The 288,358-nt window shown below is 41.0% G+C and overlaps 13 protein-coding genes, 3 long non-coding RNA genes, 2 other non-coding genes and 1 pseudogene across 21 annotated transcripts in view; 9 read left to right on the forward strand and 10 right to left on the reverse strand.

Annotated features, from left to right (window-relative positions):
- Positions 1-11,429, reverse strand: part of LOC145433834 (uncharacterized) — an 11,777-nt gene extending 348 nt beyond the window's left edge. The window contains exons 1-3 of the mRNA XM_080311091.1: positions 10,851-11,429; positions 9,150-9,479; positions 1-971 (exon numbers count right to left, since the gene is read on the reverse strand). The exon at positions 1-971 is cut by the window's left edge and continues 348 nt beyond it. Of these exons, the coding sequence (XP_080167217.1) occupies positions 548-971; positions 9,150-9,479; positions 10,851-10,891 (795 nt within the window). The 5' untranslated portion in view covers positions 10,892-11,429 and the 3' untranslated portion in view covers positions 1-547. The remainder of the gene's footprint in view (positions 972-9,149; positions 9,480-10,850) is intronic.
- A 10,989-nt stretch (positions 11,430-22,418) lies between these two features.
- LOC145433835 (3-hydroxyisobutyrate dehydrogenase, mitochondrial-like) lies at positions 22,419-28,022 on the forward strand. The gene is made up of 9 exons (XM_080311092.1): positions 22,419-22,646; positions 23,502-23,518; positions 23,586-23,729; positions 23,803-23,912; positions 23,992-24,113; positions 24,173-24,270; positions 24,330-24,442; positions 26,257-26,413; positions 27,521-28,022. The coding sequence occupies exons 1-9, from the start codon at positions 22,589-22,591 to the stop codon at positions 27,689-27,691; spliced, it is 990 nt and encodes a 329-aa protein (XP_080167218.1). The 5' UTR covers positions 22,419-22,588; the 3' UTR covers positions 27,692-28,022.
- Positions 28,023-28,499: 477 nt separating this feature from the next.
- Positions 28,500-33,138, reverse strand: LOC145433837 (protein canopy homolog 1-like). 2 transcript variants are annotated; one of them, XM_080311093.1, is made up of 6 exons: positions 32,807-32,993; positions 32,609-32,724; positions 29,617-29,726; positions 29,431-29,557; positions 28,992-29,088; positions 28,500-28,681 (listed from the first exon to the last, which is right to left on the reverse strand). In XM_080311093.1, the coding sequence occupies exons 1-6, from the start codon at positions 32,904-32,906 to the stop codon at positions 28,623-28,625; spliced, it is 609 nt and encodes a 202-aa protein (XP_080167219.1). In that variant the 5' UTR covers positions 32,907-32,993; the 3' UTR covers positions 28,500-28,622. The 2 variants fall into 2 exon arrangements, with proteins under 2 accessions (XP_080167219.1, XP_080167220.1); XM_080311094.1 differs by lacking the exons at positions 29,431-29,557; positions 29,617-29,726 and adding an exon at positions 30,282-30,476 and having other exon boundaries at positions 32,807-33,138.
- A 1,738-nt stretch (positions 33,139-34,876) lies between these two features.
- On the forward strand, positions 34,877-36,415 carry LOC145433839 (uncharacterized). The gene is made up of 2 exons (XR_013913206.1): positions 34,877-35,339; positions 36,167-36,415. It is a non-coding gene; the product is annotated as an uncharacterized LOC145433839 (long non-coding RNA).
- LOC145433838 (uncharacterized) lies at positions 36,350-37,421 on the reverse strand. The gene is made up of 2 exons (XR_013913205.1): positions 37,123-37,421; positions 36,350-36,560 (listed from the first exon to the last, which is right to left on the reverse strand). It is a non-coding gene; the product is annotated as an uncharacterized LOC145433838 (long non-coding RNA).
- A 15,340-nt stretch (positions 37,422-52,761) lies between these two features.
- LOC145433842 (protein TANC2-like) lies at positions 52,762-180,711 on the reverse strand. 3 transcript variants are annotated; one of them, XM_080311097.1, is made up of 27 exons: positions 180,691-180,711; positions 64,645-64,860; positions 62,416-62,524; positions 62,181-62,329; positions 61,926-62,115; positions 61,688-61,854; positions 61,450-61,625; positions 60,483-60,919; positions 59,772-59,972; positions 59,580-59,695; positions 59,348-59,514; positions 58,883-59,280; positions 58,662-58,780; positions 58,429-58,595; positions 58,224-58,362; positions 57,785-58,068; positions 57,542-57,722; positions 57,312-57,476; positions 57,081-57,184; positions 56,927-57,020; positions 56,466-56,614; positions 56,234-56,404; positions 55,853-56,059; positions 55,083-55,218; positions 54,660-55,025; positions 54,284-54,505; positions 52,762-53,715 (listed from the first exon to the last, which is right to left on the reverse strand). In XM_080311097.1, the coding sequence occupies exons 2-27, from the start codon at positions 64,661-64,663 to the stop codon at positions 52,946-52,948; spliced, it is 5,403 nt and encodes a 1,800-aa protein (XP_080167223.1). In that variant the 5' UTR covers positions 64,664-64,860; positions 180,691-180,711; the 3' UTR covers positions 52,762-52,945. The 3 variants fall into 3 exon arrangements, with proteins under 3 accessions (XP_080167223.1, XP_080167224.1, XP_080167222.1); XM_080311098.1 differs by lacking the exons at positions 64,645-64,860; positions 180,691-180,711 and adding an exon at positions 85,601-86,109; XM_080311096.1 differs by lacking the exons at positions 64,645-64,860; positions 180,691-180,711 and adding an exon at positions 63,627-64,621.
- LOC145433840 (uncharacterized) lies at positions 100,176-113,798 on the forward strand. Its single transcript, XR_013913208.1, has 2 exons — positions 100,176-112,028; positions 113,653-113,798. It is a non-coding gene; the product is annotated as an uncharacterized LOC145433840 (long non-coding RNA).
- On the reverse strand, positions 107,089-107,161 carry Trnaf-gaa (transfer RNA phenylalanine (anticodon GAA)). Its single transcript has one exon. It is a non-coding gene; the product is annotated as a tRNA-Phe (tRNA).
- Positions 107,170-107,243, reverse strand: Trnai-aau (transfer RNA isoleucine (anticodon AAU)). Its single transcript has one exon. It is a non-coding gene; the product is annotated as a tRNA-Ile (tRNA).
- Positions 140,178-144,111, forward strand: LOC145433847 (claudin-7-like). Its single transcript, XM_080311103.1, has 5 exons — positions 140,178-140,403; positions 140,535-140,637; positions 143,344-143,450; positions 143,566-143,687; positions 143,746-144,111. Exons 1-5 carry the CDS (start codon positions 140,269-140,271, stop codon positions 143,918-143,920), a joined length of 642 nt encoding a protein of 213 aa, XP_080167229.1. The 5' UTR covers positions 140,178-140,268; the 3' UTR covers positions 143,921-144,111.
- LOC145433846 (claudin-7-like) lies at positions 149,829-156,798 on the reverse strand. Its single transcript, XM_080311102.1, has 5 exons — positions 156,557-156,798; positions 156,237-156,342; positions 154,451-154,557; positions 153,429-153,544; positions 149,829-150,342 (listed from the first exon to the last, which is right to left on the reverse strand). The coding sequence occupies exons 1-5, from the start codon at positions 156,686-156,688 to the stop codon at positions 150,147-150,149; spliced, it is 657 nt and encodes a 218-aa protein (XP_080167228.1). The 5' UTR covers positions 156,689-156,798; the 3' UTR covers positions 149,829-150,146.
- Positions 162,555-177,164, reverse strand: LOC145433841 (voltage-gated delayed rectifier potassium channel KCNH5-like). The gene is made up of 13 exons (XM_080311095.1): positions 176,686-177,164; positions 176,376-176,559; positions 175,917-176,008; positions 171,683-171,801; positions 169,829-169,942; positions 168,480-168,834; positions 167,901-168,050; positions 167,404-167,606; positions 166,397-166,649; positions 164,764-164,969; positions 164,343-164,435; positions 163,403-163,465; positions 162,555-163,348 (listed from the first exon to the last, which is right to left on the reverse strand). The coding sequence occupies exons 1-13, from the start codon at positions 176,741-176,743 to the stop codon at positions 162,923-162,925; spliced, it is 2,316 nt and encodes a 771-aa protein (XP_080167221.1). The 5' UTR covers positions 176,744-177,164; the 3' UTR covers positions 162,555-162,922.
- Positions 180,712-190,940: 10,229 nt separating the features above from the next.
- On the forward strand, positions 190,941-194,998 carry LOC145433856 (interleukin-17C-like). The gene is made up of 2 exons (XM_080311111.1): positions 190,941-191,687; positions 192,996-194,998. Exons 1-2 carry the CDS (start codon positions 191,305-191,307, stop codon positions 193,225-193,227), a joined length of 615 nt encoding a protein of 204 aa, XP_080167237.1. The 5' UTR covers positions 190,941-191,304; the 3' UTR covers positions 193,228-194,998.
- A 147-nt stretch (positions 194,999-195,145) lies between these two features.
- LOC145433855 (uncharacterized) lies at positions 195,146-200,289 on the forward strand. The gene is made up of 2 exons (XM_080311110.1): positions 195,146-199,027; positions 199,423-200,289. Exons 1-2 carry the CDS (start codon positions 198,420-198,422, stop codon positions 199,661-199,663), a joined length of 849 nt encoding a protein of 282 aa, XP_080167236.1. The 5' UTR covers positions 195,146-198,419; the 3' UTR covers positions 199,664-200,289.
- Positions 200,290-210,110: 9,821 nt separating this feature from the next.
- Positions 210,111-212,248, forward strand: LOC145433857 (uncharacterized). Its single transcript, XM_080311112.1, has 2 exons — positions 210,111-211,084; positions 211,632-212,248. The coding sequence occupies exons 1-2, from the start codon at positions 210,351-210,353 to the stop codon at positions 211,864-211,866; spliced, it is 969 nt and encodes a 322-aa protein (XP_080167238.1). The 5' UTR covers positions 210,111-210,350; the 3' UTR covers positions 211,867-212,248.
- Positions 212,249-216,783: 4,535 nt separating this feature from the next.
- On the forward strand, positions 216,784-225,146 carry LOC145433858 (uncharacterized). The gene is made up of 2 exons (XM_080311113.1): positions 216,784-217,720; positions 223,270-225,146. The coding sequence occupies exons 1-2, from the start codon at positions 216,936-216,938 to the stop codon at positions 223,517-223,519; spliced, it is 1,035 nt and encodes a 344-aa protein (XP_080167239.1). The 5' UTR covers positions 216,784-216,935; the 3' UTR covers positions 223,520-225,146.
- A 2,474-nt stretch (positions 225,147-227,620) lies between these two features.
- LOC145433860 (uncharacterized) lies at positions 227,621-238,562 on the reverse strand. Its single transcript, XM_080311115.1, has 3 exons — positions 237,376-238,562; positions 235,420-235,510; positions 227,621-228,460 (listed from the first exon to the last, which is right to left on the reverse strand). The coding sequence occupies exons 1-3, from the start codon at positions 237,659-237,661 to the stop codon at positions 228,223-228,225; spliced, it is 615 nt and encodes a 204-aa protein (XP_080167241.1). The 5' UTR covers positions 237,662-238,562; the 3' UTR covers positions 227,621-228,222.
- A 14,943-nt stretch (positions 238,563-253,505) lies between these two features.
- Positions 253,506-257,680, reverse strand: LOC145433859 (uncharacterized). Its single transcript, XM_080311114.1, has 2 exons — positions 256,375-257,680; positions 253,506-254,467 (listed from the first exon to the last, which is right to left on the reverse strand). Exons 1-2 carry the CDS (start codon positions 256,842-256,844, stop codon positions 254,218-254,220), a joined length of 720 nt encoding a protein of 239 aa, XP_080167240.1. The 5' UTR covers positions 256,845-257,680; the 3' UTR covers positions 253,506-254,217.
- Positions 257,681-262,129: 4,449 nt separating this feature from the next.
- Positions 262,130-263,344, forward strand: LOC145459435 (uncharacterized; annotated as a pseudogene).
- The last annotated feature ends 25,014 nt before the right edge of the window (positions 263,345-288,358 follow it).

The raw sequence follows: 288,358 nt of genomic DNA on the forward strand, positions 1-288,358 counted from the left end.
CTGACGGTCGGGGGTCATCATCATCAGAACATCCATTCTAAACAAAGGATCCAAAACTACGTGCTAAATGTTGGACCGGGGTCGATTTCGAGGGTTCCAACCATTCCATATCGACTATCGTGTTCGTCGACTTTATCGGGTGAAAATCGTCCGTAGGCTCTACTACATGTTTTTTCGAAAGTATTTGCACAAGTATGATATAATAATACCAAAACTTATAAAAAATAAAAAAAAAACTGTTCTTTATAAAATGGCAATGCTTCAAAATTACATTCTATTATATTCTAAGCTTTAGGACACGTTTCAAAGCAATGTTTTTAAAATATCATTCGTATTCAATGCAACCCTACATGAACCCAATCTTATATATAGTCTATCTATAGTGGATGAGCTGCGAAGTTCATATAGAGACCCGTTCGAAACACTTGCTGAAAATTTCACCTTGGTATCGATCAAACCGATGCAGCAACAAACAGGTTATCGTTATTTTGAACTAGCGCCCGTTAGTGGAAATAATTTTGTCAGTATTTGTTCCGAGATAATAGTGTCACAATTTGGGGTGCTCGATATAGCTAAACTCTTTCCTCACTAAATCAACCCATGAAGGATCGTCCGGTGGATACAGAAATAGCCAAAGGCGTGCAAGCTGGTCATTCTTCAACGGCGAGGTATTCTTGATTTCAGCAACTTCGATGAAGCCGCATTTTTTGGTGAAATTTCTCGCTCGTTGGTGGTCGCACACGCAGTAGGCCAACGGGGGTTTCGGGTTTTTCAGTCCTGCTCGCCTCTTGCGTCGGACTATTTCGTCGCTCATCATTTTGACGGATTCCATTACAAATCTGGTGCCGATTCCTTTGCCGCGGTATCCGTCGTCGATGTTTTGAAACACGCCATGCATAAGAGTTGTGTTGACTTTATCCGCGACTTTCGACAGCTTCGGAAAATATTGCGACCATTCCCATTCGTCTCGTCTGTTCAATTCAATGCGGTTTGGTCAGGCTAACGCAATAACTTCAGTTGGAAGTATAGTTTTGGTCGTACTCAGTATGCAATTATGGGGCAACAATATTAGCGATAAAGTCACACAATGACATCATCATAGCAGTGTTGGGATGACTCGAGTCACTTTTTCGTATGACTTGACTTGACTCGAGTCACTTTGCTAAAATGACTTGACTTGACTTGACTCGGTGTATCAGAAATGTGGATTGACTCGTGACTCGGAGCAAAATTCACGAGTCAATTTCAAGAGCTTCTTGGAGGTACAGAACTTCAATATACAATTAAATAGTATATTCATATTGAAATGAACCCGAATATTTTCGGCTGACACTCGTCAGGGGTAATCGTCAGCAACTAGTAGAGAATTGGAAAGAACATTGTATATCAACAATCGTATCACAAAATATGACGTCACCAGCATGAAATTTCGAATGAGAGAGCGTTCAATGTACTACTTTTTAGGTGATACACGAACTCCTTTTGTTGACAGAGTTTTGGTTGGTGTATTTTGATAAAAGTTGATTCCAAGGCACACAAATGGAATTGTGAACGGTGATATACAATGTTCTTTCCAATTCTCTACTAGTTGCTGACGATTACCCATAACGAGTGTCAGCCGAAAATATTCGGGTTCATTTCAATATGAATATACTATTTAATTGTATATTGGAGTCAATTTCAAGTCATCAAGTAGTCGATGTCGATAAAAATCACTGTGTCTTACATATGTTCGGATTGTTCGCGCAACGCTGGTGTAACCCGTGAGACCGACCAATCATTCAATGATCGTGCGTTTTACTGAGCCTCCATTGTTCTCTCGCAAATATATTGATCGCAAACGAAATGATCGAAGCTGACAGCCTCTGTTGTCGTAAACTATAGCATAGTAAAGTAATTTTGCAAAATGCTATTTCTGTTCTGTGTTCTTAACTTAGCCAAACTTCTTGTTTTATTGAAATTGTATTCGAAAATAGTTTATATAGTCCTCAACCATTGGCGAAGGCTCAAATTGTATCGTATCAATTTGCAAAAGGGTAATGTATTGCATCAATTCGTTTCACTATTCTCTATTTTGGCTGGTAACTATAAACTGTGGCTGTGCAATTACTTACGTAGTTTATTAGTTCTACTGATATGTGAGCGATACAGCGTCTTACTTGCGTGTATATTTACCTCTATATATTCGTTCATAGGTTCAAAATCAATGACCACTCAATCTGTATTTCAGACAGCTAGCAAAATACAATGACGTAATCACGCCTCATACCTCGAAAAGGCAATTTGACTTGAATTGTGACTTGACTCGCGACTTGACTTGACTTGACTCGACTTGACTCGAGTCACCTCCGAAAATCGACTGACTTGACTTGACTCGAGTCACCTTCGAAAAACGATTGTCTTGACTTGACTCGAGTCAAAATGTGCAATGACTCGAAATGACTCGTGACTCGAAGGTAGTGACTTGATCCCAACACTGCATCATAGTAATACGCGGGAGAGGCAACATCGATTCTTGGGACTCTTGGCCCATTTTGGTGAAGTGGTACCACGTAATGTTATCGGGGCCCCGCGATGTTATTAAGTGTGCCTTCAACTTCAGCAAATACAGCCAACTGTATACAGCGTAATAACATTACGGGCAATCCCCCCAAGAGTGTATCATATAGAGTGCATTTTGTGCGGCCCGCAACGGCATTTTGGAATTCCAAATATTCAACAATATATTAAAGTGCCATATATCTTTTTTAGATATAAGAACTTCAAGTTCACGCTAAAACTACTAGGAAAATCCCTGTAATCTCAACAAACTTCACCGTCACATCACTTTTAAAAGCTACCATGCGGTGGAAGATCAGCTATTACGTAACATTTCTAGTTCATGATGATAAAGCATGACCCGTTGATGATTCGTGACTGAAAATTGTGATTTGGTTTGGTGCGACCTTCTTGTAAAATTACTCGATTTCGGATTGATTGGGTGATTAAATAAAAATGACTGGAGTTGAGTCGGGTCAAACGTTAAAATCAGAGAAGGGCTTGCGACTCGGAATGGTGACTTGGTAATCCTATGGACGCAAAAATCTATGAAACTGTCATTGGGAATAGTAATATATTAAAAGGTCGTAGCTTGCGTTGCGGAGGGTATATAGCTATCTAATCAGGTCAGTATGGGAACCGTTAGTTTTCTGTGACCCCCGTGAGGTATATTTGGTTACATGCTCGGTGTTGTTTGTTCTCTTTATCCATGTTATTATCGGTGGCGACTGGCGAGTAACGTAATAGTACGCTTCACAGCTGTAACACCAATGAATTCTTCGCCGATTGGACATTTCTGGTCCAGGTATTCTTAACCAGGGACCATAGACCAAATCGGGGTGCAAAGCACCACATCAGCGTGTACGAGATGCATGGTGGAATAAGGCCTATATGCTGTGGAATATTTTTTTGACCAATTTATTCAACTGGAAAATAGTCTTCGCGCTACGGGCGATTTTATGTGAATGGGAATTTTATGTGAATGGGAATTGTGCACATCACTTAAATGTTGGTATGGACTTTTTGATTCCTTTTGGAGTAGAAAATGATGGAGACGACATGTGTTCCGCTCGCAATATCCGTCTATAATGGTGCTTGAGGAAACCACTGCGACGGTTCAGAAATATTGAATTTGTACTTTCTGTGAGCTCCTTAAATGGCGCAGTTTACATCATTACAGGGGCGTAGCCAGGGTGTCTCGAATGGGTCTAGTTTGAGAACCACTGTGCTAGCTGGTGGTCCGGATCCTCGAGCCTTGATTAGTATTTAGCATTTCAAATACGTTGCAGCATTGTTCATCCTTATTTCAACAGGCCAGTACCTGCAGACATGCGGTCGCATGCAGCCGTTAAACAATATTTATGCAAAGCATATTAATTAAATTAGAGCGTGTTTTGGCGTCCGTTAATATGGAATTTGAATTAACGAATAGGTTCTTAAATCTTTGAGAGATTTTAAACTTGAAACTTTTATTCACACTTGTACGATTCAGGGGACCAGGATTTTTCGTATTTTATATCTAGTGTAATCTGAGTCCCACCGAACAAATGTAAACCGTAAAGGAAAATTATGCACCCCATAGAGAACTACCAAGACGGATTCGTATGCGTGTGCCTACACCCCCTCCATCGCTTAATCATTCACGTGGTCGCACTCTCCGCGGTGTGAAGTTGCCAGTAGGCCAGCGGTTCTCAACCGGGGGTCCGCGGACCCCTGGGGGTCCGTGAAGCATTTTCAGGGGGTCCGCGAAGCCTCTAAATTTATGAGATAGTTGATAACCTAATTTCCATTTTTTTTAAATTAGTAAAATCAGAGTCAGTGTCGCTTCATTACTAATAGAACTGTCTTGAACAGAATGGCCGTCTGAGATGAAATAACTTGCTTTGCAGTCTCATTTTTGTTGCTAAATTGCCAATAGCCTACTGATACGAATAATTTGCTGTATCTAGATATTTTGTTGGGGATTGTGTACAAAACAGACGGATTGATTAGCAAGGTCAATTACGGTGACTTCGAAATGTTTAAAAGAATCCATTTGCGCCTGTGATATACATAACCATTTTTCCATAACTTCAAGATGACCTGCTAGATAGAAATGGACAGACTCGACGTTATATGTTCAATGAAAAAGAATGCTTGTCAATTTTGGTGCCATATTTGTTGCGATCATACCCAAATGCGTCGTCGGAAGCGTTACGCATTATTAATACATTCGCCACAACCTCTCTTTGTTTGAATGGATTTCGCACTCGTTCATATCAAATCGAAGGCGCCGATTTTCAAGACACGACCACGTATTTCAAGAAATGCAGTTGCAGAAGTCGCTTTGAAATAATAAAAGTCAACCCAATTTCAACAAAAATAGTATGATGTTTCACAGGAAAGGTCATTTTGTTGCTGTTTGTCACTAGCCTACAGTTATCATTTGCGCAAGACAGATGTCCATTGTACGATAATTGAGCTTAATTTGAACTAAAACTTCGGGGGGTCCGCGGGGGTCCGTGGTGGTCCAAAAGGGGTCCGCGACGACAAAAAGGTTGAGAACCACTGCAGTAGGCAATTTAACATAAGTATATGCAGGGCCGAAACAGCACTTCGTCACCCCCCCCTAAAAAACGTTGGTCTTGGGCCCCATAGCGTCATAAACCAAACAGTAGACCCCTCATCACGGTCTACGTTTTAATCGCTACTTTGTCAGCGAAATTTGTTATACACGTTAGTGAGCTAGTTTATAGCGTAAGATCGCGCGAGGCGTGAAATTTTCTATAATTCGTGATTGATTCAATAATATCAGAAATTGCATCATATTGTTAAACATTTTGTTATTCTCTCTCTCTGCGCACGTAATCAGATTTACTTTAAGATTTACAATCAAAATGAAATGTTTTGAAAAATGTAGGGCCCGTAAATAAAAATAATTCGGGCGGTATCCTTGGTCCCTCAGCAGTGCTGAGTCAGCACAAGGGCGGTCCTTTTTGACCAATGTTTTCTCGCTGCCGATCATTCTGGCACACTTCTAGGATCACATTTTGTTACATGACCTAAAACTTCATATGTCTTGGAGCGTCGTGGCGCGGTAATGGCCGACACCGAAATGCCCATTGTTATTGATCTTGCATATTTTTTCTTGGGGACGGCTACCCAGTACCCAATAATCAAGAAATTTGACATTAAATCGAGCGTAGGGCGAAAAAAAAATGAATGAAGTTGAACAAATTTTTAGAAATATACTCGATTAATTATGTGTATTCAAGAAATAATTTCAGGACCCCTTCGAGCTCGCCCCCCCCCCAATCGACGGGTTTGGGATGCGGCAGTTAGAGTCCTGATCAATGTACCCTCTAAGCTGCGCACGTGCGCAAATGCGCCGTGCTGAAACGGTCTCTGCGCACAGAAAATCTCTGTTGCGCACAAAAACTCCGAAGTGATGACCTTTTTTTAGTCATTACGCACTGTTGTCCAAGGGTCTGCGCAGTAAGTTGGTGATCGTACGCAGGCTTGTCAAAAATTCGAGGGAACATTAGTCCTGATTATATGACGTCCAGATAGGCCATTACGACTCTACGCCGGAATGCGGTAGTATGCTATGTAAGGAATCGAAGCACGGCCGTGAATATCAGGCAGGTTGAACACCCCTGGTCTAGGCTTACTATACGGAATCAATGAGTTATCCGGTCAGGGGTGTACCAGTTTCAAGTAAACCTTAAAAGGGTGCACCACGAAGAAAAAGGTTGAAGAGCACTGCTCTAGATTACTATAGATAACTAACCTATATGGGTAGATTAATAATCTATATAGACCAGGAATGGTCAACCTTTTCGGCTAAAGGGGGACATGCAATTGACGAACGAGTGCGCGGTCCACTAGCCGCGCCAAGCGGGTAAAATTTTCAAAGTTTATAAATAAACTAGGTCAATAATATTATTACTTGAGTATATTGTGGGTCTACTGTATACCGCCCGCTAGGCTCAGTTTGCTAGGGCACGACTATTCGGCGTCTGGCCACATCGATATCGAAGGTCTCCGATAATATACAACAATCATTGTGTGCCTACATTTCACCGTCGACGATCTTTATGCGAGCGCAAACGCGAAAAGACTTTCTCCCGTAATTGCGAATACAGTTAGACTCAATCGGGTAAATTAGGTGTTTTTTTTTCATTTTCAGTAGGGGGTAGGCTACCAAGCAAGAAATCGTGTGACAATTAAACACGCGAAGCGTGAAGAAAAATTTCTCTACCATTTTAGTTTATTTTAATGTACGACGATTCACTGAAAATGTGACTGGACCCTGGATCTGCCAATGCGTCGGAACTGATATTTTAGTCATCAACATCCCAAGTGTCGCAGCCAGACTTGTAATTTTTGGTTGGCATTGCAAGTTCAAAATCTGAGCAATTCATTTTCGATATCATAATATAGGAAATTACCTCGCGGGCCACGCAAAACCCTCTCGCGGGCCACATTTGGCCCGCGGGTTGACCACCCCTGATATAGACAGGTCCATTCGATAATTTCAGAGCCGGAGCCGGGGCCAGAGCAGTGGTAATAACGCGGCTCCGGAGCTGGAGACGGAGCTAATGTATGATAGTAGAAAGCTCCGGAGCCGGAGCAGTTTAAATTTACGGCTGCTCCAAAGCCCTGGTTTCAACCATCCCTCATCGGCTATATCGGGTGGTAATTGTCCGTAGGCTCATACAACATATTTTCTGGAAAGTATTTACGCAATTATGACATAATTTTTCAACTTAAAAAACACAATTTTTTTAATAAGGCCTTCGTTTAAAACACTCTTTAAAACATGTTTTAAACGAAGTGTTTAAAAACACATTTGATCTAAATGCAACCCTAGGTGTGCCTAAGTTTTTGAGTCTTTAGTTTTATACTTGACAATACGTCTTATTCGTCTCAGCATTAATATGGCTAATAATCTGCTTTTGGTAGTTGATCAGTGATCAAGACGAATCCATTGAATTTTATTACCGTTTCAATTTATCGCCGAGAAAAAGGTTGGTACTTTTTGTTATAGTTTGGAAGCTTTGCCCATGTTTTGATGAACAGCTTGCTGGTGCAACAATTAAACCATCGTGATGCAATAATAATATTATATAACTGAATACTTGTGACAATCCTTTGAATTTACACGATTAGTGTGCAGGCTAATAAGTTAAATTAAGTATATCGATTGAGCGAGGCCACTCCTTGTGATGAGGTGGGTGGTATAATCACACATGACTGCTATTGCACACAACAGTGCATTGGTACTTGGTAGACACGTGGTCACTGGTTATGTATCTACTCAGGAGAGTTTATAAACTGCAGAAAGAAATTATTTGGTGTCATTTTTCTTCAAATTGGGGTCTTAAAACGGTTGCCGACCACAGCCATATGGCATAGCTAATGCAAATGTAGCGACCGTGATACGCCGTTGCGTACCTAGCAGGGAAGCGGGTTTGTTACTGGGCTCGGGACCTCGTCTCTGCGATCGCCGCCTGCTCCGCGCTCGTAACACGAAACGCTTAACACGGTACACCAGTCCATAGGTTACAAGTCATAATAATATAATATTCCACGACACAGTAGGCTACTCAAACGGCGTTTCACACTAGACTCATATTCTCACAATACATAGCGATACATATAGGCTTACCATACGTCCTCTTTTAAGAGGATTTGTCCTCTTTTTTGACTTTTTTGAAAGTGTCCTCGGAGGACGCCCTTTTGTCCTCTTTTTTGAGATTTTGTCCTCTTTTTTGAAAATTTAGGTCAGATTTAGAGCAAATTGCGAGTGATATGCCGCAAATTAGCACAGAAGTGACGCTCCGGCGGATATTTCGTAGTAAAAAACGGTGAATGTAGCTCTAAGCGAAAAGATGACCTTTTTTTTTAGTCACCCACCTGGCAATGTGGAGAGAAAAACGGTATTTTGAGGTCTGGGCAGAAGTGATGACCTTTTTTTTTAGTCATCCACGTGGCAATGCAGAGAGTAAAACGGTATTTTGAGATCTGAGCGGAAGAGATGACCTTTTTTTTTTCTTTTTTTTAGTCAACCGATCACAAAGTGGGAAAAATTAACCGGTTTTTGAGAATTTCACTCCGGGTTTGCAAGTTGCAAATTTCTGAAAAAGTGTCCTCTTTTTTGATTTCCAAAATATGGTAAGCCTAGATATATACAAACTGATAACGGACACGGACGACCTACCAATACGAGACACGGGCCTACACATAGCACACAAGTACACACAAACCGTATTCCGACAGCCGGGCCAAAACCTACACCAGCAGTAACCTTGCCATCAACAGGCGAGGGACAAACTACGGGACAATATCACTCTCCAGATGCTCGCACAGCATCGTACGTGATTCATGCTGCTGTTCCCGACTACTCATACTTCACGCTACCAAACTCAGAGACATACTCAGTACTCACTCACATCCATCTTCAGCCACGCTCTCGGTCTACTTCCTAATCAATTAAATCAACACGCGCACGCGGTCTGCAGCCATACCACGCGCAACGTAATTTCTAAACGCCAAATACAGAACATTCTGGAAACCCGGTGATGCCACACAAATATGCACGGGTTTATGCAAGAGCAAATTAATCTTACTGTGAATGTCGTTTCCATCCTTCCGCGTCGACTTCACGCAATGGCGTGTCATCATCCGACGCGTCGGTGTCTTCATCAACCGTATTCGCCATCCCGCCGATGATTTGAGCGTCGCCGGTCGCGTCTTGACGCTTGATAACGACCAGCAGACCGCGGTCATCCTTGAATATGCATTCATAAAGCCAGTCCATGTAAGTTGCTATGAACCGCCGTCTTTTATCCGGATCCGGGTGCGTCGACCGGTAGAAAGGGTCGTCGTGAAATGATCTCACCACGACCTTGAAGCATTCACGCCAATCGCTTTCCTTGTTACTTAGTTCGATCCATATCCTGATTACAGATATAAATCACTTATCTTAATGTACATTCGAGTGTAATCTCAGAGTTCGGTATTCTTCGATATTTGGTCGGGATGGCGCAGTAAATTGAGATTTCAGTTCATTTGTTTTGTTTCATCGCGATATTGTGACGCAATCAAAATCTGTTTAATTACCCAACCCAACAAGCATTAAAGCATCGTTAATCTTTCTTTTAATCAGCGTGTGACTTTTTGTGATTATAACTGAAACCCCATTCACCTTATTATTATATTTCCAGGTCTACCTACATAGGCCTACCCATAGATTAGCTAATTCGCAGATAAGTGGTTGGAGTCGCATTCCATATACCTATGGTGATTTTCGGACCGCGACCCAAATATGTATTTTACAAATGTCTCACAACAACCCAAACTGAATGAACAGATGAATTTTTAATGTTTGCATGATATGCTTTTTCGGGCACATATGAAACAAACTAGCTATACAGAATACAGACAACCAAATTGTGGTATGCATATGTAACATGATTTATTGCGAAATAAATTTTGGATTCAGTGTGATTTATGATATCACTAAAATTTCGTATTCGCACTATTTATTGACCTAAGCTTGGACTCATGCCGAACCGACGGGGACGCTCAAAGATTTGATTTCAAAGTTCACAAAGGAAGCGTGTTGTGAGTATCATTTCTGAAAATAGAATGTGCGAGAATATTGGTGGGCAACTTATAACACCGATATTATTTAAACGTTAACATTTTGCAATTCCATGGGATGGACTGAAGGAGTCGATCACAACGATAGTCAAGCGTAAACAACACGGAGGCTGGTTCGACTGGGTTTGTAGTGTCACCAACAGAGGTGGTCAAAGTAGTCAGCGTTTGTATAGGTATACCCAACTAGAAGAAGATGTAAGCAAGTGACGTCATAGATATATACCCAAATAAAGGTAGAGATTTACAAGACATGTCACAAGCAGCCTACTCACGTATAGTGTCAAAATATTGATCGGCTCGATGGGTTGCATACTTTTAGCAGTTGATCGGTGGTTTCTACTCCGGAAGTTGCGAAGTGTCTAATGGCAAGGTGCAGCTTTCGAAAATTTATCGGTTACCGTGTTACAGCGGCGATATCAACAAATTGTTTCGACAATTTCACACGTCAAGTTATTGCAAACATACATACTTCAAAATTACTTTCTACTATACAAAATATAGGTGCAAGAATTGAGTAGTTTTTCCTGAAAAACTGTCAAGTAGACGTGGACGTAGTCAAAATACATTACCACTTGAGTAAGTATAGTGCAAGTAGGTGAAACCTACTTCGGTACTCCGAATAAGTAGACGTACTTCGTTACTGACGACCATAATAGTCAACATACTTATTGTCGTCCGTATCAGAGAGTATCTTCGTCGTCATCATGTGTCTGTCCGCGACAAATCGTAGCCAATATTGAACTGGAGATGTATCAGCACCCAGGTAAGGTAGACTACTCTAAATAGCCATATATATATATAAACATGATCATTATTCTTAATATCATTATTATATTATTATGGCAGCAGCAGTGGCGCCTATCGCCTGTATCGGTCAAGGGATGCAAGGGAGTCACAGAGATTTATATGCGACTCGACTCTCGCTTACTCCAAATTGCTACTCCTTTCTTCACCATCACGACCTCAATTACTATAATTATACCTCGAAAGCACTATCCAATCGGGAATCGGAAAAATTTAGTCGTGACTTTTACTCCTGACTCTTCATGAATTGTATGAAAACACCAGACTCTTACTCACGAGTCATGACTCCCGACTTCCTAATCCGACTCCGACATTACATCAAGACTGCTTCATATCGAATTTCGTGACTCCAAAATGTCCCGACTCGCGACTCTCATTGCCCGTATGCATCATCACAACACAAATTTCGTAATATTCAATTGCTTTCGTAGTTTCGATGGACTGCATTTATTCTCTCTATCTCTTCGAATCTTCATCCTCTTACACACCCATGCATCCCCATTCCCCACTCCACCCTCGCTTTGATTTGCTGCCGCCTTCAAAGCTCAGCAGGTCATGTATATACTGTACAGTACAGTATACTGCTATAATATTGATATTACTGTATAGCGACAGGTTGCTAAATATATCAACTATTATGATGTGAACGCATATGCTGCCAATATATATTTGACACTAAATATTTCGTACCACTCAATGCTTGCGCAAACAAAATGGACACTATGCAATGAATTCATATGTCATGTGATAGTAGAGATGTCGACAAACATATTTGACGCACTGTCGTTGTAAGCTGTGTGCGCCATATAGTAGCGTGAAAAAGTAATCAATCTCAGCAAATAGGCTTAACCTTGTTATGTTATTGCGATCCTTTACTCTAACATCCACCTCGGCCTAGAGTGCCCGATGTCACATTTCTTTTCGATGTTGATCTTTTTTGAAGCCGCGGCCCTTTCTACTAGTTCTTTCCATTCATTGAGAGTGCTTTCATTGGTCGGGTCTTTTACTGGGCTTTTTTGTCGCCTTAAGAATGGCAACGGCGGGGAAGAGGAGCCCAGATATTCGTCAGACGGGAATCGATCCAGATCCGTCAGATTTGTGGGCGCTTACCGTAACCACTACACCATCTCCCCCGTCAAGATAACAGAGGTCTCCAACTCAAATGTGCTCGCGGGCCAACTTCCTGGTTTTTGATGACGCCGCAGGCTGCAGCATCAATGATAGGGTTATTCAATGTGTATAATTTCCAAGTATGCCATATTTGACGGGACCTTGCAGACAGGCATTCCACAAACATCGTGAAAATATAATTTACTATTGTACTGTTCGCGCTTGACACGGAAACAAACCACATTTTCAAATATTTGAATGATATTGTTTTTGTGCCGTGCATAATTTTTTAATTATTGAGTTATAGTCATCATGCGAGAGGATGCATCATGACATCGTGAAACTGTCGGGTTATAATATTGAAGCTCGTGGAACTTTGACGTGCCACAAATATATGTAGAATAATTTAAAATCTACTGAAGATTGATCTGATATCAGATCATTTGAGCGGTGTAGCCTAAGCCTGGTTTTGATATTGTCGTGATAAGTATCGGCTACTGTCATGGCCAAAATCAAATTAAATCAGCGTTAGATTTTGCCTTCGATTATTATTGGAACATATCAATAACAAATTAAATATGATCATTATTGAGCCATAGTAATAGCATTGCTTCTTAACCTTTTCAGCGACCCTTTTCCTTCCAATGAGATTTCTCGTAGCCCCTGTCCATTTTCAACACAATTTCTGATGGTAGCCTACCTATTTTAAAATCAGAAAGCCCATTCACATAAAATCGCGCGCAGTGCGAAGACTATTTTCCAGTTGAATAAATTGGCCAAAAAATATTCCACAGCATATAGGCCTAATCCCACAAAGCATCTCGTACACCCTGATGTGGTGCTTCGTACCCCGTTGGCGTCCACGGACCCTGGTTAAGAACCCTGGAATGGAAATGTGCAATCGGCGAAGGATTCATTGTGTTACATCTGTAGAGCGTACTGCCACCTTACTCGACATGGATAAAGAGAACAAACACCACGCAGCATGTAACCAACTACACGTCAATGAGGTCACAGAATACCAATGGTTGACATACTGACCTGATTAGATAGCTATATACCTTACTCAACCCAAGCTATACGACCTTTTGATACTATTCCCCATTACAGTTCATAGATTGTTGCGTCCGTAGGATTACCAAGTCACCGTTCCGCGTCGCAAGTCCTCTGATTTTAACGTTTGACCCGACTCAACTCGAGTCATTTTTATTTAATGATCCGTTCAATCGGAAGTCGAGTCATTTTACAAGAAAGTCGCACCAAACCAAATCACGTTTTTCAGTCACGAATCATCAACGCGTCATATTTTCTTATCATGAACTAGAAATGTGACGTAATAGCTGATCTTCTACCGCATGGTAGCTTTTAAAAGTGATGTCAGAGTGACGTGTTTCGAGATTTCAGTGATTTTTGTACTAGTTTCGCGTGAACTTTGAGTTCTTATATCTAAGAAAGATATATGGCAGTTAAATATATTGTTGAATACTTGAATTGCCAAAATGGACTCGAGTCATAATTCCATGACTCGGACTCGACCCTCTGCTCGCTGACTTGGACTCGGACTTGACTCTGTGGTGAATTGAAATGACTCGACTTGACTCGAGTCAAAACTATAAAAGTGGGATTGACTTGTGACTCGGAGCCTTGTGACTTGGTTACAACCCTGGTAATCGTCCGTATAGGCCAGTGGTCGGGAACCTTTTTCGACCGAAGAGCCATATTGACCCAATATTTCCAATTGTAACTCCCAAAGAGCCATACACGAGAATCAACTGTTACATAACAATTGAAAATTCGTGACGTAATGGTAGCACTAATATATGGGAATCGTAATGTGCGCCATATTTTTCTGCCCACATGCGACATGCGTAGGTGGAGCCAAACTACAGCAGTACATACCCACTGCAGGGTGTGATACGTCAGTGACGTGGGGTTAAGGGAGGAAAGTGGGGCAGGGCCTCACCTGTCGTCAGGGATGAGTGAGGGAGAATGGCGAAACCTTCAATGATTATTATTGGTATTTTTATAGATGTTTATGAATGATTAGATTCAAAACGTTTCTATTGCCAAAATCGAGGAATTTTATATTTATTGTTCAAAAATAAATCGAGAAAGGAGAGTTAACGCACAAATGAGGCACAGACCGACCAATCCGCATTAGTGCGGAGCATGGACCGGAGCCGGATTGGATATCCGGCCGGATTTTTACAATTTTGGCCGGACCGGACCGGAGCCGGATCAGTACTTTTTCTGTTACGGCCGGAGCCGGATCGGAGCCGGATCACTACTTTTTTGATCCGGCCAGAATCTTTATGGATAAGCATGACTTTTATAACTATATAACTACCAACCAACCAACCACACGTAAGTAACCTCCAAGCCAGTGTGAACATAAACGAGGCATATTTATCAATTCACGGAACCTCCGTACCGACTAGGGCCGGATTTCTGGCCGGACTTTTTCATTTTTGGTCGGACCGGATTGGAGCCGGATCAGTACTTTTCCTAATACGGCCAGAGCCGGATCGGAGCCGGACCAGAGAATTTGTCGACCCGCTCCGCACTAATCCGCATCTGTGATAGCGCAACTCATCGTAAATGCCTTTGAATTTATCGTCACTGATATTATTCAAATGAAATTGTCGCGCTGATTTCGAAAATCTAAATATTGATCGACTTCTAAAGTATTCGGCGTAACATAACGCTGCACACCTACATTTTACGGTGGTCCTAAAAAGCTATACTGACGTTACAAATCAAGAACTTGGATAGCTATGGCGTTGCTTTTAATTTGAATTTGTAATTGTTAATGTCACTTCAAAAGAAGTTTATTTATCGGCGTAGATCAGGAAGACAATGTGTATTTGAAAACTGCATTGTCCTAGAAGGGTCGCCATGTCAAAGTAGCAATCAAGGTATCGTGCAATCCAATTTTGAGGCGTGCGATGATGGGTAGATCGAATGTGCCAGTGGTGTTAGTCGCCGGCGCGACAGCAACTTAAATTTAGGGATTTTGAAATGGGGTTACGAACCCCTAACCCAGGTTACCTCACTGTCTTGACCTCTCAAAAATATGTTTATGTTGCAACGAGAATAAATATTCGGGATATTATGAAAATTTACAAACTATAGTTGCTGCAATTTTGATAAATTAAGTACGAAGTTAAAATTTTGTCAAAGAGACATATCTTATACCCAAAAAAGCCATATCTGGTATAGGCCAATACAACATGTATTTACACAATTATTTCATAATTATACAACGTAAAAAAACACAATTTTTTATAGGCCTTCGTTTAAAACAAGTTTAAACAAAGGGCTTTAAACAATCATTTGTTTCAAATGCAACCCTACTACCAACCAAGTCATCGACAAGACGATAATAGCCAACAATTTTATATTGCATTGACGGCGACAGTCTCAGAAATGCATTGTCTGTTCGAATTATATTCTACCAGATCGGTGCGAACAATAGCAGGACACAATCTAGGCTATGCAGCTGAATTATATTCGTCCATCATTCGACATGGCAGTGCTTTTGCAGCGGAAGTGCAACCATACGGTCAACTGTGGATTTGCCTATTCATAATGCAATTCAGCCTGCTTTTGATATGTTTCCAAATCGTAGGGTAGCTATAAGCAGCCTTTGTCCGATGCCTCAGGCATTTCAAACATACGTCTCGCGGACAGAGGGGGTCAGTAACGAAGTAGGCTACTTCTACTTTTTCGACGTACTCAACTAACTACATGCAGTACTTACTCAAGCAAATCTAATTTTCCGCTACTTCTACGACTTCGTTATATTTTGTGATTTACATACTTACTTTTCGCTATTTTTGATTTGTCGAGTAGAAGTATTATATTCCTAAAATTAAAAAAAGAGAGAGACTATAAGGAATTTCGAAGCTGTTTACACGAAGTACTAACATGAATTTAATTTTCCCATAAGGTATAGGTTAAGCCAGGCATATTTAGTCTAGATTGAACCCAAAAAATTCTTCGCGATTCGCACAAAGTAGATACGGAGTGACAAATATGTTTTCTCGAAAGTATTGGTGAATATAATTTATGTAGCGGGTTGCGTGCATGGTTCCGTGTATGGTTCCGTTCACACCGCATTGTCACCCATGTTTCACAGTATATCACAGTATCACAGTATATATGGCTCATGAAAACGTCTGAAACTATACTGTTTCATAATCATATCTATTGTATCGTAACCTAGCAACACGTGGCGTGACCTATTCTAAAAAACTGGCATCTAACTTTTTTGAGCGTTTGACTAGTTTTAGCTGGCCACCGTTGAAGCTTTCTGGACAAAAGACATGAAACGTATTTTCCGCTTTTAGGAATAGTATCTGTATTCCTCTTTTCACGATCAGTGTCATTACTTTGAGTTCTTCTAGATAACACTGGCGTAGCCAGGGAGGAGGTAGGTAGGGAGGAGGAGCTATGCTCCCCTGAACATTTTATTCGAAACTAGAAATTTCCCGTAAATGAATATAAGGTTTAGTGTTTTTGAGTATATTTGTATTCAACTTGAAATTTTTATTCGCGCTTGGCGCGATATATCATTTCAGTAGTTATTTTAATTGTTGAGTTCCCGCTGCCCGCCTCTTGATTAATCAAAATTAATAATCGGCCTAAATAAAAATGCGCATGATGTACAAAATCGAATCTAACTGTATTGGTGTATGCTGTCAGCGGTTGCGGGACTATGAGGCACCAAAATATACATCAAGCCAAGATTAGACGAGCAAATACACGTTCGCCCCTATATTATAATGCGCCATATGCGTCTCAATAAGCCACATCCCAGTTCCCACAATAATTCGTGAGCCAGATTTTCGACAAAGTCATTATGATTGGAGACGAGTGAAATCGCACACAGTGCGTTATTGTGTATGTCTGAGACTTGTAATTTAGTATTTCCTCTAAGCGCTTTGCGAACATTGATAGGCAAATACAGCACTCCAGACTGATTAGTCGTTACAATCAGCAAACTGTTGCCGCGACGCAAGATACAACCAATTTGTGTTCGATGTAAAAGACAACTTGCTGATCGGATACGCGCTTTGTCGTTTGTTGTTGTTTGTGGTATTTATAATGTTCTTCAGCTACAAGGTCAATTACACCCAGAGGTGGTCAGTAACGAAATACTTCTACTTTTTGAATTACTTGAAGTAGATTTTTCCTACTCACACTACTTTTTAAGTAGTTATGATTTCAGACTACTTCTACTTCTACTTGACAGTTTTCAGTTTTGTAGGCAAAATAAGCGTAGAATACCTACTTACTTACTTACTTGTGAACCACCACTCCTACTTCTACTTGAGTAGAAATTCCGCCGTTACTTCTACTTCTACTTGAGTAGCGACGGTGACTACTTTGACTACCTCTGATTACACCAGGCCGATTTTCTTTATTGTGATTCCGCATCTGCCGACTGGGAGCACGGCCCACTTCCAGGCTTCGTTAAGACACCGCTTGCGCAGATTGGATGACAAGGAGGAGCCGAGATAAACTTTCTTCGTTTGTAATCATATGTTACATTCCGCACCCCGAACCGAAGGGATGTGTCAAAATGATCTCATGAATCAACATAAATTATGGGGTAGTTATTTGGAGAGTTATTCAACTTTTAAAAAAAATTCTTCGCGCATGACACGGTTTAACGTCAATAGGTGTATTGATTTTAATATGGGTAGGCTACATCTCCCCGTAGAGAAAAATACGCATAATTTATAGAAATAAGCATTACGGTGTCAGCTATTGCCACGTCACGACTCATTAAGACATATGAAATTTGTAATGCCCGAAGGTGCCCGAAATTTTCAATGACACTACCTCCTCCATCAGCAGCTCTACCGGTGAATCTGATCCTGTGTGCTGAGAGAGGATATATATATAGAGCGAGAGAGAGGGAAAGAGAGAGCGAGAGAGTCTTTATTTTCATCCAACCAAAATACATAACAACAGACGGCAGTGATGTTGGCACAGAAAATATGCATGCACTTGCACAGTATTCGGTATTAGATAGGAATGATCGATACGACCTTGAGGGTCAACTAGTCTGATCACAGCCGCATCGAACGGGTAGGCCTACATTTGACTCGATACAAAATTATACCAATATCATAGGGTTACCATATTTCAACGACCCAAAATCCGGACGCTCTTTAGCGCCCACTAGCGGATTTCAAAATGAGTTGTGACGTCACACTAGGAAAACTTTGCTCATAGACCAGAGGTGGTCACGGTCCTGTTCAGGAGTATGTGGCTGTGTGTTCTGTAACCGGGACCGAAAGCGCATGTTTTCAGTCCCCTCCCGCCCAAATAAACAGTGGTTTGAGCCCACACTATGGGGTAATCATTCTGGGCGGGGGGTGCTTGCTATATGAATCTGGTTTCTATATGCATCTGGTCGTTAAATTATTTGAATAAATTCTGTCAAAAATATTGGTCGCTCCATATACTACTATATAGATAAGCCTACTACTCTCCGCCGTCATGATCAGAGTTAGCGGTAGTGCTGGTTGAGGATGATGAGTTCGAAAATACAGGGAGCGTAATTGCACATCGTTAAGTCATGTTCATGTTCTACCTATAAGATTGTTTATCAGCCTTATGCCAGTAAGAGAGACATGGTATTCTTTTTCGCTTGTACTATCGAGATGCTTTGGCGACAGAGATGCGATACGGCCTTTATAGTGCACCACGGACCTTTATAAACACCTCACACCCAGTGGATTCCAACCTTTTATATAGCTCAGTGATTCCAACCTTTTATCATATACTTCGTTTCCATGCTCGGCCGACGGTCGGCCGAAAGGCCATGACGCATGCGTTGTGCATGTCGGCCGTGTTTCCATGAGCAGACGTAACCCAACCGTGACTTGGCCGAACTAGGTGGGCGAAGCGATCGCGATGACGTTTTTGGCTTACTTACTCAGTAACAGTTTCATAATAATCAGAAGATTGCGATAAATGACTCGGTAGGAATGAGCCGAAAAGACTTGTAGCGGTCATTCAATCAAACAACCCGCTTTGACCTTGAACACTAAATGCATCCAACATGTAAAATGGTCACGATGAACCAATTGCTTAAAACTAACAGAAGATAAAATAAGATGGATAAAAGATGAAAATTGGTGGCATATCTTAGTATGTGGGGGATATAGATATGGGATATCGTGGTCCAATAATTTCGAGCACAGAATAGTAACTTCTCCAGTAGCAGAGCTGATACCAATACCACCATGGCAGTTTAAAAAAATATATAAAAATTATCTACTCCAAACGTACTGTTGATTCTTTTCTTTTATGCAATGCTTGTTCTAATGTTATCCTTTATTACACTTTTATTAAAGCTTAATATCGTGTCGTTAGTCGTATATTTACTGAATGTTGACTCTACGTATATGTGTGTGATTTAATATATATGTTACACGCATCAAACACTCCAAACGGGTGGCGACTGACTCTGAAGGCCTAACGGCCCCTCGTCGTCTCCCAGTCTATACTGCAATATTTGTTTCGTATACTTCTTTATTTATTGATGTGACGAATAAAAGACTATCTATCTATCTATAGTCTACCGGTACTACTGTTTCGTCGTCATGATTCAGACATGAACGTCCAGTGTCCTGTCGATGATTTGCTTACCAGGGAATGTGAATAAGTTCACCTAGTTTGTGGTCAAGCGGTATAGTTTGTATTGTATCCATGCACCATAGAACGCAAACCTTCGAATTGTGGCAGCAGCGTATGTGATCAGATCGCGAAGATTTCGGTAGCCTACGGGTAATTCGTAGCAGTACCGGTACTAATAAATTCCGTTGCGATCAAAATTTTTGGTTTCTCAAGGCGTCCAAGATCCGTCCGGAGTGCAGCCATGGTTAATTTGATACGAAATGTGTATTGTAAGTAGCGAATACCAATTAGCTAATCGAAGACACAGCGCAAGCATGGCCGAAGGGCTAAGCCGAAGGATTTACTAGATGGCCGACGAGTCGGCCGACGTGGGTGTGCATCACTGTAAATGCGCAACAAAATTCTCTCGTTCGTCGGCCGAGTCTCTCGAAAATGGGCCCATCGGCCGAGCATGGAAACGAAGTATAGTGTCCTATATGGTGTCGACACAAGCAAATCTCACGGCTCAGTGAAATTGTATCACGTCACAATTTCCATTTGGCTACAGGCAATTTGACGGTCATTTTTGACCAGCTTGCCGAGCATTAAATTTGGTAAAACGGGTATCAATCGAAAGCTGATTTTGCACTGATGACGAAAATATAAATTTTATTCCGCTCGTGGCCCTGGAACTCCCACAATCAGCCTCGAATTTTTCATTGTTATGGAGATTGGCATTGTTGCGTCCCAATGCCAATCTCTCGTTTCGCCAGACAGCATTGTTGCGTCTCAATGCCAATCTCCATAACAATGAATAATTCAAGGCTGATTGTGGGAGTTCCAGGGCCACGAGCGGAATAAAATTTATATTTTCGTCATCAGTGCGGAGTCAGCTTTCGATTGATACCAGTTTTACCAAATCTAATGGTCGGCAAGCCGGTCAAAAATGACCGTCAAATTGCCTGTAGCCAAATGGAAATTGTGACGTAATACAATTTCATTAAGGCGTGAGATTTGCTTGTGTCGACACCATATAGGACACTATGCTTTTATGGTCGCGACTTCATCTCCAATTTGCAAATGTTCCGTGGCCCAGATCAAAATTTTACGAGCTGATTCCTAAAAGAAGTCAGCACCTTTGCCCAGACTTACTCACGGGCTATTTTGGAAGGTGATTACGTTCAACTTTGGAACCACTATCTTTGAATAAAGCATTTGAACGGCCTTAACGATCTCTAGGAATATACCGTTCTCCTAAAATTGTGATTACAAATAGGCTTATTCCAGTAAAGGAAGTTCGTTTTTATTTATATTTTATGGCAGTTTTTTGCGAGAGTTGTATAGTCTCCATATTAAAATCAATAGTTGTGATAGTAAATCGCGCGCAGCGCGAAGAAAAATATCATACTTCTGCATAAATATTCCCAGAAAATATTGTTTTTATGCTGATTTACGAAAAAAATTATGAGCCCACGTCAAAATTCCGGACATTTGGCATATTTTAGAAATTCCTCCCGGACGCTAGTTTGAACAGTGAAATTCCGGACATGTCCGGGAAATTCCGGACGTATGGCAACCCTACAATATCATCGACCGAATTCAATCATGAATTCCGGAAAATGTTCGAGCTAGCCGCGACCTGATAACTATAACACACTGACAACATAAAAACTGGACCCCACGAGCTGTAGTTAAAAGCGTTAATCGCGAAGTCGGGGTCGCGCAACGAAATTTGGATAAAAAGTGGGGTGCGAACTGAAATAGGTCGTCCAAGCGACGTGCACCCAGAAGTTCGGTTGATTGCCCTGGGGTGCCCAAGACATTTGACCAAATTCATCGAATAACTGCGAAAATTTTCGCGATTCGCGCGGATGTCGTGTCACCCTCATTTCGCATATCATTATGAATGTAATCAATCCACATTTTAGAAACGCCGACCAAGGTCGAGTAGGGCTACCATATTTGGAGATTCGTAAGAGAGGGTGCATGGTAACCCTAAGTCAAGTCAAAGGTGACTCGAGTCAGGTCAAAAAAATTTCTGAAAGAGGTGATTCGAGTCATCCCAACACTGCCAAACCAAAAGGTATAGTGATTCACATTGACAAAAGCGTCAATGATAAACTGTTGTATGCAAATTATAAATGGTGCTCGAGTGGCGAGATAGCGTAGTGGTATAATCCACAGCTGCAACACCAATGGGTTGCGGGATCGAGACCGACCGAGGTCGACTCCAGAATTCCTATCTAAGTGTTGGAGGTTTATCTAGGTTCCTCCTCGCCATATCATCCGTGTCAGCGGTGTTTTATAAAGGCCTAGAAGTGGGCTGTGCAACAAGTCGGCATTACGAAATAAAAAATGAAGAAATTGGCCTGGTGTAAAGGACCATAGTAGTCGACAGACACCATGAATGCCTCAAATAAATGAACATGGTGCTCGAGAAATACAATATATATGAAATATATGTGGTGGTACAATATGGTACAATAGCCTGTGGCCTGTTCAATTTTCCGCAGTACAATCAATGATATATACATCATTGCTGCAATCAACAAAATAAAAAGCTATTTAGTACTTCGTCGGGCTCTGCCTTGCAGTTTTCTACACTGATAAACATACGTCCGTTGTTTGCGTCGGTGGCTTCGTCCGCGTCATTTACGCAGCCCCGCCGTTGCCGTCGTCACATTCGTCGAGCCTATAACATAAACATTAAACGATTATAATTAAATAATAGACAGAGATATACTTGAATGAAGGACAATTCATTAGTCGCAAGCAAGCTGCAGCATATCGAGAATAGGAATAGGCAATATTGTGCGGTTGTATAGTGTACCTTACCTTCCGCCGGGTCGTCGAAAACATGTTGGGATTGAGAGTAGTCCGAATCACTTCGGGGATTTCGTTGAGAAATTTCTCGCGTAAGTATATATGATACGGTATACATTTATGCAACCTAAAGTTTTACTCGGGTTTACCTATTTGAAAGCTGGATATCAATATATCATAGTTGTCAAGTCAGAGATAAGGTGGTACCGTATAGTCGTATATACGGAGTGGGCCCTGCTGCCGGAGGTTATGGCTGGAGACATATTATTGATTGCAAATCTGATTTTTCTGTTTATGGTTTATGCTGAGTGCTGCATGTGTGAGTGTCACTGTTTTAGATTTAGCTATTATAGCCTATGAATCACTGAATCAGTAGTTCTATTATTTTCATCCGCTCTAGACACACAATGTACATTGATATACACAAGACATAAAGACAAGATAGCGTAAAATGGTGATGTGTCCGGCTTCTTGATCGTGGGTGCAATGCCTGGGCGGGTCAGACCAGAGACTGTATATCAGTAAAACTGATATCCGTGAATTCCCCACTTGAGACATTCCAGATTGGAATCTCATTACTTTTAGCGCAATATATTTGGTATGCCAGTATCACAGCCCTGAACAATAGTCAACATCGACCAACTCATTGTTATAAACTAATCGATTCGATACACTGCGACAGTAGTGCAATGCTGAACTCTGTGCGGCGATTTTTCGGAAATGTGGCGATTTTGCGCGTTCTCATTGGCCTGACCTGGAAAAAATTACAGTTACAGAATCAACGCGTCATTGGCTTTTTTTTTAATTTTGAGGTGTGGCCGCCACCTACACAATTAGCATAATTTGTATTGCGCATGTAGGCTACTATAGTAGATTTACCCATCTCTACGATGGAAATTGTAACCTTCCGACCTAATCCTTTCGTGATCACATTTTCTTGTATTTAGGACATGCGACTCTAAAGGCAAGTAAATCCGACGTTCTTTGCTTCTACAACGTCCCATCACTAACACTTCCCACTCGCATCACAGTCTTCGCAATCGCCCGTCGGCTTCATTGGCCTCGGAAACATGGGAGCCTCGATGGCGGAAAATCTTGTAACAAAGGGACACCGGGTCGTCGTATACGATGTAGTTCCGGAATCTGTCGCGGCATTGGAAAAGAAAGGGGCATTGGTAATGTTTTCCGTCGTTCCTGATTTTTCTAATTTCTCCATTTGAGCCTTGCCGTTTTTCATATTGCATTCAGGTTGCGAGTAGCCCTGCCGAAGTGGCCGCGCAAGCAGACAGGGTGGTCACAATGCTGCCAGCAAGCCGACACGTTCAAGATGTATACGAAGGACCGAACGGGATATTATCGTAAGCTGCATGTCATAAATTTGCATACACGCCTATCACACATGCTAGGATTCGAACGGTTTTGTTTTGCCTCACCAAGCTCTGTCCGAGGAGGAGCTCTGTTGATCGACAGTTCAACCATCGATCCCACGACGGCTATCGATATTTCCAAAAAGGCCTCGGACAAGGCGGCTGTATTTATGGACGCGCCCGTCTCTGGAGGTTTCTATCTGAGGCAATCTGTTTTACGTACGGCACCAGCTGAATACTTTGTATCGTAGGCGTGGTCGCTGCCAAAGCCGGCACCTTAACATTCATGGTCGGTGGCGACGAAGCTGAATATGACGCCGCCAAGGATTTGTTATCCTTCATGGGAAAGGTTTGTAATGTCACGGATTATGAAGAATGCAAATTCGACAGATGCAAGTTTTGTATCAGAACGTGATCAGGTGCGGAAACGTGGGGACAGGGCAGACTGCGAAAATTTGCAACAACATGTTACTGGCGGTGTCGATGATCGGAGTTTCCGAGGCGCTGAATTTGGGGCAAAGGTAATACCGTTTTTGCGCAGGTGTAGCATAGTACTTCTACTTTTTCAGGGCACTCAAGTAGGTTTTGCCTACTTGTGCTACTTGAGTGGTTATGATTTTTAAATACTTTCTCTTTACACTTGGATTTGTAGAAAGTAGTATTGGGATTTGTTTTCAGCACAATTAGGAGTGACATAATAACTGGTGACGTATCTCCTGTGCAGCGGGGTTTGAAGAAATCTGTGAAAATCGCACTTTTTTTATATTGTCATACGTCATTTAGCGGTATTGCTGTGACCAGGGTTGTAATGACTTGAGTCGCCATTTTCTGATGACTCGTGTCATTTTCTCAAAATACGGAAACGACTCGACTCATTGCACATGACTCGGACCAAGTCATATGACTTGAGTCTCAGACGACCAAGACCGACATTTCATTGTAATTTCGAAGAATAGTTAAGTAACCACACTGTTGGTATTTCGCCTATTGGTACTGGTACTTGGAAAATGTGACCAGAATCTGTTAAAAGTGAGGAAAATTAGTATATTTTAAATGCGAACCATTCTATATCACCAAACAGAGTTATATAAAGTGGTTTTAACAAGACTTCAACTCGAAACTGAGCAGTCAACGCGATGACTTGGACTAGGACTTGAGTCATAATACCATGACTCGGACTCGACCCTCTGGTCGCTGACTTGGACTCGGTGGGGAATTGAAAATGACTCGACTTAACGCGAGTCAAAACTAAAAAGTGAGATTGTCTTGTGACTTGGTTACAACCCTGGCTGTGACAAAATTCCGGAAGTAGCCACTGCAAAATGTGGTCTATGTATTAGGGCTGTTCAAAAATAACCTTTTTTCTTGAATCTTGCTGATTACTTGATTAAATCGTTAGGTTGCCTTAAAAAACGACGCACACCAAATTTGAATTCATTCCAACCAATATTCGCGGATTTCGTAGAGTTTGAAAATTTTGAATTTGCCTAAAAATGCAAAAAAAATATTTTTTCAAATTTTTCTGCCAACCCCATGAAATTGTTGCGCTGTCTTCAAAAACGATGCAAAACAAATTTGACTTAATTCGAAGCCGTAGAAGTGGAGTTATTTCAGTTTTTCTTTGATAATTCTGGGATTATCCGTGATTGGTGGATCATCCCAGAATTATCATCAAAAAACTTGAATAACTCCGCTTCTGCAGCTTGGAATTGAGTCAAATTTGTTATCCATCGTTTTTGAAGACAGCGCAACAATTTCATGGGGTTGGAAGGAAAATTTGAGATTTTGTTTTGGTCATTTTTAGGGAAATTCAAAATTTTCTAACTCTACGAAATCCGCGAATATTGGTTGGAATGAATTCAAATTTGGTGTGCGTCGTTTTTTAAGGCAACCTAACGATTTAATCAAGTAATCAGCAAGATTCAAGAAAAAAGGTTATTTTTGAACAGCCCTACTATGTATGCATGCAACGCCTCGACCAAATCTACTTTCTGAAATTACTTGCTTGAGCACTGTTCGCACCTTCATGTTCTACTTTCTTCAGAAGTAATGGTATGTCGTAGAAATCTTTATTCTACTCCTAATCAAGTAGAAATAAACGAATCCGCGATTCTAATGGCGTAGGCTGACCAATGCTTACTACATCGACCACCTCTGAGCCCGTGGTAAGGTTAGGTTAGGTTAGGTAAGCGCAAAACTCATTTCTTTTGCGTAACCGTGCCATAAGGCGAGCGGCGGTAATTTTGCGGGGCGATCTGTTTTCCAAATTCAGTTTCATTTATTTGTCTGACAGCAAATTTAGCTTGTGTCGTCCCAACCGTCGACTGTTCTGCAGGTTGGGACTGGACGCAAAGACCTTGTCCGGAATCTTGAACATATCTACAGGTCGTTGCTGGTCTTCGGATACCTATAACCCAGTTCCCGGAGTGTTTGACGGCGTACCGAGCAGTAATGACTACAATGGAGGATTCGGAACGGCCCTCATGGCAAAGGTATTGCGTAGTTGTATACGAAACGTTGATGGGCATGCTGAGCAGCTGTGATTATATTCCAAATTCTATGATATTTCTACTGTGTAATTAATTTGTTGTCGTAACTTGGTAACGGTGCCGACTAACCTCTAAGTCATACTCATCTGTCAGTGATAGGATCAAAGATCTAGGTAATCACATCTTCAACAGGGTGTTTCGATATACGTAAAACTACTAGGCCGCGTCGGTAACTGTCCACCAGATAGATGATGCACCATGAAACCTCGGAAAGTTGAAACAAATTAATTGATGCAGTAGATAAATCCTCCTACTTATCCATTCGATACATTTTAAGCCTGTACCAATTGTTGAGGAGTAATATAAATGTATAAACTGATTTATCAGTCGTGAGTTTCGGTAAGATTAGCACTGAGCAGAAAGACACTGCTATAGACAGAAAACTATTAGTCTACGTTCTAATCGACACATTTGTGGTCAATTTCTTAGCGATGTAGGCTGTGCACTGTTGAATGACTGCTTACTCGCACAGATCGTATCAGTGTGTCGTTCTCAGTTGACCCCGATTATTATTCATTTGCGACTTGAAATTGACTAGAAAATTTTGCTCTCAGTCGCCAGTCAATCCACAATTTTTGAGACGCCGTGTCAAGTCAAATCATTTTTGCAATGTGACTCTAGTCAAAACGTTTGAAAAAGTTGACTCGAGTCGTCCCATCGCTGCCATCTGTATGTCGAGTGTCAAAAATTTTTCCATGATTCATTGTATACTACTTCCACTTGACACATTTTAGACTAATTTTTCCGGTGCTTGATCAAATTTCTGATTAATTAATTTTCTTGTGTCAAAGTATCCGGCTGAAAGAATATTTCAAGCAATACATCATTCAAACCCGCATTCAATTTGGTTTAGAGTACTCGAGTAATGTTTCCCAACCTTGTGAAATTGTAATATTATTTCAATCATTTCAATTTGGTTGAGTCTCACGGCAGAGATTATACCAATTTGACGTATATCCAGACTTGACCTCTCAGCCAATATATTGCTTTGTTAATATTTCAAGAGTTATAGTTGTTAATCAGTGGCCCCGTCACCTGATAATTTTACAGGACCTGGGTCTGGCGCAAGTTGCATCGACGGAGACGCTATCACCAACCCCGCTCGGGTCATTAGCTCATCAGATTTACAGGACCATGTGCCAAAAAGGATACGCGGAAAAGGATTTTTCTTCCGTGTACAAATATCTAAGCACTGAGGAGTCTTGTGAACCTAAGCAATAGAGGTTTTATATACGCCTTTCACTTATTAGGAAAATTGCATTTGATCAAATGATTTTGGACGACATAATGTATTTGTATAACCATGATTGCACGACAGTGATTGGTGAGCCTATATAGCTGGGCGATATGAAATCGATGCATTGAATGAACCTATTTTGTGTTTGATTCGTTCTATGCTGAGCCTATATATTTTTATAGAGTTGGCTTTCTTTTTAGACGTTTCCAATCATGTCCTGGACACACTATTACACAAGTTCCAATCATGTCCTGGACACACTATTACACAAGTTTTTCCCATTATTACCTAATACAGAGTGATTGATCTGCACAATGCTGTCTTTATCTGGCACCTTTTGGCTCTGGGAGGTGACTGCTGTGTATAACTCGCTCAAATGCAATCATTCTTCGCAGCGTTACCAGCAACAATTTTGAGGCTAAAAACCGCATATTGAAGTTGATCCATAGTTTCCGGTAATCCGCAGAATATCAGTGGTATTTGACAGTAGCTAATTAAGCCTGATTATTTGCGATTACCCAGTGAATTTTATTTCCATTTATCCATCCTGTGATCTAGGATGTTGTTGGATGCAACACTCTCCATTTCTAGGATGTTGTCGGATGCAACACTCTCCATTTCTAAAGGCACCACAGTGGTATTGAAAATGCCTCTCCACTTGTAATCACCTCATTGATTTCCCAGTTTTATAATAGGAAGTAGCTTGATTTGGAAAAATATAGTTCCAAGATGCCCGTCTCACCAAAGATGAGTTGTCCAAATGTACTACACATGACTGTGACAGACACGGAGAACAGTTCACCAGGTAATATAATTTTGAATCTCAACCACAAAATATAACAGTGCGGACGGAGTACTAAAATGGTGGCGTGGTTGCATGGTTGATGGTTCGGCACTTGATTCATCTGTAAAGCGTTACAACTCCTCTTTCTCGGACTGCCCGTCGCTGCTGTCTTCTTCCTCTGTGCAGTATTCTGGAAACCAAAAACGGTTCGCAGATAATATAGAGTTGATTTCACACTTTTGAAAGAATTATCGGTTCCGGCCATTGGAGGTGAAAAAATATCGGCAATTTTCGTGACGTCACAACATGGCGGTAGGAAGTCAGAAAACTAATGGCTGTAAAGCCGTTGAAATGAGTGCTCTGTAGTTTTGCAAATGCGCCTTTTGAGTGGATTGCACCTCATTTGAATATCGGTTTAATTGGTATCGGCCTAAAAATCCAAAATAAATCAGGCTCTAGTCATAACTGACAACACCTACAGCAGTTCATGCAACAAATACCTCCTGCTTCAGTGCATATTTTGTAAGCAACGTCTTTGTCATTCCCGGAGATATACTTGATGAAATCGTCCTCGTGTTCCTCAATGATGCTTTCACACTAGAAAATATGCAAGATACTGCTGGTGAACGTTCAGGTACACTGGAAATAGCGTTTTAGTTCCAAAACTTGGGTTGATATCATGATGAGAAACAAAACGGCATGCATTACGTGCAGATACAGTGATCGAATGTGATTTCATGCAGTTAACGAAGTAAAAAATGGTATCCAGCAACAGTAAACTGTAACCCATGCTGTGTTTGCAAACTAATTTACAAGATCAGATTTGATGACACTGGACCATGATGACATTTCCTGACACTAAACAGGACCTCTAAGAATTTTTACAAATAAAAGAGGCATTGCAGTGGGTAATGCAGCGTCTTCGGTTTTTCCACTTACGATAAACCTGATATCCTTGGAATCAGTGTCTGGAGGCCGGTCACCAGACGATTGCGCCCTTGCCATTAGAGCTTGGAAATCAACATCACCCGCCATTTTGCCATCGTGAGTTACCATCCTTTTTAGACTGTACGGGAACAGACATTACAGAATGTGCCTCACACATTTTAACACCTTGGAATTCACCTGATTTTCCCAGAATCGCTTTCTACATTTTTCACATAATCACTTGAAATGCCCCCGCAAATACTCTCCAGTAAATCCGTTATGTGACCCGCGGATCGTGCAAAAGAAACCTACTCGTCGTTACGTCGAAGGAATTATCACCGAGAAGTAGCAGACTGGGCGTGGCAGCATTGTGGTCATATGTCGTGGGGAGTAAACAGGACATGCAAGAAACGGTATTATTGTTAATTATGTGCCATTCAAAATGCTCGTTAGGATCTGCCTGATCTCTAGTTGGAGATGATTCAATTACGAGTTAGATTAGGCTGTATCATATATATATTGAATTCTCACAACGATTATTACTGTGAAAGTTGGCAATTATGCAACCACTCAGTGTGCAATTCATTAAAAGTTGGAACAGATCACTGGACCAGCTATGACAAAATCAAGTTCACAATTAGCACAATTGATTTAGTTTATAGGATTTCAGGGATGGTTCAGTATTTCGAATTTGTAGATTTCAAATCCAATGTGACACGCACAGGCGCACTAAGAAGCAAGTTCTGGGCTAGAAATGAAACTTTGAACCACGTGCATTATGAAGCTCTTTAAATAGTGCATAATGAACAGAACAGCAACACAGCATGCATTCACTACATCCAACACAATCTACGGTTTCTTACGGCAAATTTCAATTGTTTTGAAATATCCTTGCTCATTGATACATTTTCTAGAGAAATTGTCTCCCCGTCCCTGGAGCTCGTTCTAACATATTTTCGTTTTCCGTCATCCGACTTGGACTCTGCGTATGTGTTCATTTTTGAGCAGACTTCTTCTAATTGTTCGGATAGGAAAACTTCAGACCGCGAATACGCAACCTTGGATTATTACATGGGTAATGATGGGGTGGATGTCAATTGAACGACTTAATTCCATATAAATACATATGGTATAACACATTGAAGCAAAATTTTTATCGAAGTATTAGCCTAGTCACTTTAATAGGCTATTTACGTCAAGACGGAAGCAAAAAGTTGGACACGACTTAGCAGCAACACAGGTGCACGGTTCGAAAATAGAACATCAGTATATATCACGGACAGACAGACTGGAGGCAGATCTTGTAGTGATTTGTTTCACAGCATAGTATGGTCTATCACAGTGGTTCCCAACCTTTTTCGACTCATCGCCCCCTTTTCAAGCTCCACAGCGATCATCGCCCCCCAAATATTGGGAACCGAAAAATGGGCATACAAACTCTAATCACCGGTGAGTTGACTATAAAAAAGGTCAACTTTTCGGCTCAACCTCGAAATTTTCGTGAGTTGACTAAAAAATTACTCCGACTTGACTACGGCATAGTCGTTTTAACGCGCCATCGTCTCCCTATCACCCCTTTCGTTATTTTCGCCCCCTTAAGGAATTAACGCGCCATCACTCGCCGGAGATATTTTCGCCCACCTAGACTGCCAAATCGCCCGAGGGGCGCTGTGAACTCGGCCCATGACGAATTCGGCCCATGGTGAACTCGGCCTTCGGTGAACTCGGCCCATAGTGACCTTGCTAATAATAATTAATATAAGCGTTGGGAATTGTATAAATTATTGGAGACGATAGTGAATTGGTGATGGTGGACATGTCGTATGGATTTTATTCCCACTGGGGGTGGCATGGCATCGTATGTCAGACGTATGTAATGTTATATCAGGCATATAGAGCTGTGGTGTAATGTTGATGAAGAGTGCAGAACCTCAAGGATCAAACTCTTAACGGAAAAAGTGGTGAACATGGTGCACATGGTGAAATCGGTGTATCCCAAGATTAGGGTTGGGGATATTACCACAACCTCAACCCTAATCCATCTCCGACCCGAATATCCCCCCCTCTCAACGCTAATATCCCCCACCTCCAACCCTAATATCCCCCTTTAATCCTAACCCTCCCCCAACCCGAATGTCCCACACCTCCAACCCTAATCTTTGGATACCCTAACCCCTACCCTAATATCCGCATGCCACTCCAACCCTAATACCCCTCTTCCCCAACCCTAATATCCCGCTCGCCAACCCTAAGCCCCTCCAACCCTAATATCCCCATCCCCAACCCTTAATAGTCCCCCTCTAACCCTAACCCACTTCCAACCCTAATATCCCCAATCCCAAGCCCCTCCACCCTAATCTTGGGATACACCGAATTCACCATGTGCGAGGAGGTTTTTCCGTCTTGACCAGTGGTTCCCAACCTTTTTCGACTCATCGCTCCCTTTTCAAGCTCAACTCCGATCATCGCCCCCCAGATTTTGTGAACCGAAAAATCGGCATACAATCTGTAATCATCGGCGGGTTGACTAAAAAAAAGAAGGTCAACTTCCCGGCTCGTTGTCGAATTTTACACTAAATTTTCATGGGTTGACTAAAAAAAAGGTCATTTCTCCGACTTGACTCCAATATATCCGTTATCGCCCCCTTCGCTATTTTCACCCCCTTTGTCCATTTTCGCCCCCCTATTGCCCCCTTCGTCATTTTCGCCCCCCTAGGCCACCAAATCGCCCCCTGGGGGGCAATATCGCCCACGTTGGGAACCACTGGTCTTCATCAACACTATATACACACTCAGTTACATAGCTCCATATGCCGAATATAACATTTCAAACGTCCGACATTCGATACCGCCCCCCAGCGGGAATAAAATTCATATGACATGTCCACCCCTACCCATTCAACATTTATTTAAATTAAACATTCAATAATTAATACAGTTCCCAACGTTTATAATAATTTTTATTAACAAAGTTACCATGGGCCGAATTCGCCGAATGCCGAGTTCACCATGGGCCGAGTTCACAGAAGGCCGAATTCGCCATGGGCCGAGTTCACTGATCACCGCTATCGCCCACGTTGGGAACCACTGGTCTATCAGAAGAGACCAAAGGTGCTCTCTGATAAAGTAGTTTTCATGGCTACCTTCCTACATCAACAATAGAAACCAAGGAATATATAGATAGCATCACCTTTACAGATTTTGTTTTTCCATTTGGATCGACTCGGAAACTGCCAACATCTATTTTCTTCCTTGGGTCCACTTTACTAATCTCATGCTCTACCTCATCGATGATCGCTTTACATGCTGTAAACGTAGGTAGTAGTTTACGATATGACCAGGCAATACAATGCGAGGACCACAGATCACATGAATAGATCAACTATACCTCCACAGTATAATCCAAGATCTTTTTTCCCAGCGACGACTGACGACTTTAAAATTATGCTTGATAGAAAAAATGTCACTATTTGGAAGTTACAGAGCATGCTTCAATTTGCTCCCAGCTTTCAACTTCTCAGTACCAATATAAATTTCAAAACCTAATGTTGTAAATGAGAAAATTCACATTTATTCATGGAATGATTAGCAACCAGACGTCACAGACAACTTGGAATCGAAACAGAGTAACCGATTATCGAATCACTGTTTGGACAGAGATTCCAACAGCAATAGAACACAAGAATTTATTTGTCTTAGCAAAGAATTCAAGAAGCTGGAGAACAAATTTTTACAAGGACGCATAGTGTAGAATACAGTTCATGAAAAATTGTGCTATGAAATGAATGTTAGTACTTAGTAGGTATAGTTATAGTAATAATTAGAGCAAGTTTTTGTTGCAGTTAAATCCGTGGAAAGTTGCATTTATTTTTGAAAAAAGTTGAAAAGTTGCAGAAGTTGCATTTTGCTCAGTTGACTAAAAAAAAAGGGTAAATTTTCCGGCTCAGTTCCCGAAATACCCGTAAAAGCGTTATTTCGGTGCTGATTTACAGTGTTTCAGTCGAATTTGGCCGTGTATTTCACCAAAATCGAAAATACTTTCATGAAAAATCGAGAAAGTTGCAAAAAGTTGCATGGAAGAAATGGACAAAAGTTGCAAAAAGTTGCACTTTAAGATTTCTTCAAACAGCTTAAAACAGCATCCTACATATGTTACGAGTATATTTAGGAAGCTGCCGTAAGCTGTAAAAAAAAGTTGCAAAAACTTGCCCTAGTAATAATAGTGAGTTGTACCTATGTTCATGTGTGACTACTAGGGCTGATTCGAGTACTAACTAATAATGATTTGAGTCAAGTAGTAAAATACGATTTTTTCGAGTACTGAAATTATACGTTCCTCGTCACTGAAAGTTGATTTATCAACGAGGATTATAGTTTCGATAGTATTTTCCACTGTAAAAACCTTGATTAGTCATGTCCCAGCATGCGAAACATAGGCTATAGTAGAAAGCAACGAACGTTGCTGGAAATAACACATTTCTGAAGTACTGATCCATCCCACAACATTGTCACAAAGTTCAATGCAATCAGTATGGTTGAAAAATTACCAAAGTATCTTGGTAGTGATGGATAACAGCCTTGTTCACAGAAATAAGGCCAAAGTAGAGATGAGGCACAGACGAGCCAAGCGTCACCTGTGACAGCGTAATTCATCATATTCAGCTCTGAATTTATAATAACTGGCATTAATCAAACGCACTGATTTCGAAAATCCAAGTATTTATAATGTCAGAGCACCAGACTCCCCACAAAATTATCAGGGATATGAAATTCGGCTGGTTGTTATCATGTTATGTGTACAATTACTGACAGCACAGTGAAACAATACATGAACAATTGATTGTTTGCATAGCAATCGTATAATCGCACCGCAGTGAAACAATGTGGCATCGACTTCATGTACAGGCCCTACTGGAATCTCGGTAAGTTTTGCCTAATATAACAGGTGAGCAGCGATGATTCTGCAAGTTCAAGTAATTTAATAAAAAATAATAAAAAAATGAAACATAGTGTGAGCACAGGACACCGATCCCATACTGGAGTACAGGCAGTGTAGTATGTAACGTGAAGTTGTGATAGCATGGAGATAATGTAGCTGTTATATAGACCATAGCTATATAGTGCCTCACCAATCACAATCATTAAATCCGCAACGCAAGACACTGACACATGGGTTGTAGGTCGATACGCTAACCCCCCCTGCCTACACTACTCACGCAGTGAAGGTGCAACTGCTATTACCACCATAGACGGAGAAGGTGAACCCCGTAAGCCCGGACACATCCGATAGCGTGTGATGAGACTGGGAGTCGGAGATGAGAGATGACATGCGATCAGAATCAGAGACGATATCGTGTACTTCCGCAATTGTCACCGAAATTTTCCCACAATAGAGCATTGGCGCAAAGTAAAACGAAAGTATCATAGAAAATCGTTCCGGCTCGTTACTTCAGTTAAAGGTCAACTGCATCTCAAAAATGACTTTGCCTTATTTCGTACATTATGTGGTTAGGAACATGGATAAAATAATAAAAATTGCGAATACTCAATAGTTTGGTCGTAATTTAATTTACAAATAGAAAAGCAATAAAACGGAAACGAAATCATTCAACCATGAAATGACGTCATGTAACTGACACGACAAGTCCTGGTAAACAGAAAGTTATACCTTTTGGTCAGTTTTGGGATTGATTATACACTTTTTTCTGTGGATTTGGGTCTTTCAGTGTGGTCATGAAAGCTGTTAAGAAGATCAGACATCGAGGTAGATGTCATGTAGCGTATGGTTGATACTCTCACACGTACTGCCGGTTCTCACTTCATATTCTTGCAACAAAAAAATTATGGAAAGAAGATGTCAGAGGAATGCTATAAACCTACTAAGGGTGGAGATCAAAAGTCCCGCTAAGCGGCTGGAATCGGTAAGTGGAAATGTATTGTGTCTGCCAGTATTGTAAGAGTGTAAGTTACCGTTTCTTCTTGTACTTATATTGTTTGCACTCGAGTACATGTAGAAACAATTATGCCTTCAAAAACTATATAGTATAAGTGTAGTAGTCTGAAATAAATCAACTTCACTAATTGAAAAAGTAGAGGCTTTACTTACTGAAAATGGAGTCTATGACCACTGACCAGCCTACTTCAGAACGCTAACGTGGCTAACCAGCTTTTTATGAAAAATGTATTCATATTAGACTATTAGTCATTTTATTTACTGAATGGGGAGTGTCAGATATCCCTGACTGAACACTATATCACTATATCGATTTAGGCTTTATCTTCGAAAACAAGTTTTCCAGGAAGAACAAAAGGTGGTACACGGAAGAGATGCACGTTTTCAAACTCAAAATCATTCACTGATGAAGCTGTTTGAGCCGGAAAGCCTACATGTCATGTCGGCAGCAAAAGTATAAGAGGATAATATCGATGATCCATTAAGATATCGTAATCTGTGTTGTTGTAGGCATACCTCTCAATATGTTGACATCTCAGTAGAGATGAAAAGATACCACTATCACCATAACAGTTTAAATGTTAGGTACTGTGTAATATTATAACTGTTCAAAACACAAAACAACACTTATCAGATTTCATATGCATTTTTGTAGGATGCAGTTGGCAATCCTTCATTCTAATGAATCATTAAGATACAACATTTGGTACACTGCCTTCAATCTGACAACATTTGGTATACTGCCTTCAATCTGACTGTTACCAAAACTTTGTAATATTCTTTTACCTGTTCTAGATTACTTCAATGAAAAAGTTGAAGCAATCATCAAAACAAGACCAGGAACGGCGGAGTTGACCAATTCTATTGAGATTGTTCATCCTCATTTGACTGCTGACATCTTCAAAATTAGCTGGGACGAAGCTATTGCCAAACACAAAACCTGATATATTTCTCTCCCTGACACAGTAGTGGTCCGGATGGATTAGTTATGTTGCATTTATTATTTTCAATAAAACTATTCATTGACAAGGAAGCATTGCAAAATTGAAATCTCTTGAAAGTAGTCGATGAGAATTTTGATCAGGTGGCGGTAACAACGCGTGCAGTAAGGATTCTTCGTTTCGTTGTTTTTACGTGGGATCCACAAGGCCAGCGAACAAAATTTCTCTACGCAGTGTTTCACAGCTTCCTGAAAAGTGTAATTGTTGTGTTAGGAAATTATTTGGCAGCTGACTCGACGTTTCATCTGAATTAGACTCATTCACTCCTGCATTGAATGAGGTGTAATAATTCTGTGGCCATATTCCTGTTGATATCCACAGTGAGTCATGTCCAATGCATCAACATCAGGACACACTGATTGAAATGCTGTGATGCATTCTTCTGTCAGTTACTCGGGGGGACCTTCTTGCTGCATAAACTCTCCCTAATATTTATCATAAGCTGACAACCTCCATACTGACACCTGTCATTGATAATACCAAGATTCCTAACTGTAAAGAGGTGATGCACTAACTCACAAATACCACTATAGACAAGCGGCTTACGTTGAACAAGCTATAGACTGATCATACTATTGATTACTAACCTGCTTCGGTTAGTCTTAGTAATGTATAATCACACACAAACGACCTATCGTTACACGAAGCTGCTATAAGGGTTCCACTGATGTTGGATGGAGCGAATCAACACCAGAAACGCGTCTGCATTTCCACATTATTTTCGTAGGTAAGTGCAAAAGGTATACTTACATTCGACATCTGAGAACTCAGACTCATTTTCAATATCACTTGACGAATCCGTTACAAGCAAAACTTCCGCCATCAACTAAAATAATCGCCCTGCGATTGGGAGTACACAAACATCTGCGGTGGTGAGAAGAGATGTCATGTACCTGACGTCACAATGCACATTCTGCTTTTTCTGTAAACAACCCAATATTGAGACTTTCAGTCCAAATTACGGCAATTTCCGATTAGTTTGAAATATGTAAAGTCGGCAATTTCGGTATAAAAAATAATTCTGAACACGATTCCGCAAAGTTGTCTATGAAGATGCAGTTGACCTTTAAATAAACCAGATGTCGGACGAAAAATCAAGTCAGCATCAATCAATCAGTTTTATAGGCGTAGCCACTAACTAGCGGGCCAAAGGGCCCATGTCCCATAAATATTTCGAAAATATTCGTAGATTAGCATTGAAGTGTAGTATTTTCGAGCATATGTATTCAAGTTGAAATTTTTTCTTCGTTCATTGCGTGATGTATAGGACTAGTAGTTTCATACTCAATGGTAGCCCACTCTGACCCTACCGACACGATAGCGTAATGGTGAAGCGTCCGGCTTCTTAATCGGTAGGTCGTGGGTTCGATCCCCGACCGGGTCAGACCAAAGACCTGATTAGTAACACACCGGTATCCATGACTTCCCTGCTTGGTGCTCGTGCATTACTGGGATAGCATGGAGAGGTGGTGCATGACGTAGAAAGCCGTAAAGGCTATATCTGCACTTCCTTGTCCAGCGGAATATGAACATCATGCACTCATGGTATGCATATGCTCAGATCGTGTGCATGTGTAGCATGAGTCGGTGTATATGCCGCAAAAACAGCAAGCACAAAAATAAACTACGTCCTTCCTCCCGAGCAATCGGAATACGCAGTTTCTCGGTACAAATGCTTACAGCAGAAAGAAATATTGCGCCTCTTGAATAAATACGAACTGGTAATAGTACGCATGTTCTAGAAGGCGTGCTGTTGTCTGATAACCCGCTAGAGTGCGGCCCGCGAAAGGTCGCTTGGAATTCAAAACATAAAACCTACTTCTTGAATGTTGATGCGTGGACGAAAACCATGGGCTGTATCAAATGAACAGGAGATTCGTTTACTTTGAAGCCTGTTTATCAATAGGCCTACGCCGCGATTACGTTGCCTATTACGTACCTTCCGTACGTAATCCAGATTCCCACAAAAGTCAATGTAGCAAAGTATGAGTACCAATAAAAGTCACAAGAAATCACTTTTCCATATAGTTTAGTTAGATCAAACTCAAACCTTCTTCGTTGCCATTGCCACATTGCAGATTGTATTGCCATGCACACACGATCTCTGTTTCAAATTGTTACGTGATACCACGTAGTACCAACATTTACTTTTCATAAAAGTCATGTCATACCCAGAATTTTCGTTGCGCTTCGCGCACAGTAGATATGTAGTGACAAATCAGTTTTAACTAAGGTATCGCTGAATATAATTTAGATATCGGGTTGCGTGGTTCCGTTCACACCGCATTGTCGCCCATATCAAATATTTCATCACAGTAAACATGGCCCACCATAACGTTCGAAACTACCGTTTCGCAATCTAGCAATTACCTATCCTATCGTTATCTAGCAGCCCATAACGTGTCCGGCCAATCTGGAAAATCCGCCTTTTTGGAACGTTTTAGCAGATCACCTTTGAAGCTTTCTGGACAGAAGACATGAAATATATTTTCCGCTTTTTAGAAGATGTATTTGTATTTCACTTTCAATTCCTAGTGAAATATTCGGAGTATCATGCTTTGGGTTCTAATTAGGTCTTTTGTCTGCAGGAGAAGTAATGCCTCAATTAAAACTGTTTTCAAAACTACTTACTTACTTACTTGAGTAGATTTAAAGTCAGTCAATTCTACTTATACTTCAAGTAGTTTTAGGTGGTTTATGAAGGAAGTACTTCTACTCGTACTTGAGTAGATTTTTTCGTCGCTACTTCTACTTCTACTTGAGTAACTTTCTTGACTACTTTGACCACCTCTGATTTACAATACACGAACAGAATATTCATAGTGCCAAGTAACCTGATGAACGAGAAGAAAGATATAGGCACGTCATGTACAGCTATATGAGCAATGTACCATAATGGAATTGTACTTTGTAGCTTTGCCCAAAGAATGTAGAAGGGGGTTGGGGTCGTTTGAACTGGTATCCACCTTGACCTAGTGCCCGATGTCACTCTCTTCTTCGATGCTATTCTTTCCTGCACTTTTTCATACATTATCATGTTTTTTTATCCTGGCTTTTTGTCACCGCCAACAAATTGCCGTACCATCTTGATTGTAAAAATTGTTCGACGTTCTCTCCAACATCAGGACCTTTTTAAAAGCAAGGCTATGTGGCAAGTTTTCTGTCGCATTTTTTTGTTGTAAGTTGCGGCCACAATGGTCCACAATGAGACAGCCAGAGGTGGTCAAAGTAGTCAAGAAAGCTACTCAAGTAGAAGTAGAAGTAGCGACGTGAAAATCTACTCAAGTACGAGTAGACGTACTTCTTCCATAAGCAACCAAAAATACTTGAAGTAGAAGTAGAATTGACTGACACTAAAAGTACTCAAGTAAGTAAGTAGTTGTGAAAACGATCCTAATTTGTTCACATGGATTGTATAAAGGTGCAAATTGAGCTATGCGAAAGGTGACGAGCTTGATTCACATTGATGCATACCAGCAGGTACCCAATTTTCGATAGCATAAGCATTCGTCCACATCATGGGATGAAAATGATAGGATTGATATGGAAATGCGATACTTATTCTGTTTTCTCGAACAGCCCGTTTTAGAAAATAGCATGGTATGGCGCCATCCCCCATATTATAAGGTCGGTAGTTTAGTTGAGAGGATACGGTGTAAACACTTTGCGCGATTAGTAAACGTTGATAAAAAATATGGGGGATCGTAAAAATGCCATATTTTGTAGCTTTATTTCCGGAAATTAAAGGCGTTACTACACTTGCTTTTATGCTTCAACATGTATGTTATCCATACAAAAGAACTGATATTAATTATAACTCAAAGTATATGATACTGGGAATTGAAAATGAAACATATATACTAGTTCTAAAAGTGGAACACGTTTGGTGGTATGCTGAAACAGCTCGAAAACTAACAAAAAATGTCAGAGTCCACTTTCCCAGGTTAGGAAGCGCCATGGACATGCTAAATTACGATATGACAAGTAAATGCTGGATTGCGAAACATCAGTTTCAAACGTTATGATGAGCCATATATAGGCTACTGCGATAAATTATTTCATATGGGCGAAGGGCGACAATGTGGTGTGAACTCAGGGATATCTAGATATCCCTGTGTGAACGGAATCACGCCAACCTGCTACTTGATACTTTCGTGAAATAATACTGGTAAAGCCATATCCACTGCGCGCGAAGCGCGATGAAAATTCTAGGCTTCACTCAACTTTTATGGAAATTAAATGTTGGTACTCCGTGAAAACAGCCCCGAAATTCCTCAGGCTATCTTCCTGATTGGAAGATTGAACTACTTCTACTTGACAAACTGAAAATAGCGAAAAGTAGGTAAGTAGATCACAAAATATTATGAAGTAGAAGTAGAAGTAGCAAAAATCAGATCTACTTGAGTAAGTAACAGAAGTAGAGGAAAACTACTTCAGTAGTTCGAAAAAGTAGAGTACTTCGTTACCGACCATCTCTGGAGACAGCCTATTATAGTCAACCTTTTTCGAGCATCTTTACGGTTCTAAGAGATCCATCGACTACTCAGGACCTATCATCTGGAATGCATCACCATATCTGTGAATGGCCTTGGAATAGATTCAAAAAGAGCTACATAATTACCTTTTGTCGTCACACTAACACTGTTGTCATACCTCGCCCGATATTGAATAATTGATTCGCTACCATCTTTTAATTTGTTTTTTAATTTCCTTTTTAACTAACATTTGTAACAGCCACACTGTGTAGAGACTAGTGTACCTGTTTATTGCGGGTGTGATCAGACTAGTTGACCTCCAAGGACGCAGAACCGTAACCACCGCTCCCCAAACCCCCCAATTTGGGGGGGGGGGGCGACTTCGAAGGGGACCCAAAATTATTTCGTGAATTACCATCAATTACAGAGTATGTTGTTGAGAAATTTATGCAACTCTTTCAAAAATTTTTCGCGCTGCAATATCTTGAATACTGGGTACCCTTTCCCCGACAAAAATACGCATCATTTATACAAATGGAGGCTTCAGTGTCGGCCATTACTGCGCCACGACGCACCAAGACATTGAGGTTATAGCCATTTAACATGCGACTCTGAGAAGTGTGCCAGAACGATCAGCAGCGAGACCTTGACCGAAAATGAATGTCGTGTGCTGACCAAAAGCTTCAATATATATATATACAATACATATTACATATATGCTTAATTGTCCATAGGCGCCTAAATGACTGACACCGAATGTTCCTGTACTGGCGATCTGAACCCCGCAGAACAAATGCCATCCCTCAGGGAAAAATTATTTGCCAGAAAAGAAATACCGATTTGAAATCATGTGCGCCTCTTAGTTTAGTACGTTATGGCAATTTCCATATCTTTTGACATAGCAGATATTGGAGGTCACGAAATAGCATCATGTAACAAAGTCAATATACCAACGAATCCGCCAGAAGATGTTTAATTATTATTTACGGGTCCTACCTTTTCCAACACACTTCATTCAGCTCTACCGGTAAATCTGATTACCTGAGCAGAGAGAGGATAAAAAATTGATGGCAGTACAAATGCAATTCCCGATCATATTGACCGATTCAAACATGTATTAAGAGCGCGTTTAGGTGAGATAAGGTGACTCACTAAACCATCAGTTCTCAAACTGGGAAGCGCGCCCCCCTTGGGGGCGTGAGAGCATCTGAAAGGCCGCGAAGTTGACGTCAACTGAAGATTTTTTTCGCGCTCGGCGCGATTTACCTCACTTTCATGGTTATTGCTCTGTCTTTAGTCCGAATTTCATATTTGAGAATTATGTCATCAACTGTCATAACCTTCCATGCCATCAAACTAGCCGTTGGAATTGCTAGCATTCTGGTTGCATTTTCTAATATGACGACAAGGGGGCGCGAATTTTTTTCACTATCACAAAGGGGGGCGTGTCTAAAAAAGTTTGACAACCACTGCACGAAACAGTACATCTAATGTAGCTGATAAGTAGCGGCAAAAAGCGTACAGGCTGAAGGGGTATGGGGGACGACTCTCCCCATAAGTTTGGTTTATCAGCCTATGGGGGACCAAAGACCAATGTCTGATTTTTGGGGGGAGGGGGGCCGACGAATTGCTGTTACGGTCCTGCAAGGACGTATCGATAATTTCTATCTGATACCGAATACTGCTGTGCATGCGCACATTCTCTGCACCACCATTATCGTAGGTAGGGCGATTTTCGTACCTAAAAACGGTAGATTTTGACCTAAAAAATCAAAATTTCGGAATATTTTGACCTTGTAAAAATTAATTTTAACCAAATTTTGACCTAACGCATGCAAATTAGCTGTTTTCCCACATAATGTTAGAATTGTACTACTTATCTTCATTTCTGGTTCGAACTGTCAGTCCTTACGAAGCAGTTTATCCTGAAAAAACTTTTTGACTCAAAAACTGACAAATTTTACATGAAAAAAAACTTTATTTTAGCGAAATCTTGGCCTATGAAGAATTCCAGTAGTTACATCACCTATTATGGTAGAAATAGCCTAATACAAATTTGTTGTAGTACAACGAAAGATACTTTCCTACATTCTCAGGTAGAAAGTGTCCGTCCTCACTATATAGCTCGTCAGGAATGTAGAAAGAACGTTTAACAGTATAGCAGTTGTTGGCTGACAACAGCCAATGCGTTTCTTGCTATAATAATCATACAATGCCCATGCCCACGCAGTCTTACTTCAATTAGGATATTGCGGTAGGTTGAGCATAACACCACGCCAACCTATTTGTTTAATTTTAATTTTTATGATTCACAATGACCAGGCAATGGTCCGTCTACAACGGTAGACCATAAAGTAGGCTACAAGCTGTAAAATGTCAAGCGATAAGTTCACCAGCAGTGCAAAATATATGATACAAACGAAATGCAGGTTGCAAACAAATTTTAACTTTGTAAATAATGTTGAATTTTTTGACCTAATTTTGACTTTTTTACCATGTCAAAAAAATTGCATTAAATATAGGGTTACCATACGTCCTCTTTTAAGAGGATTTGTCCTCTTTTCGACTCTTTTGCAAGTGTCTTCGCAGGACGCCTATATGTCCACTTTTTGAGAATTTGACCTCTTTTCTGAGAATTTTGGTTAAACTTACGTGGAAATTGGACAGAGATATAGGAAATAAGCGGTCAAATAACGGTCCGAAGGGTTTTTCGAGACTTGTGCCAGAAAGATAACCTTTACCATCAGGATTTTATACCAGTATTCCAAGTCTGGAAATTTTGAAAAAGTGTCCCCTTTTCAGAATCCCAAAATATGGTAACCCTACATTATTACCATGCATCAGTTCATTGCATTGCATTGTACATTGTATCTCTTGAGCGGATAAAAATAACAGAACCACGATGCTGCGCCTCACTAATAAGTACCACAAATCTCGCTGATAAGTAGCCGTCATGTTTGCGCGATCATTCGTTTTCGATTCATTCATTTTGTGCGGAACCATAAATGGGGCAGCCCAAACCGCCCAATTGGAGAGGGGCCGAGCTTGAAAAGGGCCCAAAATTCTTTTGCAAATGAACATATATCATAGCGTATTTTTTGAAACTTTTTCCAACATTTTTCAATTTCTTCTCGCGCTTTGCGCGATTTAGTGTCTACAATTGTCTTGCTTATTAGGTGCCCTTCTCCGTGGAATACGCATGATTTATAGAAATAGGCATTTTTGCGTCATCCATTACCGCGCCACGACGTACCAGCACACAATGAAGTTTTGGTTAACATGAGATTCCGAAAGGTGTGCCAAAAATGCGGTAGTGAGAAAATCGATTCAATCATGAATGAAAATCTTCGCTATTGTCGCGATTAAGCAGCATGAACTCTTTGCTTACACCGAGTGGAATGAATGTTCTCACAAGTACTGATGAAGCATCCATCCAACTGTCGGGTCTGGGCGGGGGCGAAGCCCCCGGAAGTTCGGCTTATCGCCCTGTGGGCTGACCAACGTTTTTGGGGGTGGGCTGACGAAGTGCATTTTCCGCCCGGATTTGCGGATGGCCGGTAAAGCTGCTGCCTCCTGTATAAGGTGTTTTCTTGCGGCACACATTGTATTCGTAGTTGCCAGAGTAGCCTGCGTCTAGTGGCAGTGAGCAATGAGCAAGGTAGCACGACAAGGTTCTTGGTTCGACTCCGAAACATTTCTTCGCTCGATATTGTCAAAGAGAAGGATAGTATTAGAGTTGGCGTGGTCGGTTAAACCCTCGGCCTTCGGTGCGAAAGACTGTAAACGACTCTCGGCGGTAGCAGCACGTTTGTCTGGACAAGGCAATTTTACCTCAACTCAGCAGACTCACTTCCATAAAATAACATAGATGCCATCATGAAGATAATTAATTACGATCCAAACCCTCTAAATGTCACTCTCTAGCACCATAAATTGCACAAAAACGGTTGCATACTATACATTTTGGCTTCATTTCAGTTTTGAAAGCTCACCGGTCCGCCAGACATTTTTTGAAATTTTACCGGTCCGCGAGGTGAAAAAGGTTGAGAACCACTGATCTTGACCACAGCGCTAAAATAAAATTAATTTTCGCGGACCAGTAACGAACTCCACAGGTTGCCGCCCACTGTCCTGCTATCATTGGCCGTACCGGATGATTCGCAGGGTTGTAATGACTCGAGTAATGACTAGGGCTGGGCATAATGATTCGAGTACTCGAATCTGAATCGAGTAATATTATTGATTCGAGTCGAGTAGTAAAAGATGATTTTTTCGAGTACTGAAATTATACACTCCTCGCAACTGAAAGTTAATCTATCGACGAGAATTATAGTTTCGGTACTATTTTCCACTGTGCAAGCCTTGAAACCTTGCTTGGTCGTATCGCTGCATACGAAACATACATATCTACTAACGTTACTGGAAATAACACATTACCGAAGTCCTGACCACTCCACAACATCGTCACAAAGTGCAATGAAATCGGTATGGTCCAAAAAATATCAGGCATTGTATTCTTTCGAGTGGCAAGAAAGGTACATATTTGAACTAAGACATCTTTCATTCGGCTATGACGTCATAATGAGTGCTACTCGAATACTCGACTCGACTCGAAGTATAAAACGTGATTCAGAATCGAATCACTCAGGTACTCGATTTTGCCCAGCCCTAGTCATGACTCAACTCGAGTCAGACTCGAGTCAAGATTTTCTGATGACGCGACTTGACTCGAGTCATTTTCTCAAAATACGGAAATGACTCGATTCGACTCGAGTCAACATGTATATTGACTCGACTTGCACTCGAGTCATTACACAAGACTCGAACCAAGTCATATGACTCGAGACTAGTTTCGTTGTAATTTCGAAAAGTAGTGTAGCCTATAACCACCCTATTGGGAGTTCGTCTATTGGTACTGGTACTTGAAAATGCGACCAGAACTATTAAAAGTGAGGAAAATTAGCATATTATAAATGCGAACCAATCAATCAATCAATCAATCAGGTTTAATAATATTTTCATCACCATTCGATATCACCAAACAGCTGAGTTATATGAGTGGGTTTATAACATCGTCGTTGGGTTATATTTTTCATCTGAACAGTCACACACAATGTACAATGCGATAAGACACAATGCGATGTCATGAACAAAATGGAGGATGTCGAACGATACACGTTTCAATCAATCAGGTTTAATAATATTATCATCGTTTCAAAACATCACAAGACTGCGATACAATGAAAAGATAGGAAGGTGTCGAAAGAACTTGGAGTAGCCTTTAAGATCAGGGCCCACCTAGGCGAAGTAAATAAGAAGCATGCACACTTTATGAAAAGTAATGCAGCAGAGAATACTTTATCTGGAAACTGAGCCCTGAGCAGTCAACACAATGAATTGGACTCGGACTCGAGTCATAATACCATGAATTGGACTCGAACGTCTGCTCGATGACTTGGACTCGGATTTGACTCGGTGGCGAAGTGAAAATGACTCAACTTGACTCGAGACAAAACTAAAAAAGTGAGATTAACTTGCGACTTGGTTACAACCCTAAAGATTCGAGACGTCGATTCGATTCAATTTATTTACAAAGTCGCTTTGACTCCGTGATGTCTTTTCATCGACACAATCTCGCGACAAATTAGAAGCGACGATATTAGAAGAATGAATGACGATCAACTCCACTCACAATACAGATTTCCACATGGTGGTCCGGTGAGAAGAAACGTCCCGAACGTCGACTGCGGACGATTGAATGACGTCATAGCTAAGAGAATGAATACTTACACATAGCCCAATATGGTGCCTATGTATTCATCCGCTACTTACAGAGATTTATTGAACACGTTCATTCATGGGATGTATAACCTAATATGTAGATAATCGCCAATGAATTATAAAGTATGTATGATAATTGATGTATAAGAACGCTCATACGGATATATATAGTTGCAGTCGGTGTAGCGTAGCATAGCATCTCGGAAAGAAGTTCGTTTTACCATTATCCATCACGACTCACGAGTACATTCTTGGGCGTGAGGTGGTGAGCGGTACAGCTTAGTTTTGCTTCTACATTGTTGCTTGTGTTTTGTTTCAGTATATTCGGTTAGCGAAATAGTTCTTATTTGATCATGGCTACCTCTGGAATTGAAGTAAAGGATCCGAAGGCTGTTGAGGCTGTGAAACAGTTCAATGCCCGTAAACTGCGTGCCTTCGTGCTGAAATTCGAGGCTTCCACCACGAAGCAGTGGAGTCCAAGCAAGGTGATTCTGGATAGCACTTTAGAGGCTACCAAAGGAGACATAACTGAAGAGAACCATATCTGGAATGAGCTAACGTTTTCTGATGAAGATCCGGCTTACTATGTTTGCTGGTTCCGAAGAGGCGGCATGGGTGATAGTGAAAATGCCAATGCCGATGATGTAGCAGTTCTCCTGTGGTGGACGTCTGATGAGATGAACATAAAGCGTAAAATGCTTACGTCGAGTACCCTTGGTGCCGTGAAGAAATTTTTAACCAAAAATAACCTCGGCAGTATATATGAGTGTCGTATTGGAGGTAAAGACGAACTGAAAAGTAAACACGTCTTCAAAGCCATTCTTGATAAAAAGAAGGGCTTCGACCAGAATTTGTCAGTCTTCGAAGGAGCTCCAATTTGTGAATTGAAAAAGAAGTGAGCAATAGCCGGACTGGCATGGTCTAATCTGGATTCAAAGTTTATTTGAGCCGTATTGTATGATAATCAACGCTCTGAAATTTGACTCAAACCGTTTGTGGAGTTTACCGATGTCCTGTTTAATTCAGTGGTTCTAGTTTGTTCAGTAGGTAAAATTGCTGCTCCTATGTCAGTGTTATTCTATCTGACGAATCGGCAATAACTCATCAATGTTGCCGAATAAGTTGGGAATTGCTTGTTATTCTGGAATTTTACCAGTCATATGAATAATATTGTGATCTAGTCATTGACATGTTAGAACGAGGTTGAGCACGATTTATGCATTCATTTCATGTTAAGTAATAGGAACTGTTTTTTGACCCGTTCTTTATAATATGTTGCCAACACTTCTGTGGCTTTCAATTTTTCATTTTGGTCAGGTTGTCAGTGTTTAGCGACTGCTCGTAGGCTGTTTCCTGACAAGGACTGTAATGGTTCATTGACAACATTTAGATTTCATGTGCAAATTGTGTGATGGATCAATTAAACTGCCTTGACCTTCATGTAACCCAGGGCATTTGCTTCTCTGTTTAGTCTACTCCATTCAGACTTGTGTTTATAAGCAGAAATAAATGTAATCAAATTGCTTCTAAAATATCTGGTGTTGGTGTTCTTATGAAAGCTGTACAAGTCATGCTGTGAATGTCGATTGCTCAACATTTGTTCTAGTGTTTATGCTAATCTGAACTCGACTCATCCTGCTGTCTGAACGACTTACGCAGCGATTTAATAAGGCTTGACCTGATCTGCCCTTCGCAGAGTTGATACCTGTACTATATTCCCTAGTTTGTGAAGGCGAAAAAGCTTCTGCCCCTGCAAATGATTATTTGTGAACATTGTGACATGGCAGGTTAGGCTCATTTCTGGAAATGTTGCCACAGATATTGAAAGAGGCAGCATTGAGCTGAGGAGCTACATGCCTGAATAAGGAGGTTGGAGATGTTATAGCAAGCTGGTTTTCTGATTGCTGAGGGACAAACCTTCTCTACGATTCTTTCAAAAGGAGCCTAATTTTTTTGTGACCTACATTTAACTGGAGATGCCTCCAGTAGGGTGTAGGGTTCCATGTTTTGATATCACAAAAAGACAATGCTTAAAAATTCTGAAAGCTCTACGACCGGAAAATAATACTGATTATTTCAAAATCTATTCGGCCAATAGTACTGTGTTGACTCGATTAAAATTAATTCATGTATAAATACATTTTACAATACTTCTGTGGTGTTGACTAAAAAAAAAGGTCCTCTCTACCCCCAAAATACCCGTCACGCCGTGTTTTTCGTTGATTGTCTTGCCAACTCAGCGTTTCCAGTTTTTCGTCGCATTTTAATACTTTTGGTAGATAAAGAGGACAAATTTCCCTAAAAATAGGATATTCAGTCGTCCTTCGAGGACACTTTCAATTTGTTGAAAGAGGGTCCAACTTTGGCTCAATTCCAACCACTAGAAGCGAAGTTATTGCAGTAGAAAAATTTCCAATTCTATGATTTTATAATAAATAGCTACCGTAAATACTATTTTATTGAAATCTAAATTTTTCGACTGAGATAACTTCGCTTCTAGTGGTTGGAATTGAGTCAAATTTGGTGTGCATCATCTGTACTGACAGCCTAACAATTTTATAGGGTTGGCAGAAAAATTTTGAAATCTTATTTATTAATTTTTTGATAAATTCAAAACGTACTACTTCAAGAAAATCGCTTCTACTGGTTGGAATTGAGTCAAAGTTGATGTGCAGCGTTGTTTTCACCAACCTTACAATTTTATCACATAGCCAGTGAAATCTGAATAAAAAGTTTTTTTTGAACAGCCCTACTGAAGTGAACACCTTCAGTTTTATCATTAAACATAAACAATTTAAACATATTAGAGCGAAATGCCGGTAATATAATTCTAATCAAATTTCGGAAATGTTTCTTATTGGTTTAGCTCTGTTTGCGTTCAGACTAGAGCGCCATCACCGAGGTGGGGAAAATATCCATCGAAAAAAAAGGTCATCAAAGATTCCGATTATTAATTAAATTTCCCGTGAAAGTGCTGCTTTCGAAAATGTCCCGTTGTAATTCCAATCTAATTTACGGTTTTCATGAAAATGCGACGAAAGAACTGTATTTTGCGAAAGGAGTCAGGCTTTCTGTAAATATTGCCAGCCTCATACTCAGAGAATGAACACTAATTTGATATGAACTGAACATATGATTTCATCTCCAATTTTTCACGAATTCAGTAATTCTAATTCCAAATATATGGAAAAAACTGAGTATCACTATAATTCTAATTCCAGTGTAATTTGGAAAAAAATATCTAGCTATTTTTTAAATTCTAATCTGATTTCAGAAAGCTGAAAATTTTCCAGTTGTCCAAGTCTGATGACAGCATTTTCAAGTAATAGTAATCGATTGCATTCGAATAAAATCAGAAGTGTTCATAATCGATTATATCCTATATCTAACCGCGATTACTATGATGTAAGACACGTATTTCCTTCAAGACAAATATTTGTCTGGTAAACCGTGGTCTCACATTTCATCTTTGGCGACTCGTGCGTGACATTATCCTTGACCAATGACCACGGTCAAATTGGTCATGTCTTGACTGACCATGAAATTGAATGCGAATTTGGTCAATTTATCAAGCTTGAAGATCCATTTCTCTATGGGCACATCATCAACTTAGAATCAAAAAAATCGTTTGCATTCTTAAGTAGGCCAATTGTGTCAGAGGTGGGTGGCAATTGCAGTTCATTCAAATCCTTCATCAGCCTCGCAGCTCGGCAGCTGAAGATTCGCTTTAGGCAGTTGACGCCTGTCACTGTCTTCATTTTTATTCTGATATTTGAGGGAAACAGGTTATATTCATACTCATGGCGTATTAACGTCTCTGCAACTTACGAAAGTGAAGGCAGTAGTAGCATTCCTCGTTCCCGACATAGCGTCGATGCAGGGTTGTAATGACTCGAGTCATGACTCGACTCGAGTCCGACTCGAGTAACGATTTTCTGATGACTCGACTTGACTCGAGTCATTTTTTCAAAATACGGAAATGACTCGACTCGAGTCAATCTGTGTATTGACTCGACTTGGACTCGAGTCAATGGGCATGACTCGAGACTCAGACGGCCAAGACCGACATTTCATTGTAATTCCGAAGCCAACACACTATTGGGATTTCGTCTGTTGGTACTGGTACTTGAAAATGCGACCAGAAACTGCTAAAAGTGAGGAAAATTGTTATATTATAAAGGCGAACCATTCGATATCACCAAACAGAGTTATAAAAAGTGGGTTTACCAAGACTTCAACTGGAAACTGAGCACTCAACACAATGACTTGGACTCGGACTCGAGTCATTATTCCATGACTCGGACTCGACCCTCTGTTCGCTGACTTGGACTCGGACTTGACTCGGTGGTGAATTGAAATGACTCGACTTGACTCGAGTCAAAACTATAAAAGTGAGATTGACTTGTGACTCGGAGCCTTGTGACTTGGTTACAACCCTGCGTCGATGCCCGACATTCACAAAATTCATGGGCCCGCTCTAAGGTAGGCTCTACTACGCCATATCAAGTATGACATAGCAATGCTCATGACCACGAAAAGGGAATTGGCATATAGATGAGATGAAGTTAATCGGTAAAATGAATTACATATAGGCCAACGAAGATGCGTCTATATTCTATTGTGGAAAAAAAGTATTCGTGTATGTTTTCAACAGGCTGTTGTAATTCTGAACAAGTTGTGAAACGCTTTTCCCGAGTTATAACAAACACGTCCGGTCCGTATTGAAACAAATATACCTGTACCCGTTACCAGACCCGGACTTGCCGGATTAGACCAATTAGAGCAAAATGCCGCTAATCTTATTTGCGAAATGCTTGTATGCTCAAATTTCTGGGTTTCCCGAAAATGTTACAGGAGAACTGTGAGGGAAGATGTGGTACCGATGGATCACTGGGACCGAAAATACTTAAAAAATTGTCCATGATAATTCCGTGATTACACTCCGTGAATTTGTCTACAGGTACATGCTGACAAAATCTTTCCTCACATGCCAAAAAATTCGACCTGCATGAGTTATGGGGTCTGTGACGAATGATTTACGTTTTAGGGGGTGTAAAGTAAATTTGGATCGACATTTGCATTTTTCTATGTTACCTTTCAGACTAACAAACCCGCCATAATTTTTGATGTGAAGTATAGGGCTTGTATCAGGGTATATAATGGCACATATTTTTTGAATCAATACCATTCTCGAGTGGACTATTTTCAAGTCAATTACAATATTTATGGGGTGGGGGACCTATGGTAGCATAGCCAAATCGAGCAAAATAGATGGACAAACTAATCACTTAACAACAGAAACTCGCCTACATATATATAGGCTGTAAATCATAGTTACCGGTGGTGTTTTATCGCTATAACGGGATATTTGAAAGTCAAAATGTCGATTTGCGGGTAATATGTATGTGGCATTAATTTTGTAAGTTTAGGCGTAAATCAAAACATGATTTTATGCCAACATTTGAGTTGATATAATCTATTTTATTCTTGTAGGTCGCGACGAAACATTCTTCATTGGCTTGTAGTAGCTTAGCTTATAGTACACAACAAAACAAGTTAATAAATTTGAGTTTTTGAGCGTATGTCCCATAGGTCCCATGGTCGTGTGCCTTTGGACCCACCGGGTGGGGACCGATGACACGTTCGAGCAACACATTTTAAACGTTTATAAATATTTTTTGAAAAGGCGGATATCCATGTAAATGTCCGCGATAGGTAGAGTTTGTATCGAAGTGTTGAGACAGCAAAAGATCTGCTATTCCCGGCTGAAGATTTGAGGGCCGGAGATCATTTTGCAATTATTGATCCGTCGGTACCACATCTCCCCTATACATAGTGTATGCACTGCGATACGAGCCATGCTTATGAGAATGATCTCTGATTTAATATCAACTGAACCTTGGCTGTTTTTGTATTTCTTCCTAATTCGGAATTGAATTCAATTTCCCATTTTTGTAGAATTCAGTAATGCTAATTCCAATATAATTTGGAAAAACTGTGTAGCTACAAATCAAGCTAAATCAAATTTCGAACCGCTGAAAATTGTGTAGTTGACTAACTCTTCCCGATCTCACCCATTCCTCATCCCAAGACCGCGCAACTAACATGTCAGCTTACATAAACGACGCATGAGTTTTTCAAAAAGAGAAATCGTATTTCTGAAGCACCGGAAAGAAATGGAGAAAAGTCACATTGAAAGTATCTATAATATATGAACTTGGTCAAGAACCAAAAATAAATAGCACCATGTTGCCGCAATACACAGTAGATTTTGCAAAATATTCAAGCTTTTTCAACCGAAATAGGACACAAGCATCCTACAGCTCAGTCGCATACGTGTGCCTTTTGAGCACGCCGGGACCGCCCGCAGAGCTCATGTGCGGGTCTATCGGGTGCTGCGCGTTGATTTGACGCGGTGCGGGTCCGTTTCTGTGCCGTTGGTGCGTGTTCACGGGCAGCGGCGGCGGGCCAGGCATCATGTTGTCGTTGTAAGATGGATATCCCCCGGCTGGCACGACTCTGTGCTGATACGGTACGGAATGATGAATCCGGCGCTCGTCGGAGGGAATATCGTGAGGCAAAACGTCCGCATTGTCGTTTGCCAGATAGGATAGTCTGTCGTGGTATCTCACGGGCAGTGACGGAGCTGACATTTCTTCGAAATGACTCTGGGGGTGGTAAGATCTGGATATCACGCGATCGGAATTCACCGATACGGCCGGCGAAGACGACCTGCTTCCGTTGTTGCTGTTGTTGTTGTTAGCGTTGTAACTTGATGACGAGTTTACCCGCGGCCGCCTGACGCTGCCCGAGAAGCTGTTGTGTCGCTGTCCGGGAATTCTGATCGCACACTCGGACGACTCGCTGATGGAGTTTCTGTTCCCGCACTTGTTGCTATCTTCCCGCAGCTTGATCAGCAGCTTCGTGATTTCTCGCGCGCTGTGCGGCGGGGCGAATTTCTCCGCCTCTTCCAAGTCGCGAATCGCAGCCGTCAGTCGGGAGGCGTCCTTGCGCACTCGGGCCCGCACGAACAACGCTTCGTACCAGTACGGCTTCAGCTGCAGAGCGCGATTGCAAGCGATTTCGGCTGAACACGAAAAATGGGTGTCATGGCTTGTGATCATCATATGAGGTCACTGGTCACGCTATGTAGAGAAGTACTTCTGCCTTTTTCGAGTGATCACTGATCATGCAGGTTTCGAATTACTCAAATGATTATATCTGTGACTATTTCCGCATACTTCTTTCATTAAGACCACATACTTTTTACCATTTGGATTTTCTACAGTAGAAAGTAGTTTTGGTATATGCTTGCATTGCTTTTATGAGTAAAATTGTCACGACGAATGGTAGGAAGAGCCTACCTAGCTGTAGTGGTTAGTCATTGAGCGTTAGTCGTGAAGATGCGTCTTGCAATTTTGAAAGTGCCTGCCTCCGATTAAATGCTAAATGTATGTGACCCATCGACCAAATCTACTTTTTGAAACTACTTTTCACATCATCATTTTCTACTTCTACTTGAAGGTATGTCTTTGGAATTGATTGTTCTACTTGTAATTGAGTAGTAGCTTACGGTATTACTTCTACTTGAGTAGCAACACTGACTACTCCGACCATCTCTGGCGATGATCAGGATGGAATGCACCGAAACTCACCTGTGTCGATATCGTTGACTTTTCGGGAACATTTGGCAAGTCCCAAGAGAAGCAACGCCGTGAGCTCTCGTGTCCTTTCGTGCCCTGAGATGGTTTCGTTGCCGGCCGCGTTCGGGCTGGCGACAGGCTCTTTCAACTGATACAGGGCGTTCGAGTAGATATCGCTGGCTTCTCGTATCTTCCCGTCCTTGTATAATAGATTGGCGTTTTCCACGCATTTTTCTAAAATTTCGAAAAATGACGGTTAAGGAAAAGTAGATTTGGTCGATACGCCTCATGCTTGTTCTCCGAATAAGTAAAAGTACTTCGTTATTGACCACATCTGCATATATCACGTAAGCACTGTGCGAAAATGCGAATTGGAAAATCCTCTCACCAAGTAGAACAGCCAGCATTGCAGGATTATTAAGCGCGCGATTCCAAGCAGCGTCAGTTATTGAAACGCCGCTGTTCAATATCAGCGTCGTGGTCTTGACATTCTGGTTGACAATGGCCCGTTCCAGGGGAGTCATATTGTTCATTTCCCTTCTCGTAAACTCCGCGCCGGCGTTGAGCAACAGGTCGATAACTTGCTCGTTCCCGGAATTAGTGGCCAAATCCAGCGGCGTGCGGCCGTATTTGTCTCGATGTCTGACGTCCGAGCCGTGGTCGACAAGCGTCCCGACACACGGTAGATGTCCTCTAACGGCCGCCCAGCAGAGTGCCGTGAGTCCTTCCTTGTCGATAGCGTGCACGTTCGCGCCTGAATTGGAAATTTGTTTAACGCAACGATTCGCACTCTATGAATATGCATATTTACCATTAGATAGAAGCAGCTTTAGAATTCCAACATGCCCGACGGATGCGGCTGTGATAAGAGGCGTGCGATGGGCGGAGTCCGCCCCCTCTATTGACGCGTGAAGATTTATCAGCAGCGACACTGTTTCCCATTGACCCTTCAAGTTGAAAATATGCGTTTGAAAGCACTGCTTGCAACACGTTTCCAGAACGAGTCAATTCGTACAGTGCATATGCAAAACCCGGGATTCTGACGCCTTCTTAATATTTCAAGACCCAGATGCGTGTTTGACCGACCATGCGTTCGGTCGGATTTCGATTGATTGTGCTTGCGATCTTACACGTGAGGTTGTGTGCAAGATTGGAGTATTTGGGTGTAATAAAATCGGAATAATTACACATTATTTTTGTTTGTTTTGTGGTATTCCTGGTATTTGTCGACTACTATGGTCATTTACACCAGGCCGATATTCTTCATTTTTCCCGTAACTGCCGACTTATAGCACGGCCCACTTGGGCTTTTTGTAAGACACCGCTTACGCGGATGAGATGGCGAGGAGGAGCCTAAATAAACCCCTAACACTTAGGAATAGGAATTCTGAAGTTGACCTCGGTCGGACTCGAACCCTAACCCATCGGTATTGCAGACGCGGATTATACCACTGCGCCATCTCGCCACGTGCGGAATAATGACATGCTGTCTTAATTACTGTCCGGAGTAGGAATCGGGTGTGTATTAAGAATTGGACTGGGGGATTGTAAGCAAGCAACAGGCCTGCTAGACATAATTACCTGTTTCACAGCGCACAGGAGCGGCGTCATTCCGAAGTTATTACGAAGTTCAATCTTCGCGTCCCTTTGGCGAATCAAGTATTCGCAAGTTTGCTCCTTTCCGCGCGAAGCCGCCGCGGTGAGAGCGGATTCTCCGCGAGTGCGGTCGATGCCGTCTGGATCGCACCGCAATGCCAGTTCCGGATGATCGAGCAGGTATTGCAGTAACTGTGAATTGATGGCGTTAGCACAGCGGCAAATCTCAGCAGTTATAATCAGAAATGCGTCATAAGGGATGGCGGAATGATGCGTACTTGCCGGCAAATGAGTCATACCCGCTTTCCGTTTGTTCGGATGCTGTTTCTAGCGCTAGGGCTATGGAAATAGGGGAAAATATCCTACCTTGATACATCCCGTCGTGGCAGCAGCCACAAACGCTTGCTGGGCTGCGAATTTTCTTTGGTCTGGCGATATGTAAAGATCGCAAGTCAGCAAAATGACCGCGATATTGAAGTTGTCTCTAGATACTGCATGCAACAGTGCGCTGTGTCCGTTTCTGTCGGCTATGTCGATCTAAAGAATATAGATGTATGAATGAACGGCGCTGCAGGCATCCGAACATTAAGTCACGTACTCTCGGAGGCGGATTGGACTGGAGAAGTAGTTTGACAATGTTGATATGGCCAGCAGCAGCGGCGTACGCTAAACAGGTCATTCCGTTAGACGCGGCCAAGTTGACGTCGGCGCCGTACGTCAGTAACAGGTCTACGAAGTCCTCAGAGCCTGCAGGAATAGAGGGACTTAAAATATACTTGAAGCATCATACGTTAGTGATTTCGAAATATTTTCCCTGTCGGTCATTATAGTCTAGCAACGATTGCAATACTCTCAATGATGACAAATGACTAACGTCACGGATAGATTTTTGCGCGCCGCTAGCTATCATCCTTTGTCTCAAAACACGTATGTAATAGCTGACTAAGCAAACGAGGAAACTGAGTCATAGATTTTATCCGTTTCTCTGCATCCACGATATTAAGACAAATCAGAGACCTACATTTTATACGTGATACAAACTCATCACTACTATCTTACCGATATGTGCCGCTGCACACAGTGGCGGGGCTTCGCATAAGACTTGCGATCTTGCATTCGGATTGGCGCCGCTGTTTAACAGCAATCGGCTCACCTAAAAAGTTCCGAAACGGTAAATCGCCACTTAAGCCACATGAGATCGCGTGTTACTTACTCCGATGTTTGGGTAAAACAAATTCCTGATCGTTGTCAAGCTTTCGCTGAGACAACTGCAGTTTTTCGCCATGAATTCAGAATGCAGCTTGAATGAGTTGACTCCTAAGAAGAAAGAAATGACACTGTCATTAACTGACATTCCGCACAGAATTGAGAATGTTCTAACACAGCTGCAATATTGAAGTTCTGTACCTCGAAGAGCCTATACGAATGTAAATGTATAGGTTACCTGTCGTCTTAGACTGGTTTCGGAACATCTTGGCCTTTAGTAAGTGATGCGCCATCTCAATTGCAGCGTGTGGCGTGACTCGCTCTCTTGGCAAGCGAGACATGACCTTGGTCAAAAGTGTATGACCGCGCTTCGGGTCAACCGCAAACTTTCTGGCAGATGAAGCTACGAAGAAATTCGAGGTTTAGTTCATTTCTCGAATATGGCAATACACAAGTTTGTTATCATACTTGGCACTATTTGGGCCTCGTCGTGATGGCCGGCGGACAACCAGTCCCTGAAAGAAGGGTGAAAAAACGACCGCCTTTCGTCTGTAGGCCGCACCACGAAAAACTGAGAGACCATGTCCATAAAATATTGAAACTCCTCACGCGTGAGTTCACGGTGTTCTTCCGATCCGGCCACAATCGCCTTGGAAAGATGAGAGAGTTTGAGTCACTTCCGTTACAGGCGAGTGAAATATTTATACATACCTGATATATTTGATCATCGCGAAGAGGATAGAGCGACGCTAGAGCGACTGCCAAGATGTCCTTGACTCTTTGGAACGCCGCTGTGCTTGTGAACCTCAGGTTACACATCAGAAGGAAAACCTCACTAATGTTCACCGGAATGATTTTGAAGCCGGCACTTTTTGGCGCCAATTTCCCCATCTCGATGAGATCCAGCGTCAGTCGCAAGTACAGGATGTTGCCTTCGCATTTCGACATGAGGTGCGATGTCAAAAGCTTCTGCGTTGTGGCGGCATCAGGCTTTCCTAAATTATCATGATGCATTCACTAGTCTTATCAGGTATTTCAGCACCAACAAATTGTCACAACATACGTTGCACGTCTGACAGCGAAATCGACTACTTTTTCGATATCATCCTAATCCTACAGAGGCATTTTAATTATAGGAATTTAAACGTACCCATGATTGTCATATTGCCGAGAACACTTGATGCGGCAATTCTGCTGGATATATAGGCTTGTATATCTCTTGTGACATTTTCGTTTGACTCTTCAAAATCTATTGAAAATTCCATCAAGGGAAGTTTTCCAATAGCTTCCTGATAATATATCAAATCATATATATCATGTTGTGTCTTACTAGTTACGAAGAAATAGAAGCATACCTTCTCTCGAGTGCGACATGTCGTGATTACTTTCAGGAACGATGGAAATTCAGGAAGATGTCGCTGTAGGAAGGAAGCGATTGAATCGCCATGGTCGGGTCGATGCTGCTCGGCTTCTCCGAGTCCGTCAATAAGAATGATGAAGTTCTGTTTTGGCAGTTGTTGAGCTGGAATACAAATCATAATAATCGATATTATGAAATATTCAACGTGTTAAGTATATCGTAAGGTACCATTTCGCAAAATCAATAGAGGTTGTAGAATTGCCTCTTTCCATGCTTGCGTGGGGTTTTGTAAACAACTCCTCAGACTGAGAAGATTTTGTAAACGAGGCTGGCCCAGTAGGTAATCCCTAAAAGCGAAAGCAAATGATTGGCATCATACAGGTTCGTAGCCACATGTGTGGAATCAGGGATATCTAAGTTTTAGATATCCCTGGTGTGGAATATAGTACCTGTAGTGAACCAACTGCGGCGCCTGTGTCAGCTGCGCCGCGATGCTGTGCAGGAATTCCGGAACGTAACAAGTCGTGTTGTTGTCAGCTTGGCAATAATGATAAGCCACGACCCAAGAGGACAACTTTTTAAGCGCATCCTCCGTAGTCAAGGAAGTCTGACTGCTGCTTCTGCTGTTAGCTTTGGCGGCAGCTATACCGAAAGCTGGACTGCCGGTTCGGCTTGAGTTGTTGGAATGATTGATCATGTGCCTGTGAAGTCTAGGCGACCCTGATCGAATGGACGACAGAGTGGCATTACTTCCAGCCTGTCCAGAGTTCTTCAAACTGTGGTAGCTGTGCGATCCGAGTTGATTGATGATTGATGTTTTGCCAGTGCTGTCGTCACCGTAAATAATCTGGAATTTATAATTTGTCAAGTTCTGCCAAGCGAGATCAAAACTCGCACGAGCCAAGGTTACTTACCGCTCCTGCGTATACGCTGGAATTTGCTCCTGTCAGGCAATTGGCAATGTCCGAGAATAACCATTCCCTTCCAACGAATTTCGATTCCGAAGCAACCGCCCAAGGCAGATCAAATTGAAAGCTGTGAATGTTGACATCTGGAAGGTAGTATGGAGCAACTCGACCCACTGGCGAAAAAAGAATTATATCTGTTGATATATTGCATAGCAGTGGAATTGTAGTGCAAACTTACTTCTCATTACATCGCTTGTAGAAGAGGCATTGCTGAGCGGCGGGTGCCTGTCGTTTGATCGGTTTGAACCTCGCCTGGCAGAGCGACGGTTGAAACCGCTGTTGTCAAAACTAGCACTGTGAAATACAACATTGTATTAGTCTCTTCTAGAAGGATGCCGGAATCTCAGCGCTTGCGTTGTCCGTTTCTTACCTAGGTTTATGAACTAGACTTTGAAGCATCGGGTTAGGTACAGGTACCGACAGTGAATGCGGTCTGTGATCTTCCCAAAAGCCCGAACCCACTGCACTTCCTGCGTAGGAAGAGGAGTTGGCGGAGCTCTGTCTGCTGTGCGATATGCTCATTGATGACATGCTGAAAGCTACATTGCGAGACAGCTCCTGATCCGAAGGCCTGAAATTGCATATGATCAGAGATGGTCAAAGTAGTCAGCGCTGCTACTCAAACAGAAGCAGCGATTTTCAAAAGATTTCAAAACTAATTTAATCGGGGTAAAAAATGGAGGGTCTGAATCGGAATAGAACTCAAGCAAGTGGTTGCAAATAATCGATTTGGTCGAAGGTCCGCATGCCTGTAGCAGTTAATGGGAGGCGAGAGCAACGAAAATTGACTACCAACACTACGAATAGGCGCAATCTTCGGAAAGATATTCAGTTACTGTGATACAGGGCTTTTTCACAAGAGCAATTTCACTCATAAAACATATGTTAACTGATCTTAAAGCTACTTTCTACTTTTCAAAATCCTGAAACACTGTTTCGTAGACGCAGAAGCAGTCTAATAACATAGCTACATGCTACACTCCGAAAAAGTAGAGGTATTTCACCACCACTGCACAATGCACATGATACATACGGTAAAAAATGCACATCGCAAAGGTAGTAAACAAGAATGTATGTTTACCATTGCCGCGCGGGACTCATCATCCTGTGGTCATTATTTGGACTAGGCGTGGACCTGGCCATTCCCGAAGACGCACGCAGCATCTGTATCATGTTCGGTGCGGCTTGTTCGTACGGCGCCATGACAGGCAGGGGCTGCATCTGCGCGTTCGGGTACTGCGTGTAGTGCGAATGCGCCGGCATGCGGCTAATAGGCGGTTTTCCCGTGACGCGAGTTTGCGGCAGAAAGTTATTGTTTTCTTCGCGGTGGTAGGAGGGCTGCTGCCTGTGACGGGCGAGGTCTTCGTGTGACTTATCGGTGGATGAAGTTCGGGAGTGCATGTTCCTGTCTTCCATGGGGGGAGGCGGTGGTGGTGGCGGGAGATCGTCGTAATCATCGTAGTAGCTGTGCGATGGGGGCGGCGGAGGCGGCGGTGGTAATGATTCGTAATCTGGAACCTGCAATGGCAGTAATAGCATAGGTGGTTAAAGCAGTGAACGTTCCTACTCAAGTAGGAGTAACGCCGCAAATGTCGCCTCAATTGGGAGTAGGAAATGAAAGGTTCGAAAATGACTCAAACAAGTAGCGCCAAAAAGTAGATTTGACCGAGACGTAGCATAGTTATAGTAGTCAATCGGAGTCGGCTACTTTCGAAATTAGTATATGTGCCTTCGTGACTAAATCAAAAGGATTAATGAGCATGGCACTACGGATGTAGACCAAATCTACGAATACATATTGAGATACGGTGATACAAGGCCTATTTCTCACATGGTTTTCATGACAATTTTATTCGTAAAAGCGATTCGATCTTCTCCCAAACTACCTTAAACTACTTTTCAAAATCGAAAGCATGAGAAGTAAGCAATTTTGCCGAACAAACCGCCTAATTGAGTGCTAGAAAAAGTAGACTTACTTCGTTACTAATCCCCTCTAAGAAATTACAATACAAAACAAGCAACGGAAGATTAGATTGAGCAAATCTTACCGCTGTGGCGTTCGAATGCGACGACATGGACCTTTTCATAGCCTTGTAACTCGCGAAGTCGCACACCGAAGCGGCCGGGGTCAACGAACGCGACGAGGACAAACTCGAATGGATGGAGGGTTCGGCGGAGTTCGATTCAGAGCAGAGCTGCGGCAGTTTCATCACCTCTAAAGAATCTAGGTGGAAACCTATGATTTACTACTTGGCTTGTATGGCGTCAAGCTTTAGGTTTCGGTACCTGCTGCCTCTGACAATCTCTCGCTGGTTCTTCTCGATTTGGGAACCGGCGGCACTTTCGAGCGAATATCCGGACCCGGTAAAGTTTGCGTGTTTTGTCTTCTGGGATCTGCGTTCCAAAGCTTTTCCTCGCACTGTTCCGCTAACCGTGGCTTTGATACGTCAGTTCTAATAAGATGAACGAAATATCCACGGTTAGACGATTATTATACGGGTTTATACCGTATCGAGAAGCTTACTTCTTATCGCTGTGTACAATATCGGATGAACTTCTCGAATGGCTGGGAATGCCGCTATCAGTTCGGGAGTGGGATGATAAATCGATGTTACGGGAGTCCAGAGATCCCGTGCGGTTATTCGAGTCGCCGGTCCCGGCAGAGTTAGAGAGGTTTTGTCGAAATTCGGAATCGAAGGAGCCTACGCTGCTGCCTGGATCATGACAGAATCGTTCGTAAATCTCACATGATTTTATGAAGAGATTTCGGTCGACTCACCTATGCCTTTGTCGGATAACGTGGAAGCGGGGCTTGTTGTGTTGTAGTGCTTTTTTCGTCTTTCTGTGCTGGTAGTTGAGAAGCAGGTATTCGGAGTTTGGTGATTTAAGATAGGGTGAGCGTACGAGTGCGTTTTCACAGTGCTGATTCTGTGATTGATGGGGCACATTCAAAACACGGTAGAACCTCAACACTATTAGCATCACAATAATAGATTTTCAGTGCTGCAATTTACCTATGTCCTTCTCCAAAAAGCAGACCTAAACGAGTCATTAATGCCTGTTCGTCGCTAGATGGCGCTTCGGTGCTTTGCGGCGTGGTCAATTTGCTCATAGCATGAGATTCTGAAATACCGAAGGGATAAGAATAACACGAGTGTTCGACTGAACGACGAAAACAATGTAAGGAATGACTAGAAGCGACTAAACGCAGTTTAGGGCCATTTAAAGAAGGTCAATACCTTCAAATGGCATGATGACAGTACTTGCTAGCACGATTGTCTCAACGCTTACAATGACAACTGTTTCAATAAAATGTCGCGAACTCCAATTAAGTGGAAAGCAGGTTTTCGGACGTACAATTTCAAGATGATTTCGCTACCTAGAATTGTTACATTTCATCTTAACTGTATGGCATGCTTAATCTGCATGAAAATTCGACAATATCGCCACACAATCTTGAATGGAGCCAGCTTATTACCTTGATGAAAATCTCAACAGATGTAGTCACATAAAGGCATCAGAAAAATTCAAAATTGTACAAGATTTTTTAAATGCCTTTCACGCCACGACGATATCCACGCTCGCGCCTGGCGTTTATCATTTTTTATTTGATTATCGTACGATATTTTTGTATCATGGTTGAGAAATCCATTGATAATTTCTCGGATTGTTCGCAGCGTTCGTGCTGCCATCAACGCGAGGTTTTCTCGGAAAATTCTAGTGCATGACGGCGCAAACAATTAAAATTGTTTATTTTGCGTTACCATCGCAACCACTTGTAAAACAATAGGTTACTGTATGATCTCGAAAGCCCACACGCTCATTCAATCACCCGTTATGATATCATGCATGAAACGTGGTATCAACGCGGCATACCAACAGCGCATACTTTTCCGGATCACGAGATACGCTTTCAAGAAATGCTCAGCTAGTTCCTTGTCCTTGAGATACAGTTAAAAACCATTTCCATTTCACCGAACCCATATAAAACCCGTATGAGATTAGAGCAGCATAAAGCATTATTGAGAGAATTCGATGAGTATACAAACACATTTGTATACTTTTCACATTCACGTGTAAGTTCTGGTACTGAAAATACCTCTATCTTTTAAATGCCGTCGGTCGAGAAGTACATACTATCTGAATCACCGTACGAATCTCACTGCTAACGCGATTGCAACATCAATACGCAACCAGTACTTATAACTCGTGGCGAATTCCTCACCCCGGTAACATCTTGATGTCTCGACATGATACAATTTCGAATCGATCCCGCAGAGTCCCATAAACGGATTAAATCAGCGTCTTTGATGTGGTTGAGTAAAGCGAGAATTAACCGTTCCCATTACTCCATAAGTCTAGGCGACGGTAGGCCGTTGAACCTATGTTAATGAATAACTATACAAACGCTGTTTCATCTACCCTTTCGCACAGCGGCTTAATCGCATATAGAGTGTTTGAAATGCGTAGCAAAACAAGTAGCCGTTTCCGTAGGATTACATCGCAAAGGTTGGCGTATGACATACGCTATTTTGAGAACGGTTATACGGTAAATATATAAAAAAAATTCATTCCGCGTTCATAGGTAAATCTAAGTCCACCTGATCTCGTATCTGCACCGTATTCAAGGTTACTAAAACACACGGCATCGTGAACAGCACAGAGAATCGTTTAAGAACTAGTTACTTCCGATATTGTGCCTATTTGTTACGTTTGTTAAATCTTGCCTCCCTCAAAGGCTGCCGGGAAAAGCTATAATTTTCGGTTCATTGAAATTATAAACTTTAATCGCTAGCTATGCCGCCGTGATCTCTTAAATTGCTAGCGAATTCGCTTGAGGAATCTCTATAATTTCTACGACGGCCAGAAATACCTGACCGCACGTTGAGAGGTACATTTTCGAAGTCAAAGACATCGGCCGTTGCGTTACGTTTCGCGTTCCGAAAGATAAAATCATCGGGATTGGAAGTCAGTGTCCGATGAACGTGACTAAGCCGAAGGAATTAAGCCCAAAGTCGGATTTGCCTGTTCATGAATGATGGCTCAAACACGAATACACAGCACCATAAAGAACCGACCAACAGAACATCAAAACAATTCCCAGTAAATGTATCAGACAAACTTGGATGCTGGAACTGGAACTTAATGACTGTATCAAGTTCATAAAACCTTCTGCTGAGTGCTGAAGAGTTTATCATAACAATACGCTCCATAAATTATACCCTTGATACACAGCTCCGTACCTTTGTCGTTAAATTCCATTGAAACGCAACGTCGGCAGTTCAAAGTGATTCGCGTCGCTTCGCGGCGTGTTGATATTCCGGAAGCGTATTTAAATCCGATATTAAATTAATGTCGTGTTTTTCTTTCACTAATCATCACGATTAATCGCGGATTCAAAAGAAATGTGCAGGCAGTATATCCAAAAAACGATGTAAGATATTTATTATATTATCAATCTGTAAGTCAGGAACGGTTATATTTTATTCCTCCGTTACTACCAACTATAATAAACTGCCTGAAGAGACTCTTGGAGGTATATAACTTCCATATACAATAGCAAAATATGTTCACATTGACATAAACTCTAATTATTTCGGGTGAAGCTCTTCAGGGGTAATCGTCATTTATATTCAATGTTCTTTTCAATTCTCTACTAGTTGCTGACGATTACCACTGATGAGTGTCAGCCGAAATTATTCGGGTTTATTTCAATAAGAATATATTATTCAATAATAATACACCGTTTTCGCGAAAATGTAACCCTGACTCGTAACAATGATAAATTCTCTAGCGAATATGTCACTGGCACATGTATATTCCGCACTTTATCTCCCTATACACTGTTAATTTCCGATTATTTAACTTTATACTTCTTCGGTGGATATTTTATTGATAAAACACGCACCCAAACGCTTAATGTAAAATGACTGTCCCTTCATACAACCTAATACCGCAATATTCGACCCACGCACCCGACCCCGCCTAGCGCAAGACGCGAATGACTCTCTGCGCCTCGGCGAGGTATGTTGAAACGACCGCGAGAGATATGACGTTATCCGTTTTTCGAGAGCATGCGCTCGCCGATGCCCAGGTAAGCGTGTCGAACCTTCTTATATCTTCCCCCCGGCGCTTATCGTCGTGTCCGTCGCCGTTTGGCGTGAGTTTATTTTCTTTTTATTACTCTTAGCTTGGAATTCCTTCGTCGCGATACCGCATACGTCGAGCTATTATCAAGTGGTTATTTAAAGCGTGTTTGGATCTATACGTCGTTACGCGACATTCCTGTTACGCATCGCCAAGTCAATATGGGTACATAGAATGTTCCGGAGCGCATTCCAAACGCTGAGACGTTATAACCGAGTCCTTTACGGATCTGCGAGACAAAACACACAATGACAGAAACGCTTGAACTAGAGTCATGTAGGAATTAATATTTCCGAGCAACGGAAATGAATGTTCGTAGTCACCGGCTAATCGCACTTGACACGGTACGGGAATGGTGGAAAAGTCTTAATACCTGGCGATGTTGAACGCAGCGAGTAATGAGGGCACCTGCTTGTAAGACTACGTCAGTCGTTTCTACTCATTCCTATCCTAATTTTATCCTAATCTTGCTGTGTTTTGAAGACTTGAAATTGTTAATAAACTGAACTGCACTGAACGAAATTGAACACTGCACTGTTGTTGAGGTGTTCAGCGCAGCAACGGAACGTTTCCCTTGCTTCTGCGAAACACGCAATCTTTACAAACCTGAATTAATTTGCCGGTACTATACCCCTGCCTCAAAGTCGATGTTACTTTTTCGATAGTCGTCTTTATCCGGTTAAGACGTGTGATTGACCGAAACAGGCACGAATTGGCACCTATCGTCGTGAAAAGATATTTTCAAAATTACACCCGGCCGAAATATTGGCAACGTAGTATTACAGACCAATAGTTCAACATCGTTCGTCGCGAGGCCCATTGATCCATATACCTTGTAAGAGGCCACATGGAAATAAAATATCAGTTTCTCTCTATGCTGCGTAACTGCATGATTTCCATGACAGAAAAACAATGTGCTAGTCCCGGAAAAAATAAATCATTTTGAGTTATGACCGAGCATTCCAACGATTACATCAGGTGTATCTGTATATCGTTTACTTTTTCGTGTTTATCGATTGTGCGTGCAATGCATGCTGTGACATGGATAGTTGTCTCGGTTCACCGCATATCCCTTATTTGACAACATGTCGTCAACACAGAACACATAACACAACTACACAGCATAACTAAAGGTTGTTAAGCTCTAGTGTGTTGACGCCCACTTGAAACAATGCACATGCAGATGATATAAGGGTGGAAGTTGTAAATCTACAGGTACACTCTCCGGACTTCTATAAAACAAATTCCGTGCAATTTTCAGATGCCTCAGTCACGTAAGCCAACCATAAAACGCTCGCCCCACACACTAAACGATGATCGCTTGAAGATACGCGTCTACTCATAATCCTCAATCAATCTTCAAGTATATATAAATAAACTTGACCAACTCAATCACATTCCAATCCTTGCATTTATCAATCAGGGGTCGACAGGTGAAAGACAACACGCACGCGCGAATATCAATACGCTGATTTCCAGCATTAAAAATAACACTGGCGAGATGAGATCATTGAAACTCGTGACTTGTTTGTGTCCTTGAACATTGGTAGGTATCATGAAGAGATTTCAACACTGAACACCGCTCACAGATGTTAAAGGGACTTTGGAGAATTTCATACGGAAAGAGCATACGCCTTCCTAGAATAAATATTAGCCGTAGAGGACGTAAAGATATTTGTCGTTACGTGTCACGAAACTTGTCAAACAGTTCCCGTGTACGAAGCGTATGCGTACATGGGAAATTTTGTAATGTTAAATTTTGCGTAACACCTACGCGTGCACGACCGCCCGCGTGTCCTGTCGCTATAGTAGAAGTACGCTGACTCGAGATCCCCAAGTCCCCCCCCCCCCGAATAGTGATAATACGCGCCTTCTTTTAGGTTAGGCATAAATTGTCAAATGAGCTGAAAATTAGTAGGTGAGTACCCAATTACAGCTGGCAGTCGATCAAATGGGCTCGAAAAATGTAATTTTAGGACGGGCATGCTGCGCCACAGGCACAATCATCGGTTGTGCGCACGCAACAAGTTTTGTCGACCGACATTGCTGTTGCTACTCCTTCGCGTTAGATATCTCAACCATTCAAATTATGAAATGTTGATAAGTCCCGATTTACAGGAACAGACAAACAGATATACCGCTAGGCAATGTTATATCTATCTACCAGTGACAGTGATCGCACTTCGATATGCGTCCTCACACTTGAATAAGTAGATCGCCATGTCACTTACATTCAAGCAACAAAAGATTATAATAGAATGATTGACTTGCCCAAGTATGATAATGTTAGTTGAGACTTACATCGGGATGTACGGCGATTCTAGAAAAGAACCACAGCTGTATTAATTTTGCAATATTTGAAATACACTTCCTGCTGTGACCGCTGCGCAGTACTGCACAGCATCATTTGTGCTAGCAGCTATCAATGCACCGTTGATGGATGATTTCGCCCTGATCACACACTAATGAATATCACTGGCACTTGCAAAATTGATCCTTCCAGTCCTGCCTATACACTGCGTCTAGCGTGATGATTTTAAAGTATAGCGTGCTGTGCGCGACATCCCTGCATTTCACGGTCACAACACGTGATGTATAAAAAATTTATGAGTTGCTGCAAGCCCGGCACATAACAAGGCGTTACTAATATGATCTCATCAGCATTGTATGATTTAACCGCCGGTATGCTTTGGAATGTAGTCGGCAAATCAATGAGGTTGGCAATCCATTTTAGACGTTCACTATAATAGTAGGTCGCTAACGCGGCTATACTGTGTGGGATGTGTAAACTGTAAAACATGACGCCTATTTATATTTTCTGTAACTAAATAATAAGGGTTTGTATCACATCAAGAATAGATAGCGCTTAGCCGGATTTCATGTTGTGTGACTATTCCGGGGCTGAAGTCCAGCTAACCAGGAGACATCGATTTGTTGGTAGGCAGAGCTAATTAGGAATGAAAATTAGAATTACAGCATAGGTATCAGCCAGTGACCTTAATAATGTATTTGAGTCGCTTGCAAAAACTACACCTAGCTTAGAAACTTCAGGGTTGTAGATAGCATCAGGATATAATTTTAAAATGTCTCTCTGAAAGTCGTCACGCAAATGACTGTGGCCGAATACTAGCCTACATACTACCAGCTCTGGATGTCTTCTACTGACAATTTCTAGAATCGTACATGGAGACCAGAAAGCGAACTGGCCAGTGGCCATGCATTCAGAGTTAAAAATGAAAAACTACATCAAATTCGACATGCTGGAGGTATTTCAATATTCATTCATATACCAGGAATAAGTTCCTTGCACAATGCACATATAATTCGAAATCTCTATATAATAGCGTTGTTAAATTAATCGTATTCTTAGTGAAAGGAGTGCGGAAAAAGAAGACTTACTGCTGCATTATTAAAAATTCACTGCATCGTAACGACTTTAACGCTAGAGTAGTAGAGGTCGCCCTATAACGGGAAATGTGACTTCTGACATTTCATTATGGATCTTGTTAACACCATATGATGCTCTTAGTCATAGTCATATATCTAAAATATTATATACAATTAAATGTTTGTGCAGCACATCCATAACTTATCTGCCTTGATCCATTGATGTATGTTATGAATGTTAGAAATGGGTGTGGCAAATTCAGCTCAACTTTCCGGATCATCATTTTTTGATGAGTTGGCAACGTGAAGCTGTATAATGTTGGAAGTTCATGTGTAACCAATACAAGCTTCGTAAATTTGATCAAGGCGGTTCAAACATAAAGGAATAAATGATAAGTCGTGACATATTGTAGACGTTAACTAGTCCTAAATTTTTACGTGAAATGACCAACGCGATATCTCCATAATACTAGAAAATGCCAGATCAATTTGGAAGCAAATTTCGCAGAGTCGAGCATGATGGCACTTCGCTGCGCTGGGTAACGACCTACGTTCTACGGCATAGAGCGTGAAATTATAGCATGTAAGCAGTGAATAAGACGCAAAAGCTAGAGATATACAGCACCAAAGAAATAGAAGAAATATTACGGCGCCCGTCTCAAGAACAACAAGACCGACGCCATCTATTCAGTTATTTCACTCCGAGGAAGTGCGAATTTTCACGACGTCCAACGTGCTTACACGATTCTAGTCCAAATGTACAATGTCAATAGGATAACATTCGACGCGCCATTGTTACCACTAGATCTCCTTGTCTAACGATTTCTGAAGGCAAAGCAAACGACAACCCTTGCTATAAGAGATTAAAAGTGATCGCTGCTACCAGTGTATGTATACCATACAGAACTTGACCACTGCGCATTATACTATACCAGTCTACCACACACCTAGTTAGATAACTAGATATGTGCAACACTACTGGATTTGCAGCATTCGACACTAGATCGATAACGACTGGAATTTCTCTCGGACCAAATATATACCACGGGGTTCCTATTCTTGAGTTTCAAAGGGGTAATTAAACTTGCTTTTACAACTGGACAAGTAGGTTATTTCCAAGTTTATAGTTCGTTAATGACCATGTATGACCGCACCAGAAACCTAAATCGAAGGTAACGGTACTGCATAGATCCTCACCAGAGATATCGACTACAAGGCCTCACCGTATATTCATGATTAAAATCAGTGACGCTATTATGTCATGCGCCCCAGACATACCATTTGCAATGCTATATACAAGACATAATACAATGCAATGAAAATATGAGATGATGTCGAAACGGCCAAGTACGGTCTATCGATCTAACATCCACCACGTGACTCGTCCTACCGGCATTACTGCTATAAACAACCCTACTATAGTGTGTCCACTGTCCACTGTCCATTAGGGCTCTTCAGTCTTCAAATATGACTTTTTTTTCTCAAATCGTACTGGCTACTTGATAAAATTGTTAGGTTACCTAATTTAAGCCTACACACAAAATTTGGTTCAATTCCAGAGAGTAACCGCTTTGCTACAGGAGAAGAAAGCTTCTATTTATTATAAAAAAAAATGAGCATCGTTTCTATAGACAGCCTAACACTTTCATGGGGGAACAGAAAATTTTCAAATTTTTTATTATTTATTTTTATATAATAAATAGAAACTTTCTTCTCCTGTAGCAAAGCGGTTACTGGCTGGAACTGAACCAAATTTCGTGTGTAGGCTTAAATTTGGTAACCTAACAATTTTATCAAGTAGCCAGTACGATTTGAGAAAATAAGTCATTTTTGAAGAGCCCTACTGTCCATTTGTCGCGACGAAATATTAGCCTTCTCGACTCATTCATGAACGAATACTTTCAACGACAAAGTTATCGTACTTGCGATCAGACCAGCCGATTCCACGCAATCAGCTGATGTTATTAGGACGGCAAAAAGTTCTGCTTGCTCATAATGGTATTACTATGGATCAATACAATGGAACTGATCTGACCCAAGTAGCATCTAATCTATCGGATGAGCACTTGAGCAGTCGCTAAGATCGATCGGCATACTGCAGATCAACATAAGTAGATTCGTCAACAAACACGGCCTATTATCTGGTTCCAGATAGTTTGCTTTGATAATAGACCTATAGGCTACCACATATCTATTCCGCTGGTTAAAGTCAGTTACTACAAGTATAATTCCATGTGCGACATGGCAAGGGCTGTGGTCGTCAATGACAATAATATGCAGGATGTTTGCATAACAGGCCGGTAAGGAGCACGACAAATGATTGTAAATTCGTCAAGTACATGGCAGAGTGCAACAATCTGTCGATTGATGCAGACCGAACTGTATATACTCGCATAAGAGAATGTTCCGCAACTTGTACCATCAAACATCTAAAATGAATGCACGTCGATGGATTTTAAATGACTAAGTTTCCATGGGCACTGCGGAAATGACAAATATCTTAACGCATCTCCAATTAAGAAAGGATGCATTCTACATCTTATTTCGATTCAAGCTGACTGCGTTCCTGCACGGATGATCGGGAGAATGCGAGTATAATTGCACACTTGCTACGCCATCATTCAGAGTCATTAATTATGGAAGGAATGTCGATTGCATCGATAAATGCTCAATGCTCATTTCATTGGCGCATTTCTCATTCCACAGCGCCAACGACGCGTGACTTTGTATGTTACATACAATCCTGTTGATTCGTGACTATTTATGCTATGAAGGAGGACGAGCTATTTTGATTAGACCGGTGGTTCTCAAACTGAGTGGGGGGCGTGCCATCAAACTATGCGTTAGGATTGCTAGCATTCTGGTTGCAGTTTGTGATATCACGATAAAGGGGGTAGCGAAATTTTTCACTATCATAAAGGGGGGCGTGTCTAAAACCACGGCTAGACCATCATCAAGCACAAAATCAATCAGTGAAGTAACTGAGCTTTTAATGCGTGGCCAACCTAAAATGTAGATTTTGGGCGAAGACACAAGATACAACGATTTCGTTGCACCTACCAGCAAGTGTATTGGTACCCGCATGTAACTGTAACTAAAGGCATATTTGTTAAGCAATTGAAGGCTTCCTTAATTCAGCCAGGCTTAAATTACCAACGCCGACAGTCGCACATCAAACGTCTGATGTGGTGAAATCCCGGTGCTCGTTAAAGTCACTAGCTCTGCTGAGGACCCTCGACAAATTCGTTTGGTCGAGAGCCTCCTCTGCCAGGAGGCCAGGCGAGAGATTACCTCGACACTCGCGCTAAATCACATTCCGAGCGCGATCGCATTCATTGTCCGACCGAGTCACTTGACACAATGGGAACAGCAAAGGCGCTATCTGGATTCAATTCGTTCTCGGCCATCCCGTCGATCCGCAATCAAACAGCCGACCTCTTATGTCGAGTGGCTGGATGTTTGTCGATCGAATAACCCCCTCGCAGACGCAAATATACGCTCTTTGAAATGCCTTACGTCCGTGTACTTTGAGTCACCCCTCTGCGCCGATGCGTTCGTTTAATTATCAGGAGGCCCACAGGCGTTTGGTAAGCGCGGCAGATATATCGCATGTTTGAAAAAGACGCGGAAGTGTACCTAAGGCTTGAACACAATGGCGTATCCCTATACTGTTTGCCACGATTTTCGTGACCTATCCATCAACAAATTTATATATTCCTCTGCGATTCAAGTACATCACCTCTGAATCAGAGGATCTATATTGCAGTGTAACATTACACAACCCACTCTAAAATCAGAAACCTATAATACTCATCTCAATCAGCACTAGCATGCCACCAGAAATATTTGGTGTCGTTGCAATCTATGGAAGGCATTGCCAATACAATAGCTACTGTGAAAATACTAGAAACTAAAACGGTAGATATTTTACATTCGATCATAGGGCGATTCACAAAGTTTCCCGTGGGATATGATACGCTGCTGCATGAAATCTTCCCATGCTTCTACTTTTATCAACCTGTCGTTAATTCATAAGGACAGTGGAAATCCCGTCAGCAATTAATTGAATCACCGAACCTGTCCGCAAAGTTGCGCGTGTGCTCAAGACGTTACACGGCTGTCAAGAATTTTGTATATCTGAATCATACATGTCATGGAATCTGACCTAATTTCACCTGTTGTACACCTTCTTCCGAATAGCGCGCCGATTTATAGACAGGGGAACTATGCAAAGAAAATCGGCGATATCGCCCATTATACTTCAGCGAGCAGCTATGAAACGAGTCATTTCTGTTTGTCGGTTGTTGTTAGATATCCGAACTGCAAGACAAATATGGAATACTGGGATAGGCGCCTCGCGGACGGTAATTGTAAATTTTACGTGGGGCTTATCACACGGATCAAACACCACGCAAACAATAACGATTGCCTTTCTATAAGCAAATGGCTATGGTATAATCCGTGTGAGCATATGTACTGTACACCGCTATCTTTTACTGCGTTAATCTTACGTTAAGACTGAGCAATCAATAACTAGACACTGTGACTGTACGAGTGTGTACGTATATCGTACGTGTGAAAATGCCGTAAACGACATCGAATGGTAGACTTTGACGATATCAAAACGTAACCAAATATAATGGGTATCCAATTTTTTGCTATATTAAAGGATCTTTGTGTTCGAGTACATTTTATAAGTCAAATATTAACTGTCCCGATAGGCGCTTATTCTGTCTCTCAATAGCTATGTACTATATACCGGAGGTTTATCTATTCTCCTCCCGTATGAGCGGTGAATGACAAGTGCCTAAAATGTGAAAGTGGGCTGTGCTATAATCGCTCAGAAATCATATAACATTACCGACGTGGTGTAAAATGACCTCATGTATGTCGAAACCAGACATGGGGAAGTTTCAGTATCAAGTCGAACGTGGTTCGGCTAGGATTACATTCAAAACGCGCGATTACGAGTACTACTTTGATATATATAAATACAATCGATTACGGTTACTTAAAAATGTAATTACCGCGGTCGATTACGATTAAAAATCACGATTGACCATGTCAGGTCGAAACATCACGAATACGAGAAGCAATAGAGACCTACTTTAAACGTTCGGGCATGAATGTGTAGTGTGTACCATATGTTCATGTGGCGGAAATCGTTTCACAATGTCAACAAATGTCACCACTCACCATGACATCCAAAAACTTTATTAAAGTTGACACTCGTTTCAGGCTGCACGCGTTTACGGGGCAAGTGCTAAAGTTCGAACCACAATAACAAGCGTACAAGGTTTGGTCAACCCGAAGCGTCGTCGAATTATATTCACAATAATTAGGCTGTGTCATTTGTGACTTGTCTTGATCATTTTGTTTTTCAAATATTCGAATCCGTATTTGGGTGTGTAGTTACCAAAAATCCGAATGCTTTACGCAGCCGACGAGTTTTGTGAATGGCGTTAGGGCGTGTGATTTCGATCGCGTGATTAAGCTCTATTCATTGACTCTCGAGACCGCATTTCTCACGCGTAATCGGGAAGTGAGGTCGTTCGGTAGTAAACAGGTGCCGTGGGGAATACGGTGATTTGACAGATTATCGGAAACAGAGAACGCATCCCGATAAAAGAAACCCACCTACTCACAGGCGAGCGCTACGCAATCGGAAATGCTCAAGGACCCTATTTTCAATGATCCGACAATAATGACACGCTCGGGGGTCAGGTTCATTTAGATCGCTTTATAGTCAAGTTTCCGCTCTCGGTAACTTCACGAATGCACGCAACCCATCATGTTTAGTGGTCTGTGGTATGATGCGCAAAAATACAAAGGCCACGGAAACTCAATCAATTTTATCAACATTCGGTAGACAGGTGTGATTATACCCATCAGATTAACAATACACGTCCAAGTTCGGTAGATGTTGCGAAATTCGAAGACGTCAAAGACAGAAAAATATGCGATGCGTAATTCAGTATGAATCACACGGTAGGGATAGGCTCTCTGTTCGCGAATTGTAATACGAAAATGTTGGTGAATAATTATAGTAATTTGTCCGTAACACCATGATTCAGGACATGCGTTAAATTATTCAAATATTTCTTCGTCCGTCATTGATTTTGGTCAAGAAGATAGTTTACGATCGCTCCGTTGAAAATTAACCTAAATCCGTCTAGTGTTCAAAACCAGGGTAAATAAACGTTGAATTGAACGATATCTAAAGTTACGCGATGCGTTTTTAGGATTACATTTATAAACTTTTGAACCGTCAGTAACTGCGCCCGTGCTCGATTGGAGTCTGACGCGTGCGGCCCTCTCTATCCGCCTACCTGTCCTATCGACGGTTCAAATAGGCGATAGCAGCCATCAGCTCGTGAAGTGATTGACATCGAAGCTATTGCTAGGATGTGATTATCAAAACAAGGCGATAGCACAGGGGAAATTTTCGTTGCCGTGAAACACACGCGCGTCCATCTCTACCTCAATTCCGCACCGAATTACCGGCATTCACAAAGCTTAGCTCACTTTATATCGATTGCAGTACCAAGCTATCAAAGCACTGGATACGAAGGAGAGACCCACACAGTCACGGTTACGGCGTTCAAATGAGCATAGAAATGACCCACTCGATACGAGCGGGATAATTTCAATGGTGAAAGTGTGTTGACCTATGTTTAGTGGAAGACAAACACCCTTAACTCTTGTATTACCACCATTGCGTAAAGTAAGGGACGTGACAAGTACCAATAATCCAGAGGAATTTATCGAATTTTATCGAATAATTGTCACCCATTAACGCTGCTTAGCAATGATTGCTGGGTTAGCAGGATATAAACGATTGTGTCTTTACGGGCCACATGGAAGCCATCACTTACATTGGTTATCATTTTTTTGCTTGTAGAATCAACTGAAAAAGGTTGCTTCGATTTTTCATTTTACATACAGTACACTGATATCTGAGTCCCACCGTACAAATGCGAACGACAAAGGAAAATGAATACCAATGCGGAATTGTGTGCGTCTCACGAATGAGGGTTTTTCTGGTGCGCCCGATGGGCGATTCCAATAAATATTTCGACTAAAACGACAATCCTGATGGGGGACAAGACATAACGACATGCAACAAATTGATCAATAACAATCAGAAAATGTATCGATATTTTTGTGCCCAAAATTTTCGAAGCCACCCTCTCTAACAACTATAATCGTAAATATGATCACTTGGGCTGAGAAAGGATAAATCATCTTTGATAGTAATATGTGCGACTATTAATATTATCGACGAAATTCATTCATGAAGTTGAACATTTTTAAGTGCACTTCGCGACTAGACAACGTATCCCAGCAACATTTCATAACATTACTACTCGCGATATCGGTTCGTATAGTAAGCCTGCGGGGTATTCTGCTTTTGTAATTATAAATTTTTACGCGCTGGGTGGTTCACAAGAAAGCAGTGATGGCACAGAACACCACACGTGGTATCCGCAATGCGAGGTCCCCCAGTAGCCAATTTAACATGGATAATTTCCGACCAGGTGTGCCATTACGACTGTCCGCTGGAATGCGACCGTACGCTATATATGTATTGGAAATGCGGCCGTGAATGGCAAAAAGGTTGAACAACCCCGGTGTAATTGAATGAGCAATTTTGTCGCTGTCTTTTTGACATTAGACGACGTGTTATGCAGCGTTTCTATTGGAGTTTCTGCTGGTAAAACTTGATTGTGACAGTTGGGTTTCTCTTGAACGAAATGAGACGTCGATGTCTTCTATATACTCTATTGTACTGCCAAATATCTCCAAATTCTACCTCTCATTTCCTGAAATTTTGTTTAAAAGTATTAAAAATGGACTTGAACGAGTAAAGCTACTCTCAAACAGTTTGGTACAACACTTTCAGCATTTTGGCGGACCGTGAGTCCAAAGCAGATCATAAACTCCACACAATGGCACAATTCCGCTAACTCTACGTTCTAAGTTGACACCATCAGTACCAAATTTGATGTTGCAAGTATTTAATTAATGCCCGAACCTTCCTGTTCTTGCATTTTGCAATTGAGATGCGAGATATGTAAGTTGAAGAGTATATAGGGAAGTTGACACCGACCGGCAGCAGTCCGCAGATCGACGGTTGCGAACCACTTATGAAAATCCTTCTGTACCTATTTCATCATTCTACGCCACATATCCACGTGATATACCAGGCTATGAAAATGTGATTGAGCCTGAATATGAATGTACCCAACAACGGGCGGCAAAAGCTACAGCATTGGAATGCTTACGAATCTAAGACCGTGTGTTGCCCAGGATACATCCCGAGTTATCCGTTTTCTCTACCCGCTCTCGGGCAAGCATAGCACAAGTACGTTGCTAGAAAGATTTCAGGTGAACAGCCGTATTTACAATGGCTTTGTAAAGGAATTTAATGCGGCTAAAGGTAACTCAACACCTCGTCTGTCTAGTCTGTAGAGCATAAAGGGTCACGATTAGCTGACTGGTTCCCAAAGCAAGTATTTTTTTCGCAAACGAATAATGTCACTTTTATTTTGCACCTCGAGCCATGCACTCCATTGCGTTATCAAACTGCCGCATACGTCAAAACCTCCAATTCCGTCACCCAACGTATCAATGCATCAAATCAGCCGAATCCACTCACGCTTTCGCGTTTGCACACAAAACGGGGCGACATTTAATAGGTGAGTAATCTATGTAAGTAACCATACCCTACATTACACTTCTCGGACGGATTAATGTCAACCATTTGAACCTAGTTTAAGACACGTTATCTCATGATCTCTATAAGTAAAACAAACCTATCCATATCACAAATTAAGGTAGACCTATTCCTGCATGACAAAATAATTGCACGGAGAATCCATAAACAGCCGCAGTTATGAAATGCTCTTCGTTGTAACGGCTAATCTAATGGCCACAGTCTCATAGACACAGCTTTCAACATATCAGGTTACCCGCAACGATTGAAACGATTGTCGGGTAATGTAGGAGCTCATTCCGTCGTAATTACGTCCTATTATGAAGAAATTGCAACATATAATAAAATCTATTTCTGGCTGCACACAGAAAACGATTTGAACACCTGACACACTGAGTTATGATGTACTAACGCGTCTGAGTTATTTTAAAAACACTACCGCAGGCTGCCTGATTTCGGTGATATTGGCGGATTACAATATTTCTTAGCCATCCATCTCATTTTGCACTTCTATAGAAGACTCGTGCAACGTGCGTTAAGACAAGTGCGGTACCGATAAAGAACGTAAATTTGCACGAAGAAGCGGTAAACAAGTCAAGATAACATGAAAACCCCGAGACATCGCCATATGGGAATCAGTGGTGAATGTAACTTCAATTTTTGAAAATGCGGAATTTGTATGTGTATTGTGTACACGACACAGTCCACCTTCCTTGCTGTGGACGGGGGAAAGTACGCGACACGACGAAATAAGCTGGAAGCTGCAATTGTTTGAATTGAGCATGAATCAAATTTGGCAATCAGTATTTCTTTACCTTTTTTCTAGCGTGCATCCCCTAATTATGAAATTTGAGAAACTGTTGACTAAAAACAAAGGTCACCACGTTAGCCTATTCCCAATCGTGGCGCCATAATGCAATATAGTCTAGTTGTTGTCTAAAAAGCTACCCGATGACCAAAAAATTGTCAGCATTTTCACTTGAGAGATATTCTAAACGGTGCACGTGAGGAAAATAAGGACGTAAGTAAAAATGAGGACAGATTTTTGTAAATATGAATGTAGTTTTGCAGTTGTAGGTTCAACATTGGCGTTTCATGGATCCCTTAAATCAGTCCGTAGGACCCAGATTAAGAGCCACTGAACCAACGGCTACCGACGACAATTTCACAATTTGTGCATGATCGCTGTTTGGCAAATATTCACCGCGCCTAATTATAAAATAACTTTTTCGAATGTCACATATTTCCCATACCCATACGACAACGAAGGCGATTGCACGAACGAATTTCAGCACGACTTTCCCCAACGTCGCTTTATCCTACCTGCTCCGCATGCGTGTCAACCCAATGAAACCGTTTAGAGCAGTGATTCCCAACCGCGGCCCTGAGGGCCGCATGCGGCCCCCAGCTAGTCTTCTTGCGGCCCCCTCAAAAATATTGAGAAATCGATTTATGAAAAAATATATATTTATAAAATACTCTTGCTTGGCTTGGAGTCTGGAGTTTTCAATTAGGATTGCAGGAAAGTAGTGAGTAGACTGCTAAAATTACGTCACTGCTGTTTCAATGCAATGAGCCCTAACTTTCCAGTTGAACGGGCAGTACCTATAGATATAGGTATTGACAGGACAGTAACTGCCACACCCCAAGCCCCCCAATTGGGGGAGCGAGCTCGAAGGGGGCCCAAAATTATTTAGTGAATTAGCATAAATTATAGAGAATTTTCTGCAACGTTTTCAAAGATTTTTCGCGCTACGCGCGATTTCGAGTTTCCAAGTACCTTAAATATTGGGTACTCTTCGACCAAGATAAATACGCAAGACTCATAGAAGTGGGCATATCGGCGTTGACCATTACCGTGCCACGACGCACGAAGACATATAAAGTTTTAGGTCAAGTAACATATTACTCCAAGAAGTGTGCCAGAACAATCGGCAGCGAGAAAACCTTGGCCGAAAAGGACTGCCCTTACGCTGACCGAAAACTTCGTTAAGTATATTCAAAATTCATATAGGTATAATTGACCATAGGCGCCTAAATGACTGACGCCGAATGTTTCTGTCTTGGAAATCTGAACGTCACGAGACAGATAGGCTACCATTCCGGAGGGAAGAATTATATGCCAGTGAAGTACTACCAATTTGAAATCGTGTGCATCTTTTAGTTTAGTATGTTTGGGCGATTCTATATTTCTTGATATAGCAGACTGGAGGTCACGAAATAACAAATAACATCATGTAACGAAGTCGTACCAACGGGTCCATCCGTCTGAATATATTTAATTATTATTTACGGGCCCTGCAGTTTCCAAGACACCTCACTCAGCTCTACCGGTAAATTTGATTACGTGAGCAGAGAGGACAATTAATCGATAGCAATATATATGCAATTCCCGATCTTATTGACCTATTTTATTTTGAATTATCGAAAATTTTCGCGCTCCACGCTGACTCACTAAACGGGGATCCTGATTTCGTGGCAGAAGCGAACAACGGCACGGGGTGGTCGGTTTATCACCCTGTGGGAGCTCAAGACCTAAGTGTTTTTGGGGCCGAACGAAGGGATGTTTCGTTCCTGCCAACGGGTATACGCCCGAAGATGTTTAATTATTATTGTGTGGCCCTACCTTTTCAAACACAACTCACTCGGCTCAACCGGTCAATCTGATTACGTGAGCAGAGAGAGGATAAAAATTGATTCCAATATATATGCAATTCCCGATTATATTGACCGATTCAATCATGAATTATAGAAATTTTTCGCGCTTCGCGCTATTAGTCGTGAGAAGCTGCCTAAAACGGACACCAGATTTAGATGATAAATAGCGGTAAACAGAGCCTGAGGGAGTTTGGTGACTTCTAAGTTCTGTTTATCACTCTATATGGAGGGCCCAAGAGAAACGTTTTTTTTTGGGGGGGAGGGGGCTGACGAAGTGCTGTTACGGCCCTGGGTATTGATAACTAATTTACGGACAGATGTGCAACAAGTGACTCACGATTGAATACGCCGAGATGCGTACTGCTTAGCCGCCAAAAAGCAGCATAATTGGTAGTCCTATAGCTCGCGACCCAAGCGTCCGAATAATTTGATATGTCGGTGTTTATCGAAAGCAAGTGTCGCACTGATTCCAAAAATACGAATTGAAATCTCGTCAGGGCAATAAAACTACTCCGAAATAGCCAGCAAAGGTTGATTGTTCTGGACAACGGGAGCGTGGCAACACAATGGCCAATGGCGTCAAGCGAATGATCGGATTCGGAACAATGCCAATTTTCATATTTTGGTGACTATTTTGGGTTCGTTTCATTGCCTTGGTATTCGTGCGGCCCCGGACGTACCATGAAATTCTAAATTTGGACCTGCCACCGAAAAAGGTTGGGAACCACTGGTTTAGAGCTAGAATTGTGTCATGATATAGCGCACGACATCATCGACCCTACAAGTTTCAGAGCGGTAGGGCATAATAAAACAGCCACCTGGAAATCATTCCACCACGATTGAGAAGAATGATATTCGAATGTCACAGTTAGGTATGGCGATTTGCATGGTTTTCCGACTGCTTTTTAGAGTAAATACAAAAAAAACATTTTGAAGGATCTACGCAAGTCTACTTCCCTTTAGTGCAGGCGGGATTCTTACCGACATTGTGCAATAATCGACATGAAAAATCAATGGAATGAGCCTAAGACATGAACACTCCGAAACTTCCTGGTACAGTCACACATCGAAACAGGTACTCCAGCGAGTACTTCTAAACTGCAATTAGAAAACTTTTAATTCAATGCTAACGTGTTATTTATCTATTCAAACACGCTCCGTACGCAGCATAATTACGCGTTACAGAAATTCTTTCAAGGTCAAGTATGATGCTAGCAGCTACATCCACACGACATGGCGACTGTGAGTCTGACTGCGCTTATACTAACGTTTCGACCGCGGCTTCGCGAAACCAACGTTTTTTACTGTTGGAATGTTTCTTTTTAATATGGGGTACTAACATGTTGGACTGATTAATGCCGCCCTTCGCCTCTTCCTTAATTAAAGTATTTCGGGGATTGTGCATCGTGGCCTAGTTTCAATATACTTGATGATACTTTGGAGCTTCTGGTGGGGGACAAGCGGTTTGAGTAACGTATACCTTTTTCATATTGAGTTGGTGACACCAATCGGGTTTATCAAATATCGCACTTCCAGTGTGATTCACGTTCAGTCGCCGCAGTAAATGTTGCCGGTTGTAACGGGCCTCAGACAGACAGTCTGCCTGGTCTGCTTATACGAAAACAATGTTTCCGAATTAATTTTTAGTGAGTGGGCGTCTGGGCGTACTTTTAAGACAGGTTTCTCGTGATGAACAGTGAACAACAAACATTACTACCAACGTGATACCACGTTTTCGAAGTGAGATAAGATTCAAATACCGTCATAATTTTGCGCGGCATGCAGGGTTGCAAATAGGCATGTGATAGCTTTTTTACCGTCTCGTGGTTCGTTATACTTATGCTATAAGTTTTCGTTAAGATATGCCATCGAAATAGCCCCGCGCGCGATTTCTTGGGATCCATCATGAACTCGAGCCATCAACAGGTTCTGCGCCATTACCGACCACGGGAAGGTTAAAGCGTTTCACCTTTCGGTGCATGAAATTTTATCCCCGCCGTTTGTATCTGATAAGGAATATTTTAGAGCGAATACGTCACGCGAACGCGCGCCGGGGTGTTACGGGCTGCTCCAATATGACGGGTGACGTAATGCAGAGGTTTGAAACGCCCGCACTTTATCGGAGGTGAGATTGTTTTTTCACGCACCGTTTGGAAGATTCGATCCCGGCACAAGACATTCTTTGTTACGATCGTGTCATTCCGCGGGTACGAATACGAAGCGATTGTATCAGTGACGTTTTTGCGGGATGCTGCCGAGAATTACGTATTAGCAAGCGCTTGAATACCTTCAGTATAGGCCACGAAAAATGTCACACTACTTAGATCTTATATAAACCATATGCAAGAAACATCCATGTCCATCATCCACAGCTTTGAAAATAATAACCACATACTGCCCAAGTAGTTTTAATTTTGTCAAATCTAACCATGTCTACTACTACTAGTACTACTACTACTACATATACCAATATTTCATATCATAATCATTATAAACATCATCGGATTGTTCAGGTGACAGAAATGTAAGTCCACTGTATAAAACAAGGACCAGAATGCAGCTATTCGAGTCTGCTACCGTGCATTCTGTTCCGAGTGATATACGACGCGTGCGGCACGTCGGAAATTATTTTGACGACATGTCAGGCTCAGTACATAACCACTCCAGTGATACAACAGAGATTACGGATACAAATCATCCCACATCAATTGCTCTAATGATAAAATTGATCGAATCGTTTCCAACACCCTATTGCCTCAGTCAGAAACACTGATTTATACGCATGAGAAGTCCCATCTATTTAATATGGAATCATATTACGGCAGATATACAACCACAATGAAGAATATCGGCCTGGTGTAAATGACCATCGACCATTGTAGTAGAAAAACATGATTACCAGAAACAACAGCAACAACTTTATACAATTATACATTAGCATCCAAGAATATTGATTGACTTTTGTTACATTATGTAGTTGGCACCTTCCCGAATGTTTGCCAAAAAAAAACTGTTTCCCAACCCAATCCAGCACCGAAGACGATGTCATTTGATGATAATACTCATTACTCAGTTTCGGGCCACTGCACACCAAAGTTCATTTGTTCGAGGTAGGATACTATAGAATTGGACGGAGTCTTAATCACGAAAATTTAGTCAAGCTGTATTATGTTACGGCAGAGTTCAATTCAGCAACAATCGTCACAGAAAACGGTGAGTGACTCACACAATCTTTCGCTAATCCTGACTGTACTCATATACTGGCGATGACGACGATTGGTGGGTTATTCGTGCCGCAGCGGAAGGAAGATTTGTCTGTGCTCGCCGCCGAATCTACTCACCCTTTTAAATTCAGTTAGCCTCAAGTCGCGATAAATTCCAAGGGGAAACAACGCTGGGATTTATTTACCTTGTTTACATTCGCGGCGAAAGAAGTCGCCACCTGCACTAAGAGATCGTTTCGTTGCTTGGTCTCATTGGTGTTTGGGTGCTACGGATATAATAACGCGTTGAGGTTGTATTCACAAAGCCAAGTGCGTGGTATATGCTGTTATTTCCAGTGTGTGTTGATTTGCGGTGTCGTGTCCTTGTGACTAGCATAATGGAAAAGAAACCATGAACGTGGTGGGCGTAAGTGGCACTGGGAGAAGCTGTAATTACACGTTCCGGAATTTTCTGAATGTCGGCTAAAATTAGTGATAGGTCGCCTCGGGGGTTTGGAAGTTGAGTACAGTATAGGTATACGTTTGCCTTTACAGTCGACAGCGTGAATCAAAAAGCGCTGGAATATTAAAACGTGGCCGCTGGTTTCAACCGCTTTGGCGTTCCACCCCGCAGTTCCAACGCGGAGAAATGCGAGCCGCGGACTGCTAACTATAGGCTTACATTCGAGGATTCAATCGCGATAAGGGAATCACCGATTAGTAATAAGTGTAAGCAATATCGAATGCGTAGGAATATAATGGTACCAAATTTAAATATCACCATTCACCATACACGTTGGAAACCCACATACACCAGTAGAAATCTATCGTACAGTCTAGATTTACGTGAAGCCACAAAAGTAGTGCGATTTACGGATCAGCCTGGTTTGGATAGTGATGTCCTTTTACTTGCCCAATAGAGTATACGCGAATACTGCGATGCGAACTAATATTTGAACTGTTTAGAGAGATATTTATAAATAATGCGGTATGTACTGCTTTGTACAATGTACATTCAACATAAAAGCAATTTACCGATAGTTGGGGATCATCATCAAAACTCGTCATTAACCAGAATATCACCAGCTAATATTGCAATATAGCTCCATTTGTTTTTCCTTCGGCGACGAGCAATGAACCCCTGCGCTGATTAATCTCTTCAAGAAATACTTCATTGAAATGTGTTTTGATCTGAATGAGCTCAAGTCTGGTTTTGCAAGAAATTCGGGTCAATTCGCATACCTTCTGACACACTCGCGGACCGCCATACACCGCTCAGTATTGCCAGGTCTGATCATTTTCTAACTGCATTCACGTCAATACTATAGGAAATAGGAACGCGTCTTCAGTGTATTGGTTATTGGAGATTTGCAGCGCATATATCGGCAGTGGCCATCGTAAATAACAGCTCCGCCCCGCTGGACTGATAAATAATCATTTTATCTGCCCTCGATCGATGATCGCTTGAAGTTTGGGGTGCAATAGCAAAGTCGATGACATACATGCAAGGATCAACCGTATGTATGGTTATCAGGGTATTGTTGATTCTCTCTGGGGGAGGAACTGTAAAGCCGTATCTAAATACCGCCGCCGCTGAGGAATGCAGATTGGAGACCACCGCTGAGATACTGAATGGTATTCTAAACGTTATCTCAACAATTCGATGTCCGATTAGAAATGTTGACTCTGATAAGCAGCTATATGTGGGCTACCGTGTTCGACATAGAAGCAGACGAGGATTGCAGGAATTCACGCGTCTAGGCAATTTGCGAGACGGAGCAAATTTTATATTAACAATATGATGTGCTTCTCAAACCGCTACTGGATTATCAGACGGAAATATTTGCAATATAAAGCCGGCCAATTGCTGCTGATGCTTGTGACAAGTGGAACGTGAGCATGAACAATGGATCTATAAACATTACAGTCAACATTAATGAGTATGCTGCAATCTGCAAGAGAATGTCTGTTAATACCTTTGATCGTGGTGAAATATTTTTCTTTATGTTCCGCATACTATTCTTAAGTATCACCATAGCATTCCTGAACACAATGTAACCCGACGTATATGTTTTTTTAGCCACTCACCATTGCTTCAATGGATTCTATATCGAAATATTGTTGTGTCCTTGATGCTTGCCACTGTAATGCTTCTGTTATTCCGAAGTCCGTTCACACATGCGTGGTATACTCTGCAGTCTGCATATATCCAATTGCTAATTAAGCTAAACCGAGCGAAGATTGCAGAATCTGCAACTATAAAGACTAATATGATCACTGCAACTTCAGAGTTCAGAGTCAAACAACCAGTCGTACAATTCCTGACTAGATTAGAAAGACGCTAAGGAAGCGCATGCCTTGTTTCTGATCCTATAAAAGATATCACAGTTCGTGTATTATATCGAGGAATATATATGCAATACGCTTGTTCCTCGATGGCAATTCTGCTAGCCACAATAGTTCTCCAACCGCTCAAAAGTTCTGTGGGTCCCTCACTATTGTTCAGTTCATGGGAAGACAGCACCGCAACAAAGGCCGCGCGCGTCCGAAGCGAGTTTAAAGAAATTCTCTCACGGATAATATAAGAATTCTGATACTAATACTACGGAGCAAATTTCCGGTTCTTTAGTACGCACCTTTGTAATTCGAAGCCCGCATACATTTATGAATCGGAGAAATCGGTCGCAAACTTTCACAAAGCAAAAATGTTAACGCACGAGTGCACTACATTGTTCTATTCCAATCCGCATACGACTCGCGTATTATTCGATCGCTCATATATATCTTACACGTGAAATCAAACTACATCTATAACGTAAGCCTATACTAATATAACACCTCGTGGCACTACAACTACAAACTGCGGAATCCACTCAACCGTACTTGCTTCTGACGCTAAAGGTATGTGCTCAGCGCGAGACGATAGCTTTCCGCATTAGACGTATTACGCCAACACCATAACCAAACATTAGCAATCAGACATTCTCTCCGCTGTGCGATACCATGTAACTGTTTGCTCAAGTGGGACAAAGAGGGATGTAGGTCAAAGGCATCACAGAAGGATATATCCCTTCGTTATCAATCCCCAATTATTAAAAACAAATGACTGTAGCTAAAAGAACGAAAAGATCAGACGGTTCATACAAACATTGGGAGATGCGTAGTGCATTAATTGAATATTATAGTTAAAACGATTGTCTGCAAGTACGGGGATAATGATCTCCTACAGTTTAGCAAATAATGGGTTATGTAAGGGTGGACTGAACTCGTTTACACCTGATATTGTTAATGGCGCTGTATCAAAATCATCGTTCGGTATAGGTATGACTATATATGTTGTTTCCTTGACATTTATTGGAGCGAGATATGTCTGTTTCATTTTTTAAATTCATTCCTCGTCAACCGCAATCACTAATATTATGGTGTGTGGGCAGGCGATAATTGCGCATGGGGATTTGTGGGACGTCGCACTGAAGTTGCCTACGGAAACGTTGTCGTCAACGTCACGTAGACGGATTCTACAGTTCCTGCGACATTCCCCCATTACTTGATACTCGTGTTCAATGTTCATGTTCAGTCCTGAAATACCCAAATGTACAGATTGATTACGATTACGCAATCTGTGACTATTTTGTTTAGGTATTCACTGGGCAGTACACCGCATTGGGATCAGGAATCAAGTTAGCACAGCAATGTAGTGATGCACTTAAAAATACAACGGCATCGCAATCTGTCAGATGGATCTTAATATTCGCGCCACTGGATTTTAAGCAAACGAACTATATACCATTACCAAACCTCATTTCCCCTCATTATATTTATAAATCACTGCGCAATTTGTTTCTTGATCTGGGACGACTGCAAAGTAATGATGCTGCAATTGACAATAATGCTGATGAAATACATTAGATCAAATTTGCAGTGTTCGAGACGGCAGGCTGCGGCAAGTATATTAGCAGCGGCGCCGACAAAGGGATATTTCCGAATTCACAGTTTTGAAGTACCTTTACAATTGGTGGTCCAACGAAGATTCTTTAAAGCAACCTGGTTTTGTTTCGCAAACATCTGCCTATTCAAGTGAGGTCGCTCACCATTCATTTCAACACTCAATGTTGTCTACTGGAGGACCATCACCATTCACAATAATGACGTCATACCTAACATTGTCAATGAACACAAATTGGACCGAGAAGCGCTCTTGAATCGTAGCGTTACAATTACCAGAGAATATCAGATTGCTTTAAATGTCCAAAAAGTATGAGATAAATCTCGCTTTCTTTTGTTGTAAATGCGGTGGGGGTGGTGGCGTTTCTAATTCATATTCAATTGACGAGTCTGTGCCAACTTTTAAAGGTTTGTTGCGGACCTGTGTATTATTTCCAATTGAATTAAAGACCCGTTGCAATGAAGTCAATCTTATACAGTACATGGTTATTGTCTTGCTCTTAACTATTAGTGATTGCAGTTGGTATGCGAAATCACAAGAATTTTAAATTCCAATTTACAAACAGTGATTTACAAACAGTGGTGGCTTTTGGGGTGGGCGAGGTGGGCGGTCGCCCGGGGCCCCCCTGGTCGAAGGGACCCCCCTATTTGGATTTTGCGCTTTTTTCAAGGAGAATGACGAATAAACATGGATATCCGTGTACCAAGCAAGAATATGATTCCGTACAGATGTGTCAATCATCATCAAATCACTGCATTTGTTAGAAAAGTCCCGTATCCCGATAATCATCACGTCTCTGCATGCGGTAGAACTACTTAGTTTTGATGTAGTCTATCCTTGCACACATGCAAAACAGACATGGCCGAATCCAGGACCTGGGCAAACCTTTTGCGGCGGTGAAAGATAGATAATAATAACCGATGCGGAAGGGGGGTCTGGGGGGCGGAGCCCCCCTGAAGTTACGGATAGATACTTATAGGCCCCCCTCCGGTAAGTCTCGCCCAGCCCCCCCCCCGTTCGTAGGGTCACCACTGTTTACAAATATTGTTCGGCTTAGCCCAGCATGTTTAGCTACGGGCGTCTCATTGAACACGCTGTGGCGCAGCTTCCGGGAATTAACTTTAACTTGAAAAGTCATTCACTTCGCCTACCACAATACACATCCAGTAACTGTGTACACTTCCAGATTCCAGCGCTGTATTCGGTCCAAACTAGCATTCTAAACGTGTGTTCCCGTCTTCTTAGTATATACACACTACACAGTCAGACTGGTCGTGGGGTTGAGAAGGTCACATTGATTGATAGTTATACTAGAGAAATTAAACATGGAACGGCAACGACCGATTTTGCAGCTTCGTTCCGCTTCGCTGAGGCTGGAGTGGAGAATTGTTTTGCGTAAGCGACTGTAGGATTTCTGGCAATCCAAAAGCTATCTTCCCGAGTGCAGAAATTACTGAATCTGGTCTTGATCGAAAGCTACTGTTGCACCGATTCCAAAAAATATAAATTAAAATATGATCAGGCACTGATCCACCTAGAATCCGTCCTCCAAGTCTGAAATATCGGCATTGTTCGAACAATCGGAGAGTCGCAACGGGTCATTGTTATGGCCATCGTGTTGCGGTTACCCGGTTGTTCTGAACAATGCCGATATTTCAGAATTGGAGGGCGGATTCTAGGTGGATCAGTGCCTGATCATATTTTAATTTATATTTTTTGGAATCGGTGCAACAGTAGCTTTCGATCAAGACCAGATTCAGTAATTTCTGCACTCGGGAAGATAGCTTTTGGATTGCCAGAAATCCTACAGTCGCTAACGCAAAACAATTCTCCACTCCAGCCTCAGCGAAGCGGAACGAAGCTGCAAAATCGGTCGTTGCCGTTCCATGTTTAATTCCTATAGTTATACTATCCACGACCGATCAGGTTTGTCCAAGAGTCGATGGCATGTCACAAATGAATGATTTGCGTGTCAATCAACAATTGTTCACCGACCTTCCGTATGAAATATTTCTTTCAACTACATGGCTTCGCCAAGGATGCCAGTCAAATAGTTCATGCGTGAAAGATCAACTGCATTCCGATTAGAATGTAAGGATCACTTGCTAGCATGGCTAGATATAGATTATATTTTGGAGCGCATGTATTCGAGGTATTCGATGTATGACATGCAGTAGATGATGGTATGAATATAAATTAGACAGGAATCAATACAATATGCCATGCAATTACACGATGAATATTTCAAACATTTCAAGCTGTGGTTCCAAACCTATAGGTTTGAGCCCAATTGGATTGCACACTGGTTTTATGGGGTTGCGTCCATCAATTTTCGTCGATAATGCTTGTTATTAATCACATGCCAAAGCTTTTGCTTCAAATTTCATTGAGATTGAGTCATTGTATTATTTTCGCAATCAAAACGTACCAGTACGCATCGCCGTTGAACAATGGAATTCCAACTGCGGTTGCGGCATTGACTCTGCGGGTTGGTGTGCAGTAGGTAAAAGCCTGAAAGAATCTTCAGTTGTAGTTCAAACTAGCCTATCGTAAATTAGTCGGTGAAGGTGGTTTCCACCAAACTAAACTTGAGCACTATTGGTGTTCTAAGCGTAATGAAGTTTTTTGATGCATTTCAAAGACGCGTTGCTATGAAGTTGGCAAGTTTCATAATGAAGTTCAACTGGTGTAATGTGAAGAAAATTTCCCTGATTTGATCCCTTTCACCACTTTCGGACTAAGATGAGTCAAGCATTGGGACGATCTTGTATTAACTTTCATTGCAAGAAACCAACCTATTAATGAAATAAAATTGACTGAACGCTAAAACATTTTCGCCGCTATCGCTCGTTTGTTCTTTTCCCCACCTATGTCTCACAAAGGACCCATTTTGGGAACCACCGGTCTAGTTTCTCACAGGCCTTAGACTGTTCGGCTTACGGCTTACGGCCATACGGCTCATCCTTCATAGTACTGGAAATGCGCTAGTAATGAATACCTTCATACTAATATCCAAGGGATACCAAAAATCACAAAATCCAAATTTCCTTTCAAGAATCGTCGGTCTCACTCAATGTTTAATACGTTCCAAACCAGTACCTTCGTATACATTCTGCACGTGAACTTGGATATCATAAATACCATACAAGCATTGACTCGGACTGGTCGTTGTTTTTATTTTTCTACGAGAAACAAACAATTTTGGTACACGTTTGAACTCAAGATGAAGACGTAGGTAGGTCCCGAATATTACATCACATGCACCCGCTGCCTATTCTCCAAATGATATATCGATGTTTTATGGCCAAAAATCTTTACCTGTCTGTTTAGTATATGCCTATTAAAATGAATGCGTGATACAGTATACTAATGAATGTATTTGACTGCTGTCGCCCATAGTTAGGAACGTCAATACGATAATATACTTCGGCTGGTGTTCCGAAATAACCTGAAACGTCACTCCATCTTTCGCTGTCTACGAACTTGTATATTTTCGGTGACACATAGACATGGCCAATATCCGTGATCCTATACGTGCTTCGATTACCTTCACATAAAGATTGAAACAGAAATAATCCTCTCAATTTGTAACAATTATAAGCGCTATCATAAACAACCGCTGCAAATGTGCGGTGCTTATTTTTGCACACCCCGCCATTAAGATGAAGAGAGTCTGGAAGAATGATATGCATGTGAACTCGCCATGGCCCGCCCCACTCCAAGAAGGCATTGGGAGAGACAATGGAACTACATCGTCATTGTCGCTATTGTGACCTCATCCTGATCAAATCCGAAATACATATTCGATTCGACTGCTCGGACTCTCCGATGTGCAACGAAAGGGGTGTCATCGAAACAGTCGGACTTTTTTAATATCATGCATTAAATACGACTTTCATCGATAATTTTAAATAACTTATTGCAATCAGTTATATATCCCGTTCACCCTGCGCAACCTACTCTCGTCGTCGCAATTCTCGACCGCCGTTGCTGAGCTCGTAATAAGTTTTAATAAGTTCACTTAGTTACTGCTTGATTTTAATTTCCTGACGACCTTGGCGCATAGGGCCATAAATGGCGAAAAGCACCAGTAATATTTGTAATAATAATGATGATAATCTTGAATTATGCAAACATTTTAACATCACCACTTCGACAAAAAATTGGTACGATTACAGCCCAGCACCAGTGACAGAAAACGAACAAGTAAAAATTCTGTGGGATGTACCAGTTATAACTGACCGCGAAATCAGGAGCAACCGCCCGGATATAATCGTCAAACTAAAAAAGAAAAGAGAATGCTTATTCATTGAACTGGCTGTCCCAGCTGATCACAACCTACTGCAAAAAGAATCAGAAAAATACTCCAAATACGCAGACCTCAAAATGGAATGTGAGAAAATGTGGCGATGCAAAATAAACATTGTACCGATAGTCATTGGTGCTACGGGGGTCGTGAGCAAAAAAGTCATGAGACATATCCAACAAATTCCGGGTAACGTTCGATTCGACATGATCCAAAAGATCACATTATTGGGCACTGTGCACATTCTTCGGAAGGCCTTGAATGCACCACTGGACTAAAATTACGCTTGTGAATCACAGCATAATTTCTGTAATTTCGATTCTTCATCTTCAATCATCTCTACCTCTGCTCTGTAACCCTTGCCAATTCTTCATCTGCTGCAATTCTGTAATCTGACTTCTCCGTGTATTGCATAGGAATAACAATTTGAATGTATTACTGAAATTTTAAAAATTTACTCCAATCTCGCCATTTTCCTTTGGGGGCAGGTTGCTCCCCGGATTATGTGTGTATCTACCAGTTTTACTGTGACTAAAGAATATGATAATAATAATAAATAACAGAGTTCGGGGATAGAGTTCGAAGCATATAAGAAAATCTGGGAGGGCTAGCTGGAAGTGTTTAGGGAGTCAAACATATCAAAACAATGATGAAAACGGATAACATCACAACGGTTGCGGACAGAAACGTCCCCCCTAGCTACACCGCCATCATACCTAACGAGAAATTGGTGATCACATAACTGCTTTTTTAAACGCACTTTTGTATTGGAAGAGATAGGCTTGTATGTTTGAAAAAGATTTACTAATTTGATACGGCGATATCATTTAGATGACTCACCACCAGGAAAAAGCTCGTTTAGAGAAAAAACTTTCATTCATCCGTCATACAACCATGGAGTTGGGATTAGCGCGGCGTAGTCCGCGAGCTGCGAATGTACGCCATTGATCATTATCACGATGTCAGCCGGTATCATGCTCCGGGAAATGTCTCCAAAACAGATCTCACAAGTTTTCCAGTAAACTTCATGACAATATGTAATCCGATTTTTATCTGAGGCTGTCATAATCGACGAAGAATAGAACAATGTGTCCGGTAATCATTTGTACGATCACGTTGTCAGCCAACGGTATACGGTGATCGCCGTGACTCGATGGCGAAACTGCAGTAATGATCTTGTTTTTGAGGAAATTCGGATGTGTTTCGTACTTGTAAAAAGACCGTCGACTCACCTTTGTTTATTGATTTTGATGGCGTTTATCCAATAGTCACTTCAATAATCTGTGTAAAACGGGTGCATTCACTCTGATTCGCGGAGGCAAACGGGCGCATTTCGTTGCGTACGTGACGCAAACGTCGTTTGATGATCACGCGACGAAGTAACGGCTATCGTGCGTATTTGTTTCGCGTTTTTCACGTGATGCGCGTGTGGGAATGGAGTGTGTGATGCAATACGTTGATGCTTGATTCATATCTTTTAAATATGACATGATCTTCATTAAAGTCGATGGTGTGAAAATTATATAGGCATCAGCCATTTTCCTCATAAAGTCCCGTATTCACACTGCAGCTAAAAGATATTCACAAAAGGTATCATTATTCCAGTCAATCAATCTTTGTGATATCGGGGTGACGCATAATCGCTTCTTAGCCCTTCGAGAAATTTCCGCCCTGCATTTCTTCACTGTTGCATTTTCTCGATCGGTCAGGGCAGAGAATGAATCCAAGATAGTTTTCTACCGATTTTATGAAGGAGCTGTGCCATACAACACCACGGTTGGGGTTGGTACCAGTGCCGGTAAAAAGTTTCAAACCTTAATATTCCTCGCTGATCTTTACTTCCAGCTTTTGTTTGAGACAACATAACATATAGAGCGCAGTGTCCCCTTAAGCCTCATCGACAGTTCGTACAATTGAGAAGAGAAATATACAGCGAGCAAATTATTTCTTTTGTACCGAAGGTTTTTGTGTGTTGCTGTCGTTGTAAATTCGTCTTCTTACAAGCGTCTAAAGCAGTGGTTCCCAAACTTTTTCGGTGTCAGGGCCAAATTTAGAATTTCAGAGCACGGTTGGGGCCGCACGAATACCAGGGCAATTAAACGGACCCAAAATGTCATCAAAATATGAAAATTGGCATTGTTCCGATCAATCACTTGACGCCATTGGCCATTGTTATGGTCATTGTGTTGCTGAGCTCCCATTTTTCAGAACAGTCGACCTTTGGAGGCTATTTCGGAGTAGTTTTATTGCCTGGCGAGATTTCAATTTGCATTTTTAGAATCAGTGCGAAACTAGCTTTCGATAAAGACCGGACCTATCAAATTATGCGGACGCTTCGGTCGTGAGCTATAGGACTACCAATTATGCTGCTTTCGGGGCGATTTAGTGAGTCAGGTTTTATTGCCTACACGCGCGAAGAGCCAAAATTTTCTGTAATTCATGATTGAATCGGTCAATATGATCGGGAATTGCATAAGTATTGCCATCAATTTTTATTGTCTCTCAGCTCACGTAATCAGTTTTACAGGTAGAGCCGAGGTAAGTATATTTGAAAAGGTAGGGCCCTTCAATAATAAATAAACATCTTCGCGCGTTTGTACCCGTTGACAGGAACGAAACAGCACTTCGTCAGCCCCCCCTCCAAAAAATAAAAATAAAAATAGTAAACTTGGGTCTTGGGATCCCATATAGGGTGATAAACATATCTCTATCACCTTGTTCACTTTTGCCACGAAACCAGCTGATGTTCTGTGAAGCGAGTCAGCGCAAAGCGCGAAAATTTTCGATAATTCATGATAAAATCGGTCAATATGATCGGGAATTGCATATATATTGCTATCAATTTCTTGTCCTCGCTGCTCACGTAATCAGATTTACCGGTAGAGCTGAGTGAGGTGTCTTGGAAACTGTAGGGCCCATTAGTATGATTCCGTAACATGTTATTTCGTGACCTCCTGTCTGCTATATCAAAAAAATATAGAATCGCCCAAATGTAGGCTTCTAAACTAAGAGACGCACACGATTTCAAATTGGTATATCTTCACTGGAATACAATTTTTCCCTGCGGGATGGTATTTGTCCCGTGAGGTTAAGATTGCCAAGACAGTACTTTGTATATATAACGACGTTTTCGGTCAGCATAAGGGCAGTCCTGTTCGGCCAAGGTTTTCTCGCGTTGTGTGTCGTGGCGCGGTAAAGGCTAACGCCGATATGCCCAATGCCCATTTCTATAAATCTTGCACATTTTCCTTGGGGATGAGTACCCGAAAATCAAGATATTTGGTAGCATAAAATCACGCCTACAGCAAAAACAAATTGAAAAAGATGCATAAATTTTCCGAAGAATACTCTATAATTTATGCTAATTCACGAAATAATTTTGAGCCCCGTTCGAGCTCGCTCCCCGCCCTTTCATTGGGGGTTTGGCGTGTGGAAGTTACAGTCCTGTCTTTACCTATATCTATAGCTACTGCTCGTTCAACTGGTCGTAACGAGAACAGTTTACTCACGACTTTCCTGCAATCTTAATTAAAAACTCCAGACTCCAAGCCAAGCTAATGTATTTTATAAATATAAATTTAATTTTTTGTCATAACTCGATTTCCTAATAGTTTTTGGGGCCGCAAGAAGGCTAGCTGGGGGCCGCATGCGGCCCTCAGGGCCGCGCTTGGGAATCACTGGTCTAAAGCTGCGACAGTGACACTTTGCGCGAGAAAAAATATGAAACTCTCATGGTTATATGACACCAATAACGTCACAGTTTCAAATTATCAAATTCTACGATAGGCACTATCGCTCTTTTCCAACTCTTAGCCCCTCTGCTGGATTCGTCACTTGAAATAACAAGCATGAACAGATTGAACAGATGAGCACGAATCACAGGTGCCGCCAAATAAGTTGTGTTGTTTTTCACGCCAAACAGATACACACGCGGACGCGGTGGCCTCTATAAACTAAAGAGCAACTTTAAGGTATGGTATGGTGTGTAGACAATGCGTTTATCCCATTGTTGAACCGTATTAACCGGACAGTGTGCTGTCACGTAACAATAGTTGGTAAATATAGAAAAGCTATTGAAAGACGACTGCAAACAGTTGCAATGGAAATTATCTCCGCGGACTTTCGGAATCAAGATGTCAAGCAGAGTTCGTACCCCGGGAATCCCAAGGTTGACGTAGCCATTGTGATATCGGACGCTCGGTAGATCACGAACAGAGCTGGTTACAATACCACGACAACATATCTAAGTGCCGTTGGAATTCCGACTACAGTTGTTTCCCTGGGTATCTCGGTCATAATCGTGTAGATGACGAGAAATAGAAGGGATTATGTTTAAAAATAAGGAGGAGAATGGGTGGTTTGCGTGGTGCTGGGAAAATAAGCAGGCGAATTGACAGGTGTGCGAAACAGTGACTTTGGCTCGAAGCAAAAGATGCGAGCCCATATGGGAGAATGTCCGAACGCATTCTGTTGCCGGAAAATGAGCGGTGTTGCCACAATAAATGAATCGTAAGATGGGCTAAGCAATATGCTCTGCCGAGAGTCGTCAGAATTAACTATGTTGTAAACATCAAATGAACATTCGGAATGAATGAATGTTTTATATGAGTTGCGTGGAGTGGAGAAAATATGGTGTACTTTTAGGTCACGAGATGTGAGTCAATTTGATAAATTTGATAAATCTTGCCACATCATTCTCGATAATCCAAAGGCGAAGTTACTAGGGAAGTCTATAGTGTGATGTGCGACGTACAACCAATGGAGTCAGCGGACTCGGGCATTCGCGAAAATCGAAACATACAGCTGGAAATAAAGCCTCCGGCTTGATCCACAGGCAATGGAATGAATGGCACGCAGAGATTGTTCGATTTATAGCACAGTTTCATTTCAATGCGACGTATGGAATATATCGCTGTACTGTAATACAGCTGCTCCATTGAACAAGCATACTGGATATGATATGATACATCCTCCATTATGCTAAAGTGTGCCGTTGATTGAATGGAACTTATGGTATGTTGTGGGATGCGTGTTTATGAAATAAACTCCGAGGGTCCGAGTGAGTTCCGAGAAGCGGAATGTCAGCCCACCTGCATAATGTGAAGAGCTGACGAGTGCTTCCCCATTCTATAATTATTAGGAGGATTATCAATCTCACGTATATCCACACATTACTTTGTAGACAACCGCTGTAGATTAAAGTCTCACTGTAGCATCAAATATATCAATGACTATGGCGAACTTAGCACATATGGGCTATGTGTTACACTGCGATAGTCGAATCCAGCGAGTCCGTTAGTCGAACGGGTATAGTCAGCTTATATTGGAATTGCAAACGTATTCATAACTACTTACGTCATGTTTGTGTTCGATGAAATAATACTCTTGTATTTCTGTTGAGAAAATCTAGATATGATTCAGAAAATCCAGGTATGATTTCATATCGCTATGCCATTTGCGCTTGACTAATTATCACGGTTTTGAGCAGACCCAGTGAGTTCCAGAGCTGGCTGGGTGATGGATCCCCACCGGCATTTTTATTTCTGACATTCTAAGAATCTCAGGAATCTGGAGACAATGCCCCTGGAATAATAGTCGACATGTGTTAATGATTTGATATGATACGCGAAACAATAGCATATAGGCGTGCTCAAGAGTCTACCGCCGATAAGTGATACATATTCACGGCTGTTATATTCGGCTATTGTACAACGTCATACTTGGCGCTTTTCTTTGTTTCGAAACAGACTCAACTGTGATGACAATGGCAAAGGTCGCCAGCAGCCAAGAGGTTCCAAGAATCCGATTTAATCCGATGCGCCCGTAGGGAGGCGGCTATCCTCCGGCGTTGAACATAAAATAAGGGAACATTTGTATTGCAGCAAATATACAATTACGTCGCGTGTTCGAAGTCTAATTTTTTATCGCAATGGGTGGGAGTGAAAATAAAGGCCTTATCTGCGTTGCATGTCGGATACAAAACCAACGAAAGAATGTTAAAATAATTCCTTATTGTGGAATGCGTCTCTAATTTCTAGATCGCGTTTGTATTCGGGACTCAAATAAAGTTGTATCCAAACGTTCACTAGACCCTTTTCTGTGTTTCGGCAATTCGCTCGTACATCGAATTCACTTTTTATTGCCAGTAATGTGTGATTTGAGGGAAGTATTCAAAACATATGTGGATTATTATAATAGCCTTCTCCATACGGACTACCGCAATAATGTATTTCGTCTTCAAAGATGAAACATTTTCCGGAATTCGTATGCTGCTTGCAACAGCGCGGGGTTTATGTGCAAGAGTTATACGGCATGACGGAAGTTCTATCTATATAGTTAGGCTCGCGCCGATTTGTCTAACACAGGGGTTCTCAAAGGGTGGGCCATGGCCCACTGGTGGGCCACAGGCGTAATTTGGGTGGGACACAGAGCTATTTGGAAGATTGTAGAATTAGTGAAAATTGGATGGCATTTTTTTGTTCATATATTCAAAAATATATCGATGTTATCAAATTATACGTATGCTACATAAACCTTGTCATCCGACTCTGACAAGTATTCCGGTCATACGCTGTATGCCTTTGAAAAGTGTGCGCATTGAGCTTTGACTGAAGTGCATTTGATGTAGATTTACGGCCCGTCAGCAGGTTGTATTATAGTAACATAAATACGAACCACAATTGCAGTTTATTATCAATTTTCAATTTCCTGACTTCTGTGGAAGTATACCCCGCAACGAATCGTAATGGATTGAGGAGTTGGCACAGCACATTGATCTTCGGAGTCGGTCTAAAAATGTCCGGCCTTGAAATCATTGTACATAATGTAAGAGTCACATGAATTGGTGGTACCATTGGATTTAATGTTGTGACATCGCAACTTCAAAAGGTACAAGACATATACTAAGTAGGCCTACATCGTACTAATGGCATATTAATAAATTATTTCTCCACTTCTCTGTAGCACCCCATTCATCAAAAAATTGTTTGAAGCGGGCCCAGTATGGTTATATTATTCCCCACCAGAGAGGAATTAAAACCTCAATCACACAGTGGCGGGGATTGGATCATTGGGTTTCACGTCTTGAGTGAAACAGAGGTTGTGCACAAGAGTTATACGATATTGCAGGGCCGTAACTATCGCACCCCTAACCCACAATTGGGGGAGCTCGAAGTTGCCAAAAATTCTTTTGTTTGTTGTCTGGTGGAGATTTATTTCCCTCACGTCGACATTTAAATAAACAGTAATAAAAGAAAACTGTGCATGTTTTAGAGGAATAGCCATATCGGTGGCGGTGATTAGCCTACCACACATTGAAATGAACTATGACTTTATAAGAGGTGGTCCCCAGAACATTTTCAAACCGTAAAATGGGCCACAGCCAAAATATGGCTGAGAACCCCTGGTCTAACATCATGCATACAAGCCCACCGAACGCCAGGTATGCAAAAAAAGCGACCGCACACCGCTAGGTCAGATCTCGAACCCAAAGTTGTGCAGAGGTGTTTCAGTGGTTACTATGGTTACATATGACTATAGTGTTCGAGCTTGAATGCTGATATAGTTACAGCTATATAAGTCACATATATTGGCTCTAAAAATACCTAATATCCCGAGACTTAACAGCAAAAAGTGATTCAAAAGCTATACGGAGCTAGAATTTATATATTTTCGGTTCTGATTTCGTTTTATAGGATATCCTCCTACGTTGCATAATATAATCGCCTTGCTGGGCATTTTCCGATTTTATCCCGGCTTGCCTGCATAAAGAAACAAAATCGTGATAGCGATTGGAGGAGAAGCGTACATCGTCTTCGAAACCGTCAGCTTACAAGGCATAAAAGCCAATCAGGTATTCACATAAAACTTATACGAGGTTAATTACGACAGAAGGCTTATAATCCGTAGTGCGTCACTTTTCTTTTCGTCGAATGTATTTTTATTGAGGAAACACCGTTTTTGTCGCCGAAGGTATCATCCGACCACAACGTAAACATCTAAAATCTTCATTGTTATAAAATCGGTTTTTACCGCAGATATTTTACCAGGAAATTTGTGTGTAAACTCTTTCTGTCCTGTCTATGGCATGACTTTCGCGGCGGCAAAATATCGATTTCATTCGAGACAATGACATTCGGTTAGTTTCTATTTTTCTGAATTTTGTGACGTTTATTTCCTAAATTTGTCCAGCGTTCGTTAATCCGTACTTTAATTATTGGCGACTTTGTGTAAAAGCATTTCTGCAGGAATTTCTGCTGTTTGCCGAGTCCAATCGATCCTAATTGATTTTGGGGGGAATGATTTTAATTGACCGCGCAAGCAATTATCGCCGGAGCTATTCATTACGCGCTGATAAATCCAATCTTCTCCGTAATTTTGACATTTAATTGATCCAGTCTCCAACTCATTTGCGATTTACCCGATTTGTGACTAATCATCGCCTGTAGGTAGGGAAGATGTCACGACTAGACTTCCTAAAAACACATCGCATCAGAATTGTCGATGTGGGGGCAATCAACGTAAGTTATTAGCTTACCAATACCTCTACCGTAATTGGCAACCCAAATTACAAGGAAATTGTGAATACGTAGAAATGAAATTCCTGTATCGTATCCATCACAGGACTAAATGTCCTCAAATTCCATTCCTTATCTTTTTCCTATATATATATATTTATTAATTTTTGACGTTACGATTGGCTCTTCTAATCGGACTTCACAATCCTATATACTTGACTAGAGACTTTTATAGCTTGGGCCATTTGAAGAATAAAAAAGGAAGAAAAGGAATAAAAATTGTATGCTGGTGAATGTGGATTTATAACTGTCGCTATAGTTACTTCTCCTATATTAGTGGTTCTCAAACTGTTTTAGACACGCCCCCTTTTACGATAGTCAAAAATCTTGCGCCCCCTTATCATCATATCACAAAATGCAACCAGAACGCTAGCCATACTAATGGATAGTTAATGTCATGGAAGGTTATGACTGTTGATGGGAGCATTCTCAAACATGAATTCGGACTATACAACTCCGGGCAATAGCTATGAATTGGAGGTAAATCGCGCAGACCGCGAATATTCTTTTCAGTTCATCGCAGTTTCGCGCCCCCTACAAACGCTTCACGCCACCAGTTTGAGAACCACTGTTCTATATCTTAGATATAAAATCGGATGAAAATAAGTCGAGGTTGTGTTAACCTTTTTCACGCGATAGCTTCCTGGTGATAAAAGACTACCTTATCATGCTATATAATATTTTTTGTTTCGCGGAAGCGGTCAAAAGGGTCGTCGTTTCTACTCAACAAACAGTAACGTCGTAAATCTGCACTCAGATACAAGTAGAATCACCGATTTGGAAGACAATGATAAAATAAATCCAGCGTTTTAAAAGTACGCAGGTAAGTATTGCTTGGTTGAAGGGCCACATACAATTAGCAGATAATCGGAAGTGGCTACTTTCAAAAATGAAAGTAGTGTCTTCGCGACTAAAACAAATTTACTAATGTCCAGAGCCCACGATAACATAACTTAACTTAGGTTAGGACTGGTCATCAACAGCACTACAGGTGATGGAAATCTTCGAATATATATTGTGTTACCGTGATACACGGACAATTTTACGTTGTTTCATAACAATTTCACTTGTAAGAGTGACGGAGTCTTGTCCCAAACTAGTTTCTGCCGTTTAAAATCGAAAGCGTAAAAGGTAAGTAATTTTACATTAAAAACTGATCAAGTACAAGCGGAAGTAAGAAGTGCTTGGCAAAATCTACTCGAGAGCTCCGAAAAAGAAGAAGTGCCTCGGTACTGGCCACGTCTGACTGTAATACAACCGTACATACATAGTGAAAATGAAAGTGAGATTCAGCTCATGTTGGAAATAGTTGCTTTCTCCAAAATACCTAAACGGTAACGTATGCGTTCACGAGATCAGTCGCGCACATGTAACGTAATAAAACGTGCTATTGGTTTATGACTGTTTGATCTACAGAACGCCAGGATATGAGGATACTGAAATATTACAGAGACTCGATTTACGAATTTCGTCACATATCCGACGACATACACATTACGCAGTATTCTTATTGTGTACGTCAAACGCATGTCACCGCCCGTGATATATAGCAAACGGTGAATCGTAAAAGCACATTTGCTGCAATATGACATTTTAAATGTAGAATTTTTATTGGTTTATGTGTAGCTATGACTTTCAATAGTATCAGTGTAAAAAGAGATATCTTGCTGCTGAGGAGTATCAGGGTTATCTAGTTCTAGCTATCCTTGCATAGCGTCACGGCTGGTGAAGCGTAGCGGCTGCAAGATAATCGGATCAGTTCTGGTAAATATTCAACTATTATTCTGGTATTTTGAATCGATCAAAATTTACAATAAAGCGATTCTGAATTCCGAAAATAGTTGCGGTAATAGAGTGTAATTTTCCATAGTGCCCGAAAGTCAACTTACTAAAGTAGACGCATATCAAAGTCTCAAGTATAGTGATGAACTTTGAACTTGAACTCGGGCTTAAACCAAGTTTCACGAGCGCTTCCGGCATTCTTGTCGGGATCAATTGAGAAGTTTGGACGCGAACAAACCTGGGGTTTAAGAGTGGCTCAAGAGACGACATTTCCCCAATGCACGATGGATGTCGGATCTCGGGTTTAAACAAAATCTCAACAATTCAAGCTCCAGCACCAGATCATACACGTTGTTATAAAAGTTGAAAAGACTCAACATCTCGCGTTTGAAATAGTAGGAGGTAATATTTTAGTTTTTGCGTCAACCGACCGTGGCCCTTGACAAGAAAGGGAGATATGGGAGTTGATTTCAAAGAAACTGCGCGGTCGTTTTGCGTTGCTCAGTCGATTCAAACTCAATACATAAATGCAGGCATGCAAAATTGAGAACGTCATCGCGTTGTTTTGCAAACCTTATAATACATGATTTTACTAATGTACGCGCATGGCGAACTTTCGTTCCATTGTTTTCGTACCTTTGCTGACTGTTACAGTATATTTAGATGTCAACATCAACATCAGTGTGTCGTAAATAGCAATATCGATGTAATTTGATTGCGCTATGGAATATCCGATCCATCAAGCACCAATATCTTTCATATCGATTAATGTGACTCGCGATTCGAATATTCAAATATCGTACACTGTAAATAAATGGATGGAACGGAAGTGTATTTACCAATTTTCGCCGTGGCGGAGGTGTAACTCATTTCGGCGGTACATTCGGATGCGTAATTAGGCCGTTACGCCCATTCAAGTTGACGTAAACGAACCAAATGCACCATTTCATATGAAGATATATCTTAAGGGAGTTATAGCGAGTTATGTTTACGCGTGCCACCTTGTTGCGCGTTTTGGGTACACCATCAGAATCCATCACACCGCAGCGATATAACCCTATATGAAACAGTGCATCTGGCTCGTTTACAACGACTGGAACGGGTGTGTAATGCAGAATTTCCATACCTGAAAGTGCTGATGACTTTATTTACACCCTGTATTGTTGTATGGAAATCGGTAAACTATACGATTTTCGTTTCGACCGTAGGGTGTCGGTGCTGGGAAAATTGTCGGGCATTCTGTTATGGCAATATAACAATATTGCTCTGTCATGCGTAGTAGAATTTAAGTTCTACTATAAACTGCATACTATAAATCAAATAACCCGAAACCAATTCGACACCCGGAGCTTGAGTAACCCACGCGTAAGTTCATTTCCAATCGGATGGAATTTGTCGAAGGTGCAATGATAAAATTATGTGATTACAGCCGCCGGAATCGACCGCAGGAACAACGCGAGCGTTCTGTCGTCCCGCTTTTCCATCCATACTTCAAAGATCCCGTCCACCGCACGATGAGTGAACCATCCGGAGTTCACATTGCGATGTAGTGAATAAAAACCGCATGCCGTTCGGCAGACATCCTTCACTACGCTCGAATATTAGCCGCGAGGCGAAGGTGCGGGAAATGCGCATTCCAAACTTGGCATGCGACATCATGACATCGTTAAACGTTCCCCTGGTAAAAATCACGAGTGCCTTTACAATGGCTATAGGGTTAATTTCAAAACAAAACATGTTTAAAACACGTCTGTTCAAGAGATGTGTAAAAAACAATTGTCTACGTATTTTCGAAGGGCTATGTGCCGTAAGAGTGCGGTTTACTTGCCCTAGAAGTAGCAAACGTATATGATACGGAAATCTCAACCCAAGTGGCATCGCGCAGGTCATCTATCAATTAATCAAGCGTGATGTGGATAAATGAAGTCGGGTTGAATCGCTAGAGACAAGATTTTTTGAGCTGTAACCCGACGACACTTATTCATTTTAATGCAGTGAGTACCGATGACATTGCAAGTGTCGAATCGTCTGGTTTTTGGTAGGGTTGAGAATGGGGTGGGGTCAAGTGCATCTTCGGTACCGGTGTCCTCGCGAATGGTAATACTGAGGGCGAAATGCGAGCCACTGTCTCTTAAGTATAGCTTTGTTTTATTAAATCAAATACGGGAAAGGTAACGTATTCCTTGCTATATACGCAGCTCAAACTGTTGTGGAAGCCTCGTAGTGATTTTGTGACGGGATATATTTCGTGAATAAAAGCGCTAAAGCAATTGCTTCTGAATTACGTGTAGTAAATAAAACATCCTATAGGCCATGCATTCTACCCAATGTTTACAATTTTAGATGTTATTTTCATCTATGGATGAGCATGGTTAAGACACTATAATACTGTACTTGTACATGTTTTAAACAAGGGCCTTTGTTTTAAACCCATGTGTTTCAGAACTTAGTGGTTTTCACATTAAGGATTCACTTACACAATTATAGGATTGCTTGCGGTCACAAGATGCCAGTAAAGCATAGGCTGATGCCATTTGTCGAAATTCACAGGTTATTTGATCTAGTAGTGCTATAGTCCGTCATTCCCGTAACGCGGCCTAGCGTTAACTGCATATATGCACTATTGCACTTGCACGTATAAACTGTATGTATTATAAGCACATACAGTCAGTTTGTAGTAATACGCACATATGACAGGTCAACAGATAATCCATATACAGACGAATTTATTTCTGACGCCAAAAAGAAAACTAGCATCATTCCGCTTCCGCTGTTTATTTGCATACACGTACAGTACATACTTAAGCAATGGAATCGATTATGATCAAGTCATCAAGCAATTTTGGTTACTTCTCCGTGTCCAATTCGCCATTACTGCGAAAGCAATAGTTGCGAAAATAAGGAAGTGCTGTGTGATAAATAAATGAAGAAATGCGTTCACACGAGTGCATTCAGTAGGATTTCAACCGAGTGCGTTTAAGACATATACTGTTAGGATTGCTACTGGTAATATTGCAATCTCTGGTGCCGCAATGGGCCGAAATATAATCATGTAAATTTAGCGATCAAATTGCGACATCAATCATCAGATCTTTCTCAAAATCCTCCAAAATCGCGTATCGCTTACAATGTTCAGATCTCCATCTGGTTGAAAGAATCGTTTCACTGATCAATGTACGCCAGCTCTGTCGATGCAATCATATCCATTCAGGAAATGCATCAATGTTGCCGACAACCCGCGGTCCGCGGCGCGCGCTCGTATCGATTCGTAATGTTAAGTTATATCGGTCTTTTGTCGCGAAATTTACATTTGTAATTCGATAAAAAGCAAACGAAAACCGAAGGTGTCGGCTTGCCTTCTCGTATTTACCGAGAAAACCCGACAAATTGTCTCGGGAAACCCGATAACAACCCGCTGCCTCTGAAGACATCAAAGGGGCAGGATGAATATCGACAAAACAAAACAGGTTGGTGTAAAATTTTCAACAAACCTGTCACGCGCGATATTATATATACTCTTAATGGATTCGAATCCAGTTTGACACGCCTGTGATGCCGTTTAATTTCGCGTCGCGCATCGTACCAATAGCCACATGATTTTCTGCCCTTGCGCGAGTTTGGCTCGGTTCATGGGAGAGCACGCTCACTAAATGAAATATATTACGCCGGTTATGGTGCACGAATAACTTTAGGATGTATAAAAATCCTTAGATTGCGGACTGTAATGTCGCAATATTTCGATCGGAAATGAGTCAGCGGGTGTGTGACGATGGGTGGTCGGTATATGTGATATATAATATAGACGTTTCCGACACTATGTGTGGATTAGTCGCATATTTTAGAGGGTGATAGCAATACGGGTCATAGTCTCAGCCGCGATTGGCGCAACGGGAGTTTATATGTTCCGCTGCTGATAAAACAAACTAATACTCTCTCATTAGAGGCATGACAAATATGGAAAGGTATGAGATATTACAGAAATAACTTCACTCCATTATTACAGTTTACATTTGCCAACATCCCCTCTTTACGTTTGACTACAGAGTGAGAGACCATCAAATATATCACGACGACCTTGAATCACAGCGTAATGTTTCATGATTTTCTATTTGCTAATCTCCAATTGAGCTCGTGTTATTTTCCGTGTCAAACAGAATTAGAAAATGCCTTCACAGCGACTTACGGAACGTTTGCTGTTCCCACGATTAAAGAAAACGGTAATCCTACTTTATTAGACGGTGATCGCTACGATACGTTAGGAAAATTGCGAATGATGCAAATACGCGACTGGGTAAATGTAATAGAATTTGTTGGTATGGCGAGAAAGCAGACTCGTATTACGACATGCTTTGACCTCGCGTTGACTCATTGCGCTTTCTTACAAGTTTTCGGCTGTAAGAAGACGGATTTCCGTCTTGTCAAGAGAGTTAAGTTTGTGACTGTCGGCGACAAATATATACTAGAAAGAATCATCATTACCACTGAGCAGGAACTTCCTGTAAGATCTGCGAACACGACATGACCTCAAGTGCCCGCGAAGATGAATTTTATTGGTGCCTTATGACGCTAATATCAGTAAACTTGGCCATCTGCGGAATAATATTCAACTTCATACACTATGACGTCATTCATAATTAGCGGATAGTATTACTTTTCATCCAAGAATTATCAGTCAGTGAGAGGTTTAATCCGTAGCATGATTTAAAACAGTCACATGCGTCATATTGCATCGTTACGGTGATTTGCAAACGTCCCTTAAACACTTTGTACCCAGAGCCGACCCCGGCCTACCCCAATCTGAATTTTATAAACTCCCACGACCACAACGCCCCATATCGAACAATAATGCTTTTCCTGGCATGTATGCAGTGCTCAAGATTCATAACTTTGTAAGCAAAAATATTTTCCCCAATGCAAAAGAGGTTTTCTAATTCCAGTGGGATTAGCTTTGTTCGCGAAAAAAAAATGCCGCGACCCGGGATTGAACCAGGGACCTTCAGATCTTCAGTCTGACGCTCTCCCGACTGAGCTATCGCGGCATAGTTAGTGGCCAGTACGGGGATCGAACCCGCGACATTCGCGTTATTAGCACGACGCTCTAACCAACTGAGCTAACCGGCCACGAGAGATTCGTCTCTATTCAATGAATCCATTACAACGATTCATAATTATTCTACTTGCTGATGGATACAGCACCTAAATTTCCTTGTGTATTATTTGTACTTCTATGGTGATTGGTCATGGTCAATCATGCACGCTGTTTCAAGGAGATGGTCTCTAGTACTACTAACGCAATCCATTCACATCAGTTCTTCTAAGCCACATTACGTACGCGTGATTTGCTTGCTGACATTATACCGTTCAAAATCGCATAAGTACGGCGGTAATAGCCTCGAATAATAACATCGCGTTTGATCTTAGAAATATCGAGATGAGAGCGGTTTCCGCATATATCTGCGAATTTCACGATAGTTACGTAGCGTTCCTATAAAATGTCAGATTCGGTTGTGCATTAGGTATGAAGTACGCCATGCTACTGGCGGAACGATAAATGACGTGCAATATTCACCGAATCAGGCATGCAGGACTTCTGGTGCACACGAATGTCAATTTATTCCCGTCGGTGCTGCCAGCTGACTCGATGAAAATATGATCATTAACCACAATCAATATGAGATAAATTACTATTTGTCACAATAACAAATATATGGGCCACAAAACGTTCAACTAGTATTACCTTATACGTCCTCTTAAGAAGATTTGTCCTCTTTTTTTGACTTTTTTGCAAGTGTCCGCGGAGGACGCCCAAATGTCCTATCTTGTGAGAATTTTGATTAAATATAGAGCAAAATTCGACTGAGAAACAGTAAATCAGATTGAAGTAACGCTCCGGCGGCTATTGCGACGACGAAGTGCAAAAATTTACCATTCTTTCAGGATTTTCCTCCGGTATTGCAAGTCTGAAAATTTTGAAAAAGTATCCCCTTTTCAGATTTCCAAAATATGGTAACTAGGTATGGTGTGAACGTGAGGTTCGCGTTCGCGTTCTGTGTGTGAACCTCAGACATTAGAGGTTCGCGTTCACAAACGAACCTTGTTGGGTTCTTCACCGTGAACCTTTTACATATATATTACAATTTTCACCTAATTATAACATCTTTTGGTGAACTTCATTGAACTGCATTTCAACTGCGGGCCACTTTATGGATGGCGATGGTAGTATAAAATACAAGCAACACTAAACGAGCATGCACCTTGACAATCTCAAAAATTTCACTTGCTTTGTGACAAAAGTTTGCTCGAAATATCTAGCTTTCCGTTTGTGAATATTTAGTGACTCTCTGCTGCGTGACCTTGACCCGTAATCACATAACACCAAGAGCGAATTACACTTCATGTAGGTAGTTACCGAATGGTTCTTATTCAACCAATCAATGAAATTGATATCGTTGTCTGATGTAAAAAATCTAGCTGGCACGCGGGGTAAATCTTGATTTTATATGTTTATTGTGTCATAAAAACCAAATCCGTGCGATTGCAGTGTTGGCTACTGCTGTATAACTTGATAATGGGGTAATATCGGTAGAAAGTAGCAATACTCAGACGCCGATTACATTGTCCGGTCTGGCCTAGACCGTTAAGGCGTAAGCTTATATTCCCATGCAAGTCGGCGTCGAAATTGTTGGCAATGAGACGGAAGATATTGATTTTTAATGGGATTATTATATCATTTGACTGGCCCCAGTTAATACATTTGGCGACTTTTAAAACGTCGATATGTACTTCAGAATTGTGGCGATGTGAGGCTCAAGTCGTCGCTATGGCATCGTATACATTAATATAGGCCAGTGGCTCCCAACGTGGGCGATATCGGCCCCAGTGGGCGATTTTGAGAAACAAGGGGGCGATGGGGGCGAAAATGTCAGAACGACCAGTGAGATATATTTAACTATTACGGCCAAAAAATGCACTTGAAGATAGTTTATTCTGCATATGACGCAAAAAAGGTCGACTCAACGGCAAGTAGACGCGAAAAAAGAAAAGGACGTAGTTTATTTTTGTCATTGAACTTTTTGCGGAATATACACCGACTCATGAGTGCATATGCATACCCTGGGTGGATGATGCGCATATGTCGCTGGACAAGGAATGTGCTGATATAGCCTTGTACGGCTTTCTAAGTCTTGCACCGCCCCTCCATGCTATCCCAGTAATGTATGAGCGATAAGCGTGGAAGACATGGATACCAATATTACTAATCAGTTCTTTACTCTGACCCGGCCGGGGTCGAACACACGACCTACCAAGAAGCCGGACGTTTCACCATTACGCTATCTTGCCGGTTTTCCGAGCACCTACTCTGAAAAATGATTTGTTTTTTAGTCAATTCAAAAGGGATCAGAGTTAAGTGAATAAAAGTCCCGTTTACATGTCCTCATTTTCGGATCCATAAATATGGGGGGAGGGGGCGAAAATTTGTGTCGAGCTTAATCAGGGGGCGATGAGTCGAAAAAGGTTGGGAACCACTGATATAGGCTATCACTTAATTGAAATGCAGGGTTGGAATTTGCAATGTGACAGCACGTGACGTCATAAAGTTCATGTTCGCGTTCACACAGAACCTTTCAAAAAGGTTCGCGTTCACACGAACCTGAACCTTTCAGAGGTTCACACCATCCCTAATGGTAGCCCTACGTGCTTTGATTAATTTGATTCAAGCGACAGTCCGTACTTACATTCGAATAAGCTTTCGATCAATGTAAAATGAATTCTGATTGCAAGCGAACCAAATGAGTAATTTGCATATGTATGTATCCGGTATTTATATGTTGCCCGCACAATGAATGTACTGTATTGAGTGTCTTCAATACTAGCACTGGGCGATTGCTGGCATTTTACCAGTCGCTGTCGCCGATACGTATATTTTACGCAGACGAAAGTCGAATTAAGTGGAGCTAAAGCCTATATATACCATAGTCATGACTCATGACCAGCAAATATATCAACATAATCAACCTATAAGGATATCAGTAGCTTTCTTCCTTGCGTTTCATACACAATGTGAAAACATCCTGGCGTTTAAGTTATCGTATGCTCCGATCCTAAGGTAGAAAACCAAATGGTTGAGCCCCATGTCCCCCTAATAACTAATACGTAATAGTACCATGGTGAAAAATGCAGCCTCATTCCTCACATATATTTGTACTTGTGTTGAGAAAATCGACTGACGATGTATCGCAGGTCGTGGGAGAAAAAACACAAGCGTGCAGGATTAAACCAAGTACTCACTGGGTCAATAAAATACTCGCATAAAATCGCAATTGCTCACTTATCTATACTAGACGCCTATTTTGCCCTATGGACTGATCGGTCAGTAAAGCCTATAGGTCAAAACTGAACGGCTTGCGATTGGTCGGAACTGGCGCCGCTACCTAATCTGCTCGGCCGATCTTTTGAAGGTAAACTACAAGGGATATGTTCAAGTCGTGTAGAGATTCGATACGTTTAAAATCTCGTGCGGCCGAGCAAGTTGTACGCCCACCATTGCCCACTGAGCTTGTTGCTAAAAATTGCCTCGCGCCACGCAAGGATAGCAATTGATTGAGAAGCAGCGATCCGAAACCTAAATCCCAGAACTTAATACAAGACGACCGTTCTGCCTTTTAAACATCGGATTTCCTCACTAAGCTCGATTTTCAACATGACAACATGGCGGTGATGACAACAGTCCAAGTGAAAACAAACTTACCTGACTCTACATCCGTCTAGGGTTCGTCCTACACGGTGTGGCTGTTGTCCGCGTGTTTCCACGTTTCAGGTTTACGTGTCGCCTGACCAGTGACCAATCGTAAGCGTCTGGGCCTATTTGCAGCGAATGGTCATTTCGCTATCATGCATTTATTTGCGGAATGTTACCATGTTGCACTGGTTCTTAATAAGTCTTCCATGGATCACTAGGGGTTCCCTGAGCCAATCACGCAGCTCATACATATGATTTATGATGACGTGCCCATCTTAGCCATCATTGGTTACAGGTATCATTAGGCCCGATCACGGCGATCAGTAGTCAAATTGTGATTGTTGTGGTGGTACATCGTGCGCAGTGGCGTACGCAGGGGAGGTTGGGATTCGAAATGCCAATTCATTTTCCCACTATTTATAAGCTAATTTTTAATTAATCAATTGGTATCACGTTGTTGCGTTTCGACTGAACAATACCGTCGCCATCTCATCCGCGTATGCCGTTTGTTAAAAATAGCCTGGAAGTGGGCCGCGCTACAAGTCGGCAGTTACGCAATCAAAAATAAGGAATATCGACCGGGTGTAAATGACCAATGACTATTGTTGTCGACAATCACCATTTATATTACAAGCAACAACAACTGAATAATACGACGACACTTTCCCAGGTGAAGCCTCGCATTTCTGAACTGGTATCTGAAAGGTAACAGCAGTATAGTCACTCTGATTTGCATTAAACATTCATTATAATGTTTTGTTTTGTCTGTAAATTATATATTTTAATGGTTTTATTCCTTCAACATTATACTGCTGCGCAGTTCATTTTGTATACCAGTAATCTGCAGTAATGTGACCTATTAGATAGCCTGTGCACTGTACAGTTATACGGCGAATCCTATGCATCCCAAATGTTTGATTTCAGCATTGTTATATCATGTTCTTTTCGTCAGATTGCCATTATCTGTGTGGCATCCACATTGATAACATACGTCCAAAATGTCGTGTACACATAGCTCATTTACTATTGAAAATTTGGAGAGGAGAGGAGCGAAATCCATGGTACCGCGGATACAGAAGCAGCAGTACATCAGTGCGTTTGGGAGACTTAACACAATCCTGCAAACGTCACCCAGTCGTGGAGGTAGCCTGCGGGCGGTAAGCCCAGTAAGTATGACCGAAAACTATCTACGTGCTATAGGCGACGGATTGCATATCATCGGAAAAAGCATTTCACTTACCGCCGGCATACTTGCACCAAGCCCTCTGTGGCTCTGTGTAACGTTTGATGTTTATGTGTTACTGCACATAAAATGTCTTCATACTTTGCGTAACCAATTACCGTATGAGTTTTCAAGGACCGCCTTTTATGTCGTAGAAAGAGAGAGACACACGGCCGAAATTGAACTTTCAACTCGTAAATTTGCATCCGTGTTTCCCCATACTTTTCTGCGTTTCTAATGTAAACTGACATTAGCGCGTATAGCGTCACAGTAGAGTTCCAGAGCGATTCGTAATGAATGCTGTACCAACGCGCGATAGACCCGATAGTGTTGCTAACAAAAACAGGCCAACAAAAAAGTTTGCATGGTACACCATTCCCAAAACCCAAGTTGAACTCTGCAGCGTTTAAGAGAGGTGAGATAGCGCCAGCCCACCCAACGCGTAGCCCGTATAGCGAATAGACTTCTAACGTTAATAAGGCCGATTACATTTAGCAGTGTATTTGTGTAACGCCGGGCCCGGACTGCACGAAGAGCAAGCAATGGTTGTTAGAGCATTACCAACGAATCAGGCGTTAAGTCCTCGATACGGAACTTGTGATATATAGCTTTGACACGGCGTCGCGGCGTTGGATGACGCAGAGTATACAACAAAGTATTAGGGCTAAAATTTCTCAAATCGTGGCCACTGAAATTTGAGGTTCACCAGGTGCTGTGTATGGAGGATATGGCTCAGAATCAAGGTCCGTTACATATACGCCCTGCGAAACTATTTACCTGTGACATGGATATTTTGTTTGATGCATCAAATACAAATATGCTATATATTATAGCAATATTATGCAATAATATCCTAGTAAATGGTAGTTTTAGATGATGTAAATATCACAAATATACGTGTGATACCATGCTTATGCCTAAATTATATTTAAATCAATATAGTACACGCAAGTCAACGCTTAGTATGGGTCGGAATACTACAAAATTATTAGTCAAGGAAACGTATAGTCGAGTTGCATTCGGATGCGTATGCAGGATTTCGTTATTATTTTATTGTGTTCAATAGCTAATTGACTATACGCTGATCAAACTCACAAGGCTTAAACTCATAGCAATGTTGTTGTTAGACCGAGTCCATGCTCAGGAGAATGTAACTGGTCAACTAATGAATAGGCTATCGCCAAACATAATATCTGCCGACGTTGCAGCCGATATCCGATCCCATTACACGTAGGAAAACCTCGGGACCCAGTAAAATGCAGTAACAAATGAACATTTGTCAAAATCCTACGGTCCAATTGTCACCAAAAACATACCCGCATATTTAAAGGGACAGCCCACGCGTAATATGACGGATTTCGAGTGCTTCAAACTCAAATGACCAATATCTTATTGCGACGAGAATTTGAGAGCGAATGCTCCCATAGGATGTGCTCGAACAACTCACCCGAATCAGTCGCTGATTAAATATCTCGTTACATCGCTGGTGACGAATTGCTTCAAATTATAATCATTGCTCCGTCATACTTCTGCATTCTCTGATGTGTTTGTCATCGCATTATGTTCAGGAGTGAAGTTCGACGGATTTGGGATGTTTTGGTTTGTTTTGCGTACGAGACATTTCGCAATCTGCCGCGACACGTTGAAACCTGCCCGAGCGTCAAGCCGATAGCGCTACGATTATAGAACTTGGACAAATAAATTAAGCAAATAATGAGCGAATCATGTTGTAGCTAGGGTGGTTGGCGCAAGTTGTGCCGTACCTTACTTTTCGTGTAACTGCGATACGGAAGATATAGGTAGGTTGTGGATTTTACATGTGGTCTTTACACTAGTAGGTAGATATTGATTCATTCCAATAAAAACAATCATCCCTTGACCATAAAATTGAGGCATGAATTGGAAGCGGTCTGTAATATAAGAAATATTTCTTGGTTTTATTGATGTTTGAGTAAGGTATTGATGTTAACCAGTGTCATCTTGAAGCTGTTCAAGCATAGGGTTACCAATGTTACCATACGCCCTCTTTTATGAGGATTTGTCCTCTTTTTCACCTTTTTGGAAATGTCCTCGGAGGACGCCCAAATGTCCTCTTTTTTGAGATTTTGTCTTCTTTTTTGAGAATTTTGTTCAAATATAGGGTGAAATTCGAGTGAGATACAGTAAATCAGCACTGAAGTAACGCTCTGGTGACTATTTCAGAAGCTGAGCCGTTGCCTTGAGTTGCCTTTTTTTTTAGTCAACCAACCACAAAGTAAGGGAAAATCTACCATTTTTCCGGATTTTACTCCAGAATTGTGAGTCGGAAAATTCTGAAAAAGTGTCCTCTTTTCACATTTCCAAAATATGGTAACCCTATTCAAACATGAAGTCAATTGTAGAGCTCTCTTTCGTCACCTGGCGCTTGTCAAATATGAAACTTGCTTGCTCCGCATTACCTACTTCATATTCCAGTGATCCACAGTTGTTCTGACCCGCTGAAGTAACGGTGAGTTATCCCGAAATATCATAGAAATATCGGCTTACACAAACGATTGATCGTATCGTAGCATACCAAACACCTAGTACAAAGATAAGCGCGTTTGTTGGAATGACATATACACTATCTGTGTAGTCGCGATCAACCCAAGACGTTGCCTACGTGCAATGAAATAGGCACGGTCGAAAAAAATATCAAACTATCTTTAACGTGCTATACAACTGGCATTCTTTTATATGTGGTCGTTTATATGTTACATATTTGTACTTTCTAAGTCACCCATACTGCTATGACGTCATAATCAATGATATTCGATTCGACTCGAACCCAACCCGACTCCTGCCCACACGGCGATAAATTAAGAATCCGAAAATACAGTAATTATGAATATCAAGTCTTATGCAGGAAGTCGATGCAAAATTCGCTCTGATTTGTGTTGTCATCATAATTGTGAAATCTTCGTGTCGGTGCACAAAGGGGGTCAACTCGCAACATCAGGTTTATTCAATTCTCATTGATTCGCAACGCAAATACAATCCGGAGTTAATGACTGAACGAAACACGGGCTCGAACACACCCCGGATATGACACTGGGTTGACCGACTGACTTGAACATAAGTAGTGTAGTAGATCGCACAACCGGTGGCAGGGGTTCTTATGGGCGGGGTGGTGACCTGCCTGAAAACCCGGGGTGATGACCCCACCCTTTTAGACCCCCCTTGTGGTGGTGACCTGCCATTGTTTCTTATGGGCGCGGTGATGATACCACCCTTTCAGGTATAGGCTGCGGTGATGATATACCTTGAAAACTCGTGTTGGTGACCCCACCCTTTCGGTATAGGCTGCGGTGATGACCTGCCGTCTGGTATTCGAGGTAATCCTAACGTTTACGGTGAATGCGACTTCGACATATCGTTATTCTTATGGGCGCGGCGATGATTCGTACTTTCGTTGATAGAATGCGAGCGGCATGTCGTACTTTCACCAAAAAGGGTGTGAAATAGTTTGCTAAATCTAGGAATCAGTCGCTTGGTAATTAGTTTACCACAGAGCCGGCGTAGACGACGATTCGAATATCGACAATAGCCGCGTTCACAAACTAACACTTCAAATAGGTGTGAAATAGTTTGCAAAACCCCGCGATCGCTGACAAGATAATGTCTCGGACATAACCATCTTTCGCGACTTGGTGTTACAGGCATATCGATCGCTCACGTGGTGAAATATTCGTAAGCAGTTTGGCACAGAACTTGATACTGCTCGTAAGATTTAATAAGTAACGAATAACAGACCGTCAGTGTCGGTAACTTGAATAGCGACAAATTGTCACTTATTTTTGCTCTAACCCTAATCCTTTGTGAAGTGAACGCTTATTCAAAAGGTGTGAAATAATTTTAAAATCCTACGACTGCTCACAGGGTAATGCTCCAGACATACCGATCGCTCACAAGGTAATATTTCCGCAATAAGTTTGTCACAGAGCCGTCGCAGACGGTGATTCGTAAACCAACAATTTGTCAATTGCCCGCGATCGCTATATGTTTCACGCCTCCGGAATAGTGGCTGACTTTAGTTGTATGATAAGAATCATGAAAATATTCAAGCAATGTGTCAATTTGTCAACTTGAAATGAAACTTACTACACAACTCAAGTTGATTCTTATCTGAATGTGTTAATTCGGTACAACTCTAATTCTTTTAAGAAATCCTAATAACGCGATCTGTTGAATCGAACGTAACCTGAATATTACTGACGCCGACTTTCAGCCACATCGAATTATTCGCACATTCCGCGCCGCTGTTTCACACTTTTCGAATCAATACCAATTATAACTCTACAAGAATCAAGAATCACAAGTATGTGCATTATACAGTTATTGTCTTTATCAACTTGAAATCAAACTCTTAACAAAAACACGCATCTTATCACTTGTCAACTCTATCATGAAAATCCTTGAACCCGTATTATTAAGAGTGTTATAGTACGGCGTCGGAATCCACTCGCCAGATGTACTAAAGGTAAATCCAGATAATCCAAAATGAAATATTTGGACTTTGACATAGTCTGAATTGAAATAGATTGACAAACATGACTACCAACTTTCAACCCAGTCATATTTAGAAATTATACGCATATTGATTTGAAACAAGTAATGAAACCTTACAACTCTATTCACGACTGAGTTTTCCGTTTGTCAAATAGAGTTTCAGTAAATAATTTCACTATGCTATCGCGTTATTTTAATGTGTTACTACACACAATCAAGTCAATCAATGAAATAGCACCTGTTGTAAATATTTCTTACTTGACAACCACTTGTGCATACCACGTTCGAGTTGCGACGCGATGAGTTAAATCGGAATATTTCAATCTATTTGTCGAAACCATGAACAAGCTGTCTGATTATTTTTTGTTGCAATTAAGTTAACGGAAATAGTATTACGCATCGACATCTTACCATCTTACCATACTCCAAAGAGTCAACAAGGAAAAACCTTGGCAAGTAAAACCGTTTGTAACTCACCCAATCAACTCAAACAGTATCAGTATGAAAACATCCAAGCATACACGAGTCCATACAATCACTAAAACCTAAAGTCCGTAACAAGCTCGGCTGTATTCATATCCCTACGACGCGTCTTTTTTTTCAACTGTAAAAGTCGTTACTATTTTGCAAGACAAAGTAATTACTACTCGATATATTTTCTAAGACAAAAGTAATTTCTACTCGGTGCAGGTGACTTGAGATTAACACATTACATTTGAGTATACGAGATTTGAATGTCTGACCAACGTAGTTAAGAATTCAATTCTTACGATCGAACACCGGTGTTACATTGAAAGTTATCATGTTGTAAACATTCTTATTAACACGTTGGTTTGACATACGAGATTTTGTAATAGTCGATCACGACTTGATTAATAAATTATGACGTAATTAGAACGGGGTTGTGTTAAAAGTTATTACGATACCAACAAACTTTTCAGTGCCATTGTTCTTAACATATTAGGTTGTAAAACTATACGTGTCTGAAATGTTCTCGATCGGAGAATTACTCCACCTCGATAAAAATCACTCTACGTATCGCGATATCAGGAAATATTTTTCAATGTAATTGTTTTCAGTAACCAAGACTAAAGATGAAACAGCAATATCGGTATTATTACATTCAACAACCAGTACAATTAATAAAATCTATCGTTTGCGATAAACAACGCTAAAGATGCAATAATTCCATTATTCATACATTGAACATCCGATACAAAATACTTTATTATCCCGATTCGCAACGGCTAATTGAAACGACTAAGTATAGAGTCAGTATATCACAATGACACGTCGTTACTATTGAATCCAGCAATTGATACGATTTATTGTCGGGATTTGTGACAGCGCATTGAAACATACACAACATACAGAGTGTGAAAATATCACTTTGGGTATCGAGTACCCTTTGAAGCGCGCGATCAATACATGATTCCGGTCGCACTCTCTAAGACGTTGTGAAGTCTACAGATTTACACTTCAAGACTTTGATCAACACAGAAGCAATTTGGAATATCTTTACTGGACGCATCCTATTCTACTAGACTTGAGTATACACAAAACTCATAGCATTAAAAAAAAATCGCAATAGGCACTACACTGAAATTTACAAAATGTGTTTGTATTGTTGCTCAAAGTAGTTATCATGAATTATCATTTGAATCTTCTAAAGTAATTGTAATCGTAAAACCAAACTTGCGAAAGTCATTACCATAACAAAAGAATATTGTAGGTTGCTTGCTAAATGTATGCCGGAAATATTTGTAGAACGCTCACGACCAAAGAAATCGGAAATTGTCATTCATCAAAGTAAATGTCGTCACAATACTCATCCCGTAAAAGATCTTACTTGTATGTGATTGAATCGCCGGTAATTAACTCGCTAAATCAAACCATAAGGAAATTTCACTCACTCATTGGATATTAAACAGCGCCGCTTAATCGTTGTGGGTCGTTTTTTTTTTCTAAATGCAAATCATACCTAGCCAACAGAAAACAACTTTCACTCACCCGGTAATGAAACCAAGTGGTGGGTCTTCGTTCGATATTTTGTTTCTGTCAAATACTTTGCAATGAACACATTGGAGTGGTTGAGCTTTACATCATCAAGCTGCCATCTGTAAATCTAGATTACATCCGACTTGTAACTCTATCGTTTAACTAACCGAGTTGTATGCACAGTTTGATATTTTGGTCATTTAGCGATTGCTGAACATACCAAACGATGCACACCCACCTCCGAAATACTGCGTTGATCTTAATTTCCATCATCGTGATAATCGAAGTACATTTCTTTCGAATTCGTAACAACCGACCATGACATGATAAATTTTTGACAAGTTTACTTAGAAGGTTTGTTGCATATCGCTAAAAATAATATACCACTCATATTGATACTGTTACTCCATTGATCGATATTTTCAAACGAGTAAAATTTGTTACTTGAGTTTCTCTGCTTAATGTAAATGTAAACTCAGCCGTCTTTTAACATCACAAAGACATTGATAAAAAGTAGGCAATCAAACGCTACAAGTTTAACTTTTGTAGGTTGTGTATGATTACCCCACGCAACTCATTTCTTACCGAAGACATATGAAATATATTCATGGTACACGAAAATACTCGATATTCCCATGCTACGAACCTGTACAATGATTGGTGACGCTTTCAAACTGTTTCAATACCTCAAGACCTTTATTGTCTGAATGGTTGTTCATTTATCTTAATAATCAAATAGTTCAACACAGAACTAGTATTAACAGAAACATCAGAGTTGTTTACACAGAAGTTTGTATGTGTACAGTATATGCGAATATCATGTGTAAGTCCAACACAATTGTGGTATCCATCCGGTTTAGTTAACACAATTTACGACACCGAGATCGCCTCATCTTTCGTAAGACAACAAACCAACCAAGGCTTCAGGATATGTCCATGTCATAGCAATAAATCAGCTACTCCAACAACAGAGTACATATGTTTTCTAGTTACGGTGCTTACATCTTACACACAAATCAATCTACTTTGCTAACAAAAAGTGCTGAGTCATCAAGTGATTGCCCTAGCAACAAAACAGTTAAACGTACTATCATACAAAATGACCGTTATAGTCACCAACGGTACATGGTACAAGTAACAAGTCTCGAGAATCCAGTTATTGAAAAAAACGTGAAAGTGTTTCTACGCCAAGTCGTTATGTTGACGAAAGCGTAGATTGTAATATCATGGTCGATTTGCATTCGCTGGTCAGTGGTCACAAACTGTCACTACTCTAAATAATTATTTTTCACTCAAACACAAAAGCATACTTGTCACCATTCGTTTTCATCAAGCGCGAGTTCAAGAAACTTACTGCGACATGAATTGTTATTTTTATGTTGTGTAAATACATAATAATTAATTTTAGTAACACTATATCAACATCATCGAGTTGTGCGAATAGATTTACATGTAGTCTTGTGGTTTTAATCGAAGCACACAGCGTGTTCTAATGTAGAGTCATCTCTATTGTACAACAACTCGGTAATCGAAATGTATGCATTAATATTTAAACAGCGATCTTGTTTCGTCACGCGAAAAATATGTTCACTATCGCGATACTCTGCACAGGGAGTGCAAATCCTTTTCACACTCGTAATAGTATACCAACGACTACTGGCAACTACGTTTAACAAGACCAATCACACTAAACATACGATACCTACCCGAGTAAAATTACCATTTTCACCTAGAGGTCAGGCGTTACCAGAGTAAAAAATACCATTATACTTTGCAGATTTATCGTTTACCCAGTGTATCAATACATTTTCACTTGAGGGTCTATCGTTTCCTAGAGTAACAAACCCCTTTTCCTTTGGAAATCTATTTTTTTCCCTGGGTAACAAACCTTTTTCACTTGGAAATATATTTTTTCTCAGGGTAACAAACCTTTTTCACTTGGAAATATATTTTTCCCCGGGTAACAAACCTTTTTCGCTTGGCGTTTCGTCGTTTACCTGAGTAAAAATATCATTTTCCTTTGGAGATCTGGCGTTTACCCATTGTAACAAACCATTTTCACTTGGAAATACATTTTTTCTCTGAGCAACAAACCATTTTCACTTGGCGGTCCGTCGTTTACCTGAGTAAAAATATCATTTTCCTTTAGAGATCGGGCGTTGACCCATTGTAACAATACATTTTCACTTGGAAATCTGTCGTTTACCTGAGTACCAATACCGTTTTCACTTGCAAATCCATCTTTTCCCTGGGTAACAATACCATTTTCGTTTTGAAAACTGACCACCACACCGGCCAATTTGATAATTTTGTATATTGTTACAACGAACAGTGACAAAATACACACCAACAACGACTCCGATACATTTGTGTAATCGCATACTCACTTGTTCTGGTGCATCCCATCAAAATCGGCGGTTAGCCACACACACACACACACACACACAATAACAATGCACTATTTCGATATGACTGCGATGTCCGGGTTCGTGCTTTAGATTTTCCAGAATCAATCCGTCTAAAGTTGTAATCCCCCCGACTTTGTTAACTGGTTGATACACGATTAACAATCTTCGGAAAATGTAGGAACGCATGCTACCCATCGTGCTAACGATTCCAGGTTACTTGTGATTAATTTCCTTGCTCACCCTATACAGATTATACGTACAGGGATGTGTAGCGGTAATCGGTTTGGTCAATACATATCGCCCCATTCAGTATGGAATTACAAACCCAATACAGGCCAGTTCATAACCGGATCCGGATATTCAATGCAAAGCGATAAAGCAGAACCAATTACCAAATCTAATTAAACATGTAGATTCACAACCCTTGATTTTTTTCGTGAATAATGACAATACACATCGAATTTATTTTACGATTGTTCAACCCTACCAAGTATTCACGTAAATGTGGTTTATGACCTTACATACAATGTGTCGGTGTACAAATGTTGGGTGTTTATGCACACATCGGTATGACCCATAGACAACATCATCATACCCTCCAGGACTTCGTTATGTTTAATTAGATTTGGTAATTGGTTCTGCTTTATCGCTTTGCATTGAATATCCGGATCCGGTTATGAACTGGCCTGTATTGGGTTTGTAATTCCATACTGAATGGGGCGATATGTATTGACCAAACCGATTACCGCTACACATCCCTGTACGTATAATCTGTATAGGGTGAGCAAGGAAATTAATCACAAGTAACCTGGAATCCTGACTCATGATCTATAGGTTTAAATCAACAACAAGATTTGAAGATTCGATAGGTGGACGTCGTAGTGAGCGGACGTGCTCATCTAGACAGATAATTACAAGCGGGAGCTTCATATCGAAACAGCTGTATTCGTTTCCTATCGTGTAGGCTGTTGTCGCATCACGTGCTTGGTAACGTTGAAGAGATGTTAGGAAGTAAAGGAGCGCAAAAGCGCTCCGCTACTGAAGATTTAGAGGGTCCTTCCCCTAAGGAAAGTTCTAATAGGGAGACTGGAGTTAATGTCAATATGTCAGTTGTGATAACAGGTGTGAAAAAGCCAATTCGGCAATATAATCCTATCTGCGTCAACAAAAACTTGATACGTGTTATCGGAGGTCGATATCGCGATATTCGTGTCCTGCCATCTGGGGACTTGTGCGTTGAATGTTCTAACAATAGTCAATTATCCAAATTATTGGCATGTGATAATCTGGGAGAGCCAGACAAACCGATAGAAATACGCGCAGAGATTTTCAAAGCCAGAACTCCAGAAGTGCGTGGAGTGATTAGCAATGTCCCACTCGACATGTCCGATGCCGAGATAAAAGATGCCCTAAGTAGTCAGCAGGTTACCTTCGTGAAACGTCTGAGCTATCGCGCTAAGGAAGGAATAGTACCTAGTCGGTCGGTCTTGCTGTGTTTCTCCTCGACCATCTTACCTGCAGTTGTTAACATCGGGTTTTTGCGTTTTCGAACGAGGGTTTACAATCCACCTCCGACCCGCTGTTTTAATTGCAACCGCTACGGGCACAGGTCTAAGCACTGTCGAAGTCGTCAGCGGTGCTCGAAATGCGGCATGAATCACAGTAACAAAGAGTGCAAAAACCTTCCATATTGCGTGAACTGTGGCGCTGCGCATTCAGCCGCTTATGCAGGTTGTACTCGATTCCGACAAGAGGCGAAGATAAATTCTATAATGGTGAATGAGAGCGTTAACTATTGGGAAGCAAGACAGCTTCATCTTAAAAGACAAGCTCCACCTAATTGGCAGTCTGAAATCGTTTTTCCTTCACTAACATCTAGTCATGGAAACGCCACAAGATATTCATCAAACCCTCCAACAGTGCCTCGCAACCAGAGTTCGACAACGGCAGCAAGCATCCCTCCTAATTCCCCATTCCAAGATCGACCTAATACAGTGGATCCGCAAGAATTTGTTACAATCCCAACCATGACATTATTCACCTTCATAGCTGAAGTCATGAAAAATACACTTTTAGCTTTCTCGGAGGGAAAGCAACCACAAATTGAGGAAATCATTGCGAAGTCAGCCGGCGACCAACTGGGAATCCACATTCCGGTCATTGAAAATATCAAAAACTTTAGTAAGCCATGTGGGGACGAAGGAACATCCTCAGATTCCTCACGCATGAACGAGAAGACTCCAACCAGTGCTGCAAGTGCCACGCCCAGTGCGAGTTCCGATACACCAGAGTACCAGCCGTTCATTCCAACGCCCATGAGAGGTGTCGATCTAACAACTCCTCATACTACTTTGAAGCAGCATAGTACGCCATATCAACCGAACCCTTCACCCTGATGCAATGGAATTGTCGAGGAATCTACCGCAAAATTCATGAGTTGAAACATTTTCTGGAGAGTACCTACCCTAACCCTGATGTCATTGCCCTCCAAGAAACCCACCTCGTCGCCAAATATACACCCAAGATACCGAATTATGTACTAGTTAGGAATGATCGTGACATACACGGCGGCGGTGTGTGCCTATTCATTAAAGCGGGGATATCTTTCACAGAGACAATAATTGCGGATATCGAACCGATCGAACTCCAAATAGTCCACCTTGGAGGTATTACAATCGTCAACGCATATGTCCCTCCGAACAAGTCCATACCCAGATCGGTTTTTCGCAAGTCGTTCGCGAAATTCGACTCTCATGTGCTTATCGTTGGCGACCTCAACGCGCACCATCCGATGTGGGGAAGCAATCATCCGAACGTTTATGGTAGGCACATTTTATCTGTGATGGAGGACCTGGAACTAGTGATTATCAACACTGTCATCCCCACTCGTATCAGCTTATCGTCAACCAGTCTCGGCGCAACATCGCTACTTGATCTTACAATTGCGTCAAAAGATATTGCGCACAGAGTGCGAACAACAATCACGGACGAACTGTTTGGCAGTGATCACTATGTCATATTGAGCAGCCTCGACCTAGAAGTCAATATCCAAGATCAACATCATCCATCGTGGTCACTCCGTCGGGTCAAGTGGCCAGATTTCAAAAACATTTGCCATCAGCAATTCTCCGATCTTAGTAACGACGCCGGCCAATTGACGATCGAAGATATAACTAACGTCATATCCCAAGCCGCTAAGCACACCATTCCGCTTACAAAGGAATTCAGGAAAAGTAGTGTGCCTTGGTGGAATTATGGCTGTACGCGAGCTGTCCGGTTAAAACGGGCCTCTTATCAAAAAATGAAGCGATCCTTTAGCGTTGATGATGTTATCAAGTTCAAGCAACAACGAGCGCGTACGAGAAAAACGCTACTCGATGCAAAACGATCATATTGGGAGTCCTTTTGCAACAGCCTAAATCGCAATTCCAAATTGACGAAAGTCTGGCGCGTAATTCGTTCGATGTCTGGCTCGCGCTCGTGGAATCAAATAAACCAATTGGTCTCGAACGGCGCGCTTATCACAGACAATGCCAACATGGCAAACGCACTGGCTCGGCATTTCACGTCATCCAGTAGTGATGAAAATATAGACGTATTACACCGCCAACGTCGCTCCGATTTCTGCAGCGACACCATTCCCGCAGTCTTATCCGAAATTCCGAGCGATGACATAATGAACCTACCTTTCACCCGCTCAGAATTGTCTGATGTTTTGCGACTTAGGAAGAATACTGCGCCGGGCATTGATGGAATCTGCTCCGCAATGCTTCTAAACCTCAGTGACTATTGCGTCCAAAAACTTTTGGATACTATAAATAATTTGTGGGTTACGGGCCAGTGCCCAGCATCTTGGCGGCATTCAATTATTGTGCCTATTCTAAAATGTAGCAAACCCGCAAATAATCCCTCTTCTTATAGACCAATTTCTCTGACGAGCAACATCTGTAAGACAATGGAAAGGTTAATCAATAACAGACTAACTTGGTGGCTTGAACGGAATAGAATACTGCACCCACGCCAATGCGGCTTTCGACGCAAACGGTCTACTCGAGATTGCATAATGTCACTACACGACGATATCTATAAATCATTATTCAATAAAAGATTCGTTTTAGCGGTGTTCTTGGACTTTGAAAAGGCCTACGACATGGTTTGGCGAGACGGACTCGTACTTAAACTGCGGAAAATTGGCCTCACAGGAAACATAGTGCGGTGGGTGCATTCATTCATTAATAACAGAACTTTTCAGGTTCGTCTCGGTAACACCTTATCAGACACGTTTGCGCTCGATAATGGTATTCCACAAGGAAGCGTGTTGTCTCCGACTTTGTTTGCAATCATGATTAATGACCTCCCTCATGACCTAACGACTAACATCAATGTATTTGCAGATGACGTATGCATTTGGGATATTGGACTAAACGCTTGTGATATAGCCTCAAACGTGCAAGCCTCGCTCAACTCCATTCAGGAGTGGTGCCACCATTGGGGTTTCAAAATTAACGCTCAAAAGTCGGCCGGTGTGTTGTTCACGAGAAAGCGCAAGTACCCTAACATCAATTTATTCATCGGACAGGTCCAATTGCGCTTAGAACGAGAGTTTAAATATTTAGGGATGACATTTGATGCAAAACTCAACTACGGTCCGCATTCGCGTATGGTAGTCGCAAAGTGCTCAAGACGGCTCAATGTATTAAGGGCATTGGCTGGTACTACCTGGGGTGCGTCTAAGTCTTGCCTTATGATCGTATACAAAACTTTGATAAGATCAGTGATGGAGTATGGTATTGAGGCGTATTTATTCTCACCAAAATACGTATTGAAAGCGCTACAGTTGCTTCAGAACAAAGCACTGCGAATATGCAGTGGTGCAATGTCGAGTACGCCATCGTATGCATTACAGCACTCGTGTCATGAACTGCCTATGCACTTCCGACATCTGCAAGCCTGCCTCGCCTATCGCTGCCACATTATGGCAATCGAAAACCACCCATGTACACCGCTAACAGAGCAGAGTTGGCATGAAATCTTTCCAGATTCGTTTCGATTCGAAACTTTTAATATGCTCACAAGGTTGAATGAGGGCATAAAAGACTTGAAAATAGCAGAATATAACCGTTATCCCGACGCTCCACGGAATGAACAACCATGTTACACCGTCGATACGCACTTGCAATCGATCATATCCAACATACAGCACCCTGATATAATCGAGTTTGAATCCAACCACTATATTCTGTCTACATACGGTTCTTATATACAAATATTTACGGATGGATCGAAAACGAAATTTAGATGTGGGGCAGGTTTCCACGTAAAAGGACTCGGAGTCGATTCCCGCATTGCCTTGGATGAAAATCTATCAGTTTTTTCAACAGAACTTATTGCGATCCTTAATAGCCTAAATTGGGCGCGTAGCGAGTGCCCAGAACGGTCAAACATAGCTATACTATCGGATAGTTTAAGTGCCATTATCGCTCTGCAATCTCGACAACGTGATAATCAGATCGTTTCCGATATAATTATGCTTTGCAGGAGCCTTTCAGGCCGTTCAATACGGGTCACCTTTATCTGGATTCCAGGACACAGGGGCGTTGGTCGAAACGAAGAGGCAGATCGGCTAGCAAAATCCGCAGCATCAGACGAAAGTCCTGACATCGCTCAGACCCACAGTCTAACTCCAAAAGAATGCAAACCCATCGTTATTGACTATTGCTGGAATAAGTGGAAGTCTGAACTAGTCAACGAAGACTCGCAATACCAAGATCTGCTACGCAGTAATGCTGAATTTCGTGGAATTTCTTGTCTCTCACGTCGTGAGTCGTCGATCTTGATCCGACTCCAAACTGGTCATTGCGGGTTGAACGAACATCTGCATAGGATCGGATGCCATGAAAATGGATTATGTGAACTGTGCGCACAGCCTGAATCAGTGGAACATTTCCTGCTAAAATGTCCGAGATACTCAACTAATAGACAATATATCATCGAAGCTGCAAGGAACCATGGCGTTAACATCGTATTATCAGAAATTCTTACCAGCCCTTTCACTGCAACGCCTATTATAGAATTTGCACTCCTTTCGAAACGAACAATTTAGAAGTCTTTTTTTAATCAAACTTTCGGCCTGGTGCACAAGGCCTCAGTAGCCGGGCACCAATAAAAACCCATACCAACCAACCAACATTCAAATCTCGTATACTCAAATGTAATGTGTTAATCTCAAGTCACCTGCACCGAGTAGAAATTACTTTTGTCTTAGAAAATATATCGAGTAGTAATTACTTTGTCTTGCAAAATAGTAACGACTTTTACAGTTGAAAAAAAAAAGACGCGTCGTAGGGATATGAATACAGCCGAGCTTGTTACGGACTTTAGGTTTTAGTGATTGTATGGACTCGTGTATGCTTGGATGTTTTCATACTGATACTGTTTGAGTTGATTGGGTGAGTTACAAACGGTTTTACTTGCCAAGGTTTTTCCTTGTTGACTCTTTGGAGTATGGTAAGATGGTAAGATGTCGATGCGTAATACTATTTCCGTTAACTTAATTGCAACAAAAAATAATCAGACAGCTTGTTCATGGTTTCGACAAATAGATTGAAATATTCCGATTTAACTCATCGCGTCGCAACTCGAACGTGGTATGCACAAGTGGTTGTCAAGTAAGAAATATTTACAACAGGTGCTATTTCATTGATTGACTTGATTGTGTGTAGTAACACATTAAAATAACGCGATAGCATAGTGAAATTATTTACTGAAACTCTATTTGACAAACGGAAAACTCAGTCGTGAATAGAGTTGTAAGGTTTCATTACTTGTTTCAAATCAATATGCGTATAATTTCTAAATATGACTGGGTTGAAAGTTGGTAGTCATGTTTGTCAATCTATTTCAATTCAGACTATGTCAAAGTCCAAATATTTCATTTTGGATTATCTGGATTTACCTTTAGTACATCTGGCGAGTGGATTCCGACGCCGTACTATAACACTCTTAATAATACGGGTTCAAGGATTTTCATGATAGAGTTGACAAGTGATAAGATGCGTGTTTTTGTTAAGAGTTTGATTTCAAGTTGATAAAGACAATAACTGTATAATGCACATACTTGTGATTCTTGATTCTTGTAGAGTTATAATTGGTATTGATTCGAAAAGTGTGAAACAGCGGCGCGGAATGTGCGAATAATTCGATGTGGCTGAAAGTCGGCGTCAGTAATATTCAGGTTACGTTCGATTCAACAGATCGCGTTATTAGGATTTCTTAAAAGAATTAGAGTTGTACCGAATTAACACATTCAGATAAGAATCAACTTGAGTTGTGTAGTAAGTTTCATTTCAAGTTGACAAATTGACACATTGCTTGAATATTTTCATGATTCTTATCATACAACTAAAGTCAGCCACTATTCCGGAGGCGTGAAACATATAGCGATCGCGGGCAATTGACAAATTGTTGGTTTACGAATCACCGTCTGCGACGGCTCTGTGACAAACTTATTGCGGAAATATTACCTTGTGAGCGATCGGTATGTCTGGAGCATTACCCTGTGAGCAGTCGTAGGATTTTAAAATTATTTCACACCTTTTGAATAAGCGTTCACTTCACAAAGGATTAGGGTTAGAGCAAAAATAAGTGACAATTTGTCGCTATTCAAGTTACCGACACTGACGGTCTGTTATTCGTTACTTATTAAATCTTACGAGCAGTATCAAGTTCTGTGCCAAACTGCTTACGAATATTTCACCACGTGAGCGATCGATATGCCTGTAACACCAAGTCGCGAAAGATGGTTATGTCCGAGACATTATCTTGTCAGCGATCGCGGGGTTTTGCAAACTATTTCACACCTATTTGAAGTGTTAGTTTGTGAACGCGGCTATTGTCGATATTCGAATCGTCGTCTACGCCGGCTCTGTGGTAAACTAATTACCAAGCGACTGATTCCTAGATTTAGCAAACTATTTCACACCCTTTTTGGTGAAAGTACGACATGCCGCTCGCATTCTATCAACGAAAGTACGAATCATCGCCGCGCCCATAAGAATAACGATATGTCGAAGTCGCATTCACCGTAAACGTTAGGATTACCTCGAATACCAGACGGCAGGTCATCACCGCAGCCTATACCGAAAGAGTGGGGTCACCAACACGAGTTTTCAAGGTATATCATCACCGCAGCCTATACCTGAAAGGGTGGTATCATCACCGCGCCCATAAGAAACAATGGCAGGTCACCACCACAAGGGGGGTCTAAAAGGGTGGGGTCATCACCCCGGGTTTTCAGGCAGGTCACCACCCCGCCCATAAGAACCCCTGCCACCGGTTGTGCGATCTACTACACTACTAACATAGCACAAATGCGCGTCATATGTGACCATGACTCATGTAGACAATATATTAGGGATGGTATGAACCTCTGAAAGGTTCAGGTTCGTGTGAACGCGAACCTTTTTGAAAGTTTCTGTGTGAACGCGAACGTGAACCTCATGACGTCACGTGACGTCATATTGTCAATTCCGACCCTAGATTTCAGTGCAGTCATAGCCTATACTAATGTAGAATTGTACACGATACCAAGCCACGACTCTGGCCACATAATTCCACAATGCTGAAATACATATTGACGTGTTGAACGTTGCCGAATGTATCAACTAAAGAAATCAAATGATATAACAATCACATTAAATCAGTATCTTCGTCGCTTTGCCAACAATTTCGACGAGGACTTGCAAGGGAATATAAGCTTACTCCTTAACGGTCTAGGCCAAACTGGACAATGAATTCGGCGTCGGAGAATTGCTACATGATATTGAGCAGAATGTAAAACGGGTTTGTATTCTTGCAACCGGTATTGGTCTCGTACGCCTGCTAGATTTTTTACATCGCAGCAGAGTCACTGAATATTCACAAACGGAAAGCTGGATATTTCGAGCAAACTTTTGTAACAAAACAAGTAAAAGTTTTGAGATTGTCAAGGTGCATGCTCGTTTAGTGTTGATTTTTTTTACTCTCAGCGCCATGCATAGAGTGGTCCGCAGCTGAAATGCAATAAATTTCAACCAAAGATGTTAAAATTAAGAGAAAATTGTAATGTATGAAAAAGGTTCACAGTGCAGAACCTACCAAGGTTCGTTTGTGAACGTAAACCTCTAAAATTATGAGGTTCACACACAGAACTCGAACGTGAACCCCACGTTCGCACCATCCCTGCAATATATAGACTAGGGATGGTGTGAACGTGAGGTTCACGTTCACGTTCTGTGTGTGAACCTCAGGAATTTAGAGGTTCACGTTCACAAACGAACCTTGGTAGGTTCTGCACTGTGAACCTTTTTCAGATATTACGATTTTTGACGTTATTATATAATATCTATGGTTGAAGTGTATTGCATTTCAACTCTATGCATGACCCTGACAGCATAAAAAAAATTAACACTAAACGAACATGCACCTTGACAATCGCAAAAATTTACTTGCTCTGTTACAAAATGTGGCTCGAAATATCCAGCTTTCCGTTTGTGAATATTTAGTGAATCTCTGCTGTGAGCTTGACCCGCAGTCACACAACATCAAGAGCGAAATACGCTACATGTATAGGTAGTCAGAGAATGATGCTATCGCAGGGTTTTGATGTATAACTTGTGAATGGGGTAATGTCGGTAGCAAGTATAGAAACCCGTTTAAACTCTGCTCAATATCAACGTAGCAATACTCGGACGCCGAATATATTGCCCGGTCTGGCCTAGACCGTCGAAATTGTTGACAAAGCGACGGAAGACATTGGTTTTATGGGATTCTTATGTAATTTGATTGCACCATGCAGTTGATACGTTTGCCGTCGTTTAAAAAGTCAGTATGTACTTCAGCATTGTGACATAATCCTGTACATTAATATTTCACTTCACTGAAATGTAGGGTTGGAATTAGCAATATGACGTCACGTGACGTCACGAGGTTCACGTTCACGTTCACACAGAACCTTTCAAAGAGGTTCGCGTTCACACGAACCTGAACCTTTCAGAGGTCCACATCATCCCTAAAGACATTCGAACCCAGGTGATGTCCGAGTCCGAGGATTATCGGTGACCGCAGCGGCATTTCAGAGAGACTAATATTTTCCTACGATGAACTGACGGCATTGGAAACTTACGAAATAAACGAATATGACAACAGCATCTCTCAAAGTAAAAATATGTGGGGGCGAGAGCGCCTTTAACCCGATTATGGATACGCCGCGGCTTATACTACCTAATGCCTAAATAGTGCCATTTGACTAGGGCCTGGATGACAAGCACGCAAGCCAATGATGTGTAACTGACAATACATTCTCATTATGACACCCACTAAGAGCTTGTTCACTGTTTAGTTTTATGGTATAGTTTGTATCTAATTAAGTTACACTCAAATCGCCTAAACACAATAATGAAATTCTTGTAAGGCATGGAATGTTGCGCACGGTCACACAATTAAACCGTGCAATTGATGACGTACATTTGATAATCCTTTACAACCGGAAACGAAATATCTCTTTTCTTTTCAACTTATAACATGTACACCAAATAATCTGTGACATTCCGAACAATTCTGAACTCACGAAATTCACCTTTATAAAGGAATTCCTTTCCGGTTGGAGATCACTGCAAGGCAACAAAAATCAGATTATATCTAAAAATAATCCACACATACACACTAACACAGCCCGTGATGACCTTCTGGCCGAAGACGAACGCCGACCCGGAATTGGATATGGCGGATTTCGTAATTCAGCAGTGTCACAATATCTACACAAGCAATAAGCATGCACCGATTTATCTACAGAAATAGCAGCCATAGATCCAAAATTCACGATGAGTTTTCGACGTATGGTGGCGCTGTCGTAATCTCGATGGCATCTGTAACGTAGAGCACGTTTATTTCAGTCCATTTGGGCTGAAACGGGCTCTTTCTAAATTGTGCATATGAAGTCAAAGTTTTCGGTAGTTGGTTACTTACTTTCGTTGCCCCGCCATCGTAGCAACAGACCTCGGTTCGAGTCACCGCAGTAGCACGTTTCAAAGTGCCGGAGGTTTATTCGGGACTGTGGAAAGATGAATGAAAAGGGCAAGGAAAAACGTCTAAAGATTAACAGCTGAAAAAATCAAGATCTAACACTGTTACATGTTACATCGTCCAATAGAACGAGGTGGATGTTAGATTGAGACCGTATTTGGTCAATTCAACGCCCCTTATCTGTTCGTTACATCGTGTCTTGTGTATTGCGTTGTATATTGCGCGTCTTGTGCGGAAGAAGATATTGGAAGCCCCGATTATTGCACAACGAAATATGTTCGAAATGTCTTTGTAAATTGGGTTCTGTGTCATATATGGCCTCGAGTGGGGCGGGGTCCTTAGGCATCAAGGGACAATTCGATACTGCTAACCGGCTACATTCAACCGGTTACATCTGAAAGTCAGAGCCATACTATTCACCAGTTCTTTAATTGCTCTTTATCATCATCTGCCGATGAACTTTCGTTCTTTCCCATTCCTGTTTTCGAACAATACGGAAATATGGACCAATATAGTCATAGGCGTAGGTCTTTACAGTACATTTACAGCTGTGATGTGCATTCTTACAAATCAACAATTCTGACACCAGAAAATGGTGGGTTGCGATACAGAAACATTTTAGAGCGCTTGCCTACGCTAAAGTGTACCACAGGCTGATGACTCCCTAAAAGGAAATACAGAAATAAGCGTATCGATTGTTTGTCGAACCCGTGCGACGGTGATGATGTGAGGATTTCGCATTAACAGTTCAGGCCCGTGGGCGTATTATCAGTAGTGTCTTCCCTAAAAAGGCACATTGGTGATAGGGTTAGCTACAACTCATCACGAATTCGTAGGAAATGTTCTTGCGCGCTGCGTACTATTTACTGTCGCAATATCGTGTCTCGGGCAGCAATAACTCGCCCGCCGTGTAATAATCCGGTTTCCTTATATGGAAGAATAAATATGATTAATCGACGTGTCGGTATCTGCTTGCCATTATGTTTGGCGCGTTGCGCTCGAATCGATTGTTTCAAGAGCGAGACCAAACATGGGCTGCGTTATCAAGCTACAACGACATGTTACATGTCGATTGTGCAATTCCGTGTGTCGGGATTTTTCATCTCTTCATCAACAGAACAGGGCGAACACTGAATGTTGATTTGGATACAACATTGAAAACAACATTAAAAATGTGTCGGGGCGAAGAGCATTCAAAACTTACAGAGAGATGAATTGTTTGCATAAATCCCGCATTAGAATCATCGTTCGTTAATTAATTATCTCTTCTTCGGCGTTAATGGCCCTCGTACTTATTTGATGAAGTGGTATTTCGGATGCATCCACTTAACATTCCTTTTTCGCTCGAATTTTGATGATTTGATGAGCCGGACGTGAAATCACGGCATTGGATTACGTTCGTCTTCGAGAAAAATCCATACAGGACTGTAATGTCATTCCGATTAACGAGTCTTTGCCGCCACCCAACGATAGAAATACCACAAATATCATTCACCAGGCATCACAAACTCGTAAGGTCAACGTTGGCAGTTGTACGTCATGATACGGTTCAATGGTCAAGATTGGAGTGTCTTTGGAATTCATTTCTTCCCTGAATGCTGGATACGGATTTCGTTTCTGTCTCATTAGTCGATATTCTTATCGTAGAAAATATTTTCTGTGATGCATGCGATGTTTAGTAATAGTAATGTTACCAATAACTCCCTACATTCTGTTACAATTTCTACCATCTCGCGAGACTGCACTGGCGTTAGGTAGGGTTATCATATTTTGGAATCGGAAAAGGAGGACACTTTTTCAAAATTTTCTGACTTACAATACTGGAGTAAAATCCGGAAAAAATGGTAAATACCCCACGACATTGTGGTCGGTTGACTAAAAAAAAATCAATTTTCCGGCTCAATTCCCGAAATACAGTCTTTCTTTCAGATTTTCCGTAGGTTGACTAAAAAAAGGTCGTTATTTACGTTCGAACCACGAATTTCCTGTTAAGCGTCATTTATGGCCATTTTCACTCGAATCTATCCATCATCTTAACTCTAAAAGCCGTAAAAACGGACGAATTGCCGAAAAGCAAGACATTTAGGCGTCATCGGAGGACACTTTCAAAAACCCGAAAAAGAGGGCGTACGGTAACCCTACTTTAGATCATAAGTATCGTAGGATTCGCAGCACTAAGCGTCGCAATTTGGAATGTTCAGAGAGTCGGGAGCAAAGTAGTGCTGGGCGGATCGACAAATTCTCTCGTCCTGCTACGATCTTGTCTTTTTAAAGCTCTGGTCCGACTCTCGTCCGACTGCTGGTCCAGATTTTAGAAATAACCATGATCCGGTCCGAAAAAACTACGATATTAATTATCTAGTCACAGGATGGTATTAAATCTTGATTGAAACAATGCTAACAGGAAATGAAAAAATTCAAAGATCAAGCCGAACCCTTCTGAAGTAAATATGCCATCTTGGACTTTACCATGTGGTTTATTTCCATGCACGTTTAACCTTACCTATTGATTCGAGGGTAGAAGAAGGTAAGGCTGTCCTCATCTTAGTGAAAAGTACCGATCCGGCTCCGATACGACTCCGGCCACACCAGAAATAGTACTGATCCGGCTCCGAACCGGCGGCTCCGGCCAAAAATGAGAAAAACCGGCCGGATATCCAATCCCGTTCCGGTATATGCCCAGCTTTAGAGCGAAGACGCATGACAATGTGTAGGACGTTATTCTGGGCTCCTCGTCCCCCGCGTCGCTGTTCTTACGGCGAAAAAAAGCCCAGAAAGAAGACACGATAAAGAAAGAAAAAGAGCAAGAAATAGCTTCTAAAAGGACCGACGAAGAAAGAATAATATCGAAGAAGACTGTGACATCGGGTACTAGGACAAGATGAATGCCAGTTTAAGAGGTCTCTTAAAGAGACCCCAACTGATTGGTCGTTCGGCATCACCATATCTGTTCATTACATCGCATTGTGCGTCTTGTATGTCGCATTGTACATTGTGTGTGTGTCATGGGCAGAGGAAAATATATAATCTTTCGATTATTATTGATTATTATGGACTCTCCATGCCAGGCTCGCACTGTGGCCTACGTTCCTACAAGGACTAGACCAGTGGTTCCCAAACGGTGGGGAATTCCCCATTGGTGGGGAATTCAATGGTTTCTGGTGGGGAATAGACGCGTTTGTTTAAAATTATCTACAGGACAGTCTTCATATTCATGGAGACACATGCGTAATTACCGCCACCATTTAACTGCTCTGGAATGTGTGTATCGACAATTCCATTGCGCGGTGTTCACAAAACCTCATTTTTAACTTTGGATGGCCAATCATGGCATCACAAACGCGTCCAGCTCGACTAGTTTGACGTGAAAGAACGGTTTCGCGAAATTTACCTTACCTTTTCCAACACACCTCACTCAGCTCGACCAGTAAATCTGATTACGTGAGAAGAGAGGGGATGAAAAATTGGTAGCAAAATATATGCAATTCCCGATCATATTGACCGATTCAAACATGAATAATATAAATTTTTAGCGCTTTGCGCGTTCACGGTCCTGGTGGGGAATGATGGCTCGAAATAAATCTGAAGTGGGAAATGAAGACAAAAGGGTTGGAAACCACTGGACTAGACATAGTGTGTCTTTATAATCCGAACAGCACGAACTGTGATTTGCAGTGTGCGTGGACTCATGAGCAATAAGCATGCTATACCATGGCACATGGCTCTTGGGCACGTGAGTTAAAGTTAGCATTAGGTTTTTGGGTTGTAAAGTCAAGTGATTAAGTATCGAATGTGCAGCTGTCGTTATTCATTGTGTCGAATGCTCAAATGTCGGACAATCGATTTGGTCCTTTGCGGGGGAGATAGTGTAGTGGTTACGAAAAGCGCCCACCAATCAGACGGACGGTTCGATTCCCGTCGGAGGTTCATCTGGGCTCCTCTTCGCCTGCCGTTGCCGTTCTTACGGCGACAAAAAAGCCCAGTAAAAGACCCGACGAAAGAAAGCACTCGCAAGGAATGGAAAGAACTAGTACAAAGGGCCGAGGCTTCAAAAAAGATCACCATCGAAAAGAACTGACATCGGGCACTCTAGGCCGAGGTGGATGCTAGAGTAAAAAGGATTGCTACTGATGCGTGTCGTTCGACATCCTCCTATCTGTTCATGACATCGCATCGTGTCTTATCTCGTTGTACGTTGTGTGTGACTTGTTCAGATGAAAAAATATAACCCAACGATGTTATGATGCTAAGTTATGTATTTCCAGCATGTTGTTGGATGACCGCATTGAAACTACTCAAGGAACCAGAAAGTACTGAACGGGGAAAGTATTTTACAGTAATGTTTTAATCGGCTCGAGCATCGGTTGGATGACTTCGTTTGCAATGCCTTTATATCTTGCCGCTTGTTTCATTTTCAGGCAACCTGAATAGCGAATAAACATTTCCTTTCATGTGATCATACTATCAATGCAATGGCAGTTTCCACCTGATATCAGGGCTATCGAATCTTAGCAATGAAACACACGCAATTACCTGAGAGACCTTCCTAGTAGGCTGCACGGATTCTGATTCTGACGACATATGTTGGCGTATGCTCCTTTTATTTTAGTCGTGATGTGGCGTTGGGTACGAATCTGGTTCATTATTATTAAATCACCAATCGTGTTTCCACGAATACCATGAAAGCTCATGGCGTAACAAAAGTCTATTGAACCGCCGCTCTGGACCAAGTCGCCGTTCTACATAGTAGGAGAATCAAGAATTTATTTACCGCAACTATAGCGTATAAAGTGCACATTTGATCGAATCGAAATCGAACCGACCAAATGACTCTGTGAGGCCGGGAACCTTTTGAGTCAGATGTTTTGTAGCAGTGCCACCACATATATTTACGTTATATTATTTGAGCACGATATAACGTGGATACAGCGGTTTAGCATTGACATTTTCGGATTTTAGTATATTTTACCTGAAAACTCGGATTTTAGTGCGAACTCGTAATTTGTTGTCGATGTAACAGACTGGTTAATAATGGTGACTATATACGTAAAACGCAACATTGCCGTCGGACTGTTATAATGTATAATAATAACTGTCATATGAATAAGGAATATTTACGACATTTGTCGACTCTACTTTTGACGCTGGTAATACAAGCATTTTTTATTTATTTATTTACACCGCATTGCTTCATGCGTGTGTATGTGAGTGGTTGGAGGAAATCGCCAGGCGATCCGGATGTGGCCCGCGGGCCGTATATTGCAACCCATACATCGTAGCCTACATGCTTCCAACGTGGAGCGTCACCAAAAGAGATTCAGAACTCAATAGTCGAAGATATAAAAAAATGTGCTATATGGGATATCGGAATTCTTTACTCTGTACTGGTAGTTCAGGATGATAAATAACCACCACCTTGCATAATTTACTAAGGATCTTGAATGCGTTTTCTCGTATGTAGACCGTATATATTATCGTTTTTTTTTCTACTCCGAACATCGCGTTTTTAAATTGGGACCATCACAGTCAACATCAGGGTTGTAATGACTCGAGTCATGACTCGACTCGGGTCCGAATCGAGTCACGATTTTCTGATGACTCGACTTGACTCGAGTCATTTTTTTAAAATACGTAAATGACTCGACTCGACTCGAGTCAATCTGTGTATTGACTCGACTTGGACTCGAGTCATTGCGCATGACTCGGGTCAAGTCATTGACTCGAGACTCAGACGGCCAATACCGACATTTCATTGTAATTTCGAAGAATTGTGAAGTAACCACCCTACTGAGATTTCGTCTGATTGGTACTGTTACTTTAAAATGCGACCAGGAACTGCAAAAAGGGAGGGGAATTAGTATATTTTAAATGCGAAACATTCGATATCACCAAACACAGTTATTTAAAGTGAGTTTAACAAAGCTTTAACTGGAAACTGAGCAGTCAACATAATAACTTGGACTCGGGCTCGAGTCATATTACCATGACTCGGACTTGACGCTCTGCTCGATGACTTGGACTCGGACTTGACTCGGTAGTGAATTGAAAATGACTCGACTTGACTCGAGTCAAAACAATAAAAGTGAAATTGACTTGTGACTTGAGCCTTGTGACTTGGTTACAACCCTGGCCATAACATGAAGCAAGCCGTAAGTCGTTTGTTTGTTTGGGGTATTCATGGTGTTTGTCGACTACAACGGTCATTTACACCAGGCCGGTTTTCTGCATTTTCGATTCAATATCTGCCGACTTGTCGTACGGCCCGCTTCCAATCTTTTTGTACGACGCCGCTTTCGTAGATGAGGTGGGGAGGGGAGGAGGAGCCTAGATAAACCTCCAACCCTTAGGTAGGTATTATGAAGTCGACCTCGGTTGGACTCGAACCCGCAACCCATTGGTGTTGCAGCCGTAAATTAACCAACTGCGCTATCTCGCCACAAGCAAGCCATAAGCGCATCTGACTATGGGTTGAATATGTTTTTAGTAGGGATACCGCACCCTCTCCGAGCGAGATAGTGTAATGGTGATGAGTCCGGTTTCTTGATCGGCAAGTCGTGGGTTCGATTCCCGGCCGGATCAGACCAAAGACTTGAATACTGGTATCCGCGGCTATCCTGGTAGGCGCTCAGCATCCACGGATAGCATTGAGGAGAAAAAACGGTGGTGCAGACTAGGATTCGGTTGCCATATGTGCTGACCGTTTTTCAGTAACCAGCCTATCTCTCATTCGGTTGCCCAATTGTTGCGGTGATCAATATCAAAATTACTATTTTGACCAGTCAACGTGCTTGTGTTTGGTATATATCTGTATCGCCTGTTTGTATATGCTCTCGACGACAAAAACGTTAACAAGTTACCCCTGGATAGTATTGCGAAACCGGTGACTCGACGGACTTCGTATTAGATTCGTAAACAGTGATAGGGAACTCGCCTTATCAAATTTTAAAAGCATTACCTCATAGATAAATGGGAGAGCATTTGATGAAAACCAGAACACCACGTAAAGTAGGCTACAGCGTGTCCGTAGCCCAATATCGACGCTATTGCCGTGATAGTGTTACTGGATTGTCTATCAAAGAAAGACACTCCCAGGCATCGTATTCGTCATCGACATTCTTCCCAATGAGAGATTATATAGTTTTTGAGGAGTTTGGCAAGAAAAGTACAAAATAAAAGGAAGAATTCTTTAATCTTGGGAGGACGCTTTTGACAATAGACGATAGCCTTTCGTTTGCAGTAAAAGCCTCGCGTTTGGCTACAATCGCGCCGTAAAGAGATGTAGACTGATCTAAAAGGCAGATCTAATAGTTTATAATCCTGCAGCTCGCGGATGTTCTTAGAATTCTCTACACAGACAGAGCAACTGTCACGTTTGGACGTTTCATAGCACGAGAAATCAGGATCTGGGTTACCCACTGTAGTGGTTGCAGTTTTCAATCATGAAAAGTATAAAGGAACTTCGACCATACCCGTCATCGGAAGTTTTGGAAAGAGCGTCCCCATTAAAGTACTGACGTGAGGTTTCCGATAAATATAGCAGGTATACATTGTAGAGAAATAGGTATCATAGCCAAATATATCGCAGAAGCAATTCAGGTGATCAGGAAACCGCCCGAGTAGAATAGATCCGCTTTTACGGACTCTTGTTGGATTTCGTAGAATTCGGTACTGTGTGAATGGCCTAAGTGCCCAGAAGTATTTGAAAGGTACCTGAATGTTGTTGCTAAATTTTCAAGATAATTACTTTTGCGAATGCGATGCCGTGGCAGTGAGTTACAGTTCAGATCTCTATGCAGGCTACGTTCCGAGCGGCAACGACTATAATATTCATTGCTCACAATCATGCTCATACTCATGCTTAATTGCTCACAGATGACGAGGCTACTCAGCCTAGCTAATAAGTAAAATGAATAATGTAGATGTCCTTGTCCACATATCTCTACTTGCCAATCGCATTGGGTGAGTAGGCCTATTGCTGAATGCTGATACCGAATTAAATGGTTAAATTTCCATAAATTTCCATAGTGACTTTAAGTCACTGACTTACCGAACTATGTAGCTGTACGGAACAAAATGTGCCAATACTTTCCACGTTATTCAATATGCATATCTTATTGAATTTTTTTTCAGAGCTATACGATTCTATACTATAAAACTACCTTCATCTGTAGCGTGAACTCCGAACAAACCATGTCCAGCGTGGCATCTGAAGTTATATGTTCTGTAATAATACTGCTTGGATTATGCGGCATTTTGGCAGCTATTCTTGACCCAAAATGGGAGGTTCAAGATCTTGAAAGCATTCGGATACAAGCAAACGCTGAGGTGACGACATATTTGTAATCTCGGACGCAACAGTTTCAATTTTAATAACCACTGGGAAAAGAAAAACGCTGCGTTGCAAATAGTGGTTGCCGTGCTAATAGCAGGCCGTGGTAAAATATTTTATATTTCAGTATCGCGGTCTTTGGATAAGATGCGAACCTGACATATCCGGCAGTACAACCTGCTGGTCGTACAAAAGTTTCTTTATTGGACTGCCGACGAAGTTGCAAGCTGGTAAGAATAAAGTAATATACAAAGAACGGAAGAAAGTTCTAAACGCCACATATATCACCCGATTGTTTCTACTTCATTTTGCATTGCTCGTTATTTCGTGTTACCACCTTTCTTTATGTACTATATGTTCAATGACCGTGGTGCAAAACGCCGTCAGGCAATAAGCGCCATTTTTTTGTTGTTGAATAAACAACAACAACAACAATAACAATAACAAATTAAGAAGGTGATGTGGTGAACAGATCATCCAATTCGATATACTAGGGATGGTGCAAACAGCCAGTTCATGGTTTACGGATACACAGTAACTTCGGATCTATTGGAAGTTGCTATATATTCCTGTGATAGACATTTCGTTAAATTCACGTCATTGTAAGCAACATTATTCGAATTGCTCCAAGCATACTTTGATTAAGGACTATACTACTCAGTCAATATATAGACTATATAGACTAGGGTTACCATACCTCCTCTTTTAAGAGGATTTGTCCTCTTATTTGATTTTTTTGAAAGTGTCCTCGGAGGACGCCTAAATGTTCTCTTTTTGAGAATTTGTCCTATTCTTTGAAAATTTTGGTTAAATGCACATGGAAATTGGACGGGGATATAGGAAATTTGCGCTCAAGTAACGGTTCGGTCGGCTTTTCGGGTCTGGAGCCAGAAAAATCTTTTTTTAGTCAACCAACGCGAAAGCTCATTTAGAAACTCGGTATTTCGGGAGTTGAGGCGGAAAGTTGACTTTTTTTTATTAAGTTAACCAATCACAAACTCGAGAAAAATTAACCATTCCCCGGATTTTACTCCAGTATCGTGAGTCTGATAATTTTGAAAAAGTGTCCTCTTCTCAGATTCTCGAAATATGGAACCCTAATATAGACAGGGTGCAGACAGAAATACAAAAGTACATTCCAATGCAAACCCTCATCTATATTTTGGATTAGGCCTCTATGACTTCGTCGCGTTTTCAAACGTTCATGATATTGCGATTTTAGATAGCTAGTTGGCACCTCAAGTATTGCGTATATTTACAGAGTATTTGGAATTAGCTATCGGTATATGTGACGTTTTAGCTCCTCGTTGAGTTTCGTTTGTACAGAGAAACTTTTATAAAGCTCGTGTTACTGTTCACACGACCTAGAATCTTTCAGAGGTTCGCACAATCTATACACTGATATGTATATTGTAGAATATATTATATGGCCAAGTACGTTTATCGGCTATTGACGTAAACAAGTATGTCGCTCCGCATTCAACTTTGTGGTGTAGGGCTGTAGGCTATATCTTCCGTTTCCTAAAATGTGCGTGTTGTCGGCATATACATGATGTATTGGCTATGTAGCACTATACGAACAGTTGGGGTGATTCCTGCTCTCGAAAAGTGACCATTAGGGATGGTGTGAACTTGAGGTTCACGTTCGCGTTCTGTGTGTGAACCTCGGAAATTTCGAGGTTCGCGTTCACAACAGAACCTTGGTAGGCTCTGCACTGTGAACCTTTTTATTAAATTTTAATTTGCACTTCATTATAAGATCTTTGGTTCTAATTTATTGCATTTCAACTGCTGCGGGTCACTCTATGCATGGCGCTGGCAGCATAAAAAATCAACACTAAACGAGCAAGCACCCTGAAAACCTTAAAAGTTTTACTTCCTTTTTTGTTACAAAACATTCTCGAAATATCCAGCTTTCCGTTTGTGAATATTTAGTGACTCTCTGCTGTGAGCTTGACCCGCAATCACTCGACATCACGAGCGAGATACGTAGTCAGCGAATGATGCTTATTCAACCAATCAATGACATTGATATCGTTTTCTGATGTAAAAAATCGAGCGGGCGTACGGGGTCAATCTGACTTCATATCTTTACTGTACCATTAAAACCAAATCCGTGCGATTAAGGTGCTGGCTACTGTTATATAACTTGTTGTTTATGGTATCGGTAGCGAGTATAGAAAACCGTTTTACACTCTGCTCAATATCAATGTAGCAATACTCAGACTCCAAACACATTGTCCGGTCTGGCTAAGACCGTTAAGGCGTAAGCTTAAATTCCCTGGTAAGTCCTCGTCGAAATTGTTGGCAAAGCGACGGAATGTATTGATTTTATGAGATTATTATATCCTTTGATAACCGCGGTTGATACATATAGCGACGTTTAAAACGCCAATATGTACTTCAGCAATGTGACATTATGTGGCCCGAGTCTTCTCTAGGTATCGTGTACATTAATATAGGCTATCACTTCATTGAAAGATAGGGTTGCAATTAGCAATATGACGTCACGAGGTTCACGTTCGTGTTCACACAGAACCTTTCAAAAAGTTCGCGTTCACACGAACCCGAACCTTTCAGAGGTTCACACCATCCCTAGTGACCATATCGACGGGGATGAAAGTATGGCTATATTCGCAATGCATAGAATAGATAGCTCAACGTCTTCACAACAAATCACTCTTACTCCGTTTTCAGTTCCCGTAGATACTATTATTCACCGTAATAGGAGTCGTGATGTGAAGGCAAGCACTTCAGCACTATTATACGAGAATGCCCTATTTCATTGAGATGAGCACACTTAAGTTACGGCAATATCTTTTGATCAATGACCACTAGCATCAGCTGCATAGTAATTAGGCTACATCCAATTCCGTCGGCAGAGAAGTCTTGGTTTGAAGTGAAAGTTAGATTCCTCTAATAATAATTCTTTTCAGCGCGCGGATTCTTGATCACGTCACTCGCACTGAGCCTGTTCTCGTTCGTTCTCTGTATATCCTCCGTTTCCACAATATCATGCGCCAGCGACAATCCTGTCATCAGGGTAAGTACAGTATTATTTACCGACCGAATGTTATCCTATCAACAATGGCATCATAATATTAATTCCTTCAATTCTATCGTTTGCTGTTCGGAGCATTAACGTATGACACTCGTAGAATCGATTTCGGAAGCTCGGGGCTGTTTTCGCCCTTCTTGCGGGATTTGCAATACTGTCTGGTACGTCCTGGTACGCTTCGGACGTGCTGAGAAAATACTACGAGAAGCTGTTCGAGTCGCAGTGAGATATCATGAATTTCCCATCCGATGTATGGGAGCCAAACGTTTTATATTCGCAGAGAAAGCAGGACGGTGCTTGGTGAAGCAATCTTCATCGGGTGGACGGCTTCATTCCTGTGTCTTCTGGGCGGTGCGCTAGCTGCGTTCATTTCTTGCTTCTCAGACAACGACGAGACCGAATATCGAAGAGAAGACATTTACGTTCCATCGAAAATTGCGAAGGAGTACGTCTGATGGATTTGTACGGAATTCGGTACCTTTGCAAATAGCGTGGGTGACGGACGATGCGTTTTTCGTTATTAATTTCGCTCTCTATCCGAACGTGTTGAGTCATATTTATGGACTTTTGTAATGTTTGTAATGTAACGCTGTTGTTGTTGTTAATTTGCTGACGAAATGTGAATCGCCGCAAGCGTTCAACTCAACACGTCTGCTGCATCTATGGTTGTAATGCTGACAAGTCGAAATCGGGTGTACTTGTACGTATGTACACTACTCTTCAATAGATTCTCTATGACGAGTCATTGCCAAAATTCATGGTCACTACCTTTGAAACTGCCGCTTCCAAGTCACACACGTTATGCCTGTAGGTCAGGGGCGGGCAACTTCTCCAGTCGGCGGGCCGGATATAAGAAAATGAACTACTTGGCGGGCCGGATTGCTGAATCGATACATTGTTCGCCCATTTATACGCATATACAAGGAATAAATTGTATTCAATGAATGTATTTTAACGACAGCAATGTCACTTCAAAGTCATTTCTCGCCGATAATGACGAATACAATGTGGATTTGAGAAATGCATTGTCATACAGGCGCGGCCATGTATGCTTCTCTCTGATCAATTAACACACGGTGCAATCCTTAATCAAGATTTCAAGGCGTTCGATAAGCCCGGTACACCGATTTACCAAGATATCAATTCATTAGGGTTGAGTAGGTGACGAGATAGCGTCGTTGTTCAACTGTTACCTAATTAATCTCGATATTGAATTCATATGGCCGCGTCCTCTACGAAATTTGAAAAGTGGCCCGCGACCCGTTTTGAGTTGGCGACCCCTGGCATAAGCGGTGCCTTACAAAAGCCTAGAAATGTGCCGGGCTACAAGTAGGCGGTTACTGAATCAAAAATAAGAAATATCAGACTGGTGTAAATGACTATTGTAGTCGACAAACACCATGATTACCACAAACGCCATTAGGGTTGAGTGCATCGTAAATGCCGATAATGCAAGTCTTCCCGCTTCGACGAAGTTACGCGGAAGCTCCACTCTCGCACGCTGCGCACACACGTATAAAGTAACATACAGTCACTAAATTTTGACGTAGTGAGCAAGTAAAGGGGAATCTCAGCAGACTGGGGCGGTGGGCCACATTATAATGTAAGACGGAAAACTGTCCGCGGACCGGACAAAATTCCTTCGCGGGCCTGACCCGGCCCGCGGGCCGTATGTTGCCCGCCCTTGCTGTAGTTGGTTAGCACCCGTGGAAATCTGAGTGCCCCCAGCCCGATACGATGCGATCCAGGGATCGGGAACCTATGGCTCGCGAGTCACATATGGATCTTTTGGTGATATGGTGTGGCTCTTTGATAAATTTTCAATTTTTCACTGAATTCGCGTCTTATTCATAGATTTTACAGCAACGTTTTTCAAAATTTTCATAACGGCCCGACTCATTATTCTTATGATTGCAGCGACAATTAAATGTGAGGTCAAGGCAGTGGGGAGTTATAAAGGGCTCGGAACCACCCCTTTTAAAATTCCTAAAATTTGTGTCCAATATTGCTCACTGAAGTGCTCTTTTATCTGTCCAATATGATCGTTGTTTTCTATAATCGGGCAAATACCGTAGCTCCAAGTTATTTAACGGTCTACATCGAACAAGTCTAATCCACCGAGTTCGATGCGAAGTTTGTATACTTGAAAAACAAAGTTCCTGTCGCGGCCAGTGGCGAATATGCCGTGTCCAAGCCACACGCGAATTCGCCGTACCCAATCGCACGCTTTCAAATCTTGGATTGCACGATGTGTTGATTGATGAGAGGGGAAACGCAGAGAAACCATCGTCGAGAAACGAACTTCACTGGAAGTGACATTGCCAATTACAAATTCAAATTAAAAACATCGTCATGTAGGCTTGCAGCTAAACAATACGTTGCCGCGGTATGATTTAAAAATTGAGGATTAAAGTTGACCAAATGATATCACTTAATATTATACTCCGTCGCTGAAGAGTTTATCCCGGTTTTGGGTACTGATTGAACTTTCCGTGACTGCCACTAGGAAAAGTGAGGTATGGAAATCATCGCGGGTGATGTACGAACTCCGTGGAAAGCCGCTTAATTGTAAACAGGGTGTTACTGAAGAAAAAACAGTAGATTTACACTTTTACTGTTGTCTACACTTATTGGTTTTGTTCTAAAATGTACGCAAATTGCCTGGAGTTTCGAATAATATCATATATAGCTCTCACGGAAATGCAAGTAAAAAGATGTAATTAGCAAAGGGTTCCCGACCCATATAGCTAAGCAAAGTTAGTACATGCTGGTAACCGGCTGGATTAGGGCGGGTGCGGGAGTAATAACATCACATGACGTCACAAATATTCAATTATGACGTCACAGTTGGTTGACATCGTCGTATGGCTCTGCATGTTGGAGGTACAATTGGAAATATTGGACCAATATGACTCTTTTGATGAAAAAGGTTGCCGACCCCTGTAATATACGAACGGGAGCGGTCAAAGCAATTCCTCCGTTTGACGCCCTGAAATATGAGATGCAGAAACGAGAAACAAGATTTTTGCAAAGACTGAATAACGCAATGCACGGTATCTGCTTAGAAATATAATGTCGATATTCATACGGTGGCCACCGGTCTTGTTTCGCTAGATTAGCAATGACTTTTGTGAGTTTCATTCAGGCCAAAGACACGGAATTATAAATGCACCGTGGAAATGGATGTACAATTGTATAGTGTACAATACATATTACGCGGTATTAAAGCACCTGACCTGCTGAAAATCAACCAAGCGTCATCATTATATATCGTATCAACCCATGAAGAATTAGGCTACGTCACGTCACATAGGACGATTCTGAAAATCGGTGGCGATGTTTAAGGAACGCCATCAATCACGACATTGCCTGTATATTATACACTTCGCCCTTATTGGGTCCAATTTATTATGCCAGTACCGGGCACCCCAAAAGAATTGAATCCACCATGCAGAACGATGCTGTACTACGAATTCCAAACATATTCACATTACACACTCCAACACACACTAAGTCTTAGGACTAACTCATTACATACAAGTATTTTCACCAAACTTTGATTGCTTTAAATTCGTTCTCAATTTATCAATGCAACGACGAAATTTTCTATGTATTACCATCCCATGAAGTAGCCTCAAATTTTTCGAAACTTTTCGTCAATTATTATAAAGTTTAGTATTTTTGAGCATATGTATTCCACTTGAAATGTTTTTTCGCGTTCGGTGCGATATATAATTTCGGTAGTTTTTTAATTGTTGAGTGTCCGCCTCTTGATGAATCAGAATAAAAAGGCCTAAATAAAAACACGCATGATGTACAGAATTGTATCTAACTATGCGTGTGTGCTGCCAGCGGTTGCGGGACTATTAGGCATCAGCTTTTCGGACCCAAAAACACACAGCAAGGCAGATATGTTTTAGCGAACACCAAGTGCGACCCGAGGAAGATCGCCGGCGTTAGAATCTTATTCGCATATCGTGCGTAATGGCCCAGTCCTTGCAATCTGATTCCGGTAGTAAAAATCCAGGGAGCAGAGCAGTGTTGTGATGACTCGAGTCATGACTTGACTCGAGTCACTTTTTTCGCATGACTTGACTTGACTCGAGTCACTTTGCTAAAACGACTTGACTTGACTTGACTCGGCGTATCAGAAATGTGGATTGACTCGTGACTCGGACCAAAATTCACGAGTCAATTTCAAGTCATCAAGTAATCGGTGTCGATAAAAATCACTTGTATCTTGCATATATTCGGATTGTTCGCGAAACGCTGGTGTAACCCGTGAGAGCGACTAATCATTAAAATATCGTGCGTTTCACTGAGTCTCGATTGTTCTCTCACAAATAAATTGACCGCAAACGAAGTGATCGAAGCTTAGTGCTTACGTTGTCGTAACTCTAGTAGTAAAGTAATAAAATAGCGAAATGTTCTCTGTTCTTACCTTAACCAAACCTCTTGTCTTATTGAAATCGAATATAGTTTATATAGTTCGTAACCATTAGCGCAGGCTCGAATAATATCATATCGATTTTTAAATGGGTAATGTATTGCGTCTTATCAATTCGTTTCTCTATTCTCTGTTTTGGCTGCTAACTATAAACTGAGGCTATGCAATTACGTAGTTTAACAGTTCCACGTATACGTGAGCGATGCAGCGTCTTCTTGCGTGAATATTTAACTCTATATTCGTTCATCGGTTCGGAATCAATGACCACTCGATGTGTATTTCAGACAGCTAGCAAATTGCAATGACGTAATCATGCCTCATACTTCGAAAAGGCAACTTGACTTAATATGTGACTTGACTCGTGACTTGACTTGACTTGATTCGACTTGACTCGAGTCACCTTCCAAAAATCGAGTGACTTGACTTGACTCGAGTCACTTTCGAAAATCGATTGACTTGACTTGACTCGAGTCAAAATGGGCAATGACTCGAAATGACTCGTGTCTCGAAGGTAGTGACTTGATCCCAACACTGGAGCAGAGGCAGTAAATATTGCACCCCGTGAATAAATGCAAATTGGGAATCGTGCGCCTCTCACCAAATACCAAATTTCTCTTTGAATTAGTTGTGGTACGTGTGAGCGATCTCTTGAGTGGCCACAACTTGGTCTGGGGGTCACAAAACAGTATGCGTCTTAACCAAGTAAGTAGCCAACCCGACGCTCAGTCTCAGAACTCATGAATAGTCTTTCTGTGTGGTATGAGAATAATAGCTCAAGATGCCCCAAAGTTATTTCTTAAATAAACATAAATTCATAGAGTAGTTTCGTTAGAATCATTAAAGTTGTAATTTTTCTCCGCGCTTGGCGCGACGTAATGTTACGCTACGTACATGACTTGATTTTATTATGAGAACTCCATTTACCAGAAACAATTTGATTTGGTTTGATATATAGAAATAGGCATTTTGGTGTCGTCGACATATGTCCAACTGTAGGTTGTTCCATGTTCATATACGTGCCTAAATGGGCGGGACCGAATAGTCTGTCTTCGTAATCTGATAAAATGCCGGACTCCGTGATGTAATGTCAACTTGGAATTGTGTTTGTCTCACAAAAGCAGTTCTTCTTTTTGTTTAGTCCGATAGCCTACATCTGTGCGATTTCAATATCTTTTACCCATATAGCAGCTGGGAATTCACGAAATAACAAGTGAAACAGATTAATTAATAACAATGACCCTCCCCCGTAGATGTATAATTAATTAATTAATTAATTAATTGTACATCATTAACGTGCCACAAACTTTCGAAGACACCACCACACTTTAGATCTACCGGAAAATCTGATCAAGTGGGTAATTGTATGCAATTACTAATATTCTTGACAAAATTCAGTGATTAATTACGAAATTTATTCGCGCTTCGCATCTTAAGAGATACACGCTGTGCCTACATGACAATGCATTCGGGCTTTCGAGTAGCCGAGACATGGGCGGTCTAGGGAACAAAGCCCTCCAGATGTTCGGTTGATTGTCCAAGACAATTACAAGTAACAATGTTAATGACCAAATTCATCCAATAACTCAATAAGTTTGAAAATTTTCGCGCTTCGCGAATATCTAGTGGCACCTTTGCTTTCCATAACATTACGATTGTGGGTGAAGGATCACCCTAGCTCAGCGCCTAGAAGTAGTGGTAATCATCCAATAATAGCCCAAGATCATAGTTTTTTTACCATATTTTTTCAACTGGGGAGGGGGGGCGTTTTTTACTGCATGAAATTTTGCCCCCCTTCCCAAATATTTTTTTCGGGCTACGCTCTTGTATACCATCGTCTATCGCCACGTGGTAGTATAGCTAACGAGGATCGTTCCATATTAGATAAACCCTCGCCCGAAATGCAATCAATAAAGTCATGCGGTGATTGGAGTCATATTGCCATTTCAACGTTCAAAAACGGTAGCATACATCTTCACACTGATCGTAGTCTATAAGATTTATGTATGCATGATTGTACGTATACTCTGAAGCGGCAAATATATTTGCTACTTGAAATTGCATAAACCGTTTCATATGAACGTCTTCAACTCAATTCAAAATATGTATCTTCATGTATTATTATTTATGATTACAAAGTCCGGTAATGCATTTGGTGATAGTGGTTATCGGTCATTGACAAGGGCCACCGTAGTTGCTGGCGTACAATGCGGAGTTCTTCTTAGACTCTGTCCATATCAAACATACTCCTGTGTAGCATTCGAGCTGTAGAGATGCACCTTCTGTCCTTGGCTGCTTGTCAATTCATGCCTCTCGCCTGATACCGTACATGATGCGCAGAAAGCTAACACGCTACCGAGAACGGCCACGGCCCCCGAAGCCCATCCTATGAATATAGCTGTTCCAAACGCGGTACGTTCTGTATCCGGTGATCTGATTGTGAAGAGTGAAATTTAGTTATTCGTACATTAGAGAAATAGCTATGGTTTTTCTAAAACCAAATCCGTGCGATTGGGGTGTTGTCTACTGCTGCATAACTTCTAAATGGGGTAATATCGGTAGCAAGTATAGAAACACATTTTACACTCTGCTCAATATCAATGTAGCAATATTCAGACGCCGAATATACATTGTCCGGTCTGGCCTAGACCGGTAAGGGGTTAGCGTGTATTCCCTGGTGAGTCCTCGTCGAAATTGTTGGCAAAGCGACGGAAAATATTTATTTTATGGGAGTATTTTATCCTTTGATTGCCTCAGTTGATACATATAGCGACGTTTAAAACGCTAATATGTACTTCAGCATTGTTGCATTACGTGGCCCGAGTCGTCGCTAGGTATCGTTTACATTAATATGGGCCAGGGTTGTAACCAAGTCACATGGTTCCGAGTCACGAGTCAATCATACTTTTGTGGTTTTGACTCGAGTCGAGTCGAGTCATTTTCAATTCATCACAGACTCGAGTCCGAGTCCAAGTCACAGGTTAAAGGGTCAAGTCCGAGTCATTGTGTTATGACTCGAGTCGAGTCCAAGTTACAGTATTGAAGTCATGTTCAACTCATGTTTTCAATCCTGCTTGGGTGATATCGAATTCCCTGTTTGCGAAACATGCTCATTCTGTCCCTATCAGAGTCTTGGCACGTGTTTATTTAGGCAGATAACGGACAGGTCCTGGCCTCATTTACTGATGCTAAAGATAACTTTACTAATCTTGGAACTGATAATCAAATATCTCTCTTGTCAGTCTGATACATCACCAATACAAGCATTCAGATTTTATTATGAACACGTCGACGATAGCTCACGAATAGCTGATAGAGAACCAACGAATTCACGTCTACGTACTATCTGATAGAGAACCAACAAATTCACGTCAAGATACTAGTTGATAGAGAATCAATGGATGCATGTTTATGTAGAGGTATTTAGAACAGGCCAGCATGCTGTAAAAGCGTGCATGCAACTATGTGCATTGTGCAGTGACAACAGAACAGATACCTTTTGATTATACTAAAGGTTTTCCCAATTGCATTACAGACTACATCGCAGTTACAGCATTGGAGAAATAATTGTACAATGGGGCTGTTCAAAAACATTTTTTCAAATTTTCCGGCTACTTCTTAAAATTGCTAGATTGCCTAAAAAATCAAATTTGGCTCAATTCCAACCAGTAGAAAGCAATGTTATGAAAGAAAATTTTAGACTAATTACAAATAGAGATTTTCGAATTTTACCGGCTATCTCATGATATTGTTACATTGTGTAAAAATATGATTCATAGCAAATTCGACTCAATTCCAACTAGAAAAAGTGAAGTTATTAGAGTAGAATGTTTTGGATATGAAAAAACAGTCGGCTTACTACTATGTAATTATATTATATGAAAGAATTTCTCACTAAAATACTCCATTTATATTCAAATCCAAAATATTCTCCTCTCACATCATTGATTCCACTTTTTTCAAATTAAGCCAGATTCAGTGTTCCTTTTATGCAACATAACAAATTTATCAAGTAACCACCCAGTAAAATAAAAAAAGAAGTTATTTTAGAACAGCCATATTGTACAAACATCACACAACATTAGCCATTCATTATTACTCACGTGCACAATGCACATACCTAACAAAACGTCAAATGGACGAGGGGCATTGTGTGTTTTCACAGACAGCAGATCAAATCAATGAGTTACACCTCAAAAATACTAATGTTGAAAGGAGATCCTCAAATATGTTAAAGCGGCATGGCCGTAGAATGAATCCACATCTACTGAATACACGTTCCACTAGTGCACTAGATGCAGGAATTGACAAGCATTTTTGAACCACACTGAAGAGCATTGAATACTCATTCTTTCAAGTCGCCCAAAATGCAAAGAATCATCGCCTTCAAATATACACATGAGCTTATCAGTCTCTTCACCATCTGAGTCATTTCATTGGCTCTAATTGAACTTTGATTCAATTGTTTGCTTGTATAATTGAAAAGTCTTGAGTACTTTAATTGCGGAGGATCTATTACCTCTTCATCACTGGACGATTTTGTACAATGCATTGCTACTATGTATCATTTTCTGTTGTTTTTACGGCGGCATATCTGATATCAGACAAGTGCAACGAAAGCAGTGGTGACAAATAGCGATGTCGGCAGAATTCGTCGAATGCGTTGATCTAGCCATTATGATTCGCAAATTTCTTCATCTTCAAGTCATATAAAATAAGCCGAGTCAATGACTTGGGTCGAGTCATGCGTAATGACTCGAGTACAAGTCGAGTCAATCCAAATATTGACTCGAGTCGAGTCGAGTCATTTTCCCATTTCAAGAAAATGACTCGAGTCAAGTCGAGTCATAAAAAAATCGTGACTCGAGTCTGACTCGAGTCGAGTCATGACTCGAGTCATTACAACCCTGATATGGGCTACCACTTAATTGAAAGACAAGGTTGGAATTAGCAATATGACGTCACGTGACGTCATGAGGTTCACGTTCGCGTTCACACAGAACCTTTCAAAAAGGTTCGCGTTCACACGAACCTGAACCTTTCAGAGGTCCACACCATCCCTAATAATTAGACAACCTTGAAAAAAACATCTTTTTTAAAAAAAGGCATTTGTTTAAAGTGTTTTAAAACACCGTTTGTTATAAATGCAACCCTAGATGTGACCAAAATAATGATAAAAAATTAATGAGAAAAGCAACCATGTTGTATAAACATGCAATTTGTGCTGTGCAATGAAATGCGAAAGTTGATCTTGGAAATTATGTAACATATATTATCAGATCAAGTCTAGGCGTTGTTTACTTGATTTTTATGGTCGGACAATATCCGCAAATACCTCCAATTGAGGTATATACATTACAGATATACACCGATTGTCGGCCTGCTGCCACATGTAAGATCGTTATTATGCCAAAAGATGATATTTGTACCTATAAAATTGCTACCCTATCAATAACACTATTGCTGACATTCAATGCCAACCAAAAGCATCTGGGAAGCAGTGATTATGCAATGCTCACATGTACATGGTGTCGTAGTAGCTCCGCATTATGGTCGATGCATACCACGATACTCCAACAATGATGCAAATGCCGGCTAGGATTCCGGACAAGCCACCTATCATGCGCATACGGTTCTGAAAGTATTGCAAGGACGTATAGTAAGTTACGGCTGTAAAATATATCTTGTGTCAATTGAAGCGAATTTAGAGATCTCATAATATACATATAGTCAGATGTTGCACGATCTGAGGTGGTCAGTAACGAAGTACTCCTACCCTTTTCGGAGTAATCGAGTATAGGTTTTGACTACATGCACTACTACACAAGTGATAATCTTTTTAGACTACTTCCACTTTTACTTAACAGTTATTTTGGAAAAATACTTCTCACTTCGGATTTTACAAAGAAGAAAGTAGTTTTGGGCTATGTTTACAATGCCTCCATGATTAAAACTGTCATAACTACTCAGCAAAATCCCCCCACCCTGTATCACAGTAGCTGAAGTTTCATTTCTAAAATCACACCGATGTGTAGTGTCCTTAAGCATTTTACATGATTTCCGAGAGGCGAAACATACCCCATATATGATGTTCGAGTGGCAATAAAGTCCGAACATGCCCCAGACATGGTGTCCGGGTGGCAACACAGTCCGAGTCTACCCTATACATAATGATGTCATGCCGATGGAATCCATGTTCACTGTTCAGTTTACGAAGAGACCAGCAAGCAGTAGCTGCATCTAGTTACTCAACCGTGAGTCACGTGCTGCGCATCTACCCGTACATTTGCTGTCTATTCTGCGATTTCGAAAGTCTACTTATTTTTTATTGCATCACTTAAGTTGATTACTTTGGAGAGTTTGATTTATACTTCCACATGGAGTAGTTTTGAGATGTCTTGGAAATCGTTACTGCTGCTTTCACCTGGACGATGACTACCTTAATCACTTATGTCAATAATATGATGTACGACAGGGTTCGACTAAAACGTTTCCCCCGATTATGTTCAAATGCGGTGAGCTAGTAAGCAAACAATCTTACCCGTATCGCCACGTCTGCGCTTGAACATGGCACAGAAGAAATACACGATATCGTAAGGATTGTTCCGAAGGCTTGGAATACAAGTGCTGATATCGTGAAGGCTCTAGCTGCGAAAAGAAAACACATGAATGATAAAAAGTAAATGCAACATAGGCTCAATATTACGCAAGTGTAAAATTAAATGTAAATGCATATAAGGATCTACCATATTTTAGTTATTTCTCCGTATCGTTTATAGTCTCAAGTAGCGGCCGTGGGAGGGAGTAATATCGTGACATTTTCCGAAAAGACGTACAGGCTAATGAAAGTTAAGAACCACTTTTCTACAGCGAAAATATCCCTCGCATCACATGGTGTGGTTTAATTAATTAATTAAATAATAAAATGTATACCCCCTGTGATATATAGTATAGGGATGGTGTGAACCTCCGAAACGTGTGACCGCGAACCTTTTCGAAAGGTTCTGTATGAACGCGAACGTGAACCTCATGACGTCACGTGCCGTCATATAGTCAAGTCCAACCCGACATTTCAGTGAAGTGGTAGCCTATATTAATGTACACGATACATAGCGACGACATACCACAATGCTGCAGTACATATTGACGTTGTAAACGTCGCCAAATGTATCAACTGGGGCGATCAAATAATATAATAATCCCATAAAATCGATATCTTCCGTGGCTTTGCCAAGAATTTCGACGAGGACTTACGAGGGAATATAAGCTTACGCCTTAGCGGTCTAGGCCAGACCGGACAATGTATTCTACGTTGATATTGAGCAGAGTGTAAAACGGGTTTCCTTCTGTACTTGCTATACCGACAGTACCCCCATTAACAAGTTATACAGCAGTAGCCAACACCCCAATCGCACGGGTATGGTTTTTATGATACAATAAACATATGAAGTCAAGATTAACTCCGTTCACCTGATAGATTTTTTACATCAGACAACGATATCAATTTCCTTGATTGGTTGAATAAGCACCATTTGCTGACTACACGTCGTGTATTTCGCTCTTGATGTTGTGTGATTGCGGGTCAAGCTCACAGCAGAGAGTCACTAAATATTCACAAACGGAGAACCGGATATTTCGAGCAATCGTTTGTAACAAAGAAAGCAAGTAATTTTTTTCAGATTGTCAAGGTGCATGCTCGTTTAGTGTTGATTTTTTATGCTGCCAGCGCCATACATAGAGTGGCCCGCAGCTTTAATGCAATAAATTTCAACCAAAAGATGTTATAATAAAGTGAAAATTGTAATATATGAAAAAGGTTCACAGTGCAGAACCTACCAAGGTTCGTTTGTGAACGTGAACCTCTAAATTTCCGAGGTTCACACACAGAACGCGAACGTGAACCCCACGTTCACACCATCCCTAATATATAGTAGCGCGAACCGACCTCTCTGCACCGTCCGCTTATTTTAGTTTACGACAGCCATGGAGAGTGTATCTACCACTGATGTTCACAACTATACTTGCTTACTTCAGCAGTTTTCAAAGCGAGCAAATTCTACTTCTAGTTGAAGTCGTTTCGGGTTACTTAGATAACCATTACTCTACTCGTACTTCAGTAGCTTTCTTGAATCACGGGTGATTCCCAAATGCTTTAATAGAACACCCTTTTTGTTATTCTTACACCTCACTGGCAGAGATTATTATTGTGTTCATGATGGGATGCGTTGCGGCGGAAACAATGTTCGCATTCATTCCAACTTTGATCCAGTATTTTCCCTTCACCAATGTAACTATATTACCTACGAGTCGGACAATTGACCGTATACCTGCTTGCAAATGAAGCGGTAATCCCAGAAAAAAACTATCAAACGTCGCGCAAGTTTCGGTCCCACTGTCCGCATTGCTTGAGCACTCTTCCCATAGACCACTGCTCTAAAACAAGGCCGGCGTAAATGCTCAAGTTGCCACCAAAATTATATCATATCCTATATACGTCACAGTATTCTTACACTTACACTTACACAACTCGCAATAAAAGGGTTTTCGAGAAAATCATCGCTACTGTACAGTGTACAACTAGAGTGTATACGTGCATAGCTCATTGTCAAGTGTCATCCTCACCATTTCCGCCCTCACAGACACTCACCATGGTATTGGCTTGCGTAAACACTGTTCCTGTATCTGATTGACTCCATTGGTTGCTTTCGTAAGTAGTGACCATTAGAATTAGTGCAGCGGCGAATAAAGAAGAGCTTCCTACTTCCAGAACAACAGACATTGCAAGGAAGTGTCGACACTATACACCTATACTCACACAGAACTTCGACGACTATGGACGCTGGATAAAATAAAGCAAGGATTTAACGACTATCTTCTCACGTATAAAAGTGATTTTCTGTTATGGCACAGCCATCATCAATCACGATGACCACACGAATTTTTTCATTGTGGATTTTATGTCAGCATTAATGCACGATCACCAATATAAATTGCATAGCCGTTCCATTTTACTGTTAACAGAGCAAGGTGAACTGATTTAGCATGCAGCCCTGTATGCAATTTTACAACACTGCCTTCATCACAATAAATTACATCTCAGCGAATGCGGGTTTACGGCATAATTTTTACGGCTGATTTGTGACCCAGATGGCGGCGACGCCTATCACGCATTTGTTCAAAGGCCAACTTCTTCGTTTTGCTTCATTACGAGTGGATGAATTCAGCGCATGCATAAGACGATATCAGTAATGCGCCCCTGCGCATTAAAGGATTACATTCGCAAATGTCGTACGGTATTTCGCGAGATACATCTGCTGTATCAATATGCGTACTGGATGAATGCAATAAGCAACTGGTCAAGAACAATTTCTTTCGGCTCACAGTCATTTGTGATGCTATAGTTTCAGGATAAGGCGGAATTTCATGAGCTCTTTAGATGCGACGGAATTATCAGCATTAGTTTTTCACCTAATTCAATTCGTTAAGGGGAGCTGGCAATTCCTTATGTAATTACCTTAAACAACCAAACAACACTTATATTTCCATTGATGCAATCGCCTCTTGAAACAGCTCATCGAAATTGACACGGGCATCGTGACTAATATCATACGACAGTATACCATGCTTCGTGTGCATGCGAATTATTTATTTACTTTATGCCAATCCATATCATATAAGAGCAGGTGACCATGACCAATGACCATTGACGACACACATACCATTCATATTCACTTCGACCAGATGATCTATTCCATCTATATCAATCAGTTCAATACCTATATTCAAAAACTCCATGGTAATTATAATGACAATAAAGATGTAGAAGACAGTCACTCCCCATCAGGTCACATATTAACAATTCTTGTGATACAAAGCGTATGTAACCTACAGAATCTCACGCGAAGGCTTAATGAAGGCTTAATAGCGTGCTGAAAAAACCTGCATTCAACCTAGAAAACGTTTGCTCCACTGAGACAAATATCTATAGTCCACTTAGTTATCCCATTAGGACTATAGTTGGTTCTGTTTCGCTGCTAATAAAAATTCAATGACCTCAATTACATCCAACAATCAATCAGTCCAGCCATGGCGGGAGGTCGATTACTTCATTTAAACTTGCGCAGCGGACTCGTAAACACAGCCCAGAGAGTGAGATGACGTCGATTTTGTTGCTACGGTTCTTGTTGCGATTGCTCCAATAGTTGGCTGCAATGAGGTTAATGAACGGAAACTGAGCTTTTGATAAAGCCCAGGAGTCGGCAACTTTGGAGCGGCATGTTCTTTTCTTCTCTGCCTATGTTTCTGTATAGTTTTGTCTCTCCGTTTTCTATACTCCTTTGCGATACACGGACCACCTTGAATATCAAACTTCGAGTAAAGATGCTTTTACCGCGATTCTATGCATATTTCTCTACAATTAACATTTTAACGAACACAATTCTATAAACAGGCCTTGAAGGAGTCTTCGGAATAGTCGACATATCCGATTGAACGTGACACAAACTGCCTATTCCGCTCATGACATTAATCGTTTTTCGTTTTAGTGACACAGTCAGTAAAGTACACTGTGTTATTTCTTTGTTGTCTGTGGCCTTTTCGCCTTTGTTGCTTGAGTCAAGCTAGTGCGGTGCAGATATCATCCAGCAGCGGTCCCCCATTCCACCAATTCTCGTTCGCGGAATATACATCCGAACTGTTTTATGCGAGCTTGGAGCGCTAATCATAGCTTTCCATGCCTATTGAATGCGTGGAAAATACGTAGCGGGGCTAGCAGCAACGATAAGTAATTTGTATCTGGCGAGTTTTGAATCCAATCATTTACTTCTAACGCGCAGTTATTGCAACCCTGATTTCATATTCCCCGACTTATTCTTGTTATTACCATCGTAGATAAGACTGTCAACGCGTGAGAAAAAATAATATTCTCGTTAGGCTTGTCATTTTCCTGGCATCATTTCAGATAAGGACAGCAGTCAGCGGAATAGCCTACTTATGCACAATATTTTATGCCCGTCCTGCATTAAGAATCACTTCACCTGCCTTCTTTATTCAGACATTTCGCTCATATGCACTAAGTATGAGAGACTCCGACATATGCTTATTTCGGCGCTAAGCTGACTTATTGACCATTGGTTGCAGATATGCAACGGTGTAATCGGGGCCTACGCCAAGTTATCGTAGGCACGGTTGCAAGTATTAGGGAAATGTTCGACGAAGGCACAGAGTTGTGATCCACGTACCTGTTTGCTACTAAGAATATTTTGCAGGCCGCATGATTTTGACAAAAATTATATGACCTTTTAATAAAGATATCGAACTGAAAATATCAAGCAAAGTTGACCTGTGGCGATTTGAGGTTCGGCCCATCGACGAGACCGTTGCGCCACTATGTAGAAATGCCGTACGATCATAAAAGCATAGATGTAACAAACTATATGCATGTCAACGGCATAGTATAAGATCCGAAGGTCGATATCCCGGTACAGCGTCTTGGTATTTCTTGGTACATAAGTAAGTTAAGTTGTTCGCAACCATTGACATTCTGCGGGCCCCTAGAGGTATAGTTAGTCACGTCTTGTGTCTCCTCACCGTGGCATCAATCCCCTTGTATAGCACATGTATCCATACGATAACTCCTGCCGCTTCTAAAGTGCCCTATCATGTTAAGTTCAATCAAAGTGCCCTACAATGTTGTGGACACAAGCTAATCTCACAGCTCACTGCGATTGATCTACGTCACACTTTCCAATCGGCCGAAGGCAATTTTACGGTAATTTTTGACCGGCTTGCCGGCTTGCGGCGAACCCCTATCAAATTGGTATCAATCGCCAGATACCTCGGTACTGATTGCGAGCCGTTACATCTCGCTGTGCCCACACCATTTAGGACACTATATGGTGATACGAAGTAGACAAGATCATGTATCAGCGTCAGCTAGGCGCAACCCTTTGTATCCCTTCACTGCAGCCCTGTTATTGTTTTTAATCAATTCTTTTTTCATTATTTCTGGCATTTATTATACAAAGTAAACCGACCGAGTGATTGTAAGAATCTGTATATCTCTATCAACTGTTTATTTGGGATCTTGGTTGGTGCTAAATACTCCGTGTAACACAGGGGTCTCCAACACGCGGCCCGCGGGCCGCATGCGGCCCGCGAGGTCCTATTTTGCGGCCCGCGACCTGATTTGAAAAAAATTCAGAAAAACGCTTAGTAAATCATGTTGAAACGCTAGAATTGATTTCAGTTGAAACATAATGTTGTTGTTTTTCAAAGTGAGCCATTCTATGTGCCCACTATCACTATTACTCACTAGTTGATACGGCTTCGGCATGGTAATATCATTCCATGGATGAAGAATTTGCTGGTACGAATGGGCATATTGCCTTGACGTGCAATGGCCCACCACTGCCAAGACCGAGACGCCTGCAAAACGACTTCGGGCGCTCCAAAAGACAATGCTTTACGAGGAGATAGTTGTCTAGCAAGTAGGCCTACCGTGTATAGCTAACCCCAATATTAATTCTTCAATCCATGGGTGGCCAATCTGCAGCAGTAGAAGGAAAATTATGCGGCTGTCGACACTTGTAATAGCAACCCTAAGTTTTCGCAGATACCCCCTGCATCAGCTGTATCTGGGAATCTGATCACATTGGCCGAGAAAGGATAAATATTTTATAGTAATATGTGAAACTATACTAATATTTATTGACGAAATTCACTCATGAACATGAAAAATTTTTCGCGCATCGCGCGACCACAGATTGGTTCTCTGTGGCTATTTACAACGTAACTACTAACGATTTGGTGCGCATAGTAAGCCGATATGTGCATATAGATTAGTTCGGAGTGTACCGGCAATGGACATGGACATGATAACGTGGGTATTTGGCCCCAGCTAGTTTATCACGACTAACCACCGGTATGCGGCCGCAGGCTACATGAGTACGCGAAATGCGGCCGTGAATTACAAAAATGTTGGCCACCCCTGTTTTAGCGGCTCAAGAGTGTTGTCATTGTCAGGTATCGTGTACAGCTCATAGTCCAAAATATAATGACATTGATGATCATGATACCTTTTGTTGTATTTGTGTTTGTTCAATAAAATATTAGTTCTTTTGTGGTGACTATAACCGTCGCCTATGTTAGAAAGCACAGCGTTGTAATAACGTAGAGTTATCAGACGTGGTTGTTGAACTGCGTTGCCTACTTTTATATCGATATTGATGTCATGCGGCCCGCGGCCTCCAGGAATTTGGAAAAGTGGCCCGCGACCTATTTTGAGTTGGCGACCCCTGGTGTAACAGAAGGTATGGAGTGATAATCCTTCTTATTCCATTCCCTGTAAATAGCCAACTTTTGCATGTTATACCGGATAAAGTATTAAGTAAAAATCCGATTGGTGCATTCGATGCTTGCTGAATCCAGCATTACTTTTTTCGAAGGTTTATCCCATGCCTTCTCTTCAAGATCACGCGGCGAGTGCTATATTATATATGTTCTGAACGCCTAATTAAGTGGTATTGTGAAGTATACCATACCATCAATGAGATTGTAGGATTAACTTGATTAGACATGCTAGAATAGTTTGTGCTATGTGCCGACTGGAGAGACCAAGCATAGTTTGCGCCGATTACCCTATATTTATTGTGGCTGTATTAATAAAATCACGATTTGGGAACGACAAACGCTGTGAGTATTCGGATCCCATGCATCTGGGCGTCGTTTGAAATGATTCCGGAAAATATACTTGTCTTGATTTGGCGACTGTGCAAGTTTTCGAGTCAGCTGCGTTGGGATCGATTTCAAGGATTCAGCGGTCTTGGGAAATTTTCGGCAAATAGTCTAGGAAAAGAGACTAGGAAATGGGTGGGACCCCATTTGTATTGCGCTCACCAAAATGGAGTAGTAATTTAAAATGTTATGAAGAAGAAGTGTAATCAACCACACCGAATCCAAGACTGTTGTAATAAATCATGTTTCACAGAACTGTGAAGAGTTTATCTAACTGCTGCTATGGTTCTTGGGTCGTGAGACGCTTATAAAACGCAGAGTTGTAGGTTCACTATTCATGGCGTTTCGACTATCACTATACTAGCGTCATTTACACCATTTATTCCATATTTTTGTTCCTGATCTGCAGACTTATAGCACGACCCACCCCCCTTCTAGGCATTTGTAAACCACCGCTTACGCAGTCACGTGACGCGTCTCTAACACGTAGGTGGGAATTCTGGCGTCGATCTCGGTCGAACTAGCCACGCATTGGTGTCGCATCTGTAGAGCGACCCTATCTCACCCAGGGATATCTAATATCTTTTAGATATCCCTGATCTCACCAGAGGAGTGTACCAATCTAAATAGTTTGAGAACCTTTACTATACGCCATTCTGCTCTCTCTCTCTCTTTGTCTATGTGAGTCTGTCCTGTTCACTTTCACTTTCTATAGTCCTGTATATCAGTATTCCGTTCCTTAGTGTGTTGAAGATATTGGCTTAAACCTGCTTTTTCATGTTGACGTATTGATTTTTAACGGAAGTAAGGAGGCACTCTACACTTGTAACAAACTCGCGTATAACTACCTTAGACACACTCTTCATTGTAATGGCCAACATCAGTACATGCGGCCAGAAACGAAAACAGGATGAGAAATGGTAAGATGCAGATGTATTTGAGGTACCAGAAATTGTTGTTCTTATACTTTACGCGGAATTATCTTATTATAAATTGAGTGGCAATATTATACGCACCGACATCAATATAGGGCTAGTGCTAACGAGAATTCCTAATCAGTTGACTGTTTACCCTCCGTATGAAGTTTTTGTACGTGTCTATATATATATGGAAAAGCATATGCAACATTCAATACAGCTTATGCATAAATATTCGATAAAATGATCGCACGATGTAATGCATATCATGTGAATATGTTGTATATGTAGCCTATATACCAACAATTAAACCCATGCGCTATCTTGAAGAGCATGATTATGATTCCAAAACGATTCGCAATTCAAAATCGCACTGGACACTCATATCTTTGCTCCATCGACATCGCAATTCTGTCCATCATCCTTTCGTATCTGGTAATTTTCTTGTTAATACATTCGAATTGATCAGAAATATCTGTTTTCATATTTAGCAAGGACATCAAAGTTTCCTTGGTCTGAATAGGCAGGTCCATCGTCATCCATTCCAACCTTTCAAGACTGAAAGTCACGTCTTGAATTCGGCGGAATCGGCCATTTTCTTTCGTCACGTACACCAGCGTCGCAGTGATCAAAGTGTCGTTGCGGTATCGCATTCCCGCCCCACCATTTTTCTGGTACACAGAGAGGTTTCTGACTGGGATGAGTTTGATCTGATCGGGATTCGTTGTGCAGTTAGTTATGTTCGTGGAACTTTTATCTTCAGGTCGCGGATTCTTGCTATCGGACGTCTGGAAACGTAATTGATTTCATTCGTATCGTATATTTATCTATCATATACCCACTTCTGGCATCTGCGAATGCGGTAACCCAGTAGGTTTCGCCGGAGATACTTTGCGTTTTCCTCTCTGAAATGGAATTTGCTAAAATTCATCAACACATTGGCGCCTAACTATAATCAAATTAGGAAAGGAGAGAGAATAATAACTTCACTCGAATGTTACGTCACAGGTACTGCGGATCGGCGTAATGCCTCGAAGAGAATCACTTGTCCTGTTTGCCATGCTCCTACAACAGTGGCCCTTCACCTTTCTAAGGGTTACCATATTTTAAGAACTGGAAAAGAGGACACTTAAATTTCCAAAATCGACTCCCCGTAGACCCGCTTTAACGTCAGTTTTTTGTCATCCTTCCCGTAGAGATCCGTTTTTCCCCGCCATTTATGGCGTTTATTTGGTTGTGTCTGTGCAATCGTCTGTCCGTCAAAGCTATAAATAGGTACGAATTGCCAAAAATGAGTTCATTTACGATTTCTTGATAAAGGAGGACTAATGGTAACCCTATCTTTTTTCTGACGGACCAATACGATAATCTGCAATCCTTCGGCGAAACCCAAATTTTCGAGTCACAAAAACAAAGGAACTGCCGCATAAAGCATCTGTACTATAGCAGACTGATGCACAAAATGAGATGTGCATCAAAAACAGTATTAAAAGTAACAAACCATTAAAACATATCTTCACACAAAAGAAAAGACCAATGAATATAACTGCAAATCCGCATGGCTTCTGCTATATGAGTCGGGCGCGTGCCTTGATCTCCACCGAAACCTCAGCGAAACCTCTATGGCTCAGCGAAACCATAGAGATCATATGAATCCCGGTTAAGAACCGCTGCCCTAGAATATGGAACCTCCTACCGCAATAGTAAAACTAACACTGGTAGAATAATTATTATTCACTGATAGCTTAAATCATCCGCAGATCGTTACTCCAATTAAGTTACCCTAAACTTGCGAAACAAAATTTCGAAAAAGTTGTCTGTCCTAGCTGGCCCGTGTTCTCCCTTCTTCTGTTCCGGGATGCGGTGGTTTTCGACCTAGACAGAATGTAAGAGAAGTTTAATATTTTAGTTATAATCAATGTGTGGACCTATCTGAGAAAAAGGACGCAGACGGCTGGTAGGCAAAGAATTTGTTCGTTATGCACGGATCATTTTGTTATTAGCACTCCATACTGTACGTATACCCAAGGAGCATGCGGCTCATCCTTATTTCTGAATAAGTATTCATTGACGCTCTAATATAGGTGAAAACTCTGCATGCTGTTGAGAAGTAGCCAATTGTATTCTAGGTATTCTAATCTTGGAATCTGTCACAAGAATCATACGCGCCCAATCTGCCGATTTCATCACCCTATAGAAATACCTTTTTCGTGAGGTCGTAAGTCATCACAAATGTGCGAAAGAACATTTTTTGAACATCTAAGCAGAGTTTCATCGATTCGAAGGCATCGGCGTGAGAGATTTTTTCCAGAGTGGCGTAAGTCAGTGCTTTCAACGTGCTTTCACTGAAAACCGGGGCATTGATGTTCTTGATTGTCCAGAAGGCGATACCAAAGCTGTCCGATGGAGCTGAAAATACAGCAGAAAAACTGATGTATGTAAAAGAATATGGTTTCAAGCCATAGAACGATCTGGTATTATTGCTGCCATAATGTATCACCGTTATAAATTCGTCGCATTGTGAGCGTTAGTCGGGCTATTAGCCCCTGCTGTCATATTCGTTACTAATACCCCCTTTTCGCCACTCATTGTGCGAGGTCAAGCATATGTGGGCCAGGAATTACGATACAGACACACAAGAACCAGAACGCCAATTTATTTGAATTCATAATATAAGATTAGTAACTTGGCTGTTCCGACGTTTGCCTGCGTTTGCCGGTTAATACAGGGGTGGCCAACCTTTTCGGCCAAGGAGCGACATTAGATTTATGGATCATTGCGCGGGCCACTTGAATGTTCATGACATTTTTTTAGTCTTCCGATGGGAGCGAACCGGATTAGGTAACGGCGAAAACAATACTTATAATAATACGCATCAAAACCAATGATAATTATGAAATGAATAGTCAGTGTGCATTGTGCAACCATGTCCTAGTCGGGCACAGCGCGAAAATTTTTCATACATAATGAATAAATTCGGGCATAATAATGTTACTTGCATATATTGCGGGTCGCCTCTGCAGATATCGCTGGGCTCCTTTGGCAAGGACAGGATTATTCGGTGTTTGGACTTATAAATATCGAAGATTTTGGATAACATGCGAGATATTGTACTATACTATATGATCATAAACGACTATAGCCACGAAAAATGTGGCTGGCACCTGGCTACGCCAAGGCATCGGAACTGATATTTTAGTCATCAAAATCCCAAATTCCGCGATCAAGCTTATCAAATTTTGGTTATTTGGTTTAGGTGAATTATTTTTTGATAATATACCTAATTTCGAGGATTACCTCGCGGGCCATGGGTTAGCCGCCCCTGAGCTAATACTATCCTGACAGAATAGCTACATCTACTGTCGTGAACTAAACGAGTGAACATTACAAATCATAAAATAGTGATAACTGAGCATGAGCTTGAGCAATCATGTTACAGTCCTATTTCATTCCCACTAATATGGACCACGTATCATATAGGGAACTAGCTGTATCGGAATTAATATTGCCTTGGCGGAGAGAGAGAGAGAAAAAGAGAGAGACAGGGAGACAGAGAGAAAGAAAGAGAGAGAAAGAAAGAGAGAGAGAGAGAGAGAAAGAGAGAGAGAGAGAGAAAGAGAGAGAGAGAAAGAGAGAGAGAGAAAGAGAGAGAGAGAAAGAGAGAGAGAGAGAGAAAGAGAGAGGAAGAAAGAGAGAAAGAGAGAGAGAGAGAAAGAAAGAGAGAGAGAGAGAAAGAGAGAGAGAGAGAGAGAGAAATAGCCTTGTAATATCGAAAAACTGTTGTGGCGATTAGGCAGCGTATGTTGTATCGTTCATAAAACAGCGAATTTCCATACCAAGAACTCCAACTACTTGACCGCTTTGAATAACTTCCAATGATCCAGAAATGATAAAATACAAGTCAGTAACTTCCTCCCCCTTTTTGATCAAAACACTGCCGGGCGTAGCATAAATTCTTTCCAATTTTGAGGAGATGCGCCTCTGACTGGCTGCGGTCAGTCGCTGAAAGGTGGTTTGACTGTTCATCACGTTCCTGTGCAGCTGGACACGAGTTTCCGCTCGCAGGTGTTCCGGCAAGAAATCCAAAACCTTGTGGAAAGTAAAATGTCTGTTATTCTCATTTCTGTGTCGCTTGTCAGTGTGAGATATTTTAATCAACATGAGATTGACAATAACGAAAGATAAAATTGATGGTTTCTGTGCCTTGATATTATTAGCGAGGGACATTATACGTGATATGATAAGACTACGACGCAGTTGGTGAATTTGATTTATGTGTGCGGTGACAAGCACTACTATGAGATATGGCACTATCATTTGAGGAGAAGACAAACAAACAATGAAATATTTTGTTGCCAACAACTCTGTACGGAATATTTCGCACACATATGATTCGGTGGTAGTTTAGGACCGAACGCCGCATTTATGTACCCAGACAAGGTCGTAGAATCTCCGTTTTATTGCTCCAATGTCAATGTAAAAGTAACTTGACACTTTTACTACTTTTTTCTATTTACTGTTCTCCCTGTCGCCTTGCTGTAAATCAGCTCGTGACATAAGATTTTCGAAGGGAACGACTCAGAGTCTGGATTGTATACTTAGCTTCGGGTTTCAATTCTATTGATGACAACATATCATTGTCCTTCCCTGCGTATGCAACAGCATTACGTTTTCTTGCAATTTATGCGTATTCAATAGCATTACGTTTTCTTGCAATTTATGAAATGAAATCTGCATTGGGACGAACTATTCTGACGCGAACTTAGGATTATAGAGCTTAATTCAAAATTGATTACGCGATTGATCAACGAAGTCTTAGCGACTTATGCACGGGATATGCTACCTTATCGGGACTGATTCCTTTCGTACTAGCATTTGCGAAGAAGACGTGCTCCTCCAAAGAATCTTTCACATTTCTAGGAAGTTCGTGAGACCCGTTGAAGTCTCGTACCAGCCTCATGGCAATATCAAGCTCGTTTTCTCCGGCGCACAATATGGTCTGTACTACATTCGTAACATTCGCGAGAATCGTAGCGTAGATAATTCCTTAAAATACGAATGCATATCATATTGTGTAGACTACGAGGTATATCAAACAGTTGCAACAGAAAAGATGACCAGAAATTTCCGTCATTTTTAAGGTGCCATGACCAGGAGCAAAGAGCTGAGGCTAATCAAAGAACGGGATTTTGTCGATGCTGATTATCCGCTACGCAGCGCAGTTTACTCGGAACATTGACATGCCAACATTTTGAAAGCAGGCATATTGAAATCTCGTACTACTTCTTAACGATGTCTCGATTCTTCTCGATATTATGAAGCTAAATACAGAATGATCACCTCCAAACATCAGCATTATGATGCAAAATATTTGTTCATTGTGGGTTTCTCCAGAGATATTTCCAAATCCTTGCGATACAATCGCTGTCAGCGCGAAATACAGACATGCGATGTAACACGACGGAATCCCAGGTCCACCTAGGAGCTGATCTAGAGGGATGAAAAGCAGGTCTATAAAACATTGCAATAAGTCGTTTTCATATTAGCCTCTTCGGCATTACTCTAATTGCAATGGCATATGGAATACAGAATCAATTAATCATCAGCTATGAATAAAGAACAAAAATGCTCCACAATCATAACATATCTTCGGGAAAAACAACAAGTAGCTTCGACTACTCCAAAATCAAATCTAAAAATTACGTTTTTCGGACCTCTTATTTGTGACTGTACTACGATTGAACAATGATCATACTGTTTCTACATCTTACATATATTCTGCCGGACAACAAAGTAGTTCTAATGTCACGGGCATATACTGCCATTACGCAGATCGCAATAAGTGCAATATATTATAAGACACTATGTATAAGAGTCTGTTGCCAAAACAAGTTCGTCACGATGTGAATTAGAGAGTACCTGTGACATTGTCGAAGTAAAACTCCTCGCGTTGTGATTCTCCAAGACGGAGTAACCAGTTCTTCGGAGGATTGGGCGTTCGCATGGCTGGCGGTACGGCAGTTTCAGGTTTAGTGGTAAGGCTATCAATCGTTGCGCCACGTTTAGCAGCGTGAATCAGATAACCATCCCCGAATAGAAAAATTCTATTTTCAACGGACTCGTGCATATATTGTGAAGTAACCGTGGGTTTATCACTTGCCACCGTCACACCGATGCTCTGCCGCTGATTTTGTAGGAAAAAAGCGGCCTCCGTCACCGCCAAGGAATACCAAGCGCACCCGATCCAATGACAAAGTAGCAGTATGAGAATCGTCTGGAAAATTTGGAACTCAGCAGGTGGGAAGTGCAGAAAGTTGAGAAAGTTGCAGTTAATTTTAACAAAAGTTGCAGCAGAAGTCGCATTCACGCACAAGTTCTATTAAAATTAAAGAGTTATAAAGTTATGCGAGATATGGGGATACTCGAACTGTTCCGTCGTATAATCCAGCAGTGTAAGATTTTCAGGGTGTCTGCTTGTTCCGTTTATTTCATCGTAATTCAATCGATCATTCAGTCATCATTTTTATGTTTAGGTTTGAAACCTACATACATGACAGTATTTCGTTGTCAGCTCCAGCGGAGCTGTCAAATTCGGTACTTTCCCATTTCACGGACGGCCTGGCGAGACCGACCGCCGAAAATTATATTTTTTTGCCGGTACGCAGCATAAAAACGATAATCCATCCCTCCCTTATCCCCAAAACAAGTCAAATAACACACCCCAAACCCCATAGGTCTGCATTCTGCAAACTTGATCCAAGGCATTGCAGAAAACATACAGTTGTTACTAAGCTATCTCAACAAAACTTGACCTCGAAAGACTAGTCACTAGCCGTTTCCGTTTTTGCGGGCTTGGCCAAGAGGCAAGTCATTCTTCCACTTCAAATTTAGTTCGGTCTCTGTCGTGCTCGACTGGAGTTGTTCAACTTCTAGCTTGTATGCCAACTGTTGCGTCATAGATAAGATTGACTTGCAGCTAATCCATCACGTAGCTCTTTGTTATTCAAATCAAAGAGAATAGAACCAATTTTCGAGCATGTTTTTTAAACCACTCTCTTACATTTGCACAATACTTGATAAAGGTTGCATGAAAAATATTTTTAAAAAAATGCAACTTGCAAAGACAATGCCTTGCATTATACAATGAGAAATTATTGTCAAGAAAAACATCTTCTGTTACTCAGCAGGTGTAACTATTATCAGTTGATCACGCATTTTAGTGTATGGCCCAGTAGCGCTGGTTGATATTGCCTTGATTCAAGTCTTACCAGTACTAAGATGGAGGGATAGGTTCTGGAGAAGTAGCGATCCAGATCCCGTGCTATCCGTAGCAGGCGGAGGAGACGAAAAGTTTTCAATGCTCCCAGTAATCTCGTGTTCGTCTACAACGAGAAGTATCTCAAAGTCCCGCATAGAAAAGCACGCTGAACCTGCTCAAATTCAAGTGTACCCTTTTTCACAGCAGAAGGTCTGCCAGAGTGAGAGCCTTTATTTCAATGCAACTTGGACATTATAGCCATTTAGTTGTAGGCTACCTATATGTCAGTTACATTCGCACAGCCACAATTAAATATGGTTGGTTATACTTGCAGCTTGCACTTATCATTTCCAAGTCACAATACTTTGGAGATGTAGGCCTATAGATACATATATTGCAAGTCTTAATTGTTTTATGACCTGCACCCTTTATGAGTAACTGGGGCAGGTTCCTTTTGAACTTGTGAATTTCTTTTATAGTGGAATGAACTTTAGTGCGGATCCTTCGCATGTGAAATCGCCAATGTCGCTGTTGTAGGTTGTAGCACTACCAAGGAAATTACTTGGAAATTACGTTAGTTAGTTAGTTGACATGAATTATGGCAAGATGCCATGCAGTCTCCTGCATTCATGGATATGCAGCCACACATTTTAAATCAGACAAGTTATTGTCTGCCATTCAACATCATAAACTAACCGCAAAAAGCATTTACATCAGTAGCTTCGGAGCAAACATTTACTACTGGTAAAGTAGCCTAGTTTTGTACGTACCAGTGTAACTGAGTAAGAGGTCGGTTTACAATATTTTGAGATCCGGAAAAGAGGCCGCTTTTAGAAGTGACAAAAGATATCATAGTGGGCGAGAAAACGTGTAATATATAAACTTATACGTGAAATATTTTTGGGTTGACCAAGAAAAACCGCTCCCACGTAAAGTCTGTTGGCGGTGACGAAATGTTCCGCCTCCCGTCATCGCCGTGCAGATACAGATTTCGCGTCATTTAGGGCCTTTTTTAGTTATTCATGTACCATCCCCTACCTCTCACAGCTTTAAAGGAGGACGAATTGCCAAAAACGAGGACCGATCCTCCTTATGAATGACGTATGGAAACCCTAAAGAACACCGGCGCTTATTAATTAGTTTGACTATATTTGCAATAAGTATGACATCTGTAGCATGGGTTCTTAACGAGGGTTATACGAAGCAAATATTTCGCAAACCAACATATATTGTGATAATTTATGGGGCAGATTTATACAACTCATTTTTTTGGGCCTTGCGCGATTTCACATCAATGGATTTCCCGGGTTTCATATATGTGTACCATCCACAGCTGAACACGGCGGAAGATGTAAATTGCAGTGCCTTGCATTCTCGAAGTCACCACCTCCATCAGCTCTGCCGGAAACTCTAATCCAGTGGACTGGGAGAGCATAAAAATTAAATGTAATTTATGCAAGTACCAATACTATTAACGAAACGCTAGGGAAATTTCATGCTTTGACCGGGTAAAAGGCAAGAAATAGGCGGTAGGCTCATGATAAATAAATATGTCATCCGTTCAAGAATCGTGTAATTATTGTATATTACTCAATACGGAAAGAGTGTGCTTGTTTGTGAGTAATGTTTATAAAGGGTAATTATGAAATTGCCTTTACCGGAATTTGTGTTAAAAACCCCATGGAGTATGGAGGCCCCAGACCAGCTTTCGGTAGCGGCCTGATAAAGTGCTGCTGCGATTATGGGCACTGTCACTGGGCAGGGGGTACGAGAAATTGTAATGAAAGCTCCGCTGGTAAGAGCGCTAAAAAGGTTAAGAAACACTGCCTAATAGTATATAGCCTACATAGATAAACATCCGTACATGCACACTTCCTGCAAGCCATAATATCGCGTCGTACGGAATGCAGGTCAAAACGTCCAGCAAAAACCACGACTTGATGTATCGAGTTCGGATTTCCCAAAAGTCTGTAATGATTTCACCTGGAAAGGAGGATATACTATACATTATTACCATGAATGGTATAGGTGACGTGCCACGACTAGGTTTAGAAGACTTTAATGATTCGCCGGGCGGCTCGTAGGTAAAATAAATGGGGATGCTGTGGGATGATCGTTACTGAAGTCAATGCACCTCAGTTTATCTACTGTCCTTACGTAGCTTTCTATGCCGTGTTTCCTATTCTAGTATCATCGTCAGCAATGTTACGGTTCGGTTTGTTAGCAATCAGTTCAATACACCACAAAAATTGCGATACAATGAAAAGATAGGAAGATGTCGAAACGGCTTGGAGCATAGTCTTCGAAATCAGACCCCCACCTTGGCCTAGGCGATGTAAAGAGGAGGCATGCACAGTTGCACACTGAATGAAAAGTAAAAGAAGATAATATAAAAAAGCAAGCGACAAAAAGAGGTGGCATGTCACAGAAGGCGAGATCGAAAGGTCAGGTCGTGGTCGTCTGGCAATCTTTAGGATGGACTAGTATTCATTTAGTGCAGCGAACGCGGGGTTATTCAACATTTCCGGGGAGGATTTACCACGATGCAGTGTTGGGATGACGACACAGACTGAAAATGTTTGACGACTTGAATCGACTCGAACTCGGAAGAGATGACTTTATTCGGGTTACGTTGAAAAGTTTTGCGCTAGAATTGAAAATTTTTGGAACTGCGCGATCTGATAAGAGGGTATTGGATTTAGCCTATGTAATGTCGGTCCTAACCCCAACCCCAAGTTTTACCCACATGCTCAAGTGTCGCATGCTATTATGTCCACGGACCGACAGTGGGATATCATTGGCTATTCGTTGTAATGGAAAAGTCGCAGATACCGGTAACGTCAAACTTATGACATGACAGAGGCTCAGTAAAGTAACAGTATAATTTGTCGCCAGTTGCCTGCGAGGCCGTAGCAGTTACAGATTGTGCTCTCTGTATCACCGCTGTAGTTTGCCTGGATGTTTAGTCGTCTTTAATTGTTTGTTTATTGAATTGTGAACGACGTAAAGCCATTTTGAAACAGGACCGGTAATTTGTACCGAACAAAGATATATATTGGTACCGGTAGTGAAGACAGGTGATGGTGTCAGAGCGAAATTCACACCATTTCTATGTCTGTGTGTGGGCATATCCTGTCTGGCTTGGTGTTGTTTTAACCTATTCCTTGGTTGGAAACCTAGAAAGCAGATACTCTGGATAAACGTATGTCGGAACTCAAACGCAGATTTCTGGTAGTATAGGCTACATCTCAATGCACGTCGGATACCACATCGGCGACCTGATTATAGGCAGGAGTAGCATATTTTGTTTATTTTACACTTTGTTGGGCTCTTGGGCTATTGCGGTTATTGTGTATGTATGCATGATGAAGGAAGGGATGATCATGATATGGTTCCCTTCCCAGAAGTTTCAACTTGGAAAATCAAGCAGCCCCTGTATTAATTTCAAAGCTTATGCTTGAGGACCAATGAAAGATTGAAACGAAACGAATCCCATCGATTATCTTTGAATACTCTTAGATTTATATAAAAAATAATAATCTAGCTACTTGAATGGTCGATTCCCAAGAAAGTATTCAATATAGATTGGAAGGAGCTTCTTGGAGTACAGAACTTCAATATAAAATTGAATAGTATATTCATATTGAAATGAACCCGAATATTTTCGGCTGACACTCGTCTGGGGTAATCGTCAGCAACTAGTAAAGAATTGGAAAGAACATTGTACATCAACAATCGTATCACAAAATATGACGTCACCAGCATGGAATGAAATCTCAAATAAGAGAGCGTTCAATATACTATTTTAAGGTGGTACACGAACTCCTATACATAGACAAAGCTTGGGTTGATGTATTTTGATAAAAATCGACTCCAAGGCACACAGATGAAGGTGTGAGCGGCCCCTTGCGATGACGTGAAATCTGTTGTCTCGATAATTTTTTGCACAAGCTGGATTATCCAACAGATTACATAAATCAATTTCCGTGGCTTACTTCATAATGAAAAACTGCTTGTACACTAGATGGCGCTATTACACGGGTAAAATTTATTCCGTTCTGCGATAAGCACCATTGAATTCGTTTAATTCATAAGAATAATTATAACAATGTGGTTATTTTTGGACTTTCGATACATTCACCTACAAGAGCTGAAATATCACACGAGAAATGTCATTTATACTGTATGCAATTGCTGTCTCTCTACAGGTCTCATGAGCGCAATTGTAAAGAGTAGGTATAACTATTATATGCGGGCATTTTCCAATCTAAACCTATCACCGTGTCGCATAACATCGTTTATTATTCGCCGCCTTGACTGTGGAATTTTCTCACTGCTTCACAAGAGTATGCATATTCCGAATAATCAAACCTATGATTCAAACCTATGGATGTTGCGATCCTTATTGTAGTAAATGCTCTGACAGTCTATACAAGTCTTCAGACTTATTACCCCATAACCTGCACACTGTATTACCGGCTTGAATCCAAATTACCGTAACATCTCATGTATTCTGACCAAAATGTTGATAAGTTGCAGGCGACCCGTGTATATTGGCATTTTCACCCGAGGCTCGGTCATAACGTGGTATACCGCTACCGCACCGCTCTGATTGTGTTGGCTGACAATCGCAATACCAGCGATTCCGAGCACATTCTTCGTTGTACCCTTAAATATGTTGTATTCTGAGAACCATCGGCGGGGTGAAAATGGTGGTCTACTTTTGTCCTCTTCTTACATCAGGTATATATGGTCTGGCAGCAAAATATAATGACAGCTACAATAATCGAAAACTTCACTAAATCCACACATGTCACTCCTTGCCAAGAATAATTCGCCGGTTTCATTCGGCCAGTCACAAACCAAATATGTATTATAGGGAAACACGTAGTAAGCTTACCGGATAAGCTACTATATCCTGAATTATATTTCTTGTATCAATTTATTCAATTTGTAGTTATTAAATATAGAACAGTAATTACGAAATGTACGCATACAATACAAATCTATCAAAACGGTGACGCTCCTGGTAACGAAATTGTTCCGTGCTAAATGTTAGTAGAAAAGGAATCATGAAATGATATCTTCCAGACGTAAAATGACTACTAAAACAACAACACTAGGGTGCGAATAATAATGCATTGCCACGACATATCCGTGAGTTACAGAATAATCGTTGCAAAAAAGACCTATACTTGATTACCTCTTATCGTCATAGTAACATTGTTGCCCTGTACCCTCGCCCAGACATTGATTCTTTGATTTGCTTTTATTCTTAAACTTTCTGTCTTTTTAAAAAAATAATTACACCCATTCGTTACAGTCAGATTGTATGGAGACAGTGTACTTATTGGATGCGGGCGTGGTCTGACTAGTTAAACTCCAGGATCGTATCGATCTTCCCCATCCTATGCCAAATACTGTGGTACGTGTTTTCTATGTCGTCATTTTGCCGTCTGTTTGTTTTGTATTTTAGTTGGATAAAAATTAAAGACACTCTCTCTCCCTCTCTTTCTCTCTCTCTAGGTGTAAGATGTTGGTGGAATCCAAATTATTGATTAGGATGGAGTTCCTAGACGAGCAAACGTCTTGTGAAGTACTCTAGAAGTGTAAGTAAGGTATTCGGCAAGCTATTGATGAACAAAGTGACCCCACACTTTGAAGCGGATGCGTAGTTAATAATTTTTCCGATATTACTTCACTGATAAACACTCCGCGCTATCAAGAGGGTTTAGCGTTTTTTCGAGAGGTACAAAATTCTACTAGGGAATTTCCAAAGCATTTACCCTGTCTAAACCATTTCTAATGTTGCATTTCTCACTAATCAAACTACAAGCTTCCGAAGACAAACATTCACGTTCCGGACTTTTAATCGCTGAAACCTCGAAGTATATGTTTTTACGTAGAATTTTAAATGGCAATAAATTTTTCCGAATTTTCACGCTCATCGAATTCTTATCTCATGACATTATTACGAAGATATGCGATTACGTGGGCCAACTTGATTGCGGAAACTGTTTTTCTCATAACCTGTTCGAAAGTTCTCCGAAATAAGCACCGCTATTTCAATGGGTCATCAATTCTACCTGAAACCATACCTCTTGATCCCGCTCTCGTGGCGTAGAAATTAAGGATAACGTCACCCAGGAAGAATATGTCGATCAAAGAGTCCGCCAGTATCCACCAGCCACTAAAATAAAATAATAATTTTAAAATCATGCATCTTTCGTGAGATTATTTCCTGCAAAACGGCATCTTTTCACGTATGTGATGATATACCATCAAACGATTAGAATCGTGCTTTGAATGCTGATATTTCCACTGATACTTATCCTCTAAATAACTGCAAAACTTTATATTTTTATCGCTAAACTTTAGATTCGTGAAGGGTTGTGAAAGTATACACTTAGCTGGGTGTGTTCAGGGCTGAAACAGATACTCCTATTTACTGATTCGAAACCCGAGATTCAGATCGTCATCGCAATTATATAACATTATACATTGATTTGATCACGGAATGAATTTTTCTGACGCGATCTGAATGGAAGACAACGTACTTTTCGTCGACCATGTCGAATGCTGTCACCAAAGGTACAGCAAAAGCTGTGTAGTACGTTAACGCCAATATGAACCAATCCCAATGTGCTTTGAATTTGCCATAGTGAAGAATCAGGTTAGCAATACGCCTTGGCAGTTCTTGTCTTTTCTTGTGCACAACTCCATCTGTGCGTGAATCTCTCCCTGTGCTTGGAAAACCAACAGTTAGAGTACTACGATAATTCGCCAATCTTAAACTCGCACGTGGTTATCAGCTAGATATGTTGCTTGACATCATCGTACGGGGCGATTTTGAAGATTTCGACTCACTTAAATTTTTGTAGGTTGGATCTGTATTCCTGTCTTCGCATGTGGTCTTCGAGCTCATTTTCTAGCATATGAGGTTCCGTGACAACGAACAACGAACAACCTCGAATACATTGCTCAAATCCGATGGTATCGTTGAAGCTGCTGCTCCTGAGCATATGGCGTATACTTTTATGTAATGAATTGCATCTACTTTTAATAGCTAACACCACTATTAAGGATGCTTTACGCGTTATAATCTTCCCTTTGTGAGATTGGAATGGAGCTAACCATAGTGGTGAATAGCACAACCTTGGATCATTGCGCTTAATCACACAACTGCGATAAATGTATGTTGTCGGTCAATATTGACTAAATTACCCGAATACAAAAGTGTTCTCTAAATCCGAGGCCGGCAATCCATGGCTCATTCATACCTAATGCTGCTGTTCTTCGTAGCTTAGACGCGGCTGTTCGTAGCTTTCAATAATTCAATTAGTAATTGTCATAATATATAATTTAGCTTTAGTGATTTTTCAGTAACACTATAGTTTCGCCGACCGCGAAGCAACATCTGCGGCTTTGTCTGGCCCCAATCGTCAGGTCCCTGAGGTGACCATCGGAGAAGCTAAGTCACTTGTCCGCCAATATTCGCGAACTCTCTGGCAGGAACTGTACGCATGTGAAGATAAAGAGATGCATTATAAGCGTTTCCATAGTTGCATTTCAATTAAATTACCGTCAATGCATGCATGTCGGCAATTCGAGGTCATCATGTTCCGTCTGCGCTCCGGCCATTGTAGGCTTAACGCCCATTCGTTCAAAATAGGATGTTCAGATACTCCGCTATGTCTCCATTGTAATATCGCCGAAACCGTCGACCATTTTCTACTGAACTGTGCAAGATATGATTTTCAAAGGTCCTTTCTCATTGAGTCATGCCGTCATCAGGACATCCCATTCACGACTTATAACCTCTTGGTCCAGCCCGAGCTATTAACCCCTGTGGCTGAATTCGTGCTATCATGTCGTAGAATCCTTTAAGTTTTGAGTCGTATATAGCCGAGGTTGAATTACATTGCAAGGGTACTTATACCAGGAGGTAATTTCAGACCGTGGTGCACCAGACCCTTAAGGGAGATAAGCGCCACTAACATTTTTAACTATATTAATAATAATAATAATAATAATAATAAGCATAATAATAATAAGCATTCTCTTTTCGTCAAACTAAAAAAGAAAAGAGAATGCTTATTCATTGAACTGGCTGTCCCAGCTGATCACAACCTACTGCAAAAAGAATCAGAAAAATACTCCAAATACGCAGACCTCAAAATGGAATGTGAGAAAATGTGGCGATGCAAAATAAACATTGTACCGATAGTCATTGGTGCTACAGGGGTCGTGAGCAAAAAACTCATGAGACATATCCAACAAATTCCGGGTAACGTTCGATTCGACATGATCCAAAAGATCACATTATTGGGCACTGTGCACATTCTTCGGAAGGCCTTGAATGCACCACTGGACTAAAATTACACTTGTGAATCACAGCATAATTTCTGTAATTTCGATTCTTCATCTTCAATCATCTCTACCTCTGCTCTGTAACCCTTGCCAATTCTTCATCTGCTGCAATTCTGTAATCTGACTTCTCCGTGTATTGCATAGGAATAACAATTTGAATGTATTGCTGAAATTTTAAAAATTTACTCCAATCTCGCCATTTTCGTTTGGGGGCAGGTTGCTCCCCGGATTATGTGTGTATCTACCAGTTTTACTGTGAATAAAGAATATAATAATACATTCATCTTGAATTATGCAAACATTTTAACATCACCACTTCGACAAAAAATTGGTACGATTACAGCCCAGCACCAGTGACAGAAAACGAACAAGTAAAAATTCTGTGGGATGTACCAGTTATAACTGACCGCGAAATCAGGAGCAACCGCCCGGATATAATCGTCAAACTAAAAAAGAAAAGAGAATGCTTATTCATTGAACTGGCTGTCCCAGCTGATCACAACCTACTGCAAAAAGAATCAGAAAAACACTCCAAATACGCAGACCTCAAAATGGAATGTGAGAAAATGTGGCGATGCAAAATAAACATTGTACCGATAGTCATTGGTGCTACAGGGGTCGTGAGCAAAAAACTCATGAGACATATCCAACAAATTCCGGGTAACGTTCGATTCGACATGATCCAAAAGATCACATTATTGGGCACTGTGCACATTCTTCGGAAGGCCCTGAATGCACCACTGGACTAAAATTACGCTTGTGAATCACAGCATAATTTCTGTAATTTCGATTCTTCATCTTCAATCATCTCTACCTCTGCTCTGTAACCCTTGCCAATTCTTCATCTGCTGCAATTCTTTAATCTGACTTCTCCGTGTATTGCATAGGAATAACAATTTGAATGTATTTCTGAAATTTTAAAAATTTACTCCAATCTCGCCATTTTCCTTTGGGGGCAGGTTGCTACCCGGATTATGTGTGTATCTACCAGTTTTACTGTGAATAAAGAATATAATAATAATAACACTATAGTTTATTTTATATTATTCGAAGGTAGCATAGTATTGCCGAGCTTACGCAATCGTAAGCTTGTTGGCAACATTATATTTTCAAATCCATTGTGACGAATACGAGGTAAGTTCTCTGACGTTCTGCCTGTGAGTCGTTTGTGATCAAATTACAAAGTGTTCCTAATATTTAGTTCATAACATAAACACGGCTCTTGAATCGCGATGCCCCCCAAATGGGTTTTAGATCGTGGTGCATCTAAAATTCTCTTGAGTTTAACTTCGCAACAGCCGAGCGCTTCGTCACTTTCTGTAAGGGATACGCCACGCATGGGTAGCGACGATGGGAAGAACATGCTACAACGACTGAAGCTCGTTTTCGTTTTGAGGTATTCATGGTGTTTGTCAACAACTATGGTCATTTACACCAAGCCAATTATCTTCAGTTTATTACGTAGCTACCGATTTGTAACACGGCTCACTATTATATGCTTTCAAAGGACACCGCTTATACGGATGAGATGGCGAGGAGGAGCCTAGATAAACCTTCAACGCTTGAGTAGGAGCTCTGGAGCTGACCTCGATCGGACTCGACCCACCACTACGCTATCTCGCCACCGATGAACGTTTTGTGACTTTATTGAAGTCTTAACCAATCCAATTCTGAACAGGGCTGTGCCTCCTGCGGCAGGCGGGCCAAATGCTACATGTAGCAAAACAATTTCCAATTTGGAATGACATCTCGCACACGAAGTGGCTATAAAATTTAGCTTTTAGTCTTGTACGATTCAGCAACTGCTCGAATTCCGTTTTGGGTGTCAAAATCTAACGTATGACTCTCCTCCGATAGTCCGCCAAAATTGGTTCGCAATATGTGCTCAAAACAAATTCCTCATTGTGATATCCTGGTTTTTGGATAATGATTTTCCTGACGAACGACGAATCGCATGTGCGCTGTAGTTGCGACGAGAGTATATTGCAATCAAGAACAAAAAGACAGCAAAATATTGTTCAAAATCGAAATAATACATAACGTATATGTTTCTGCAATTTCTAGATTTTTTTTTTTTTTGGGGGGGGGGGGTAACCTGGAGGAACCGCAGTAAACCTCCACCCCGTTACGCTTGTGGCAGCCGCATGGCACTACACCATGTTGCTGTTGCCACAAGCGCCTTTATAGGTCACTCTTCGGTCCAAAGTACCCGAGAGCTCCCTTAAGGTTGCTTCTGGTTGCCTTCTTTTTACCTTCAAAGTTCTTCACTTTTTAGGTGCAGACGGCTGTCACAAGCCGGCTTTGGCTGGGGGCGTCTGCGGAGGCTTGTCCCGCCGCCACCATACTTGTGACTGGGATACTGGCCAGGCAAGCTGACGCAGATCCCGGGTCGGAGCATGAAGGCCTGACGGCCATACTTCTCCTAGGTGTGGGAGTGATTGGAAGTATCGGTTGTACCGCGAGGGTTTCGCACCGCCCAGCGTCCAGTAAGGCGATGCTTACCTCAATACAACCAAATACTCCAATACTGCAATTTCTAGATCGTCAGTACGTTCACCGCGAATCTCCAACATTACAGCAGTATGTCCGTATTCGATGAGGGAATTGTCAAACTCATTTCCCAGATTCCCCAAATTATGAGGACTTTCTTGCAGTATAACAAGAATTTTCGGGAGTCCTAATTGTACTTGCAAATTTCTTCTCGCACCTTGATGCCAAGAATTGGTATTACCCAAAACGAATCGCATTGGTGATCACTAGGGCAAGTTTTTGTTGCACTAAAAATTGTGAGAAAGTTGAATTCATTTATACCAAAAGTTGCATTTATGATATTTTTAGAATTATGAAGGACTAGGATGCTCGAAATGTTCCGTTGTATCGCCAAACAGTTTAAGATTTGCAGGGTGTTTGGCTGTACGCTTGTTCCGTTTCTTTATTCGCTATTCAATCGATTATGCATACATATTTATGTTCTTTTGGATTGTAACCTACATGACCACATTTCGCTGTCAGCTCCTGCAGAACAGTCAAATTTGTTGCTTTTCCTATTTCCGGATGGCCTGGCGAGACTGCGAAAAGCTACATTTCTGCCGGTAATTTATCGCAAAAGTTAAACAGCAAAGCGATAACCCATAAAACATGTTAAATACCACACCCTAACCCCCTAGCTCTGCAAACTTGACCCAAGGCATTGCAGCAAAACTCAGTATTGGAGACTTTAACAAAATCAATATCCTGAAAAGGTGCCTCTTTGATAATGTAATTTTCGAAGGTCTCGCCTGGGCACTGGGCATCCGTCAAATGGGGAAGGACCTCAAATTTGAACGATTGTGCATCAATCGAGCGATCTATTTACATATAGTGCAGGCACTGTCGTGCTTGGCTCGGGTTTTTGAACTTCTAGCTTGCATGCCATTGCTTCATAGATATCATCGAGATGCAGCTAGTCGATCATATAGCTCTTTGGCGAGCAAATCAAAGAGAGAACCATACTAGAAATAGTTTTATAGCATGATTTTAAATCACACCTTTACATTTTGGGCAATACATTTGCAAAAACTTGCCCTAGTGACCGCCACCAATAAAGTTGTCAATAAATGTTCGAAGTAGTAGCACGCGCGTATACGGGATAAAGTTCCATTCCATTCCATAACGATTATGTCATGACGATACCATATCTGTCCTTCGTTAGTGTCGACAATATATAGGCCATACTAAAGCTTTGATCGTGAAAGTTTCGAAATTTTATTACTATTACATTAGCATTGCTTCCAGACTCAGGTTCAGTCTTTGATTTCATATATAGGATAATACTACGACATGAATGCAATGAAACTGTAAGAGATGTTATCTTTATATTAGGGGTGATACAGAATTTGCGGCTATCGGAGGGATTTATGTGGTTATGAAGATGGGCTCAAACGGCTCTTTGTATGCCAAAGGTTGCCGACTCTCGATATAAATATATATATCTATGTCGGCAACATTAGGTGAGTCACAAAAGCCTACATGGGGAAACAAAAGCCTACATGGGGAATATGCTTGTAATTATTATTTGCATTGAATATATATTAATAGACAAATATTTGGGTGTGTGATAAATATTTTATTATAAAACTTCTTAAACTGTTTTTATGGTGATTGTTTATTACATGATTGTTTACAAAATTAAGTCCGTAAACAGCAGTCAGATAACAAAATATTTTGCTCAGAACACTACATCGAATTCTTTCGAAAGATATGTTGTAAAGTTGCATCAACTGAAGTGTCACCCAATATCGAGTAGTCGCACAGATGTGAGCTTAGTCTCACTCACAATCGTAGATTTAAATTCACCGGTATTTTCAAATGATCCGTAACAACAACAAAGGCATTCTGTCCACCGTAATGAACTGTTCACAGAATAACTTGTTCCATGAGTTCGCGAAGAACCATCTTAGCAATATAAATCAAGCGCGTCTAAATTTGTTTGGCCTACACGTGCGAATCAAAGCATGTCGCGAATAACGAAATATGGGTTGGTATTGATACAATGAAATGAATGCAATTCTTTTTAAACTGACCATTTCCGATTTTAAAGATGCATGGTAATCTTGGACACACAATTTATGCTTCTCTTATCCGCACAGTTGTCTGAAAATTCAACATGTATAGTAAACCAGCACATTTGTGTCTTCTAAATCACCGGCATTTGACTGAAATGAAATAAGTGCACGAAGCCGTGGTAATTCGAAGTAATGTGTAATGTATGAATGTTGAAAGTTACAAAGCAAATTTCTGCGTAGCGCCCCTAATCAAAATGGCTGCTGTTATTTCCGGAAAACAGTGGAAACAAGACAGACAGTAAGGAAACGACGCGGTCGTTAGACGATTCTTCGGACATCGAATGTTTCAATTAGTTAAAATCATTTTCAGTCACGTGCCCGATTAGTAAAATAAGTTATTAGCATCGTGCCACGTGATATTGCGACCATCAGAGGCGGGACAAAAATTGCGAACGCTCGCAAAAGTGTGATCGATACGTATCCTTAAATTTTTCGAGTTTGTTGATTCCGATTTTGAAGTTTAAAAATTCAAACTCGTAGATTATTTGCGGCCTGAAACTGTTTTGGGTATTAAATCCTGCCATCTGTGGAATTTAGACAGCGTACCAGTCCATATTACCCAAAAACGGTTCAATTACGACGAAACGTGTCTGAGTATCGACTTGGAATATACCGCAGCCGAAAGCACATTCAAATATTGTCTTTAACAATGCTTTGTACTTCGTATATACTTGTCATGACCTCTGATATAGCCTACTTTTTGTAACAAACCATGTTCTAATGGATATCCACCATATACTTACCATTGTCAAGCAATTGGCAGTTTAGTCTTGAAAGCCGGTCTTTTCGGTTTATTCTATAACCGCTCTTTCGAGATTACGCGTCATGTACGTCACAGCAGACATTGGTATCTAATATAATGTCAGCTATATTGCTCAATGAAGCACAATGGGCTTTCGGCCGATGGTGGCGATAACTTTATTTTAGGTGATTTGTCTTCGAAATCAATAGCAATATTGCATACTAGTCACGAATTGATAACCCAACGTCGAAAGTGCAGTACGATGTTGACAGTCATTCAAAGCGGTTAAATCTCGTTTGTCTGATTTCGCTATTCAGCGACTTGAATTTCCCAGGTAAGAATTCCAGCAATATTTGCTCGAAGTATTAGCGGTCTCGACAAATATTACAGGAATGCAATGCACTTCACTAGAATTCCTCGACCGTCCGACATATAGGTTCACTACAAGTTTGCGTCAACACATCGACATTCATATCATCTATGGGCGTAAATTTACAGTTTCATTGACTCGGTATTTCCGTTGTCTCCATTTCCCACAGATAATATTTGCATGCGGAGTCCAAGACATCATAAAGTTTTGCAGTATCTACTGCTACTTTCATAGTTCCTTTAACGCAGCTTGATGATTTCAAGTATAGATTGCTGTCTGTTGAAATTCGGCAGCGTGTATCAGATTACTGTTTATGATGAGATCATTGGTTGTTTTCAAACCAAGACGCGTCTTCTGCGAATAATCTTAACCTACTTACACACCTTTACGTTCATGACATAAAATCGTTCTCGCCATATGGCGCCACAGTTACGCTATTAGAAATTGAATGAATGTCCTTTTCATATTCGAATTGAAAGAGATACTATGGTTAAAGTTGGAATCCCTTAAATTAATTTAAAAAAACATGCATCTAATACGTGTACGTCTTATCAAGCAAATAAACTTACGGGAGGAAAATTGACTAGGCACAATTTAACGCAATCAAGCACGTTCGATTAAAAACTTTCGTTGAAGTGTACCTAAAATTGATGCATTCTGCCATATATGCGAGATAACGCAAGCGCTTCCCCTTCTAATGATGTTGCAAAGATACCATTGTTCCTCTATCAGGTTAGATCGGTCTCATAATCTGATGCAGCCTTTTGCACGCCATTACGTAATGGGTGGTCGATTGGTCCTGACTCATGATTTGTTGAGCTTATATTTTGACGCATTTATTGAATTTGGAATTTCCTGACTACAGCGCAATAAATAATAACACTAAAGCGGCGAAAAACAAATCACAAGTGAATCTTTGGCATAAGGGGCAACCATGTGGATGCTTAGATTGCAGATATTTGCTTTCGCAATCTGTTGTTTGAAATCACTTGCCAGCGCATTTGCTTAAGATATATCCGGGCTCGTGAGATGTTGAGAAGCGAGTATCAGCTGACGGCGGTTCGACTAGAAAATTCCTGAACTAGGCTGAAAAATAAAACTTATAAGTCCAATTTGAAAAAAGCAGTTCATCAACACGCTGAAAATATGCTGAATCCTCGATTGTGTCGAAATACAATATCAAATCTCAGGACGTCAACACCTTCAGAAATTTTGTTGTTTCAAGGCTGATTTATTGTGGTGAATAATAATAAACATCGCCCTGCTAAAACAGGAACAGTGAGTAGACCAACGTCAGCGTGATTAATAAGTAATCCCGTGTATTTTGCGATTATCGCTGTACGAACGACGATTCGCAATAAAGCATGACTCGGCTAAAACGGAGCGACTGCTTTACGGGAAAACTCGAAGGAGTATTCTAGCGCCTTTTCCGCGACAATATCACGAAATTACTGCGCCGTTAAAAATATCGGAACAAATTGAGCAAACGTAATGGTAACATATCATCCGCAAACACCGTATATTGCGGTAAGTTCAAAAGTAAACTTTCCGACATTAGACGACATATCATACGTTAACGGATACTGCTGAAGCCAAGGATGATACAATTGATATCACTGACGGGAAATTTACACAAAGATACGAATTGATTGATAGTTGCAATTTGTATGAAATCGATATTTGCGTATACTGGCTAGCAATAGTGGAACCCCTGGAAGGTTCCGGTTCGTTTGGTCACGAACTTTCAGTAAATGTTCCCTGTGAGCAGTGGCCTTTGACATCTCGTGATGTCATATTGCTAATTTCCTACACCACATACCCGCAAGGTAATGTATACAATACCTGAGGGACAGGTTTTTAATGTACGATAACATTCTGATGTCCAGGAATATGATAAGTGATAACATTACAATGACCTGTTCCAATATCGGGACTTGAAGGAGACATTTGCTTTGTTAACTTTCCCAGTCCACATCCACGTCCGTAGCATTTTTCGCTCAAATCTACATGTGCTCATAGTTTGATTGACATCGCACTCTTGAACCCGCTTGGCTGGCGAAACAAGAATCCGGATTCTAGTTTCGGGAATTTGAGATAGTGTAACCGCCTCGTCGATAGGCTTACTATTGGAAAGCGCATTTACACTTATTATCAACGTCCTGGCCTGTATATTCAGGAGTAATATTCAACAATCGGAGTATAGGATGACACTCATGGATGTGTGACAAAAACGAAATATCTTTACTATAATATCCTGTAACACTTCGTCGGTGAAATTATAATAGAGCGGGGTCAGGAGGTTCATAAGGTCCCCCTCATTCGCACCCAGTATGGCATGGGATCCCCAGAGACTCTTCGAAGACTTAGAACAATTTTGCACCAAGGAAACCAAACATCACTTTCAGTTTCTCTGGGAACAGCTAACGTTGCCCCAACGCGACGCGATTACAGGCTAATGATCTCGATTTATTCCGTTTCCACGAAAGACACGACGTAAGTCGCAACCGCAAGCCGCATTACGGAAAGTAGGTATGATTTTTGACTATGTATAAGGTGTATCCTAATTCTGTGTTCGATTGCCTTTCTTGCTGTCCCCACGACACAGAGGGTAACGGAAAGGTTCAATTCAAGTAATGTGGACCAAAGATGCTAATATCAGTTTAAAATCATGTTATTTAACAAAATGTTCTCAGTATTGAGCTTTCCAGGGTACGTAAGTGAACGGTGAACACAAACACGAAGCCCTAATGTGTTGGCATTAGAGATGGTGTGAACCTCTGAAAGTTTCAGGTTCGTGTGAACGCGAGCCTTTTTGAAAGTTCTGTGTGAACGGAAACGTGAATATCATGACGTCACGTGACGTCATATTGCTAATTCGAACCTTACATTTCAGTAAACTGATAGCTTATATTCATGTAAACGATACCTAGCGACAACTCGGGCCAGATAGTTCCACAATGCTGAAATAAATAGTGAAGTTTTAAACGTCGCCTAATGTATCAACTGGAGTAATCAAATGTTATAATAATCCCGTAAAATTAATATCTTCCGTCGCTTTGCCAACAATTTCGACGAGGACTTGCAGTGGAATATCAGCTTACGCCTCAACGGTCTATAGGCCGGACCATAAAATGTTTTCGGTATCCGAGCAGGACTGCTACGTTGATATTGAGCAGAGTGAAAAACGGGTATCTATACCTGCTACCGATATTAACCAGTTATATAGCAGTAGCCAACACCCCAATTGCACGGATTTGGTTTTTATGATACAATAAACATATGAAATCAAGATTGACCCGGTGCGCCGGCTAGATTTTTTATATCAGACAACCATATCAACTTCATTGATTGGTTGAATAAGCATCATTCGCTGACTATACCTACATGTAGTGTATTTCGCTCTTGATGTTGTGTGATTGCGGGTCAAGCTCACATCAGAGAGTCATTAAATATTCGAGCAAACTTTTGTCACAATACAAGTAAAATTTTTGAGATTGTCAAGGTGAATGGTCCTTTCGTGTTGATTTTTTATGCTGCCAGCGCCATATAGATAATGGCCCGCAGTTGAAATACAACAGATCTCAACCGACGATGTTATAATGAAGTGGAAGTTGTAATATATGAAAAAGGTTCACAGTGCAGAACCTACCAAGGTTCGTTTGTGAACGTGAACCTCTAAATTTCTGAGGTTCACACACAGAACGCAAACGTGAACCTCATGCTCACACCATCCCTAGTTGGCATGCGTCAATGCTGTGCAAGTGTATAACTGTATAGTGTATATAGCTTCTGTTTCGCAACCAGCTCAAACAGTCCAACGGAATTGCGCAAAGTGCGCGTACAGCAGAATACTAAATCTTTCTCAGTATAGGATTTAAAGCGCAAATTATGGACATACTTGTAGAATACCAAGGTTCTGTCGTGGTCTCTAACTACGCAGGAAAAGATCATGGCATGTGACCTCTCCGTTTTCCCCGATAATGCGCAATAATATATTACGCTCCCTTTACGTCACAGCGTATTCACAATTCAGTGCTTGCTGTGAGTTCGGATGGAAACTTGTTTACCGTCATATGCGACACATTGCTGCATCAGCTATAAAGACATTGACAACATTCGATGTACATGGTCAGGAGGACGCAGGATTTAAAGTCATAGGTACTACAACCTGTCAATAACACCTGGACACCCGCATATCATGATGTGATACCAGCATGGCGATGATTCGATTCCAGGCAATGTGTTCCATTGCACGACCCAGTCTGAAATCAGTCTTCCGACAACGATATCATTCCAGACCTCGCACGTCGCTGCGTTTAATGATATTCTCAAAATGTATTAAAACATGGAATTGTGATCACTGTATATATTGTGTATTATGGGTTCGAACGGCTGCTTTAAATTAGAAAGCATGAAATTAAAAAGTAGAAGCGATATCTGCTTTATGAGTATTATGACGTTTCGTCGCCAATGCATCAACATGGTAGAGTCAAACGCTGGGATTAGTGTATGATGTTTAAGTCTTACCAAGTGTATCGATATCGAAATTAGCCATTGTGTCGAGGTCAATACTCGTGCGGCGAGGAAAATCAATTGATGAAGTGATTTCTATTGGACCTCAACCGGGGTCTGCGATAACTGAAGTAAGGTAAGTTATCGTAGGCCCCGTTCCGTCTAAACTGTGTTTAAAACAGACGTATTATTATTTATGTAATTTTATAATAACGCATTCGCTGGCGATTTGCCAGGAAAGTGTAAGATCTGTGTCACAATCCAACACTGGGGGAGAGAATATATCCACATGGGTATACGTCCACTGAAAATCGTAAGAAGGTTAACACAATTGCGAAAACACAAACACTCATAAATTCGACGCGAAGTCATTAGACATACTGCGTCTATGCATATTGCATATTCATGAAAAATAACATACGAACGGGAAGAGATTGATTGGTTTTGAATTGATCTGGAGGTGAATCTACTCTTGTTGTGGCGACACTATGTGCCGAGCAATGCAAAATCGAAATTCAATCGCGGTCCTATCAGGTTGAACTCGGTCTTTCGTGATTTATGTGGTGGCGAGAAAAGCGTGCTGCTACAACACTAATGTGCTTTTCAACCTGTAGGATGGTATCGCTTGTGAGGACGAAAAAATGCAGTGCGGATGGGTACGAATGAAAATTGCGCACATATTTTAGTTTTTCTGTCGTGCAATATTTCACATAATCCCAATAGGATATTAAGTATAGAGTGACTCTCTAACTTTTGTCGTTGCGACGCATTTGTAAAAACTTGTTGGACGTTCGACGCACCGCTAATCGCAGTTTTTACAATAATTTTTTCTCGTACCAGTCCGAGTGAATTAATATTTGCGCACTATTGTGATCACGAAATCAAATGTCTGATTTGAGAGCGGGTATGAAGACCTGGTCACCCAAGAACTAGACACTCTTGTAGTAGACCCAACAGCATATTGGCCCGAAACGTGATTTAGTGCACTAGTTGACATCGAGACGAGGAAAAGAAGTTGTCTTCTGGATGAGACACTTGATGACGTAATGCGGGGAGTTTTGGGGCAACAAGTTGTGCATGACTAGTCTGAAATTGCAATAAATCTTCAGCAGCAATCTGGTTGCTCATGAGCCGGTAGGCTTATTGAATATTTGAATGAGAATGTGTTATTTCCCTCCATTTCTTTGAAATAATTCCCGACTGGTTTGTGCGGATGAATTTTTGCATAAATGAGACTGCAGGTGGTTCACAAAATGGTCGAAAAGCTCTGCTATAATATATTTTAGGTTCGATATCGACTGCCAAATCCCCTCCTCAGTGTTGGAGGTTTATATAGGTTCATTATCTCCATCCGATCCGTATACAAGAGGGGTCTTGCAAAAGCCTAAAACGAAAGCGGGCCTTTCTCCAAATCGGCAGCTCAGCAATCTTAATAAGATAAGTTGTGACTGGTGTAAAATGACCACAGAAGTCGAAACACCATGACTTCTAAGCAACAAAAACCCGACCGTGATTCATGAAAATCCTAGGGATTGCCATGGATTTTCTTTCTGTAGCACAGTCATAAGTTTTGGTTGGATCAAAATAAACTATAGTAATCACCAAACTTTCATGACGTCACTGTAATGCCAACGTCTGATTGAGTCACCTCATCGTGATGCATTATTATTGTTGATGTGAACACGATTAAGCTCCTCGTATTTGTTACTTCGTATTTCTTTGCGGTATCTACAGCAGCCGGCGGATAATAATAATAAACGTATTTTAGGAGAATCGGTCGATTGGTCTTCTTTAAAAGCTCTCATAATGCTCGTATATTAGTGATTCATTATGCATCATACGAACTGGTTACATTCATGCTTCTTAAGATGGCCTATTGCATGCATTCGCGCATATTAATCATATCATATCGAGCATTTCCGGATAAGTTGATAAGCACTTCCGTCTTATATAGTTTAGCACACGACGATTATTCAGATATTATACGCCTAGCCGTAGCCGATCAGTGACCACTGACCAGTCTTCCCAAATACCACAAACGTCTTAGATGACTTTATTAATATGTACCTTGTTTATATCCCAAGTGTATGGTTGTTGGTGTTGATTACAATCTCTGAATCACTTGAATTATGATTTACACTTTTGCTGTTTATGTGTCTTATTTGTTCGCCAATGTCAAAGCGACATCTACTCACTCCCTTTTAACTTGGCCTAATTGATAGTACTTTAGCAATGAAAACTTGACAATCATACTATAGTAACTTACGGAGGTTAGTAATCTAAAACCATGCAGTATCTTGGAATGATGACACCGCGTCGCAATATATAATCCAGTCCGTGCATCGTGCGCATGAACTTATCAGGTTTACATTGTGATAATGTACAATATGCAAACCTAATTTATTTTACGTCAACAGAAAATGACTCCTCCAAATTTCACCTTAACAATTAGAAACAACGAATTCTAAGACCAGGATCGCAATATATTCATATCTATAGTTTTGCGAATATATATGTGGTAAGCCTCATTAAACCCGGGTTCGTGTTTTTGGGACTAGCTTGCCGAATGAAAAGTTACTGAATCTTTACCGAAATCCCAATACTTTGGACAAAAATTTCGAGGATGACTCTGCACGCGATTAATATTCGTCGTTCTTATACTCCTCCCGCGCGCACGTCTCGGGATATGACAAAACACGTCGGAATTATTGCGGCATGTGATAGCACAATCGAATAACCTCTGCCGCTTACCGCCTCGATTATCGGATCAGGAAGATGCATGGTGGACAAAGCATGGAATCGTAGTAAACACCGTCCCTATAAATTCGGTTCGATGTCATTGTTTTCGATTAGTTTGTATCGGTCATTACGCACGCAAGCATTAGCCGATGGATTTTCGAAGGCTATTGCTGTTTGGCGTCTGTTTCTTATTCCAACAAGCGGATACAAGGAAGAGTGCAAAAAGTATGCGACTCTGTAATAGATTCCGAAGCCATTCGTTGAGGAAGGCCTGCCAGAAATCTCTTGCGAGTACGCAGACGTTGATGGTCGGTGCATCGATGGGAGTAATTGACGAAAGATATTTCATGTCACCCGTTCCACCTGCTAAAATCACGGACCGCAGCGTTGTAAACAATGGCGTCGGCTATTCTTTGGGATGCACCACAAACGTACGTTGCCCTGTAAATGATTTAAGCTACGCCGAGAATGAAAGAGAAAATATCCGCAACACGTCGCCCTGGGAGTATTGCACGCATTTCGATCCTAACAGGTATTTGTTATTATTGTTCCTCGCGGCAGATTTAGGCATTAATCCGTGATATGTCAATACGATTTGAGATGGGTTCATGGTCATTGGTCATGGTCAACTAATCATCATACGTGTGTACGACTTGACGACTGCACGACGTTTGCGCCCACATGATGAGATTATACATTTGGATTTCACAAATTGTATTCTCGTTAATTGATTTAAACTTTAATGAATCCATCAGAAAACAAGGATCAAATAAGGGTCGGGTCCTTGAATACGGACTTCTATCATTTTAAGCTTCCAAACCAACTGTTAGTTGGTCACACACAAGCCTGTTGCATAATTTCTGGTATATTGCTCAATGATAATTCAAGATTTGAAACCATAGCCTTTATTACAATACTCGCAATGTTTGAATTAAATACAAGGAACAAGACGCAATCGCGTTGTATCGCAACGCTGTTGCAAAATGGCGATGGTATTCGTAGATTTTGAGGTAATCATTACATTCGAAGCAATAACCGTTACAATTTTCATGAGTCATTTGTTACATCTAGAAGACGCCACTCCGTCTCAAGAATTAGCCGTCCTAGAGTCTTAGCAATATAGCCTACGATACGTAATATGCTGATGAACTTTTTTAGCGCTTAGAATTCCGATAACAAAGGTATAATACTACGCACGGCACTGGTAAATCCGTGTTGCGCAAACGATGTGACGCTCATACAGTCGTACACACGACAATGGCGTTTCGCCAGGATGACATGCTGACATGTTACATTAATACTGACAATTATCGTAGGAGATACTCTATGTTGATTTGTCACGCCAGCACCACTCCTGGGGCAGACACTACGTTGTGGAGTATTCATTTCCAACATATTTGTGACGATTGAATATGTTCCTTACTGTTCTTGCGGGTAGGATAAATATACGTTTGTTTGTAGATAATTTTCAAATTAGATCGGTTGTTCCAGTTATCGCATGCTTTTGCTATCACTTAACTATATATGGGCCTCTTTTATTTTTGGAATAAATGCGTATGTAAGGTGTTTCGTTATCATGATATCATCGTGACATTGATGAAACTTATTTACTTTTGTCTGTAAATCAATACCATTATTCTCGCGGAAAAAAACAATCACAGGAATAAGAAGATCTGGTATAGAAATCCATAGTAGCCAATCAGCAAAATGAAATACTAACCGCAAGATCATGTACAAAGGTTCCAGCCGTATATGTATTCACGAATCATAATATTATGTCTATCACATATAATAATACCTGATTACAGTAGCAAAATATTTAACTACGCCTTTCGTTCAGATTTCCGCAGTTCTTAACTCAAGCTGTGTGTCTTTGCAACGGCTGCATTGACCCGGCAACGGGCCATCATCAGCACAGCTTGATCTCAAGGCCAATAACGACAAAGATCACAGTTATCAAGCGTGCCTCGGACGCCACACGAAAGTTTAGTGACTGCACAAGCCGGACTTGTCGTGAAGAACAAATAGACATCGATGTGGGTTGTTACTGCAGCATACCTCTATTGAATTGAATGTCTCAGCGTCACTGGTAAAGCAACGAGGGATCCGATCCAGTATGGATACACGGGATGGTGCGAAATCCTGAAAAATTCTGGTACGAACTGTTGTAAAAGGTCCTCTGTGAACACGAAGCTACAGACTTCACGCGGCATCACTATGCTAATTCCAAATTATTGTACTTACACCGTGCAGCAGTACATGTCTGGCTGTGTTCTACCCCGCTTATCGTAATTAGCCGAAATCCAGTTTGAATTGTGTGGGATTTTGGTTGGTTGAGAGTAGTATTGGTGCATTTCGTAATATCAAACTCACATAAAGATGTGACTTTACCTAATTTTCTTATCACTTGGCACCCAGTATTGTGGGGATGCTCCGAGAATTGGAGCTCAGAAACTATTCTTCACCACCGACCCAAATATGTAATTTCCGTCTAATCACACATAGATAACTTTGCTACTGCATGGGAGTATAAAGTCCTAGGCCAAGCACGTAGCAGCGACGGAAGCAAGACATTCTATTATTAACAACTAAATAGCGTGATATGTCAAGCAAAATTCTCAAAACTCCGTATGGTTTATTACGTCACAAGGTGCCTCTTATAGATTTGGGATGAATTCCCTTTGCTGTCATCGTGAGACGGCTGAAATTCAACGAATTCTGATCATGTATGTTAAGATTAACGGAAACTACTGGTATTTCACGAAAAAATGGTCACTGGGAATAGATAGAACCTGTCAAGGTTCGTTTGCCAACGCTAAACTCTGAATTACAAACCGAACGTTAGCATCACCTCTCTTTGGTGCTCCAATATAGACGGAGCAATGTGGATCATATCCACGTACTAGATGCGCTATGCGCACGTGTTGACAAATCTTCATGTATATAGATGTAATGGTAATATACGAACTATGTCGCGAACAACTGCCGTTACAGTATCACAGAGATATCGTCCTATTTATTGCGCAGAATTATATTTATAAAATCCTGACGTATTTAAAGTCACTGGACTACGTTTTGTCTATTTTAAGAAGTGCTACAGATGTGCATCTATCAGTGTCCGGACAGCAAAAAATCTGATAATGACCTGTTCTTGAACAGGTATCATTGTTCCGTGGAAAATGACGTGGGATTCTACACCTGCGGAAACTATAGCGTCCAAGTCACCAATAGACACCGTTATTGTGATGGTTGGAAGGGAAGTCCAATAAGTTTTGTTAAACCGATGTACGAACCTGACACCGCGCACTTCCGAAAATTAACAAGCAGTTTCTGTCAGCTTACTTCCGAGATATCAGTAATATCCAATTGAATGGGACTCGGGAGTGTCATTTTAAATGTATTGCGACATACATTTCGTAATCAACCTTGCACCTTAGTATTTCTGTCGGTATGATATTGACTTGAACTATGGTAACATTGTAATACAAACACGATCCCTATTATATTCAAACTCAGTTGATTCATACATAGATTTCTATCTTATAAGGAAAAGCAATTTAGGTACATAATTATAGCGACCAGAGATTCATAGTCCAAAATTCATTATTCTAATATTTGATGTCACTGTACCCGTAACACTAGCAACGACAATGGCATCATTTAACTTTTCATTTCACATTTTACTCGTTCTGATTATAATTTTTGTCTAATACCTACAGCACTTGCATAGTACGTCTTGCATGAAATATATCGCATTCGTTTCATAGATGTTACGGAAGGGTGTGTTACCTATGCAGCCACAAATTGAATTATTTATGTTAATAAACAAGATACAATCTGTTATTTATTGATGCTACTTCCTGGAACAGACGGCGAAAGGCTTTCGCCTGCGTAGTGAACAATATTTATGCAAAAATCGTTATTTATCAATTGTATATCTCCATCATCGGTGCCTGTCACCATATATATTTGTAACCGGTTTATCTTGTAAGAAAACAAAAAATATTACAGTTTTCTTGGGAACGAATATATTCAGAAGACCGACACGCAACGCACTAGTCGGTGTAAATAGATCGCGCCGTGTGTGTGCGCTGTGCCTGTGATTCGTACAAATATTGTGCCTCGCGTGAGTGCAGACGTCTATACACTGCATGATGATGATGAAGCAACGTTGCATATCTGTTCGTGCTTGGTGTCAAGATCGACTGGGAATTCTTCATGTGCACATAAATTAGAAGAAGCATGCCCAAATATGCTTGCTTGACTTCGACGACACTCCTATATGCCATTTATAACATATCGGAATGTTTACTCCAGCGCAATTCAAAATATCAGCGATTAAATGGCGATTACGATCTCAACGTGCTCTATCGAGCACTCCCAAGGCTGGTAAGTGCTAATGAAGGCAGCTCTTTAGCGATGATCAGTTGTATATCAGACAGGATACAACGGATACGTGATTCGTTTCTGATTACGCTTGTCTCGCATATCCATTGTAGCGGCGTTACAATTTGAAGGCACATTTATTTCCGTTCAGTTACGAAACGGATGATTTACAAACCCAATATCAAGCATGTACGTTGTCTTCCCTAGTCGCGGTACAGTCACCGACAAACGCATTATGTCATTGCCTTATAGGTGAACTTCGCGACGTATATGCGATAAGATAATTGCGGTTAGGTGCCAACGATCAGATGCGGTACAGGGGAGATTGTAGATAGCGAAATTCTGAGCAGGAGAATTATGGATAACGAAAGCGTTATATCACAGAAATTGGCGTTGGGGATATAGATTGCGATATTCAACACCGAATGGATGATAGTTTCTTTTTTTCCAAAACATGGACTGTGAGATATATCTATTGTTTTAGAGATATGGATGACACACGGAGACCAATTTCGTTTACCTGGCTCTATTATATCGTGAAATGAGAATATCGGGTTCCAAAAGTGGAAAAACTTAATAGAATATAAATGTAGGCACTGATGGATCGTGATTGTTAAGTACAGAAATAGGTTCGGACGATCTGTTGGTTTGGGTTCTAGAACGCAACTTGGCTGCGTTCGCGGCCTCAAGTAGGTCGCTAGACCAGCGGTGCTTCGATCTGGTATAATTGAAGCTGTTAATGCTTGGTACGGGAGAGGAATGTGAATCATAAATCCGGATTTGGTGGTTGTATCACGGAATGATTGCCAGATATCTACACCTAATACTTTCGGTTGGAAAGTTTCATTTGATCTAGAGTGAGTAAGAGACGGAGTGCATATCCCCGAATCCGAATGCATAAGTTTATAAAAGAATATGTGCCTGATTTCTCATTCCAATTGATGTATTGCATAGGGTAGGAACAATACATCTATAGGCCGATGAAGATTCGGAAAATCCCCAGGAAGATTGATCCGAGCCATTTATCATTGCTGCCGAATCAGATCTAGCGAACCGCATTTACAGTGTATTTTTAACTTTGCTGACAGCTAGGTAAAGTAGAGTCGCGAAAAGTTTATATAAAACAAGGCTTAGCACGACGCCTCTAACAAACAGCTTTGCAACGGAAGGTGTCGTACGTCGCAAATAGCGTCAACGTCGTTAACACGGCAGTCGAGCTTTAGGGCTATATACTCGCTTAAGTCGTTACGAACCGAGTCCCACGTATTGGTCACGTTCCACTGGCTTATTATCATCGCTATTTCATACATTACATATAATATTACTATATTTATTTTCATGAAGGATAACCGGCCATAATCTATTCCTAATATGAGCTATTCGCGTCGTCACAATAACAAATGCGGGAAGGCTTTTACTTGTAAACACGGAACAAATTACTAACAAGGATTAGAGATAAATAGCGTTAGGAATGTGTGCGGACAATTTGTCAAACTATAGTGGGAACCCGGCAAGGAAACATTTCACTTCTTTGTCCGTGTCAGCGAGTTCGCTTTATGAGAGGTGTTGTCGTTTGTTCAATCAGATATATCGATGACAGCAAAGTCGACAATAATAATTAATCCAATGTAAAACTCACAATATTTGTTCAAGATTAGTTTCATCATAGGGATCAATCTCTAGGAGCATATAAGGCAACCGCTATTTCGCGGGGAGCCGTCTATAAGTTATCGGTATGCAGATGAAATATATAGGCAGATTGCGTATTCTTCAACGCTAAAGCTTCAAAATATAGATCGAAATATGTCGAATTGGCGTCTAAGCCGGTTGTTATGATATCCTGACAAAACACGTCTGGAATATCATTCGCGCAAGTACAGTGATGTTATTTCGAACTAATTAGTAGTGACTCGTAATTGTACCGTCGCTCATTCGCGTTTTCCTGTTTCAGTACACAGTAGGTTTCCGACGAGCTTTCGTAATTCGTACGCAATAACAAGTTGCTCTCAAAGCAGATACAAGTGCTTGAAGGTTTTCATGCGGTATATTCTGCATTCGTACTCTAAATTCACGCTTTCACTTTGCCCACGCGCGCAGGCAGTCAGGCACTGCCTGAAATGCGGGAATGAGTCAAAATCGACGCCTTGGAATGAACGGCGGTAAAATGCGTCGCGTCCGAATGATTCTCTTCGGACATCAAGCATTGCCATTTTCGGGTGTGATGAATTCTTTACATATTAGAACCAATTATGCATTCAGAGGTACATGCTATAATCGTAAGACGCTATGATTTACGGCGAAATCTGAGTGATTTGCCATAATTAAATTTGAAAGGAATTATTGCCAATAATTTTGTTGATTGATTCATTTCGCATTAGTGTAATCGATAATCACCAAAGCAACACCATTTTCATTCGGTATGACGTATGTCGCGAGGCAGCAGGTACAGCAGAATTTATACTTGAATCCGCATTGGATACAGGTCTACCGCAGTCATATACAGACAACCATAGCGACGAGATCGTGAATACTAGATCGTCAGCATATATAATTGTTAGCCTGTATTGAATCGCGCGTTACTTGGAAACAAGTCAAGTTTCGTGGCAGCGGCAATCCCGAATCTATTTCGGAGGGTCACAAAATGTTATCTTGCGACCCAAGTGCACTGTCACTATCTCTTCCGGCCATTTATCGTTTGCGATAATGGCAGCAGCATTTCAAGGCCATTACCTTCGGGTTGACGTGTGTTGTCATAATCCATAACAATCGTGACAATTGAAACGGCACCGTCACTCAAAAGACGCCGGGAATTTTGATGAACTTTTGACTCACGCTTTAAAACATGGTTGTTTTCATTCTCAGATAAATTACAAACACTATGAAAATGCAAGCCAAAACATACTGCCTGTTTGCTATATATATCACAACATGCTGTGTGTACGGCAGGAGCATACGGGCGAAGAGAGACGTTGCCATTCCGAAACATCTAATGAATCTTTTTCATTGGGGACAACGCTTTCAGCACTTGGGAACGGGGATCATCGACCTGAACGAATTAAGGGAAAACAATTCGACTGAATCCGTCGATTTCGAACCGACCACGATCCCACCGCCCCTTGGGGGCAACGTCGTGTCTGGATCTATAGCCGAAGACGACGAAATGAACGAAGCGCTGCCCGGTCAGAATCAATCAGAGATTTTAAAAGAATGTAGGAAGATATTGGACAAGGATCTTCGCGACATCTGCATAAGGGTCGCCACTAACCCAATACTGAAAACCATGACTGGTGTGCGCGCGTACGCTGCTCAACAGTCGCGATACACCACGAGCAGGGGCTTCGCATCTGTCGCCGGCCCTCGACTAAAACACTCCGTGTGCAAGGAGAAAACCATCTGTCCAGTATATCGAACGGGCGAGCAGAGCCATTTTGTTAGCCGCCGAAGCCTATCTCCTTGGACAATGTGCCACGAATTTGACCCCAACAGGTAAGCCCGACGATGAGATGTTTACCATCTATATAGGTGAAAAATATGATTAGCGTATAATGCCGTGGACTGTTTTGTTTTTGCCTCTTCTATTAGAATAAATCTGTAAGATAAAACCATAGCATGTGTTCTGATCCGCGTCAATGTAAAGGGAACAATTTACATGCAAATTGCTGTAATCATTTCTCGGCATCTCGGCATACCATACAATTATATGCCACTCAACCATGTCGGTTAAGTCGCCTCTAATGCTCTAATTACTAGCCCTTGACACTTTGAATCGCTTAAACGTATCACGTTCAAATGCACACAACATATAGATAAGTATAGTCAGCTCATCGCTACCTAACGTATCTTGTCATGAAGATGAAGGCTTATGGTTTGCATTCTTCCAGATTTCCGCAATGGCTCAATAAAGCAGAGTGTCTGTGTCAAGGATGCATAAGTCAGATTGACGGCAAGGAAGATATTAGAAACGTCCACTCGCAGCAGCTTTCCGTCGACATTGCCGTGCTGAGAAAAGACAACGTGGTGATGGATTTCAGCAAATGCACCAAAGAGACTTGCCGAGAAGGCATCGAAAGCATTGCTATCGGCTGCCATTGCGCGCTGTCGAAGATTATAACGAGCACATAGTCGCCAATCGGCGATCACCGCGCTTCGGCACCGAAGATCCAGAATCCAGATGCCGGTTTCAGCCGGAATATCATGGCAACCGTGGGGTCCACGTGATGATGCACCGAAATCTCGAGAACGGACCGCTGTAGTCCCATCACATCTGGCCGCGAATGATGCAGTCCCCAGTTTTCGTGCGGGATAATCCTTCCTACGCAAACATAAAACTGTGAAGTCCCCCGAGATTTCAGCAACGAACTCATACTTCGTCCCCCGAATCGACAATTGACGGCAATCGCAGAGAAGCACCCGGCAACCTCTGTTCGGATTCCAATTGAGTGATGTCTCTTGAATGCATGCTATGGACGAAATCAGTTCCAATGTCACATTTCTATGTTCCAAATGATTTGTATTATATATTTAATAAAAGATATATGTCATCCATACATATTCGTACAAATTATCAAGTCTAATTTAATTTCTCACATTTTACGCTACGTATTTATATTCATTTTCTGTCCACTCTTCGTTACCTATCAGTGTTTCAGTGTTATATGACAGTATTGTATGTCATCTCTCGTTGGAATACAATGCCTGGAGTAAAATCATGCACTAAACGTTGAATAACAATAGGCAAGTCGTCGGGATGGACTGTGTCAAAACCGGAAAGGGTAATCCTAATGCAGTTCAAATGTACCAGCAGTCAACACTAGCTGATGTGTGGGATAAAGAGGAAGCAAAGGAGGTCAAAATAGCATTTTGCACGGAATGGAGGATGTAACAGCGTCGGGGATGATATGAAAACTGCGGGAGCGCTGATATGCTAAAATACCATACGCGGTTGCATATATAATCCACGTATGATATTTTTGCAGCTACTCAAAGTAATATGTGATGTCCGTAGCGATTTCACATACCGCCTACCAATCGAAGCGATAGTTCGAGAGATAATGTTGATAATGATAACGGTGTCGCGTAAATTGGCATTTCTGTTCACTAAATTATGCCGAAATTACGATCTTCATACCGTCACCATCATGGACGAACATATCATAATCGCATTCCCCATTTGCCACACATTCTAAATATGCAGATCGAATTCCCAGTATGACTCTAAACATGTCCATCGATTTAATTCCGTCAAGTAGTGACAATACTGAACGTTTTGAAAACAACCATGATTCTACGAATTGGCGACCGCAATGTATAAGATGTTGAATCATATGCATGAGCGCAAAAGCATCAAATTCGCGACGCATTATCTGCATTTGTTGCCGGTGTACATATTGACTTATCATCAGCGTCAACAGGAAACAAACACGCTGTCTGGCAGGAAAAGTGAGTGCTCTCGGAGGAAACTCACTTGCCGTGCGACGCCTCAACCGCACATTTCTAAATCACTATAGATGTCAGGGAGAATTTTGACTTCAGGGTTTTTTCGAAATATTTAATCCCACACTAATAGTGGTGATCCATAACGAAGCGGGTCGACCGCGGTCGGACTACAACCGACAACCCATTGTACTTTCGACAACTCTTACGGAGCAAGATGGTGTAATGGTGAGGCGTCCGTCTTCTTGATCGGTAGGTCATGGGTTCGATCCCCGGCCGGGTCAGACCAAGGACACGAAGATTGTGTCCTCAGCATCCTGCTATAGACGCTCAGCATCCGCGGATAGCATGAAGGAGAAAAAACGATGGTGCAGACTAGGTGACCTTACTGCTGTATCGCATCTCCGTCGTCAAAGCATCTCGATGGTGCAGGCGAAAACGAATGTCACCTTACTCTCTCTTCTCTATCTCTCTGTCTCTCAAGAAATGTCTTGATCATTTTGTCGCCAGGTGAAATGGTTATCATGGATTGTGGCGCCGTTGGTCTTCAAGTTGCTTCCTACAATTTTCCACGCTGTCACCGGGGATTGGCGAACCAAATTCGTTCCACTGGATTTAATAAGACTATAATTTTCAGATACCATACGCTTTCGACATCCACCTAAAGTAACATTGACGTTTCTGGAAAATCGCTGTACTTCTACTTGTAATTGCATACAAAGTTACGGCGTTATACTTCTTCTACTTGAGTATCAACAATGCACACCGTTGTCCCACACTGGAGACCGCCATCGCATTGACAAGGAGCTGTCAGATCGATATATATCTGCAATTCAATGTGATTTTGTTTAGCGACAAATTCACGCCGTTATTAATATTTGATGGGGATTGTGCGACGACGGCAACTTAATTCAGAGGCAAGGAATTATTGCAATTGTGTGGAATTTTGTTTTGACACTATATAGATTCTGGTTTGTTGGTTGTAAAAGGAAATCTTGTTTCGATGAGCCAGGAATACAGGTGGTGACAAACAGAGACATATGCAGTCGAATCTTCTTGATTCGGGCAATAATTCCGCTCAGTTTTGGCCGAATTAAGCGGAAACTCAATTGTTCGTTTCATCCTCATGTATGTTAAGGCAGACAAGCCATCGACATACTGTACTGTTGCGTAGAATATTAAGGCAGTAGCGTTATACTGCTATCAAAATAGGAACTGGTCTCATAAAATGCACTTCAGGTTATGGTTGTGTTGTAATGTATTGCGTCGTTGAGTGTATTGTGCCTCTTCAGATTAGTTGTATTGCATATCTTAATATAGTATACAGTATTTCGATACCACGCGATTCCAGAAATACTGTAGACCAGTGGTCGGGAACCTTTTTCGACCGAAGAGCCATATTGGCCAAATATTTTCAATTTTACCTCCCAAAGAGCCGTACATGTCAATCAACTATTACGTCACAATTGAAAATTCGTGGCGTATTGGTAGCACTAATATATGTGATTAACAGTGTGCTCCATATTTTTCTGCTCACATGCGTATAGGTGGAGCCAAACATGGTCATGATCATTGGTCACTACAGCAGTACATATCCACTGGAGGGTATGATACGTCAGTGACGTGGGGTTAGGGTAGGCAAGTGAGGCAGTGCCTCTCATGTCCTCGGGGATGAGTGAAGGAAAATAGTGAATCCTTCAATGATTATTGGTATCTTCTATCGATGCTTAAGAATGACTATGGATTTTGAACATTTATAATCCTAAAATGACGGAATTTCATATTTATTGTTCGAAAATAAATCACAAACGAAGCGGTAAGGCACAGATGAAGCACAGACGGGCAAAGTCTCTCTTGTGATAGCGCAACTCATCGGAAATAGCTTAGAATCAGATATGAATCCAATGTAATAAGTCGAGCTGTTTCCGAAAATCTAGATCGACTTCCAAAGTATTCGGCCTAACATAACGCTGCGTTGCACTCTATATTATTACGGCGGTGCTAGAAGCTACTTACCAATCAAGAACATGGATAACTATGACGTTGTTTTTAATTTGAAGTTGTAATTGTGAATGTCACTTTCTCGGTGTTCACGAAGACAATGTGTATTTGAAAATTGCATTGTCCGACAAGCGTCGCCATGTCTGCTATTCTCTTTGATCAATTAAAGTAGCGTGCAATCAAAGACTTCGAGGAGATCGATGGCGTGTAGATCGAATTCGCGAGTCGTGGGAGCCGCCGGCGCGTGGGGATTTTGAAAAGGGGGGTACGAGTCCCTAACCCTAGACGCCCCACTGTCTTGACCTCTCAAAGACATGTTTATGCTTCCGCGAGAATAATAATTCTAGCCGTCATGGAAATTTGATAACAAGTTGCTGCAATATTGATAAATTAAGTACAGAATTAACAATATGCCAAAGAGCCATATCTTACAGCCAAAAGAGCCATATATGGATCGCGAGCCAGAGGTTCCCGACCACTGCTGTAGACCGTATATATATGTAACACGCACGTATAGGGTTAAGATGATACGGTAATTCTTCACATAGATCATAGCAATGTAGCAAAGGCCGAAACGGTATTTTCACTTGATAAAACTACACCACAAAACTGTAGCGAATAAAGACAAACACGTCTATCCAGGCAGAAAATCAATCGTGGAAAAGCTAACAACATTAACAATACGACAGTGGGTCCCAGCCGGGGGTAGTTATTTAATTTATAGGGGGAATCTTGCTTTAGGGTTGTGCAGGAAGCTATGCCTGGATTCAACAATTCTTTATTATGTTTCCTGACGGAACTCTGGAACATGAAATTACAGTAGTTCTTTCCAAACGCGTATTGTATCCCTGCTGGCTGATTTTTAGCTATAAATCGGTTTAAATGCTATTTCAAATTGCCCTTTTCGCACAAATTCTACCCGATTTAAAAAAAAAACTAGGCCTATACCTCAGTGTTTTAACGGCTATAGCGAGAAGAAGAAAAAGGTTCTGCCGAATCCATCACAGCAAGGCTACTGTGGAGAGTGCTGTTTACTTTTTTTCAAGTCAACATCTGCTCGACCGTGAAAAAACATGCCAGTGGTTTGAAATCCATTTGAAATTCTTGTGGTCGAATATATTAAAACGGAATTTGGTTAGGTAAGAATCCCAATGCTTTACGACTAAATTAGATCCCCGTAGACCTTAATCGGTGGGATTGCCCCTACCCACGACGACGACGGCTTCAGAAGGCTCAAAATCGACCCCATCTGAACTAATAACTCCCTTCGGTCGAAAAACATAATCTATAGTCGCCTACCACCTGAAAGACCTTCGCATACCACTAGCGGTACGCGTACCACAGGTTGGGAAGCACGGATTAAAGCGAACATGTTATATGTTTAGTCAACAGCTATGCGCTCGCTACACGCCGCCGGAAACACATGCCGTATATTTAGCGTAGTGTTTCCGCAAGTGAAAATGATGACCTTTTACCACTGCACACTCAACACGTCCCTCAAAGCTAGTCCTTTCACCGAAGCAGCGGATCTGATTTGCCGTGTACCTTTCTTTACATAGATCCGTCGGCCAGTGACTGTTCTCCATGGAAACCCGGCGAAAATGTGGGTATGACCTCGCGAATATTATTTCGTTCGCCTTGGATTTTCAAGGGCCGACGCAAGTTCACCGGACACCGCACGAAGCCCCCATCCATATCTCTCGGTTTAATCGATTCCATGGTTTCCGCCTTCGTTACCGCACTTGGCGCCGAAGTGCGAGTCTCTGCGTCGAAGCTCCAGCAGACGACTCGAAGACGAGCAACGCCCCCGATAGCGGACTGGTTTCGCCTGTTCCTTTGATACCCATGTTAAACTGCTTTGAACACGGAAACCGTTCATGCATTTCGGTGTTAAATATTTTACACGGAAGCGGCCAGCGGTATGCCTTACCAAAAGTATATACCTATATACCTATTTTAGTCATCGGGCTTATTTTTCTTATGGGGGGGTGTCTTCTTATTGGGTAAGTTTGGCTCAAATATCGACCAAAGGGGAGAAAAGAGACGAAAAGAGGTTGAGAAACACTGTAACACACGATGATTCGGTGGACCCATGCGTTTGCGTTGCTGTATGGGTCGCCATTGTGTCACCAGAATCACTCATCGTGCGTTACAACGAACGAAGTACCGTTTATTTTGAAATAACCTAACGCTGGGACTTGCGAACGTGTGTCCTAATTAAACGGGGAAGTGACCGCATAAACGTCGTTTTTGAGGTGTAATTTTTACTTTTGTTCCGTTCCCTGGCATTTTCACCAAATAAAGCGGATGTCCTGGTCTTCCGACTTCCGAATCAAGCAGGTTCGACTGCGCTTTGGATATGGCATCGGGGAAAAATAGCGAGTGCTAAAATGCGAATGTCAATAATAGCTGTTAATTAAAAATTGTGAGTATCATAATAGCGAACAAGTCATACTTGCGTGTGTGATATAGGCTCAACTATGATTTTACCGCGTTCAATGTTTTATCTAACACGCTCTATCGCCCGCTATAGCTGAATTTGTTACACCTAGTATAGTATATCTATTTAATTATCATTATTCAGAATTCGTTCGCGTTCTAGTGCGTGGCGAACAACTGGTGATGAGTGCCACTTTACAATTTTAATAATAACAGTAGCCGTAAGGTCGTAGTTCTATCTAACTTTCCGAAGAGGAAGGATACTATCCTTAATGGAGTGACTTGCAGATTCGCCGACTATATTGCGTCGAATGAAGGCAGATTATATACAGAAGCCAAATCCTAACAATTCTGTAATTTATCTATCGCAATTTTTCGTGTGTTGCAGAGGAATAACAATTTGACTATATTTTACTGAAATTTAAAAAAATTACTTCAATATCGACATTCACCTTAGTGGGCAGGTTTCTTCCTGGACTGTGTGTATACTGTATATTTACCGTTTACACTGCGAATACAGAAAATATTGACATTAGTTATTCATATTAGCGCGGATCAAAACTGCGAGTGTCAAAACAGCGAACTCAAAATAGCGAGGCTTCAAAATAGCGAGTGTCGAAATAGCAGGTGTCATCATAGCGAGTAATTTCAAATAGGTAGGATTAGAGATAAAATTTACGCCCGCTGTTTTGATATTTGCTAGTTTTCAAACTGACTCGCTCTTTTGACACTCGGTATTTCGAAGCTCGGTAACTTGAAGGACTTATAGTTAATGTCTCTCTCTTTTGACTTTCGCTATTTCGAATTCGAGCAATTGGGCATTCATAAATAAAAATAGTGTACGTCATCGCAGGGTGGACCTGACGGGCGGAGGATAGTATAATCATTCAAGAATGAAACCGTTTCTATGGAGCGTTTTAGTGCAAATTTGTGTTTGGCGATTGCATATCCAAGGCCATAGTTAATAATGTCGAACCGATGAGCACGGGATTAAATCGGTATCGAAACTGGAACGACTTTCGCGATTAATTACTCAGAACAAATGTCATCGTAATAGAAAGGGCTACGAAAACTTATTAATCATACCGCATATATATCGACAAAAATAAATACATAGTCACTTTCATATAGTATAAATTCCAACTGAATTGCAACGATAAATACTGTCATATGGTATATCTGTGGTTTTTAACTTCACGTAACATTGTCGATTCGCACTACTCACGGCATTTTCGCGATGGCCTCAGGTAACTGTCTGGACCGAAATTTCGTATCGTAAAAGGAACTATAAAGGGTACGCTTATATAAAATTCCCGCTAATTCGTGTGGATCCTGTATAACTTCGAGACAAGTTTTATTTGGCGTTGTAAACTAATTTATCAATAGAGTGGCTGGATCTATAACAGTTGGTTCCAGGATTTGGGCAATGAGTAGTGCGCGGATAGTGATTAGAGTGGAATGCCGAATTTGCCACTTATTAACAGGCCAGGGTAAGTACGAAGAAGCATATCGACGTATATAATCCTATTGCTGATTTTGTTTTCATCATTAAGTACAAATGACCAAATTTCCGCGCGTATGAGCTACCTTAACACAAGGCCTAAGGGAATACGTGAGTGTACATCACACTTAATGAAGCCGCGTAAACTCCTAATATCGCCACATATTCCCGGTAATTTATTGCGATGTTTCGGAAGTCGGTTTTACTATTATTAGTGTTTGTGTCGTCGCAGACTACGTGATAAATTATGTCCAGCAGTCTCCAGTTAATCGAACATACCAATTTCTGCACTTGCTTCCCGGATGGCCCGAATCCATTCCAATATGCGATAGCAATATTCACGACACATGGCATGTTGTTTGTGAAGTGAACTAATTCAATTACACTGAAGAAGTCGTGCTGGTAAGGTGCAACGAAACATGTTCTTATTATCGGAACTACTTTTAGCGTGTGTTTGTACCATTCCTTAACAAGAAATATACATATGTTACTAATTTAAGATTATTGAGCTAAACGAGGTGCATTATATGCCGGTGGAGATGTTCTGAAAGTATTTCTTTGATTGACTTCGTATATGAGAATTGTTTCTGAAACCAAATCAACATATCGTACAAAGCATTTATCTATTAGAAAGATTCTCGATACAACTGCGTCATTCTGATATCTCGATGAGCTTTCGTCATAATTTGTCCTCAATCTTACAAAGGTGTGCTTGCGCAAGAATACCGAGTATCGCGTGTAAACCTTGTCTATAGATTCTTTATTAATGCCAAGATTGGATTTCCGACATACATATTTCACGGGATTGTCGACAAAATCCGTATAGAATTAATGCCTCGGGGAAATCATTGTGTTTAATATGCCCTGAAACAAGTTTTTTTGATACAACAATAGTTTTTGCTGCCATTAGAGTTGAAGTCAGTCTAGTTATCGTTATCCTTATCTGCTGCCAGTCAAGTTGTGGTGGAAGTATGAAATAATAGCTTCAATGCTTATATTATATATACATATCTTGTTAATACTCGGTTAGTCAGTTCACTATCACCTGCTACAGTTTGATTGCCGGAAGAATGAAAATGCAACAGAACACCAAGAAAATAATTGTAGCGTCCACAAGTAACGAGAACCGTGCTAGAATTATTACGCTATTCTGGTTATGAATAAGGAGATGATCTGCTGCTTCTGTCACAGCTATCGGCCTACGTTCTCAGACCGGAAGTGGGCTGTAGTGAGGTTCTGAGCCTATGATCCGCCATAGATATACAGGGTTAACAATGCCTAATACAATGACAAATGATATTTAGGCGAGAAATAATAGACACTTACGTGACCTTTGACACGGACCAATCATATTGCAGTGCGATGTAAACAAACAGCGATTTAGGGCAAGCTTACTATTTGTGAGCTCTTATGGCGGATGGTGGTTGGCGGATGAATTCACAGTTCACTCACATTGTATCAGGCATATCTGATTTGGATGAATGATAATAGCATAGAATATAGAGCCAGTGTCTATTTACAGTATTCTAAGCCAAAATAACCAGCAATGGTGGCAACTGCGCAGTATGATGTGTCCTAAAATGCATGCATTTTGATAACATTGCAGACAAAGCAAGCATAGCTGTTTCTTGTTATTCGTATCCTGCAGTACGGTATACGAATAGCCAGAAATACCAATGCTTGCTTCATCCGAAAAGTTGTCAAATACAGCTGCGTAATTGCCATCATTGCAAGGTATTTTGAATAGAAAACTGTACATACATACTAGATCTATGTTATTACCATTCATCTAAATCAGATATGCCTGATACAATGTAATTGAACTATGACTTCATCCGTCAACCTTTTTGCCATATGAGCTCACGTATAGAAGCTTGCCCTACATCGCCGTTTGTTTACATCGCACTGCAATCTGATTGGTCCGTGTCAAAGGTCACGTAAGTGTCTATTGTTCCTGGGTTACGAAGATTCTCTTAGACCTCTAAGCCCGTTGCGGCACGCGAACCAAGAATGTGCAATGTGCAATTGTGCATTGTGCAATGTGCATATATAATGATGCGCATGTACGGTTGTGTGGCCTGGGAAAATTAACGAAGCTCGAGGATCTCCCTTTCGATTTTGGATTTCGTTATCACGGTCTGCTAATAAACTGTGATGTTATTGCGTTTCAGAATAGTGCTATATCACTCAATATTGTATACATTTCTTTCCTATGAAAATGTCGATTTTTCTGCAATTAACAGTGTGACGCGACGTGATTTCATAGGCTCGTGTACTGTACACGTTCGTGTTCACAGCCAACTTTCTACAAAGATTCGTGGTGGTGGCGAGATAGCGTAGTAGTATTCACAGCTGCATCACCAATGGGTTGTGGGTTCGAGTCCGAACGAGGTCTACCTAAGTGTTGGAGGTTTTTCTGGGCTCCTCCTTGCCAACTTATCCGTGTAAGCATTGTCTCATAGAAGCCTAGAAGTGAGCCGCGCAACAAGTCGACAGCTACAGAATAAAGATGATAAAACTTGCATGGGGTAATTGACAAATGACCATAGTAGTCGACAAAACACCATGAACATTAATACTACAAACAACAAGAACAAGTATTCTTGTTCACACGAAGTTCTCACTATTCGCATCAAATAGTACAACTATAGCTTTCGGCGTTTGGAACTTGTCGCTATATGGCTATACGCTTATTCACAAATTACATTGAACGTCGGTTATTGCGCAAACGAAAAACGTCTATAAATGCATGTTCCAAATAAAACGCTCCTAATTTTACTGGATCGCTGATTAAATCGTGCTGTTGATCAAAAACCCGCTGCAAACCATATATGATTCAACTGCAACCAGCATCAAAAACGGTGCCATCTTAAATTGGAATCTCGGCCATTTTTTTGAAATTATTATATTTTTGGTGGCAATTATCGTCTCTTAGCTATGACCTAACGTCGTGTTTCAGGCATTGTTGAAGGTAGAGTTCTGCTTTTTCCATCCATCCAGGCCATCTGGAGAAGGGCCTGTGATGGAGTTTGTAAAGAAACATTGCTAATAAATGAAAATAAATTATGACACTGATTAGATGAAACACCGTCTATATGGCCTCGTTAGAACGATGGTGATTTGTTTCATTTATATTTATATGTTTTTTTTTATTTATATGTTCCCAAAATGATATATAATATAGAGGATATTTATCGCCCAGACGATTAAAGCCGTAATTATCAATCTCCGTCTCTCTAGTGAACGGTAAAAAATAGATTTAATTAAAAATATTGTCAATGATCTGTCACTCCACCAAATCATTATTCAGTTGAGACAAACAGTGAACAGTATATGCATACGCACCGCCTCAGCTAAGCATGTATGTTACTGTAATTGTAAGGTAATGGGTCTTTTATATAAAATATTCTTTGTACATTTTAAGGAAAAATAAATATGAGCATTAGGTTTGTGGTTATCTGCACACTTTTCTCCCCATGGATATCCTGCATTTGGAGTCAACACGCAGTTGGTGAGATCCCAACTTGGGTGACGAATTCGACTGCACAATTGACGGTTGAAGAACAGCCCGAGGAAAAAGATGACCCAAAAGACAACCCGTTTATATTCCCGGTCATATTCGAACCTACTACTCAACATATTGAGAAAACAACAACAACAACAACAACATCTCTTCCTGAATCACATTCCCCATCGGAGTCAAATAATGCGTCGCCTTCGAACGCGTCGGATAGCGGCAGTACTGGAGTTGATGATGCTGTCCTTAGCCCAAAGCCTACTGTTACAGTGACTACAAGTACAATTGATCCCAAGACAGCGAGAGTTGCAAGCCGAAAACGTAAAATGGAAAGACAAAATAAACTAAGATGTAATAAACTGCTGAAAGGAGTTCAGCGTTTGAGAAACGCCTGTCGTTCAATCACCCACGAAGCGTTGGCCAATACTGAATACGCTTACGTGATGTCAAACAATACGGACGTGGATGGGATGAAAAGAGATTTGGTCAACCAGGGACTGAGAAGAAGTTTAGATACCACCCCAATACTTCCTGGTTTACAAAATGAGAACGACATAGGTTGTCCTATTCGAACACAATGGATGGCGGGGGCGAACCCGAACGAACATAGTTTGTCACCCTGGGCATATAAGCAACATTACGACCCTAACAGGTAAGGCTGTGCGCGCCTTTGTCTTCACTTATGTGTTTGTGTTTTAGGTAGGCTATTCATGGTGTTAGTCGACTACCATGGTCACTGACACCAGGCCGATATATTCTTGATTTTTATTCCGTAACTGCCGACTTATAAAACGGCCAACTTCTAGGTGTTTTGTAAGACACCGTTTACGCGGGGAAGGTGGCAAGGAGGAGACTAGATAAACCTCCAAAACTAAGGTAGGAGAATTCTGAAGTCGACCACGGTCGGACTCGAACCCGCAACCCATTGGTGTTGCAGCCGCGGAGTATACCACTGCGCTGTCTCGGCGGCCGTTGTCTTTTCATTCATTCTTCATCAGTGATGAAAACAAATAATAGTCAGCCACATAACAATATTACCTTTCGAGCATCAATTACGGTATTGTGGTCGTGCAGAAATATTATTCGTCACTTGAAATGCTTAAATTCAGAGATTCGAAGACATAATTATCCATAGGAGGCACATGACTTACTTTTATGCTACGCCAGACGTGTATCATCCACCATTCTATTTTTTCTAGAATTCCACAAATGATGAGCGTAGCCAAATGCCTATGTGAAGGGTGCATTGATCCAGATCTGGAAGGCGAATTTATAGAAAACAAGAACTTCGTTTCGAAGGAGATAACACGGTATTTGAGAGTTTTACGAAGAGATGCTACAGCAGGAAAATCCTACTCGGACCCGAAGTCATGGCAAGAGAGCTTGGAGGAAATAGCGATAGGCTGTCATTGCATGAGACCTAGAATATTATAATGTAATTTTTGCGTTCAGCATTACTTTCTGGATTTTCGGGTTGTGTAACTTCTGTATGAAAATAATCTGTGACAAGAACGGATTTTCTATTGAGAAACTGTACCTGCAGAGCGCTCCTTTGTTGCTATAATGCGCAAATTTACGTATCTCAGATGAGCGATTTGAGAATAATCACGAGATGTCAATCAGTACATCCACTCCCTGAAAAATGCAGCATCCATTATGCTATTATGTTTGTTTTATAAAATGATATTTTTTTATTGAATTCGTGTTGATTGATGACATATGTTGTTAATGTATAATGTGGTTAACCAAAGCTATGTACCGCTTCCAGATTACGATCTTAAGACAGAGTGGAATATAAGAGATAGCGTCGGCGATACTTTGTTCCAATTCATTCTATTATGGGTGGTCAGTCAGTTAACATGTGCACTGCGCATGTTCAGGCAATAATATTCTGCTGCACAACGAGAGACAAAGCTGTTACTTGTAGCAACAGTATCTGGACCAGGGGTCCCCAACCTTTTTATTGTCGCGACTCTAAATCCCGATTTGAAAATGTTCCGCGACTCCACCTCTCAATTTGGAGTGCTGATTACTAAGAAAATTGTCAGCACCTACGCCCAAATCTACTTACGACCTATGTGTGAAGCTGGCGACTATGTGCACAGTAATAGCAATTATCACGAATTCCTTAGATTAGGAAACTCAATCAAGGCTATAGCCGAGCGTATGTGTATATATTATAGGCTACTTGTAGTTTTCCTAGAAGGAAAAGATTCGCATTCCTCAGAGGCCGTTTTTTCTTTTATCTTGCATAAATGAACTAAAATATTCAGAAATGAGCCGCCGAAAGCTTCCGCTTAATTGCACGTCATGTAATAGTCATTGGTATTTAATTGTTGTATCTGCCACCCTATAGAATGGGCAAACGGCACTTTTGCGGTCGTGACCCATATGTTGGGAATCCCTGACCGATAAGCCACCTAAGAATGTGTCACTTGACACATATATGTGTCAGTAGATACAGCATTATTATAAATCTGCGTCCAAAAATTCGTAACTGACGAGCAGTAGCTGTGGTATCCAGAAATAAGGAACTCTGGCTTTATGAGGTGATGGTATAATGCACATATTTGGGTGCGTAATATCGAATTAAACCGTGATATCAATCACCTTTATCTACACGTTACGCCGTACTGTATTAGGAAGAAATTTCAGCATCTTTTGATTGGATCACTAGCTATTCAAGATTATATTAATAGCAACTTGCTGCCAGAAGATTTCTTGGTCAAGGCGTGACTGCAATCAGCAGCTAAAATTCTGGGAAACCCCACCGTGCGGGAATGTAGGTCAGTTATCTATAGTTATATTCGGCTTTGAATGATGGCAGAAGATGAGACAATCCCAACTATACAGAAGGCTATTGCGTATACAAACGTTTACGGAAATTTGAACGCCTTATACTTGCTTGGAAATCAGATCATATTATAAAACCAACATCATACACGCGGTGCGCACCTTTTCTCCGTTGACAGCGTCTTTATACCGAGACCAAAGCAAATCCGGACCATGTCACAAGTTGGCAACTCGGGAATCAGAAACGAGGTTATACGCCTGTTGCTTAATAGTTGCGGGTTCAAATTATAGGGTACAAGTAGGCAGTACTTGAGTACTCCGAAATAGAAGACATACTTTATTACTGCCACGTCTGCTGAAGAGTAACTGAAATAACTATTGCTACCGACCAGGCCCAAGTTTGCTTCTTTGCTTGCTTGATCGTTTCATGCTTATAACAGTGGCGCCTTTCACCTGTAAAGGTCACGTGAGCCATGACAGTGACTGTAAGTTATGTTCGCTGTCTTTGACTTTGTGATCTTTTGGACATAACACTGCTTTTACAGCGAGCTCAACGACGAGGAGCCCCGATAAACCTTCAACACATAGAAAATAGATAGCAGCTGGGTTCCGCGGTTCCAAGTCAATTTAACCATTAGTTAGGGTTCCATACGTCCCATTTTCAGAGGATTTGTCTTCTTTTTTTCAATAAATTGGGAATGCCCTCGGAGGACGCCTAAATGTCCTCTATTTACGGAATTTGTCCTCTTTCTCTAAAAACAGATAATACAATGCCACCAAAAACTCTACCGCGGCGCAGCGAACGTCAGAGTTTCGCAAAAAAACGGGTAAAACTAAGATCGAGTCGAAGTGTTGACCTTTTGAAATTACCCATTTTCTTTTCCAGTGTTGCGGCTATCAGAGTTTTTAAAAAGAGTCATCTTTTTCGGATATCAAAATATGGTAACCCTACCATTAGTAATCTTTGACATCTTATAACATCAGCACCGTCGTAGTACGGTAGCTACATCGCCACGTTTATGGTAATCAAGAGCCGCAGAAATTGAGCGTGCAGAAATTGCCTTTATTTGACGTTCGAAAATCCTTGACTAATGTTGGGCAATTGCTGCAAAATATCGGGATTGTTCTGTATGGCAATGAATGCATCCACGTCGATATTCTTGCGATGACGTAATAAATCAAGGATTGAGTGTAAGGAGTGGAGGAGCGGGATAGAGCAGAAGGGGTCGGTCGAAATTCCCTCCACCGTATGTTGTCTCTCTGTCATATTGTTTGTTTGTTTTTCAACAGAATATCTTGAATTGGTGCTGTCTAAAATTTTAAGTTCAGACAAAAGCATATTTTGTGGTGCATGCATCTGTTTTCTGCAACACTAAATAGTTCGCAAGTTCGGGACGTAACGGGGTCGATTCCAAAAATACACTTAAGTCCTGAAGATTTATCTGTGTAGGCTCCTCAATGTTACCTGACCGGCGCGGGCGTAGTCTTGAAAAACCCTGGCCCGAGAGCTAAAGGGGGCAGCGATATGAGGTCTATGAAACAGGAATTAGAAACACAACAAATGACTCTCGTGTAAACAGACCAGTGCCATAAATGTCAAAACGCTATTAACAGCGAGCAATACCAATGACTTCGCCTGAGCTTGCACGTGTATCTTCATCATGTGTAAGTTTTTAGGTGAATTAAAACCCGAGGTTTCGGCTGACTTTGAAGTTCATATTAGGACAACGAAAGCAGACGTTCCCTTTTAGGATTGTTTGCAACGTAAGAACTCATAGTTGATTTCCGAAGGAATGCAGGAATGATTCCTGTCATGCACATTTAGCCTACGTCAAAGGCGATCGTTTCTCGCAAGACTGTTACGATTAGTAATACGATCACAAGTTAAAAATATATTTTGATCTATATTTATTTTGTGTCTATATTTGTCCTTAAAATTGGACAAACGATGTAACTCCAGATTAATGATTCAGAAATTTCGCGTGACCAATTGCCGGAGGGAGATACTATATATATGTCTAATCACGCAGAGACAAAACGTCTCGTTCCTAGCTTAAATTTCATTGCTATAAAGTCATTCAAAGTTTCAAAATCATTGTCGTTCGTGAAATTTCTGAAAGTTGTGGCAGGAAAGAAATTATAACGATTTCACATAATAATGCGGTGACTTTACTTTGCTGTTCTGTACTGAAATAGGATATAGTGCGTGATTCGATAGTGATAAGAACCTTGACAAAATTGTCAATGGCTGAGTTCTATTTTCTACCGAGATAAAGACAAAATTTAGGCGCGTGTTTTGTTGATTTGTACGATCAGGTGATGAATGTTAAAATTTTAGCGATGGTAAGCATTAGGGACGGTGTGAACCTCTGAAAGGTTCAGGTTCGTGTGAACGCGAACCTTTTTGAAAGGTTCTGTGTGAACACGAACGTGAACCTCGTGACGTCACGTGACGTCATATTGCTAATTCCAACCCTATCCTTCAATGAAATGATAGCCTATATTAATGTACACGATACCTAGTGACGACTCGGGCAACATAGCGTAACAATGCTGAAGTATATATTGACGTTTTAAACGTCGCCAAATATATCAACTGGGGCAATTAAATGATACAATAATCCCATAAAATCAATATCTTCCGCCTTTGCCAACAATTTCGACGAGGACTTACCAGGGAATATAAGGAAAGGTAGGTGTATTTTTGTCTCTGATGTTTTTGCAGCATATACACCGAATCAAGATATACATACACACGATCTGCGCATATGCATACCATGATTACATTATGTGCATATGCCGCCGGGCAAGGAAGATGCAGATATAGCCTTGTAGCAGTGTTGGGATGGCTCAAGTCATGACTTGACTCAAATCAGACTTAAATCACCTTTTTCGTATGATAGACCGGAAAATGTATTCGGCATCCGAGTATTGCTACGTTGATTTTGATCATGGTGTGAACCGGGCATCTATGCTTGCTACTGATATTACCCCATTAACAAGATATACGGCAGTATAGCCAACACCTCAATTGCACCGATTTGGTTTTAATGATACAGTAAACATGAAGTCAAGATTGACCCCATGCGCCTGCTAGATTTTTTACATCAGAAAACGATATCAATCTCATTGATTGGTCGAATAAGCATCATTCAATGACTGCATAGCTTATTTCGCTCGTGATGTTTTGTGATTGCGGGTCAAGCTCGCAGCAGAGAGTCACTAAATATTTACAAACGGAAAGCTGGATCTTTCGAGCAAACTTTTGCAACAAAGGAAGTGAAACTTTTGAGATTGTCAAGGTGCATGCTCGTTTAGTGTTGATTATTTTATGCTGCCAGCGCCATGCATGGAGTGGCCTGCAGTTGAAATGCAATAAATTTAAACCAACGATGTTATAATGAAGTGAAAATTGTTATATATGAAAAAGGTTCACAGTGCAGAACCTACCAAGGTTCTGTTGTGAACGCGAACCTCTAAATTTCCGAGGTTCACACACAGAACGCGAACGTGAACCTCGCGTTCACACCATCCCTAGTAAGCATGTTGCTATCTGTATGTAGGCCTACTTTAAATAGGACCGCATGTATTAAATCTCAGACTCCCATGAATAAAATAATAGAAGATGTCTGCTGAATTATCATAAATATTGGCATCAACGCTGACATCGATATACATGAACTTCCCAAGTGAGCTTGTTACGCACGGTAATGCATATTCAACGCTACGGATTGCTAACAAATGAATCTAGTTTCAGATTATTAAACATGACGTGCGGAATGCTGCTGATTTGCGCTATTTTCATTTTACGAACGCAACACGCTGCTAGCTATCCATTGAGTATTGGTGCATCGTATGCGCCCTTCGACATAGTGTTTACGCCGCCGCCTTATACCGCTGAAAAAGTCGCAGAGGACAGCGTACGGCTACTGAAGAACCCATTTGACCACATATTCCGATATTTTAATCAAGATTACAATTTTACGACGAACGCGCCCGACGCAAATGTTCGCAATATCACCCGATCAACAAGTGAAACGGGCACTTCTTTGTACGGGACATTATTCACCGGAACGTCAGCCAACTTAGGCGCTCTCAGCACAACACCAACCAATCCATTGGATATGCATGACCACAGTCAAAACGGCACTAGCGCGGCAGCGACAGAGAGGGACCTCATAAAAGAAAATTGGGAAAGGTGTGAAAAACTCGCCTCAGACCATCTTCGAGAGGCATGCCGATCCATCGTCGAAGAAACGCTCGCCAACACCGACTACGCTTACGTGCTAGTCGACGACAACGACTTGGACGGACTGAAAAAAGAGTTAACCGATCTGGGACAGAGAAGAGCTTTTGATGTCAGTCCGATGTTGCCCGGTATCCAAGGCGACTATGAACCTCCGTGTCCTTCGCGGAGCAAGTGGAATGACGGTACTCGGAACAATCAACGTAGTTTGTCACCGTGGACATCTCGGCAACAGTACGATCCTGATAGGTAAGGTGTCGTTGAATTTTTTGCCTGACCACATTCTCGTACATTTACATAGACATTTGACGGCGTGATTGAGACACGATAATGCCGTGGCATCATCTCTGATCTTCCAATATTGATATAATCTAGCCCGGATTGGCCACCCCTGGACTAAACAATCGATATTGGGGTTATCTAGAACGGTACTTGCTGGAAAATTATCTCCTCGTAAAGCTTGGTCTTTTGAGGAGCCTGAAGTCGTTTTTCAAGCGTCTCGGTCTTGGCAGCGGCGGGTCATTGCGCGTCAAGGCAATATCCTCATTCATATCAGCAAATTCATCCTCCATGGAATGATATTACCATCGCCAAAGCCGTATCAGCAAGTGCAGTGGTTCCCAACCGGGGGAAATTCCTCCTGGTGATGGAATTTTAAAATGTTTAGGGGGAATCTGGCTTTAGGATTGTATCGGAAGATACACGACAGGTTCACTAGGTTTTTAGATTTATATGGTAGAAGTGTTAAGTATGAAACTAGTTCTTTAAAATTGTATGTTTCTTTGGCGGATTTTAAGTGTGGTGTACGTTTAAGTGCCTTCCGTAGATATTACACCCCTGATAAAGTCAGGCTCGCGAAACGATTTCGTTGGACCCGTGACAGTCTCTCGACCAAATTTCTACTAATCAGGAAAAAGTCAAGTGATGTTGGACACGGGAGAATAGCTTACTCTGAACAACAACAACATTATGTTTAAACTGAAATCAATTCCGACATTATAAAATGACTTACTAAGCGTTCTTACTAAGTTTCAAATCAGATCGCGGGCCCTCAAATATGACCTCGCGGGCCGCGTGTTGTTGACCCCTGGTATAGGACTACTGTAGTTTGCAGCAAGAGATGACGTGATTGTATTGTAAATTAATAGCGTCATTACTAGAGCAAGTCTTTGTTGTAGTGAAATCCGTGGACAGTTACACATATTTTTCACAAAAGTTGCAGTAAAAAAGCGCATTTATGGACAAGTTCCTTGAAATTATCAGGGTATGAGATACTCGAATCGTAACGTATCCAAGGGACTGCAGCAAAACTAAATGCTGGCGACTTTAACAAAATCAATAGCCTGAACAAATCGACCCAGTGAGAATATAATTTTCGGCGGTCTATAGCCTGAAAGGACCTCAAATTTAAACGCCTGTGAACTAATCAAGCGATCTAGATACCTATAGTGCCAAATATTTCCAGTAAAAAGTTAGTTGTATAGACAATCGAAAATACTTGCAAAAAGTTACATGAAAAATCGAAAAGCGTTGCAATATGTAGCATGAAAAATCGAAAAAGTTGCAACAAGTTTCATGACAAAATGAAGAAAAGTTGCAATATAAGATTCCTCCAGACAGCTAAAACATCGTAGTACGTAACTTCTGAGTATTTAGGAAACTGCCGGAAGTGGTAAAAAAAAGTTGCAACAGTTGTAAAAACTTGCTCTAGTCATTACTAATAGCCAGAGGTCACTGGTCTGTGGTCAGTAACGGAGTCCTACTGTGTCGAAGTACTCAAGTAGATTTTGCCCACTCGTGCTACTTCCACAAGTGGTTATGTTTTCTCATAGTGTACTTCCACTTCTACTTGGTCAGATTTTAGGCAAAACTAGTTACTTTTTACCATTTGAATTGTTATAACTAGAAATCTGAGATAAGTTTTAATCACTTTTATGTATGAAATTATGATAGAAAATGCGTGAAATCGGCCCTGTATCGCGGTAACCGGATATGTTTACGTAGATTGTGCCTGGTTGTAGCCACCTCTTATTAACTGCTAAAAGCATGCAACCCCTCGGTCTTATATTTTTTTGAAACTACGTTCTTGAGCATTTTTCAGACTTCTACTCGAAGTGGATTTGATGTCTTAAAAGTTTCTATTTCCACTTGTAATTGAGTAGAAAGTCATTTCGGTACTTTTACTTGAGTAGCAATGATGAAATTGACCACCTCTTCATATAGAATACACTGGACAGCACAACTTTAGCATTAGCATCCGAGGGACACGGCCGACCATGAAGCGAGATCGGGAGGTTTAGAAATATTATCCAAACGCTGATTCCAGATTTAAAAAAAATTAGAATCAGTGTTATTGTAGACCGGCAGTCTAAATTAGACATATAAAACAGTCTTTTTCTGCCACATAAGACTTCTTGTGTACCAACAACCCGCAAAATTCTGCGAAAGCGGTTGGCGAACGTGTTTGTAACCCCTATAATAGTTATCTAGAATTCCAAATGAGTTTTGTGAACAAAACCCAATAAAATTAGCGACGAGCAGTGCACTGGTAACCGTGTTGCTATGGGGACCTCGTGCATATGGATATACTGTATGTATTATATAGGCCTGTTTATTTTGCAAGTGATTCTGTTCCCCACTAGAAACCTAGGAATCCTCCACCGTTTGGGAACCACTTCTCTAGGGCAATAACTCAGGTACAGTTAGAAAACGCTATGATATCCTTGATTTAACCTCAACATGGCGGGCATCAATAACTCTCTCTCTCTCCCGGGGTCTATACCCTGTCCGGTGCCCGCCTATTAGCCGCATCAGTTGTAGTTTTCCAGAGAATTCAAATGTCAGCCAAGTTATACTCTATATGACATCAAACTAACCGACTTGTGTCATACAGCAGGCGTGATCACATTGACATCATAAATCCATATCGTCGTAACACTTATGCTGCGCACGTCGCTTATTGGCTATAATAGTACACAACGCGACGATATCGCTCTCCTTTTGAACCACTGCTCTAGATCAGGGGTTCTCAACCTGCGGCCCGCAGACGTGTAATTTGCGGCCCGCTACATCTTTCATTACGAGCGCAATTATTACTGATACGGTATTGTTACATATTAATTTAGCTACTTAACCCTCTTATCGCACCGTGTCTGTTTCGTTTGATTACTCATTCTTTAATGTGTTCTGGTTTCTTGATATCTGCTCGAAAGTAGATTGCTATTGTTTTGAATCGGTATTCGGCTGGACTCTGGTTCCAGGGAATCCCACTGCGTAGTACGTTTTTTAAACGGCTAAAACTGGGTTTGTAACTCTGCGTGGAACAATGAATCTGTTTCTCATGCCGGTATGTAAATGGAAGACCGATGTGTCATATTTGTTGGAGAACAGTAAGTCGTAACGAATCGCAGAAGCTTAAAATGATACCGTTGCAGTTTCTTCTGGAGTTATACATATATCGCCTGATCTTAGAAAAAACGTTGCTAGCTAGGTGTCAAGCCCGGTCAAAACTATATTTCGAGTAATTGCTGAAATTGCCGACGACGGTGAAGACGCATTGTTCAAAATTGCTTGGAATATCGCTAAACCCAATAAATCTGCTGGAGAAGGTGTGGTTTCAATAAAACCTTAGCATGCTATGCGAATATTTGCTGTTTCCAGAGCTTAGCAGCAAGGACAGCATCACCTGACAAATATCGAAGCTATTACAGTTGTCTGATTCAATCGTGACCGGAATAGTAACAGCAATGTCAGTCGATATTTTATCGCATGTTCTGAAACACGTTGCTGCGTAGACTACTTTAGCCCAGCACTGGACAATTCCACCGACTCCAAAGCCACTGCATAGCTAATTATCGGGGTGCATTTTATCAGATTGGGCATCTTTGCAGAGTAAATGCTGGCTATAGGTAAACGTTGGTAGGGGACTAGCGAAAAACATCAACTTAACAAAGCTGACTTCTGTAACTATTGGTGCAGGGCCCCGCGCCATGGAAAGAAAGGAGAAGGGTAGATTAATTTGCTCAGAAATGACCCCGAACGCCAGACTTTTTCCCATATCACTGAGATCTCCATGTGACTGATGACTGTAACGAAAAAGTTACCGTAGTTTTATACTTGCTCGCTCACGCATTGAACCAGAGACTTCCGTTCTGTGGTGGGAATGTTTGAAGGTGCATATGCCAACCTGGCAGCGAATGTAATGCACGCTACATGAGGGGATTTACTTGCGCCGCTGGAACATGCATATTCTCAGAAAAAGCAGCAACTGCAAACTTACGAACGCTCTCCATTAATGATTTGGACGGCATAAAAATGTACGAAATGCCCGTATACGACTGGTTAATAGGCTACAGTGGCCTAAATTTAATAGTAGCCCAAAATACATGGTAATAATGTTCTGCGACCCGCAGCGTCTTTTGCTGTTAAAATGCGGCCCGTTATACAAGGAAAGTTGAGAACCCCTGATCTAGATGATGCCAGACGAAAGTCGTTTACCTCCGTTCACCTGCACACATCATGGTCTCTACTGGTACCGATGAACTGGACAACGTGTTTTATCAATAACGTAACGTAACGGCAGTTTAAATTTGCAAGGAAATTAAGCAAACGACCCTTTCTCCGGTAATAAATATAATTGTATACAATCGAATCCGCTAAATTCGGACACCGGACAACCGGGATAGACGCTTTATTTGGCCGAAATGCGAGAACTGAAAAAGTGCAAAATGACACCATTGGCAGTATTTCGTTCATTTTAACACAAGATGGGTGTAAATGATGAAACAATGGCAGTAACCATCGACAATCAACTCATATAAAGGCTTAAGCGAGCCCATCTCGTCATTGGGGTTTGTGGATTTAACCTCAGGTAGCGTTGGTCGCTTTTCCGTGTATGATTTTCAGCCCGACTAAAAGCGTCTAACATTCAATTCCTATTGTTTTGTGGCATACTGTTATCAAGTGAAAACACCCTTACAGTCTGAGTAGTGGTGGCCTTACGAACGGGGGGGCCCTGGGCGAGACTTACCGGGGGGGCCTATAAGTATCTAACCGTAACTTCTTGGGGGCTCCGCCCCCCCAGACCCCCCTTTCCCGCGGTAAGGTTGAGCTGCTGGATTCGGCTATGTCTATTATTGTATGTGTCCAAGGATAGACTACATCAAGACTAAGTAGTTCTATCGCATGCAGAGACGTGATGATCATCGGGATACGGGACTTTTCTAACAAATGCAGAGATTTGATGATGATTGACACATCCGTACGGAATTATATTCTTGCTTGGTACACGGATTTCCATGTTTATTCGTTATTATACTTAAAAAAGCGCATAATCCGAATAGGGGGCCCCTTCGACCAGGGGGGCCCCGGGCGACCGCCCACCTCGCCCACCCCAAAAGCCACCACTGAGTCTGACTTCGCAATGCGATCTGATGAATAAACGCGCTATTTTCACCCTCGATGTGTATATTACACAGTAATACATATGCATAGTATTTATTGCGTCGCTTGGTATCGCGATATTGTACGATACAACTAACCTGGTGGTGTAACTCTTGTGCGTTTTATGCGACCAGTACCAATAACTGCAGTGTAGTGCCGTTGTAATTCATTAAATACGCGACAGCAACAGTATATTTATTCCGTTGTCTTCCTTCACGCATGATCATGAAACGAGCAATTGATTTCCGCTTAATTCGTGGAACCAAAGCGTCCGAAGCGGAGTCGATAGGCCGCCACTTTCCATGCAGGAGTGTTATTAAATCTATCATAACCCCGATATTTTGACTATATTATAGGATTCCGCAATACATGAACGTGGCCAGGTGTCTATGCGCGGGTTGTATCGATCCCAGCATGAAAGGGGAGACTGTGGAAAACAGGAACCTAATTTCGGAAGAAATTACGAGAAGTATGAGAGTGATTCGGAAAGATAAGACGCTGAAAGACTTTTCGGAGTGCCCAGGCTCAAAATCGAAGGCATGCTACGAATCTATGGAAGAAGTAGCAGTGGGATGTCACTGCAGAGCTCCTACCATTATATCATGATTGCCCAGCCGACGCCCTTCAACAAGTATCCATCTTCGACGAACGACACCAGCCGCATGAAGCTGAACAGCTCCTTATTAATGTAAATCCTCATATGTACGTTGCCATCTATATCTGACTGTTCACTGTTCATTGTTGAAGTTCAAGCTTACAGTGTAGCAAATCGTGGCGTTGAGGTGGCCTATACTGGATATTACGGTACATTTGGGGTATTTTCTTCACTTCACCGATATAACCAAACGCCATATCTTCTCCAATCACAAAAACTGGACTAGTCAATTCAAATCACCCCACGCTCGAAGCGATGAGCAAATTTTGTGACGCTATCGTGATTTTAACATACCAATGAAATTTTGCCGGTACGTCAACAAATTCAAATGAGAATGCAGCGGATTTCAGTGTATGAACATCTAGGAAGCATCGAGTCTACATACCCCCTATTTATCTGACGTATATACCGACGGACAGACGCGTTGTCTATAAAGCCGCCAATACTCCTCCAAGCTTTCATCATTCGTTTTCACTCCGTCACAATGAATACCCGTGACGTCACATTACACTGGTCAACACTATTTTTGTTGACTTTGACCAGACAATTGTTTTTGACTAACTTTTAGGCGCTGAATTCAAAAATGACTTTCGTTTTTCTCCATCACGTCAATTTTTTGGGTTAGGCACCCACCACATTGCACTGCTTCATTTGGTTGACTTAAACCAGAGGTCTCAAACACGCGGCCCGGGAGACCATTTTGTGCGGCCCGCGACGGCATTTTGGAATTTCAAGTATTCACCAATATATTCAAGTGCCGTATATCTTTTTTAGATATAAGAACTTAAAGTTCACGCTAAAACTACTATAAAATAACCGAAATCTCAACAAACTTCACTATCACATCTCTTTTAAAAGCTACCATGCTATGGAAGATCGGCTTATTACGTTTCATTATAAGTTTATAATGATAAGACATGACCCGTTGATGAATCGTGACTGAAAATTGTGATTTGGTTTGATGCGACCTTTTCGTTACTCGATTTCGGATTGAGTGGGTGATTAAATTAAAATGACTCGAGTTGAGTCGAATCAAACGTCAAAATCAGAGAAGGACTTGCGACTCGGAACGGTGACTTGTTTGGTAATCCTACGGACGCAACAATCTATGAAACCGTCATGGGGAATGGTAATATATCAAAAGGTTGTAGCTTGCGTTGGGTGGGGTACATGGCTATCTAATCAGGTCAGTATGGCAGCCATTGGTATTCTGTGACCCCCGTGACGTATAGTTGAATATATGCTAGGTGTTGTTTGTGCTCTTTATCCATGTTATTATCGTTGGCGAGTAAGGTAGTAGTTCGCTCTCAAGCTGTAACACCAATGAATTCTTCGCCGATTGGACATTTCAATTCCAGGGGTTCTTAACCAGCAGGGTCCGTAGACTACATCGGGGTACCAAGCACCACATCAGGGTGTACGAGATGCATGGTGGAATTAGTTCTATATGCTGTGGAATATCTTCTTGGCCAATTGATTCAACTGGAAAATATTCCCCGCGCTTCCCAAATGACTTGTAAGCCGCAACAACTTTGGCATTCGATATTATGACGTCACTTTCAATGGTTACGACGCAAATTATAATTATACTTAATTATTTATGCCTCGATTCGATGAAATAGTGTTACGCACGATTTCAAGTGAATGCTCTTTCTGATTTTAATATAGGTAGAAGTACCACCAGAAACTGTGGTGTAAATGGACAGGGGCTACGAGAAATCTTATTGAAAGCACAAGGGGTACGATCGCTAAAAAGGTTAAGAAGCAATGCTATTACTATTGCTCAATAATGATTATATTCAAGTTGTTATTGGTTATTGATATATTCCAATATAAATCGAAGGCAAAATCTATCGCTGATTTAGTTTGACTTTGGTAATGACAGAAACAACAGCCGATACTTATCACGACTTTATCAAAACCAGGATTAGGCTACACCGCTCAAATGCTCTGATATCAGATCAATCTTCAGTAGATTTTAAAATATTTTACATAGAATTGTGGCACGTTAAATGTCCACTAGCTGCAATATTATAACTCGACAGTCTTACGATGTCATGAGGCATGCTCTCGTATCATATCTATATATAATAATAATATATATAATTAAACAGATTATGCCCGGTACAAAATCAATTTTATTGAAATATTTCACAATGTGTTATTTTCGTGTCAAGAGTGAATAATGCAATAGTAAATTACATTGCCACGATGTTTGTGGAATGCCTGTCTGCAAGGTCCCGTCAAATAAGGCCTATTTTGAAATTATACATTGAATATCCCTAAGAGTGGTGCTGCGGCCCGCGGCGTCATCAAAAACTGGGAAATGGCCCGCGAGCACATTTGAGTTTGAGACCTCTGACTTAAACTGATATTACTTATACATGACATATAAAGTGCGAGTTTCAGGGTCCAAATTTACGCTGATAACCTATTATTCTGTAGGTTGTCTAGTTTGATACTCGAGCAACAGTCAGCTAACATATGTAAGCTCCAATATATTCTGGTATCATACCCCCTCATCTTCAGATATTGGGGGACATTTTCTCATTGTCCATCTCTGACTATGTCAAGGTTTTTAGGGAGATTATTTAGATATTTTAGCTTTTTTTAATATCTGCTGTCGGACATGAAGATATGGCAGTGACACCTGTGTATCAGGGTTACATGTTCATCCTTATCGTCCATAACCACTAGAAAACACAATATTTCAAAGCTGACAAATATGATGCAATCGTGCTCGTGATATTGCAACAATGCAATGTTTCTGTATTACTCTTAATGTTTCTGTATTACCCACGAAGACTAACTGAGCGTGCAATTGTTACTGCACCTAAGACTTTGCCATTTTGGAGAATGGCACACTTTAGTATCCATTTTGAGCCACCTATAGGCATTTGCCATTCACTTGACTTGAAAATCGGGATTCCCAACTCCTCCGGTAATCCATGGTAACGATATCTTGCCAATGCCAGTATGACGGCAATACACAAAGCTACCGAAAGTAGGCTTACGAAGAAAAGGCCGTTTCTCCTGATCGAAAGTGAGATACCTTCTCTACTTTGCCAAGTAATCTTTTCTCACTTCATAAGGATGATAAAAGCTACGAAGATGTCTGTTCCAAGTCCCAAAGCTTATGTCAGATCAATTACTCGTGTTGATGGACTACTCTACTTTCTGAATCAACTTCGATTCCAAAATTTTCATCATTTGGCTTGCTATCCCTGAGATCTTCATCTTGATCCAAATTATCGAGCGTATAGGAGTTTCAGGTTACACTGGCTAAGCTGAAAGCGGCATTGGACCAAAAGCTGTTATTAGATGTCATGTTTATTTTTCTTGCCATATCCTGCAGTTTGAGTCGAATATGTGTGTGAAATATCCTCGGATAATTGCATCCTCTAACCAAAAATGGGTGAAACATCGGCCTAGATCGATACCAGTACCTTTTCCCTACATAATTCAATCGAGCCCTTGACTATATAACTTATTATATGGTAAAAGTGTGGATTTTTATATGATATGGAAAAGTAATATGGCTATATTCGGGAAAATTTGCATATTTTGGGCGTATGTCGTAGAGCAAAAAGTTGACGTGATAGAAGAGAACCAGTAGTATTTTTGAAATCAGCACCCTAAAATTATCCTAAATCAAGGTCCAAATCTATGTCAACAAATTTTTCGATCAAAATTGTTTCCCAGTGTTATTGGTATATAATTTCGCCCCTACACATCTCAAATATTGAACCTGACTCGGCTCATGCGGAAGAAATAAAAGTTTGATCATAAGCCGCGGCACGGTTTGGGCACAAAAAGCATGCGACACTTGTCTTAGTAGAAAGACTAGGCCCCGCCAGGTCTGTGAATTTCTCATTAATTCGCCAATGAAAATCACACCGTTTACCGAGCTTACACACGTACATAAACTTTACTATACTTGAGTGATCTATTCTGTAAAGGCCAGCCGCGCTATTTCCGCTTAATAATCCTACACGTTGCTACAAGTGAAAATGCAAATTACCATCTGGCACCACAAAAACAAACTGCTGACATGCATTGCGAGATCAGTGTATTCGGTTTATAATCAGCATAAAAAGACGCATTGCATTAGGTATGCGCAGTTCTGGCGATATACGATAACTAAAAATAAATGAGCTTGTCCTGAGAATAAGCCATCGTAGAGTGTATATGTATATAGTTCGGACTTGAGTCGGAATTACTGAAATGTTTTTCGCTCGCCTGAGTGGGTTTCGAAGTAAAGATACACTTTGGGATCAGATGCCAATAAAGATGAACGCTTATAGTTGACGTAAATTGAAACATAGAATTCGCTCGGCGTCAAAATCACCTTGAAGTCACGCGCGTGGATATTAGAATTGAAATTATTCGATGCCTCGTATTACGACAGGTCTGAAGAGACGTTCCAGGCGCCAGATAAATATATCCATTAACTATATATTTACTATAAAAAAACGTTCCGGAGACCATATGATATAAATGTTTGGCGCCATATTCTCGATGGCTAATGGCAAACTTCGATGCTGATGCAACTCCATTGATACGAAGCGGTCGTCGGCTTCGGTCTTGTTGCCGTGTTCTCTTCAAGGTATTTTGTAACTTTCCGAGATTGTGAGCCGCATGCTCTTGTGAGATGTCAGTCACGAATGCAGTGACATCCGGCGTTTACATCAAGAGGTTGATATGAAACCGTACAGTTCTGGCACGCTTCGCATTCAGGAACTGTGTAACTTTCGTTGTTAGCCACTCTTACCCAGGTTTCTACCGTGATAATTTTGGAATGGGCTAGGGGCAACACTTCCAATTCGCCAATACTGTTACGCTCGTAGCAATATCGACACAGACAGTTCGCGGAGCTTAATAATTGTGGATATCTAAAAAGAATAATTCAAATAAACAACACCATTATTTACGTCATTTTGTAATTGCGATCCCTTGCGATCCTTCAAAGCATGGGGATGTCAAACATACGGCCCGCGGGCCGGATACGGGCCACGGAACGATTTCATCTGGCCCGCTAGGCAATGCGTATTAAATGAAAAAAATGTTTGTATCATCTAGCACATTTATATCGAGAGTCGAGGCTATTGATAAGAATCAATTCCACGTGAATAATCCTTCAGGACGGCAAACGTCGAAGACATTCCACATTCTAAGCGTCCAGCGTCAATATTGCCCTTCACACTTTTAATCATTAGCAGTGTGTCTTAACTTTTTTAGCGTTCTCACCCCTTGAGCTGACAGGAATGGTTTCTCGAATCCTCTATCCAAGATCGAAATACTTTGTTATACCGGCCACTAACGCTAGCGGTAGGCCCACGTAGGGTTTTCAACACAACTTCTGTGGATGTCAGGGAAAGGAGATATTTCAGCGACTACATGGAGTTATCAATAGGCCTATCATACACTTCGCACACCGTGATGTATGTATAGGGTCTAAATTTTTATCGCCTCCGATCTCTTTGGCAATGCCGTTTACTTGTCGTAGGTGCTGCGAAACGTCATAGGTCTTGCTGTGTTATGGGGAGAAATTTAAGGCCGGCGCCGAAATGGCGGTGTTCGGTTCAAAACCTGGACTAGCCCATTCTCTCATAATTGCAAAAAGGCTGGATTCATTTCTGCAACTTATGTTATTATATAGCCTATTATTTTATCGGAGGAAAGGTATCCGAACTGAAAGAAACAATCCCCCTGAAGAAATCCAACCAATATTATTTCATTTTATGTTGTTTTATGCTATTTTTTATGTTGAAAAATAATTTTGGTCCATCAATAGCAGGGTTGTAACCAAGTCACTATGTTCCGAGTCACAAGTCAATCTCACTTTTGTAGTTTTGACTCGAGTCAAGTCGAGTCATTTTCAATCACCACCGACTCAAGTCCGAGCCAAAGTCATCAAGCAGAGGTTAGAGTCAGAGTCATGGTATTATGACTCGAGTCCGAGTCCAAGTCATTGTGTTGACCGCTCAGTTTCCAGTTCCAAGTCTTGTTAAACCCACTTTTATAACTCTGTTCGGTGATATCGAATGGTTCGCGTTTATAATATACTAATTTTCTTCACTTTTAACAGTTTCTTGTCGCATTTTCAAGTACCAGTACCAATAGACGAAATCCCAATAGGGTGGTTACTTTACTATTCTTCGAAATTACAATGAACTGTCGGTCTCGGCCGTCTGAGTCTCGAGTCACATGACTTGGTTCAAGTCATGCGCAATGACTCGAGTCAATACACAGACTGACTCGAGTCGAGTCGAGTCATTTCCGTATTTTCAGAAAATGACTGGGGTCAAGTCGAGTCATCAGAAAATCGTGACTCGAGTCATTACAACCCTGATCAATAGCGTATAATTTCACACTGCATCGTGTACCCCCTACTTTGGTGCTTTGTACCCCGAAGGGGCTCATGGACCCCTGGTTATAAACCCCTACTATTAGTCGGTGATAGTTTCTGAAAGTTACAGTGACAATCAGCCCAGTTTTCTGAGTTTCTGAAAGAATGAACCAAAAGGTAGTTACTCATAAAGATGAAATGCCAATGCGAAACTGTCATATCATATGACTCATATGTAACTTATATTGTGCTCAAAGAATATAATGCAAATATCTATGTTCGCATTGCTATATTATAACTTCTGACTCAGAAGGTTCTCGGATTCACAAATCCATTCAGTCCATCAAATGTCTATGCGAACATTTCACAGTTCCTGAAACGGTGGAACTTTTTTGCTGCACTGTCATTGATAGATTTTCATAAAACGTTTTTATTCGACAAGGCGCATGAGCTCAAAAACACCGCAACACTCGGAAATTTACTGATCGTCCCCGGAATGCTATCCCCTGTTGCACGTGATCATGGTGCAAAAGACCAACAGGTGATAAGCGCCAAACTTTTCTTTTAATAAACAACAACAACAACAATCCCCTGTTGCATAGTTCTTTATCTCGTGTGGTACATATTTGTAAATCTGTCCTGGCCCACACAATGTCCCAATAGTTTCTCTCGAAACTTTTGTATAAATAATTGTCCCTAATTTGGTATACCGCACATTCTAGTCCGTGACGCACCTGAACTTACAGCCGAAAAGCGTCACTCCCTTTTATCAATAATTCATCAAATGTGAGTTGTTGTTGATTGGGTTAAAATACGTCCTTCAATCCCCGAATTTGTAGTAAGTAGGTTAAATATCTTGTTGCCGTCATAATGAAAACGCTGGGTCAATGTCGCCGCATCACGATTCACGACTAAACGAAGTAATCATACTGGCAGTCAGACTTGGACAACTAGAAAATTTTCAGCTATTCCAAATTAGATTAGAATTAGAACTAGAGCTGCACAGTTGTTTTTCAAATTAGATTGGAATTAGAATTAGAGCTGCACGATTTTTCCAAATTAGAATAAAATTAGAATTACAGCTACACATTTTATTTTAATTAAATTAGAATTAGAAGTTAAATCACTGAATTCGCAAAAACTTGGAAATTGAATGAGATTGTGAATGAGAAATTAATAATACAGCAAAAATAAAGTCCAGTTCATATCAAATGACAGTGCATTAACGTCTGTACAACAAGCTGCTTGGCTCGTTTTGTACTATACCAGGGGTCACCAACACGCGGGCCACATACGGTCGGCCAGCTGATTTGTGATTTTAGAAGAACGCGAAGTAAAGATTTTGAAATGCTGAAATTGGTTTCAGTTTCAAATTATTTTAGTTGTTTCAAAATTAGCTATGCCTGTGCCCAACAACACTATTCCTCACTAGCTGAAACGGATTCGGCGATGGCAACAGCATTACATAGATGGAGAGTCAGCTGATAGGAGCATATTGTCTTGACGTGCAATGGCCCAAGCACTACCAAGACCAATAAGCTTAGAAAATGGTCTGGGACTTTCCCACAAGATCAATATTTAGGGTGAAATATTCTTTCAGCTGGTTTCATGTCTGGCTAGTCGCAATATCAATTCATTAGTCGCTGAAAAGCGTGATCAGGCATCGTAAACAGCTCATAGTTGAAAATAAAATGAAGTTGATAATCATAATATTTCTTGTTGTATTTGTACTTCTTTATTAAAATTACTTCTTTTGTGGTATAACCATGTCCATCGCCCACGCAAGTGAGCACGGCGTTGTACTAACATAAAGTTTTAAAAACGTGATCGCAACTAAAATGTTGTTCGCAGACTACAAGCTACTATACCAGTATGGCTATTATTATTCGTCACAATAACTACTATGATTGTACGGGCGGTGTAAGTAATGCGATGGTTTCTTGGTAGCAAAAAGCCGCGGACAAAGAGGCATTTTTAGGAAACCAATAAATTAGATTAGAACTAAAATTAGAGCACAAAAAAATTAACAAGTTAGATTAGAATTAGAATTAGAGCATAAAAACATTTCACAAATTGCATTTCGCTCTAATTTAGGGAAATTGGACAACTAGAATTATCTAATTGTCTAAGTCGGCTCGCAGTTTACAGTTACTCAGAGGTTAAAGCCACCGTTTTAGTGATTTGTAACTGTATTCAATCGACTAACTCCATTGTCTATGCATAAATATGTTTCTACATTCGATCCCGAATAATCAAGCATTCCCCTGAAAAACGAAGGTAGGGATTTGGAGATAACATTTTGGCAACATTCCACAGGTCCGGCCCATAAGCGATTATAAAGTTCGAATCCGGCCCGCGGTGCAATTCGACTTTGAATCCTTTCCTTACAGGTCACCAATTGATATTTCTGCCTTGCGTTCATACGTATGACAGTATTCAAGAAGTTACTTCGAACGTGCATAACACCGGACGGGTGGAGGGATAGCGCGAAATGTCATAAAATCTCCCAAACTAGTCGAAGCTGACAGAATATTGCATTATTCGCGCGAGATTTTTCCCCATTCTACCACGATCATCTGTGAAGTCCAACTATTATTATTATATGTTAAATTATCATTATTATATGTTCATCAAATTGACGTTATGCTACATGGGTGGGGCATTATACCCTACAAAATAGAGCATCCCAGTACAATGCTATAGACGCTTCTCCGCTTCGTCATGGCGAAACTGATCTTTTGAAAAAAGCTTCATCCACAAATTTAGCTAAACAAAGCAACATATTATGATAAGTTAAAACATAAGGATGGAAATTCTTAAATGACAGTCAGCGGGATAGCCTTTAGCCTATATTCGCCGGGAATGCATTCTGGGTGAGCTCATAAATGGCTACTGTACTCCATTTTTACCCGTATCCGTTACAGAACGCTTCACTGCATATCAAACACGACCTAGGGCATTGGCAGTTGTCAAAAACTATCAGCTGGAGCTGTGCACATCTTATCCTGAAAGTATGACGACATAGATATTTTTATTTAATGAAGCCAAAGAAAAATTGCGTGTGTTGTAGATATGAATTGAAATTCTACTAATCTTATTAGTATAGTAATCCCTTTGGGGGCATAATCTTAATTAAATTATTACATATTTGCATTCGCACGAAAAGATAGGCCAACGCACTCGAGGGACAGCCAGATAATTAATCAATTGAAAACAGGCTATCGACACTATCGTAAGTATTTGCCTAAATTTCTCACTCAATACCACGTTTTTTTGTTATAGGACCAGACGACGATCCAATGGGAAACCGAACTTTACGGGGTAAAACACCCGCAGTGTACAGCATTGCACTGGCGTAAAGTTTTAGGAACGTGATTGTTAAACTGTGTGGTCTGTTTTATCTCGATATTGAATCATGCGGCTCGCAGCATCACAGAATTTTGAAAAATGGCCCACGACCCGTTTTGAGTTGGCTACCCCTGCTTTAATGCAATGGTCCATAACCTTTCTTTCAAATCGACCCTTATTTCAAGAGAAAATGAAATTGAAACGAACTTGCGACCCATATAATTTTGGGAATACGAGCGTAAATATGGGTGTGTACGACAACTATTCCCCACTTGACAACCACGGAGGACAGTATAGACGTAGTACGAAAACCAGAAAATTGTGCAATTATCTAAGCATTTTATTAAGTATAGGGGCCAGAGGTGTAACGAATAAGATTTGTGTTGGTTACCCCAGGCCCCACGCTAATTTACCTAGGCTTACTAACAGCTGCAAAAAGAGAAATACAGTTTAGGAGATGATATGAGAGTTCCTACGAAATCGGTAATTGAGAGAAGAAAAATCGTCAATGAATGACAATCGGCTTATTCATCATATTAGCGAGTATTGCAGTAGTGAATATCAGGTGAGCATTTGCTGGCAAACAATTTATTCTGATAATAGATCGATTTTTTATAAAAGGTATACCTACAGAAATTCAGTAGCCTATTCATGTTTGTATCTTTATTTTTTGATGCCCTCACAGCCCTCGTGACAGAATTTGACGTATAACGTAGGCCTATGTGTTTTCGAATATGTCTATCTTGTGGATAAAATTTTAATGTAATTTGTCGATTTTACATTACATGTACCCTTCTTTTATATTACGGTTTGGTATATCGGGTTTACCGATTGTGGGCTGACCAGAGCTCAGTTCTCTCGCGCAATGATTTGACCTAAATTTTACGCCCTTCCTGCCGCATCCGTATACCCAATACTCCTTTACCTGAGCTTGGGACCGGCCCTAGTTTCACTAATCTACGACTGGGTTCGTTGGGAGGCAGCCACGGGGAATTGAACACGATAGTATCTGGTTTGCGAGACTGAGGTACGCGTACCCTCTGCTCATAACACGCAGTGCGCGTGTCCGGGGCTATAGACACTCTGATGAGACATATCATATGTGTTGATAAATAATTGGCTTCTCGTAAGTCGCGTATACCAGATCCCACCTAATTTAAAACATGTTTCCCGAGACACACTTCAGAATCGTCGCGAGCCGCAAGTGGTACATATACATTGTACGTACAGCTTTGCCGTACCACATTCTGTCTTTAATCAAATCGCTACGTGGTCCGTGGACATATGAGCATGCAGGGTTGAAATGACTCATGTCACGATTTTCTGATGACTCGACTTGACTCGAGTCAATCTGTGTATTGACTCGACTTGGACTCGAGTCATTGCGCATGACTCGAAGCAAGTCATACCACTCGAGACTCAGACGGCCAAGACCGATATTTCATTGTAATTTCGCAGAACAGTAAAGTAACCACCCTATTGGGATTTCGTCTATTGGTACTGGTACTTTAAAATGCGACCAGAAACTGTTACAACTGAGGAAAATTAGTATTTTAGAAATGGGAACCATTCGATATCAGCAAACAGAGTTATAAAAGTGGGTTTAACAAGACTTTAACTGGAAACTGAGCAGTCAATACAATGACTTGGACTCGGACTCGAGTCATAATACCATGACTCGGACTCGTACCTCTGCTCGATGACTTGGACTCGGACTTGACTCGGTGGCGAATTGAAAATTACTCGACTTGGCTCGAGTCAAAACTGTAAAAGTGAGATTGACTTATGACTCGGAGCTTTATAACTTTGTTACAACCCTGTGAGCATGCGATACTTTGGCATGCGACAATTGGGTATGTGGGTTAAATTACGGGTTAGAATAGGTTAGGGTTGGATTTTATGGTTGGGTTAGGGTTAGGCTTATGCTTGGGGTTAGGATATATATAAGGGGTAATTTCAGGATTATGTTTCGGGTTAGGGTAAGTTTTTGGGCTACAAAGTCACATGATGAAGTAACGCATGCTGAAGTGTCCCATGCTGAAGTGTCGTTTTCCGTTGTGTCGCATGCTCATATGTCGGGAAACCATTTTCTTCAGATGCTATATTCTCCGCTTCAAAGAATTCCTTTGGAGACAATATTGATGAATAACACACCTGTTCCATTGAAAGTCCAACGTATAATTCCACGGAGAAAAACTTCGAGTTTCGTAACTGCTTAGATTCTCATGAAGGGGGCATGACGGTACTGAAAAAATGCGCACACACATTAGTGAAATCAATAAACCAGCCATTGAATTCAATATAATCATAAGATGGTCATCGATCGCCCATCCCAGATCACGGTGAGCAACACTTGTGCGTATACTGACTCTTGTATTTTTTATGATACTCACAGTTCGCGTAATACCATGTTCTAACATACTGCTATAACCCACTGGTTTTCAAACGATTTCATTCCAGGACCCCTTCAGTGATATTTAAGCTGACATCCACATAAGAAGGAGCTTTCTGGTGACCCAGGTGCATGTTAAATAAAATAACAAGCGGGCACCACGGCATTAAAGCTCTAGCACGGAGCTGTCTAAGCTTTTTGCTAATGTGGGTCGCATTCCATTGGTCACTTGCGCCACAATAAAAAGCAGTCGTCAGTTTCGGTTGTGGCAGCTTGCGGAATATTTATCATGATATTTCAAGATCGGGATTACGATTGATTTGAAATGACTATTGTCGCTTTGGAGCTTCGAGTCGGTATAGACCAGGGGTGGCCAACCTTTTTGGCCAAAGTGCCGCATGTGGTTTTACGAACAATTGCACGGGTCACCTAAGTATTGATGATCTTCTGTTTATGGATAGATTAGGTAACGGTGAAAGCGAAGACTTACGTTACTACGCACCAAAATCGCTGACATTTATGTCATGAAAAACCAGTGTTCGCTCATGTTCTATCCGCGCGACGCGCGAAAATATTTCAAAGTTGACGAATGAATCCGGTCAATAATATCGGTACTTGCATATTGCTTGTTTTGCGGGTCCCAATTGTACCGCGTGGATCAGATTGCAATGGCAGGTTTCCGCTAACGCACCTTGACCATTTTGGGTCAACACTTTATCGATCGATCTTTCTGGGAGCTCAATCGTGGAGTCACAGGCTTTCCTTCTACCACATTTTATATATCGTGGTGTATCCTAACTTGACGATGACTGGCGCCGAAATGCCTGTCCCGCGTGCTGCACACCACTAGACTGAAACATCCCACAGGATTGCGGTGATATAGGGGATATTCTGTTCTCCCATATTTGAGAATACAATTAGACTCAATTCTGTATATTAGGCTATGTTTTTCGGGAGGGTTACTAAAAAGAATAAATCTAGAGCTACGTAATCGCAGGAAGTATTTTCATATACAAATATTTACGTAAATTTGTGGGACATGGGCCTTTTCGTCTCCCTGGCTACTCCAATGCATCGAAACTGCTTCTTCTTTAGTCACCAGCACCCCAAATGTCGCGGTAGGACTAATCACAGCTTTGGTTGACCTTGAAAGTTCATAAAACTTGACGTTGGCAATTCATTTTTCTGTAATTTAACTGTAATTTCGATAATTATCATGCGGGCCACTCAAATCTTTCCCGCGTGCCACGGGTTGGTCACCCCTAGTATAGACTGTCGCGGGTCGTACGAAATCGTCCCGCTGGCCCTATTTTGGGCCCACGGCTTTAGGATATACTTATCCTTCGTGCGAGGTTCTAAATCGCCGAATTCCCCCGCTAGGAGAATGATATTGTAATGTAACAAGAATTCCCACCACATTAGGAACCTCTGTTATTACAAAAACATATTCACGTCAAAATGTAAATGTGTAAGGGTTTCCCTTGATCCTTGAATGAAGAGATAAGAATATGGAACCATAATGGATGGCAGCGGTATGTCACTTGGAAATGTGATGTGAATTGCATTTGTACCTTATAGAGGGGTTATTTCGCGGTATTTACATTTATCTCATTATTATTATATCATCATATGTTGTATAAGGAAAATCATGTTTACATCTAAAGTTCTAAACGATTCACGGATAGGAAATGTCAGTAGCGTCGGAGAGGTATACTTACGCTCGTCTGCCGGGCGTTTTATAGCCTTCGTGCTCTTTTTAACCCTTTTATGTCCTTTGCCATGATGAATACACCTACTGCCTGTCACTGTATGTGTGTCTGAGATTGATTCCGTTTGATTTGACCATATCTCCTGAGAGTTATTTACTAGCGAAATGTTCGTGATGACCAAATTATCCCCAGTTCCGTCTTTTACGGCATACGGGAAGCCATCCACCGCAAAGCTCAATGATACGACCAGACAGGCGCAGAACGTGCCGAGAGACTTTAGCTTACTACGTTCCATCTGTTCGATATTCTATTGACATGTAAATCAAACGCAAATAAATGTCATCATCGGTTGAGATATTTCGTTTCCTGCGAGCACAGCGAGCACTACACATGCCGTGGATTGCCGCAAACTTCGGTACTGCATAGCATGAACGAAAAGGTGCGTTTAATCGCATTATGCGTGACAAGCGCGCCGTAAGCATCTTATTTTCCTTGCACTAACGCGTAAAGTTGTTGACAATTCCAGCCGCGAAGAGATTTGTCACACCAACACTAGCGATGACGAAAATCGTTAATGAGAAACGCACTGTACTAGTTCCTTACCTCACTACCTAAGATATGACTCGGATCAACGCCATGGAAGGAAGAACATTTATCATTGTTCCACCTACTTTCAATCAGCAATCTGAATTCATTTGCGTAAGTATTTAATCTTGCTACTGTATGTGCGAATGCGGCGCAAAGACTGTAGCCACTTGACCATACATTTCGAAGTTGCTTAGATACCATAATTATACGCGTTGACCTTTAGATCACACGGCGGATGAGCTCGACGCATTATTTTCACTTTCTAGCTGTTCGTAGTTGAACATATTATTCGCGAATGGGAGAGCAGTGCGTCTACACGAGAATTTAAGCAATCAAGACTTTTATGTAGGCGAATACCTAACCCACATTACCCCATAATTCGTGATTTCTTTTCTCGCTTAGTAACCAAAAAAGGGGAATTATATGTTATATTGGAACACCGGAATTTTGTATTACCTCGTCGAATGCAACATTACGAAATAGGTTATTGTTTTATCGAAAACAAGGTTCTGTTTCATTTGCTTAGATAGCTACTGAACAGATATCCAATGCTCACTCAAAAACAGAACAAACATTTCATAAGGCCGGGGAGGTGAATTTAGCCCTCGTCAACGGAAGTGTCGAGTAATTCACAAGGCCGACAAAAACATGCATAAAATAGATATAATCATGCAATAGCTGCCTTTAATGACGTTAATAATTTCATTATATGCGATAAGAACTCTTTGTCAATCCCTCAACTCGATAATGAATGCAAATCCCTCCCTCCCAGACCCCAACTCTTTTCAAAACTGATGCACAGAACGTTCTTGCCCATTACCGGCCGTCGTGTACGATTAAAGTGTTGGCGGAAGAGAATACCATATATCGACTATGACCGTAGCAATCAGGTACCATCAGATATAACAGATCAATGATAGTAAAAAACGAGTAGCCCTTTCACAATATCCCCAGTTAGCACTCAAGGCGGTTTGCAACAGACGAGCACAGTATTGACTTCCAATTAATACTAGGACACTCGATTCTGCTACGGCTAAGATCATTGCAGTTTATGTCACCATAGCAAACAATATCAGATCCATCGATTCACAGTTATCCGAAGTATGTTACACTGCAAAATCCGTTTGCCGCAAAGAGGATAATCAGAGACAGTAGATGCGCAGGCGAATAACATAAATGTTGACCTGCATGGCCTCTTTACTGATCCTACAATATAACGGTTGAATATGCTGCATCGTCATGCAGAACCATATACAATAATTTGAACTACTATAGATACATCTTTTGTGTTTCAACATGACAAATGCACACTGAGTTCTTCATTATTTATTGTCCGTGGCCCAAAAAGCCTTTAATATGGCCAAGCGACATTTTCTGCAGTTGTTTTCTATAATATAATAATAATAAATTTTATGAGCACGTGTTTTCAACAAAGTGAAGCCCCGGTTGCTAATTCTGCCGCAAGACACAAGGCCCATTTAGGCCCATTTGAATTTCCCTAGTCTTGCTGCTGACTCGAATATAATCGAGGCCAATCCAAACATTTCTCAAACGTATCCCGGCATTTGTACGGATGTCTTGTGTATGCGTCACCGTTTGAGCAACACCAGAAAAACTATACAATCCCAGCGTAAGCAAATTCTCTATCCCGACGCCGCTAAAGCGCCTACACCGATGTAAACAAGTTGACGGCGTGAAGTAATTACTGGTTAAGTATCAAGCGCTTCAGATCAAACGGATAATTCCTAACTCATGCAAATGCAATTTCGTGGCTCATCGAAAGTTGAAAATTGTGTTAAACCGAACATGCCAATATGGCATTTAGCCAGAGCGACCGATTGTCTGGAGGTTTCTAATATAGGAGCGTGCGGTTAAGGGAATCGGTAAGGTTGCATAATACCGACATGCTATAACGTAATTTGCTAAATCCATACGGAAAACTATGCTGCTGTTCGAGAGTTAATTTACCGCCAAGTTTGTAGCGATTTGAAGCAAAACAATTTGCAACAGACTGCTGATTTCAACAGATGACTTCGTATTGCGTATATTAGGATTGCAACAAATTTCTGTCTAGCTTTTCGACCTGTCACTCTTTAACAGCTACATAACAAATTATATTTTCGCCCTCTCATAGTTTATTATTAATTATTATTATTATATTCTTTATTCACAGTAAGAAACTGGTCAATACACACATAATCCGGGGAGCAACCTGCACCCAAAGGAAAATGGCGAGATTGGAGTAAATTTTTACAATTTCAGTAATACAGTCAAATTGTTATTCCTATGCAATACATGGAGAATTGCAGTAGATGAAGAATTGGCAAGGGTTATTATTATTATTATTATTATTGTTAAAAAACAAAAGACGAAGTTACAGTGACGCTATTCGCATTAGAGCATATTGCGTCACTACAACATACATCATATAAAACACAATAATATTATGCAATGAATCCCTCGCTGTTTCGTGTCACTGTAAGCGCCTATGTATTCACTATACGCGAGTTCTTAGTGTGGTATTCTGCCATCGGTCACCCTAATAACCGAAACCGAATCCTGCCTTTCACACTCCGATGTTGTTATATACGGTCATTATCTGCTAAGAACTGTAAAAAATTCACGATGCTTGTACTAGAGCGAGAAGTTGACACGGCGCCTATAAATTTCTAGATCGCGTCTCCACGTGTAGGTCCATATTTACACGAAAGTAGAAATGTTTTAACTATAGTGACAAATCGCACGAGACACTTGAAAAAGTTGCTCATGCTTGTTGTCAAGGTGATGCTTTTCGTCGCAACGGTCAGGGATTAATGAAATCAGTTTCGTATCAAACTCTACAAGTGCCGTTAATCTCAATCCGAACGGCATTAATGATGAAATTTTGGGTAGATGGGTGTAATACCAGGGATTTCTAAAGTTTTAGAAATCCCTGGTGTAATACGTATAGGATGACCTATATTCTCTACAATATGCGTCCAACACATATTATCCAACCGATTCTTTATCCTATACCTCAAACATATGTCGTAAGGTACGTTCGGTGTTTGTTTTGAACTATAAATCTAATCCGCGCGTTCACTACACACTTTAAAGTCAATATATCACAAATATATAGCCAAATAGGGGAGATGTGGTACCGATGGATCCAAAATCGCAAAATGATCTCCGGCCCTCAAATCTTCAGCCGAGAATAGCAGATCTTTTGCCGTCTCAACACTTCGATACAAGCTCTACCTATTGCGGACATTTACATGAATATCCGCCTTTTCAAAAAATATTTATGGACGTTTAAAATTTGTTGCTCGAACGTGTCATCGGTCCCCACCCGATGGGTCCAAAGGCACACGACCATGGGACCTATGAGACATACGCTCAAAAACTCAAATTTGTTAACTTGATTGATTGTGTACCATAAGCTAAGCTACAGCCAGCCAACGAAGAATGATTCGTCGCGACCTTCAAGAATAAAATAGATTATATCAACTCAATTGTTGACCTAAAATCATGTTTTGATTTACGCCTAAACTTACAAAATTAATGCCACATACATATTACCCGCAAATCGACATTTTTACTTTTAAATACCTCGTAATAGCGATAAAACACCACAGGTAACTATGATTTACAGTCTATATATACGTGGACGAGTTTCTGTAGTTAAGTGATTAGTTGGTCCATCTATTTTGCTTGATTTGGCTATGGTACCATAGGTCCCCCACCCCGTAAATATTGTAATTGACTTGAAAATAGTCCACTCGAGGATGGTATTGATTCAAAAAATATGTGTCATTATATACCCTGATACAAGCCCTATACTTCACATCAAAAATTATGGCGGGTTTGTTAGTCTGAAAGGTGATATAGAAAAATGCAAATGTAGATCCAAATTTACTTTACACCCCCTAAAACGTAAATCATTCGTCACAGACCCCATAACTTACGCAGGTCGAATTTTTTTGCATGTGAGGAAAGATTCTGTCAGCATGTAATTGTAGACAAATTCACGGAGTGTAATCATGGAATTATCATGGAGAATTTTTCAAGTATTTTCGGTCCCAGTGATCCATCGGTACCACATCTTCCCTACTTAACAATGTGGGTGTATAAGATATCTCGTTCTGTTGTATAAACCAGGGGTCACCAACTTGCCACCCACGATGTTGTTTTGAGCGACCGCGATAGGTTAATATTTTTCAAAAGAGCGCTTGTCAACCAATGGGGTGGATACCGAAAATTTATTTCAATTTGCAGTCGCTGGCAAAGATCACACTAATTTGTTACCTCTCTAGCGCTCGGAAATACTTCGACTAATTTTTATTGAATTTACCGATCTGCGAAATATTTTGTTGGTGTGTTATCGTTGATGATCTGACAACCACTTGTAATTTCTAGTATTTCAATTGTTTCTTTTCACTGAATAATTATGTCTGGGCTTTCCAAATTATTGTTGGTAATTCGAGAAATGTCGCTGTATTCGATTTCGGTGTCATTGAACGACGTAGTTGATAAGAAACAAGTCGTCGACTGAATCCATTATCGCTTTAGGTTTCATAAATTTGCGAATATTATTCTAAAAGGCAAAACCTGGGATGATACCACGTATAGACATTAAATATATCGTTCTAGAGGCGTGGATGCTCGGAAATCACAAAATCTACTGCAGTCTTTGCTTGCGAAACACCCGTGATGTGGGATCACCGTAAACGCGAAAAAGGAAGATATGGTAAAGCGAGAACAGCTTCATTTTCAAAAGTTGGATTGTGGAGGGTTTCGATCTCCTGAATAAAGCTTCGAATCACAATTGTTGTTGAAACATCTCAACATCACAAAAGGTTATTTTACAGCAGTGGTTTCAACCTGGGGTTAGTTTGCCTGATTTCTGGGGGTCGCAAAGGTTCTGGCATATGTGTTGTGTTATTTTTTCTTCAGAATATCGAGTATGCCGCGAGTAAGTCTGGGTAAAGATGCTCACTACTTTTTCTTTCTTGTTTTATTTAGTAATCAGCTACACAAATAGTCCGTAAGTGGGTCTCGGAGTAGGTGCTGATTTTTTTTTTAATAATCACCTTACCAAATTTCGCGATGGGTCGCGAAACACTTTCAAATTCAAAATATACCATATAAGGTTGAAGATCATCGTTTTAAGACTATAATTGTTATTAGCTATTAGCGACGTTGCGTATGTTCTGCTCACTTTCGTGTTGGCAGCCGAGCCTTTGAAGGTCCTGCGCTATGAACATTTTTGTGAAACAGCAGAATTTCTCAGTAATCCGAACATCCTAGAACAGAGGTCTCAAACACGCGGCCCGCCAGAGCATTTTGGGCGGCCCGCGACAACATTTTAGATTTTTATTAATTTGACAATATCCAAGTTTCACATCTATTTTTTCGGGTTAGAAAGTGAAAATTCCCTCTTAAGTTGCTCCGAAAGCCTGAAACTATTCATCAAACTTCACTATCACATCCATTTCAAACGCTACCATGCAGTGGAAGATTCACTATTACGTCACATTTCCAATTCATGATGACAAAACCTGACCCTTAGACGATTCGTGGCTGAAATTTGTGAGTTGGACTTGGACGCAACCTTTCTTAGAGTTACTCGGACTCGGGCTAACCCTATGGCAAAATGAATATGACTCGAGTGGATTCGGAGTGATTCGGAATGCCGTGAATTTGTTAGAACCGGCATGGACGCAACAAACTAATCGCGTATCAGGGAAATAGTAATAGATCAGAAGGTCGCAGCTTGGTATTTAACTAACTAAGCAAGTAGTTATGGCAACCATTGGCAATCTGTTAGTTACATCTGTGGTCGCCAAACCATGTTATTAAGGCCACTTAAAGGTACCGAGTACCGTGGTGGTACACGCTCCAACGATGTAACAACAATGGGCCGTTCAACGTTCCGACATTTCAGTCACTTGGACACATTCATTAATATATTATATTATATTTATATTTTTTCTGCACCTATATTAGAAGATATTTGTCCATGAGATTAATAGCCGACTTCTCAGAATACCTGAATCCTGAATTGGAATTACAATGCTCAACTTGAAAATGTTTTGATATTAGATCAGTCTCTATTATCAATATGTTAAATTCAAAATATTCATAGTACCTGCAAAATTATAACCCGATAGCTTTTATGATGGCATCATATATTTGTCCGCCCATATGGTGTCTATATATTATAATTATTATATATCAAGTACAACAACAATTCCATTCAAATAGTTATAAATGTGATGATTCTTTTCGTGCCAGGCCTAAATTGATACAAGAGTAAATCACATTTTGACGATGTGTGTTTACTGTCAGTCTGCTGGATCGGCTCACGTTCCATAGGACAATTCATTCCCGCCAAACAAGGCCTACTTGGAAAGACATAGAATACCCCTATAAATACTGCGGCCCGCGGCGTCGTCAAAACTGGAAAACTGGCCCGCGAACACATTTGAGTTTGAGACCTCTGTCCTAGAATAATGTTCCTTCAATTGCAACTTTCTATCACTCTCTGCAACAGTGACTGCAAGAAAGGAACTGAACACTAACTATAAGAGGAACCCAGGATATACGAATTTTTTTATTCATCATTCCGTTGTGAATGAGAATGACTCGCCCAGAACAGGGCTTCTGAAACTGGGGCACGCGAGAAAGTTCATTTTCTGGCACTGTGACAATTTTCTCCAACAGCGATCTCAACTTTTAGGTGACATGCGAGAAAAAATAAAGCTTACTAAATCAAACGTTTAAGGCGTAAGAGTCCGCGTTATCTATTACAGTGCAATGTAATGTTTTCTTCTTAACTACATTACATGCATAGCCTAATGTAGCTCTCGGATTATTTCTACCAAAACTAGTGTCATTCGCTTATTAGAAAGGCTGCTTGATTAGCACCATCTTTAGCGTCTTGCCTGTGTACAATGATAAGCAGCCTATAATCTAGGTTACCGCCGCTGATCGCTGTGAAGGGGATTTTCTGGGAAACTGATTTTGTGTTGCGCCAATCTAAGCTCACATTCCCTTCAGAATATTGATTTAGTATTGAGAGGTCGTAGCCATCCCCGGCAGTGTCAAAAATGTGTGCAGAATCTTTGCTCCTACCCTCCACTTACAATTGTGAGCAAGGCTTTTCAATCGGTCCGTGGACATATGTGCATGATGAAGAACAAATTTCGTGCCTGTGTATCGGTTGAACATATAGGCTAGCTTAATTTGCGCAAGTGGCTTTCCAAAACAATTCAAATAAAAGATTTACTCGTGGAGAAGCATCAAGATCATTAATCAAATGTATTAAATGATGTTTGAAAGTGCATACCTGTATACATTGTTAGTTGTGTTTTTTCGATACAATTGCGTACATTGTTTTTGCACTATTTTAAGGGGTAGCCTATACCTAGGGTTGTATTTAAAACAAATCATGGTTTTTAAAAATGCTATTTACAAAAAACAAAATTGTGTTTATTCAAGTTGTATAATTTGCCATATTTGTTTAAATACTTTCGAAAAACATATAGTATGATCCTACGGACGATTTGCACCCAACATTGCCGACATATACGATATTGAGTGGTTGAGAGATATTTTTTGGTCCTTTTAAGACAGAAGTTTGAAGTCTTTTTGGTCAAAGGATTCATCTTTACCCTATATTTTCAATTGCGAATGTCCGTCCACTGTGACGTCACAATTTAAAAACTATGATGTCATGACTGGAAAACGGGCCATGTTTTAAACGGGTAAGTTTTAAATTGATTTGTGTTTTAAATGCAACCCGAGGTACGCCATACATGCAGATAAATCGAAGATGTACGCTTTGAAAAAATGGTTTGAGAACCTCGGGCTGAGAATATTTCGATCCAGTCACATCATCATGAGTGACATAAATCGAATGACACCAAGCGTATTCAGATTAACGACAGCTACTCCTCCAATATCATTTGCAGACATGGGCTTAGTTAAGAAGGAAAAAGCGAGTTGTGTTCGAATTAGCATTTGCTACGTTAATGTTCGTGTTCACACAAACCAGAATAGTTTAGAGGGGTTCGTACCGTAACATTCCCTTCAAAAAGCATTTGACCTTGAATGTTGTTGCCTGTATTTATTACTACATCTATTGGTTAGCCGATCAACTGTTAAGCTCTGGGATATGATCTCTATATATAAACAACAGTGTAACTTTAATTTTTACTATGATATTTTCGGAATCAAACATATGCTCATGGTCATCTCCAGAAGGCGCTAGAGAGGTTGTCAACACAACTTGAGATAAAGTGTCACATTGTCGGAATAATTTCAATATAAGAAAACGTAAGAGTTTCAACCCCGAAACCGATCAATCTATTCCATAATTTACGGAAGTACAAGCTACATTACAATCAAAGGCAATACAAGACGTTTATGATCAAATATAGAATACATTACTAATAATATTGCCACAACTAGTAGCTAAGCCCCATTACCCCCCATAATACCTAACTACCTACCTACCTACAACTAATCGATCACCATTTATGGCCATCTACTTAATCTCAAGGGTGTGTTACGCCTAAATGATCTTACTAAATGAATATAAGGTAAATTTGATCTTGACCCGAGACGACTGCTGCATATATTCCAGTGACATTCGAGAGTTTCAAGGTATGAGACGCTCCTTCTTAATGCGGTAAACAATTGGTCGATCTCGACCATGCAACACAGCGATGAGGATTGGCTGGAAATAAGTCGACATACGTCTATAGATAGATGCACGTTGAGTCGCCTGATAACTCCTCGTGGTCACTTGTTTGTTTTATAACATTTCCTAAAGACCCAACCACTCATCTTTTTAACATTAGTCAAAACAATAAAATACCGTAAAGATTCAGCAAATGTCGGGTTTTCATTTCGGATATACAAGGTCGATCCAAATATTTCAGCGTTTTACAATTCGAAGCTGGTGCCATTGGCTTCACCGTGACTTTGATAGACCTAGTTGCACGCACTCTGGGCATATAGGTCACAAACAAAGCATTGAAATTGGTTCCAAGTTTAAGTTGGCCTAAGTATATCGTACGACAACGCCAAAACTAATAAACGTCAACGAATGAGATTATGAAAAGATTTGAGGATTAAATTTTAAGGAAAATTGCCTGAAGTCATTTTGAAATACATTTCCTTTCTAGCCATAGTATGAAATATTGGGCGGGTAATACGGTACTTCACAGATTTCGTTTGTCGTGGCGGAGATAGATGTCGCTACACTGCGCGAGTGCAATATGTAGGCTTTTGCCTCCTGTCTAGTGAGTGCATGTTCGTAGCTGATGGAATCGTGTTTTCATAGGGTTACCATGTTTTGGAATCGGGAAAGGAGGACAATTTTACTAAATCAGAAAAGTTAGTTGATCAGCCGATTTCAAAAAAAGGTCACCACGTTCGTTGGACTCCCGATTTACTCAATTTTTTTTTAATGTAGTGGTGTTGACTACAAAAAATATCGTCACTTTCGATCGAACCACGAATTACCCGCTCGAAAGTCCGTATTTGCTATTTAGCGTCATTTAGGCCCATTTTCACTTGAATCTGTCCATTATCCTAGCTGTAAAAGCTGTAAAGGAGGACGAATCGCCAGTTAGGCGTCCTCGGATAACATTTTCAAAAACCGGAAAAATGAGGACAAATCCTCCTATAGGAAGACGTATGGTAACCCTATCTTTTTACGAGCAAACTTTCCGGTTTGTTACCATAAAACTCTCCAACATAACTTTTTATTTAACACGACTTTAATACTTTAAGAATAGCAATCTATACTGTTGCAATCAGGGCTGTAAAGTCGAAGTCGGAGCTCGTCTAATTTTTCGTCTGACGGATTCGAAGTCGGAGCCTCAAATTTTGTTAGCACGACTTGGAGTCGGAGTCGGAGTCATGAAAACTATAATGGGTGGAGTCGGAGTCGGAGTCAAAGTCGTGAAAAAATACTGACTGGAGTCGGGGTCGGAGTTTGTGAAAATAACCCTGACTCCGACTCCGACTCCAACTTCGTTATTATGAAAACAGTTGCTTTCAAAGGTATCTTTAAACTAATAATATTAACTAAAATCGGATTTTTATGTACCATCAATCACTGTTATTAGTAACGATATTGATAAAATTGGACATTATTTTCAAATGGCAATTCAGTTGCATAGAGGAAGAAAATCGCAATATGCATCTTCACGATGCAGTCACAAATTGATGCAATTTTTGGAATTACAACATGATGCTGTGACAGAGTAAATATATCGTATGGTTTTGTAAAATTGTAGCATTGATGCGAGTATAACTAAACGCTGCTTCCCACTTGACAAATATAAAAATATTTGTAGTGTAGCTCCGCTGCTTGGGTCGAACAAATGATTAAGAAAGACTGCAAGTCTTAGTCCTTGAATACTTGACTAAGTACTTGTAGACTAGACATAAGCTATTTCACTACTTCCTAAATTTCGTTTCTGACCAATGTATATTAGTGGTGAGAGTGTGTGTGTGTGTGTGTTTGTAATCAATATAGTCTGCAATGAAAATATTAGTAAGTCACATCTCTGTATTAGTTGCTGACTCATGCACATGTACAAGAGCTATACACTCCGATTGTTTTATCTACATTTTAATTATACAGGATTGGATTTATGTCATGTTTGAATGATTCATACATATTAGGGTATGAGGGAGTCCATGTTATAAAAACTTCTAAAATATGAAAAAGGAAGGATATTTAGAAACGCATTCATCCATGTTAATTGCATAAGGAATAATTCGAGCTGTGTCACAATGAAGCAATTTTGCATGCCATCGTTAAATATACGTTTGCATATGTTCAATAGTTATATGATAGTCATTTCACCGTCACTGTAACATATAATTTTCGAAGTAAATTGGCAATGCTGTTGGAGTCGGAGTTGGAGTCGGAGTCGGAGTTCTCTTGAGAAAATAGTCGAAGTCGGAGCCGGAGTCGGAGTCGCTACGTTTGAAGACTCAGGAATCGGAGTCGGAGTTGGAGTCGTTATATTGAAAGTGTGTGGAGTCGGAGTCGGAATTGGAGTCAGTATAATGAAAATGTCCGGAGTGTCGGAGTTGGAGTCGGTGGTAAAATTTACCGACTCCACAGTCTAGGTTACAATCCAACAGATCCTTATACTACAATGAAATGTACAGGTGCATGTAAACTGGATGGATTTAGTACCTTGATGTCAATGTTAGGTGTTGCAATACTAGAAATACAAGTATTTCGTGTTCTTGCCGAACGGAGCACCAACCACTTATGGAGCAAACACACCTAACACAGCGAAGTGTGAAATTATTTTCACCACAAAATTCTGATACTTTTACAAACCTACAGCGAAGATTTATGATGAGAACTTTACCATACGCGGAGACGCAGAAGAGAGGAACTTACTAACCAATCGATGGTTGCTATGAGCGACCAATCACGTGACTGAAGCTCTGCAAACGACGTTACAAAAGACAAAATCAGTTGGTGTTGTTGTTGTTGTTGTTATTAATAATTATATATCGGTCGACAGCGAGATTCCGTCGTGTAGTAGTAAACAGTTTAGGCAATTTAGGAAACCTCAAGTCATTCCCGCATTCTGTAAGTCAACTGCAGGTCGACAACCTGTGTCCCATACACCATAATTGACCTCATAAATGTTAAGCAGCTCTCCAGACAAAGAGAAAAATTGGAACTTTGAGTTGTGTAAACAGATTATCCGGGTCTTAGTAGAAATATGGGTTAAGTATTCGTGTTTGCTCAGAAGCTACCATGAATATCTGATTATTGCAGCTGATCGAACCTAACAAGCGCTGGTTCCGTAGCGATATTGAAGCTGGTCACGTAAGCATTTTCATACGAAAAATGTAAACAGCACGGGTATGCAATAACCAGATTTTGCGCTAGTCGTTACGATATATTTTCATTTTCGGTAGTGGTGTGGGGTGCTATGATGCATGCAGCAGTAGCAATAATATGTTAATCAGCCTATATGTAAAGATTTATCCTCGTTCTTAATTCTATCCAGCATGCAGACCATCGCCGAAAGTGGACAACGTCGTTGTCAATCGTAAACTAGCAGAATATTGAATAAAACAATACTGAGGACTATACTACTCATAATGATGCACGAATGGGTCCTCATCTTCACAACGCACCACGCCTAATAGGTTTTCAAACGAATAATGAGAATCGATAGAGCACATTATCAAATATTCTGACTGTACCCTGGCCTAAACGCAAGGACTGATTCCTTTCAGGAGAAAGTGCTCGGATTGTGACCCTCTCTTTTCCACACAATCATCTGATAGGCATACGCAAGGTACCGGGTGTTTAATGACGAGTTAATATACTCCTAGCAGGGAAATGTACCATACCAATATCGGATGGAAAGCCTCATTTACGATTGAAACACACTACATGGTTAGGGTTGTAGTTAAAACAAAAATCAATTTAGAGCAAACGTGTTTAAAACATCGCCCTTGTTTCAAAAATTTTTTTCATTGTGTTTTTTTCTAACCATGACGTCGCGTAAATTTGATTGCGACGTCACGGGGGATTGGCATAGACGCCATAGACAGTTAAAAATAAATCGTAAATAACTAATTATCGCTCCTTTGACGATAAAGGCTCCCGATCCCTGTCATAAATGGACCAAAAATATCTTGACTATATCATTATGCAGCATATTTGCGGTCGGCGGTCATCATCATCGGAACACCCATTCACTACCCATGATCTATATTTAGGTGTTATAACTGTTGAGCCGACAGCAATTCCGAGGGTGGCGAGATAGCACAGTGATAGTGGTATAATCCACGGCTACTACACCAATGTGTTGCGGGTTCGAGTCCGACCGAGGTCGACTTCAGAATTCCTACCTAAGTGTTGGAGGTTGATCTAGGCTCCTCCTCGTCACCTCATCCGCGTAAGCGGTGTCTTACAAAAAGCCTAGAAGAGGGCCGTGCTACAAGTTGACAGATACGGAATCAAAAATGCATAATATCGGCCTGGTGAAAATGATCGTTGTATTCGACAAACACCATGAACACCCCAAACAAACAAACAATTCCGAGGGTTCCAACGATTCCATATAGTGTACTTCGACTATATTAGGTGTAAATCGTCCTCCTACTAGATGTTTTTTTCAAAGTATTTACACAATCCTGGCATAATTATACAACGTTTGAAAATAAAATCATTTTTTAAAGGCACTATTGAAAATGTGTTTCAAAACATCATTTGTTTTAAATGCAGAACCATTATGCGCACTGGCACGATATCCTGGTGTACTGTAGATATGTCCGCCGACATGAATAATATTTGATTCCCGACGACACGCATATGGGCAGTTTGTCATCTCAATTTCATTGCCTTTATCATTAGTTGGAAATGGGAGAAATCCAAATTAGTCCTTCGCAAGCCCGGAAGCATCGTAAGCATAAAACCGCCATCAGTACCGATACTGCCATTGCATTCACAAGCGGTCACTTGTCACGAGCTCGCTGAAGGATGACGGTATTGTGACTATACCACATTCGGCGGGGAAGCGAGTGGCGCAGTTGTCACGACACCAATGGTAGTGGTTCGAATCCCGGTTCGGACCTACTTCTATGTGTCGGAGGTTTATCTGGGCTCCTCATCGCTGACCTCACTGCATATGCAGTGTCGTACGAAAAGCCCAGATGAAGCAAGTAAAGTCGAGCTTACGAAAAATCGGCTGCAACTGACCATGACGAGGACGCGTGCGACAGAGAGTGAAAGACGCGAATGAGAGTGTGACTGAACGAAGTCCGAGAAAATCGTACCTCAAGCAAAGACCAAGCAACAGACAATTTTTGTGATCGGGCACAAATGACCTTATCGACGATAAGCGCCAAAAAGTTGTTCAATAAATGCAATGCCACATTCGGCGTGAGTGCGCTGGTAGAAATTGTTAATTCACTCGAAACACAGACGTTTGAACATGACCCTTGAATAAAATATGTTTTATTGTGGTTTTGTAGCATGGCCACCTATGAAAATTACCAACTGCAGTTGCAATATTTGAATCGTCGATGTGGATGTGCGCAAGATAGAATGCTCGTGAATTTTACTATACTTGTGCGTTCACGAAATATTTCCACGTGTTAAATTCACTCCAATAGGCGTACATGTGCGATAGAACAATCTGCATTTAGCAGCGATTGCTGGAAGTTCGCGAATCCTCTTTTCAATGTTATCCATAAAAAGGTCATCTTGAGTCATGACAAGATTTGCAAAATATAGCATAATGTGTCTTGCAAATATGCCATTATGATAATTTTACTGAGATCGATTGTCACAGAACTGCGCAAAGTTTAATTCCATACACTAGTATTGCAAGTCGAGTTTTTTTTTTTGATTATTATCAATCATTACGACCTCATACCCATAAGTAAAATTGAAGTAGAATTGAACAGCTAAAATAGCTATCTTCCATTCGACCCCCATTAAATATTGCCCTTTCAACTTGAACAGAAATAATTTCGTATTGGGTCTACCATGAATATAACGTTCAAAATTGTGATGTTGCCACGAGTTCATCACTACCAATAAGTTTAGATAGTACCACTGACATCACTAGGGAGGCGGAAATGACTCCCCATCCCTAATAAAAGTTTATCCAGTAATTATCGGTCTACTGATAAAACCTGTGAGAGGGAACTGGTGATATACTGACTGCTTCAAGGCTCGATATTGGACGTCATCGTCGTGCTACATGGTCTTGTACCACAAATGGTTTTGTAAAAAAATACACCCAATGAATTTTTGAAAAGGTGTTTGTTTAGAACGATTTTAAAAATATGTTTCAAACAGGTGGAATTTAAAACACGATTTGTTTTAAATGCAACCGTAACTACTGGGAGCATGAAGCGTGTGATCATCTATGCAGGGAACCTTGGAAGTAATACAAAATTCACGCAGCGTTTTGGCGCACTATTGCGTAATCTTATGTAGGTAAACGCTCTGCTCATGACGTAGTAAGATTCGTAAATCACCGGGATACGATAAAGATCTGGATCCAGAAAAGAAATATCCACTGAAATAGAAATACCTCATGACTAACCCCTGTGGCCATTCATAGCTGATACTTGAACAGAAATAATGCCTCTGAAATGTCTGATTCTTTCCTAAGCCTTGAATATGCATCTTCTGTGTGTCTCTTGCACCTATATGTTATAATGCCACCGTCTCAAGAGCTGTACTTTTTGAAGGCGTCTAGATCTTTGTGGTATTTCCCCCACAAAGGCAATACGGTTTCTTATGCAAACCGCCTCCGATACCTCGACGGCGATGCTATTGCGAAAGATATGATGCCGACATTTTATATAATGCCTATCCCCGTCGCATTTTTACTCCTGACCCATCAAAGTCGATCGTCAAGGTTCGCCGGCAAATTCACAGACAGACATTACCATCCATGTATCCATGTCCACTAAATGTAAATATAAATCTACTGTCTCATCTAGAATTACCTAAATTCAGCCCCGTGAACACGCGTTCAATAGTTACCATAATTCACAAAGTTTACAATATAATGAATAAATAGGATTCATAAGTGAATTGCTTGAAAGAGTCTATAGATTAAATGCGACAAAGACGTTCGCGAGATAAAGAGATAAAATTGAAAACAATTTCAAGTCGGAAAGCGGGAAAGTACACTGCAATGGTAATATCAATAAAAAAAGATAGTACAGTGGATTATGAAACCCTTGTCAAACACTTCCACGCAGCCTACGCCAAAATATGTGGCGTGAAAGCTCTACATTACAATTCAATCAATACTTCAAAATCATTGGGCAAGTCCGAAAACACGTCCCTGTCGGGCGTAGCTACCGCCGATGATTATTATTAGGTATCGGGGATTTCGATTTTGCGAGAGGTCAAAGGAATTGAGTTGACTGACTGACAGCATTGTTTCCACATAAAGCAGGGCTGCGGCTCAAATAAAGCGCATCGGAATGCTAAAGACTTCGCTACAACACAGCGTTTATCTCGAGTAAGAGATGGAAGCACTGCAAACGCCAAGCAATAAGGCAGCAGTTATGTCACTGAAAAGCTTCGGGTCGGCTCGTGGGTTTAATGATATGCACAGTGCTAATATCCGTGCCTCGCGAGAAGGCATAATATTGGTTTCTAAACCTATCTATATAGAAGTCATCTCGTGAGCGGCGCAGCGCTATCTTTCACCGATTCGATCGGTTCGAATGATTGACGCAGTGGAGTCAACTCTACCGCTTCTTAGCAACAATTGTTCCTGGGATGACGCAGTGGCAGCCAACGGAAACGTCTTCGTCAGAGGGGTAGCACGTCTCGTCTGTGCATTGGCGAAATGTTGAAGTCGACGAGGTCAGGTTCATCCTCAAAAATCGAACTTTGACCTTGATGACACTAGATACGAAAAGTCGGTTCTCCTTCCCAGTGGCCATGTCGATGCATCCTTTACATAAACATTTGGCTTCCGGTATCCACTGCGGGTATCTGTGGAAGAGATGGATTTTTTAAATGTTCGCGTATAGACTGGACGTTCGCGTAAGCGGTGAAAGTCGGTTATCGTTATTGCGTGGCGTGAAATTTGTTTTACATGCTCACGAGACGTGTTGTGCTGGGATAAAGGGAAGTGCGGTCGCGAAAGCTCATTACGTGTGTAATAGAAACACGCTGATTACAATATTATGCTGGTTTCGGTATCGCTTCCAGATTAACCAATCGTGATTTTTACTGTGTCATTCGTCAGTTTCAACCGAGACGATCAAACGTTACTCCACTTGATGGAACATCTTGTATTTTACAGCGGCCCGTATGTATGTGCGTTTTTACGGTCATTTATGCTATCAATTTACCGCCAGGGCATGTGACTGAAATAACCGCCTCGTTTTACCAATAGCGTGTCGCAATTTCGGGGATATATCATTATCTCGTTGCACTACAAAATTAACGGTACGCGGTCTCTATCATACCACCTATGACGCTTTAGTCACCTGTATACTTGATATTCGATCGGGATATCCGCTCGCACTATACTTAGCCACGGAACCTTCAGAAATCATCAAGAATGCGTGCCCGAAACGTGACATTTTATAGCTCTAATGCCGCTGATTTCAAGTACTGAAATACCGTAAAGTAGCAGTCGAGGATGTTGCAACGTCAAATTGCGGTGTCACGACTCATAACTTCCAGCCATTTTGACAGCTTTACGGCATTGTGGAATTTTTCCGTGTTTGCAAACTTGACAATGCAGCGTTTGCGACACTGCCGAAGTGAAACAAGCCAGCCATTAGCCTGGCACTGGACGGTTGGTCGCATAAGCCGGAAATTCGCCGGTAATATTAGCAGGAAATGATGTGAAATTCGTGAACGATATAAAATGTGCCTTGTCTATATTATTGCGTATTGGTTTCCAGTTGTCCAATTATACAACCGAAGTCGATGCTGCTAATTACTGGTGTTAATTAGGGACAGCAGTAATCAGGATTGCAATTTCCAAAGCTGTAACGAATTTCGCGATACTCCGGACAGCATTGAAATCACGAGACGTTATTATTTATGTATTAGGGCTCATTATCATCAATGACATAGCGCCGATCGCAATATGTCTCTGATTATGACAAATTTGTCGGCGTTTTGCGCAATCATACAGCACGTATTTCCTGAGGAAGAAACACTCTAATCCGCGCCACCACCTTGCGCCTTCTACGAAGAGGCGAACTATGAAATCCTAAGATTGTGTTCGCCGGTCATATGTGCACTTGAGCTAGGATCAGCACCATTTGAGCTGCATTCAGCCGATCTTGGATTTTTTTCGTTGGCATCATTCGTGTGTACGGATGCAACAAGGCGGCTCTTTCTATATCTCTAAGGTAGGATCGCGAGCAACGATTTTGAGTCACGAGAAATTCGCTCCGCTGCTCCTCCAGCTGGCAATTTCATGACTTATGATACTGTTGACCGATTGTCCAATAAAGAGTTTCAAGTATAAAATAGCAGCGCGAGTATTACGTAACAGGGCAAAATATTGCAGACTATTATTGCGCAATATTTCTGCAGCGAAAAGTAACAGAAGCGTTGAAAAGACTTGCCGCAAATCCTATGTTCTGTTCATGTTAGCAGGTACAGTGCCAATCAGTCACATACAATTTTAGTCGATGTTTACGTAATGCACCCGTCGACTGCATTTGCAAACTAAACGTACGTAATTACGTTGGCACTGTCAAGGGTCAACTCGTTAAAACGGGACGTATTTTACCTAACCGTAATAGTGATAAATCGATTGCTATAGGCCTATTCCTTATAGTGTATAATTCAAGCCAGAAACCTCACTCGACTCCATGTCATTGCACGTGGATAAAGTAGATTGTTTGAAGCGATGGGATGTAACATGTACTTACCGGTGCTGGTCGAAATTCGATACGAGTCGCCACGGCGATAGGCTTCTTTCCCGGGTTTCTGATGCTGCGTACACGGGGCATTTTGGGGCTAGCTCGTGTCCGAACGCGGAATGTCCGCTCTTCGTGACGTGAGTAATAGGAATTCGATATCGTTTCAGGTTGCCGCGAACGTTCTCTCTCATTGAGGCGATTACCGGATTTTCCGCGATTTTCCGACATATGCTACGCAGATTCGAGGTAGGAAAGTACTGACACTGCGTGAGGAGAGCTTCGTGATTCTTTATGTGTGGTCGGGCTCTGATAATTGTCTCGCTCGTGGTGAATTCCGGCACGGTGGCTTGCGTGTTTTCAACCTCGATAATGGTCTGTCCCGGCATCGTCAATCTTGACGACAGTACCAAATCCCACAGACACAGAGAAGTTATTAAAAAGCTGACTGCTTCATTCCTGACACCCTTCACGCTCGTCATCTCGTTATATTGCTGATTATTCGCGTCTCTACTTATTATGAAGACTCTTAGAATGGTAAAATCTGCAAGTGGTATGATGTGACATCGCCCAACACTTTTTGTACTCTGCCTATCATCAAAAAAAGGAAAAAAGATGACACACAGAAATGTGGTAACAAGAAAGTAATTAAGAAGGCTAATTATTTGATATTGAGAAAATGGTACGGTATTTGCTAATATATAGGCACGATATGGTCCCTAAAGAGAGCTCGGGATTTTCTACGCAATATATTTGGTAATTTCAACGTTAACTTTGAATCGAAAATAGAGAATATTCACGAAACTTTGGTGTATTACGCCCAGAAGTTATTACGTTTCAATTTTGACCATGAATAAATGTCTGCCAATGTTCGCCACATACTGCGGTGGAATGTGAATTGTTGAAGAATGAGGCGTTATTTCATAATTTTGGCATTAATGACGTAAAATATGGCGGCCGTTACGACATTACGTTTGGACGTTATGTACAATGCTGAGATGAATATATTTCAACATATCTGTGTTAGTTAATTACCAAGTGCATGGTTAGTGCTTTTTATGGTACATGATTAAATTACATACAGACCGGAAGAGAATCCTTGTGATGAATTGCCACTCCTATAGTCTCTAGGATCTGACCCAAAACCTAAATTAATGACATGTACAGTCAACTCCGCTTGATTCTGACAGTTTGGTTCCGCTCACTCTTGGACGAATTAAGCAGAGAAACGTCTTCAGTTTTTTCTTCGTTGACTTTTGTGAGCAATTTCAATTTTTCGGCAAAACTTTTCTGAATCAATCCGTGTATAATCTCACACCACGACTCACACCGCTTCATTCCTGATCACATTTTTCGTGTGTGTAGGTGATAACGCGCACACGTCGTCTGTTATCTGCTTTCTATGTCCGTGCGAAGATAGTTTGTTCGCTGAAGCTACCATATAATAAAAAAAGCATTGTGGTATTCATTTTGTCTTGAAACAGTGATGCCGACGACGTGAGTGTATATTGAAATATGGCAAATATGTAGTTGCTCGCCATTTATCTGGCTGCATCTTGTGAAATGACACGGAAAATATTATTAGTAAACATCGTAGGCCCAGGTTGGACTATATTTCATACCGTTTAAAATACCTCCGACGGCAGGACCTTTAAATCATACCGAGCTTTCCTAAATAGGGAAGATTTCTATTGTAATGACATTGACGCCACGCCGTTTGTGAGGCGTCCGGTATTTAAAATACCATTATTTCACCGACTATCACTGGTTTTAACGATTATCCAGGTTACATGATGGATACAGGCAGTGGCTATACGTCAATCACGCAGTAATGACCATCTCTTACGTCAAAAGCCATGCTTCGTTGAGATAACGTGTGATATGCCGCTAAGAATATCACTCCTGCCCATACCAATGCCCAAACGTCAGTAGGAGAAGGAGGTGAGGTGAGGATTTAATCCAAGTTACAAAGTAATTCAGCTCCCTTTCACATAATTTTGACGTGTGTCATTGGCAAATGCATACCATAAAGCAGCGGTTCCAAACTGGGCGTCGCGACAATTTTCCGCGAAATCTGGTCTGAAATGGCTCGTTGTTTATGGCTAGATCTCGGGCATGTCGATCTGATCTGTTGTTGAAACACTGCGTGTGATCGTTTTGCACTTTTACACATACAACATTGCTATACCAACGTGCGAAATACCGAGAAATGTGATTGTGCGCAGCTTGGATTTTCTGTGCGCAGAGACCGTGCCAGCACTGCGCAATTGCGCACGTGTGCAGCTTAGAGGAACATCGCTTGCAAGCCCTCGTCGAACTTGTTGGCAAAGCGACGGAAGATATTGATTTTAGGGTATTATTATGTCCTTTGATTGACCCAGTTGCGGATACGTTTAGGAAGTCACCATGTACTTCAGCATTGTGGCACAATGTGGCCTGAATCGTCCTAGGTATCGTGGACAGTACATTAATAAATCACTTCACTGAAATGTAGGGTAGGAGAGGTTCACACCAGAGTTGGATCAATTACATTATTTCAGTTTAATTACAATTACAATTACAATTACTTTCATGAATGTTTCAATTACATTACAATTACAATTACTCCATGCTAAAAATATCAAATTACAATTACAATTACAATTACTCCTTGCATGCATCAATTACATTACAATTACAATTACAATTACTCCTTGCATGCATCAATTACATTACAATTACAATTACAATTGCTGCTGTTGAACATGTAATTGAATAGTCATAAATTCAACCGTGGTCCTTGACAACCGTAGCGTCGTATTTAACAACAATTCAAGTCTAGTTCAGATTGTGTAGTAATAATTGCATTGATGTGCGTACATAGTATGCTATGTAAGATGTCACTGTGACGTAATGTAAGCGTGTTTTGTATGCTAGGTAATTATGGCTCACGTAATTGGAAATGTAAAATGTTATTTACCTAATTTCCTATGGGTTAGGATTGAGGATAGGGTGCAGTATGTCGTTGAAAAAGTATTATAATATATGCATGTGTTGGATTTGCGTATATAGTATGTAATTAAAGAAACAATATTATTTTTATCGAGGGACGTAGGAATTAGGATGAGGAGTAAAAACAAAACCGTGCTTTGTCAGATAAGACGTTATATAATATCCAGTGGTCTGGTTAGTTGGCCAGACGAAATAACGATGCATTATCGTTATCTGAAATCGTATTGTAGATTGCCAACCCATGGAAAGATGCGCAATATGTGAGTCACGGATGAATGCACCGACAAACGTACTGAAAAGTCGGCTAAAACCAGCAAACTTTATAGTCCTAGAGCTGGCGATCCATGCGTCCAAATTTGATGCATCTGGTCTTCATCGTAAGCTATTGATGTACTAATTCCGAAAATACAAAATAAAATCTCGTCAGGGCAATGTAACTGCTCCAAAATAGCCGTTTAAGGCCGACTGTTCTGAAAAGTGAGAGCGCTGCAGCAGCATGACTACAACAATTACAAGTTACGCCCATAGCGATTGTTCAGCACAATGCCGATTCCCAGACTTCCACGACTATTTTGGGATGGTACCATTGCCTGGAAATATACTTTTATTGCGGAATCAGTGCGACACTAGCTTTCGATTACGACCATACATATCAAATTTCGACTCTTGGATCGCCAGCTATGGGACTATCAATTCTGCTGCTTTTCGCCGGCTCAGCAGTTCGCTTCTCCGCGTATTCAATCGTGAGCCACGTGTTGCGAATCCATCGGTTCGTTAGTAATTTAAAAATTGTATGGAATGGCAGCCGAGGCCAGCATAGCGGTAAAAATAAAAATAAACTTCGCCCGCAAGGGCGCGGTGAATGGCCTTCGCGAATGGATCCACCAAATTCCTTGTCGTTCGTTTAAAAAGAATGCATTATAAGTCAATTGTTTTATGTTGTGCTTGTCAGGTCTCAATAGCAATTTAATGTAATTGAAATTGTAATTGAGCAAAATTTTTGTCAAATTACAATTACAATTACAATTACACAAAATAAAAATGCTTCAATTACAATTACATTACAATTACATTGAAAAATGTAATTAATTACATTCAATTACAATTACAAATTACAATTGATCCAACTCTGGTTCACACCATCCCTATTAACCCCTCTAACAGTAATTATGTCGTATTGCTGCGACCAAATTGGCGTCGAATGCGAGATATGTACCCCGTAAATCATGGCTGTATGTAAATCATGGGTGTTTTTATCGGATTTCGACCATGTAGCGCGCGTACGGTGCAGATCACGCCAGCGGGACTTTCTCGTACCAAATCCTGCTTTCGCACCCATTACAATAGGGGAAAACGAGCGGAATACATCAACCATTAGGAAGACCTTATCAACCATAATTGCAACAGCAAACAATCGTATACTTCCACTCTACAGGTTGGATAAATCGAGCAACAATAAAACTGTTCCCATAACATGATTTCAGCATTCTGGATTTTGAATGTCAATTATTCCGAAATGCCATGTTTAATATAACTTGTAGCAAAATTCTCAGTTCATTAGCGCGTTGCCAGTGCCTGGAAGTTAACAAAGCTCACCGTCAAGAAAAATAGTTTGGATACCTCTACCTTAATCATATTCAGAGAAGTCTCGGTTACGGATTCAGTTACGGATTCTCCGAATAAAGGTCATAAGTCTATATTACCAATTCATGATAATCACGTCTTACTTTAAATATAGGGCCTTACGATTTCGCGGTCAATATGTAGTCAGATACAATTCCGCATAGATGCTCTCATCCCATCATTTCTATATTAAGGAGTGATTTCTGCTATCGTATCATATTAAATAAATAATTAATTTCATCCACTTTTACTTCGAAAGGGAGAGGTCTCCTCTAGTTCTATGAGCATTGAGCAAGACCTCCCAAAAAAGAGGTAGACACTTATTTTATGTCACTGAGAGCATGTCGTACATATTGGAACAGTAGCTCTCAAACGGTGGGCCACCGTACATTTTGATGAGTTATGAAATTGATGAAAAGTTTAGTTTGCTCATTCTGCTATTTTAGAAAAAATATTCATATTGTAAAATGTATCCACACGATATTTCAATGAAAAACGTCATTAAAAACAACATATTTCCAATGACTATCTTGCTATCAATATTTGATGGCCTAACGACTGAACTGAATCACTATCAGATAAACAGTAATCAGTAATCATAAATTGCATTATCTCGATGCGTTAGAAATGATTTCTCGGTTTTTGCCTGTCAAGATCAAATTAGAAGGATTTAATGGAAATACTAGATGTTTCACCATTCTCTACCTAGAGTTTGCGAATGACATTCTACTTTGTAACATGTTTGTGACACTGCAATCATAAAAGGAGTGAAATTACGATATCTCGTGTACGCATTGCAAATTCCCAGTACCACATCTAGCCCTAACGTTTAGGTTAAGACTACACATATGTACATTGTACAAGTCCACCAATTTTTATGACGTCGCAGTCCTATCACCACATTTTAATAAGGTGACGACGTTGCAATCCTAACATTGAGGATTAGAACGGGAGCGCCTCTTCCCTCTCACTAGCTAGATATTCACGTTGGTGATTACCACATTTTGACACTTTTATGCAGCGACAATGATATGTTCAATGCTATGTATAATGTTTAGTCCCTGTTCTGCGGCTTTCGCTCTCACTCGTGTGCGTCCGGTTTCGGGTCAATACTACTGATTAGGCCCACGCTCGGGTACCAAGAAAATCTCCCTTACATTGCAAAATTCGAGGCTGATTACACCATGTACCAAAAATTTAGTTGAGCCAATTTTTTGATATTTCCTATACCACATTACTTCATAAAACATGTTTCCGGCATTTTTTGCCACAAGTGTCGCTATAAAATGTCATTTCAGGCTTTTTAAACTTCCTGCACCATGTTTTTCAAGCTCCTTTATTGAATTTCCTATTAACTGTGACGTCACATTGATCCATGATTCAATTCATAATAGTTGGTTGTTAGTATCAATCATCTACTCAGTCTAAGTTAGTCAGTACTGGCAATAGGAAGCAATCTCAAATTCCTTTTCGTTTTGTTCTGTTAATGTGTATCTAGTGAGTAGAATCTCATCATTAATGTCAACAATACCAATTTAATCTGCCTGCTGGCTGTTATTGCTATATCTGTGGTCTGTATATCAGTTTGAAACAAGTTAAGTACAAAATATAGATATAAGTGAGGGTTTTTTATACTTATTAACTATACTTTGACATGGAGATTGGAGACAAAGATAAAAACTGGGCATTTCATGTAATCTGCGAAACATGCCGATGAAATATGGATGGATGGCTAAGGGGAGATCGGCATTCAATGTCATTTGCTATTAAAGAATCTGAGGAGAAATTAGAAAGCTTATTGATGACTGATATTTCTGTATGGGTGATATTCCAAGGTTCAGAATAACTAAGAATGAATTGACATTGCATATCCTTCAATGCCATCTCCTCTTAAGTGCACCTGTTCCGTATTGCAGTAAGTTTTCACTGCTCAAATTATCAGGCAAAAAAGCTCCAGAAGACTCGACAAGCCTTGAAGATATAGAAAATGACTCCGATGACGACTTCAAAATCTCTCATAAAGATATAAATCCAGTACCACACATTCCGAACCATCACGAACTTGATGATTTAGTTGGGACACGCTATATCAAATGCGGAAACTCTGACTCTAAGGTTGAAACTAGGGAACTTGTTGCATTCATCGTGTCGTTGTCCTTCGTCGAGAAAATGGCATGAACGATTTTCACGGTATTTTTCTGTGACAGGTTCTCCTTGCTTATGCGGGAATGTTGGCAATCTTTTGTAAAGCACTTGACTATAAAATGACTGCGAGAGAAGTAGGAGCATTGTAGGCATTTCGAGATGTAGATAAAAATTTTCTTGGAAATAAACGAAGCAATGAATATAAACCTCTGATAAACAATATTATCGATTGAGATATATGAAAAAATGAAGTGGGCATGCCCTTAAAACGCATTACTTGCACTTTCACCTTGATTTTATTAGTTCAAATATGGGTGATGTAAACGAGGGACATAATGACGTGTTTCAGCAGGATCTGTATGATTTGGAAAGAAGATACTAAGGGTGATGGAGTTGCATCATGGTGGGGGATTGTTTACGGTCCATAATACCAATAGATTTCTCAGTCTAAAGACCCAAATCATGCAAACAAAACCACTTCGGAAATTTTTTCAAGTGTTTTCATCCTTTTATAATGTATGGTAGCCAACATTTGTGCATATTCTTTAATTTTGTTAGTGTGTTCGTACGTCCAATAAGGAATTATGCGTATTATTACAGGGAAATTTTGAGTAAAACGAGAAATCATAAAAAGTGACATTTTTCAAAGACTAGGGACACTTCAGAAGAAATTTTTGTATTTTAGTGATTGGTTTGGAATAGCAAAACACCACATAATTTTTTTTTTACTAAACTAAAATTTAACCAAATTTTGTGACATGGTGTTATTTGTGGTCCATAGTAAGAGAAAATTTCTCATTTCAAAGACGCAAGTCACGCAAACAAAACCACTTCTGACCATTTTAAAGCGTTTGCATTGTTACTTGATGCATGAGTAAGCCATATTTGATCATATTATTCTTTTCATTAGCGTTTTATTACGTCCAATAAAGAATTATTGTGATCTAAACGGAGCAATTACAAGTAAAATCAAAAATTAGAGAAATTAACATTTCTTCAAAATTTGGGACACTTCAGGAAAAATTTTGGTATTTTGGTAATTAGTTTAAAATACTAAAACACAATACATAAAAATTTCTAGCCAACTAAAACTTTTGAATTTTTTTTACATGTTGTTATGAGCAAGCCAGTCTAAATAATGCCGAAAATTCCTTTGGTCAAATGGATAGAATGACGTGAAATGAGATTTGCTTGTGCCCACACCATTATAGGACACTGTGATTATAGACTCGAGCACATTAACGACGCAGTCGATGAGACAGCTTCGTGGTAAAACGTTGACGGGTAGGTTGGGTAGTGGGTATGCTCAATGACGTCATTGCATGTCCGTCAGCATCAATCGATATACATCTGACATTCTGACAGATCCTCGTCATATAAGAGCAATTATATAAGCATATAAGAAATTATGTTTGTCCGAGTAGCAGTGCATCGAAAAATATATTGTACAATACCAATGAATTCAATGATGATTCTTCCTAACGGAACCACCAATCGTCGTCTGGGAACGTTCGATGCCAATCTCGATAAGGTAAAATTACATGATATAGATGGGTAATTTTGATAGTATTAACGTAAGCAAATGTCATTGAGCCAAATATATTAAGATTAACTTCGCCACATCAGACGACGTTGCAGCATCGAATATATGACCAAATCAAGGTATATCCGATGGGAACGGTTGCTAATAAGTGCTTTCACTTCTCTGAATTTACAATGGAATTCGCGTTTCTGTGCGCAGTTATATATTCTTATGCTAGGCTTATTAGATATAAATAAAGGTCACGGAGGTTACGTGAACAAGCTGCGTGTACACTACATGCTTAGTTGTATTTTTGCCAGATCTACTCAAAGCGCTTGTCGTTAGGATAGATGTTATCCAATACTTGACGCAGTGATGGCGAATCGTGAATCGTTACGATCGCTACAACACCTGGAGAAATTTGACTTTCAAACCTCCGTCTATACACAATGATATATATATGTCATTGGTCTACATAAGTACAATTTGGTGTATAATGGTGGTTTCCATTTGCGACATTTTCATAATATTGAACTAAAGGTAACCCGCGAGAGTTTGCTATGTGGGCTGGTGTTGATTCTTCGACTCAACTCTGCTGCTAACGACTGCAGGCTTACCAACAACAATGGCAGTATACTGCAATGTTAATATAAAGCAACAGAATCCAGACAAAGATCATGCAATTTCTAACTTGCAATTCCAATCAAACCAGGACAGGAAATGGTTGACATCAAATGACGTCATTTGACGCTACTACAAGTAACAACATGTCATAAAGCTCGACGAAATCGGGCCTAGGATGCCCGGGTCTTGCAGGCTTCGAGTTTTTATTATTAATTATCATTATGTGGAGATGGGAGATCGATACGAAAAACTGTAGTACGTAATAGGAATTCGTGGCAATGGGGCCAAAATATGAAATCATATGTCAATATATGTCTATTGGATTAGCAGGAAGAAACCATTTCAATGAAGAAGCCGCCAGCGAGTAGCATGCTGGATGATCTATATATATATATATATATTAACAGGCACTATTTTTTTCCGGGTAACACATCTGGATATAATCACTAATGCATAGGTGAGATGTGGGACCGAAAAATACAAAATGCTCTGTGACGCCCAAACCTACAAACGAGAACAGCAGCACTGTAGTCAATCAACGCTTAGGTGAAGAGCTACATACCCTGAACATATCCAGGAATCTAGATTTCAGAAAAATATGTATTCAAACTAATCATCGGTCCTCACTCGGTGCATTCAAAACGCCTGACCTGGGGACTGATGAAACACTCAAATGTTCCAAAATATTCTGCTGTCTATAATCAAATCTACAGCAAGCCCAAAATGAATGTTTCTGCCATAGGGCAGATGTGGGACCGGTGGCACGAAAATGGAAATTGCTCACTGGCCGTGAATCCTCAGCCGAGAACACCATGCAGATCTTTTGCTCGTTCAACGCATTGGCCCAAGCTTTACCTCTATTGCCGGCATATCGGGGAATCTCGATTAAACTCACGCTTAAAATTAGAACATTTCTGAATACATACATGTTACCATTTCCATCCATTCATTTATTCATATTTTATCGATTCAAAAACACGGCAATATTTCGATACAATGAAAAGACAGGAAATTGTCGAAGCGACTTGTAGTAGACTTGGAAAATTGTGGAGTTGGTCAAAGTTTCGTATTTGTGGTCTTATTATTCCCACAATACACATATTCGCATTGTCGAATTATATGTACATCAAACTGTTCTTCTGGCTGAAATTGTGACGCAGTAAAACTTATGGAGTCATATGTCATAAGCCGTTTAGAAGGGTATCCAGTAAACTCGGACGGAAGTGCATTTGATTTAGCTATGTCATATTATCGTACTAATGTTGTGATATATTATATATTATTTTAACATGAAACAAGCCATAAGTGGTATTCATGGTCGTTTATTATCAACTTCCGGTGAAAAAATGCACCGCCGCAACGAACCGTAACGAATCGCGAATGTAGCGAACTGCGTTAATCAATGGAGCCGTCTAAAATGTCCATTGTCCAGTCTTGAAATCGTTGATTCGAAACCATTATACATAAACGTAAGAGGCGCATGAATTTATTGTATCAATGGATGGAATGTTCCGGCATAGCAATGCCAGTATAGTTCCTGTATACATACCATATACAACATAGCTTGCATAATAAACCTTCGTTATCTAGTTCTGTCCCCTATCCCATTCATCAAGATCACGTTAGAAATTGTTTGAAACTGGTCCGGAATCGTATCGCTGTAACAGCTATGTTTATTCCCCATCCATGGTAGAGCTAAAATTAGGGATGGTGTGAACGTGAGGTTCGCGTTCGCGTTCTGTGTGTGAACCTCAGAAATATAGAGGTTCACGTTCACAAACGAACCTTGGTAGGTTCTGCACTGTGAACCTTTTTCATATATTACAATTTTCACTTCATTACAACATATTTGGCTTAAGTTCAATGTATTTTTCAACTATATGCATGTCGCTGGCAGCATGAAAAAAATCAACACCAAACGAGCATGCACCTTGACAATCACAAAGATTTTACTTGCTTTGTTACAAAAGTTTGCTCGAATATTTAGGGACTCTCTGCTGTCAACTTAACCCGCAATCACACAACATCAATACACTACATGTAGGTATAGTCAGCGAATGATGCTTATCAACCAATAAATGGAATTTATATGTCGTTGCCTAATGTAAAAATTATAGCAGGCGTACGGACATAATCTTGATTTCAAATGTTTATTGTATAATAAAAACCAAATCCATGCGATTGGGGCGTTGGCTGCTGCTGTATAACTTGTTAATGGGGTAATATCGGTAGCAAGTATAGAAAACCGTTTTACACTCTGCTCAATATCAACGTAGCAATACTAGGACGCCGAATGCATCGTCCGGTCTGGACTAGACCATTAAGACGTAAACGTATAGTCCCTTCCAAGTCCTCGTCGAGATTGTTGGCAAAGCGACAGAAGATATTGATTTAATGGGGTTATTATATCATTTGATTGCTCCACTTGATACATTTCGCGACGTTTAAAACGCCAATATGTACCTTAGCATTGTGGCATTATGTGGCCCGAGTCGTCGCTAGTTATCGTGTACATTAATATAGGACAGGGGCGGTCAACTTCTCCAGTCGGCGGGCCGGATGTAGAAAAATTATGTACTGAGCGGGCCGGATTGCTGAATCGATACATTATCCACAATTCCACATATACAAGGAATAAATCGTATTTAATGAATGTATTTTAACGACAGCAATGTCACTTCAAGGCCATTTCTCGCCGATAATGACGAAAGCAATGTGGATTTGAGAACAGTATCGTCATACAGGCGCCTCTATATGTCTGCTTCTCTCTGATCAATTAACACACGGTGCAATCCTTGATTAAGATTTCAATGCGTTCGATAAGCCCGGTACCCCAAATTTACCAAGATATCAATTTATTAGGGTTGTGTACACCGTACCGCGTAAATGCCGATGATGCAAGTATTCTCGCTTCGACGAACTTACGCGTGAGCTCCAATCTCGTACGCTGCGCACACGTATATAATAGCACGTAACACGTATATAGTAACATACAGTCAGGAACGTAACCGCACATCGTCAGCCCCTCCCTCAAAATGTTGATATTGGGCCCCCCTAAACGCGCGAAGCGCGCAAAATTTTCTATAATTCATGATTGAATCGGTCAATTTGATCTGGAATTGCATATATATTGCTATCATTTTTTATCCTCTCTCTGTTCACGTAATCATATTTACCTGTAATATACGAGCAGAGTGAGGTGTCTTGGAAAATGTAGGGCCCCGAAATAATAATTAAACATCTTCGGGCGGGCCTGTTGGTATAACGAGACCTATCTGCTATGTCAAAATATATTGAAATCGCCCAAACATACTAAACTAAATGACGCACACGATTTCAAATTTGTATTTCTTTATTGGCTAATATAATTTTTTCTCTGCTGTATGGCATTTGTCTTGTGGGGTTCAGAGCGCCAGGACAGTAACATTCGGCACCAGCCATTTAGGCGGCAATGGACATTTAAACATGTAGCCTATTTTATAGTTGTATGTATATATATATTGAAGTTTTCGGTCAGCACAAGGGCAATCCTTTTTGGCAAAGGTCTTCTCGCTGCTGATCGGTCTGACAAACTTCTTGGAGTCGCATGTTGCAGCATGGCCTACAACTTCGTATGTCGTGGTGCGTCGTGGGGCGGTAATGGCCAACGCCAGTCTCCATTTCTATACACCATGCGTATTTTTGTTGGTGGAAGACTACCCAATAATGAAGGTAATTGTCAAAAATAAATCGTGCGCAGCGCCAAAAATTTTTGAAACAGTTGCATAAATTTCTAAAGAAATACTTCATAATTCATTTAAATTGTCGCGAAATAATTTTGGCCCCCTTCGAGTGCGGCTCCCCCGATTCGGGGGTTTGGGGTGCGGCAGTTAAGCTCTTGCATACAGTCACTAAAATTTGACGTTTCAGCAAGAAGTGGAGAATCTCGGCAGACCGGGGCCGCGGGCCACATTATCATTTAAAACGGGAAACTGTCCGCGGGCCGGACAAAATCACGTCGCGGGCCGGATCCGGCCCGCGGGCCGTATGTTGCCCGCCCCTGATACGGGGCATAGGCTATCACTTCACTGGAATGTAGGGTTGGAATTAGCAATATGACGTCACGTGACGTCATAAGGTTCACGTTCGCGTTCACATAGAAACTTTCAAAAAGGTTCGCGTTCACGCGAACCTGAACCTTTCAGAGGCTCCCACCATCCCTAGCTAAAACGCTATTCACCAGGGCGGAGTCCGTGGGTGCCGTGTGTTGTGATTTGCGACTTCCGTAGAAATGCGAAAGTTCATTATGTAAGGGTTTTAACCAAGAATAATGCGGGCCATGTTCCCATGTACTGCACGTGAACGATATCTAAGAAACAACGCGTGTGGATTGCAGGCACGCATGAAAATGCTGCGAGAACGGGTCGTGCGTTTTTCCTACCATCTGATACTAACTAATGCATTGGTACAATGCATGCGTGTATAGTTCCGTTCGTCCATCGTACAATATGAATGACGGCCTGACGGGTCGGATCAGAATATACCAGAGAAATAGATTGAATAATTGACGTTTCAGAAACTACCTGATTTGCCGATCCTAATCTATCATCATGAAACAACACAATGCAATAATATTAATAATTGATTGTCATCTGGGCTACAGAAGTAACCGTGGGTATACTGATAGGCCATATATAGTCTCGTTGATATGAAAACCGTGCTTTCCAATTTACCTTCGTCCCAGTTCACGGTCAAGTCTTAGGAAGTATGGTAGCTTGCGAGTTTTTACATTGCAAGTTCTCGATTCCTGACCTATATTTTATTATTTTATTCAGCACTGATGATTCACTAAGAGTTTGGCCACGGAACGTTTTCAAAACAGGAAATGGGCCACGACCAAAAATATTGAAAATCACTGGCCATAACTAAATCTTGTGTCATTGCACACTGAATGGAAAGTGATAGAAGATAACATAAAAAGAATAAGCGATGAAATGAAGTAGAATATGTCGGTATAGACCAGGGTACGAGTATACCCACATGGGGTACGTTTGATAATTTTCACGGATACGCGAACAACTTCCCTTTTCTGTCACTGTGACCATTTCCATCATCAGCGACTTCAACGTTTGTGTGACATGCAAGAAACGTTTCAGCTTACTAGAAGTAGCGTATATTATAGGCTTAAACCATAGTTTTACACTGGCGTGTAACGTTACTCGCCTCATTGACATTAACTATAGTGCATCTCTTTCTCTACCACCGTGGTGAAGGGAGAGTTACTCAGGGTTACCATACTTCCTCTATTAAGACGATTCGTCCTCTTTTTTGAAATTGTCCTCGGAGGACGCCCAAATGTCCTCTTTTTAGAGATTTTGTCCTCTTTTTTGAGAGTATTGGTAAATATTGGGCAAAATTCGACTGAGAAACAGGAAATCAGCACTGAAGTAATGCTATGGCGGCTATTTCTGGAGCTGGACCGGAAGTTGACCTCTTTTTTTAGTCAACCGACCACGAGGTGGGAAAAATTTATTATTTTTTCCTGATTTAACTCCGATATTGCAAGTCTGAAAATTTTGAAAAAGTGTCCTCTTTTCAGATTTCCAAAATATGGTAACCCAGAGTTACTGTACCTAGCTACCTGTAGATGTCCGATTAGTTCTACCAGAAACAGTGTCATCATTTTGTTATGATATTAACCCCCGTAGCCGAATTCGTGATATTATCTCGTAGACTCCTTTAATTTCTGATCCGTATATAGCAGAAAAAGTAAAGTAACTTATACCAGAAGGCGCCACTACTACTTTTTACCATACTAATGATAATAATTCATTTTCGCAGCACAATACCAATCGCTTCCTACAAAATACTAACGCAAAAGAATTCTGAAGCAAAACACGGACGGCAAATGCAGAATATGCCACAACCAAAATGAAACTGTAGCACAACTCATGTCTGGCTGTGGTGCACTTGCAGCTACCGAATACACATGGAGACACAATAGGATTGGTCACTACATTCATCTTGAATTATGCGAACATTTTAACATCACCAATTCGACAAAAAATTGGTACGAAAATTGGCCCAGCACTAGTGACGGAAAACGACCATGTAAAACTTTTGTGGGATGTACCAGTTATAAGTGACCGCGAAATCAGGAACAACCGCCCGGATATGATCATTAAACTAAAAAAGAAGAGAGAATTCTTATTCATTGAACTGGCTGTCCCAGCCGATCACAACATACTAAAAATAAAGAATCAGAAAAACAATCCAAATACGCAGAACTCAAAATGGGATGTGAGAAAATGTGGTGATGCAAAATAAACATTGTACCGATAGTCATTGGCGCTACAGGTAAGCAAAAAACTCATGAGACATATCCAACAGATTCAGGATAACGTTCGATTCGACATGATCCAAAAGATCACGTTATTGGGCACTGTGCATATTCTTCGGAAGGCCTTGAATGCACCACTGGACTAAAATTATACTAGTGAATCACAGCATCATTTCTGTAATTTCGATTCTTCATTTTCAATTATCTCTACCTCTGCTCTGTAACCCTTGCCAATTCTTCATCTACTGCAATTCTGTAATCTGACTTCTCCATGTACTGCATAGGAATAACAATTTGACTGCATCACTGAAATTTTAAAAAATTACTCAAATCTCGCCATTTTCCTTTGGGTGCAGGTTGCTCCCCGGATTATGTGTGTATTGACCAGTGTCTTACTGTGAATAAAGAATATAATAATCTCTGTAAACTGACTTCTCCATGTATTGCATAGGAATAACAATTTAAATGTTTGACTGTATTACTGAAATTTAAAAATTTACTCCACTCTCGCCATTTTCCTTTGGGGGCAGGTTGCTTCCCGGATTATGTGTGTATTTACCAGTTCTACTGTGAATAAAGAATATAGTAATAATCTTGTTATGAAGGCTACTTGATTAACGCTATTGTAAAACTCTGTGTTTTGCTTGCGTCTAATGAAAAGCAGTTCTAATGCTAACGTCGTATCTAGTCAGTGACGCGCGATCAGCGGAGGCATTGTCTCACCTGTCGTCAAGATAAGTAAAAGAATCTTATGAAAGCAGTCAATTAGTGGCAATTTTCCACCTTGCATTGAAACAATGTGCGATCGATTAACGACGTAGTGAGCCAACAGAGATGTATGAAGTTGAGACGACAACATGTCACAGGTGAACATGAAATACTGCTTATTTGTTAGAGGTAAGGTGATATGATTATTAGTTGGTTAAAATACCTTTCGTGATGTGACTTTGGTGTATCATCTGTACCTATAAAATTAATAATAAAAGTTGACAAATTCTAGTCAGAGATACTATTAAATTACAGATATGTTTGTCCTCATATAGCAGGATGCAAGCCCTAATCTTCATTCACATTAGCAATAATTTCCAGTTTAAAGGTTCCTAACAAAAATGTGTACTTCGACACAAATTTACTTAATCCGCATTAAATGCGTGTGAGGGAAGACTCAGCCAGCATGCAATTATAAGCAAATTCAAACAATGGAACAATTGGATTATCATAGAGAACTATCTGATTGTTTGCCGTCGTAACCACACTTCACCTTACACAAATACAGATCGGAGTCAAAAGCGCACAAGTACGACACAGCACGCGCGTACACGTCGTCCAATTATCATATGATCGACCTAAAAGATCATCGATCTATTAAATATGCCGGACCTGACGGGTGGAACAGAATCCCGACGGTTATCCGACAGTCGACGAGCATGTCCACATTCAAGTCGAAATACCAGCGATTTCTACTATAAGATTACTAGGGCAAGTTTTTGTTGCACTAAAATCGCGAGAAAGTTGCACTTATTTTTGACAAAAGTTGCAGTAAAAGTGGCATTTATTATTTTTGTTGAATTAGTAGGGTATGAGATACTAGAAAGGTGCTGTTGTATAACCTAATTCCTGCAGAGCTGTCAAATTCGTTACTTTGTCATTTCACGGACATTCTGGCGAGACCGCCAAAAATTATATATTTTTTTCCGGCACACAGCAAGAAAATTACGCATATATAAATAAAAAAAATAGCATAGCGATAAACTCCTCCCTCTAAAACAGTGGTTCTCAACCGGGGGTCCGCGGACCCCTGGGGGTCCGTGAAGCATTCTCAGGGGGTCCGCGAGGCCTCAAAATAGTTGATAACGTAAATTATACTTTCGAGATTCGGAAAATCACGAGGCAGTTTCGCTTCATTACTAGTAAGACTGCAGAGCTCACATCAACAGTATGGCCATCGGAGATAAAAATATCCTACTCTACAGACTAATTTTAATTTCTAAATCGCCAATAGCCTACTGATACAAACATTTTGCTGTTTAGATATGTTTTGTTTGGAATTTTGGAAAAAATAGTTGGATGAGTAAGGTCAATAACGGTGACCTAGAAATGTTTACAAAAGTCCATTTCTCCTAGGATGTGATATACACCAGTGGTTCTCAACCGCCGGTCCGCGGACAGTGCCGGTCCGCGACGACTATTCTGCCGGTCCGCCAGACATTTTGTAATTTTATACTTAATTGCAAAATGAAATAAGTAGAAGGCTCATCAATGGATAAAATGAGCAACACATCACATTTAAAACTGAACAAAAACATCCACATTTTATTCGTACTACGCATTTCGTAGTACGTTTGGTTGTAGTGGGAAATGAGCAAAGGTGTTTGTCCCGACTCCGAAACGCTTCTTCTCTCGACAATATCGAATCGAAGAAAAATACTCAAGCTTGGGTATTCCCGGGTTCCCCACCTAGGGGTCACGACCCCAACGGGTCCGTTTACCTATTCTACGTAGTCGCGGGGACAGAAATTGAATACCAATGACCATTGCAAGAATGCCATTAAACCGGGTGCTATCGGCAGTTCATTTCTGAATATTCTAGTTCATTTTGCAACATAGAAAAAAACGACCTCTGAAAAATGCGAACTTGGCAAACAAGGTATCGGGTCAGTCGAAGGGTCATACTAAAACGCCACTCACTCTAGCGTAAGGTTGGCATCTGGCCACCTCTATTAAAATTCAAATGTCGTGAGGCTAGAAATCAATGGGATGGTAATTTTCATTCCAGGAAAACTACAAGTGACCGATAGTGCTATGTGTTAACATAGTGGTTCTCAAACTGGGTCCCGAGGTTCGTTTGGGGTCTGCGAGAAATGTTCCGAAAAATTCAAACCATCCGAAAAAACCTAAATTTTGGAATATAAAAAAATTCAGGCAAATTATTGTTAAATCAAACTAGATGGTAGCCGACATAATATCATTAATCAAGATAAAGTAGAATATTTTAGTGCTAAATTATTCAATTTTAAATTTGAGTTTCGCCTTGCGCGCTTTAGTTTCACTACGCATTTCTCAATTTTATTGTGCGTATTCCCACCCAGGAACAAAATACGCATAGATTTACAGAATTGAAATCTAAAGAATCTTCCTGCATTCGCAATGATGCGAGCATCGCTTAAGGCCGTTGAAATACTTTAATCTAGGAACGCGTAAAGAGTGACTGCATTATCGGCATTTCGGCGCTGAACGTTACGCGTCACGACACACTACGACATAGACCGGTTTTGCCAACAAACGACTTCACGAGAAGTGCGCTGGAAAATATCACTGGCGGCATGTTGGCCGGAACCGTCGATATTGATCTGTTCAGGCACTGAAATAGTCGTCACGGAATAGTCCTAATCTAAGCCGCGCGCGGAGGAAAATAATTCTCCCAGTGTTAAAATGCGAATTGCAAAATGATTTTTTCTTTATTTCAGTCTGTTACGTGTTAGCGACTCCAATATTATTCGATTAGCCACAATCATTACCTGGGTTTACGAAATAACAACATGCTTCAACAAATTAATTACTGTGATATTGACAAAATGTATACTCCCTAAAAGACTTCGCGAAAGGGTAGTGTTGAAATTACCGGATGCAATAAGAGGGGTCTGAAGAATTCTTTCCCAGAAATTATTGATCGCCCTTTGACGACCAAGCCCACCGTTTATGGGTGTTTGCGTTAATTTGGTAAGGCGCCGTGAGTCATACAAAAGATTGCGAAGCGACCGTTTCGTGAAGTTTTCGTAAAAGTTTGAGAACCAGAGTTAACAGAACAAACAAACACCTTGAGCGCGGCCGAGCAACTTACAGATTGTTGTCTGCATTTCGCGCGACGCAGAATTTCACGTAGCAGTATTCGACTTCTTTGAATCGATATAGATAGAAATCGTTCCAAAACAACAATGTATTGGTATATAGTCTGGGACGGAGAACGAGATTGATACGCACATGGTCGTCAGCTTTCCGTATAGACCATAGGAGTAGGTTTGGGCGGGGGAGTGGTCACCATTTTTTGTAGTCAGCACGCCAAATTGAGAGGTGAGGTCGCGGGACATTTTCAAAACGGTATTAGGTGTCTTGAGGTTGCGACCATAAAAGGGTTCGGATCCCCTGGTGTAGTCGGTTAATCCAAGGCCTTCGGCCTTCGACACACTACCACAGAATTTCATGAATGCCGTCATGAACACAAATTAAACCCTCAAAATGTCACTCTCTAGTAGCATTGCAAAAAAGGTTGCATGCTTTTATCGCAATTGCAATTCGGGTTTATTCAATTTTTGAAGATCCACCGGTCCGCCGACTATATTTTGAAATTTTACCGGTCCGCGAGCTCAAAAAGGTTGAGAACCACTGATACACGACCATTTTCCATAATAACTTCAAGATAAGCTGCTAAATAGAAATGACCAGGCTTTGTTTATTTGTTTTGTGATATTCGTCGTGTTTCTCGACTCATGCAATGGTCATTTACACCGGGCCGATATTTCTTATTTTTTGATTTCGTATCTGCCGACTTGTAGCACGGCCCAATTCTAGGCTTTTTTATGACACCGCGAAGAGGAGCCTAGCTAAACCTCCAACAGTTATGTAGGAGTTCTCGAGTCGACCTCGGCCCTACTCGAACCCACAACCTATTAGTGTTGTAGCTGCGGATGATACCACTACGCTATCTCCCCACCCGAATGACCAGGCTTGACGTTATACGTTCATTAAAAAAAATTTGTTTGTCAATTTTGGTGACATATTTGTTGTGATCATACCCGAATGCGTCGTCGGAAGCATTGCGCGTTATTATTACATTCGTCACCGCCTATATTTGTGGAAATGGATTCTCGGTACTGGTTCATATCAAATCGAAGGCGGGGATTTTCAAGACATCACCACGTATTTCAAAAATACAGTTGCAAAAATCGCTTCGAAATAATAGAAGTCAATCCCATTTTAACATGAATAGTATGATCTTATTTTCAAGAAAAGTCATTTTGTTGCTGTTTGTCACCTACAGTTATTAGCTGCACCAAACAGAGGACTATTGCGCGGTAATTGAGCTAATATTGAACTGAAACTTCGTGGGGGTCCGCGAGGTCCATGACGGTCCGAAAGGGGTCCGCGAAGACAAAAAGGTTGAGAACCACTGCTCTAAAACAAGTCAAATAACTCACCCCTAACCCCTAGGTCTGCAAACTTGACCCAAGGCGTCGCAGAAAAACTCATTATTGGCGTCTTTAACAAAATCAATATCCTGAATAAGGTGACCCAGTGATAATGTAATTTTCGGCGGTCTCGCCTGGGCGTTCGTGATTTGGAAAACTATATCTCAAATTTAAACGACAGAATTACTAAATCGATCTATTTACGTATTGTTCGGACACGGTCGTGCTTGGGAGCGGTAGTTGAACTTATTGCTTGCAAGCCATTGTGTCATTGATAACACAGTGAGATGCAGCAAACCCATCATATAGCTCTTTGTTATGCAAATCAAAGATACTAGAACCATACTGGAAATAGTTTATAGAATTTTGACGCAATATTTGATCAAAGTTACAGTAAAAATTGGTCTGAAAAATAGAGAAAAGTTGCAAAAATGGCACTATAAAATCCCTCCAAACAGCTTAAAACATCATTGTACATAGATTCTAGGTATCTAGGAAGCTGTCGGATACTGTAAAAAAAGTTGCAAAAGCTGCAAAACTTGTCCTAATGATTACTAGTCCGTCTTCAAGATTACCTGACCACAACCTCGTCTTCTGTGACATGCCACTTCATTTTTGTCGTTTGCTTTTTATATTATCTTCATTTACTTTTCATTCAGTGTGCATGCCTCCTCTTTACATCACCGAGGTCAAGATGGGTGCCCGAACCGATTCTGAGCATCTATTTTCAGTAAGAGTGGCCTCAGCGCATCAGTACTAATGCTCATGCTCAGCCACTTACATAGAAATTAAGCTGACGTTTTACGCCGGATGTCCTTCCAGCCGCAACCCTTTACTGGGGCTTGGGATCGACATATTGGTCATGGCTGGTACATAGACAACCTAGCCTGCTTGCGATCATGCGCAATAACCACATGGAATTACTGAATGTTTTCAAGTAGCCGTTACAGATATGGCACAATTTCCAGCCAATATCGCAACGTACTTACTAAATCATTTCGCCACGCATTCGCTTGTGGTTAGTGGTTATCGTTCGTCCTCAGCTTGCAATGTATTCCTTCAATAACATACTAATTAATACAATTTCCACAAAGAACGACCGCTAACCGCGTGAGTCAGGGTATGAGTGGTATGTGAGGAATTCAGATTGGAATCCTCCAATACGTGATTGCAGAAATAAGTTTTTTTGCAAAAATCTGCTAAGTCGCTATTTCCGCTGTTCCGCAGACTTCGCAACATGGACATAAAACGTAAAAGGAATTGACCCTTTATTATGAAATCGTTGATTCAGATTAATTCAAGCACAATTCTTATGTACTGAATGGATGCTTACTGTTATAATAATCCACCATATGTATAGGCCTATATGTTTGTGCAGTGTGCACACTTTTGCATGTATAAGAAAAACAGAAGCATGGCGCAACAGTTTCTTATATAGGCATAGGAATGGCAATAGGCATACATAATAACGAAATCACATGATGTTCTTGTACGGTGACAATGAAGGGAACTTATCATTGTTGCAAGTTATATCCCTGTTCCACTAATATGAGACCAAGGCACCGAAAGACTAAGAATAATGCAACGGTTTCCGGAAAATTACATTCTACATCCGAAATGTAACATGCCACGCTGAGTGCAGACATAATTAGGTTTTGACACCGTTTCATTATTTCCGAGCAGGTGTCAACCGCCACGAATTCACTTTCTCTCACTTTCACTCTTTCTCTCTTTTGACGTACTTTCTCTCGTCTGCATGTGGCCGACCTAGCCGTGTAATGTGTATTGCCTTCTCCTGCATATGAGAATGTACGTACAATTGTTTGTGCAGTAGTGCATTGTGCACTGTGAAAACGTGTTCCGTAGATTCCGAAGTTCGCGAAATTGGATTCATTGTTCACTTCATTATTTACGAGTGACCAATGTAGTCCCGAACATGGAATTTAACGTTACAAATGTGTGACTATAATGATACATTCTTTCCATTTCGAATGAGCATACAGATATCTAGAGCATATCGTGAGAGACGATTATATGTATAGAAGGCGAGAATAATTTTAAGATTACTCACAAATAAATAGGCCTACATTCACACTAATTATGAAACCGCCGCAACATAATTCCGGTCACTTCTCGAAATTATTCTTCGGCGGCAATAGAATGATCAGTCGCAGGCAATTCGTTCGGAGTGGCACCAAACACGGCGTGTGTAATCTGCGATGTACAATTTGTAATCTGTAATTTGTGTGAGTCCTCTCCATGCGTGCGACGGATCACCTGGCTATGCACTACGCGAGACGTAACTGACATCGCGACTTTGGTTCAGGACATTTCCGAGATAGGAGTGGCAATCGTCGGTCATAAATTAGCGATTAAGCTAATCCTTTTACTAATAATAGGCCTTCTAAGTCCTCATGTAATTATATGAGATTTGTTCAAGCGGGGCACTGAAAGACGAAAGTGTATCAGTGCTCGATGTTGCTATTTCCAGACATAAAACACAACGAAAGGTTCAAATTTCTTGACATATACCTCAAGTATAGGTGGCCCTGATACGTACCAGATGGTATGCGGAATGTAACCGATATCTACGAACGAACATTTTTCTTGCTACAAACTATAAGGTAACAATGACCAACATTTTGCGTGATGAAAGAGAGGACGTCTTATTTCGTAAGATGCTGCGAGGAGTGTAATTAACGAGTACGAACAGGGCTTAGCACCTGTGGTTGTAGTACGTGCCACAGAGATATTAAAATGTTCAATGTTTAAATGTCGCTATGATCATTGCCCTGGCCACTTATCACTACCTTAAAGACGTGATGTAAATCAATATATACTCACAATCGCTTGAAGTTCATGTTGCTATTTATTAATTTACCAAATGATTTGCACGCAACCAAAGATTAAAGAAGACAATCCAACGGGTAGAAAACTATTACACAATGGAAAGGATGCGTGTTAAGTTGGTCTCGTTACGTCGCATACAGATTTGCTGTGTAGCACAGAAATATTTGGAAATATGTGCGTATCGAAAATATCATTCGGTTTCTTAATAAGAACAATCGCATGAATTTAAGGAATGGACAAAATAATTGAAATTCAGTTTCTTAACTGGAATAATCAAATGAATTATGAACCGGACCAAAAACAATTGAAACACGTGAGAAGGATATAGGCGACGCCGTGCACGCACTGGATTAGGTCCGTGCCATTGTCTAATAATTATCGCATGTGCGCAACTGATACGCTAAAAATCATTTTCGTATTCGCAAATCGAAAGTTATTATGCTTTATCAACGTGTATCGTGATTACAATGAATTCATTAAAAAAGATACAGGGCAAATTAATTTGATTGATTTCCCAATTCGAAGATATTCGAGACTTCACGGTGTGCTTTCTGTTGAGGTGACTGAATTTATTGGGTACGTTATGTCTGATTTGGCAATCCGTATACAGAAGATAAGGCGCTCATGAATCAGTGTAGCCTATTTGCGCTCCTCTTTGACCCCGTGGCTATTTGTTGCTGATTTTCAATATACCTATATAGTATTTTGGTCAGACTTGCACACGTCCGCCGCGTTATATCGCACAGCATTTGAAAGAATTCAGTGTCAACATTTTATCGAAGGTGAAGGTAATGTGCTGCGAAGATCAGAGTAAAAAAGATTGGCTATAAAACTAATTATTGAAAGCGATCTTTATGTTCTTGTAAATGGTATACGCGAGTACTGTCAAGCATTGTTTAGGTCGATATTCAAGAGGATTGCGGCAACTTGGTACCGATTTTACATATCACATGCGATTAAGGAGGAAGTAAACACGTTACACTAAAATTCCCAAATGCGTGACTGTGGAATGTGGATTGGAGTGGTACAGTGAATAATAATACTATATTCTATTTCCGAAAGAAAATTCCGTTCTCTTACTCTATTTTGTATGCAAATGATTTCCAGTTATATTTCACCCATCAGACGGTGTATTGGTAGGACTGACGACTCAATAATTCGACAAATTTGGTTCCACGATCAATTTTGTGAAGAGTTGCATGTTGATGTTGAGCCACTGTCAGGAATGGATATATTGGAAAAAATCTGCAAATGAAATAACCGCATAGTCATTGCAATAAAATGCGGTTCCCAACCTTTGTTGTTACTGGCTTCCTTTTTAGGATTCGGAGTCTCAGGAATTCGGCGGACAGGTCAAAATAGACACCCGAAATATAAAATTTGTGATTACACGCCCGTCTTGGCTATCATTGACTGCAGACGCGAGCAGTAGTAGAATTGGGACGGCTGTGGTGGTACTTCGTGTGCAGTGGCGCACCCAGGGAAGGGGAGGTTCGAAATCGAACCCCCGTCCTTTTGAAATGGCTATTCGATCTCCGATGTGCATAGATCATTTTGAGGGGGTGTGTCTTGACCTCCAGTGGAACCCCTGAACCTGGCTCTGTGATCCCCTGTCAAGAGACACTGACCTAGATAAAACTCAGCAGAAATTCTGGAGTCGACCTCAGTCGGACTCGCACTCGCTACCAATCGGTGCTGCAGCTGTGGAGCGTACCACTATATATCAGGTGTGGCCTACCTGCGGCCATAGAAGAATATGATCGGCCATTTTCACGTACTTCAATCAGCATAAGTGGACGGCCGTCAGCATACAATTTGAATTTATGAATTGGCCCGCAAGTTTTTGAGTTATTTATTCAACATGAAAGTTTTCTTCGCGCTTCGCCTGATTCAGTGACGATATGCTTTTCATGTGGTTACCAGCGTATTTTGATATCCGTAAAAGAGGACACTCTTCAAAAATTCTGAACGCCTTAGTGCCGTAAAAGAAAACTGGTGATTTGAAAATTCTTCAACCAATAGCCCTGTGTTGACTAAAAAAAATTTGACTCGGCTCCCGAATTACCCGCTTTTTACGATACTTGTGTGGTCATCTTTCCCATCTCTACTCCCAAAATACACCTGGCGCCGTATTTTTCGTTGTTTGTCTTGCCAAGTCCGGCGTTCGCTGATTATTAGGAGTCGACTTTTTGGTCGCATTTTAATACTTTTTCTATAAAAAAAAGCACAGATTCTAAAAAAGAAGACACTTAGGCGTTCTCCGAAGACACACAGAGAGAGAGATATGGTATTCTTTATCGCCTGCACCATCGTGATGCTTTGACGACGGAGTTGCGATACGGCCCCATGAGGTCATCTGGTCTGCGCCCCCGGTTTTTGTTTTCTCCTCCATGCTATCCGTGATTGCTGAGCGCCTAGCAGGATAGCTGCGGATACCAATTTTTGAGTCTTTGGTATGACCCGGCCGGGGATCGAACCCACGACGTACCGCTCGAGAAGCCGGACGCATAACCATTACACTATCTCGCTCGGCGTTCTCCGAAGTCACTTTCAATTTATTGGAAAAAAGAGGACAAATTCTTTTAAAAGTGGACGCATGGTGGTCAATGTTCCCTCTAATTTTTGACGAGTCTGTGCGCACTCACCAACTTACTGCGCGGTCCCTTGGACAACAGTGCGTAACAACTAAAAAAGGTCAAAACTTCGGATTTTTTGTGCGCAGCTTAGAATTTCTATGTGCAGAGGCCGTGTCAGCACTGCGCAATTGCGAGCGTGCGCGGCTTAGAGGAAACATTGGGTGGTAACCCTACTTTTCATATACTTCTGTCCTTGCAATCCGTTCTCCTCTGTACAAATGCGAACTGTAGAGGACAATGGTTCTCCCCATCAAGAAACACCAATTTGGAAGCGTGTGCATTTCACGAAAGACGTTATTTTCTGGTACCATTGGGTTATGCGATTCGTGTGAACGCGAATCTTTTTGAAAGGTAATATGTGAACGCGAACGTCATATTGCTGATTGCAGTAGAGTCATATATTATCGTACAATGTACACGTTACTTATCGACAGCTTACGCCACATTATGTAGGGTACTCCTCCTTTTTCAAGAAATAGAAAATGTCCTCCGAGGACGCACAAATGCCCTCTTTTTTGGCAATCCGTTCTCATTTATAGCTTTGACAAGAAGGCGATTGCATAGGCACAACTAGAAAAAGCTATAAATGGCGCGAAAGCTTGATTTCGTCGGCAGTGACGGTAAGGATGACAAAAGAAAATGACGTTAGTGGCAGGTCTACCGGGAATCGATTTTGTAAAATGACCATTTTTTAGTCAACACACAACAGTATTATGTTAGGACGGATCTTTCGGGAGTTGAATTGGACGAATGACTTTTTTAGTCAATACAACAGTGTTTCTAGTTAAAATATTCAAATTACCCGTTGCCTCGCCCGATTTTACAAGTTTTGTGATTTGTCCTCTTTTCCGGGTCTCAAAATATGGTAAACTAACATTATGTCACACTGTTGAAGTGGGCTACCTGCTGACTTTTGAAGCATCGCCAAATGTATCAACTGGAGCTATCAAAAGCTATAGTAATTCCATAAAATCACAATCTTTCCGGCTCAAGATATCTCGCAATCCACTTCGCGACGTTATGATACGCTGATCCAACCATCGATAGTATCGGACGTAAGGGTACATTCGATTTATGAGTCTTCGGAAGACCATACATCCGTGGTCGTATGGAGCCAGTAGGTCTGATCTCATCGTATTCAGCAGAAGATATTTTCCCCGCCTTCTTGAGGGTCAATAGTAGACGTTGAATACGTGCTTCTAGCTTGGAGGTGTTGTCATTGTCACACGCAGGGCCAACGATTTCAAACTTAGATTGGTCGTCGAGAATTGAATTCATTTTTGAAACGTAGTCACATTTATTCAAAATGACTTCACCATATCCTTTATCGGGCTTGGGAATAGGAATTGACATTATGTGATCTCAGGGATCTGATGCTCCTGTAGCAATCGGACGTCATAGTGAAATCACTTCTGTCGATAGGAGTTCCACAAAACCGTGCGCTAAGCTGCTTAGTTTGGCTTCAAGGGCCACAAATTTCTCGTTATGTTCTTTTGCTCTGCTTTCATCATCAAATTTCTGGTGATGATGTGACATTTGTCCAAGTAATACCTCAAATTCTGCAAAGACTTCCTCACGCTTGATTTCAGTCGGTGGCACAGAAAAATCAAGACCAAGAGATAGTACCAACTCTTCAGTGTTACTCAGCTTGTAGTCAGATAAGTTGGTAATAACCTTACTACCAGCGACTGCCTTGGTACCATATCGTGTCTTGAGAAGTTAGCTGCTGTTACGCTCGTTCTGCCGTACCTTCCCATTCTCTTTATGTGTATTGGACAGCATCTCTTATCCCATCCAGAATGTGCAAATCATTACAATGACAGTCAATTTTCTATAGTGGGTCTTACTGTTCTCTTTTTCATTTGAAGGTCCTGGAATCTACGATCATAAAGCTGCGAAAGCCGATTCTCTGTCGCCAGAAGGAACGCGTCTACACTCTTAGAATATTTCATTAATGTTCTGTGTTGTTGTTGTCGGTTATTTATAACCGAATATGTACTCGTTAACGTTTGTTTTGTTCCGTTACTACCGTATCTTGCCTATCTACCAGTTGTTTGTTTTTGTTATTATTACGTCATACGGAAAAAATAGTTCCTACATTTCGAATTTGATTCACCCTATTACTGACGTTCGCTACTGATGAGAGTCAGTCGAAAAGCCTTTAGCGAATAAATTAACAATATCAAGTTATTGTTTCGCGTAATATAAATTTCATAAATGTCTAAGATTGCTTGGTTGAATAATCACAATTCGCTGACTATATATTTTATTTGCTTTATCAAAAAAGTTGGCTCGAAAGATTCCGATTTCCTACATGTAGCATATTTCATTCTTGATATTGTGTGATTGCAGGCCAAGCTCACAGCAGGGAGTGACTATATCCACAAATGGAAATCTGGTTATTTCGCGTAAACTTTTTTAACAAAGTAAATGAATTTTTTGAAATTGGCAAGGAGCATATGCTCGACTCGTTTAGTGCTGGATTTCTTTTCGTGCTGTCAATGTCATGCAGAGAGTATAGTCCTGACTGAAATGCAAAGAATTTCAACCAAAACCTTATAATGATGTGAAAAACCGTGTGGAACACAGTGCAGAACCGACCCAGGCTCGTTTGCGAACGCGAACCTCCAAATTTCTGACGTTCACACACCGAACGCGGACGTGAACCTCGCCCATCCAGGATCCACATCACATTAGACCAGTGGTTCTCAACCGGGGGTCCGCGAAGCAATTTCAGGGGGTCCGCGAGACCTCTAAATTTGCAAAATGATTGATAACCTAATTTGTAATTTTTTAAATGAAGGAAAGCATGAGGCAGTTTTCCTCCAAAACTGCTAAAACCTCATTACTCGCATCATCAGAATAATCGTCTGACATGAAATATCCTACTGTGCGAATTCATTTTAATTGCCAAATTGCCAATAACCTACTGATACAAACATATTGCTCTTTCGAGCCGTTTTGTTGGGGTTTGTGGAAAAAATAAAAATATGGAGATAGTAAGATCAATCAGGGTGACTTCGTAGTCAGTGTCATCAAATTAGTTTAAGTCGTTTGAAATAAAAACTGAAGTAATTTCCTAATTTTCTCCAATGAAGGGATTAAATCATCGCCCCGAAATCCATTTTATCCTGTGATATACATAGCCACTGTTCTAGAATAACTTCAAGATGAGAGGCTAGATAAAAATGATTAGGCTGGACGTAATATGTTCATTAAAAGTATGTTTCTTCATTATGGAGCCATAAATGTTGCAATCACACCAAAAGTGTCGTCGGAAGCGTTACGCGTTAATGTTACACTAGCCTCCATCTAGCTTTGTGGAAATGGATTTTCGGCATTCGTTCATATCAAATGGAAGGCGCAGATTTTCAAGACCACGTACTTCAAGAAATACAGCTGCAAAGTTAGCTTTGAAATAATAAAAGTCTACCCAATTTTTACATAAATAGTGTGATGTTATTTTCACGAAAAGTCATTTTGTTGGGCCGTAGTTTGCCCACCCCTTGGCTACACACTGTCCGTCATTTTTGATAAAGTCCGTATCAATGTTGCCCGCACACAACCTGAAATCTTTATTTCCCCCCTTTAAAATTGCTCCCTCCAATAAAATTAACAATAAATTTGGTAGGACTTTGTTTTGTAAAGACTTGCTATTGGTGGAAGTTAAGACCCCCACGGCCCACAATAGGGTCCATCAAACACTAGGTGTCGCCAGACTTTGGGTGTTGACCGCCGTTGTTCCGAAGTTTTAATTTCATCCTTTAACGAGCTCACGGTCCAAGTAGAGCACGTTGTAGCCATTATTTACAGTCGGGAAAGCAGCCTACAGGTTTCTGACAACGGTATCGCGTACGTAACAACTGCGGTTTCCATCCAAAGTCTGGCGACACCTAGTGGTTTGATGGACCCTATTGAACAGCACGCAATGAAATGAATGAGCACGAGCAGCGAACTGGTAGCCGTAAACGGCTAAACGCAATGTTGGGCCTCCGGCAAATGTATGTATTGTATATATGTGTAAGCCGACAGAAAGAGAGATGATATTCTTTTTCGCCTGCACCATCGAGATGCTTTGACGACGGAGATTCGATACGACCGTGAGGTCAACTAGTCTGCACCCCCGTTTTTTCTCCTCCGTGCTATCCGTGGTTGCTGAGCGCCAAGCAGGATAGCTGCGGATACCAATTTTCGAGTCTCTGGTGTGGCCCGACCGGGGATCGAATCCACGACCTACCGATCGAGAAGCCGGACGCATCACCATGAGTTTGAAATATTTCCAAACGTAGCAACGTAGCATCAATTTACATGTGTGAATGCCAAACAATGCATGGGCCAGATAAACTTCCTGCTGTTAGATATAAGCCGCCAGAAGCTACACTTTCGCACGCTACATAACTTGAAAAGAAATATATGTCATTTCATCTGTAACAAGTCCGGCCATGCTATCAATTAGCAGGTCCGCGATCTCCCTAAATACATATTCACATACATATGAACTTTTATTATAACGAATAAGGTGGTTTCAATCACACCATTTCGCATGTGACTCATGGATAAAAACATATATGCGGGAGATCGCATGCCGCTGTCCAGTTGATTCTCGCTAATTGGAGGCACTGATAATCAGTGTTGGGATGACTCGAGTCATGACTTGACTCGAGTCAGACTCGAGTCACCTTTTTCGTGTGACTTGACTTGACGAGTCAATTTCAAGTCATTAAGTAAACTGTGTCGATTAAATAACCATATCTTATGTATGTTCGGGTTGTTTGCGATACGCCGGTGTCACTTGTGAAAGCAACTAGTCATTCGCTGATTGTACGTTTCACTCATTCTCCATTGTCACATCACAAATAATTTGACCGCTAACGAAACAAGCACAGCTTACGTTATCGTAGTAGCAATAGATTAATCTAATAGCAACGTGTATCTTTGTTTCTTAGACGGCTCAGTGCTTACATTGCGGATGTGTTCACCTTTACCAACCATCTTGTTTGATATAAATAGAACGAATGTGTAGTTGGGCAGTGTACTGTACCACATCAATTTCTTCAACTTCTCGAGGATTCGTATTCGATCCTCTATATTACCCGATAAAATCAGACTGTAGCATGTAACTATACAATTACTCGCGTATTTTATTAGCAGCACTACGTTTGCGTGAGTGCTGCAACATCGTTTTCCATGTATATTTAACTTTATATTCGTTATTTGATTCAAGATAAATGGCCAATTCATCTGTCCTTAATCCAGTTAGCAAAATGAAATTATTTTTCATCATGACTCATACTTCGAAAATTCAATTTGACTTGAATCGTGACTTGACTCGAGTCACCTCCAAAAAACGAGTGACTTGACTTGACTCGAGTCACCTTTGAAAATCGATTGACTTGACTTGACTCGAGTCAAAATGTGCACTGACTCGAGATGACTCGTGACTCGAAGGTAGCGACTTGATCCCAACACTGCTGATAATACGAATTGCTGAATTGCAAATGAGCTAATAGGCCTAAATATTAGAGATACGGTCGGCATTTCCTACAGACGTTTGATAAACGAGGTTAATAATGTGATTTTTTACAAGTGAGTCTATACCCGACCAGAAACCCCTAAATTACCCACCGGTTCGAAACCACTGCATTAGAATATATCTTAAATACAAATTTACATCACTACAATCATTTTGGTAGTGGATCAAATGTCCATTTTCCCCGCCAATCTGTTGGTCACACATTAGATTCATTAGCCAAGATCAGGGTGTCTATTATTTTATCAGAGATAACCAAATTTCATGATGCGTGTTGGAGGTCGGCATATCGTAACGTCGCTCCAACACAAGCAACATATTTTTGAATTTTGATGGTTATGTCTAGAGCAGGTTTTTGTTGCAGTTAAATCCGTGAAAAGTTTTCATTTATTTTTGTAAAAAGTTGCAGAAGTTGCATTTTGACCACATTTTGCTCGGTTTACTCAAAAAAAAAAAGGTCAATTTTCCGGCTCAGCTCCCGAAATACCCGTAAAAGCGTTACTTCAGTGCTGATTTACGATGTTTCAGTCGAATTTGGCCGTGTATTTCTCCAAAATCGAAAATACTTTC

This window comes from Botryllus schlosseri, chromosome 2 (genome assembly GCF_051294905.1).
Source record: "Botryllus schlosseri isolate E-star chromosome 2, Bs_hap1, whole genome shotgun sequence".
Taxonomy (NCBI): Eukaryota; Metazoa; Chordata; class Ascidiacea; order Stolidobranchia; family Styelidae; genus Botryllus; species Botryllus schlosseri.

What these genes read in the sequence shown, in the direction of transcription:
- LOC145433835 (XM_080311092.1), top strand. Translation starts at nt 22,589, where the DNA reads ATGTTGGGATTGAGAGTAGTCCGAATCACTTCGGGGATTTCGTTGAGA. An exon ending in TGGAAAAGAAAGGGGCATTG is followed by an intron (nt 23,730 to 23,802) that starts GTAATGTTTTCC and finishes TATTGCATTCAG; the next exon opens with GTTGCGAGTAGCCCTGCCGA. An exon ending in GAACGGCCCTCATGGCAAAG is followed by an intron (nt 26,414 to 27,520) that starts GTATTGCGTAGT and finishes ATAATTTTACAG; the next exon opens with GACCTGGGTCTGGCGCAAGT.
- LOC145433837 (XM_080311093.1), bottom strand. Translation starts at nt 32,906, where the DNA reads ATGCTCTGTAACTTCCAAATAGTGACATTTTTTCTATCAAGCATAATT. An exon ending in TCTTGGATTATACTGTGGAG is followed by an intron (nt 32,725 to 32,806) that starts GTATAGTTGATC and finishes CTACGTTTACAG; the next exon opens with CATGTAAAGCGATCATCGAT. An exon ending in GAAAAACAAAATCTGTAAAG is followed by an intron (nt 29,727 to 32,608) that starts GTGATGCTATCT and finishes AACGACGAGTAG; the next exon opens with GTTTCTTTTGCACGATCCGC.
- LOC145433842 (XM_080311096.1), bottom strand. Translation starts at nt 63,687, where the DNA reads ATGGGACTCTGCGGGATCGATTCGAAATTGTATCATGTCGAGACATCA. An exon ending in GACATCAAGATGTTACCGGG is followed by an intron (nt 62,525 to 63,626) that starts GTGAGGAATTCG and finishes TCGGTATTTCAG; the next exon opens with AATCTCATGCTATGAGCAAA. An exon ending in TCCTGTGCGCTGTGAAACAG is followed by an intron (nt 55,219 to 55,852) that starts GTAATTATGTCT and finishes TTCAACTTGAAG; the next exon opens with GGTCAATGGGAAACAGTGTC.
- LOC145433847 (XM_080311103.1), top strand. Translation starts at nt 140,269, where the DNA reads ATGTCCAGCGTGGCATCTGAAGTTATATGTTCTGTAATAATACTGCTT. An exon ending in GGATACAAGCAAACGCTGAG is followed by an intron (nt 140,404 to 140,534) that starts GTGACGACATAT and finishes TTTATATTTCAG; the next exon opens with TATCGCGGTCTTTGGATAAG. An exon ending in GCCGACGAAGTTGCAAGCTG is followed by an intron (nt 140,638 to 143,343) that starts GTAAGAATAAAG and finishes AATTCTTTTCAG; the next exon opens with CGCGCGGATTCTTGATCACG.
- LOC145433846 (XM_080311102.1), bottom strand. Translation starts at nt 156,688, where the DNA reads ATGTCTGTTGTTCTGGAAGTAGGAAGCTCTTCTTTATTCGCCGCTGCA. An exon ending in TTACGCAAGCCAATACCATG is followed by an intron (nt 156,343 to 156,556) that starts GTGAGTGTCTGT and finishes GCCTTGTTTTAG; the next exon opens with AGCAGTGGTCTATGGGAAGA. An exon ending in GCGCAGACGTGGCGATACGG is followed by an intron (nt 153,545 to 154,450) that starts GTAAGATTGTTT and finishes CAATACTTTCAG; the next exon opens with AACCGTATGCGCATGATAGG.
- LOC145433841 (XM_080311095.1), bottom strand. Translation starts at nt 176,743, where the DNA reads ATGAGCTCGAAGACCACATGCGAAGACAGGAATACAGATCCAACCTAC. An exon ending in TTACTTCGACAATGTCACAG is followed by an intron (nt 168,051 to 168,479) that starts GTACTCTCTAAT and finishes TCATCCCTCTAG; the next exon opens with ATCAGCTCCTAGGTGGACCT. An exon ending in CATAATGCTGATGTTTGGAG is followed by an intron (nt 167,607 to 167,900) that starts GTGATCATTCTG and finishes TCGTATTTTAAG; the next exon opens with GAATTATCTACGCTACGATT.
- LOC145433856 (XM_080311111.1), top strand. Translation starts at nt 191,305, where the DNA reads ATGGATTTTCGAAGGCTATTGCTGTTTGGCGTCTGTTTCTTATTCCAA. An exon ending in ACGCATTTCGATCCTAACAG is followed by an intron (nt 191,688 to 192,995) that starts GTATTTGTTATT and finishes CCTTTCGTTCAG; the next exon opens with ATTTCCGCAGTTCTTAACTC.
- LOC145433855 (XM_080311110.1), top strand. Translation starts at nt 198,420, where the DNA reads ATGAAAATGCAAGCCAAAACATACTGCCTGTTTGCTATATATATCACA. An exon ending in CACGAATTTGACCCCAACAG is followed by an intron (nt 199,028 to 199,422) that starts GTAAGCCCGACG and finishes GCATTCTTCCAG; the next exon opens with ATTTCCGCAATGGCTCAATA.
- LOC145433857 (XM_080311112.1), top strand. Translation starts at nt 210,351, where the DNA reads ATGAGCATTAGGTTTGTGGTTATCTGCACACTTTTCTCCCCATGGATA. An exon ending in CAACATTACGACCCTAACAG is followed by an intron (nt 211,085 to 211,631) that starts GTAAGGCTGTGC and finishes TATTTTTTCTAG; the next exon opens with AATTCCACAAATGATGAGCG.
- LOC145433858 (XM_080311113.1), top strand. Translation starts at nt 216,936, where the DNA reads ATGCATATTCAACGCTACGGATTGCTAACAAATGAATCTAGTTTCAGA. An exon ending in CAACAGTACGATCCTGATAG is followed by an intron (nt 217,721 to 223,269) that starts GTAAGGTGTCGT and finishes ACTATATTATAG; the next exon opens with GATTCCGCAATACATGAACG.
- LOC145433860 (XM_080311115.1), bottom strand. Translation starts at nt 237,661, where the DNA reads ATGGAACGTAGTAAGCTAAAGTCTCTCGGCACGTTCTGCGCCTGTCTG. An exon ending in AAAACGCCCGGCAGACGAGC is followed by an intron (nt 235,511 to 237,375) that starts GTAAGTATACCT and finishes GCATTTTTTCAG; the next exon opens with TACCGTCATGCCCCCTTCAT. An exon ending in TTGGACTTTCAATGGAACAG is followed by an intron (nt 228,461 to 235,419) that starts GTGTGTTATTCA and finishes TATTCTTTTTAG; the next exon opens with ATATCCACAATTATTAAGCT.
- LOC145433859 (XM_080311114.1), bottom strand. Translation starts at nt 256,844, where the DNA reads ATGACGAGCGTGAAGGGTGTCAGGAATGAAGCAGTCAGCTTTTTAATA. An exon ending in TCGAATTTCGACCAGCACCG is followed by an intron (nt 254,468 to 256,374) that starts GTAAGTACATGT and finishes TCTCTTCCACAG; the next exon opens with ATACCCGCAGTGGATACCGG.